General features: G+C 44.3%; 2 protein-coding genes, 3 long non-coding RNA genes and 1 other non-coding gene across 53 annotated transcripts in view; 4 read left to right on the top strand and 2 right to left on the bottom strand.

Moving 5' to 3' along the window:
• The window catches only part of LOC134480933 (WAS/WASL-interacting protein family member 1-like), an 11801-nt gene extending 682 nt beyond the window's left edge, over positions 1-11119 (bottom strand). The window contains exons 1-3 of the long non-coding RNA XR_015633515.1: positions 9725-11119; positions 480-602; positions 1-273 (exon numbers count right to left, since the gene is read on the bottom strand). The exon at positions 1-273 is cut by the window's left edge and continues 682 nt beyond it. This is a non-coding gene — a long non-coding RNA (WAS/WASL-interacting protein family member 1-like). The remainder of the gene's footprint in view (positions 274-479; positions 603-9724) is intronic.
• LOC148002631 (uncharacterized) lies at positions 1919-7885 on the top strand. The gene is made up of 3 exons (XR_015633512.1): positions 1919-2284; positions 4867-4962; positions 6698-7885. It is a non-coding gene; the product is annotated as an uncharacterized LOC148002631 (long non-coding RNA).
• A 105-nt stretch (positions 11120-11224) lies between the features above and the next one.
• On the top strand, positions 11225-124424 carry Zfp148 (zinc finger protein 148). 6 transcript variants are annotated; one of them, NM_031615.2, is given in 9 exon segments: positions 11225-11435; positions 47744-47825; positions 54519-54655; positions 62095-62443; positions 81870-81995; positions 91749-91872; positions 93066-93149; positions 115877-115995; positions 116261-118466. In NM_031615.2, coding segments are annotated over 6 exon segments (2385 nt in total). In that variant the 5' UTR covers positions 11225-11435; positions 47744-47825; positions 54519-54655; positions 62095-62110; the 3' UTR covers positions 117860-118466.
• LOC120095732 (small nucleolar RNA SNORA36 family) lies at positions 27932-28062 on the top strand. Its single transcript, XR_015633784.1, has one exon. It is a non-coding gene; the product is annotated as a small nucleolar RNA SNORA36 family (small nucleolar RNA).
• A 9243-nt stretch (positions 124425-133667) lies between the features above and the next one.
• Slc12a8 (solute carrier family 12, member 8) lies at positions 133668-284306 on the top strand. 43 transcript variants are annotated; one of them, XM_087575588.1, is made up of 14 exons: positions 133668-133800; positions 134429-134520; positions 154128-154274; positions 159886-160077; positions 167257-167488; positions 206018-206131; positions 226485-226572; positions 228417-228504; positions 238633-238779; positions 245531-246074; positions 269281-269378; positions 272688-272805; positions 279773-279833; positions 283877-284306. In XM_087575588.1, the coding sequence occupies exons 2-14, from the start codon at positions 134473-134475 to the stop codon at positions 284037-284039; spliced, it is 2040 nt and encodes a 679-aa protein (XP_087431714.1). In that variant the 5' UTR covers positions 133668-133800; positions 134429-134472; the 3' UTR covers positions 284040-284306.
• LOC148002630 (uncharacterized) lies at positions 256765-261573 on the bottom strand. The gene is made up of 2 exons (XR_015633513.1): positions 261484-261573; positions 256765-258340 (listed from the first exon to the last, which is right to left on the bottom strand). It is a non-coding gene; the product is annotated as an uncharacterized LOC148002630 (long non-coding RNA).
• Positions 284307-288358: the final 4052 nt, after the last annotated feature.

Genomic DNA, 288358 nt, shown 5'->3' with positions numbered 1-288358 from the left:
CACAGGAAGCATTCCGAGACCCCTCCTGAGTGAGTGGTGGACAGATGAGAGTCCTGATGCTCATTCAAGCAGCCTTAGAAAAATGGAGGGTGGTCTCCAGTTCCAGATTACTGTGCTGTGTGGCCTTGTCCTTCCTTCTGCTTGAGCAGAGGTCAGAAAGGGAGTAACGTGTGGCTCTGCAGCCTAGGAGGCTGTGAGTTTCTCTGTATGCAAGTCTGCCATGGCAGTGGAGGGGATGCCGCAGCCGATGGACGGACGGTCTCTGCATTCCTCCTGCTGGGTGCATAGACGCTCTAAGGCAAGTATCGCACATTTATTTAATAGTAAAGCCAATACTTCTTGTGTGTTTTCAGTACATTTAATGATAGATTTATATATATATTTATATATTATATATAGTGTTATATACATAAAATTATATATATATCTAACACATAATATACATACATATAATACTGTATGTATACTGTACTACATACCTTTATACCATTATCTTCCCTTCGAGGTGATTTGCAGGACTGGTGATGATGTGGCGTGGATAGATAATGAAGGGAGCAGAGATCTGAATGCTTCTTTTCTGTAGCGGTCCTACGAGCCAGCATCTTGGGGGATGTGGGATAAATGATTCCACAGATAGCTGACCTTTACTTCTATAAACATTCAAACATTTAAAAACTAAAAAGAATGGAAACTTTCCCAGTATACTGCACTCCTACATTGACTTTCCAAAACAGAATGTTCCAAATAGTAACAGTCCTTGCTGACGGGACCATCACGTCCGCCAGCCATTGGTTGTCATATCTGTCTCTTCTAGAGAGGGAATGCGCCTGGACATGCAAGCGCACGATGTGTGGTCTGAGGCCTGGTGGGTAATGATTTTAAATAATTTATCTATTTTTATTTCATGTGCTTTGTTCTGCTCCCTGCATGTATGTGTTAGTGTGAGCACGTGAGTTACAGACAGTTGTGAGCGCCATGTGGGTGCTGGGAATTGAACACAGGACCTCTGGAAGAACGGTCAGTGCTCTTAATTTCTGAGCCGCCCCTCCAACCCCTGATAATGATTTTAACAGTAATAGTAAAACTTTAAAAAAAAAAGATTTATTTAGTTAGTTATTCTATATAAGTACATTGCAGCTGTCTTCAGACACACCAGAAGAGGGCATCAGATCTCATTACAGATGGTTGTGAGCCACCATGTGGTTGCTGGAGTTTGAACTCACAACCTCCAGAAGAGCAGTCAGTGCTCTTAACCGCTGAGCCGTCTCTTCCAGAACTTATCTTCTTGTTTGAGTCAGACTCTCATTCTCTAGCCCACGTTCCCTTCTACCTCAGCCTTCGGAGGTCTGGGATTATAGATGTGAGCCACTATACTTGCCTGAACGTTATCTTTTCACAAATAAAACAAATCTCAAACCAGCCGGCTTTTGACCTTTTCTCTGTGTACTCCCTCCCTTTTGTAAGGGAAGAACAAAGTTTTTGCTGATGCATAATCTTCCAGAAAGACTAAAATGGCTGCCTCCGGGAAGCAGTATTTATTAAAAAGAAAGTGAGTCACTTCACGGGGTGTGTGAAAAGGGATTTGCCTGAGGGTTTAGACACTTTAAATCCTCTCTGTCTCCTGCAGCTGTCTGTGAGTTTAGTCTAAGTCCTCTCTGAACCATAGCATTGGAGGACTTTCTGGCCCTGGATTTTAGGGTTTGGGGCACTGGAGTTGAACCCAGGCATTAGCTTGCTCTAGCGCTGAGCTATGCTCACAGCCCTGCGCCGCAGTTCTGTGTGGCTACAGAATTCTCCTTAGGAAGGTAAGAAATGGGCATAACCAGCCAATGAGTGAGAAGGTGAAATAGCCAGCACGGCTTCTTGTGTTCCTGCCCCGCCCCCGCCCCGCCCCGCCCCCGCCCCCGCCCTGCTCCCTGCCCTTTGCTCTTCCAAAGCCCCTCCACACCACACTGTGGACCTCAGTGTAACCCAGTACCTTGCTTAGCCCTTTTTAGTCTTTTCACAGGTTTCTATGTGGATTTTTAATACCTAGACTGAATACTGGCCAGCTGGACGCTTGGATTTTGTTTTGTTTTTTGTTGTTGTTTTCCAAACCAACCAGCCTCTGCGTTGATCTAAACATCTGTTTACTATCAGGGTAACTTTACTATGCTTTGATACCTTTTTAAAATTTGATGGCTACCAGGCTGCTAAAGAATTTGAACTCTAGATTGAGGAAGAGATCCTGCTCGTAAGGACAGAGGCCACTGGATGGCTTTTTCTGGCCTCCACACGTGCACAGGTAAGCACACTTGAGTGGAGTGCACACCTACACACAAAACCCATATACTTTTTGTGTGCACACAATAGCAATAAACAATTGTGTGAAATCTTTTATTTTATTTTACTTTATTTTACATTTTTTTTATTGTCATGCAGCTAATGATAATCTCGAATGCGGAACCTCCCTAAGGGCTGGACTCACAGGCATGCACTGCTGTTCTACCAGGCTTTGAAATATTGTTCGTTTTTGTTTGTTTGTTTGTTTACTGTTGTTTTAATACTGGTTTGCTTATGTTAACCTGAGAGTCCGGACTCAATCCATTCTCCTGCTTCAGCCTCTCTCTCTAGTGGCTAAAACCACAGATGCTTAGCACCCACACCTGACTTAAAGAAGTGGGGTCTATACCGTCTAGAAAGAGAAAAGACTTTGAATTGATTCCACTTCTGGAAATAGAAACCCACAGCTCTAAGGTGTAAAAGAGTAGTCAGTCTGTCTACATTTGGGTTGTCAGTTTGTCTTCATTTGGTTAAACCCTTGGCAGGCACCAGATTCGTTCATCTACCCTCCCTCCCTCCCTCCCTCCCTCCCTCCCTCCCTCCCTGACAAGGTTTTACTATGTAGTCCTGGCTGGCTTGAAACTTTCTATGTAGACAGGCTGACCTCAGTCTCCCACATGCCATTCCCTCACAAGTGCTGGGATAAGTTGTGCACCTGAGTGTTAGCACTACAGTGAGTAACTTTACACTGTGCCCACTTCGTCAGCCTCACCGATTGGTCAGCCAGAGAACATGCTCAGAAGGAGGTCCTCTGAAAACCGTTCAGTGTTTTTTTTTTTTTTTTTTCTGCAGCTCCATTGTTTATTTTGCCCTCCGCTCCAAATATGACTTCCGTGCTAAACATTCTGCACATTTTCTCGCCCAAAACATATTTCTCATGTTCTTTTCGTGGATCTGGGGAGACATCTGTATCGTTTTTTGTCTTTTTCTCTCATCCCTATCTACTTGAAAGAACTTTTTTCCCTCCCAAATGTACAAATTTTCATTTTAGGAAATATGGCCTGCTGTGTTCTTTTTTTTTGTTTGTTTTTTTGTTTTTTAAAGATTTTATTCATTTATTATATATAAGTACACTGTAGCTGACTTCAGACACACCAGAAGAGGGCATCAGATCTCATTACAGATGGTTGTGAGCCACCATGTGGTTGCTGGGAATTGAACTCAGGACCTCTGGAAGAGTAGTCGGGTGCCCTTAACCACTGAGCCATCTCTCCAGCCCGGCCTGCTGTGTTCTTAATAATACCAACAATCTATATGTCATATGGCTATGTAACTAGATACTATTCTTAATACTTGTATTAACATTTAATACTCACAGCAGCTTTAAGGGAATACTTGCCTAGTTTTGTAGTTGGGTTACTTAAAGCATAGAGGAAGTGACACAGAAATGGAGAGTCAGGGGCTGGAGAGATGGCTCAGCGGTTAGGAGCACCGACTGCTCTTTCAGAGGTCCTGAGTTCAATTCCCAGCAACCACATGGTGGCTCACAACCATCTGTAAAGAGATCCGATGCCCTCTTCTGGTGTGTCTGAAGACAGCTACAGTGTACTTATATATATAATAAATAAATAAATCTTTAAAAAAAAAAAAAAAAAAAAAAAAAAAAAGAAATGGAGAGTCAGGTTTTCCACACACTGGAGGCTTCAGCCGGAGCCTGTGGATTTTACCCCACGGTAACCCCTAAGCCCTAGAGGAGAGCGTCTTTATTCTGTTGCTTCCACATTTCATTTTGTTAATACCAGCCTGGCCTAAGGCTTTATTTTCATTCATTCATTCATTCATTCATTCATTCATTCATTCATTCTTACATACTTTGACTTTTCACATGTATGCTGACTGGTTTTTATGTCAACTTGATACAAGCCACAGGAATTTTGGGAAATTGAGAAAATGTCCCTGGGCCGGAGAGATGGCTCAGTGGTTAAAAGTACTGACTGCTCTTCCAAAGGTCCTGAGTTCAATTTCCAGCAACCACATGGTGGCTCACAACCATCTGTAATGGGATCTGATGCCCTCTTCTGGTGTGTCTGAAGACAGTTACAGTGTACTCACATACATAAATAAATCGAGAGAGAGAGAGAGAGAGAGAATGTCCCTTCCACATGGATCGATCTGTGGGCAAGATTGATCTGTGTTCTCCATTCTTGATTGATGATTGATGTGGGAGGGCCCAGCTCACTGTGGTGATGATGTCCCTGGGGTGCTGATCCTGGGTGCTGTAAGAAAGCAGGCTGAGCAAGCCATGGGGAGCAAGCCAATAAGCAGCATCCCTCCCTCGGTGGCCTCTGCATTAGGTTCCTACTCCAACCTCCCTGGATGGACTCCAAGCAGAAATTAATCCTTTTGTTCCCGAGGGGCTTTGGTCATGGTGTTTAATCATAGCGATAGAAACACTAAGATAACTTCTATTTCCCCCTGGATTCTTCCAAATCAAGGTAATTCCATAGCCAATGAACTTTGGTGTAGATGTAAAAAAACATTTTGTTGTTAAATCAAACTCAGCAAACAAGTACTCATAGTTCCCGCCTCTTTTGTGCCGATTAGCCAATGGCATCTGACTGTGAAGTAGAGCTTCCACAGATGAGATGGGACACTGTCACCGCCTGCTGGGGACGAAAGACAGGAGCACTGTTGGCCTCGGTATGTTGCTGGGTTGCTTGGGTTTTAGCGCACCCTTTACAAAAATTATTGCCTTGCCAAACTATTTCCTCTTTGTGTGTTCCTTTGTGCCACATTAAGGTCATTCTTTAGGGACTGTGGACTTTCTACTGTCCTGGACTCAAGATCTGGCCTATGCTTTGTATCTTGAGTGAGAGGGAACAGGTCATTCGGTTAGTTTTAGAGACAGTTTGCACATCCACATCGCTTAGTATCTGTGAGGGGGTGGTTCTAGGGATCCGACAGATACCAATATCTGTGATCCTAAATTCCTTATATAAAATAGCACTGACTCCAGCACTGTTTTTTTCATACCTCATACAGCATAAGTGTTTATACTGTAGTGTTTGAATAAAGTAGTGTTGGAATAAAGACAAGAGGGGAAAAAAATCCCTATAGTAAAATAGGTAGTATTTCCTAGTTGAGTTTTTCATTCCTGGTTGATCGAGTCCATTGGTATGGCACTGACCAGCTTGGAGGACTGAGCATATAGCACTGACCTTGAACTGCCCTTCAGATCTGAAGCAGGGGATTGGGGGAGGTGTGCCAGTAAAGAGGGCTCTTAGGATCAGGACAAGATAGTGGGACTGACAAAGTTTAGTGGAGGAGGCGCCTTTGGTCCAGTCTTTGATAAGGCCTTGAATTTCATGCTCTGAAAAAAAGAAATCGTCAGGTGGAATTAACCTAACAAATGCCCTGTCAGGTAGCCACGTGGATGGAGAAGGTAGCAGTCCCTACAGTTCAGAGTTTGGGTCCCAGAAAGCTTAGAAGGTCGTTAGTTTAGGAGGGTCTAGGGCCCTCGGGAAGTCTTTGGGATTAGGATAGAAGTGCATTGCTCTGGGAAAGAAGCCTGGGGATCTGGATCGAAACACAAATTCCAGAGCTGGTGCCTAGGAGTGGCTGTGGAAGGCTCTGCTATCCTATACCAGAGCTGCTGTTCTATCCAGCCCTCTGTGGGTTGGGCCACACCAGGGGTGGGGTGTGTGTGTGGGGGGGACCACTGGTATCTGCAGGTCGGATGTAGTCCACTGATACATTTTGTCTTTTATGTTTTTGTATTCTCCAGAGGTCAAAGCTGGGCATAGAAGTACACGCCTAAAATCAGGCCACTTGGAGGCAGGAGATCAAGGGTTCATGGCCACTTTGAGCTACACACACACACACACACACACACACACACACACACACACGTATGTTGGTGAACACCTGTGGAGGCAGGAGGGTTAGAAGTTCCAAGCCAGTCCTACTACATAGAAGCTTTGTAGCAAATTTTAAGCCAGCCTGAGCTACATGAGACTTAAATAAAAAAAAAAAAAAAAAAAGGTGGAGGTGGGAGAGGTTCGAGAGATGGGTTAGACTACTCTTGGAGATGGCTATTCCAGAGGATCCAGGTTCAACTACATGGCAGCTCACAACTGTCTGAAACTCCAGTTCCAGGAGATCCAGTTGCCTCACACAGACATGTGCAGGCAAAACACTAGTGCACATAAAAATAAAAATAAATAAATCGCTAAAAAAATTACTAGTTCACTCTCAGTTTGGGTCCCCGATGTGCCTTATTTCCTCATTTTCCTGTTCCTAGCCTGGACACTGTCACCTGTGCTCAGTGTCTGTGGCCTTCAGACTAGCTGGAGCGCAGTCTCTTCTGTCCCTTCCACTACCTGTGGTTTCCACATCAGCTTCACTCAGTTCACCTTACCCGCTTGTCTCGTTGCAGGTGGGGTTTGCTACCTGCATGGCTCCCGGACACCTTAGCTTAAGTTCTCCTTCCTCTCAACAGTAAGTGCTAGAAACATTTGACAGAAAGATCCTGGAGCCATCTCAACAAGGGAGTCAAAGGCTAGCAACATGGCTCAGCTGGTAGAGGTACTTGTCATGCAAGCTTGGTGACCTGAGTTCATCCATGGAACCCACATAAAGGTGGACAGAGGAAACTGACTCTACAAAATTGTCATCTGAGATCCACAGGGTAATGCGGCATGAACTGTGTGCATACATTCAAGCACACTCAGGCACACACATGCACACAAACACACACACACACACCACTTCCATGCACACAGATAGAAGAAAAAAAATCAAAAAGTTAAAGGACACAAACTATAATATTTTAAGAGACTTCCCAACTCATCAATGAAGTCGTTTCCCTGTAAAGTGTCTGTGTACTTTCACAAACCCATCGGTGAAAGGAGGAGTCAGGAGAGTGTGTCCCACCCAGCACTTAGCTCAGAGGAGAAGCCTTTGTCTTGTTTTTAAAGGGAAAGAGCTAAACTAAAATAATACTAGATTATGAGACGTTCGAGAGTCAACTCTGTGCACTTGAGAATGCCAACGAGGAATGAATGAGTGGATTTCTCAAATGTTGCCACTGGGTTGGAAATGACAGAAGTCTGAGATGCCTCGGTGGGGAAAGGCACAGTGGCCTGAGCTCAATCTCTAGCACCCACTTTGGTGGAGGAAGAGAACTGACTCCAGCAGGTCGTCCTCTGACGATCATACATTATTTTATTTGCAAATAAATAAATATATGTAGTAAGGTTATTTTAAATGATGGAGTAACTCAGGGACAGACCATAGTGGTTTCTTTCTTTTCCTCCCTCTCCCTTCTCTCTTTTCTCTCCCCCCCCCCCGCCCTCCTTTCTATAACAGGCTCTCATATATCCCGAAACAGCCTTGGGCTTGCTATGTAGCTGAGGATGCCCTCTGATCCTCCTGCCTCTACCTGCATCACCATCTCAGAATAGGAGCTTCTGGAAAAGTATACTGCTGAGCACGATGGCCTTTGATCCCAGCTCTCAGAAAGCACAGGAGGGAAAGATCTTTGTGATTTCGAGGCCAGCCTGGTCTACACGTATACAGAACAAGTTCCAGGATGGCCAGGGTTACATAGTGAGAACCTGTCTCCAAAAAAACCAAACCAAACCAAACCAAAAAAAAAAAAACCAAAAAAACAAATGAAAACAGAAGGAATGTCTGTATCATATGATACATCAGTTATGCTTCTGGGCATTTACTCCAGAGAGATAGACACTTAAGTTTACACAGAAACCTATATACACAGACTGTGGTTCTAGCTCAGTAGTACAGCATATTTCTAGCATGTATAAGGCCTAGGGTTTAATCCCCAGCACTCGCAAAAACTCACAACTAAATAAAAACAGAATCTGCATAGCAGTGATCACAGAAGTTCAGGTAATAATAGCAAGTAAGCTAGAAACAACTGTGTGTACCTGGGGAGTGGATGAATGGTCTCTGGTATATCTGTGTACACAAGAGAACACCGCTTAGCAATAGGTGGAAATGAACATTTGACATGTGTGGCAAATTACATAAATCACAAAGGTAAAGGTCATTTAGGTAAAGATCGAAAGAGGAAAAGGTCCCATAAGGTACAGGCTGTAGATTGGCAGTAGAGTGCATAAGGCCTTAGGTTCAGGTCCTAGTACTGCTAGGAGAAAGGTCACACACACATCACATCACATTATAGCTCATGGTGTCTAAGGAAGGGAGAAGAAGGCCATATCCAGGGATAAAATGCACACTTCAAGGGCACATAGCCCGTTTTGTCCAACTAGGGTTGCTTCCTAAAGATTCTATTTCTCAGTGATATGCTAAACCGTGCTATTTTAGCAAGTCCTTGCGGGCCCCACCTCTGAACACTATTGCACCAAGTACTAAATCAACACATAGGCTGCTGGAGAGTATTCAGATACAAACCCAACAGGTGCCATGAGGGGGGCATGTGATCAAAGAGTGAATGCTTTGGGGGGGGGGTGTTGTTTCAATACAGGGTTTCTCTATGTAACCCTGGCTATCCTAGAACTTGCTTTGTAGACCAGACTCATGTTTGTCTACCTGCCTTTGCCTGCTAAATGCTGGGACTAAAGATGTGCACCACCAGCGGGTGTAAGGAGTGGTTCTGACCTCACTGTGGGAACAGACTTGTGCTCCTACACGGGATAAACTCTAAACACACATGAGGATGCACACGGGTTGAAAGGTCACAGATACTGACCATACAGTTCTGTGGATGTTTTGTTACGAGCTCCTGTCAATTTGCTGGTGTTGATGCCTCTCTATAGTTTTATGTCACACCATTGGAAGAAGATGGGTAAAGAGATAAAGGAGAAGGTTTGCCGTGTTTGTAACTTTGAGTCTACAGCCATTTTTAAAGTTTAATATTACGGGTGGCCATGTGGAAGTTAAGAGGGCAACTTTGTGGAATTGGTTCTATCTACCTTTAGTGAGAGTGGAGCCCAGGTTGCTAGTCTTGTGAAGCAAGTGCTGATCCTTTTTCTAAAAAAAGAGTTATTTTTATCCACGCTGCGTGCTTACGTGTTCTTATCTGCTGTGTGTGTGTGTGTGTGTGTGTGTGTGTGTGTGTGTGTGTGTGTGTAGGTGCTCTGGAAACTTCGGCCCTCTGAAGGAGCAGTAAGTGCTCTGAAATGCTGAGCCACCTCAGTCATCTGGTTGTCCTGGAACTTGCTGTGTAGACCAGGCTGGACTTGAACTCAGAGATCCGCCGGCCTCTTCATCCTGAGATTGGAGGTGTGTATCACTACCTCACGGCTACCTGTCCTTAACTGTTTTAAAGTGGGGGAGTGGCTGAAGAAGAAATTAAGATAGAGAGGAAGCAAGCTGGATGGCTAAGACTGACATTGGGAAGGAAAACAAACAGCAATATGGATAAAAAAATGAACCAGGAAGTATTTAAGGTTTATCAAGAGCCTTCAATCACCCTTACCTTTGAAGTCATGCTCTATAGTCTTCCTCACTCTGCCCATTTTAGATGGTTGTTTCTTCATTGTCTCTTAATTATGTTCAGAAACAAAGAGATCTATTCCTAGTGAACCCTACTCATCTTAGTCCATTGGGCGTAACCCTTGGCTTTCAGTTCTTTCTAGTTCTTAGCTTCTCCACAGATTAAACCTGAAGTTAGTTTCTTTGCTGCCAGAGTGTTTTGTTTCGTCTTTTAATATATCTGAATTTGATATCATCGCAGTTGCTAGAAGTTGCCAGAAAGCTGTCCTCCAGATAACTGTCCCTTGCTCTAGCTTATACCACTGTTTTGTTACAATTAGCATCCACAATATGCACTGTCATTGAAATTTCTATTTTTCTTAGTGGAGAAAGCTCTTGGAGAGTTTATTGTGAAGCTGTCGGGCTCCTTTCTTAGTTGACTGTGTTTGAATTCAGCTGAACTTCTGAGCCTTAGCTACTTCAAGCAGCATCATGGTTTAGTAAGGTTAATGCCTGAGGGAATATTAACCTTGCAGACAGTAATCTAATTCAGTGTCATCACAAGTGCATAATGCGGGAGTTTGAAGTTTTGCCAAAAAGCACCATTCAAATGAACATTCAAGGTTTGGGAGGTGGGTGTGGACAAGGAGAGAATTCCAGAAATGGTTATGTAGATATTTTCATTCCTTTCCCTCTCACCTGAAAGGTTATGTTTAAGTATTGCAGAGAGGTGCTAAATAAAGCCTTGAGGTTGTTATGAAATCATAACGAAGGTGCTCCATCTCTCATTAAGTTCCCGATAACCGTTCGACGTTCACTGAATACATTAGGTTACCTAGCTAACCTTGTACTAGTGCGTGTGTACAAAGGTCAGTAACTGTAAGCCCTCCCTTCGTATAGGCAACTCAGGGTCTTGGTGTTAGTTAAATGACTTCTTTGCAGACATGCAGACCAAGGGTTGGGCCCAACGAAGTTCTGACTGGGTTCTCTTGCTTTTTCTCGGTGCCCACATCCAGCATCGCAGTTTTAGTTTCAAGGGTGCAGGGTTGCATCTTTCGGAAAAAGAGGAGAGGCTAGGTAAGAGAATAAAGGAAAGATCCAAGAAATCCTGGCTAAACCCTTCATCTACGTTCCAGCCTCTTCCACTTCCCGGGGTCCGGACCGCTATTAATCCCCATTTTTCACTTCTCAGGGTGCCAGGCAAGCACCCAACCTCAAGGGGAGGACGTCCCTCCCAGTAGCTTTCTCAGATCTGATCTATTTCAAAGCATTTTCCTTTCAGGCCCATCAGGGGGACCCTCAGTGCGGGGCCAGCTTCCCGGGCCACGCTGCACTGCTGACACGCAGGCGCCGGAATCAAAGCCACGCTAGGTCTCGCAGCCACCTCTCCCCGCCAGGCGAGGGCGGGCAGCCCGGAGCGCTTCCTGTGTGCGAGGCTTCCCATAATGCACCGCGCCGGCAGCGGCGGCGACCGCGGCGACGCTCTAGCCGCGCCATGTCTGCCTCTCGACTGCTCTGGGAGGAGGAAGAGAAGGAGGAAGAGGAGGAGGAGGAGGGGGAGGAAGAGGAGAAAGGCGCAGGGGTGGGAGCTGTCGCCGGAGCTGCCACAGCAAAAGTTCTCTCCCCTCCCCCTCGCCCTCCTCGCCGGGCCCGTGGGAAGGTCGGAGCTGCGGCCGTCTGCAGTCAGTGACCGCGCGCCTCGGCGCCAGCCCGCGGTAAACGCTCGGCCTGGCAGGCCGGGGCCCGGGAGGGCGGGGGAGGGGAGGGGGCGGCGCGCGGGGGGGTCGGGGGGAGAGAGCGCGGCGGCGACGGCCTGACCCGGAGGAGCGGCGGGCCAGCCGGGGGCGGCCCGGGAGGCGGCGGGCGCAGGCCGCGGGAACGCGGGGCTGGGGGACGCGAGGATGGTGGGTCGGGGCTTGGAGAACGGAGAATGACGGGGGCGGCGGAGGCGAGCGGGCGGCTTCCGAGGCCTGCGGCTGGTGTCGGGTAGGAAGGAGGTGGGATGCACGCGGGGAGGCCTCCGGGTGCCAGGCTGTGGGAGAGCAGGCCGGCCAGACCCCAGGGCTCTCCGCCGTCTTGGTGCAGTGCATTATGCACCGCAGGCCTCGGTCGCCGCTGCTGCCTCGGTGTGCTCTTTGGCTGCAGGGAAGGGCAGGGGCTGGTGAAAGGGGATTGCTTGCAGGAAGCATAGTGGGAGTGCGAAAGGGGAGAAAGGGGCCGGAGGGAAGATGCCGGATAGGTGGAGGAATGCCGGGGGTGGTTGTGGAGCAGTCTTGAGGATTCTGGGGGTGTTCATTGTGCAGATATGTTAGGTGTTTCATTATGGAAAGAACCGAAGCGTTTCCAAGGCAAGGGAAGAAGGCTAGAGTAGTTTCTACGGATAGAAGGGAGAGCGTTTGAAGCCAGAGGATTGCTAAATATTGGAGAAGATGCAGGGAATGCATAATAGAATAGACAGATGTAGCATAATTATCAAATGCTGGCCCAAGGTCTAAAGAGTTATTCCAGATGGGCCAGAGTGGCCTAGTTCGGAACCTGTTTGGGCTCTTCAGTAGATGACATCCGGTAAGTATGGGTCCCAGCTTGGTTGGGGTCATTGAGAATTAGTCACTTAGCGTGTAGATTGGTTTGAGACATTTTAGTGCCGCACTAGTGAACTGAAAAATCTTTGAAAGAGACCTTGAGAAACCGCCTAGCCTATGGGGATTCTTGAGGCCACGGAGTTGAGAATTTTAGCAGATTTGGAGTATTGTCGGTTACCGGAGGGTGGCAGATACTGGAATAGGAATTAACTTGGCCTGGTGGTTTTCTTTTCCACTGCTTAGCTTATATGGTTCCAGAACAGCTGGTGCTGTATTTCAGCCTAGGTTGCAGGACACAAGATTATAGTTGTCCGTGTCGATAGTTGGTGCATTATACTCTGGTCTTTGGAGGCTCCATTTGTGGCCCAACGAAGTCTAGTTGAATTGGTTCTGTACTTCGGGTTGGCGGGAGATCCTTTTCCATTCACGATTCCGGATGTACTCTATCAAGGAGGCATGATGTTATTAAAGAAAATAACATCAGCAAGCAAAATGTGGGCATAGAGGATCTAGAACATCTGTGTTGATCTTAGCTTATAAGGAGGTCTGGAGTGGTTATCATGGTGCCAAGGAAACCTGAAGGGACAGAATGAGTAGGTCTGATGAGGAGCGACAGTGCCTATGTTAGGAAACCCAAGTTCTTTCTCTTGCATTTACTGAATGTCAGTAGACCGTATTTTTTCAAGAAGGAACACTGGGTGAGGACAGTGTTTTGTTTTTCTTTTTCTTTTCTTTTTTTTTTTCGAGACAGGGTTTTTCTGTGTAGTTTTGGCTGTTCTGGAACTTGCTGTTGTATACTAGGCTGGCCTTGAACTCAGAGATCCTCAACCTCCTTAAAGGCTTGTGTCACTGTTGAACTAGAACAATGTCTTAAGTTCTATTTGGGTAGTATTCACCTTTTGTTATTAAGAGAAATTACATAATATGTTGTGATATCACTTCAACTGAAGAGAAGATGAGTATGATGAATGTGACTTTTTTAAGGAAGTTGAAGGGAAAGAGGATAATGGGGAAATGGTGGGACATGTGGGAGAGGAAGGGAAACTCAGGTACCATTCAGTCCTTTAGCGAGGATTTCATTCCTTTAGCCGAGATAGCACTTAATACTTAAGGTGGGAAGATTGCTTTCATTGTAATTTTTCTTAGAGAAATAACGAATTTTTATTTTTTATTTTTTTTTAAAGATTTATTTATTTATTATATGTAAGTACACTGTAGCTGTCTTCAGACACACCAGAAGAGGGCATCGGATCTCTTTACAGATGGTTGTGAGCCACCATGTGGTTGCTGGGAATTGAACTCATGACCTCTGGAAGAGCAGTCGGGGGCTCTTAACCACTGAGCCATCTCTCCAGCCCCGGAATTTTTATTTTTTAAAAAGAACTTGGAAATTTTCCTGTGAGTGCATTTAGATCTCTCACTTTTAAAGATTTTATTTTTATTTATGCATATGTATTTGTGTGAATATATGCTGCAAATGTGAGGGTACCCAAGGAGATTAGAAGAGAATGTTGGATCCCCTGGAGCCGGGGGGGGGGGGCAGTTTTGAACTTACTGATGTGGGTGCTGGAAACTGAACTTGGGTCCCTTGGAAGGGCAGGAAGCACTCTTATTATCTGCTTCTTTGGTCATATTTACTTGATATGATGCACCGGCTTTTACTGTCGTCATGGTATTTGTGGCTCAGTTTTCCCCTGCTGCACTAGTATTATGTTTCTTTTACTACTGTGCACCAAATACAGTATGTTGCTTTTCTTATGCAAATAATATGAATATGTATGTAATTTACAAAACTGTTCTGAGGGGAATAACAATGAAAATCGTCCCCTGTTCATTGCAGTTTTGTGACTAAGACAGCTGCCTGCTGTGCCCCCAAGCTTCTCCCCCCAGCCGTCCCCCCCCACTCTCCCAGTTCTGAGACAGGGTCTCATTGCGTAACTCTGGCTGATATGGAACTGGCTTTGTAGACCAGGCTGGCCTTAAACTCAGCAGAGATCCACCTGCCTCTGCCTTCCAGGTGCTAAGATAAAGGCCTGCACCACCGTGCCAGTGTACTTTTTTGTTGAGGTTCTGAGACAGAGGTTTCTGTCACCCAGGCTGGCCTGGGTATGTAGGAAAGATGACCTTGACCTTCTGAACCCTTTGCCTCTTTGATTTCTGGCATTACAGGTGTGAGTTCCACATCTAGTTTCTGCAGTACCAGGAACTGAGCCTGCGACTTACTTTTTTTTTTTAAAACAGGGTTTCTCTGTGTAATGCTGCCTGTTCTGGATCTCACTCTGTAGATCAGACTGGCCTGGAACAAGTGCTGGGATTAAAGGCTTGGCTGAACCCAAGACTTTTTTTGCATGCTGGGTAAGCGCTACCAACTGAGCTACAACTCCAGCCCACAATTTTTCCTTAATCATATTCTCACCTTCCACCTTAAGCAAATAAACACATAGCAGGGTATGGTGAGTGCACCTTTTGTCCTAGCATTTGGGAGGCAGAGGCAGGCAGATCTCTGTGAGTTCCATGCCAGCATGGTTTGCTGAGTTAGTTCTGGGACAGTCAAGGCTAAACCAGGGCTCTACAGAGAGAAACCTTGTGTTATGAAAAAAACCCCAAACCACACTTCATATAAAATAACGGGTTACTGCATGGCATTTTCATACACGTATGTAGTCGCTGTGGTCATACTGATCCCTCTGCTGCCTTATCTTATGTCCTCCCCCACATTTGTCCTGTCACAGGTTGCTAGTTGTAAGCATTGATTTTTTTTTTTTTTTTTTTTTTTTTTGTAGTTCATGTTTTTCTCTGGCTCCCCCAAGTAGTTCGTAGGTGTTTATCATTTCTGTTTCCTTGGTTTATGGAAGTATGCCACCATGTTCTGCTCTATCATTTCTCTCTTTACCAAGATTACATCATCAGTTTGGATCATGACTACAGAAGCCAGCGTTCCCTGAGTGAAATGGTGACTGTCATTGATGTTTTTTGTTTTTCATCCTCTACTCTGATCTTCAGTTATTTTTGTGTATTAGATGGCTTACAATTTCAAACGATGTGCCTTGATATAAAAATTTATTTTTAAATTATTGCATGTTTGTGGGCACATGTGCAGCAAGGTGACTGTGTGTGGAGGTCAGAGGAGAACTTGAGGAGTTAGTTTTTCTCCTCAACCTTTATGTAGGTTCCAGGGATTGAACTCAGGTCATTAGGCTAGCATCATTAAGCAGCAAGACACGTTTACTGACTGAACCATCTCGATGGCCCTACCTAAGCCTTGAGTTTTAGAGGCTGAAAAACTCAGTTTACAGGCTTTAAACCAACTACTTTAGGACGTACCTCTTGACTTCCCATTGAATTAGAAGAGTCTTTAAACTTCTAACTTAAAGAGGGAAGGAAGGTTTTGTTAAAGTAGTCAGGAGTATTGGGTAAAATGAGAAAGAGAGGCTGGGACCCAAACAAGATTTGTAGGAAACAGCATCTTTGCAACATTAGCTTTGCTGGCTAGGGATGAGAAGTTGCCTAAAAGTAGTCATTGCTTGTTCATTTTGGACGTGCCTACCAGGTTGCAGTATTCTTTGACAGTCTTCTGGAGAGTTTTAGTTGATGAATGTGGGAATGTGTTAAAATGACCCCTTACTGTTCATTCCAGGGGTCTGAGGTGTTCATTCACTTATTTAAGATAGAACCTTGCTAAACAGTTCCAGACCGGCCTGGAACTTACTAACTGACTGAGTTGTCCAGGCTCCTCATCTCTCTGCTCCTCTGCTTTAGACTTTTGGATTACAGGCACACATTCCATGTCTGGCTATAATTTTTTAAGTTGCACACGTGTGTGTGTGTGTGTGTGTGTGTGTACACGTATGTACGCATGCACCATGGTCTAATGTGGAGGATAACTTGAGTGAGTCAGTTCTACCTTGTGGGTCTGTGGGATCAAACTTGGGTTACCAGGCTTTTCAGTGAACTCAGTCCCACTCAACCATTTCCCTGCCCCTTTACTTACATTTTTATTAAGTAATGGAGTGGTGGAGATGATGGTGACAAGTCTGTGTTGCTTATTTAGAAGAATTGAGTCATTAGGGCTGGTAAAATTGCTCAGCTGGTACAAGTGTTTGCTGCCAGGTCTGATACCCTGAGTTCAAGTCTGGGACCGGCATAGCAGTAGGAGAGAGCTGACTCCTGCAAATTGTCCACTGACCTGTACATGCAGGTGGCATGTACACACAGAATAATGATAAATAGTAAAAAGAATGGAGTCAGTGGTTTCAAAACTGTGTGTGGAGTTGAGGTCAGCTCTGTATATATGGGGAATAAGAGGAGGATACTGTTCTATTTCTTTTAGTAAATCTTGTTTAAGTAATTGTACTCTTACTATTAATGTCAAGGTTTCTTTCACATGTAGGTGTGAATATTGAATATTATATTTTCTTCTGTTCATTATCTACCCCCTCCCCTCCGCCTTTTTTTTGGTATTGCTGATTACATTTAGGGTCTTGTGCAAAGATTGTGCCACTGGCCTAGCTGTATTCTCTTTGCATATTCATTTATATCGTTCTTTCCCTTGCCTTCACATTAGGTTGTATGCTATCTTGGAGGAAACTGAACAACTTATCTTTTAATGAATAACTGTTGAATGATTGCTAGAAGATGTAATTAGCACTCTGGAGGCAGAGACAGGAGGCTCTCGAGTTTCAGGCCATCCTGGTTCATATAGGGAGCTTCAGGCCAGCCAGGGCTACATAGCAAGCCTTGTCTTAGTGAACAAAGCAATCCAAGAATTTGTCTGTGGGTTTGATTTTGAGAGCATGGCGGGAAAATGGTTAGATACTCTGCATTTGTGGAAGAAGATGGAATAGATTAGATTTGAGCTCTAATCCTGCATAAATGTTAAAGGGGTAAGATCAGAGGACTTTTTCTAATCAGAGGGTAGTTTAATCTGGTCTGGAGAAGGACACTAGTTTCAGAAATTTTGTTGCATGATTTTCATTTAACATACATAAAAGCATTACTAGATGTCATCAAGAATGAACCCTTTGGGAGTTATGTTCTGAGGGGGCTAGACTTGTGCACAAATACACAGTGATCACAAGTGTGCCACAAAGCAGAGTGTGGCATAAGAAAATGCCACTGAAGTACAAGAATATACTTATCTGTGGGAGAACCCGGGACTGCATTGCAGCGCTGCAGAAGTGGAGTTGGAAAGCCTGGTGCAATGGTGCAGACCTGTAACTCTAGTACTTGGAGACAGGCAGGAGGAGCCAGGCTTCTGGGCCAGTTTGCCTTACCAGAGTCAGTCTGAGATACATAATGAAACCTTGTCTCAAGAAAGAAAAGGGAAAACTATAAATACATAAAGTAATTTAAAGAGAACATTTTAGTTGGCAAGATTGGAGATGAGATACTAAGATCTATGGGGAACGGTGTAGTGTTTACATGATGACTACAAGCTATATTTCACTTAATACATGTGTGTATGAATTTGTATATGTAAAACAAGAAAATTCATAATATAACTAAAACCACATTTACCAAAGTGGATGTTTTTATGATAGTATATACTATTCTCTTGTCAGGAAGTTCTTTCATTGTTTTGTGTGTATGGGTGTTTTGGCTGCATGTCTGTACCCATGTTCATGCAGTGCCCTGGTGCTGGGGATTAAACCTAGGTCACTTGGAAGAGCAGCTCTTTCTCTCAACTGCTGAGCCATCCCCCAAGGGGATCCCACCTCCCTTTTAAAAATTCTTAGTTTTGAGCCTAGCCTTTAACGGCTGAGCCATCTCTTCAGCCTTCACCTCCCTTTTTTAAAAGATGGAATCTCACTATGTCTAACCCTGTCTCACTATATAGACTAAGCCTTTAAAGTAGAAATTTACCTGCCTCTGCTTCGGGAGTACTTTGATGAAAGATATGTGCCATGAAAATCCTCAGAATCCCACTCTGCCCCTAAAAAATACCCAACCAAACAACAACAACAACAACAACAACAACAACACAAACAACACACCCAAAACTGCTTGGGGGTTTGGGTTAGGAGCATAATTATCATGCATGAAATGGGTTTCATGAGTTGCTAAATAATGGTAACCTGTAATTCACAAGTACTGTGCTTTAAAGCAGAAGAGTTAGTTTGAGTTGGTAGAGTATGGGTAAGTGTTTGTATTTGGTGAGCTAGTGTTGAGCTTAGTGAGCAACAGAGGTTGGTTTTTTGTTGTGGCCCTCGTATTTACCCATTCTGTGATTGTAGAGAATTACTTCCTTTTCAGAATCTTCACGTTCTCAGCGGGAAATTATTACCATTGTACCTTTCTGGCTAAGGTTGTTGTGGGGATTCGATGATGAAAATATGTTAGCAGTAACATTGCAGTATGTTAACATACTATTAATGTGTAGCTACAGAATTTTGAGTAGAGAATTGTCAAGAACTGTATGTTAGACAGGATTGACTGACATTCTTTTTCCCCCTTACAGCCTGGGCTAGTGCTCTACCAGTGAGTTATGCCCTAGGTTCATTTATTTTATCTGACAATGGATATACCATATGGCACTGGGGCAGTGTGGTGGGAGATGAGTGGACCAGTCAGGAGGCTCCTAGTGACGTTCAGAAGGGCTTGAGTTAGTAGCAGCAGTGGTGTTAGAGACAAGAGGGTAGCATGGGGTTACTGCAGTGGAGAGACTAGGTAGCTAGATTCAGATGACCGCAGCTGAAGTTGAATTGCATTTTTCGGTAGAATAGTGGGATACATTACAACAGACAGTTTCGTGTAATAATTTGCTATATGATTAAATATGCAAACTGGGATGGAAGGATTATATTACAGGGTATTTTTGATGGACTGCTAGGATTTACCTATACCATACAAGGTTTTATCGTAGGCAATGAAAGGTTACATCTATGTTTATGAACATATGATTCATTTTCTTCAGAAACTTATCTAGGGACAAAATATATGCATCTATCTATGACACAAGTAATTTGCCAGCTTTGATCAGGCTTTGTGCAGGAATTGGTGTATAGCTCAGAACCTGAAGGATTGGTAAGGCTATATAGGTCAGATGGTGAGGCTAATAGAGCTGACAATCCTGGATGTGTTTAGGGTTGGTGGTTTAAATCATCTGTAATTACGGTTCATGTTGAGGAATGGAAAGAAATAAAGCTAGAAAAATAGTAGCAAGGGGAGCTCCAAGTCCAGACCAAAGTGTTTAAAACAGTTTATTTATTAAAATATGCCCAGTGAAGTGCTCTAATCTTAAAGGCACAGGATAATATGTTTTAAAACTTATTTTTATTTACTTATGTATCCATTTATATAGCTACCTCCAAGTTTAATATAAAGGAGGTTTCTAACATTTCTTCTATTCCCATAAGCTCTCCATGTGTCACCTCCAAGTAGGAAGATATCCTCTACAGACCATAATTATTATCCTAATCTCTATTGTAACAGTGTGGTTCTGTGTGACTCTGCACTTATAAATGGAGTTCTTTTTTTTTTTTTTTTGGTTCTTTTTTTTCGGAGCTGGGGATCGAACCCAGGGCCTTGCGCTTGCTAGGCAAGCACTCTACCACTGAGCTAAATCCCCAGCCCCATAAATGGAGTTCTTACCTGTGTTTTCTTTTGCTCAAATCATGGCTGTGAGATTCTTATCTGTTGCATGTAGCAATTGATTTATTCGTTTTCATTCCTCTTTATGTGTCTCTTTTGTCACTGTTCCGCAGTTTATTTACCTATTTTACAGTTGTTGGACAATTGAATAGTCTGTAATTTGGGGGACTCAAAGGAACTTTAACTTGACTTAAGATATAATGGAGCACCAATGATGGAATTTTGTTTTCATTGTTGAGTTTTGATTGTGGAAGTAAGAATGGAGTCTTAAGACACATAGTGAATTCAGGGACACCCTGGGCTGCATAAGGAGATCCAGTCTCCAGACAGACAAACAAACCAATAGGAACATCAAGAGGGGTCATCTAGCAAGAGTTAAAGTACTGGGTGAAGACCTAAGAGGTCCAGAGACCTGAGAATACATTCATGGGCTTGGTAATTGACACTACTACTGGGTTTGGTAGGTCACTCTCTGGTGGTTATGAAATAATTTGGACTGGTAATTTAAGCATTAATTAAGCAATATTAATGCTGGAGAGGTGGCTAAGTGGTTAAGAACCAGGTCGATCCCAGCTTATGTGGTGGGCTACAACTGTTCTTAACTCCATGATCCGGTCCCAGGGGATCTGTCACCCTTTCTTCTCCACGGGGTACTGCATGCATGTGGTGCACAGATATGTATGAAGACAAAATACCCATACATAGAAATAAAAAGCGTTATTTTTTTTTTTGTCTTTGTGTTGTTGTTGTTGTTTTTGAGGCAGTCTTTCTACATAGTCCTGGCTATTCTGGAACTTGCCATATAGACTTATTACCATACCTGCCAGCCACCCCTAATGACACAGAAATGTAGTATTTATTCTTTTTTTTTTTTTTTCGGAGCTGGGGACCGAACCCAGGGCCTTGCGCTTCCTAGGTAAGCGCTCTACCACTGAGCTAAATCCCCAGCCCCAGAAATGTAGTATTTATAACTGCCTAGGCCTTCTAGCTTAAGTTGTTCCCAACTAGCTTGTATAACTTAATACTCTTGTCTATACTAGTTTATGTTTGCCACGTGGCTTGTTACTTCCAACCCAGTCATCTTATGTCTGATTTCCTTCATGGCTGGGTGGCAAATCTCCCCTCCTCCATCTCCATTTTTTCCCCCAGAATTCCTATCTCTGCTGTCTTGCCTTTCCTCTCCTGTCCTGCTATTGGCCATTCAGCTCTTATTAAATCAGAAGGTGATGGAGAAGAGTTTTTACAAAATACTCATGGCAAGTGATAATTCAGTAAAAATACCAGTATCAAGATCCAGCCTGTACTCAACTCTGTGCCAGTACAGAAATCAACATCTGAATAATACAAAGACAACAATTACACAGTGCATAAAAAGATAATTTCAACTTCTCTGTATGATCCTGGCTGTCTTGGAACTCACTACATAGACTATAGGCTGGCCTAGGACTCACAAAGATCTACCTGCCTCTACCTCCCAGTGTTAGCATTAAAGGCATGGGCCACCGTGCCTGGCTTTATAAATGCATAAAGTAAGATTTAAAAATCAACATATGTTCAGATTCCTTAGGAATAACAGGTTGAGGCAGAGGGTGGCGAGTGAAAGCTTATTTCTGGGGAGCTGAGAGAGATGGAAGGAAAGGGTTGAGGCAGTATTAGGAGGGAGAACATTTTAGAAAGTTCCAAGATAGAATTAGAGTACTCACGTCACACAGGCAGAGGCCAGTGTAGAGTCGTGAACCAAGAGTCTAGTGGGGGAATGCCGTGTAGAATAAGTGTATGCTGAAGAGGCGAGGACTTTGGAAGCATGGATACTTTATTCTGAAACTGGAGGGAGTAAGTGACAGATGATGAAGACACAGCATTTTAGAAGCTGTGAAGGGGGTCCAGGTGCCAAAGGTATGATCTGATTTTCATGGAAGGATTTGAGTGTTTGGGATTAAGCATTTAAGTTTGGCAATGCTTTAGCTAGTTGATGGGATGAGCTATTCTTTTGTTCTTTTTTTCGGAGCTGGGGACCGAACCCAGGGCCTTGTGCTTCCTAGGCAAGCGCTCTACCACTGAGCTAAATCCCCAGCCCCGGGATGAGCTATTCTATTTAGAGTAAACTGTGGACGATTCAATGGCTTTCTGATGCTGTTCTTAATACCCAGTGTGTGAGTGTGGAGAAAGCAGCTGAGTGTGGACGACGCACAGTGAGTGTGGTGGAAGACTGACCTGAGGGGAGCAGTACTGAAGAACTGCTGCCTTCATAGTGTGAAGCTAAATGCCAGGAAAAAGCAGGGGTGCAAAGCAAGGCACAATGGTACCAGTTCTCAGTAAACTGAGGCAGGAAGACAGAGAGTTCAAAACCAGCCTGAGCTACATCACTGGATTCTGTCTCAAAAAGATGAGGTATCTGTCTATATCTATCTGTCTACATATGGTTGTGGCTAGGAAAAGAGACTCTTTGAAGTTATGAAGCACACTTGGGTTGTTTTCTAGTATATATGTGTGGGTAGCTGATGTGGGATATCATTAGGAAATGAGGAAGTTACTACAGAAAGTTTTTGAATGTATTGTTGAGCTCATTGAGAACAATGGCTAATCTAGAACAAAGCAGAATTGAAGTCATTGAGGAAGTAGTCCAGAGATTGGTGGATGGTGCAGAAGGGATGGAGTGCATAGCTGGAACTACCCAGCAATCCTTGAGTGAAGGAGTAGTAATAGGAGAAGCAGAAAGGCATTTCATCCGGCTGAAGGAGTAGGAGAATGGTGCTTTAGACAGTAGAGAAGCAGCTTATGCAAGAAAGGGTGAGTTGGAGAAGAGGAAGTGGTCACAGCAGTCTGGTCAAGAGGTAAAAATGCTCATTGTTTTTGAGGTGTGGGATTGAGAGAAACAAATGGATTTGTTATAGACACCAGTTCTTTGATTTTTCTGTACAAAGTAACATTTGTAGAATCATAACCCTTCATGTGTAATCAGATAAACTCATTTGAGAGATAATGTGGATTAGAAAGGAAACATTAAAAATGAAGTAGAAGTGCATCAGAGACGAGAGGAAAGGATTATATTTGTAGACTGTAGAGCATGGACCAGGGCCTCCCCCTGGTTTTCTTTTCTTTTTTGAGAGATGACTAGTAGTAGTCTGGGCTGTCCTTGAACTTGCTATGTAGCTGGATATCTTGAACCTCTGATTTCTCCTGCTTCTACCTCTCAAGTGCTAGGCCTACAGGTTTGTGCATCACATGTGGTTTTATGTGGTGCTTGGATCAAACCCAGGGTTTGGTGCATGATAGGTATGCACTCTAGCTACCAAGCCACATCCCCAGTCAGAATATAGACAAGTTGATAGATAAGTCAATAGAAGCTAGTTAAATCAGTGCTCCTCCCACAAACCTCTACTTCCAAAAAATTTACATTATGATTCATAACAGCGAAATATCAGTTATGAAGTAGCAACAGAAATAATGTTATGGTTAGGGTCATCATAACATGAGGAGCTGTGTTAAAGGGTCGCAGCATTAGGGAGGTTGAGAACCACTGGGTTAAGTACATAGACCGGAAGTGAACGAGGAGGTCAGAGAGGACCTGAGTGTGATGGAGGGGAAAGAAGAGCAGCATATCGGAGAGTAATGTGGAGAAGATGTGCTTTCTGGGAAACACTGCTGTATGTGTAGTGAGATCCAGGACAGACATGGAAGGAACAGGTTAGACAGAAGAAAGGGACAGACATCCTGCTGAGGAACTTAAAATGCCCGTGGTGTGTCATGCCTTTTATCTAATTTTCTTTCTTTCTGTCTCTGTCTGTCTGTCTGTCTGTCTGTCTGTCTGTCTGTCTAGCTTAGCTTTTAAATAAGAGCCACAATCTTATTTTTCTATAAGCTGGTCTGAAACTGTGATCCTTGTCTCAGACCTGTCCTTCTCTCCTAAGTGGCTGAAACTATGTGCACTCCATACCTTACTTATGCCACATACTTTCTTAGTTTTAGGAGTTTGTTTCCCAGTTATTACCAATGTATAGATGTCTCCCCCACACAATTCTAAATATGCTTTCTTGGCTTGTTCTACTTTTTTTATTTTTGATAGTTTTGTACACACATATTCTAGTCTTATCTTTTGAACAGCTTTAAAGCATTGACTTGCTAATCGCAAAGATAAAATATAAAGTGGAAACTTCACCACCTAAAAAAGAAATCTTCTGTATACTTACCATGATTAATGATATTTAAGGCCAACACTAGGCCTCTTAGTTGCTTGGATCTCTGCTCCCAAACTTAGCCTGCCTAGCTTTGGAATAGTGCTCATTTTTGTCGAATTTAATTTTCTGTCACCTTTTCCTTTATACAGGCAAGGATCTATTTTTAAAGAATTTGTTAGTGCGTGCGGTTGCATATAGAGGCTAGAGGGTGACTGTGGAGCTGCTTCTCCACATTGCTACGGGTTGGGGGATGAGTGGTTAAAATGACTTTAGAATTTTTGTCTGTAGAGCCTTGAACTCAGAGATCCACTTGCCTCTCTACCTTCCAAGTGTTGGGATTAAAAGTGCACACCACCGCTTTAGAAAGTATTTTAAAGGTTTATGTTAAGTTGTTGGGCAGGGTTGGAGATGAAGCGATTGGAGGTACAGCTCAGTGGTGGAGGTTCAGTTCTGTCCCTAGTACTGGCAAAAGGAAAAACAAGGCTGGGCCAGACCTAGAAAATGGATTTTTAAAAGTGACTCCTCTGGAATAATTTCACAGAATGCAAGTGAACATGTTAGGCTGGGAAATATTAACTTAGAACGATGGAACAGACCAGAAAAATGAGTGACCGAGGAGTCTATGAATTATTTGGCAGTAGCTGGTACAAATTATAAAAGTTAACTTTGGTGAGATTTTGAATAGCAAAGGGGGATTGTTATGGAAGAGACAGGAAATTTGTTAGGTAAATTTCAAAAAAATAAATGGAAAAACAGGTTACAGAAAAATTCTTTAGAAAAATACAGTTATTATGTTGAAACCAGAAGGAGGGAAGACTGAAACGAGAAAATTGAAGGATAGAGAAGTGAGAGGAAGAGGAAGGAATGAAATTATTGAAAGGTTTCTTCGTATTTAAGAAGGCAGTGTTCTGCCACGTGCCTGGTACCTGCTGATGACAGGCTCAGTTTGAAAGGGTGCAGGTTTTTACCAAAGTTCCTGAATCCACACATTTTTCATTTTAGACACCCGGGAATAGGGAGTCCTCAAATCTCCTGGGCTTTTGTTGTTCTGGACAGATTGGCGAGCCTGGCCTAACGGAGCCGAACAGCCAAGGCTAGCCGAACAGCCGAGCCGAGCCGAGCCGAGCCGAGTCGAGCCGAGCCGAGCCAGTCCGAGCTGCGCCGTGCAGTCGGCCCGCGGGACCCACGCGCTTGTGGCCAAGGAAGGCCCCTTGGCGGCGGTCAAGGGAGTGAGAGAGTCTGGAGGCGGAGCCTTTTGTCTGGAGCGCGTGCGCCCGAGGCCTCTCTGCTGCTTCCGGATCAGCGGTGCGCGCTGGGCTAGGCTGCCTGTGTGCCTCGGTATAGTGTATGTTCCAGTGGGCCGGCCCGGGGCCCGGGGCTGCTACTCTTCTTGTTCGCTGCCCTGTGCTTACAGCTTTGTGGTTCGTGAGAAGGTCAGGCTATAACTTGGTCTACAAGACAACTTTGTTTAAAACTTGGACTTAGGCAGAGTATGTGTACTGCAGTCCTTATGTTGGTTGTGCTGGTAAAACCTGCGAGGTTAGTGGTGAGAACTCTCCCGAGGACTTTCCTGCGGTAGACTGTGAGGCAAACTTTGTTCTTCAGACTGCAAAGTACTTATTACAGTGACAGAGAACGGCTGCTAAGGTAGTAGACTCAAAATTAAAGTTAGGAAATGCAAATTGGGAGCCCTCCACTCCCGCATTCATTTAAGTCTTTTATTTTATGTAATAATTATGACTTGTTCAATTTCTCATTTAGAATTTTGAAAAATCAGGCACGATTTTAAAGACTTACTAATTTTGTTCTAAGCAATGATAAAAGTACTACATGGATTTGAAATTCAAGTGTGTTGAATGTTACTTTAAATAAGTTATACAGAATTTTTAGAACTATTAAAGCTAAAAATATGTTAGCAATTGCCTTTTGGGTGTCGAGGCACACCCCTGTTTTCCGTGAATTTCTGGATAGTATTATCTGGATAGTATGGTATGAGTGTAGAACCTCAACCTGAGTATATAGTGTTTGAGATTACCAGTGTGTTTGCTGCTGGGAATAGACTGGGTCTCTTATTCCCTGTCTGGTGACCTGTCCAAGAATAGACTAATGAAACTGGCTATTTATTTGTTTGGAAGGCAATATGGCCAAGTAGGTTTTATAGTAAGCATTAAAAAGCTGAGAAAAATGAATGTGGCAATATTTAGTTTATTGTTGAAATGTGTAAGCCTAAGAGTAATTTATTTGCATGGAACTTCTTTGGCCTTTTAAGAAAAAGGCCTTGAATATTCCTCAGTGTTAATTCCTTTTACGGGATTTGTGCTGCATTTGGATTTGATTAAACAGATCAATGTAGATACTTGGCATTTAGCTGGGGTAGATGTGTTTTTCATGTGGATATTTTCAGTGGTTACAAGTAACTTGAATGCTTAGCCTTTTCAGAAATACGGGGTGGGGGGAAGGAATTGTGTTAATAGTAATCTCAGTTTAAAAACTTCATGCCTGGGGTTGGGGATTTAGCTCAGTGGTAGAGTGCTTGCCTAGGAAGTGCAAGGCCCTGGGTTCGGTCCCCAGCTCCGAAAACTCAGGGGGATCTGAGGCAGGAGGATCACCACTTCCAGGTAACTGTAGGTTAGATAGTCAGACTGTCTTAAAACATAAAAAGAAAAGAAAACCTCTGAACCTCTTTATGGAGGATGCTTAACAAAGTACAGATAGAAATATTAAACGTTTTAATTAAACAAATTAAATTTTATATGTCAATGGGTATTTTGCTTGCATGAATGTGTACCAGAGGCCAGGTGTCAGATCCCCTGGAACTGAAGTTATAGCTGATTGTGAGCTGCCATGTGGGTGTTGGGAATTGAACCTAGGTCTTCTGGTAGAGCAGCAACTGTTGTTATCTGTGGAACCATCTCTCCAGTCTCTCCCACAGCTTGATATGCTGTTACACTATTTGGTTAGTGCCTTTTTTTTTTTTTTTTTTTGACACTGGATTTCTCTGTAGCCTTGGCTGCTCTGTAGACCAGGCTCATCTCAACTCAGAGATCCATGGGCCTCTGCCTCCCTAGTGCTGGGATTAAAGGCCTGCATCACAACTGCCTGGCTATAGTTTAAATTTACTTATTTTATTGAAATTATTTTTAATCACCACCAAGGGAAAGATTATTATCGTGACATAATTAATCAAATTAAGAAACTTCATCACTTACATGGCAAGTATTCGTTTTTAGTATCCATCAAATTATTGTTATTTTTCATAAATGGTTTGTGGTACTATGAGCCCTCCCTTATTTTTAGAACAAAGTCTTTCAGTGAATTTGGATAGGTTGACTGCCACTGTGTGCAGCAGCCTGGGCGCTGGGGACTCAGCCTCTGCTTTATTCTCAGTCATTTCTCCCAGACCCCTTTTAAAAAATGTTCAAAAAGTTAAAAAGATCACACACAATTTTAAAATAAGATCACTTAAAGTTAATTATAACCTTTTCTTCTCTCTCTGCTCTGTTCTCTCCCTCTTTCCTCCTTCCTTTGTCCCTCCCTCCCTCCCTCCCTCCCTCCCTTTTTGTTTACTCTTCTTTACAACAGGTCTGTAGCTTCTAGACCCAGGTAACCCTGCTGCCTCTGCCTGCCTCTGAGCCTGCCCTTCTGAGGTAGCACAGGTTACAGGTGCATGTGCCATGCTGAGTTTAGTAAGCAGAACTACAGGCAGCTAGGGTTAGTAAAGTCAATAAAATATCTTAGGGTATTTTGAGCATATCCATTTTCCCGTTTTGTGAAGATCACCGTATTAATGACTTGATTGTAAATCTTCCTCAGGAAGGTTGTTTGGGTAAATTTAGAAAAATTATTTAGGATTGGGGTTGGCTCCAAAGTGTTGAGTTCAGTTCAGGGCAACTTCCCTGTTCTGTTAATTAAACTTTGGGACATTGAAATTGGCTGAGGGAAATTACTGAATAGAGAATATTACTCTATTCATATACTTCTAGCCTACACAAATTAAAAAAAAGGAATGGGGTTGGATATAACATAGATTGGATAGATGTACATATTATATTCATAAATAATATATGCTATATATCTTGTATATTATACACAGTATATATTATATATACATTATATATCATGTAATATGTATATAATATGTAATATGGGTATTACAATACTTTTTTTTTTTTGAGACAGGGTTTCTTTGTGTAGCCTTGATTGTCCTGGAACTAACTCAGTAGACCAAGGTGGCCTTGAAATCACAGAGATCTTCTTGCCTCTGCCTCCCAAGGGTGGGATTAAAAGTATATGCCACCACTGTCTGGCTCATAGATTGGGTATTTACTGAATTGTTTTCATATTATGTAAGCAGTGTTTTGTTAGAGAAAGAAGTATTAGTAGGGTTCTCTTTATGTCTAAACCAAAACAAGAAAACACACACACACACACACACACACACACACACACACACACACACTCTCTCTCTCTCTCTCTCTCACACACACACACTCACACTCATACACTCACACACACACTCTTACACACTCATACTCACACACACTCACATACACTCATATACACACACACTTGCACACACTCTTACACACACACAGAGTAAAAGGGCAAAATACAAGTCATTAATTTAACTTAGCCTGCTGAAAATCATTTTGTGTTACTTTATTTTTAAAATTTAATTATTGTGTAAATGTACATGATGTGTGTGTGGGAACCGTGTGTGTGTGGGTGCCGTGGGGGTGGGGGTGGTGGGTGTCAGAGGACAACTTGCGGAGTCAGTTCTCTTCTCCTGCCTAGTTAGAAAGGATTAAATTTAGGTATTGGGATTTATATATAGGAAATGCCTTTATCCACTGAGCCCAAAAGTCATTCTATAGAATCACATTTATTTTTCAGAATTGAAGTGAAGTGTATGTTAGTGAGTGAGAGAGAGAGAGAGAGGGAGAGAGAGAGAGAGAAACTCTTGTTAATACTTCGGTTGATAGATGGAATGACTTTCTTACTTTTTTTTAAAAAGATTTATTTATTATATGTAAGTACACTGTAGCTGTCTTCAGACACACCAGAAGAGAGCACCAGATCCCATTACAGATGGTTGTGAGTCACCATCTGTTGCGGTGGTTGCGGGGAATTGAACTCAGGACCTCTGGAAGCCTCTGGAAGAGCAGTCGGTGCTCTTAACCACTGAGCCATCTCTCCAGCCCCTTTCTTACATTTTTATTAATGTTGTAGACAGATTTAAATAGAGGAAAGAAAGCAAAGTCTGAGGAACTTTACAGTTAGCAATAGTTGGCCAGTGTTATTTCATTTAGACTTGTACTTGTTCTGTTTCCTGCCTCTTGTATATTTCTTTAAGATTGTCTTTACTTGTGTGCATCTATGCATCTTGGGAGTATGTGCATATGCTTGTATATGACTAGAGGCTAGAGGATTGTGTCAGATCCCTTGGAGCTGGAGTTAATAGGTTTTTGTGACTTATTCCATAGATAGATGCTGCGATCTGAACTCCAGTCCCAGTGATTTTATAGCAGACACTTAATTACTGACATATCTCCCTATCTCTTCTCTCAGTGTTTTGTTTATTTACTTGAGAGAATCTCTCTCTCTCTATGTATGTATGTATGTATGTATGTATGTATGTATCTACCTACCTACCTATCTGTGTGTACGAGCACATACACTCATTGCCCTGTTGAGGTCAAATGACAGCTTATAGGAGTTCAGTCTCGCCCTCTATCCCTATCGTGTGGGTCCCAAGGATCAAACTTTCAGGTTCCTAGGCTTGGCAGCACGTGCATTGCGCTTGCCAAACCTGCTGGCCCCACAGCTCTTGCTATTTTTAGGATACCTTTATTTTGAAAAATCATAGGAAGTGGCTGTGTAACTGGGTGTGATGGTGCACACCTTTAATCCCAGTAGTCAGGAGAAGTACACATATCTGTGACTTTGAGGCCAATCTGGTCTATATAGCAATATCCAGGTCAGCCACGGCTATGAGTGAGACTGTCTCAAAAATAAAACAAAACCAGAAAAAATGCTGTTCTTTCTTCATCCAGACATTCTCTAAGTTACCAAACCCAGGAAACGGACAATGGCACTTCCCAAGACTACTCAGTTTGTAGTTTTGTTTTGTTTTTTACAATTTATAGAATTACACTGATGTGTACATAATTCTGTGCCATCTGTTTCTCATGTAGAGATGTATATAGTGAATGTATATAGCTACTACAGTAAAGACACAAAGCTTGAGTCACCACAAAGGCCACCCCTCTTGCCACACCCTGAGATGTTGCTCCCTGACTCCCGGCAGCCCTACCTAGCTCTATGGCTTTTCCATTTCCAGGATGGTATGTAGTGGGAAGTTGAAGAAAGACATTTTGTTGAACTTTGACCTGTTGAGGGCTGCTGTTTGTGGTGTGTGTGTGTACGTGCTGATACTAGAGGGAGGACCTGCATTCTTGTTGCTCTTTGTCCCATTTCGATGAGACAGGGTCTCTTGCTGAAGCTAGGATTTCGGCCAGCAGTTCTTTCTCCACCCCTCACCGTGCCGGGGTTACAGACAGCTGGCTTTTTATGTGAGCGCTGGAGATTTGAACTCAGGTCTTTGTGGTTACAGACCCTTATCTGCTGAGCCATCCCTGAGCCCTGGGGTATGTATAGAGTTTCCATTGTAAACCAAGGGCTAGTGAAAATTTGTGCAGGAAATATGAGGATTTTATGTAAATAAAAGCTTTCTTTTTTTCTTTCTGAAATAGGTGTTCAGTGGTGAGATCGCTGGGTTGGTTCTAAGTATGTTTAGTTACTTGCTGTTGTGGTCAATGATTTTGATCATCTTTTTATGTTTTTATTCTCTTCAGATTTTTTTTTTTTTTTGGTGAAATGCTTGATACCTTTTGTTGAATCAGTTTGTTTACTGTTGAGTTTTGAGAATTCTTTATAGAGTTTTTATTTAAGAACTTTTGTTGGGGTTGGAGATTTAGCTCAGCAGTCGAGCGCTTGCCTAGCAAGCGCAAGGCCCTGGGTTCGGTCCCCAGTTCCGAAAAAAAAGAAAAAAAAAAAAAGAACTTTTGTTGTGGGTTTTGTTTGTTTTGCTTCTGTTTTTGGAGACAGAGTTTCTCTGAGTAGTCCTGGCTGTCCTGGAACTTAGTCTGTAGACCAGGGTGACCTTGAACTCAGAGACCTGCCTCCTGACCACCCCAGCTAAAGGTGTGAGTCACTACCTGTCTATTCAAGACTTCTGTTAGATGTGTTTTACAAATACTTTCAGCCTGTAAACAGAGTACACTGCTTTTGAAAATTATCTTAGACATTTCATCTTAACCAAGTCTTTAATTTTGATAAGGTCTGTCTGATGTATTTTTATTCATGGAGGATAGCATGCATCTGGTGCCAAGCTCTGTAACCTTTTGCCTCAGTCCTCAAGTTTTCCCTGTGCCACCATCTGTAAGTTCTGTAGCTCTGTGTTTCATGTTTAATTTCATGATTCCTTTTGAGTTTGAGACGTGGTTGTATGGCTTAGAGGTTGGTTTTGTTTGGCTTCTAGATGTCTAGTCACAGCACACTTAGTTCTTTGACCATCCTTTCTCAGTTGAACTGTTTTTGCCTCTGTCCAAATTCGTTGCACGCGTGTTGTGTTCACGCTTGAGCTCTAATTTGTTCATTATTTGTGTGTCGTCTGTCTTTCAGGACTGCGTGCTTACCTGGGCCATAGCTGTGTGCTCCTGCAGGCTTGGTAGGAATTCAGTAAGTTCAGTTCAGCATAGATTGCTTCAGCATGCAGACTTGTAGTCAGTGACCAGGAGCTTCATGGAGCTTCATGGAAATTTAATAAGTCTATAGTTCAGACTTAGGAATTTACTTTATTATGTAGACTTTATTTTGATTTTGGTTCTTTTGTTTGTTTGTTTGTTTTAAGACAGGGTTTCTGTATGTGGCCCTGGCTGTCCAAGAACACAATCTGTAGATTCCTCTGCCTTTGCCTCCAGGTGCTGGGATTAATGGATTGCATCACCATTGCCCCAGCTTGTCACTGGCTAGCGATTCCTGTTTATTTAGATCTGTCAATTTTGAAACACACTCTAAGAACCTGTGAGTTTTCCTTAAATATATTAGAAATATTTCTTTTTTTTTTTTTCTTTTTTTTTTTTCCGGAGCTGAGGACCGAACCCAGGGCCTTGAGCTTGCTAGGCAAGCGCTCTACCACTGAGCTAAATCCCCAACCCCAGAAGTATTTCTAACATACCATGTAACTCATATTCTGTAAACAGAGAGATGTGGTTTTTAGTATGTCATAGAGCTATGTGGTTGTCACTGTAATCAGTTTTAGAATAGCTAGCATATAAAATATTTAGAATATTTTCACTACCTTAAAAAGAAACTGCCCTTATTTCTGCTTCCTCTCAGTGCCTGGATATCTGCTTCTAGGAGTTTGTCTGATTTGAACATTCTATGTATGTATGTATCTATAGTTGCTGCTAATCTTTCTGCTTCTAGTGGTTTGTCTTCCTTGAATATTCTGTCTGTCTGTCTATCTCTCTTGAGAGAGGATTTCTCTGTATAGGCCTGGCTGTCCTGAGGCTAGCCTCAAACTAAGAGCTCTTCCTACCTCTTCCTTTCCAGTGCTAGGACTAAAGGTGTTTGGCATCACTACCTGGTTGTTTTAACATTTTGATGATATCATAAAGTGGATAGATTTCTGTGTCCTGTTTATTTATTACGCTCTTACATCATGTGGGATGTGTTATGAGTTGATTTCTTTTTAATGGGTTAGTAATAACCTATATGAACATTTTGTCTACTATCTGATCAGCACTTGGGTTGTTTGTATTTGGGTATTATGAATAATTCTATTTTGAATATATGTATTCGTTTTTTTAAAGAGTAAATTTTTCTTTTTGTGTATGCTGTGTATGTGCACATTTTCATGTTAGTGGGCACATTTGTGGGCTTGGACTCAGGATTAATATCTAGGATTTTTCTGTTTACTTTTCCACCTTAATGTTTGACGAAAGTTCTCTTGGTCAAACCCAGAGCTCACTAGTTTCATTAGCCAGCTTGCTCTGGGACCATATCTCCATTTCTGGTTTTTGAGGCTGAAATTACAGGCGAGCCACCACTCATTTAGAGTGGTTCTAGGGATCAGAGCTCCATAAGCACTGTGACTACTGAGCTATGCTCCCCGTCCTACCTATGTTGTCAGACTGGGCTTGAACTCAGGGACCCAGCTGCTTTGTGTTTTCTGGGATTAAAGACATACACCACCACACGATGCTGAAGGACCTCCCCCCCCCTTAAATGGAGACTCTGTAGGTTGTCTACAGCTGAGCTACCTCTCTAACCCGTGTCCTGGTGTAAGCCTGAGGCTCAGTTCTCTGTGAGCATGTCTGAGAGTAGACTTGCTGACACAGCACCTCCGCAGTGCTAAGTCAGTTAAACTGCAGATGTCTCCAAAGACGCTTTCCTATTTCACTTTTCCATCAGTGGTGCAGGAACCCTTCAGTTTCCCTATATCTTACCAGTTATCACCTGGACTACACTCCCATCACCCATCCCTTGCACCTTGCTGTAGAGTCCAGATTGAATTCACTTTAAATCTGCGTACTCCAACTTCCCAAGTGCTGCGGTGACAGGGATGTACCACTTTCCATTCTGGTAACAGCCTTTTTGATTATAGCATTCTTCGTGGGCCGAGAAGTTTAATGATGTGGTATTGTAAGATGTGTGTTTGGTCTTTATCCATTTCCTGGCAAGTAACTCCTAAAATTCCTGGAATCTTTAATGAGTTTCTTTTGTATTTATTGAGTGTAGGGAGGTTGTAACCTCTTAGCTATCTTCAGGGTGGGGACTGGTCACAGGAAAAATCTAGGTATGATTTGGGGGTTCCAAGGAGGGGGAAGAACAAAAGTTGAAAAAATTTGTCCTTGAACAGTGGTATAATTTATCCTTACCTAATGAGACCTTGTTTTGAACCCCAGAGAATGGAGTTTGGGGAACTATTGGATAGCTCAACTTGTGGAGGAGGGCCCTGAGGCATACTGCGCTGGAGAGAGCGCAGAGGCGAGCTCGAAGGCAAGGCCATTCTTCCGGTGCCCGGTGCTGCATATGTGTCTCCTCTGATGGTTAATCTCTGTCTTTTGAATGGTTTTTGTAGTATGTCAAAGGTTGTGTTTTTCTGAGGTTTGTGAAATCTCCAGCAAATTAATTGGACCAGGGTGGGGTTCATGGGAACCCTGATTTAAAGCAGGTTAGTCACAAGTTTTAAGACAACCAGCCTGGGGTTACATAGATGACATTCAAGGCAGAGCAGCTTATCTCCAGATCTGAGTTGATTTAAAGGTCAGTTTCTTAGAGTTTCTCTTGCTGTGATGAAACACCAAGACATCGGCAACTTGGGGAAGAGAGAATTCTCCTTACACTCTGTCAGCAGGGCAGTCAGGGCAGGAACTCAGTCAGGAACTGAAGCAGAGACTTTGGAGGGACGCTGCGTACTGGGTACTGGCTTGTTCCCCACAGCTTGCTAGGCCTGCTTTCTTACAGTCTTGGACCAGCTGCCAAGAGGGGCCCCTCCACTCCAGTCATCAATCAAGACAGTACCCAACAGACTTGTCCGCAGGTCAGTCTAATGGAGGCATTTTCTCAATTAAGATTCCCTTTTCCTAGATATGTTTAGGTTTGTGTCAAGTTGACAAAAACCAACCGGCACAGATGCCCAGCTAGTGTCTGTTGCAGAATTTGGAGAAATCCCTCCTATACTTTTTGGTGACTAGAGTTTAGGGTCTGTATGATCTGGGTCTCTTGCCACGGTTTGTACTTACTGCACCGTAAGGCTTGTCTTCACTTTTTTGATGGTATCTTTGAAGTGCAGCACTTAAGATTTTAACTTAAAAAGAACCATAGTATAAGATGTATGCTCTCAAAATTATATTTAGAGTATGAAATTAGCTAGAAGCAGTGCCATAAAGCAGGGTCCAGGATTCACTTTTGAGCACTGAAACTTTAGATCCATGCAGCATAACTCCTTGTTTTTCTCTCCTCGTCCCCTGGCAGCCTGTGTGTGCACTACCTTTCTTCTGGGGTTGCTTTAGATCCCTCATGGTGGAATCATTCATTATCTGACCATCTGTGGCCGGCTTATTTTACTTAGCATTTTGTTCTCAATTGTTTATCCGTCTTGAATCTCCCTTTTAAAGTGTTGAATGTTTCGTTGTATGTCTCTACAACACTTTATTTAGGAATGACTCTTCTGCTTCGTGACTCCAGGGTTGGAGCTCAGGCTATCAGGCTTGCTGTCTGCTGCCTTTACCTTCTGTTTCACGTTGAGAACTGGCCCATATCATAAATATTTTCATTATCCATTATTTGTTGGTGTTCATTTTGTTTGTTTCCACATTTTGGCTCTTGTGAAGAATGTTGTAAATATCTATTTGGGATCTGACTTCAGTTCTTTTGAATGAGTAAACCCTACCTGAGGAGGGCTGTTGTCTTTGGAGAGCCTCTATATGCTTTCCTCAGTGACTGTAACCATTTTGTATTCTCATTAGCAGGGCACAGGGTTTTCAATTTCTTCGTATTCTTTCAACATTTACATTACCCTCTTGATCATGGCCACTCTAATAGGTGTGAGTTAATAATAAGTTGGGTGTAAATTTTTTTAAAGTTGTTTCCCTAGTAACTATAGTTTCCATGGTTTTAAAAAAGGGTTTATTTTTATTTTCTGCGTATACATGCTTGCATGTATACATGTGCAGTATGTGCACATATACCTATGAGGGCCAGAAAAGGGAGATGAATTCTGTGGATCTAGAGTTATAGACAGTTGTGAGTTGCCCAACATGGGTGCTGGGGGCCAAAGGAAGAGCAGCAAACACTGCTAATGCTGGGCCATCTCACCAGCGCCCCCCCCCTTTGTTGTTTTTTTTTTCAAGATAGGGTTTCTCCTGTATCTCCCGGCTGTCCTGGAATTAGCTTTGTAGACCTGCTGGTGGCCTAGTCACAGAGATCCACTTGCCTCTGCCTCTTGAGTGCTGTGATTAAAGGACTGTACCACTACCTGGCCCCTTCCTGATTTTTGAATGCTTATGTGTGTATGTTTGTATGTCTGTAGGTGCATGGGTAAGCCAGAGGGCAGTCTGCAGTGTCATCCTCAGAAACATCATCTTTTTGACTTGGAGCTCACCAGCTGGGGTAGAACCAGTATCCTTCTGCCTTGCCTTGCCTTCCCAGTGCAGTGTCCAGTATACTTACTGGATTCAGGAACTTGAACTCAGACCTTCATGCTTACAAGACAAGGTCTTTGCTGACTAAGCTATCTTGTGGTCCTCTTTCCACATCTCTGTTGTCTTTGTATCTGTTCAGGGCCTTGGTCCTTTCTTACTGTTGATGTTGGGAGTTAAGCTGAGGGCCTTAGGCATGCCATCCTTTTGCTTTGCCACTAAACCACACCCCTAACTTGCCTACTTTTTTGTTTTAATCAGGTATCTGGCAGTTTCTTTTGTAGTTTGGATGTTCTTATAGATGTGGTTTGCATGTCTTTTCACTGGCTTGTTCCCTTTGTTCAGTAGAATCCTTTCAGTGGGATGTTGTTTCACTTGTCTAGTTTTTGCTTTTGTTGCATATGTACTTTTGGGGTCATGTCTAAGAAATTATTGATATGTCAGGATGCTTTCCTTGTCCTTTTCCCCCAGGAGACTGGTGGTTTCAGGTCTTCTATTTAAGCCTCTAAGAGAGTAGTGGTAGTGACAGGCATGCTGGAGTACACCTGGAGCCTCCCCAGTGAGCATGTGCCTTACTGAGCCTTACCCCCAAGCCGCATTGACTCTGGGCGAGTTTGTAAAGTATTCATCCTAACACTACTAAAGTTTCTGACCCACAAATCCCAGATACCTGTTTTGATCTTTCTTAATTTCTTTCAGTCAGGTTTTGTAATTTTCAGTGCCTGTTTGTTAATTTGTAAAAGTAGGCACTTTACACTTTTTGATGCTACATTGGAGACTTTTCTAGAGCATGCCTCCTGGAGCTGTTTTAATTTACAATATTAGTGCCTTTTACCTCTTGCTTAATCATCCTAAATTATTCTATAACGATGGTTCTAGAGGTAGCAAGCACAGACATGTTTGTCTTGTTTCAGATCTTAGGAGAAGCATTTACTATTTCAGCATTAGTTACGTATGATGTTAACCCTGGCTTTCTGGTACATGGTGTTTATTAGGTTGCAGTAATTTGATCAATCTGTTCTCTTTTGTGTGTGTGTGTGCATGCAAAGGTTTTATTTTATCTAAAAAGTTTCCACGTCTTTGAGGTGATTTGTTAAAAGTTCTTCCCTGTCTTGCTGTTGCAGATGTCTAAGTTTTCTTTTGCTGTGGTAAACACCATGACCAAGAGCAGCCTGGGGAGGAAAGGGTTTGTTCAACTTACAGCTCTCAGGTCACACTCGTCACCAAGGTGAGGACAGTCAGGACAGGAAGTCTAACAGGCCCCTGGAGGAGGAAGCTGAAGCCTTGGACAGATGCTGCTGCAGTCTTGCTCTTTATGACGTGCACAGTTTGCTTTATTAAACCACCCAGGCTCACCTACCCAGGGTGACACCTTCTCCTGTGGACTGGGCCTGCACATTAATCGTTATTGGAGAAAACCGTCCTGTAGACTCGTGCCGACAGGCAGTCTGGGTGGAGGCATTTCTTCTACTGAGGTTCTTCCCAAACATGTGAGGTTTGTGTCAGGTTGACAAGACCAACCAGCACATTAGACTGATTGTCAGAGTTTAAACCAACCTGACGTTTTTGAGATGATTTGTTTGGCTGTGGTGCATTATCCTTTTATGTGTTGGTGGGTTTGCTGTTCTAATATTTTGGTGAGAGATTTTTCTATATCCATAAGTGATATGACTTATCTTTTCATGTGGTGTCTTTGTCTTGTTTCAATTTCAGTAGCACTAAACTGTGCTTGTTTGTTTGTTTATTTATTTGGATTTCTGCACCAGGGTCTCTCAATGCAGCCCTGGCCCTCCTGGGACTCTGTGTAGGCAGACTGGCCTCAAACTTACTGAGTCTTTCCCTCTCCGTTTTAGGAAAAATAAGTGAACATTTGGTTTCAATTTTTAATTAACTGTTAGGTAGAAATAACTAGTGAATCCATTTTAGTTTGGAAATTTTTTGAGGAGAGGCTTTTCAAGAGCCCAGTTTTCTTTAATGGTTGTAGAACTATATATATCATCACTTTCTTCTTGATTGAGTTTTGGTAGCATTCTTAGAACCTGGGGTCAAATTTGAGAGCATAAAATTGTTTGCAATAAATATTCCTTTGTCTTTTAAATTCAGGGTCTGCATTGATAATGTCATTTTATTGATATTGTTTGTGAGCTCCCTTTCTGTTAGTTTTATAGAGGGTGAGCTTGTGCGCTCACTCTCTCTCTCTCTCTCTCTCTCTCTCTCTCTCTGCGTGTGTGTGTGTGTGTGTGTGTGTGTGTGTGTGTGTGTGTGTGTGTGTAGGTTTAAAAGCAGCTGAGTCTAATCTTGACTCTTTGGGCCTTAACTGCCTTTAGGCCTTGAACTGGCTGAGGATGACAAACTTCTGACCATCCTGCATCTGCTGCAATTGCAGGTGTGTGCTCCCACATCGTGTTTGTGGGATGCCGAGAGTGGAACATTGGGCTTTGTACAAGCTAGATGAGTACTCTATGGCTCGGTCTGGCTTACAAAGTTTTATTTAAATTTTCTCTTTTCTGTTTTATTTATTTCTGCTCTGCTTGTTTAAAGTTCATTTTACCTTTATGGTTTGTGTGAGTGTGAGTGCACATGTGTGTATGTGTGCATGCATGTACAGTACTAGAGGTCACCATTGGGCCTCTTCTTCATTTGTTTTCTATCTTATTTTAAAATCTTTATTATGTTTTAATATTTGTTTTATGTATATGAGTACTTTATCTGTATACATTGCTGCATACCAGAAGAGAGCATCAGAACTCATTTTATAGATTGTTGTAAGCCACCATGTGGTTGCTGGAAATTGAACTCTGGAAAACAACCAATGCTCTTAACCGCTGGGCCATCGCTCCAGCCCCCTTCCCAAGATATATTTTGTTACTTTAAATTAGTATATGCATGTGTGTCTGTGAGAGAGTATCCACACAAGTACAGATGCCTATGAAGACCTAGGCACCTGCAGTTGTGAGCCTCCTAAGGTGGGTGCTAAGAACTGAATTTGAGTACTCTGCAAGAGCAGTGTGTGCTCTTAAACTGCTGAGCCAACTCTCCAAATTGTTATTTATTTGTATATTTATATATGTATGTGTGTATCACTCACATTCAACATTACACATGTACAGATTAAGAACTTTGAGGAGTCAGTCCTCAGCTTTGGTCATGTGGGTCTCAGAGATTGCACTCAGGTGCTTAGACCTCACTTGTGGCAAGCACCGTTACCTGCCTAGTCACCTCACTGGTCCATCACTTCATCCATCCATCCATCCATCCATCCATCCATCCATCCATCCATCCATCCAGTGACAAACACCTTTACCGGCCTAGCCACCTCACTGGTCCATCATTTCATTCACTCATTCATTTATTTATACATTCATTCATTTATTGTTAAGTCTCTTAAGATCTTTGGAATTATTTTATGTACATGGGTGTCATGTTAGTTTGCCCACTGCTTGCTTGAGGGGGTGCCGAAAGAAGTCATCCGATCTCTGAAAGTGGAGTTACAGATGGCTCCTGGTTGCTGTGTAAGTGCATGGTCCTCTGAAAGAGCAACTTATGCTCTTATTGTCTGAGCCATCTTTCCAGCCCTAAGGTTTATTTATTTATTTAGATTTATTATCTTTGAGTAAGTGTTTTGGCTACATATGAGTTCCATGTGGGTGTACCTAATATCTGCAAAAGTTGGTCTTAAATACCCTAGAACTATAATCATGGATGATTGTGGGCTACTATGCCTGAGCACTGTGCGAGAGCACCAAGTATTTTAATGACTGAGCTGTCTCTCCATCTCTCTAAGGTTTATTTTTAATTATGTGTGTGTGGGTATATACATGTGAATGTAGGCACAGGCCTCTGATCTCTAGAGTTGGGAGGCTTAGGTGGCTGTGAGCCATCTGGTTTGGGTGCAGGGAACCGAGGTCGGGTCTTCTGCATGAGCAGTTGGTGCTCTTAACTACGAGACAAGGTTCCTCAGTGGGTCTGCTGCTCACTGATTTGGCTAGGTTGGCCACTCTGTGAAGTTCAGGGATCCTCCTGTCCTCATTTCCTAAGTGTAGGATTATACACACATGCCACCGTGTCTGGCTTTTTATGGGCTCTGGGGATCCAAACTTAGGTTCTTATCCTTGTCCTGAGTCAGCTTCCTTTTTAAAAGACGTTGGTTTGAGATGTATGTATGTATGTATGTATGTATGTATGTATTTATTTATTTATTTTTGGTTCTTTTTTTTCGGAGCTGGGGACCAAACCCAGGGCCTTGCGCTTCCTAGGCAAGCGCCCTACCACTGAGCTAAATCCCCAACCCCAGATTTTTTTTAAATATAGGTGTGATGGCACATACCTTTTTTTTTTTTTTTAAGATTTATTTATTTCATGTATGTGAGTACACTGTCGCTGTCTTCAGACACACTGGAAGAGGGCATTACAGATGGTTGTGAGCATTTAGTGCTATCTATTTAAAACAAAGTTTGTTAACATTTGTTTATTGCATGTCTGCGTGCATGCGCACATGCATGCAACATGATGCGTATGCGGAGGTGAGAGGATATTGTGGGAGTTGCTTCTTTTCAGTCATGTGCATCTGGGGGCTAAGCTTAGGTTGTCTGACTGGTGGGCTCTACCACTTCTTTTAAATTAATTTTAGTTACATCCCACATATTTTGATGCCTTCTGTTTTTTTCTTTTCTTTTTTTTTTTTTTTTTTTTTCTTTTTTTTCGGGGCTGGGGACCGAACCCAGGACCTTGCGCTTCCTAGGTAAGCGCTCTACCACTGAGCCAAATCCCCAACCCCTTGTTTTTATTTTCATTGTTCTTCTATACTTAAATTTTTTCTTTGAGACTTATTTAACTCATGAATTTTGTTTGTCCACCTGCGTGTGGTGTGTGTGTATGTGAGAAACCTACAAACTTTTCAGAAATGTGTTTTATTTCTTTTTCAAGTTTCTTTTTCTACTGTTTCCAGTCTTAGTTGAGTATAGTCAGGGAGTAAACTCCTTAGTTTTCAATAAACTTTTAAGGTTCACTTTGTGACCTGTGCGGTGGTGTGCTTAGGTTAATGTTTCATATATGCTTGAGGAAAAAATGTGTATTTTGCTATTGTTTACTGGAGCATTGGTTATATCTTTGTTGACTATGTTATAAATGTAGCTACTCCTGTTTAAAAAAACAAAACATATAGGGGCTGGTGGGATGGCCCAGCTGCTGATGGAGTTTGCCTCCACTCCTGATGATCAGAGTTTACTCGTGTGTGCGTGCGTGCGCGTGTGTGTGTGTGCGTGTGTGTGTGTGCGTGTGTGTGTGTGTGCGTGCATGTGTGTGTGTGCGTGTGTGTGTGTGTGCGTGCATGTGTGTGTGTGTGCGTGCATGTGTGTGTGTGTGTGCACATGTGTGCGTGTGCGTGTGTGTGTGCAGGTATGCATGCGTGGATGGGTATGCCTCATAAGATGTGTGGGCTCAGAGGCTGTCTTTGAGGGAGGGTCTGGCTCTTCTTCCCTGTTGAATTGAGCGTTGTGAATTTAGGCTGCAGGCTTTATTCACACCCAGACCTTTATCAGTCGGCCCCTGGGTTTGAGGTTTGTGAAAACACTGTAGAATCTAGCCATTAGAAACAAAGAGCATATCTTAGTTCATCTATATGTCTCAAGTAGTTCTTGGTGTGTTAACACCCACCACTTTATTTCCTCCGTAGTTCACTCCTTTGTGTGTTGCCTTAGTTTGAAACAGGCCTCACATAGTCACTTCGCCCAGTCCCTCTTCGGTAGATAGCACCTGGCTCCTTAGGCCAGGTTCACCTTGAATTTGAGACCCTCCTGCAGCTGCTTCCTCAGTTAAGGAATTATAGACACGGGCCACCACACCTGGCTTCTATTTAGTTTCTTGCCTCTTTGTGGATTACTTGAACATTTCGTGGGTTTCCATCATTATCTATATAGTTCTGGAGTCCATCTTTTGTACAGTGTTCCTAGAGACTGTCCTCATCACCATATGCACATCTGCCGGGAAGCCGTCTTACTCCTATCCCACAGCTAAGGCATCTAAATCTCACTTGTTTTTTCACGTTCTTCAGTCTTAGTCTTATTCATTGTTTGAAATCACTGTATAAACCTAAGGCAGGGAAGGCAGTCTCTTATCTCTCTCTCTTTCACTCTCCCTTTCTTCCCTCCTTCCCTCCCCCCCCCCGCCCCCCACGGTTTTCCTTCTCCTTTCTTTGTCTCTTTCCTATGCTTCAAGCTTCAGCTTCTCCCCCGTGTTTGGGAAATTTACTTCAACTAATCTTTTTTTTAAAAAAATATTAATTAATTAATTAATTAACTAACTAACTATATGCAAATACACTGTCGCTGTCTTCAGACACACCAGAAGAGGGCATCTGATCCCATTTCAGATGGTTGTGAGTCACCATGTGGTTGCTGGGAATTGAACTGAGGACCTCTGGAGGAGCAGTCAGTGCTCTTAACCACTGAGCCATCTCTCCAGCCCCTCAGTTAATCTTTTTAAAAAGGTTTATTTTTGAAGAATTATGTGTATGAGTATTTTGCTTTCATGCATGCCTGTGTACCACATGTGTTCCTGGTGTCAGCCAAGGTCAGGAAAGGTTAAAAAGTTCCCTAGAAGTCAAGTTAGGGATGGTGTAAGATACCATGTAGGCACTGGGACCTTATTGGATTTAACGCCTGTCCTGTAAGAATAGCACTGCTTTTAACTACTGAGCCGTTTCTCTGTCCTCCTTCTTCAGTCAATCATGATGAGTAGGTCTGCTAGCAAAGTGTGATTTCAGTTTATCTTTTGACAGCAATTTATTTTTCTATCTCTGAAGGATAGTTTTACTACGTGATGTAGGGATTCTCCTACATCAGCTTCCCAAGTGCTGAGATGATAGGTCTGTATGTACCACTGTCCCTTGCTTCAGAAGGATTTTTATTATTACCTAGTTTTTGTTTATGAAGAATTGACATGTTTGGATGTGTGTGGTACACATGTAGATGCCAGGGATTTGCATCAACTGTCTTTTATTGCTTTCCTTCTTATTTTTGAATCTTAAAAAAAAAGGCACATACTTATTTTATGTGTGTGTACACACAGAAGCATGACATGGCACACATGTGGAGGTCAGAGGGCAACTTGTGGGCGTTGTTTTTTTCCTTCCACCACATGGGTCCTAGGGATCAAACTCAGTCATCAGACTTGACATCAGGTCATCAGGGTGGACCTCCAGCTTTGTCTTTCCTTTAAACTTTTTAAAAATGGCTTATTTTATTTGTGTGTGTATGTATGTACACTGATGCCTATGGAGGCCCCTGGGCCTGGAGTTAAACAGTAGGTAGTTGTAAGCTGCCCATTGTGGCTACTGGGAATCAAAGCTGGTAACCCGTATCTCCAGCCCTTTCACTTTATTTTTTGAGATAGGGCCTCTCATTAGGACCTGTGGATCACTGACTAACCATGAAGCCTCAGGATTCTCTTGTTTCCCAGTGTTGTGATTGTAGGGACGCACCCACGTGGCATACATGGCATTCCTGTCCTCTGGGGTATGGGTGTGAACCAACACAGTTGCTCTGTTTTGTTTGTGATAGCTGATTTCTTGATTGAAACATAATTTGGTAGACTGAAGGGATGCACTATAGACAATGCACTGAAATACTGTGTAATTACTTGTAACTGTAGAAGTTAATCTAATTTTCCTAGAGCCAAAAAAGAAGGTTCTGTCATAGAAACAAAACAAACAAAAATCCCCCCCCCCAAACAAAGCAAACAAACAAACAAACAAAAATCCCCAAATCTTAAACTTCCAGTCTCCTGCCAAGTTCATCCACTTTCTAAAATTTGGCTGAAAGAGAGCTTTGTCAGTTAAATGCATTAAAAAGATAGCCTCTGAGGCACTGGTGTGTATATGTCTGTCACAGTAGGGAAAGAAAACAAAATGCTTCCTTTTGGATTGGTCTAACTGAGAGGAAGACCAGATTTGAACTCTCTCTTCTCTCCCTGAGTCTTCATCTGTAGCTATGGTTTCTCTCTTGTCTCTAGTCTGTATCTGCCTTGCCTGCCTAATGTTTGTCCCGTCTCTCACAAAGGGCAGTCCTACTTATTCCTTCCCTCCCTCCCTCCTTTTTCCACACATCTTTTTCCCACAATAATTTCAATAATAATTTGTGATGGAAAGATATTGCAAAAATATTTAGTATTTCAGGCTATTTTGTGTTATGCGAAGCATGTTTCTTCTTGCTTCATTATTTTTCTCTTAACAAAGCTAGTTATATTCTTCGAGATGTGACAACCTTTATTTGGTATGTTCAGTAAAAGTTATGTAAGAAAGTATCCTTTTTGTGAAAATGTTTATGGAACGTTAAGATTTCAGAACCATTTTCCTAGGCACTAGCAGTTAACATACTTTGTAGTTAAACTAATGCCTTGATTGTGGAAGAGGTTTAGCAAATCAGCTTTTAAAGGGGCTCAGATAGAACTGTGTGTCGGTGTATTTTTAAAATTTCTTTTCTTGCTCACCAGTGCTTTGCCTGTCTGATACGTGTCACCAGGTGTGTGTCTGGTGTCCCAGAGCTCAGAAGGAATCAGAGCCCCTGAACTGGAGTCCCAGATGACTTGGACAGTTTTATCTTGTGCACCTAGTCTTGCAGTTCTTCTGTCTACTCGTGCGGCTTTAGTCCTGTGGCTATGGTAGCAGCTGTGTAAACTCAAACAGCGATGGCTGTAGGACTAGAGAGTGGAGCTCTGATAGGTAGGGAGGAATGGCGAGCAGAGTGGTGCACACTCCGTGCAGCTTTGACTCGTGGCGTCTATTCTTCTGTTACTGTAGAAAGAGATATTTAAAAATAATTTTGAATGTGGCACAGTAACATATTTCTATAGTTCCGGGTGTGGAGGTAGAAGTGGGAAGCTTGCTTACGTTCAGGTATTTGGGATCAGCCTGGGTGACATAGTAGGACTGCTAACAGTAATAAGAAAACACATAATGGCTCTTTTGCGTGCTTGACTTTGGGGCAGGCAATGAATTGCATACTAGAAACTTTTGTTGTTATGCTGGGGACAGAGCTGTTTTGTGACAAAATTTTTTTTTGGGATGCAACACATGGATCTACTCATTCCAGTTAGGAATCCTACTCCATAGCCAAGTACAGACCACCAGATCAACTTGGGAGCCAGTGAGCTCTGCTGGGGTTACTTACAGGAGGAGAGGTGTCTCAAAGACAGCGACATCACCAAAGCCCGCCCTAGCATGGGTGACAACTCACAGATGGGAACCTGGAGCTCATGTACAGCCTGCAGGCAGACCAAGAGTGTCCTGTCAGGTGCCCAGCTGGTGTAAACCTTTCCAGGCAGTTGGCTGTTTCTGATCATTACGGGCAGGTGGTCTGGTCTCAGAGTCTTCTGTATCTTGGATTACCTGAGAATCTTTTCAGCTTTTACTGCTTATTCTGCCAGGGAGGGGCCTAGGGAGTCTTGTCAGTTTCAGGGTTTTCCTGGAGTGTCATCCATGCTGGAGTGGGCTTTGCTTGTCTTGGAATCTCTGTCTGGGATGAGTATGGGTGAGAGAGAGAGAGAGAGAGAGAGAGAGAGAGAGAGAGAGAGAGAGAGAGAGAGTGTGTGTGTGTGTGTGTGTGTGTGTGTGTGTGTGTGTGTGTGTTGTATTTTCCTAGGGAGAGTTGCTTGGGGTGCTTAGCATGCTAGGCAAGTGCTCTACCATTCAGCTACATCATTGTCCTGTGAAATGGATTACTTTAAAGTACATTGAGAAAATAATTTTAACTGGAACTACTCACCTGCTATAAAATGATAAATTATCAGAAAGGTTACTCTTTGGAACCCCATGATAAAACTATTATCAACAGAATTTTTAATTGCTTGCTTATTTCTTAGCTATTACACTGGCAGGTTTTATTGATTGACAGGATTTGTACCAAGCTTTAAAAATGCGTTAGGGAGGCGGTGCGACGGCTCGGTAAGTGAAGTAGTTGGGGACTTGAGTTCAGGCATAGTTGCTGCCTGAAATCCCAGGACCTGGGGACAGACAGGGAATCTATGGGGCAAACCAGCCAGCTAGACTATTCAAATTGTCCAGCTCTAGGTTCAGTTTGGAGACCCTGCCTCAATAAAGAGGAGAGTGATTGAGACAGGCACTGACATCAACTATGGGCGCTGACATGCAGGTTGTGCATGTGCACACGCGTGTCACATGCACTGGTGCTACCTCAGTTAAGGCTGACACATGAAATGCCACATACGTTTTTTTTTCTATATAAAGTTTGGCCTATTCTTTGTCTGAGAATTCAGCTTTAGTTTTCATAGCATTTGTTTCATATACCTGGAAAAACATCCCAGTTAACATGAAGAAAGTGGATCTGTGTCCTGGATCATTACAGTGCAAACAGAATGTTAATTTTCTTAATTTTTGCTAAGAGGTTGATTACTACATATAAATTAAAAATCATCCATACATTATTTTGACATTATTAAATCTGTTTTGCTTTACAGTCATGTAGCTTAGGATAGCCTTGAACTCGTAATGCACTCAAGGATGATCTTGAATTCTGCTGTCTGCCTCCTCCTCACTTTGGAGCTGTAGGCGTGCATCACCGTCCTGTGCTGTTACAGTTCTGAGTATTGGCACCCAGGGCCTTATGGATGTTAGGTACATTCACAACTAACTGTGCTCCTGCTCCTCTCCCCAAGAGAGGAGCTTGCTGTGTAGCTCTGGCTAGCCTAGAATTATTTTACTATTTGCCCAGGTTGGCCTTGATGGTCATCTTCCTGGCTCAACCTCTTGAATGCTGGGATTCAAGGTATGAGCCAACATTTTTATTTAAAGTTTGTGTGTGTGTGTGTGTGTGTGTGTGTGTGTGTGTGTGTGTAGCGGGGTGTGTGTGCAGGTGCCTGTAGAGTTCAGAAGAGGGTGTTGGATCCCTTGAAGCTAGCGTTAGAAGCTTCCCCATATGAGTGCTGACAAGTGGTGAACTTGGGGTTCTCTGCAAGAGCAACAGTTGCTCTTCCCACCAGGCCACCTTTCCAGCCCCAATCACATCAGTAGTACATGCAGTCATTTTAGCAAGCGGCGGTATTGCCCTGGGGTTTATTAAGGTGTAAGTAGTATCATGCGAGTGACCAACACACCACGGATGTGCTCGTTTTTGTGTTTTCATTTCTTGTGTAAGTGTCCCAGAAGTCCACAACTTGTTTCTAGCAACACATTTGTGCTTAAAATAATTCAGAATTGTCCTGTCAGGACACCTTAATCCTTAACTAGAAGTTTGAAACACTACAGCTTTCTATCTTTGATAAACAGCTAGCGTTGATAGGCCATTGTGGTTGAATGCATAGTCGTGAATTATGTTTAATCCAGTAGTATCTACTCATGAAATATTTTGTTAGATTTTTCACATTTAGTTAGAACTATTTTGCCTAGCTGTAAGAATGTGTTTAATTCAGTTCTTTTGAGTTACTAACTTGTATTTTCATACTTTTGCAGGATAGAAGAGAAGAATCAGTGGCTTGGAAATTTAGCCAAGTGATCTGGCGGGATGGGCTCATGCCTGACACACTTTATAGAGGTAACTCGGACTGCTTTATCCAGGCTTTAGTGTCTGACAGCACCATTCGCCTCATGCTTGCTTACAGAGGTGCACCTCATTTCCCGGAGAGCAGTGCTTTGTAGTGCTTTGCATCAATGCACTGAAGAGGATTATGCTACGGAGCTGGGAGTTGAAGGCCATTGTCTTTTCATTTAACCAGATCTCTCTTTTGATTCCCCAGTTCTTTTATGTTAGGAGTTCTTTTCTTTCTTTCTTGGCAACCTGTCTTGGTGTTTGTGTTAAACTTGTGCCTTTATCAGACAACGTGGAAGAAAACAAAATAATTAACAGTTATAGAATATTTATATATCTGTAGTAACATTCATTCATTCATTCACTCATTTATTTACTTATTTTTTTTTTCCCCTTGGTTCTTTTTTTTTTTTTTTTTTTTTTTTTTTTTCCGGAGCTGGGGACCGAACCCAGGGCCTTGCGCTTCCTAGGCAAGCGCTCTACCACTGAGCTAAATCCCCAACCCCCCTATTTTGTTTTTTGAAACAAGGTTTCTCTTTGTAACACTGGCTGTCCTGGAACTGGCTCTGTAGATCAGGCTGGCCTCCATATTACCAACCTCCCTCCCCACCCCCCCAATCCACTCCTCTTCAGTTTCTCCTCAGAAAAGGGTAGGCTTCCCATGCATATGAAGCAAACATGGCATATTAAGTTGTAGTAAGACTAGGTACGTCTCGTCATTTTAAGGTTGGATGATAGAACCCAGTTTGAGGAAAAGAGTCTCAGAAGCAATCAGAAGAATCAGAGACAGCCTCTGCTCCCACTGTCAGGAGTCCCACGAGAAGACCAGGCTGTACAATCATGACATGTGCAGATGACCTAGGTCAGACCGTGTAGGCTCCTGATTGTTGGTTCAGTCTGTGAGCACCTGTGAGCCTAGGTTCGTAGAGTTTGGTTTTTTTTTTGGTGTCCTTGACCCCTTTGATTTCTGCAATCTCCTCCCACTCCCTTCCGCAGCCTCCCCTACTGTTTGGCTGTGGGCCTCTGCATCTGTTTCCATCAGTTGCTGGGTGAAGCCTCCCTGATGACGATGATGCTAGTTAGGCTCATTAGGGATGAGTTCCTTGACTTGTTTTTTATATTGCTGGTTCTGTTTGGTTCTGTCCTGGGCCTCTGGGTTATCCAGCCTCGAGTTCCTGGCTCTCTCTAGGTAGTATCGGGTGGTCTCCCTCAAGCTGTACTAGGCAACAGTTGGCCACTCCCATAATTTCTGTGCTGCCTTTAGCCCAGGATATCTTATAGACAGTGCAAATTATAGGTCAGAGGTTTTGTGGTTGCATTGTACATGTATTCTTATGTCAGTTATAAAAATTGTAAAGTTGTATTATAAATTTTTTTTTTTTTTTTCCGGAGCTGGGGACCGAACCCAGGGCCTTGAGCTTGCTAGGCAAGCGCTCTACCACTGAGCTAAATCCCCAACTCCCGTAAATTTTTTTTTTTTTTTTTTTTTTTTTTTTGGTTCTTTTTTTCTGAGCTGGGGACCGAACCCAGGGCCTTGCGTTTCCTAGGTAAGCGCTCTACCACTGAGCTAAATCCCCAGCCCCGTTTTTCAGATGTTTTTTTTTTTGGTTCAAATTTTTTTATAAAGTATTATAAAGTTGTATTTTTTTTTTTCTTGGTTCTTTTTTTTTCGGAGCTGGGGACCGAACCCAGGGCCTTGCGCTTCCTAGGCAAGCGCTCTACCACTGAGCTAAATCCCCAGCCCCATAAAGTTGTATTTTTAAATTTGTTTTGAGAATTCTTTTAGAACTTGAAGATTGAAACATTGCTAGTTTTAATGGCCATATTTTAGGGTTTTAATGTCTATGTCTTTTGGCAAATGTATATGCTACTTGTAACCTCCTTCACTTAGATTTCATTGTAAGCAGTAGAGAATATCACAATGTTAAAAACAAACAAACAAACAAACACAGAAAAATGATCTCTCCCATTCTTTTACTAATATTATATCTTCTCCCAGACATCTCTGGATGATACACAAGGACTTAATTACTTCTGTCTGAGACAAGGGCTCTGCGTACTTGATGCTGGTTTCATACTCCTTTTGTAGCCTCAGCTGGCCTTGAGCTTTTATGGCGCTCCTCTGTGAGCTGGCTGCAAACATGTGTCACCATAGTGGGCTACTTACTTTTTTAAGTCGGTTTTATGTAGGTTGTATTTTAAAAAATAGTGTCTTTTTATTGTCGGATTATTTGTCAGATTGCCAAATATATTGCCAGAATGTCAAAATATTGACCTTTTAAAATGTCATTATGATTGGCAGTTTGGATGAGCGTGCCCCTCTCCAAAGTACGCCCCGCACCAGCAGTTACCAGAGTGAGCACCTGTGTAGCTCTTCGACAACACCAGCAAGCAATTTATTTACCCATGTCAGGTGTTTTTGTTTTTTGTTTTTTTTTTGGATCCTTTCATAATTTTTTTGTGTATTTACATATTAGGGATAGGATCCTTGTTGTTATGTTAAGAAAATTATTTTTACTTAGTATTTGCTTTTTTTTTCCTGGCTTTTGATTTTGTTTCAGGTCTACAGAAGTTAATTTTTTTCTAAATTGTTAGCTACTTCTAATCCTTCTTGGCTATGGTAAATGTGGAGTGGAGATTCTGCATGCTCTTGAGAAGGTTATCACCCTTGAGTGTGTGACTATACCATCACTTCTGTGAATGACCCACATTGCTTATTTGTCCCAGTTTGACAGTCTTTTTCGCTCTTGGTGATGTAGAATAGTATGCATAATACTATAGCTGTAGATGTAGTGAAGTGTGGTATTAAAAGTCAATAGTAAGTCACAGAAAATGTAGCAAGTGGCCACACATCATGGTGTGCACCTGTAATCCCAGCACTTGGCAGGTAGAGGCAGGAGCAGGAATTCAAGGCTTGGGCACAGCATAAATTTGAGTCACGCTGGGCTATATGAGACCATATCTCAAAAAAAGGAGAACATTTAGTAAATGATAAGTTTGTTTAAAAAATGTAGAAAAGAAAATAATAACATACAAGACCTCATTGACTGATTCGTCTGCATTTGTGGCTCTTGACATAGCTACTGCTGTGGCCCCCAGTCAAAGTAAAGCCGAGGGAGGCTAGAGGAGTCAGGGCAGGGAGGGATTTCGTCTCATTGACTGATCTCTCCAAAGCACTCAGCTCAGCCAGGCTTAACTGAGAGCCATGGAAAATAAGGCTCATCTCTTAAGAAACAAACAAAAGGGAACAAGCAGCCTGGTAAACAGTTGCTCATCTGGAAGATGTAACGTTAGCTCTCTGCATCTGTTGGTTATAGAAAGATAGCAGATTTTATTTTCGTTTGTAAAGCCCTGGCTGGCCTGCAACTCACTGTGTTGAATAGGCTGACCTCGAACTTACAGAGCTCTGCTTGCCTCTGCTTCCGGAGTGCTGGGATGAAAGTGTGCTGCCATGCCTAGCTCATAAGTCAGAGTTTTAAGCCATTCAAGTTATAGTTATAGAAAGTGATAGAACATTTATTATCTAGTTTGAATTTATTATGGTTGGAGAACATATTTTGTAGGAGTTGGGTCCCTTTAATTTTACCGAGGCTGCCTTATTAGTTTAGTGTCTTAGTGCCTTAGTTTGGTGGTCTACTAAATATGGTTAAAGCTTAGTTTGGTTTCTGCCAGAGAATGTACATTTAGAGACAGTATCTTCTTTTTATTGTCCTTTCTTTCTTTCTCCTCCCCTCTGTGAGTCTACGAGCCCACTGTCTTCTCACTCTGTTGTCACTGGTTAGAACTGGCCATTCTTCTCATGTTTGCACTAGTAACTTTTTGGTTGCTGTGATAAAGCATCCTGACTACAGCAACTGATGGAAGAAAGCATTTCACTGGGCCCATGGCTTTAGAGGATGAGAACCCACGATGAAGGCAGGAGCAGCTGACTCAAAGCCTGCCTTGGGTGTCACCTCTCCTCCAACAAAGCCACAGCTCCTTGAGCCATTCCCCCTTAGACCGGCACAGTGGTATCCTGCACTCACTGCCTTTCCCTTCCTGCTGCCCAGGCGCTCTTTTCGGAGCTGGGGACCGAACCTGTTTTCAGCAGTTTTATTTTGACCCAGGAGTAGCACTTTTCATATGTGTCCCAGTGGGAATTGATTGAATTTTCTGGATTTGTAAGCTTATTTTTTAAAAAAAAAAAATAGTCAAATATAAGGAATATTTGGTTTCTGTTTTATTAAATTTTACTTCTTTTTCTCTTTCATTCTTATATTAAGAAATATTGGTAAGCAGAATGCTCATATATCTCTGGAGCTCTTTATTTTTCTCTCTTTAATTGGGTAATTGAGTAAGGTCGTGTTTATTTATCCTCGCTTGTGCATATGTGGAAGACAGATGTCAGTTTGTAGGAGTTGGCTTTCTCTTCTGTACACACAGGTCACCATGCTTGGTAGCAAGAACCCCTACCCACTGAGCAATCTGGTCAACCCTAATCGGGTAATTTCTACAGATTAATAATTAAGGCTACTGATTGTGTTTTGCAGTTGTAAATTTGGTTTTGAATACTTGGCATACCTTTTTTTATTTCAATAATCACATCCTTCTATTTCCAAATTTCTGTAGGTTCTTTGAAATAATTTCTTTGCTTTATTGAGAATTTTACTTGCTAGATGATTGTTTTTATAGTTAAATGTGAAATATAAGTTGAGTTCATAACATAATAAGTGTTTTGAAATCTTTGTTTAAACTACTCCATGAGAAAGAATCACTCTATATTGCCTGATTTTGATGAATATATATGCCTCCCCACCTTTCTATATTGTTTTTTTGAGACAGGGTCTGTTTGTGTAGCCCATGTTGTCCTAGTAAGCAATGCTGGCCTTGAACTCGCAGAGATCTTCCTGCTTCTGTCTCCTAAGTGCCAGAGTTAAAGATGTGAGCCCCTATAGTGGCTTGTGTTATCATTTTGAGGGCCGTACTGAGGAGTGAACCTAGGCCTTGTGCATATTATGCAAGTGCCCTACTATTGACTCAGTAGTGTGACTTACATTATCTGCTATTTTTAAGTATCTTGTTTTTTTGTTTTTTTTTTGTTTTTTTTTTTTAAGATTATGTGTTATATATGAGTACACTGTAGCTGTCTTCAGACATACCAGAAGAAGGCATCAGATCTCATTACAGATGGTTGTGAGCCACCATGTGGTTGCTGGGATTTGAACTCAGGACCTCTGGAAGAGCAGTCAGTGCTCTTAACCCCTGAGCCATCTCCCCAGCCCTTTTAAGTAGCTTGTGACTGTTGAAATGGCTATTGTGCATGATATATATTATATACGTATACTATTGTAAGTCTAGATCATCGTTCCTCCCCATTTCTCCCATGCTGGTTTTATTTTTCATATTGTTCATATGTGTGATAACAGTCCTGTTCAAAAAGAAATCACATTTTATTTTGTACATGTCTTGTTAACAAAAACATAAGCATAAATACTCAGGAAAATTTAGGAGTAGAATACTGAGCACAGGCAGGTTTGACTTTGACTTTTCAGATGCCCATACAAGTTTTAGAAGTTTATCCTCTATTGTAAGAGACCTCACTGTAGCCCTGGCTAGGCTGGAGCTCACCATGTAGACAAGGCTGTCCTCAGACAGAGGTCACTGCCTCTGCTCCCCAAATGCTGGGGGGATCAGTACTGTTTGTGGTTTAAGTGGGCACTAGTGTCCTTGTCACCTCTGTGCCATTGTAAACACGACAATCAGAGCTGTTTGTAAATCCGATGTAAACTGTGTGGACCCCTATGATAGGAAGTTTTATAACATCTTTCATTCGGTTGATACTTAGTCATAAGAGCTTGCTGTCAGAACATCTCTTGTGTCTAGCCTGTGCTCTTTGGTATAGGTTATATTGCACACCGCTCTGGTGTTCAGTTTATGTCTAGATGCTTATGTGGTCTTAGGATGACACTCTTTCTACTGTGTCTCTGCACACTACTAGTGTATGTTGTCTGTGAGTCCTCAATTTGTTTGCTTCTCCTTCACTTTACAGGCCCCCCCCCCCCTTTTCTTTTGAGACGGGTTTTATTGTGTAGGTTGGTGGTCTGGAGCTAACCATGTAGACCAGGCTGGCCTAGAACTAAAGGCATATATTGCCACACCAGTCCACAGACCTAATAAAGTAGACCCAAAGATCCATGTAGTTTCTTCGTGTGGCTGCTTACCTTATAGTTCTGTAGCCCTCTGAAATTTGATGTAACATTTCATATCTCAGAGTTGTGGATTCCGGGACTAGGCAAATTATATTTATCAAAAATCTTACCATCCATCCACCCTTCTATCCATCCATCCGTCCATCCGTCCACCCATCCACACACAGAACATGGGGAAAAGAGACCATGTAGAGGTCAGAGGTCTTCTTGCTGGAATCAGTCCCCACTTCTTCCATGTATTCCCAGGAATCAAACTCAGGGTTGGCAGTGTGCATGTTTACCCGTTGAGCATCGTTCTGGCTACAAGGCCATTTGTCTTAGAAGTCAGGTTGCTTCTTTCTTACCTGCCACTGTTGTTTCCTCAGTCAGTGCCCTCTCTCTTCTGCAGACACCGCTCCCTAGATTACAGTGTCCAGGCAGCACTCAGGCAGCTTGCACACACTATGTCTCGGCCTGTTCTCCCTCGAGGAGTGGAGTATGCTTTGCCTATCCTCTGTGTATTCTCTTGTAGGCATCGGATGGCACAAGTGACTGAGAGGATCCTGTGAGTTTCTGGAGCCTGTGAAAGGTAGAAACTCAACCATGATTTCTTTCTCAACTCAACAGCATTCCCTTCCTTGAAGTCTTCAGTTTTTACTTCAGCCTCAGGTAACTTTATGTTTCATAATCTTGAAAAAGTACGTTTTAGGCTGTGTTTTAATTAAGTCATGAATAAAATCAGCCTACAGTTTGAGGTAAGTGTCCTAGCTGTGAAGGTCACTGATGTATGTGTAGTTTTGGACTAGGAAAGTTCTCGGTGGCCTCAGCTATATTGAAGTTACTTTTTTCAGAAATAAACATTTTTTTGTTGGATGATAGATTTCATATTGGGTTTGTATAATAGTTTCAGTTTGGATTTTCATTTCTTGAGGAAATATTTATTTTTCTGTTTATTTAGTTTTTTCAAGACAGGGTTTCTCCATGTAGTCCTGGCTGTCCTGGAACTTACCCTGTAGACCAGGATGGCCTTGACTTTAGCCTACCTCTGTCTCCTGAGTACTAGGATTAAAGGTTTGTGTCACAATGCCTGCCTTTTAAAGATAATGTTTGAGATGAAACTGGTCAATATATTGTGTAATAATAAGTAGCAGTTATTCTCTTAATTAATCTCCTTAACAGCATTTTTAAAATATTGGTAGAAATGTAAATGATGGTTAATGTTGTCAGCTAGTTAGGGTCTAGAATTGTCAAAGCTAAGCCTACAGGCTTACCATTAAGGGATTATCCAGGTTAAGGTTAAGGTTAACTGAGACTGTCTATGAGGGATTAATTGATGTGGGAAGACTCATCTCAATTGGGAGATGAGATCCTGCCATGAAAGGGAACCCTGCACTGTGTAAAATGCAGCAGGGGAAGCTGAGCGCTGGTGCGCTTCCTCCAGTGTTCACTGCCTGACTCTATTCAAATCCTGCTGCCTCTACTTCCCTACTTGAACTGTGAGCTGGAATAAGCCCTGTTTGCTTGTCTTGAGGAAAAGAACCTGAGATAACATAGTCCTCTAAATGTGTACATGTTGTATGTTTACCTGTAGTAAAATAAGCAAGCAGTCTGATATATTGCCATGTACAATTGGCTACTCTGATAGCCTTATAATCATTGGAATATATTTCTGTCACCTGGAAGCTTATTGTAAACGATCTCATACCTTCCATAGCTCCATCATTGCTGTGCTCCAGGCTCCTTTGCTTGGCACTGCTGCACTTTGTTTGGGGAGTGGGGTAGGGCGAGGTTGTTGAGGATGATGGAGCTTAGAGCATCGCTCATTCTAACTAAGTCTGATACTCTGTCACTGAATTATACTCTGAGCCCATGCTGTTCTGAATACTTTTAAAAATTCTTTTTAAAGGTTTTTTTTATTGTGTATGAGCTGTTTTCCTGCTTGTGTGCTTGTAGAGGCAGAGTGGGCTTTTGGAGACAGGAGCTGCAAGTGGCTGTCAGCCTCTGTGTGGGTGCTGGGAATCCAGTGTAGGTTCTCTGTATTAGCAGCCAGTACTCTTGACCCATGAAGGATCTTTCCAGTCCCTGTGATTGATATTTTAAGTTCCAGCTTGTTGGGGATGATTGCTACAGTGCCTGCCAGTGGAGAGAAGAAAACAGAAGAATACTTTGCATTTCTGTAGGCAGTTTTTTATTTTACTTTCTGTATATGGACGTTTTGCCTGAGTATATATCTATCTGTCCAGGTCTTCTGCAAGAGCAGCAGATGTTTTTAACCACTGAGCCATCTCTCCAATCCCAACAATAACTTATTGGATAGAAGACGGTAGATTTTGGTGTGGATATTGGATAACCAGCTGTCTGCCACACTAGAGTTTGTGTTTGATTTAATTTTATAAATAGTTATAATACAATTTTAATGCCTTAAACAGTTAACATCTTTTCTATTCTTAGACAAAGTTTGGTGAATGATCTAGCACAGTAAACCAAGTGTCAGGCATTGAACATTTGTTCATTTTTATCTAGGGAAGTTTAAGAAGGATTTCTTATATCTATGCTACATAAAATGATGGAATTCAGTTTTCTAATGGAATGAGTAGTTTTAACTTTGTGCTGGTACCAAATGCAATGTACAGGGTAACCAGGACCACTGTGTGCGCCCAGCCCCATCCTTCTCATCTTGATAAAGATAAGTTATACCTGGTTCTTAAATAGTTTGAGTTGGCAAAAATGCAATGTTTTAGATTCCCAGTGCCACAATTTTCTGGTTGTATCATTTTAGAAGACATTTTGATAAATATTTGGAATATATTATGTGCTTAGATACAAGGTTTTTGAATGGTTTTCCTGTTATGTTGGAATGTCTATTAACTTAAATATTTATAGATTATTTATAGATTATTTTTCTATGGTTAAAAATGGTCACTTTTATCTAAGTTGTCATATTTACAAATGGAGACCTTTATCCTAGTTAATAATTTTATTACTGTCTGTTAAATTATATTTATTACTTCAATGTCTCCTGCTGCTGCTGGCACTGAACATGGCTGTTTTAAAATAGTAGCACTTAAAAATACAGTTTTGAAGAAAGACTTTATAATATGAAAAGTGGTGTTTATACAAAGATGTATCTGAGAGCTGGGCATGGCGTCATGCCTGTAACTCCAATGCTTAGAAGGATGAGGCAGGAGGATTGCTATGAGTTCAGGGCCAAACTGGTTCTCAAAAAACCAATATTAAAAAATAAAAACGAAAACAAAGACATATTTCAGATGTGTCCAAATATAGACTATTCCTAGAGAAGAAATATTTCGTTTTCAATGTGGTAAACAATTTTGAGTAGATTAGAACTCTGTTTTGAAGGGTGTAAGAATATAGCAAACTTCTTAGGAATGAAGTGGAAACTGGGTAAAAGGCCATTCTGATATCCATAGGGGTTTCTTCATTTTACCCACTGTGGTGTCATGAGGTGTGTGTGTGTGTGTGTGTGTGTGTGTGTGTGTGTGTGTGTGTCCATCACACACTCACCCCAAGCACACCCACACTCACATCTTTGTTGGTTTGCAGAGACAGCATCTTGCTATATTGACCAGGCGAGCACTAAGCTTGCAGTGGTCCCCTTGCCTTGGTCCCATGCGCTCCGACTATAGTCATGCAGCACTAGATCCAGCTGGCTGGGTGACATTTGTATTTTTATGTTGGGATTTCTCTCTAATTTGCATCTAGAGTAGAAAACTATGAATATCCAGATTAATGTAACTGAAATCCTCCAAAGAAACAGGGTTTGGTGGAAATGCTTTGGTTCAGAAGTCATTTGTGAGGTCTGGGGATGTAGTTCAGTGGCAAATGCTTTCCTCTCATGCACACGCCTGTGGGTTCTACCCTAGTGTCTTGGTGATGGGCTAGAGAAAGAATTGATTTTTGGGGTAAGTACCTTTGAGTGGCTGTCTAAAGAGAAGTTTCTTTTTAGGTTGAGTGGGTTCTGGTGTATTGCTGACCATTGGAGAGTAATTAATCATCTAAGTTGGGAATTACTCTTTTCATAGAAAGTAAAATGATACTTAGGTTCATGGGTTTTTGTTTTGACTCATAGTGCACATTTGAAGTTCCATATATTCAGTGACAGAGAATAAGAAAGAGTGTTACCACCAATCTCAACAAATAAACAGGAAAGCAGAATCCTGAAATGAGAAGTTTATGTTCTGTTTTTTAAATGTTTGAATGCAGGTTAATTAAAGGTAGTTTGTGGCTGGTGGAGACATTCTATCTATGTACAATCTGAAAGGGAGCTAACTGCTTTCAAGAATTTTAGAGAATTTAGCAAAAGCTTTCAAATCTGTTTTCATGTTAAAACTTAACAGCCATCTTTTCTTTGACAGAAGTATGTTTTTAGTATTGCTCTTTATCAGCAACATATTGAATTAAAAAAATTCCAATTGGATGTAGAAAGATTGTCTTCATTATGACTTGACAAAAAGGGAGGAGATAAGGAGGTAGTTTAAGAGGATAAATATAGGAAAAAGAATACCTTTTTTTCATGAAAAAATAAACTGAGGGGGTTGGGGATTTAGCTCAGTGGTAGAGCGCTTGCCTAGCAAGCGCAAGGCCCTGAGTTCGGTCCCCAGTTCCGAAAAAAAAGAACCAAAAAAAATAAATAAAAAAAAAAAAATAAACTGAGGTATGACTAATAAATGGAAAGTGGAGAATGAGAAATGTAGAAAGGGATTTTCTCACTCAAAGGAGGAAGATAGATTCTGCATCAGGAAGTGCTCATTTGAGCCTCAAGGTGAAGAGTACTCAGTAAGGCGGTGAGGGTACTCAGTAAGAAGATGAGTACTCAGTAAAGAGGTGAGGGATACTCAGTAAGAAGGTGAGGAGTACTCAGTAAGGAGGTGAAGGTACTTAGTAAGAAGATGAGTACTCAGTAAAGAGGTGAGGGATACTCAGTAAGAAGGTGAGGAGTACTCAGTAAGGAGGTGAAGGTACTTAGTAAGAAGATGAGTACTCAGTAAAGAGGTGAGGGATACTCAGTAAGAAGGTGAGGAGTACTCAGTAAGGAGGTGAAGGTACTTAGTAAGAAGATGAGTACTCAGTAAAGAGGTGAGGGATACTCAGTAAGAAGGTGAGGAGTACTCAGTAAGGAGGTGAGAAGTACTTAGTAAGAAGATGAGTACTCAGTAAAGAGGTGAGGGATACTCAGTAAGGAGGTGAGGAGTGGTCAGTAAGGAGGTGAGTGATACTCAGTAAGGAGGTGAGGAGTGGTCAGTAAGGAGGTGAAGGTACTCAGGACTTGAGTGATGGCTTTGTAAAGCTTAGTGGTGGTGATGGAGTTAGCTTTACTCAATAACTTCTTGACAGTTCTAGAGCCTTTTTGGGTCTGGGAGTAGCTTGATGTAGTAAGAACTGCATTGGATCAGAGAAGTTTCATTTTAAATTCCAGTTTATTTCCTAACTGTAACCCTACGTGAAGTTCTTTGTTGAGTAAGGATTATGTCTTTAGGGTTATGAACAATATTGAGCAAGGTGACTTGTATAGCAGTGTCCAGCCTGATGCTGTCTACCTAATAAATAACCCCATGCATTAATTATCAACAGAATAGCTCTGCCTCTCTATTAATACTATAATTATTTACACTACAGACACAAACCTACTCTGACTGCAGAATACTTCTCACATTAATTGCATAAAATCCTTTTAGAACTTAATGTGAGTTTCTGATTTAATGAAAAGTAAGAAAAATAAGTATTTTAGTGTGTCGTATAGTTGATTAAAAGTGAGTAGTAGTGTTCAGTTTGTGTATCTGTAACAGTTGTGTTAATGGCTGAAGCAAGTCCCCAGACTCTCTGAGGCTTAAAGTCATTGTGACAAGTGCTTGTATTAAAAACTTATATCTTAGCCAGGCACATGCCTTTAGTCTCAGCACAAGAGGCAGAAGCAGGCAGGTCTCTGAGTTCAGGGACAGCCTGGTCTACAAAGTGAGTTCCAGGACAGCCAGGGCTACACAGAGAAACTAAACAAAACCAAACAAAAAACCCTTACATTTTAATTCTATAATAAAAGCTGCGACTCAGAGCTTCTTTACTCTCTGTTTATTTGTAAATCTGTACACCTTAGTTCCTCAGAACATTAAGTTGAAAGCGGACAGTAAGAGTCAGCTTCTCTCTTCCTGAAAACAACAGGAAGAGGTGGCTGCTGATTGACCTCCTCTTCAAGAGTGTCTTCCCTCTAGCTGTGAATGATGATGGAATTACCCAAACTGCTAGCTACAGTGCAGATGATTTCTGCATGGGTGAGCCAAACAGTTGTCATTTAGTGGAGTAAGAAACCCTGGGTGAGGAGGGGGACTTCATCTTGGTGTAGACTTGTTCTCAGAAAGGGTTTGAGATTTGAGAGACAGGCCTGTTTTGACTTGTTTCTCCTTAGTTTTAATTTACTCTGTTTGAAACACACTATTTCCTGTTGTAAGACCCTGACTGAAGTCCTTGGTGCTTCCCCACCCAAGATAGTCTTGTCTAAAGTTTTTTTTAAATACTTTATTTATTTGTCACCCCTCCCATTGATACAAGTGCAGGAATGTGATTTTTAATTGTTGATAAAACTGTGGCAGTCAAGAGCCTCTACAGTAGGGAAACTTGGTGTTATCTGGAGTAGTAGATCAGCTGGATGCTTTGCCCTTGGTAACACCCAAAACTAAAAACTGAGTTTTCCCTAAGCTACTTACTTAGGCTGGTCTTTTATTTTATTTTAAATTTCTTTTCCATCTTCCATACTCTAAAACTGACACGTTTTTGTTTTCACTGTGTAGCCCTGGCTGTCCTGAACTTACTCTGTAGACCAGGCAGGCCTTGAACTTAGAGAGGTCTGCCTGCCTCTCCCTCTGGAGTGCTGGGATTAAAGGCGTGCACCACCACTGCCCTGATTTTTTTTTTAAGTGATGGTGTATGTGACTGCAGCTGATGCCCTAAAGGATGTCTTGTACATGTGTAAGTGCCTGTCAGGTGGGGGTTTTTCACATCCTTTGAGAAAACAGTAGGTAGTCTAGAAACAGCATAGTTTGCCAGAATTTCCAAAGAATTGGCCAGAATGATCAACTTTTAGTCCTTTCAACAAGATTCACTTAGTTGTAGAAAGCTAATTTTCTAAGGACCATGTACAGCAATGCGAAGACAACAGCTGTTTGGGAAGATGTTCACAATGACTAACCTTTCACAGCTTGTTTGCTCTGGGAAGATTTTGAAAAGTAAAGTCAAGTACTGCTCTTTGGTCATACATTTTTCCAGACTGATAACATTTGGTAGGTACCAGGAAGGCAAGAAAAGCAAGTCTGAATTAGACTTTTGTTTACTCCGCTGTTCATAAAGGCCTGTGAAGTATTCGTTTAAGAAAAGGTCGTTCCCTTGGCAATACTGTCCGTAAATCAAGGAATATTTTCATTTTAGTAGGGATTGGAATCTAACTATATTTTGGTCTTACATTATGAAGCCGAAGGTGATATTCAACCCTGTCTTTAGGAAAGACACCAAAACACAGCGCTCCCCTACTTGTGAGCTTCCACTTGGGGACCGAGGGTTACATTTGTTCTGTGTGACTTGGAGTCCTTCGGTGCACACACTGTACCATATGTTATGTGCTGCTGGGGCGTACTGAGCCGAGGACTCTTCCCGCACGGTAGCCAAGCAGTGCTCTAACTGAGCTGCCGCACATCACAGCCCTTCTTAGGGTTCTTAGGGTTCACAGGGATCTTTGTTTGCCATCTGCATTTTGCCTGGTAGTATTCTCTGTCCGTTATGTTTTACCGACTTCATCCTTTTATGAAGGATTTTATGAGACTATTATACGTTCAAACCTGAAAGTTCTTGAACTGAAGCTATAAATACTTCCTTTAATCTGTTTTGTGTACATTTTCAGTAATAAAATATATTAGGATTATGGCTTAATTTCAAAATGAAAACTTGTTTTACTTTTCTAGCCTCTGGAAGTCAATCTTGGTAATTATATAAATTAGATAAGTAAAAACTTTCTATTTCTTTTATAATTTGAAGTAAAAAGCTACCAAGTTAGACATATAAACTAATTTTTTATGCTTTGTTGCCAAACTTGGTTTTTCTAGGCAGTTATACTTAAGCATGAACATTGACGACAAACTGGAAGGATTGTTTCTTAAATGTGGCGGCATAGACGAAATGCAGTCTTCCAGGGCAATGGTTGTAATGGGTGGAGTGTCTGGCCAGTCCGCCGTGTCCGGAGAACTTCAGGAGTCAGTACTTCAAGATCGAAGTTTGCCTCACCAGGAGATCCTTGCTGCTGACGAAGTGTTACAAGAGAGTGAAATGAGACAACAGGATATGATATCCCATGATGAACTCATGGTCCACGAGGAGACAGTGAAAAATGACGAAGAGCAGACGGACACCCACGAGCGGCTTCCTCAAGGACTGCAGTATGCGCTTAATGTCCCCGTAAGTACTGAGCCAGAAAGGGCAGCCAGCCCTGCAAGTCACCAACATTTAAAGGATAGTAGTTTTTGTTGTTGTTTGTTTGTTTGTTTGTTTAATAGAGTGACTAAGCTGTGGGCAGCTATCATATTTGAAAGGCAGAATTAAGCTTGTATGTGTCATTATTTTTGGACTCTATTTTCCAGTATTATTCTTTGGTCAAGGTTATGTGCGTATTGGATTTTAAGTGCTTGCTTTTTAAAGACACCATTTAGCATTTTGTTTTGATTTTTGGAGATGGTTTCTCTGGGTAGTTCTTGCTGTCTTGGAACTCCAATCTATTTGTGGCAGGCTGTCAGTATATAGGCCAAGTTGGCCTAGAATGTGCTATGTGGACCAGGCTATCCTTAAACCTTCTGGCATCTTCCTGCCTCTGCCTCTTTGGTGCTGGAATTACACACAGCTCCAAGACACTCATTTTTAGGCATTTATGTCTTCTTTCCCTGTAATGTCATTGTTTAGTTTTGGTGTTTTGTATTTCTTGCCTCAGAATTGAGTTAGTCCCTGTTCTTGTCTTCTGGAAAAGATAGGAGAGAATTGATAAATTTCCCCCTTTAAATGCTTGCTCGAGATCATCTGTTTCTTCTATGAGTCTTGGCAGTTTGTTGAAAGAAGTGGTAAATTTCATCAGTTTTCCAGTTATTGGACACAAAAATCTGTTTCCAGTTTTCTTTATCTACCTTCCTTCCTTCCTTCCTTCCTTCCTGCCTGCCTGCCTGCCTGCCTGCCTGCCTGCCTGCCTTCCTGCCTTCCTGCCTTCCTGCCTTCCTGCCTTCCTGCCTTCCTGCCTTCCTGCCTTCCTGCCTTCCTGCCTTCCTCTTTTGTTTTTACTATCCTTTAAATGCACATGTACTTGCTCTGTGTGTGTTGTTAATAGTCTATTTGTCTTTTACCCAGACTGTAGGCGTGTGTCTGTGGTTTTGTTACCACCTTTACTATTCTTAAGCTTACAGTGGAGTAGTGTTAAATTGTATCTGCAGTGTTGTACAGTAGGTCTCTAGAGCTTCCTTGTCCTATAAAACTGACACTTTATGTATTGAATACTTGCTCTGTTACCTCCCTCCAGAAGTGACTTTCTGATTTTATTGATACCTTAAGGATACTTTGTTTTTTTCTGTTGATTCCTGTTTTTTTATTTTTTTAAAGATTCATTTTATTTTTGATTATGTTATGTGTATGTGTGTTTGTGTGGGTGGTATGTGCATTTGAGTGTAGAGCAGTGCAGAGACCAGAAGAGGGCCTCTGATCTGTTGGAGCTAAAGTAGCAGCAGGTGAGGGTGAATCATCTGATGCGGTTGCTGGGAATTGAACTCAGGTCCTGTAGAAGAACAGCAAGTGCTCTAAGCACTGAGCTGTCTCTCCTGCCCCTGACTTACTGTTTTCAATTCATTAATTGTTTTAATTTTGTGTGTGTGTGTGTGTGTGTCTGTGTGTGTGTGTGTGTGTGTGTGTGTGTGTGTGTGTGTGTGTGTGCGTTGCTCTCCTCTAGCCCTAGTTGGCCTTGAACTCTAGCTGAAGAGGATGACTCATAGACTCATAGAATGGAGGTCAGGGACCATCTTGCAGGAATCCATGTGTTCTTTCACTCTGCGCCCCTGGGGATCAGGTCACCATACTCAGGCCATCCACCCAACATGGCAGCAGGCGTCAGAGCTGCCTCACTGGCTCTGCTCTTCCTTACGTTTTACTTGGAGTTTCATTAGGTTGTTGATTTCAGCCCTTCTCTCCTGATGCTAATACTGTGAGTTTCTCTTATTTTAAGCGCTGCTTCAGATGTCTCACTAGTTGAGTGTTTAATAACATTCTCTTTCCTTCTGTCTTTGATTTCTTTAAACTATGCATTATTTGGAAGTGCATAGCTTAATTTCCAAATATTTTCTAGATTATTCTTGCTGTTACTTGATTTCTAGTTTTAGCTATTGTCAGAGTAAATACTATTTGATTATGGTGTTAAGATGTCTTTTGTGGCCGAATTCTGGTCTGACTTGTGGCGCTGGAGAATATATCCATTCCAGTGTCGGTTATATCCAGTCGTCTAGAGGCCACCGGAACTCTATTGGACAGGCTGTGTTCTAGACCTTCTTTGGTTTTTAGTTTCTGTGGTGATTGTTTCAAATGCAATATAACTTCTTGCTCCCTTTGTAAAATGATTTCGCTGGTTCCTCGTTGGACTAAAATGCTGATTGGTATGGGTGGAGAGTCACTGTGTCCGAGCTCTTAGGTATCTTTTTTTAAATGCTGATTGGTATGGATGGAGAGTCACTGTGTCAGAGCTCTTAGGTGTCTTCTTTTAAATGCTGATTGATTGGTATGGAGAGTCACTGTGTCAGAGCTCTTAGGTGTCTTCTTTTAAATGCTGATTGGTATGGGTGGAGAGTCACTGTGTCAGAGCTCTTAGGTGTCTTCTTTTATTGCTGTTACTGAACTCTCCCACACTTCGTTTTCAGCATATCAGACTACCTTAGTTCACCAGACCACAATGACTTTATTATTTCTTTTGCACGTGGCTTGCTTCTGCCTGAAATATTCTTGTTGACATCTTGTGAAAGCTTTCTTGTGGTGTTTCTTGTGGCCACCTCACTTTGGATTATTTGCTTGTAAAACTGTTGTTCTCCTTTAAGGTTGGTTTTGTAGGTCTTGTCTTTAAATTTTATGTTTTTAGTACTTGGGCTGTAGGCGACAGCCCAGATGCTTGTGTGAAGATGCGCTTTGTTTTTAACTGAAGGAAGAATTAGATGGTCACGCTTATTCCTTCTTCAGTAGACAGCTGCATACTTCAGTATTGTACAACCCATCGGGATATAAAATACTTTCATTATTCTACAAAGTTGCTTTGTAATTCTTCCCAGTTATTTGCACCCATAATTGTTAGGATTTTTTTCATCATAGTTTACCATTGTCTCTCTTGGAAATTTTATGCCATGAAATTAGTTGTAGCTCTCATATCTGCATGCTTTTGCGAAGCATGTTGTTAGTTTATCTGTGTTGATTGGGTATTTCTACTTTTGTTTTCCTTATTGGTTAATGTATTGTTTTAATATCTAAACATTTACTATCTCTTTTCTTCTGTACTTTCTTATTTTTATTATTAGAAATAAAGCTACTAGTAAATGTATTTATTGCACTTCTTTCTTTTCCGCATTTTTGTATGCCTGGTCTTAAGTTTTGTTTCTGACTTAGTATCTGTCTTTCAGTTAGAAGCACGTTTTGACTTTATCCTCCATGGTGAAGTTTGAGATGGATAAAGTAATACTCAGCTTTGTTCTTTACAAGCCTCTTAGGACAGTTTATGTACTTGTATCTCATGTCTGTCAGTCTTAGTTTAGAGCCAGCTGGACTTAGATCACATAGATTCTAGGGAATGATTTGCTTACAGTCAACATTTAAACAGTGGTGGCTTTAATTCATCAGATGGTATACCTCTAGTTTTTTAGGTTTTCTTTAATTTACCCCAGCATTGTCTGTAGTTTTTAGTGTTGTTTTATTGGACACGTTTTGATTCAGTGCTGTAGCAAATAGTAACAATTTTTAATTGCTGACTAGGATAAAGACCTTCAGTTGCTTTTCCTATTTACTGTGCACTCTCTGACACTGCTTCAGTTACCTGTCAGTTCCCAGAGTTACACTGCACATTCTGTGTTTCTCAACCAGCACTTGCCAGAACTTCCTTTCTTTGTGAAGAACCTTCTTATCCTGCCTGGATATGATGTCTTGAGAGACATCTTTTAAGAATTTTATTTGCTTGCTAACTAGCGAGTGTATGGAGGACCTCAAGCCAGCTGGTCAAACACCACCCTTGGTCTGCAGATCCTGAACCCTGCTTTGGCATCTTCTATTAGTTCCCATGTATTGCCCCGCTTACAGTCTGGGCACTGCAAGGCTTTTGATAGAGAAGAGCAGAAGGGAAGAGACAGTTACCTAACCATTTATCATCAATCCCACCACCCTCTGAACCTTCTGTCTACCCCAGATCTGGTTCCTCTCTGTAATTGGGTTACTTCGAGGATTTTTTTTTTTTTTTTGATGAAAAAAACAATATGTGACGTTTTCACTTGACCCACAAGTGAATCAGAGCTGTCATATCTGTAATCCATTTTTCTTATTGAAAGTTTCCTACTTTTAACTGGTGCAGATCAAGCTGCTGTGGGTTTCTGTATGAAGAATACAGGCGCTGCTCTCTAGAGCATGTCCTAACGTTTTGCTCCGTCTGTCTGTGTGCTTTTCATCGGCATATCACTCAGGGCGGTGAGGGTTCCTTCCTTACAGCATGTTAGAACTAGAACTGTTCTCAGTCCCTTATCTTTACCGTGTCAGCTTGGCGCCCCATTTGTAGGGCACTCAATTCAGTTGTTGTCCTCAAAGATAAGTGAGTCTGAAAAATTGGTCACGCCATTTAACAGATGGTCAGAACTTGGGATTTATGTAACATTGTTTTATAATGAGACATAAATAGACATGAGGAATTATTTCCCTTCGTCATATATTGCTGTTGGTGGCAAGGGTTAGGGCTTGGGATGTAATTGTGTATTGGTTTTCATTGAAAAGGGCATTTTACCCAGAACAGTATGATTTTGTTTCTCAGTGTGAACAGACTTAAGAATAACAGGCCATTTTCAACATTCTTTCCTGAATGTGTTTTAAAAATGATATTGTACAAGGTAATAGTTTTTTCCTGTTTGTTCATTCACTTGGAAATCACAGAGAACTCCTTTTCCTATTTCCCCTTGTTAGTATGGAATTAGCAATTGAGTTTTCTCAACCTGTTAATGACTTTTGGTTCTCTTCCCTTAGTAAATTAAGTTACAGTTAAAAGTTATTTGTGGCAACTTTGTTCTCAGGATTTATTTTGATTTTTTTTTTCTTTTTACTCTAAATCAGTAGAAGTCAACTACTAGTGTATAGTAGTATATAGTTTACCATTGGACATTTAAATTAAGACGTGAGGTTTTTAACTCACTGGGCACTCTGCAGATGCTTATCAGCTGCATGGTGTCTGTGTTGGACAGTGTCCATGCAAGCTGTCCCATCACTGCCTCTGTGTCACTACATAGTGCTGTGGTAGAAGCTTTGCAGCCATCTCAGAGAATTAAAAGATTTCAGCAACCTTCCCATTCTTAACAAGTTCATCAAAGAAGGCTTGAGAACTCCTAACCCTCTGTGCAGTTTTCTTCCCAGGCATGTGAAGGGGCAGGTCTGCCATCCATACTTACAACTTGGAGCAGATTATAATTGACAGTAATACATTTGTCTTCTGATAAACTGTTGGGCTGTATAATGTGAATGAAAATATTTTATAAATTGGGAGCGATCTAAAAAATTCATGTTCTTGTCATATAATGGTTATAGAAAATATTTAGGAATATATAACTCCTGAAAGATTTACTTCAGAATTTCTGTGACATTCTTTTAAACATCTTTAAAAACTTACCTGTGGAGGTCAGAAAGACAACCTGCAGGAATCAGTTCTTACCTCTTACGGTGTAGGTCCCAGGGACTGAATTCTAGTCATCGGGTTTGGAGACAGGTGTTTTTACCTGTTTAAGCTTCTCAGTGGCTTTGTGTGACATTTTTAAATCATAAATTTCTAAAGCAACATGATAGAATTACTGCTGTACTTTAAGGTACTTATATTTGAATAAATTTTTAATGGGCCTGGAAACTCAAAATGTATTAGGCCATTGGAATAAGACTTCTGTTTTCCTTCTCAATTCCTAACAATTTCTGAAATCCTTTCATTAGGGAAGATGACACAGGCGGTTGTAATTGAATTGTGTGCTTTTTCACCGTCAGTTGTAAGTCACAGTCTGTTCCTGATTACTGTTGCATATCTTCAGAGTTGTTGAGGGACTCAGTAGTAATTTGTTGTTTGGACTGTTGGTTCTTCCTTTGGTTCAGGCTGTGTTTCAAGAGGTTAGAGTGGTTTGTCAGGTACAGGATACTCATGAGAGTTTACTCACAAGCCACCTGATGGAGGGTGGTTTCTGAACAGAGATAACATGAGCTGAACACTGAACCTTCATAAACCAGGCTTTAATGGGAATTGTTATTGCTCACAACTACTGATTTTCATTAATTTATTTATGTATTGAGACAGGTTTATTCTATGCAGTCCTGGCTGGCCCAGAACTCACCATGTATATTTTTAGACTCACAGACAGGCCCGTCATCGTTCAGGTTGTGTAAGCGGATGAGTTAGAGTAACACTTTTGCAGTTGAGATCCTTTATCTGAAATGCTTGTGTCCAAAAGTATTTTAGCACTTTTTAAGATTATGGGGTATTGACATATGAATAATAAGATTTTGGTGATTGGACCTGGGCTAAAATAGGATAGTCATTTTTGTTTCATATTCTTATTACACGAAACCTGGAGATAATTCTATTCAGTATTTTTACCGTGCATTTTGAGTGTAGCCTTATACCTGAAAGTCAAGATGGCCAGGTTCCACTGAGGGCAACACTCATGAAGGTTTGGGATTTTGCAGTATTTTGTAGTTTTGGGTTAGGAATGCTTGATTTCTAGTTGATTGTTTTAGGGAGTAAAACTAGCACATTCTCCTTTTAACTATTTTCTTCTGGGCTTAAACTAATCTGACCCAACTCACCATACTTTTACCCCCATAGATAGATGCAAATTATTAATAGTAGATTTTTCTTTAGATGGTTTTATGCGGATTTACAAGTTGGATTTCATTTAGGTCAGGGCTAGAGGTTCAGTTCACCTGGGTCAGAGGTGTTTATTCCAATATGACCACATAGTTACTGCTTCTAAAATGACTACATGGTTACTGCTAGAGCTGAAATATTATGATGAGAATAGTTACACAGATGGAAGGTAAGTGTTCTATAGGCTTCTGTAGAGCTCGTTAGAGAGCACTTACGCAGGGTGTCTGGTTTCCAGAAACACAAACTAGTGTGTCCGGATGGATTAGTGGGGGGTTCTTTGTTTCTATCTTTTGCCTATTCTGATCTCAAAGAGATTACTAATATTGATATTCTAGAAAAATTTTAATTTGCAAACATTGGTATAAATGATAAATCTATGATATCACTTGAACTTGTGTTTATTAATGATAATTTGTTTTGATTTTCATGTCCCCACATATAAAACTGCCTTGTTTATTTCAGTGATTAAATGGCATGCTGTTATTTACTTATGTTTATGTTGTTGCTAGGTCTGTTTGAGTGAAATAATGGTAAAAGGAATGCTTGTGCATGTATCTATACATTCACAAGGTGCATGTATCTATACATTCACAAGGTGCATGTATCTATACATTCACAAGGTGCATGTATCTATACATTCACAAGGTGCATGTATCCGTGCATTCACATGTAGGCTCTTTCTGCCCATGTGTATGTATTTATTAATAAGGACGTTCATAAAGAAAATTGGATTAACTGTTAAGTTCACAGTCAGAAGTTACTCCCGTGTGCCTAAATCATGACATAGAGCATCATTAGTGACCCTGAGACATAGCCTCCCAATACTCTTCCTATTACCTTGATGCTTTTATCACAGTCTGTTAGCTTGCTTGAGTTTGATTGTGATATAAACAGAACCATTTATACTGTGTGCTCTGTTTTTGTTTGCTTGTTGCTTATGAAGTCCGTCATCTCATGTATTTAATAGGTTATTCTCAGTTCTGAATGTAGTGTTCATTCTGTCATTGCAGACTGTTTCTAGAGTGGGCTGCAGGTGTGCTCAGTGCACATTGTTTGCAAGGGACTAACTAGTTTTAATCCCTAACACACCTTCCCTCCTCTCCAACAAAAGATTGCTTTTAGGTATCGGCCATTCTGGGAAGTGCTTCTTTGAGTTCTTGGGATGTGCCTTTCTGTGCCTGCCTCTCCTCACTGCTTTGCCTGTTTCCTCAGGACAGTTTGGTAGCTTGGCAAGTGGTTTGGCAAGTTACAGAGGTTGCTCTGTATCCTCGATATGGGGTCTTGTCATGTACTGGATTTTCACGGTAAGCATTTTGGTTGTACAGTGTGGTAAAGTGTGTTTTGAGTTTTCCTTTCGTGGGTAACCCGCGAAGTCTGGTAACTTGTTCTGTTTAACCACGCTTCATCTATATGCACTGTTATGGGAGCTGAGTTTTCTCAGGTGATGTGAGAACCAGACCAAACAAACGAAACAAAACTTTTTTTTTCCTGATTGCAGTTTAGTTTTGTAAAGTAAGCAAGAGATATTTCCTTTCAGTTCCCCGTGGGTAGCAGTTTGGGTATAGCAGTGTATAATGAGTGTGCAATAGGAGGGTGTTCTATTCCTACAGCCTTTCCACTGTCTCCTCTTCTTCCCTTCCTTTCACTTCCTCTCTCCCCCTCTCCTCCCTCCCCTTCTCTCTGACTTATTTATCCCTTTATTATGTCCAGGGTATCACGTAGGTTGGCCTACTCACTGCAGCTGAGATGACCCTTAAGCCTTCCTTCTCGCTCCACTTCCCAAGTATGAGGCTTGCAGCCTGTGGCACCTACCATTCCTCAGACATCTTTGCTTTTACCAATGAGGACTTGTACGAGATAGGACTTGATGCCGTTTTAGGCTAGTAACGTAATCCACACTTCCTGAGAAAATCCTGAAGGTTCTGAACCATAGAGAACAGATAATGGCTCTAACCTCCTACCCTAGGATAGCCACTGTCCATGCGCTTCTTCGGCAGCATTGTACCGTTTTTTGTCGTCGTTGTCGTTGTTGTATGTAGGTATTTGTGTGTTTGGACAAAGTTTGTCCCAAACATATGTGGATATTTGTATAAAGTCTTAAAACATCCTTTATATTTATTTTTATTTACCACTTAACCTTCACCATGAATATTTCTTTGTCATTTATGTTAATCAAATGAATTTAGTTTTTGTAGCTATATTTGAAAAGTCCAACTTAATATCTTTATAAATGGTGTAGCAGAAGAATTTTAAAATGTGTCTCTGGGTTTACTTATGATCCCCCCAAAATGACAAATGCCCTTGTAGGCTAGAGAAGAAAAGTAAAAGTAAATCAGTATATGGGGAAAAAAGATATATACTTGGATAGGTGTGAGTGCTGTGGCACAACTTTGTGCTCTCAGTTCTCTCCTGGCATGCATGTACGTGGACCTCATGTGTGTGCCTTGTGCCTACGAAAGCCAGAGAGGGTTTTGGACACCCCATCCTCCCTCCCACCCTCCCGAACTGGAGTTACAGACAGTCATGAACTGCCATGTGGGTGTGGGTGTTGAATCCTGGTCCTCTGGAAGAGCGTGTACTCTTAACCTGAGCCATCTCTCTAGCCCTGGAAGGAGAATTTTAAATGAAAGCTTAATGAGCTCTTAGCTGTATTAAACTTTAGAAAGCACACTATATAAATGAGCTATTTGTAGCAGTTAGTAACATTCTGCATATCTGAGAAGCCACAGTCCTGCAGTGTGTGGTAGTGATTAATGGCAGATACGTTTATTTGGTGCCTTAGGATTTCCAAGGATTCTTTTTGTAATATTGTTTGATTTTTTTTTCTTTTTTTACCCTTCTTACATAAGTGAGTACTGTTACTGCTCTGTGGACGGCTGAAAGGTGATTAAACCAATGAGTAGCATCATGGACAGTAGATTACCATTGCCTATCCCTTCCCCTGTGTGCAGTGTGTGGAGAGCCTATCAGTTCAGTCAGGGTTGTCTAGACAGCACAGGTAAAGGGTGGCTAATTGGTGGCTGTGTTGCTGAAGAAAATGAGACTTCACTTCCCCAGCAACTAGTGACTTCCTATGAATTCTCCTGTGTGAGGGGACACTGAGAGACCCGGATGATGCAGGTCTGTGCAGGCAGGAACTGCTAGTGTGATTTTCTGAGTGCACTGGAGATCTTGGTTCTAATCCTAGTTTTGGAACTGTACAGCATTGGGGTGAAAGACCTCACTGAATATGCTGGCAGCGTGAGCATAAGAGATTATACACAGAATATAGGAGTTTGGGTCCTTTGTATCCCAGAATATTGAGGACCTGGATTTGAATTTTTACATTCTCTTTTGATCAGTACAGTTTTAAGCATTAAGTTTAATCTTTTTGGGGGCCTTAGTTTTGTTTTCCAATGAGGTTAATTCTCTAACAGTCTAGAGACTATGTACCCCCTACCCACCACTCCAACTCACATTATTCTTAGTGCCCCGATAGTACCTGGTGCAGGGAGCCCAGTCCTCTGTGTTTCTGACAGTGCCACAGATGTGATCTTGTATTGACCTCAGGTCATCTTGCAGGGGACGTATGAGGCCTGTAACTTCATTTAAGATGATGTTTGTCAGGTTTCCCCATTGTAAAGGTAATGTTTTTGTTGTCATTTCACTGTGGATATTTATTCCACGGGATTAAAATCCCGTGCAGCCATTGTTTAATTGCTCGGTCATACTGGTTCAGTTCGGGCCTCTAGGGGCTCTTTCATTTGGCTCCTTTGGACATATTTCTGATCCTTCTTAAAGCACTTGAATTTCTGGCACCACAGTGTTTTAGCTTTTACCACACACTGTTTTTTTCTGTCCTAGATGTGGACTCAATTAAGTAGTCATTGGTAGATAGAAGCTAATTTCTGGGTGCTAGAGTAGTGAGTGTCACCCCTTCTTGCAGTCTCAGCCAGTGGAACTAGGAAGCACAGGTGTGTCTGCTCGCCCACAGGTGTGCACAGCCTCTAGACGTGTGCTTGGTCTTGATGGGGCACAAGCATTTCTACAGAAAGAGATTCAATGGAGGAGGAGGAAGAGAAAATTGAGGTGTGTCTAAATCAGTTGTCATTTTGTTGTTCAAAGTCCTTCATGTTCTTAAAAAAATTGAAGACTTGCAAGAGCTTTTGCTGTTGATTGCATTGTATTTATCAGAAAAAATTAAACGTGCAGTAATTTAAACTTTCATCTTAATGTATGACTAACGTATTATATAAGTAGCAACTCGTTTACAAAAAACCTTAAAAATTTTTTAGGTTGATTTTATGCTTTTGAGGTTTTCCTACATGTATGTCTTTGTATCATGTGTGTACCTAGTACCCACAGAGGTCAGGAGAGTTGGAACTGGAGCTACAGTCAGATTGAGCCACTATGTGGACATTGGGGATCAGGCTGAACAGCGGTCCTCTGCACCAGCAGAATGTGTTCCCAACCACCGAGCCACTTAAGTTCCATTGCTGGGTTGTTATTTTGGTTTTGATTGTCTTTTGAGACATGTTTTTCTATATAGCCTTGTAGATCAGGCTGGCTTTGAACTCAGAGATCCACCTGCCTCCCAAGTTCTGGAATCAAAGGCCCACCATGCCTAGCCTTGTTTTATTTTAAGGGTCTATTTATTATTTTTATTTATAGGTGTGTGTGTTCATCTGTGTGAATTTCTGTGTATCATGTGCATATAAGTGCCCTTGGAGGCCAGAGAACATCTGCCTGGAGGTGGTTGTGAGCCACCTGATGCAGGTACTGGGAGCCAATCTTAGGTCCTGGTCAAGAGAAGTAAGCATTCTTTTTTCCCCCTTCGAGACAGGGTTTCTCTGTGTAGCTTTGGCTCTCCCAGAACTAACTCACCTGTAGACTGAGTGGCTAGCCTCTAACTCAGAGTTTGATGCTGCTGGCCCTCAGGAGGTAGTAAGCACTCTTAACTTCTCTATGGCCCTGAAAAGTGACTTTCATAAAACAGTTAATGAGAAGTGAGCTGTGCATTTTTGTAGCTCATTGTCTAGATCAGTATAAAATGCTTGGATTCTCATACTTAACTAATGCATCCAGTCTCTGATACTGTCACTTGTTAAACATCTATAAGGTGTTGTGACAGCTGTTTGATCAAGGAGCATGACGTGGAGAGGGTGTCAGGAGACTCCCACACTGGAGTGTCGTTGATGTAACACTTAGCAGAAGTTTATTACTGGGCCAGTTCAAAGCAGTTGCCACAAGGCAAAGGAGGGAACTTAAGTTGTACGATGTTGTGGAAGTTAGAAGGGTAGAATTCCAATGAGACGTAGTCAGCATTACTTTGTTAGGATAACTTGACATACTTGATTCATTTTGTCTGTGGGTAACTATAAAATGCTGATATTGCAACATCATTGACTGTACAGGAATAAGTATACGTGGGAAGTAGGCCAGAATAGGGACTGGAGACTCCTCAACCTCCTCACAATCATAACTGTTCATTAATTTCTTCTCCTGACAGAGACGGTTCCTTACAAGGGTTTCATGTGGTCCTAGTTCGGGGAGAGGAGACACATACCTGCCCATCAGCTTCTCCTCCCCACGCTATTCTGTAGCTTTGGGAGCTTAGATTTTGAAGTCTTCCTGTTGGCTGGATACATCTGGTTCTATCAAAGATGTCCAGAGTTAGTCCTGCAGTTTTCCTTCCCTTCCTCACGCCTCCCTTTTGTGTCTCCTGCCTTAGTTTTCTCCTTTCCTATATTCCATAAATATCCCAAGTACTACTGGCATTCTTTCTTTAGCTTAGTATATTTACATTATAGCTAATTGTGTTATATTTTTCTTTTCACACTTAATGCTTGTTATACTTATGACCATCTTGATTGAGCTTGTTTCTCAGACAGTCTTTGGGACAGGACTCTTCTGTGTAGTATGTGCGTATAGTATAGCTGTGTACTACTTTGACTCCCAGCATAACCACTTTTTAAAATTTGGAGTCAGTTATTTGTCTGTATACTCCAACTTTGGAGTCTTTTAAAATCTTTGGCTTTAAGAAGCATATTAATTAGAAAAATTTGGGTCCACACGAATTTATAGTAGACACTGTTGTGTTTTTAAGAGGAGGAAAAGGAGCTGATGGAGCCAAGGATGGTACGAAGGTGGTGAGGCAGCAGAACCTGGGTGATGGATGGGGAGGAATCATTAGCAGACTTAGAGGGAAGTTGAAAGATATTCTTAGTCGCTGAGACAATGTATGAGAATTCAGAAATTGAAATTGAAAATTGACAAGAATGTATTTATCTTTGCAGCAGTGGAAGATGAGTAAGCCCAGATGTGTTTGTTAGAAGGTCACATAGAATCATGACAGCTGAGATTAGGAGCTAGTTACTGACTAGTTACTGACTAGTTGTCAACAGGGCAGTGTTCTCTTGTTTTTCACTAGAGAAACAGTTTATGTTAATGCATTTGTAAAAGGCTCATAATGAGATGGTGTCCTAAGTTAGCAGAGCTGGCGACGTAGCTAGACTAGGACATGGATGTTGGGATGAGAGGGCCAAAATGCTGGCAAGGAGAGAAGAAGTGAGAATTTGTAGACCTCATTGAAATGTTAGATGACATTTATGTGTACTACATTAATAACATTATTAGGTCTGGGAAAAGAAAGATGGGGAGGGAGGCAAGTTAGGAAGTAAAAATGAAAAGGAATATAATGACAGACTTGCAAATCTAATTAAGTCTCTTGTTTCATCCGTGAAACCTGTCAGGTTGTCATCTTTTTCTAATTCTGCCTTTGCTGTTTTCCTCTGTTCTGTTCATTCATTTAGAGAATTACAGGTGCTGTCTCTCTCCAAGTGTGAGCTTTTTCCTTGGGATTCAGAACCACACTATTTATACATTTAAACCCAGGAGAAAGAGACCTCATATTTTTTTTTTTTCCCGGAGCTGGGGACCGAACCCAGGGCCTCGTGCTTGCTAGGCAAGCGCTCTACCACTGAGCTAATCCCCAACCCAGAGACCTCATATTTAAAATGCGTTCTTTCCATCTAGGGTGGTACTTTGTAGGTAGGAGCTCAGTAGACTTTTGCTTCGTTCTTTTAGCTTTACTGAATTTAGTACATATAGGTGCTTAGTAGCTGCGGGATGAGTGCAGATACAGGGATTATAACCAAGGATGTTTTCTGTATTTATGGAATCTTCAAAGTCATTCCAGACTCTGAGCTTGATTTTGATTTCAGGCTTGAGAGAGGAGGAAGGGTTTTTTAAAATTTACTAAGGCTCTTTATGTTCAAGTATGCAAGAATAAAAGGAAGCAAACAGGTGAGCAAGGAGTGGGCCTGCATAGTGCTCTTTGGAGGGCTTGGGAGCAGGGCAAGAGTAGAGGGTTTAGAGTTTTAGGTGGTGAAATATTTGAGTCTGGTTAATAGGTTTAGGAGTCATGTTGCTATTTCTAGATAGAAACTGCATTGAAATTCAGGCTCTTAGGTTACCATGAGGGTGCTTTGAGGGACTGGTGGTATGGTTGTTGTCAAATGACAGGGAACACTGGGGTTTTTATTTTGCTTTTTGTTTTTGTATTTTTTTCTTTAACTGGATATATTTTAGTTGGGTAGTGGTGGTGTATGCTCTTAATCCTAATACCGGGGAGCAGAGATAGGCAGATCTCTGAGTTTGAGACCAGCCTGGTCTACAGAGTGAGTTCCCAGGTCAGCCAAGATTACTCAAAGAAACTCTGTCTTAAATAAAATAAAACAAAACCACCACAACAAAAAAGTCAATGTATTTTTGCTTACTGTTTTTTAGATTCTATTATGGTTTTCAAAAATCTGGTTACCTAGTCTCTTTAGCTGTTTAACCATTTCTTGACACCTGCTTTTATTAATATTATAGTTTAGTTTTTGTGAAAATTAGCACCATGGAAGTGATTTCTTTTCAACAGGAGTTGTTAATCTGAGGAGTTGCCTCAGTTGTGAGAGTGCTTCCTGCCATGCGGAATGCCCATCCCCAGTATCACATGTGCCAGACACGGTGCCACAACCTGCAGAGGGTAGAGAGAGGCAGGAGGGTAAAAAAAAATCAAGGTTATTGGAGCTGGAGAGATGGCTCAGCAGCTAAGAGCACTTGCTGCTCTTGCAAAGACCAGCATGCAGCTCCCAGGACCTACATTGGGTGCTCAGAGCCTCCTGTAACTTGAGCTCCAGAGGACCCTGCATCTTATAGCCTAATCATGCACCCACATATATAGACACACATATGATCACAAAAGGTAAAATAAAATTTAACTTTAAAAAATGTTGACATCACCTTTGAGTTTATGAGATTTTGTATATAAGTTTCTTAAAAAATCAAAACCTCTCTGTCAGGTGGTGGGGGTGCAGGCCTTTAATCCCAGAGCTCGTGAGGCTGGGCAGGCAGATCTCTGAATTTGAAGCCAGCCTGGTCTACACAGTGAGTTCCAGGATAGCCAGGGCTACACAGAGAAACCGATAAACAAAAAAAGGATGTGTCTGGGGAACCTCTCAAGGAAAGGACAGGATGACTTAATGAATATCCTTGCCACGTTTACATAGTTTTCTTGTTTTTATAGATTACTACTGCAGTGTCTTGCTTGGACCAGGAAAGACTGAAACTCTTTCATGCTGTCAATAATGCGTTCTTTCACCTCTCGTACTTCTCATTCTTTGTTTGAATTTTCCAGCATCTTTGAAAAAATTTTACTATTTTTATTAGTATCTCTCTGTGTATATGAGCAGAGATTAGAGGACAACTTCGTGAAGTTGGTTCTCTCCTTCACCTTTCTGTACATTCCAGGGATTGAACCCTTGTCTCCAGGCTTGTTCAGCAGTGACCTTATTCCACTAAACCATCTCTTTGCCTCACCCTGTTCTGTTTGTAAAAACCTTTTGTAAAAGGTTGCAGTGAGGAGGGGTTAGCTGAGTGCGGTATGTGTTTGCACGGACTGTGTGCTTGAGACTCGAGTGTAGTCACATTATTCCATTATGGTGGCAAATGTTTTGGACCATTCCAAAGCTGTAATTTACTGTCTGCCTGGGTTTGTACCCCTTTTATGTTACACACGTGCCTCATATTTGAAAGATAGTATTAATATTGTCACTTTCCATGTATGTGTAAGGAAAACTGTATTTTGCTGAGAATTGATGAAGAGACCACTGGAAGAGCAGGCAGTGTTCTTAACCACTGAGCCATCTCTCCAGTCCCCAATGACAACTGCATTTTTAAAAAACTGTGTGCTCATGAAGAGCTGTCGCCTGTAGAACTTATGAGTCCATCTTAACTCTGCATTAAAGAATTCCTGTGTTTTCTGTTTTGGCATTTTTTTCGAGACATGATCTCTAGTCCTGGTTGCCCAGGAACTCAGAGATCCTCCTGTATCAGATCCTCCAAAGCTGGGATATAGTTACGTGGTTTTGTGGTCCCCCCCCCCCAATTAATTTATAAATAACAACAAAGTGTCAGAATTGCCTTTTGGAGCAATTCCACAGTTGCCCTAGCTCTCTTACTTCTATTTGCTGTGTGCCCAGCCTCAGTGTGTGGTTGTTTCAGGGAACCTCAGGGCTGAGGAGTGATTTACCATTCTGTGCTACCTTCTAGCACCAAGATAACCAACCGTCTTATGCTGATAGTTATTAGCCAAGCAGGTCTTTGGTTCAGAAATTTTTTTTTTTTTTTTGGTTCTTTTTTTTCGGAGCTGGGGATCGAACCCAGGGCCTTGCGCTTCCTAGGCAAGTGCTCTACCACTGAGCTAAATCCCCAACCCCTTTGGTTCAGAAATTTAACGTTGCTTCCATTCCCTCATTCAGTCTGTCTGTCTGTCTGTCTGTCTGTCTGTCTGTCTGTCTGTCTGTCTGTCTGTGGCCCTTGCCTGGCTCACTGAGGTTAAAGCCTTCTTTCTACTATGAGTCCTTAGCTGAATCTCTATTCCAGCTGAATCTGTGAGATGCTCTGAATCTTTGGTAGCATGTGTTTTGTAGTGTTTTGTAGTGTTGTAAAAATGCCATGCTAATTGTTGTTTTAGGGGCACAAGCCTCAGCCCCAGTGTCCTGTCCACAGCATACCACTGACAGAAGCAATAGTGAAGAGCACAGGAAGGAAAGTCGGACTGTGTCCTCACACTGAAAAGAGGATTCAAGGCTGGTGGCTCGGGAACCCATGGTTGGGGTTCTATGTGAGACTTAGGCGTAAGCAGAGAGCAAGCGTGTACTTCATAACTAGCAGCCCTGGTCAGGGCTACCCCTTCCTGGCATTTGACTGTCTTTGTCTGGACTTTAGTCTCTCCTGAGATGGCCTCTTAATTTCTTGAAATCTGTGTGAAGTCCCTTCCCAGGAGACAGTTCCTTTCCAGGTTGGCACTTTGGGCTTTGGCCATCCCCTCCCCAGGGAAACAGCAATTCCTTGGGGCCCAGTGTTTGACTGGCCTGGTAGGCAGTTAGAGGCACGTTGTTCTTGTCAGGACACTTAAGTCATTAACACTTTGTGTTTTCTTAGATTGTTTTCAGACGGTTCTGGTGTATTTTTAACAAAATTTGAGAATTTTTGTATTCATTTTAATGATAAGTTTCAAGGGTTGCAGTGGGGAGGAGGTTGACTGAGCATGCTCAGTCCGATGATAATTAACTTTATCGTTAGTGACCTGAGAACCTTGGTGTTTTAAAGATAAGCAAGCAGCTCTGGGACCTAGATTTGAAGACAGGATAACAGTGTTGGTGACATTATATGTCTCTTGGACTCTGTTTCTCTAATTATACCTTACACAACTTTACAATTATATATTTGGTATGATTTGTTGAAAAAGCTAGGAAATGTTGAGCATAGAAAAGGGAAAAAGTGTTGAGCATAAATAAAAAAAACATTGTTGCCATTATTTGATTTAATTTTCTTTTGATATGATCAGTTTTTAGAATTCTGTGGTTTTCTTGATCTAAAAACAAAGACTAAAATGTCTAACTATAGTTCCCAATACTGTATTGACTTTTGCTGGAACCTAATCTTTCTTGTGCTTATAGCCTTAGTATTAGTTCCTTAACCGTTTATGGCAATGAAACTGATGTTACGTACCTCACTGTATGCTCTTCGGTCTCATAAACATCCCTTCCCAGGACATCGTTAATCATCTTATCTACTTCAACAAAATTCTTTAGTTTAATATACTCTGCTTTTGTTTATGATTTTTTTAACACTCTGTTTCCTACACACACATACACACACACACACGCGCGCGCGCGCGCGCGCGCACAGTCACTCTGAAAACATGTAGGTTCAGCAAAAGATGAGAGTTCAATTTTGAGGTGGGTGATCATAAAAGTCTTTCTCCTGTGTGTGAAAAGCAGAAAAAACAGGGGAGGTTTATTCGGTGTGAGCACACAAGGAAGAGAACTGCAGAGGTCCAGTAAGCTAAGCCTTGCTTTTAGAACACTGACAAGAGGTTGAAGATTAAAGGAATTGGGGTGGAGGTGGTCTTGAGGCAATTAAGAGTCCTGAGTGAGCTGTGGACCGCTGTCTGATCTCTGGTTGATCTTGAAGAAAGTCTCTGGCTTACAGGGTAGGTGTTCATCAGAATAGGATTACTTTTGCTCCAGGGAAGTTGCTGGCCTGTGAGGATAGGTTGTTCTGGGTATCCAAGGTGACTCCAGAAAAAGGCTAAGGACAATGATTTATCTATGCCATCAACCATTCAGGGCATGAGATAGATTATACAGAGACTCCTGGAGAGGGAAGAAGGTAACTCAGAGTAAAGGAGACAGACATGAAACCAAAGTAGAGAAGCCAGGCTTTTATTCTGAATGTATTACCTTGAAGCCCAAGCAAGAAGTCAGCTCTTTGTAAAACAAAAGCAGTTTCTAAGTGCCTGTTACAACTCTCCACTGTGTATGACCTTAAGAAAGCTGGATATCAGCTGATCTGGCCTTACTAGTTTCCTGGCCTATGATAAAGTAGTATATAAGAAAGGGGCAGGCTCTAATGTCAGAGGCACATAGGGGAGCAGAGCCAGGATGTTATATTTGAAAGTAGAAGTACCCCTATAGATCAGAGTCAGAGAACATGGAGGAAATTCTGTTGGGAGTCATTCTTGTCACAAGCACCATGAATGTGAAATCTAGTGGGAAAAAAATAGTGTTAGGTAACCATGTGTAAGAGTCATTTCCTCCCAACTTTCTGGCTATATTTACTCTTGGAAGGGTAAACACAAGTGTCTTCATTTTTTGATACTGACTTTAAGACAAGGTTTCAGTATGCAGTCTGGGTTGTCTTCAGCTTCATGATCCCCCTCCTCAACCTTTAGCCTACCAAGTGTTGGAAGTACAGGGGTATGTTACAATGCCATTTCAATTCTGACCTCCCACCACCACTACAAACACCCTTTGTCCCCGAACACTTCTCTTGACATTGTTGGCTAACTGTCCTGTGCTTTGATTTTTTTTTTTTTTTTTTAATCCCTCATCACCACAGTGGAGTTTATCCTGGTTGGTTTGATTTGGTTTCCAAGTCTAGGGAGAAAGAACAGATGACAAGGACTTAACAACCAATCCAAAGCTTCTTAGCTCATTTCAAACAATTTCAGAAGTATAGAATGAATATGCAGAACCTACTTGTAGTCCATCCTCAGTCGGAAGCCCGTCTGCCCTGTGGGCGCTGTCCTAGCGTCCCCCAACATCCCCGCAGGTTATCTTGTCAGCTGTAAGTCTACAGAATACACGTTGACCTTTATGCATTTCTAAAACCAGCTTTGTTCTTTTTAAACAGATAAGTGTAAAGCAGGAGATTACTTTTACTGATGTATCTGAGCAACTGATGAGAGACAAAAAACAAGTGAGAGAGCCAGTAGACTTACAGAAAAAGAAGAAGCGGAAACAACGCTCTCCTGCAAAAGTAAGAGAATATGTTAAGGTGTGCTTACTAACTTTTCATGTTAACTGTTGGTTTATCCTGTGGGCAGGAGCCTATTTGGACCTTAGTCCAGAGGGAGAGGTCTCATGTGGGTTAGTGCTGCTCTGCTATCCCAGCTTCTGTAGGAGGGAGTAGAGAAGAGAGCTACACACCTGTGTGGATGTGGTGGGCCTTGACTTTCAATCTCTCTCTCCCCTACTCCCCTCTCCCGCCCTCTCTTTCCCTTTTCCTCCTTCCTCCACTCCCTCATCTGTACTCCCTCCTCCTTTTTTCCCTAAAAATGAACTTTTGTCTTTCCATGTCTCCCTTGTATTATAAAGTAACAAGATATGTAGGATCCCTGTTGATTGTTCCTATTTTTATACAAGTGTTCATCGGAGACACCTTTAATAGACTTACGTGCCCCGAGGGCAGAAACTTCATCTTATCACAGCTGGCTAAATGAACACTTTTTACTGATCTATTAGGGGTTGTCCTCTTCTGTGTTTGTCCCTTGCAATGGCAGTGGTATAGTGTTGTGTAGTATGCAACATTGGTGATTCATCTTCATAGTTATTTCCCCCATGTTTTACCTGTGTAATAATGAAGCTCTTCCTTCCCTCACCTTTTATTAGTAAGGTCTCAGCCAAAACTAGCCTTGAACTTGATACAGTCAAGGATGACTATGCTTTTGATTCTCCTGCCTAGTGCCTATCTCTTAAGTGCTAGGATTATTCAGAAGTGTGTCATCAGGCATAGTTTTATACAGTACTGGATACTAAATAAAGGGTTTTATGCATGCTAGACAAGTACTTTGCATTCTGAGCTGCGTCTTCAGTCCCCCCTTTAAATATATTATATATGATCCCTCTCCCCCCCAACCCCTTGTGACAGGGTCTTGCTATGATCTAGGTTAGGCTGGCCTTGAACTTGAAGCCTTCTTGCCTCCATCTCCTGATTGCTAGGATTATAGGCATGAGCTACCCTGCTAATTAAGTACCAGAATCTTTTTTATGGCTACTTACTGTAGTTTTTATTTAAAATTATAATCATTATCTATCTTGTACACTTGTAGTATAGTGGCAAGAACAGCTAATAGTACTGGCTTATAAGAGCAGATGGCTAACATTTCAGCAAACTAGGAAATCCTGTTCACTCATTTTCCATTGTTAAAGACACCCCATGCTGTTCTTAGGGAGACAGAACATGTGCCTATGGTATTTTATTAGATAAATTAACTGAGTTATATTTTTGATTCTCTGTCATGTTCCCTTTCTATCCATAAAATTTAGTAGATTTGTATAACTGTAATTTCCTGGTTTTTCCACTTGTAAAGTGTGTTTAACCCATTTTTGGACTTAGAGTTAACAATAGTAGTTTTGTTTTTATAGTGCTGGAGAACACATACCCATATGCACACGCCTTTGCTCATGCTAGACAAGCATTATATCATTGAGCTATATCCCCCACTCTGTAAAGTTTTTAAGAATTTTTATTTACTATTTAATAAATTGCTTGGGCAAGATCATGTTATAATTAATGATAGTTTTGCTGAACACTGCTGTGTTGTATTCTTTTCATCTCCTTTTTAAGTCGATGCCATATATTTCTCAGTGCTGTCTGCTTATGGAATCGAGGGGCATATTCTCGATTTCCAGTCATTGTGCACGTCATGTCCTGCTGAGTGGATGTGTCGGGGCTGCCGCACCCTTGAGAGCCTGGAAGTTAGGCTTGACCACAGGAGTCTCACTGGAGTTGCAATTCGTATTTTGGTTCATACTAAATTCATCTTTCTCATTTGTCTGACATTTTAGGTTTCACATTTTATGGAATTCCCTCTCCTTCCTTTTTTCCTGTCTTACTGTTTTTCTCAGTGACTGATGTTTTATTGCGATTGCCCTTTACACTAACAAATTCACCAGAGTCATTTCGGGGTTTGTGAAAAGTTAACTTCCAAAATTGTAGTGATGGTTGGTTGTGCTTCTTCGTGTTCCTGCTTACATGGGAGGCATCTGTTTTACAATTTTAGGATTTATTTACTTATTTATTTTTATTGTATGCATATTTTTTATATACCACATTCATGCCTAGTGTTTGTGTCCACCAGAAGAGACTTTAGATCCCTTGGAACAGGGGACAGGTGGCTGTGAGCTGCTGTGTGAGCACGCAGCTGAACCCGGGTGCTCTGGAAGAGCAGCGGACGCTCCTGCCCTCTGAGCTGTCTCGTTAGACGCTCTGTGCTAAGTATGGATTAGCTGTTATTCCCCTAGATAGTTCACTGTCCTGTTTGCTAGTGCTATTCTGTACGTTAATTCTTTTTTTGTTTGTTTGTTTCAAATACCCCCCCCCCCCAAGATTGATTTATTGGGTGTGTGTATATGAGTGAAGGGCAAGAAGTCTGGGGTCTGAGGAGCTACAGGTGGCGGCTGGCTGTGAGCCACCATGTGGTGCTGGGAACCAAACACAGGTCCTTTTCAAGAACAAGTGCTCTTAACTACTGAGCCATCTTTTCAGCACCCATTTTTTATTATTTTAATTATGTGTATGTTTGCATATGAATGCTAGTGCTCTTGGGGGACAGAAAAGGGTATTGGATTCCCTGCAGCTGGAGTACAGGTAGTTGTAAGCTGAGTGACATAGGTACTGGGAATCAGACCCAGGCTCTGCAAGAACAGTACATATTCTTAACCACTTGACTCACCAGCCCCGGCCTTCGTAAATTCTCCCTCAAGTCTAGATGATTACCACCCAAGTCAGTTCTTTGAAGATTTCTAAAAGCATTGCTAAGGTATTTTGTCCCAGTCATTGTAGTGGGGAGATATCTCTTCTAGGTATAATGTACAGAAGAAAGCATTTCAGGGCAGTCCTTCAGGGAATTCTTAGAAGAATGAAGTATGGAGCAGACACAAATGAAAATAACAAAAATAGTTACTCTAAAAATTGTTAAAATTGTTCCCAGCATGGTATTTGGATTTTTCCTCTAAGCCAGCACTTGAGTTCCAGAACAACCAGAGTTACCCAGAAAGACCCTGACTCTTTTTTAAAAAGATTTGTTTATTTATTATATATAAGTACACTGTAGCTGTCTTCGGACACACCAGAAGAGGGCATCGGATCCCATTACAGATGGTCGCGAGCCACCATGTGGGTGCTGGGAATTGAACTCAGAACCTCTGGAACACAAATTGTTTTTATATGTTACATGTAGTGGACAGAGAAAAGTGTGGCTAGTTTTAACATTGATCTTTAGTTCCCCAGGTGAGTGGGTTTTTATGTCTGAAATGTTAAGGCTTTGAGGTATAAACTGGGTTCTGTTACTCTTCCTCAGATATGTGTTAGTGTTATATTCAGATATTTCATTGAAGTGACTTTTTCTGCCATTTTCATTGAAGATAAACAAGTTTATCTTGGGTTTATAGTTTGTAAATCGGTATGTTGATTGTTTTGTTTTGTTTTTTCAATTTTAAGTTTCTCAAAGTTCAAGGTGTAATTTATTTTAAAACCGTGTCTAAGACTTTGGGGAAGGTTGTCAGAGAGTGGAATGTTTAGGAATAATATGTAACAGGTCAGTGTGAAAACTAGAATTCATTATCTTTGCAGGGCTGCTTGCTGCCAAGACCTTTTCCAAACCCTAGTCTTTGCCCCCATCAGTATCTTTAGTATATGCTGTCATTGTGTCAGGCAGGATATGTACAGGAAACAGAACCGATGCACGGTGGTGGGACTGTTGAGCACATCAGCTCATGCCATGTTGACCATGTCACCACCACAGTGAGGAGTACTGCGCTGTTAGCCATGGTGGTGAGGAGTACCACGTTGCTCTGCCAGCATCAGCTGCTGCAGACACTGAGCAGCGGCCATGTTTGGAACCTTAAATAAGTAGACAAGGATGCTTTGTCACTGAGCGTTGTCTAGGTTTAGGTCTTTTCTCTATTGTGAAGTAATCTACTTAGGAAAATAGAAGAAATTGTAGACACTTGTTTCTTTCAAATGCCAAATTTCCTCTTTGAATGAGGGAACCCCAGAGCTTCACGCATGATAGAAAACAGCTGTACTGTTGAACTCTATACCCCCAGCCCAAAGACTGCTTCATTTTAATCAAAATAGTACATTTAACCATAAATCACCTTTTGGTGTCTTTGTGCTGATGTTATAAACCCTCTAAAGTTACACATCTTGTGAAACATCCCCATGAGAAGATCGTTCTTTCCCCTCATGGTGGAGATGCGAGCATTAGACTTGGAAGTGTCCCCCCATCTGCTTGTGATTGCTTCACTATCTCTTTCCTTAAGGACAGGCTGCTCTCTGTTTTATCGCTCTGTCTGCGAGCTCACTTTGTTTTGCCTCTTTAAATCTGTTTTTGTTCTATTTCACAGACAGCTAAAGTTGTTACAAGCCTGTGACGTCTGTGATGTGTCTCAGTGTATTTATGTCAGTGGTCGTACCCCAACCTTCCAGGCTCTGTGTTAGCTGTAATCAAGTAGCATAAACAGTTTCTAGGCCTTTCTTTCTTTCTTTCTTTCTTTCTTTCTTTCTTTCTTTCTTTCTTTCTCTCTCTCTCTCTCTCTCTCTCTCTCTTTCTTTCTTTCTTTCTTAGTTACACACACACACACACACAAACACACACACAGTCTTTCTTCAGATATACCAGAACAAGACACCAGATCCCATTACAGACAATTACCATGTGGTTGCTGGGATTTGAACTCAGGACCTCTGGAAGAGCAGTCCGTGCTCTTAACCGCTGAGCCGTCTCCCCAGCCCGAGGCTTTTCAAACCACTGAGTACTCAGCTGAGAAAGAGCAGTGTGGTTTTAGCTACTTCCATTCTTCAGTTTGTCTCCTTTTTATTTAACAAAGAACTCGAGTGCCTGATCTCTTGACTAGAGTAAAGAGAGGAAGTGGATTGATATTAGAGCCTTTAGGAGACACATGCTCTTGAAGAATGAGCATACTCCACACACAGATTATGAACTCCATAGTTATCCTCCAGCACTTTAGTATGCATTATTGGCTCTAGAAGACAGCTGAGATTAAGACAGAAATATTGTTAAATGAGAAAAAAATAATTTTTGAAACAGCAGCAAGTGGATGTATTTGCTACACTTTCTTCCCCGTGCTCCCTTGGTTTTTGGAAGAACTGCCTTTGAAGATGAACTGATTATAACACTAGAGATGAAAATAGGAAATCAAACATAATGCTAATGAGAATGCAAAGGAAGAAAGTAGAAAATTAGAAAACTACATACTAGTAATCCTTCATTAATCTGATTTTCCCAGAGTGTGACTGTATTATGGGGAAATTGTTTTCCATAGAACTGAACCTTTAAAAAGATTCTAATCTTGAGAAAACTCATCATTTAGAAACTATCACCTACATCTTTAAATTGAGGAAACAAGTAAGGACCTTTCTGAAACTAACAGTCACAGGCTGTGAGATGGTTCAGTGTGTAAAGACAACTTGCCGCCAAGTCCAACCGTCTAGAGGGAGGAAAATGACCCCTGCAAGTTGTTCTTTGACCTCTGTGTGTCTGCAAGGGTCACACGCAAACGCACACTCAAATGTGTACACATGCACTGCACTCACACATAAATCTTTTAACCCTCAAGGCCAGGATGCTAAATGTGAGCTGTGTTCCATTCTTTTGACACAGGGAGTTTCGTGTTCTGCCACTGCTAAAGCTTGCTATTGAAAGTGAGCCTTGCAGAGTCTGAAGAGATTGTGAGCGTGAGGAACCGGCTCTGACTGGTGTGGTCACACGGTTTTTACTCTGGATGACCTTGCTATGCCTCTGGGGTTGTGTTCTTTTGAAGAGGGAAGAAAATCTTTAAAGTCCCTCTCCCACACTCAGTTGTTACCAAAGCCTCTCATAACTGATTGGTGAGGTTTTAAATCAGTGGCTCTCAACCTTCTTAATGCTGCAGTCCTTTAATATAGTTTCTTGTGTGTGGTGACCCCAGCCAGAAAATTATTTCATTATTATTTTGCTACTGTTATAAATTGTAATGAAGATATCTGATATGCAGGATATATGATATGTGACCCCTGTAAGGGGTTGGTTTGACCCCCAAAGAGGTCATAACCCACAGGTTGAACACCACTATTTTAAATCATCTTCTCCAAATTCTCATGGGTTTGAGTGGCTTAAATGTTAATATCAGTTAATGTTGGAAGGTATTATAACATCTGTCTGTTAGATTAAAATATCAAGGGTAATTTTAGTAGAATGCGGACAGCTGTGTTTGTCTTTTGAGAAGAACCTTTTCTAATGGAGGAGCATTACTGATCCTGGAGTGAATTCTCTCAATTGAATAAGTAGAATTTAGACCTTTACTTGACACGTGTTAAGAGAGCCTTCCTCATTCCCGACACCTCTCCCACTGTGTGTGTGTGTGTGTGTGTGTGTGTGTGTATCTGTGTATCTGTGTATCTGTGTATCTGTGTAAAACTATATATATGATACTAGCTAGGAACAACTTTGTCTCAAACAAAGCAATACACAAAGAACTATGAGAGCCGGGATATAGAATATCTAGGGAATTCCATTTGATGCCAGTTTGTCTTTCTGTAAATTTTAATTTAACACAATCAAATATAAACCAAGTTGGATATTTAAATTATTGCTAATTTGCTTACTTGGTAACAGGAGAGCCTGAGGGTGGGTCTTTATAGTGTCCTGCTTCTGCTGAAGTAGCAGAACAAGAGGACACTGAAGCCCCCAGAGCTGCTGCTGTCAGAGTTGGGCTCGGAGGAGCATGCTTATAAGCCAGTTTTGGGGACTACGAACATTCTGGAATACAGAGCCAGAGTCTTTCTCCAAAACTAAAAAGTGCTGTCTCCCATGTCCTAAACATGAACCTGCAGCCCTTTCTGCTGTAATGGGGATCATATGTTGAGTGGGAGGAAAAACAAAGCAAAAATATACTAATACCAAGTAAGGCTGCTAATCTTTAGAGCAAATGTTTCAAACCATTGGGTCATAATTTGAGAAGATCCTAAAGGATATAAACAAGAATAAGTCAAGAGCCAAAGAAGACAGTCAGGCCAGAGGTAATATGCTGCAGCTCCTCTTGGAGGGCTCTCCTCTCTGTGCTACCTAGCCTGTGGGGTCTGAGGACCAGAGGTGGGGACCTGCATGTTTAGCAAAGCCTTTTTGTTTAAGGAATGAAGTGGTAAGTTGTGGGGGCTATTTGGTATGGAGAGCAGGCAGCAAAATATCTCAGTGCTAGGTGTAAGATCCCCACTGTGCCCCAGACTCTGAGTTTGGACATTGGAGCTGGAGCAGTGAAGGGCACAGACAAGTTCATGTGGGTACATTTCAAACGTTGCAAACTGGAAAAGTGTTTGTTGGTGGCAAGATAGATTTTTACTTTGCCTTATAAACAAAAATATTGTCATACTGTCCTGACAGAGGAAAAGAAAGTTAATTTTAAAATTTCTAAGAACTTGGTATTTCTGCTTGAACTTATAAATATTCTGGATCTTATGTTTGCCCATAAGCTAAGTATTCTCTGTCTTAGCCACATAATTCTACCTTTTATGAAGACCTGAGTGAAGACAGCATGACTTCCAGTACAGGACACAGTAACTGTCCATAAAGGACTTTGCACAGTCAGGGATTGCATCCGCTTCCCAGTTCTGCCTGACAAGACCCTCCTTGCAGTTACCGAGCTGCGGAAAGCCAGTGACCTGCCATGGCTTTTGGCACTCATTTTCACCAACCTGTGTGAAAAGAGGAAAGCCTGGTATTTGTGTCTTACTTATGATTAGTTCTGTTTTACATAACTTGTGTTCTATTTTAAGAGGGTTTGTGTATTTTCTTTTTGTACAGTGTTACTTGCATTATTATTATGTGACTTGGAGGAAGTGAAAAAAATTTTAAACTTGACTGGCCAGAAATCAAACTTTTATTCTCACTGACTGTTCAGGAAGCTGTGACACCCACTTCCATTCTCCTGCCAAATGTGTCCCTTCTATGTCTTGGGTGCATAGACTTGAAGCATTGTTGACCATGTTGGCAATTTGCCCAGAACCCAAAAACCCTGTATAATTTGCATACTAATTATCATTGATTTGCATTCAGTATAGGCTGAACTGTCTTCCTGAATTTAAAGTAAAAAGATACACTACAGATTAAAGCTATTTATCCTTCCTTACTTGTCTTTTCTAGGTTAAAGAACCTATGGTTTATAGGCCCAAGTTACTTCCTATGGTCCTCTGTAGATCTGTGTTGGTCAGTCTCTCGGCTTTCTTTCTTTCTGTCTTTCTTTTTTTGTTTTGTGTGTGTGAGGAGAAGTGTTGTAATGGGGTCTCTATCTCCCTGGCTGTCCTAGAACTCTTGAGTGCAGACCAGGCTAGCCTTGGACACACAGAGATCCACCTGTCTCTGTCCCTTGAGTGCTGGGTTAGTGTGCCACCATTCTCAGCTTTACTTTCTATATGCTTTTCGCCTTCAAAGTTGTTTCCCACTTCCTGGCTAGATGCCTTCTGATCTGATCCTGCTTTCCCTCTCCTTGGCTTCAAGTTCTTGCTATGTAGCCCAGGCTGCCCTTGGACTCTCTATCCTCCTGCTCCAGACTCCTGACTCCACTACACCTGACATCCTCTTAGAGTTTCTATGCTTCTTCACATCAGGTTTTGTCATCCTTTTTCTTTCTTGGTAATGTTAGGGGATGGTGTGACAGGAGGTGGTAAAATGCTGCGTGCTGAGTAAGTTGTTGGTAAGTTAGAATTTATGAGGCTAAAGGTGAGCTTACACTGCTAGCTGCCCAGCCCCTACTCACACAGCTCTTAATTGCCAGGCACTCAGGATAGAAGAGTCTGTTTCTTTTCTCCCATCTTCCTTCCCCATTCCTACCTTTATTTATCTGACAAATATTTTTGGGACATGTTTAGCAGTAATAGTTCTATAGTATCCTTATAGATCCTAGACTGAGACAAAATCCAGATTCTGTTTGATTACTGGAAAACTTTATTATTTTCTCTCTTTTTTAAAATATAAGAAGATAACAGCAGTAAACTCTTATCTGACTAAAAAATTCAGTCTGTAAAATGTATGCACACTTTTCATTCGCTCTGTTCCTCACCTATCACAGCCAAGGTGTGGGTCCTTGTGAAGTGGTTATTAAACACATACAAGTAAAAGTGTACTGATATGTGTGGGTATATGTGTACACACACACACACACACACACACACACACACACACACAAAAGGACACTGTATATCTAGATTATCTATCTATCTATCTATCTATCTATCTATCTATCTATCTAGTGTCCTTTTGTATTGAAAAATTATATACTGGGTTCTTAACTTTTTTGAGTTTAACAAATCCTGGTGTTTTTTCCCATTTAACTAGATAGAATTTCTCAATTTGCAGTCACATTAAATAAGTTAAGTTGGTTTTCTGTGGTTTAGCCGTTCTCATTGATTAGTATCTGGCTTTTCTCCCTCATATGTGAGAATTTGAAGTTGAAGACTAAACTGCTTACTCTAGCAGCCCTGTAGGGAAACACTTAGGGACTCTGGTAGCCATCAGCTACAGGGAGGCGGCAGAGTGCTTCCAGGGTTTTAACCCAGTCTAAGTCAAACTGTACTTTCCTACATTAAAGGTGCCACTGTCCTAAGAGCCTTTTCCAGATTATTTCTGAAAAATTTTTTTACAACCTCTAGTGACCAATGCTTATATTGTCCTTTTAAAATGTAGTATTTACATTTTAAAAACTTTGTTTTTTGCCTTTATTTTTAAACTAGATCCTTACAATAAATGAGGATGGATCACTTGGTTTGAAAACCCCTAAATCTCACGTCTGTGAGCACTGCAACGCTGCCTTTAGAACGAACTATCACTTACAGAGACATGTCTTCATCCATACAGGTATTGAATTAAAACGGGCTGTTGGCCTCTACAATTATTATCATTGTTATTTTCATCCTTGTATGAATGTCATCCAGTCTTTCGACTGTAGCTTACTTGGCATTGTCAATCAAAATCATTAGGAGGAAGACGGAAAAGACTTTAAATGGGAAGACAATTAATTAATACAGATAGATACATTTAATAGTTGTAATTGGGTACCCACTTGCCTTAAAGCTCTCTTTTCAACTAGAGAAACTCTTCTCAACTGAGGCTGCATTAGGAGCCTGTTGCATTCATCTTTCTGTGCTAGGTATGTGATCAGCACAGGCAGTGTTTGAAAATCAGATATTAGAGATGATAGCTAACAGAAGTAGAAGTTAAAAAAATCGTGAAATTGTTGAAAATAGAGCTGAAGACTAATCACACACCTTTAGGCAAAACAAGCTAGAAATGTTAAATGACTTGGTAGATGAAGGGGATGGATTGAAGGAGAAAATACAGTGGTGGCCAGAAGCTGAAGGAGAAAAGATTTAAGGAGGCCTCAGGGTAGAGAGAGGATGGCCGCAGTCTGTGGAACAGAGGGGGTGATTTCTGTAAGGCTGAAGCCACAGTGTAGGGAAGCACTTGAGACTGAGACCGCCTGCCTGTGTGTAAGGTGTGATGGGAAGAAGGAGGAAGGTGCCAAGGGGCGGTGAGTGCGCATGAAAGCCAGGCCTCCTCCCCATGGGCAGACCACAGCACTAGGAAGTTAATGGGTTCCAACAGACACAGTTTCCAAGGACGGGGTTCTCTCCAGGGTGTTTATACAGCTCCGAACTCTGAAGAACGTAGGTAAAAGGGCAGAGAGGGACGGCCAGCCACCTAGAACAGGATGCGCATGCCTTCAGACAGGGAAGAAGCCATATTTAAAGCAGACACCAGGACATCTGGAGAGTGCTTTTTTAGCTTGTATATCTTTTAAGTTTTGTTTTCTTCCTTATTAAAAGGATATAAATGAAATTTTATTTTTTGTGTGATTGTAAAAATGTGTAAGTCCTGGAGGAAAATTTTAAGGTAAAGTATAACTGTTAATAAAAAATGTTTTTAAAAATCATGCAGTGTTTTAAAATTTTACAAAATTTGGGCATCTAAGATTTATTTATCCTTAGAAGTAATGACTTAAAATACTGTTTTATTCACTAACTAATGTATGGATGTCAAATTATTTTAAGGCGAAAAACCGTTTCAATGTAGTCAGTGTGACATGCGTTTCATACAGAAGTACCTGCTCCAGAGACACGAGAAGATCCATACTGGTGAGTGCTGCGTCCTCCCTATGCTCATGCTCATCGCTCATCTCATCGCTCATCGACATCACCACAGGGGAGGGAGGGAGGGAGGGGAGGGGGAGGGGAGCGGAGCGGGAGTCTAATAAGGCACACTGCTTAAGACCATCAGTCTTAGCCTGTCTCTCAATAAATCATTTTAGTTAAACACGGTTTATATGTCCAACCACAATAAATAATTTTGAAATAGTTCCATAATAATCTAAATTACATATTTTAAGTAACAAAGGAGGAAACTTTCCTAATATAGCTGTTTCTTAAGCTAAGTAAGTTTATCATGCACACTAATTAGCTTGTGAACTATGGAATCTTTGGGATATTAGAGCAGCAGCATCTTTCATGTCTCTTCTCTATATGGCATACTGTGTCAAGAGAGACAGCTGCCCATGTCTTCACACAGTGGTAATGATTTACAGCAAGCACTTTGGAAGATCACCAAAGTGATCTATATGTTAAAATTTTAGTCTCATTTTAAAACAAGTATCTCAGATTTTCTAAGTGACTTTGATTTACTAGACTACTGAACTTTCTCCTTTGATATTTCTAAGCATTGTAAAAAGATATTTCTTTGAAATTAATTTACAGTGTTTAGGAGGGGGTGTGTGTGTGTGTGTGTAGCTTGGGTTTTATATCTCGTTGGAAGTGAGAATGATGATGAATGCTAACAGTGAAAATGCTAGCCCTGCAAGTCAGGGTCTTGTTATGTGGGATGCTGCTATTCAAGACCAGAAGCTGCTGTGGACATGGACAGGGTGGACCAGGCAAGTTGTTTGTATTTCTCTGTATTGCTGCTCAGCTAAATACCCATCTCAGAGTTATTTACATGTGGTGTCATGGTATGTGCAGCATCTGTGAAGTGGGATCCTTGGAGACCCTGTAGATAGAAGCAGCCTTTTTAAATCAAAAGCTTCCCTGCATCTTTGTTGCCGTTAGAAAGAAGTGTGAAGGTGGCCATTCTGCAGCACAGTGCCAGTTGTGCTGCCTGTCTGTCGACATGTTTGGTTTTATTCTGAGACAGGGTCTTACTCTGTAGCTAAGGCGGCCTGGAACTCAGTCTGTCCTTGTGCCTCAGCCTGCTGAGTGCACATTAGCATGAGTCGCCATGCCCGGCTGGTGCTCTGTTCTTTAACGTTCTGTTTTGTTTATCACTAGGTAAACACTAATCACTTTAATGTATATGGTAGAAGAAAAGATCATAGGGTTTTATGTGACCCAATAGTTAAATTGAAATTTCAGTGCAGTAATAAAAATGTAAGATACAATATGAAAGTAGTTAATATTTTCATGTGTTTATCAGATTTTGATGATTTATTCATTTACCCAAAACTTGCTGGTTGATCCTCCAATATTTTTCTGGTTCTAGGAGTACACAGAGACTGTATGGGAGGGTCCTCTGCTTTCTTTTATTTTGGAGATAAGAGGTACATCAATAAGCACCATGTAATTAAGTGTGGTAGGTTTCTTGAGAATTACCCAGGGAAAGCCTCAGCAAAGCAGCACGAGGCCAAGCTACAAATCTGTGTGACTGGATGGGTGAGTGTGATCTGAGACAATGAGGCAATGAGGCAATGAGGCAATGAGGCAATGCTTGTCCTCTGTCACTCTGACATGACACTGGCCACAGTCCTGTAATAGCTGTCCTGGTTTCATTCCTGACAGAACAGCGTAGGAGAAAGCATCTATTCTAGCTCCCATGCAGCCTGTCCCAGGCTGCGATCTGTCATAGGCAAGTCAGAGCTAATGAGCACATGCCTGCTGGTTCAGTGCGCTCTCCTCCAGGCTCAGACCAGGGCCTTCTCACTGCTAGGCTGTGTCTTATCACAGCTATGAATGCAACTAGAAGTCCGCCATAGACATGCTCATAAACCAACCTGATCTACACAGTGCCTCATGGAGACTCCCAGCTTATGCTAAAATGGGTTTCGTTGACTATTAAAATGAAGTCCCACTTACTGATTGGGCTTACGTGGAATATGATGAGTAGTTTATTGAGAATTTACTAAATACCAGACACTGCCATTTAGTCCTCACATTAGGTTTGAAAGGCAAGAGTTGTTACTGTCCCTGTTTTATTGTTCAGAATGAATTAGGCAGCAGAGAGAAGCTGAGAACTTTAACTTTCTACAATGTAAATGAAGTAAAAAGTACAAAGTAAATGAAGTTGTCCAGACTCCATTTCAAGGTTCTAAATAACACTCTAGAGCCCAAGGTAGCGTCACTGAGCAAATGAGACAGGAAATAGATACACAACTTTTGGCTCTTTGAATTTTTCTTCCTGTCACTAAGCCAGTCAGCTATGGCGTAGCTTCTCTGTGTGTTAGTTAACATCTTCAGTGAGTGAAAAGCAAAGGCCGGAGGTCTCGCATTACAAAGACAGCCTAGGAGACACACCAACTCCAGAGGAATCATAGCAAGGCAAAGTCATTAGGGTTTTTTTCTCAATGAAAAGTCATCCTGTTCCCCTACCACCACCTTTTTCCTCTTTCCCACCACCCCTCCCTCCCTCCCTCCCTCCCTCCCTCTCTCTCTCTCTCTCTCTCTCTCTCTCTCTCTCTCTCTCTCTCTCTCCCTCCCTCCCTCCCTCTCCCTCCCTCCCTCCCTCCCTCCCTCCCTCCCTCCTTCTTCCCCGTGTCTAGAGGTTAGAGAACAATTTTTATAGAGTTACTTCTTGACTTCCACCTTGTTTAAGCCAGGCTTCTCTTTGTTTCTGCCAGTGAGCTTTGTACTCCAGGCTATTGCTTCTACTGTCCATCTTGACACTGGAGACCAGGGGTCACACGTGTGCGCTGCTGCATCTGGCTTTTTATGAAGCCATCTTGCTTTCCCTTTGCCATTCTCCTGGCACATTTCCTATCAGGGACTAATAAAAGGGGATTAATTTTCTACTATCAGATTCCTTTCTTAGATTGATTTTAAAGATAGGAAAATATTTTTTGTCTTGAAATCAACTTACCTGTTGGAATACATCTCAAAAAACATTTCCTGCACTGATGTTCTACTTTGCTTTCTGTTGGCTGATAAACACCACTATCAAAAGCAACTAGGGGAAGAAGTTTGTTTAACTTTGTGGATCATAGGCTGTCATTGAGGACAGTCAGGAGCTGATGCAGAGACCAAGGAGTGATACTTACTGGCTTGCTTAGCTACCTTTCCTGTATAGCGTACACTTGCTCGCCCAAGGATATAGCACTACCTGCAATGGGCTAGATGCTCCAGGATCACTTACCACACAAGCAGCCCCAAAAGGGTAACCAGTGGAGGCAGCTCCTCAAGTGAGAGTCTGTCTTACAAGTTATGTTTGAGTTCATGTCAAGTTACAGAAATGTGACACTTTTCAGTTGAACAAGAAATGAGTTTCCCACGGTCAGCTGGTGTGACACTGTGTAGTGAGATGATCCATCAGTTTTTAAAGGTTCCGTCTTTATAGGCTTTTACCTCCTCATTACAGTGTCCACTCTTATTCCCTCACTGCCAGCCCATTCTCTGCTCCATTTTTAACAGGAATAAAACTCATTACTGGCTTGGTTGATTTGACAAACAATACAATGTTTTCTGGGACTCTTAAAAGCTAAGAATATAACTAAACTGAATCTTTTATATTTCAGGACATTTTAACCTGCCTTGCTGGTCACTTAATCATATTCCTAATGTCGGGCTTGTCTGTTCAGTACTATTTTAGGGTAAAATACTTGGTCATCTAGAAGCTAACCCATTAATTCTGGTCCCTGTAGACCAATGACCTGAAAATTGCCATGGCGTGAGTCTCCTTAGGATTGCCGTTTGAGGCAGTCAGACACTATGTCTCCTTAGGAAGATCACGGGCCCTTTACCTTGCATATATTTTGGGGGTGTGAGCGAGAAGGCGAGGCTCCGAGGCTGAGGATGAAGACAGTGATGGGAGCTGCTGCTTGGTGTATCTCCCAGGGAGCCATCCTCATTATGTGCGGGTTTACTTTTGAGCAAGGGTTCTCTTATGTAGGGCACCTTTTCTTTGCGTTTTTAAAAAGGATTTGTAGGATAAGATGGATAAGTGTGTGAACAGTTGTACTCTTCTCTAAGACAGTGGCAGTTTTTCCACCATGGTTAAGGAGGCACTGAGGAGTAAGAATCTTAAGTAACAATTTCTAATGTCTTTCTGAATTTCTTTATTAAGTACAGAACACCTCTTCTGATACACAGTCTTAGCAGTCTGTGGCTGCTTTTCATAGTGGCAGCAGTTTTTGATTTCAGTAAAAATTTCATGAAGCTATTTCTATTTAAAGAGAGTTGATATAAACATCCCCTTCCATATTAAAAAAAATTTAAAAATGTAAGCCAAATTATTCGGACTTACCTATATTTACTAGGTTTCTTATCCCCTAAAATTTTATTTGAGGGGCTTGAGTAGGTCGAGATTTTATTGCCAAACCTCACAACTTGAGTTCTGTCTCTGGGACCTACGTGGTGGGAGGAAAACTTATTCTCACAAGTTGTCCACTGCTCTCCAGTTAACAAACAAACAGATAAATAAATAAGGAAGGGAATGAATGAAACTTTAAGGGGGGGAGCTCTTGTGTATAAGCTTTCTTATGAACACAGTTGATGGATAGAGTTCCATATCCCTAATCTTTGGTTCTTAGCAGCTGCTGTTGAAGTAATTTTGCCACAAAACTAGTTTCCCTGTTGAATGTATTAAGAAAACCTTTTCAATCTTAAGCAAAAGCTAATTTCCACAACCATCCTGCAATGCTCATCAATAACGAGACGACTGAGTGTGGTTTCTTTATTCAGAAACACATTTCCCCTCCACTCCACCCTCAAACTCCAAGTAGAGCCAGAGATTTAGCTCGTCATAAAGGTGCCTGAGGTCAAGGCAAAGTTCAGTTCCTAGAATCCCCATGTAGAAGGAAAAAACCCACTCATGAGGGTTTCCCAATAAACCACCATAGCATGCATGCAAGCCTCCCACTAAAACTTATCACTTCTAAAACATCAGTGGACTGTATAGCAGGAAAAGTCAGGTGCACAGGCAGTGATGGCAGTCACCAGAGCAAAGAAACCCCATTGCTGACACCCTACTTTAGTGGTGCAGTGTTTCTAAGTACTTCCCAGGCCATACTCACAGAGAACAGCGAAAAGCCTGACTTTAAATGGCTTCTACTGCCCAAACACTTTTTTTCTGCTCTTTTCTGCTCTATGTAGATATTTTTCCTACCATTAGTTATAACAAAACTTGACAGGCTTACTTCAGGTAAGCCAAAATAATTCCTCCACTTTTTGAAAATAGTCTTAAAAGGAAAAAAAAAAAGTCCCAATGAGATTGAAGTCAGTAAGGTGTTAGTTCATTTGAACTACGTGACTAGATTTTAAGAATATTCTTGCCTGTGTTCCAGATCCTCCTTCAGTCACTATAAACTTGGCACTGATTTCTTGAATTACCACCAGCAATACGGATAGAGTGTAAGAGTTGGTCTCTGCCTCTACGTTCTGATAAACAGCTCCTAAAATCCTTGTATTTTCCTGAAGGACTGGAATTAACTCGGTATCTTTCATGCCAATATTGGGTTTTTGACCTTGATTCCTGACAGTGCCTCAAATCCCTGCCACTCCTCAGTGATGGTAGTGCTAAGTGTCTTCTATCCCTGCAGCAGACAGAGCTCTCCAATTCTTGGGCATTTCCCAGTCCAGAAGCTTCTCTTGTTTTACTGAGTTGACTCTCGGTGGGACCCTAGGCAGGTTCCAGGTGTGGCTGTTCATAAAAATATCAGGCCTTGATTAACCTCCAATTCTCACCACACTCTCCCCAGCCTCAGGGGTTCTGCTACCTGCTTAAAGCCCCCGCATACATAACACTCAGAGGCCTCTGGTGGTCAACACACCCATGTTAGAGGAGGAGGGAGGACCCTTCCAGACTCAGTCCTCATCTGGCTGTTCATCAATATCCTTTACAGCAAAGGATACAAGCAAAGGGCTTTTCTGAGTTCTGTGAATTATAAAACTGAAATAGGGGGTCATGGGAACCCTCACTTTGCAGTTGGTCAGGAGTACAGACGAAAGGACTTAAAACAGCATCTGAAGAGAGGACAGTCTTGTTCAGGCCCTTGAAGGATTGGATTCCAGCTCAAGTTCCATTAGCTTCTGGATAGTGATCCAAAGGCAATGTCTGTGTTTCTGAATCCATTTAAATGAACAACTTCACCCAACCTTTTATTGGCAATTAGTAGTATATAATATAAAAAGTATTAAAAGTTAGCAGGAACTTACTATATTTTAGAATTCATTTCAGTTTATAAGTCGTATTTTTATGGGTTGATACCAATACTTATGGTAAGTTTCCGTAAAGATGGAAACATAAACCACATTCATGTGTTGTGGTTTGTTGATTTTTACTTTTTCAGATAGACCAGATATGCTATCCTCAAACCCAGATCTACCCAGTGTGGGGTTGAACTCATATACTATTGTACCACTGCCCCGCTGAACATTGCACAGCTTATTGGCATTGTCACTTGAGATAGCCTTGAAGGAAGCGCTCCTCAGTACTTTCACTGAGCTTTCTGTTACTTCCCACCATAAGAGATAAATACTGTGTAGAAGTTCATTTACTTTTTTAAGATTTATTTATTTTTATTTATATGAGTTACTGTAGCTGCCTTCAGACACACCAGAAGAGGGCATTGGATCCCCATTACAGATGGTTGTGAGCCACCATGTGGCTGCTGGGATTTGAATTCAGGACCTCTGGAAGAGCAGCCAGTGCTCTTAACCATTGAGCCAACTCTCCAGCGCTTTTTATATTTGTATCATACAGCATCTTTTATTACTTCTTGTAACACCAAGTCTAATATATTTACTGTCTAGTTTTTATAGGAAAAATACGCTATTTTAGTTTTCCCCTTATTCTTTCAGTTCTTAGGCCTCTGCTTGTTGATCTTCCTGTCATTCATTCATTCTTTTATTCATTCTTACATATTTATTGAGACAGCTCTCGCTGTGTACCTCCAACTGGCCTGAAACTATGTAGACTGGGCTGGCTTTGAACTCAGAGATCTCCCTGCTTCTGCCTTATAAGTGTTTGGGGTATTAAAGGTGTGCAGCTTTACACCTGGCCCCTGTCATTTATTCAATTGCAGTCCCTCCTTACACTGATGGTTACTAAACTTGAATGTCTGTGATTTTTCTTTCCTGGCTTTAAGACCCACCATGTTTGCTTGCACTGTTAGTACCTGGATTTTAAGATGACCTTTTCTCTACGAGGACCTTTAATTCAGTGATTCTACCTCTTCTCTAAATTACTTTTTGTCGCTGTGATAAAACACTGACCAAAAGCAACTTGAGTAAGGAGAGGGGCTTATTTAGTATACAGATCATAGTCTGCCATTAGGGGAAGCCAAGGCAAGAACTTAAGGCAGGAACTGAAGCAGAGCCCATGGAGAAAGAACACTGCTTGCTGGCCTGCTCACTTTGGCTTCCTCATTTCTCTCTCTTATCAGCTTGTGCCCACCTGTCCAGGTGTGACGTCATGCACAGTAAGACTGAGCTTTTTGCATAAATTAGCAATTAATAAGATGTCCCACAGATATGACCACAAACCCATCTGATAGAAACAATTCCTCAATGGATGTTCCCATGTCTCATGTTGAGACATGTTCCTTTGTCAAGTTGAGAAATGAAGCTAACTGTGACGTCCACTTTGTCAATTTTGACACACAAACCTCTTCTTAAAACTAGAAACCTTTCCTTTCTTGTTCTCAAAACCTCATATTAATATCATAATATAAGATACTTTTTAAAAGTCCTATCTTTAAAAAATTCTAGTGATTTAAAAGTCAATCTCTTTTAAAAGATTAAAAAATCTAAAATAAGTGATATATTTTTATTTCAGGAGAGAAGAACTAGGGCACAGTTAAATTCAGATCAAAGCAAAACTAAAGTTGAACTGTGTTAACAGTTAATGTTTGGCATCTGGGACTTCCTCATGATCTTCTGGGTCCCAGAGGGTTTGAGTAGCTCACCTCACTAGCTCTGCCATCCTCAGCACACTCAGCTTTTTAGGTAGACTCAGGCCAGCTCTTGTCGTTAGTTATCCTGATGACTTCCCTTGGCTTTTCTTCTGACCATGCCACGTGATGCCAGTCTTCAGCATCTTAGTGATCCCGAGTGCTGTAGCTTTCATGCTGCCAGAACCAGTCCTGTATTGATACTTGCTGTACTCCCATATGACTCACAGCTTCTGTACTTGGCCTTAGGGAACACTTCCCAGAAGACTTTGCTTCAGTGAGGCTGGTCTCTTGGTAATCACAGCTGCTTCTTCAGCTCCAGCTCACCAACACCCCTTGTCCTAGGGAAGCACAGGTTTCATGTTGGTGATGAAGCTGAATGCTGGTCTCGTCGGATTCTTCATCTCTGTTAACCAAAACCAGACCCTTTGATTTATTTATCTTTTTTCCTTTTTGTTTTTTTGAGGCAGGGTTTTTCTGTCTATCCTTGGCTGTCTTTGACCTTGCTCTGTAGACCAGGCTGGCTTCAAACTCAACAGATGTGCCTGTGTCTGCCTCCCAAGCATTGGGATTAAAGGCATGTACTACCACTGCCTGGCAGAAACCAGGTTTTTAGACTAGGTTCTTCTGTATCAACTAGCAATTTAAAAAATGCACTACAGGCCAATCTGACTGAAGTGGTTACCTTTCCAAGTATGCTAAATTTACAGCTGACGCTAACTGTGACAGCCCCTTTCATCATTTTCTATAATCTTGAGTGTACTTCATCTGAATTCTGTCAGTTACAGCTACTCCCTTGCTTATATCAGGCCCCTTGCCCTTTACATTTTAAAATTACTTTTGTATGTGTATTAGTGTTTTATCTGTATATGTCTTTTTACCACTTACATGCATGGTATATGAGGAGACCAGAAGGGAGCATCAAGTTCCTTGGAACCGAGTTGTAGATGGTTGTGAGCCTACATGTAGATGCTATGGAATTGAACTCAGGACCTCTGGAAGAGCAGCCAGTGCTCTTAACCACTGAGCCATCTCTCCAGCCCTAACCATTTGTCTTTATCAGACTTCCTTTTGTGTGGTTAGGGTCCCAGGGGTTGAAGTGAATGCCCTATGTCCAGGTGAGTACTACTGAGGGCTGCATTCCTAGTCTTTCCTGCCACCGTCATCCTTCTAGTACTTACCTGACGGAACTTTAGTTAAGTATGATTGTATGTTTCCACTTATTTAGCTATTGGAATAAAGATGCTATGCCAAATTAGAGTCAACTTACTGGTATTTTGTTATTTCTTTTGTAAGAAGGCAAGAGTGGTATGTGCATGTTATAGCTTGTGTGGAAGTCAGAAGACAAGTTGTCTGAATAGTTTTCCTCCTCCTGAGTGTGAAATTCAGGTTGTCAGACTTGGCAACAAACACCTTTGCCCACTAAGCCATCTTCCTGGCCACATGAAATAGGATCATGTAACAGTGGGTTCTGAGTATCTGCTGTGAACGGTTTCTTTACTTCACGCATCTAGAACAGGTCTGTAGTCTATAACACATTGAAACGTGTGTGTGTGTGTGAGAGAGAGAGAGACAGACAGACAGACAGACAGACAGACAGACAGGGTCTTACTTTCTAGTTCTGGCTGTCATTGGAAATCACTGTGTTTTCAGGCTGGCCTCAGTCTCAGCAAAGCTGTGCCTGCCTCTGCCACCCAGATGCTGAGATTAATTAAGCCTCGCTGTCTTAAAGGAAAGGCTTATCTGCCTTTTTTATGCAAACAAGAGCAGACTTTCTCCTTTCTATAAAACACCAGTAATTCTTTCTGCTTCCCTTCTCACTTGTGGTTGATCGCCTACTCACTGTATAGTGGACAAGACAGACATTGAGATAAGGTCCTAGCACTATGTGTATCCATCCATGTGTGGAAGCCTTGGTGGAATGGGCTAATCACCTTTGAGTAACAGTTGAGAGTGGATAAAGGTAGCAAAGGTCCGACAGCGAGGGCAGGGAGTGCAGCGAGGGCCACTGGGCTGCAGGCTGCCTCTCATAAGGAGTGTGTAGAGTAAGCAGGACCACTCAGAAGTAGTACTTGGGAAGATGAATTGTACTTTACAGTGATTGTATAGATGTGGAGGGGGAAAGCTTTTTATTATTCATGTATTCATTCATTCATTTGTGGTTTCTCTCGGTAGTCCTTCTGGCTGTCCTGGAACTCGCTCTGTAGACCAGGCTAGCCTTGAATTCAGAGATCCCCCTGCCTCTGCCTCCTTCCTGAGCACTAGGATTAAAAGTGTGCACCACAGTGCCCCTCTGATAGAGAGCTTTTTTTTACACTTTTAGGGGGAGAATATGTGTTGTTAAATACTTAACAATATTACAGAGCACACAGTGTTGCCACTTTAGTGTTAGTTGTCTCTTTTTGAAAAACACATATATTACTGGGTGATGCTAATCTGCAGCTGGTGTGTCCTTCCCACTAACCTAAGTGCGGCACCTCTCAGCCTGTCCTTAGCTTCAGTTGCTCAGTTACCTTTAGTCCCACCGCAACGTCCTAATCTCCGACCTGGAGACACACACATGGCCGCTCCACCTCAGATCTCACATGGCTCTTCTCCCTCCGCAGTATGGCCAAAACTCCTTTCCTCCCTCTCCTGTGTCTGCTACCTTGTCTACAAGGACCAGGGAAGCCCTGCCTATTCACTTCTTTTTCCTTCCTCTCTTGGGGACCACTGCATTTTAGTTAGGGTTGCCTGCATGATTGAGCAGGGGCAACTTACCAATGACCACACTGCCAAGAAGGGGACTCCCCCCACATGTAGCCATTAAGGGCCTATAGGTCCTCAGAGAGTAGTGGGGCCTTATGGAGAGCTGCCCACCCATGACTGAGTGCTGATAGGCAAAGTTTTGTGGAAATCTGGAGCACGTAGCCATTGATGGTGTGAATAAATGGGGACAATAGCCATATTGTTCCAGGAAGATAATGCATAGCATTGATGCCTGTGTCCCCCAGGCTTTGGAGGGGTGACATCCTATTTAGGGGCAAGGACTCCAGTCTCTGGGTCTTTACATTAGCTCTTGCAGCTGCAAATGGAAGGGTCTGTGACCAGGACTGAGAGCAGCCCTCAACTATGACTCTGAACATCCATTTTTGTTTTAGATGGGCTTTCATGTAAGGCCCGAACTCTCTTTGTGGTTGAGAATAATCCAGAGTTTCTGGTCTTGCTGTGTATCTCCCCAGTGCTGAGATTACAAGCGTACATAACCACACTCTATTTATATGGTATTGGGGATCAAACCCACAGCCTTCTGTGTGGTAGGCAAACACTGTCAACTGAGCTATGTCTCAGACCCTAGCTCATTTTCTTTCAGTAGAGGTAATAAAGCCATCAGGATATCTTTGTAGATCCATTTTTAAATCAGTGTAGACTTCTATACCCAGGGAGCTATCCATCCAAAGTGGATAGAGTAAAACTATATTCAGATGAACAGAAACCAAGAACATAAACAAGGAGTGGGACCAGCGACATGGGTCAGCAGTAAAAGTTCCCATCATGCAACTCTGATGGCCTGAGTCTACCTCTTGAACTGTGAAATGGCCAGCCAGGCATGGCGGCATGCAGTAAGACAGGAGATGGAGACAGGAGATGGACAAGAAGTTCATGGGCTTGCTAGCCTGAAGTGCTTGGCACAGCTATAGAAACAAGAGAGACCCTGACTAACACAGTGGGAGAGAGAAACAACTTCCTAGAGTTGTCCTTTGACCTCCACATGTACACCTTCTACACACACACTTTACACACAATGATGAAGAGAAAAGAAAAACATGGAAAGGCAGAGAAAGACAAGTTGTAGACATTAAATATGTGGCTGAGGCAGATCGGTGTGAGTTCGAGGCCAGCCTGGTCTACAGAGCAAGTTACAGGACAGCAAGAACTGCATGGACCTTGTGTCAAAAAAACAAAACAAAGCAAAATGAGAAGAGGAGGAGGAGGAGAATCGTAAAGCAAGTTGCAGTCAATATAATCAAACATGGCAAGAAAAAAAATTGCTAGGAGATACAGTTTAAGTGTCCTTTACCCTAAATGCTCAAGACCCAAAGTGTTTAAAATTGAAATTGTTTATTTAGATTTTGTAATACTTGCTTTTGCATAAGATACCTTGGACTTTGATCCAAGTATAACATGGACTTCATTGCTGTGGCACATTTAGCCTAAAGGGTAATGTGATAAGACTTTTAGTATGGCTGCACTGTGCTATCGCACACATACCATTACTTACATGTGGGACTGCTTCTTGTTCACTTTGGCACTCAGAAAGTTTTGGATTTTGGTGCATTTCAGTTTTCAAAATTCTGGGCTAGAGGTGCTCAGCCTGTACTTAATTAACCCCAAGTCAGTTGATCCCATAGCAAGCAAGTGGTGTATGATTATGTTTAATCCAAAGTAGTTGAGAAAGTATCCTACTGTAGAGAGCTGAATACTCCAGAGTAGAGTGAGGCTGTACCAAGACCAGATCAGGAGGCATATTTGATACGTAAGGGTCAGTAAGAGGAAACAAACCCTTAGAGAAGCACACACTGTAGACAGTTAGGCCAGAGTGAACACAGCCGAAGGAGAGTGTTCAGGCAGCAAACAGAAATGATGGAAAACATGTCACCATGACAACAAGGTTTGTTAACATCAGAAGACTGGATGGTTTTAAATGAGACGAGCCAACACTGAAAGGAAAAGTCTGAGCATGGTGTCCATCCAATTTTTTTTTTTAATCAGCTGATAAAGAACTGAAACCATGACCCCAGGGATCTGGTCTACTCAGCCCATTGACATTGAGATATGTAATTGTGTCATCTACAAATGTATTGGGCCACATCCACAACAACTCTGGGATGTGAGCAGATCTGGGCTGTGCTTTGGACACGTTAGAGCCCATGCATCCAAAACTTCCGCACCACGTTCTTTTCAAGTGTATGGTGACCGTTTGTCACAGAGACACAGTCTGTCCTAAGCCAGGTCTGCATACTGTTAGTGTCAGTCTGCGGTGCAGATCTGTCTATTACCGTAGATTTAACACAAGCATTAAAAAATAGGAAAACAGTACAGCTTTGTATTAAAATCCTGAAAATGTAGTCGGGAGATGGCTCAGAAGGAAAAGGGGTTTGTCACCAAGCCTGCTTCCCTGAGTCGGATCCCTCAGACCCACAAAATGGAGAGATCTGGTTTCCACAAGGTGTCCACACACTGCGTGTATGGAGGTCAGAAATTCCACCTTTCACACATGGGCCCCAGGGATAAACTCAAGTTCCCTGAAACAGCAGCCTTTTACAGCAAGCACTTTTACCACTGAGCCATCTTTCCACTGTAATCTTAAGAAGATTTGAAAAACAGGGAGTTGGGGATTTAGCTCAGTGGTAGAGCGCTTGCCTAGCGAGCGCAAGGCCTGGTCCCCAGCTCCGGAAAAAAAAAAAAAAGATTTGAAAAACAAAACAAGGAAACAAACAAAAAGCCAGTGTATGTGTAGGAAGGAGATGGCCTCCTGGCCATAGGACTGTAGTGCTTGGAGGTTTGTTTGTTTGACTTTGTTTTAGGTGTTTGACAGCCCCATACAGAGATAGATAGACAGTGTAAGAATGGCTGATTCTATATCAGAGTGTGCGGATTCTTTGTATAACAGTAGTGTTCCTATGCTTTGGTCAACATAAAGCATTTAAGCCATATCTCTCAAATGCAGGGTGTGCCCCTTAGTTAGGAAGACACCCAAGGAAAACACAATAAACACTGTATATTGTAGACTATAGCCAGCATTATAGCAAATGAGAGGAAATGGAGCATTTTCTCTGACTTCTGGAATGAGATGACGGTGTCCAATCTCTCCATTCTTACTCAATATATCAGTCTTAACTAAATAGAACATAATGTACAGTAGCTAAGTCATGAAACCAACAAGAAGAATACATAAAGAAATGTGGTAAGTATACACAGTGGACTTCCTTTCAGCCATAGAGAACAAAGTGTTTCATCTGTGGGTAAATGGTGCAGCTGGGAAGGTCACGCTACGGGAATCTAGGCAATATAAATGTATCTTTTCTTTGATCTGTACCGCCTACATTTTACATGCAAATATATATATACTTAAGAATATTTATCTTGGCTGCTCTGTTCTGCCAGAGTTCCTCCCCCCCAGGTTGTGTTTATTAATTTAAGTTTTATTTGTGATTGGCATTTATTAACTGCAAATTTTTACGGAGGACAGAATGGTGCTTCAGTCCCTCTCTATAATGTACAGTGATGGGATCAGGGCAGTTGACATTCATTCCTTGGAACGTTTATCTTTTCTTTGTGTGAGGAACATTCTGAATCCTCTCTGGTAGGAACTGACAATACATTGATTTGACCCACAGTTCTCCTGCTGTGCTGCCTTTAGCTGCCTTTAGCCGCCTTCAGCTGCCTTCTCCCCACCCTGCCTTTCACGCCCTTCTTCAGCCTTAGTGTTGGTCGTATGTTTTTACTTCTTGAAGTAAACACTTTTTGGGTCTGTGTAAAAACACTAGTGTATGTGGAGTGCAGTGTGAAGTCCAGTTACTCGGAGCAGTCAAGTCTTTTTATTATAGCAAATAAGAAAACACTAGGTGCCAGAGAGTCAGCAGAGGCCAGGCCCCTAATTAACTGCCCTGATTAGGAAAAACATTTAGTGATAAGGTTTGCTTTTGAGGATTGTTTTTATCCCTTGATACTTAAAATTAATTAGGAAATTGTATTTATTACATACTTATCTCTGTTTAGTATGATTAATAAATATACAAAAAGGCTGAGATGCCCACGTACAGTCTTGCATGAAGAGGAGAAGAACAGTCTGATGAGGGGATTTATTTCTTGTTAGGAATTTAGGGGGTGGTCAGCTGACATGCACTGAGCGCTGTCTGCATTGTCGATCTGTTACTTCAGAGCACTTACTGTCAGGTGGCTGCCAAGTTCAGAAATAGGCTAATTTTAGAATGCTATAAGTCAGGACAGTATTTAAGCATTTTAAAATCTGTTTCTATGTTTTAGAATTACATAATCTTTTTGGCTAAGCACATAATAATAGGAAACCCATTATTACTAGTAATGTCATATTTAGATGACATTTGCCATTGATTAACACAATGCCTAAAGTTAGATCTGCTCGATGCTTTTCGGATGTTAATTACTTAGTATTAATAGGCTGAGGTGCTTATAGCCATATGTACACTGACTGTACAGCTTGGCTGATTTTTTTTATTGGATATTTTATTTATTTACATTCCAAATGTTATCCCCTTTCCCAGTTTCCCCTCTGCAACCCCTTATCCCTCCCCACTCCCTCTGCTTCTATAAGGGTGCTTCCCCACCTAACCACCTACTCCCACTTCACTGCCCTGGCATTCCCCTACATTGGGGCATTCGGCCTTCACAGGACCCAGGGCCTCTCCTCCCATTGATGCCAGACAATGCCATCCTCTGCTACATGTGCAGCTGGAGCCATGGGTCCCTCCTTGTGTATGCTTTGGTTGGTGGTTTAGTCCCTCTGAACTCTGGAGGGTCTGGTTTGTTGATATTGTTGTTCTTCCTATGGGGTTGCAAACCCCTTCACCTCCTTCAAACCTTTTCCTAACTCCTCCATTTGAGTCCCCATACTCAGTCCAGTGGTTGGCTGCAAGCATCTGTATCTGTATTTGTCAGGCTCTGGTAGAGCCTCTCAGGAGACAGCTATATCAGGCTCCTGTCAGCAAGCACTTCTTGGCATCAGCAGTAGTATCTGGGTTGACGTCTGTATATGGGATGGATCCCCAGGTGGGGCAGTCTCTGGATGGCCTTTCCTTCAGTCTCTGTTTCACTCTTTGTCCCTCAGCTTGGCTAATTTTAAAAAAAAAAAAAAAGGAAATAAAAGAAATGTTAAACTTGTTTTGGTGGTGCACACTTTGTCATCCCAGCACTTTGGGAGCTGACAGTTTAAGGCCTGTCTACCCAGTATAGCCAGACTTCATTCAAGAGAGAGCAATGGGGGTTGGGGATTTGGCTCAGTGGTAGAGCGCTTGCTAGGCAAGCCCTGGGTTCGGTCCCCAGCTCTGAAAAAAAGAAAAGAGAGGGGGGGAGGGAGGGGGAGGGAGGGAGAGCGCGCGCTCGAGAGCAATGTGTAGCACTGGCCATGTTTGTTACGCTCAGCATCTAAGTAAGGACAGTGGGCAGTGGGTTGCTGTTTCCCATTTTCATACCTAGTTTCTAGATGAGTGCTTTCCAACCTGAGGGTCATGACCCCTGTTTTAAGGGTCACATCAGATATTTACATTACGATTCATAACAGCAAAATTACAGTTAGGAAGTAGCAACGAAATAATGTTGTGGGTGGGAGTCACCACAACATGAGAGGCTATGTTAAAAGGTCTAAAAGGTCGCAACATCAGAAAGGTTGCAAACCACTATCCTAGATCAACTCTGTTATTTGAAATTATGGTTAGGGTTTTCTTGGGATTTTTCTCTTACTTACGGCAATTAGTTTTCTAGTGTTGTTGGGTAAATAAAAGAGAAGTCTAAACATGAGTCTTCAGAAGCTAAGAAGCAGCTTTCTTATCAGCTGCTTTACTTTCAGGAGACTAGGACTAGACTGCATTGACAGTATTAGAAGTAGATCGCCCACAGCTTTGTGAGAGAAACTCAGGACGAAGTCTTCCTTTTCATTCATTCAGATATTCATTCTTGAATAGACCATATCTTTCTCTGTAGCCTGTGTTTGCCTTGAGCTTAGTTCTCTAGTCTCAGCCTCCCGAATGCTATGTCCCACCATGTCTGGATCTAGCCTACAATTTAAAGTGAAGGGAGGAAGGAAGCAAGCATTAACTGTGGTTTTAGAGTTTTAATTCTCATGACTTTTCATTTTAGGCAAAGAAAAGCATTGTATATCACAAAGATGGGTTTTGAATATTGCTTCCCAGCGAAGTTGCCCAAAGTTACTTTTTTTCTTCCTCTGTTTTCCTTTTTCTTTTCTGAGACAGGCTTTCTCTCTGTAGCCCCGTCTGCCCTGGAACTTGCCAACTGGCTAGCCTCAGACTCACACAAGATCATCCTGTCTCCCTTCCCAAGTGCTGGCATTGAAGGTGTTGATCCCTGCTGCCTGGCTAAAGTCACTTCTTCCTTGAGGGTCTTTAGGCCACAGTTCCTTTGCCCGTCCAGTTGAACCTAACACTGGCATGTTTTCATGCTGTTGTCTAGCCTGTGTGTAATAATCTGGTTTTCACTGCATGGCTTGTGATTTGTCTCAGATAGTTTTCTATAGAATGTCATTTTCTTGGGCAGTGCTTAGGCTCCCAGCCCGATGATGAATGTTTTTTTTCTAACCTCCTGTATGGAGTAGAAATCAGTCTTAGTGCTTCCAAAGTTAGGAGTAAAATTACTGGGAGTGCGGTTACTAATCCATGTGTTGAGCTCAGTAATTCTGATTTCATCTTCGCCCGAGTTCAGTTTAAGAATCTTTCATTTGGTGTGTATGGCCTAGTTGTTGAATTATAACTATAATTAGTATATAGGTGTAATAACAATATACTCCCAGCCTCTTTATTTTATGTTAATAGCTAACATATTCTTGAATTACTGCACTGTGTCAGATTTCATTCTCAAATCACCACTAATTTTCATAAGTTGTCCACTTGATGTTTGGTTCTGAAATATTCTTTAATGGTTCCTTTTTACTGATGAAAATATCAACTCTGGAGGTTTATATAAACCTGCAGTTTCTTAGCTAAGTCCTGAGGCCAGCTTTCAGCCTAGCTCTTAGCTGTAGAACCGATAGTCTCACATACTGTTTTATGGCTGCTGTAATGCCAGCACTTGAAGCTGAGGCAAGTGGCTCGCCATGAGATTGGGCCAGCCTGGGTTATGCAGTGAGACCCTATCTCAAAAAAAAATTAAAGTTACAGAGTATAAATTTCGCTTGTCAAGTATGTTTTACTAAGACTGTGTGAACTTTGTCAGAGGTGGGATTTTTCTTTTCAGAGCGGGGTGGGAAACAGGAGCTCACAGCTTAGGCTGATCTCGAACTCATTATGTAGCCAAAGTACCCTTGAACTCTCAATCCTGCTTCTGCCTCCTGAGTACTGGTGCTCTCAGCTTGTGCTACCACACCTAGGTCACAACGAGGTCTGCCCTAGGGTTTTCATTGAGTTCATTATTTTAAAGTTTACTTACACTACAGTTGGTAATAAAGTTTCTTGACTATTTAAAATTTTCCCACTCATTATAATAAAGAACTAAATAAGTAATAACAATGGGGCTGTAGTGTATAGAAGAATGCACGTGGCAGCTTTTGAAATTGAAGAAGGATTAGAGGTTAGAGTCGAACCCAAGAGAAAGGCAGAAGCCAAAAAACTGCACATTTTCTTTTCTCTTGAGACCTTTGGAAGACCACTGATTGGCCAGGTAATGTAGTGGTGGCACTCAGAAGGCAGATCTCTGTGAGTCCCCGTCCAGCTTGGTCTGTAGAGTGGTTCTAGGACAGCTAGGGCCACACTGTCTCAGACCACTGATAGGCTTTTAAAGTGACCAGTCTCCCTTCTGTCAACAGTCTCTTGCTGTGCTGTGGAGTTAGAAGAGGAAAGGCATCCTGGCAGGACTACTGCTGTTAGGGTTTCAAAGTGAAATGTTTTCCAGAGGCTTACTGAGTCACTGAGAGCTGATAAAGTTATTAAGACTCAGACCTAGTCAGTGGATTACCCTTTGATGGATTCATATAATGATGGCATTATGGGGAGATAGTAAAAAGTTAAAATAGTGCCTAGTTGTGGGAACAGGATCCCAGGGGTTGTAGTACCCGGACGGCTATAGCTTCTCCATTCTTTCCTGCTTTTCTCTGCTTCCTGGCCAGTATGAGGTGAGCAGTTCTGTTTCAACAGGCCTTGTGCTTAATTTATCCTGTCTCTCTGTCTCTGTCTGTCTGTCTGTCTCTGTCTCTGCCTGTCTCTGTCTCTGTCTCTGTCTCTCTCTCTGTGTGTGTGTGTGTGTGTGTGTGTGTGTGTGTGTGTGTAGGGAGGCACATGGATTTGGGCATGCATGTGCTATGCACATATGTGGAGGTCAAACCTAGACTCAGTTCTCTGATTTTTTTTTTTTTATACTCTAGTTTCTAGGGGTTGAGATCCATGTGTCCAGTTTCTGTGTTGTTCTAGTTTGCATTTCTGTCAGTGATAAAATACTCTGACCAGAAGCAACTGAGAGGAGAAAGGGTTTTAACTGGTTTACACTTCTAGGTCACAATCCATTGTTTAGAAAATCAGGATAGACGCAGAAACCATGGGGAAGCACTGTTCCTCGCTCTGTGTTTCAGCTTGGCTGTCCAGGCCGCATGTGTAAGGCCGCCTGTCCACCCACAATTGTCTGGCCCCCACATCCATTGACAGTTAAGACAATCACAGACATGCCCACAGGCCAATTGATGGAGGCAGTTCTTCAGTTAAAGTTACCTAGGTATGTCAACGTGCTAAAAACTAGTGGGAACACATGGCATGCACTTTTGCCATTAAGCCACCACTGCCTTGGACCTGTTTCCTACCTGTTTTACATATACAGTGCCAGTGGAGCCAGCCACATGGAAACCTGTGAAAGTGTAAGCCAAGCAAATCCTTCTTTTAAATTATCTAGTTCAGATATTAGTTGCAACAAGAGAAAGGTGACCAACACAGCTAGTTAAAAGGACATTACATCACCCTCCATCCCAGGAAATGTCTTTTCAACTAGAGTGATTACAATGGGAAGTTTAGAGGAATCAGTAGGATCTGTTAATTGAGAAAAAAAGGAAGAGACAGGGAAGGTTGTACAGGTCTCTGGCTTGGACAGCTAAGTGAATAGTAGCAACATTTTAATCTACACTGTGGTTGACGATCTTCAGTTTACTATGAGGTGCTATGTATTTGAGATCCTAAATATCAGAAATGTTAGAAGTGAGGAGATGATCCAGTGGTTAAAAGGCACTGACTGCCCTTGGAGAGGACCCAGGTTCAATTCCCAACATATACACTGTGGCTCTCAACCACCTGTAACTTTAGTTCCAGGAGATCTGACACCTACTTCTGGCCTCTTTGAGCACTAGGCTCACAGCAAACATGTATGTATACAGGCAAATATTCAACACATAGATAAGTAAGTCTAAAATGAAAAAGAGATATGTTGAATAGACAAAGGAGAGGTGAGGGTCTGGGGATCAAATTTGAGCATAATTAAAGCCATGACCATAGATGAGCTCCCCTCTTGCCAAAGAAAATAGAAGGAGAAAGGCTGAAGGCGCAGGGGCAGTATCCAGAAGGAAAGCATTTGCATTCAGAAGGAGGACTGGCTGGAAAAACAGGGCTTGCTGAGTGATGGTAGGAGAGGCTGCAAGGAGGAAATCGAAGGGAGACTTGTTTGAGTTAATAGCTCTATGGTGATTTGCAATAACTGTCCTGAGCCTGGTGTGGTGGTACCTGCCATGTTACTAGCACTTGGAAGGTTGAGAGAAAAGGATGGTGAATTTAAGACCAGCATGGGGCTAAATAGCAAGCTTCCAGCCAGCCTGGCCTACATATCAAGATGCTGTCGTAGATGACAAAACTGTACACCAGAACAGAACCATTTTGATAGGATGGTGGTTAAACCTAGTTTACAATAAAGTTTAAACATGAAGAATCAGATTATGTCAAGCTATAGAGCAGTAGGGTATGCATGAAATGTAGGTTCTTGCAATGCTCACACGTACTTCAAAGAGAAAGGAAGTTCTGTTAGCTCACCACTTGGAGGCTGAAAGTCAAGATGATGTAGCTCTGTTAACTTGGCCACTGGTGAGGACTCTCACCACTCCACGTTATCAGGTAGCATCATGGCAGAATTCAAGTGATCTGAAGGTAAAATGGGAGGCCAGAGTGTCCATTTAGTTTCCTTGCAAGAAGCAATCATAGAGTCCTTTTGAGAGTGTTGTTCTTGATGATATAATCACTTTATGCTAGGCGCCATTTCCTAAAGATTCCCTGCCTCCCAGCGCCATTATATTGAGGGCCAAGCTCCTAACACAGGAGGTTTTGTGGGATACACTCAGACTGTAGCATGTGGCTCTCTATCTGTTAGAGGATTTGAACATCCTTACTCATAGGCTGCGGATGGTCTGCAGTATCAGGTCCAGGGTGAACCATTACACAGGACTAAAACTCCAGAGCCCTCAGGCCTTAGGAATGTAGTGCTGTGGAACATACTGAGATTATTTTTTCCTCAAGTGTTATGCTTTCCTAGATGGCTTTAAAAAAAAAAAAAAAACCACATACTTACTACTCTTCATTTAAATGTTTATGCCAGTCTTAAAATCATTTATATAGTTTATATATAGATAGGCTTCTTTTTCCAGGAGAGGCTCTCAGACCCTCCAAGGGAAAAGCATTAAAGAAATTTTCTCCAAAAGAAATTTCATTAAATTGTTTCAGTTTTCATAGAAAAGATGTACCAGTCATTTTATGTCCACTTCTACTCAGCAGTAGCAAACAGCAAGGTTCCCAATCAGGGACATCAGCTCTACTGCTTTCTAAGACGGCATGTGGAATAGCTAGCAAGTCATTCAGCAAGGCTCAGGCACACAGCTACATAGGAAAGGGAAATGCAAGAGTCAATTTAAAAAATTGTGCAAATGAATGATTTCATTAACATAGTAGAAAGATACACCTTGTACACACATGCATGGGAGGATATTGGGAAGGAGAGCCTTTTTTAACAGTTCACTGTTAAAAAACATACTGTTCCTGTGTGGTGGGGAAAGCATTTAAGATGATTCTGGCCCCGCTGTTCACAGACATCTTTTATTGGTTTGGTATAGGCTATCTAAATTGGAGGTAATGTTTCCTTCCCCACAGCTAAGAAATCTCTAGGGAGTAAAAGGATGAGAGCAGTCATGTGTCCGGTTGACAGTCAAATTCTTTCCACAGATGACACAAAAAACTTGGGTTTAAGTTAAGGGAAGATCTAACCCTCACTTTTGTTTGGCAGTTGTAGGCGTGCATTTCCCTCAGGACTGCCTGTGTGCTGTGGAGTGCACACCACAAATGACTTCCCAACCTCAAACCTTATGTAGGAAACTTTGTCCCAGCACTTGGTGTCAGTAAATTCTCTTTTAAGAGATACTTAGGATCTAGATTTCACATACTCCCCAAGTGCTTTTGAAGGAAGTACGAGCCATTCTAACCCTGATGACTGGAGTTGAGCTCCTACAACCCACAGGGTGGTATGAGAAACTGATTCGCTCAGATTGTCCTCTCACCTCCGCACATTTAGTGACACATGCATGTTTACCTCGAATGTACAGAAAAGTAAAAGTAATTTAAAATTAAAAAGAACAAAACAAAGACCTAAGAATAATGGCCATACCCAGGCTAGCAAGCTGTCTGAATCCATTTGCTGTTTGCTGTCAAGACTGAGCGTGTCAGTTCAAACCCTGGGACCTCCATGGTAGAAGGAGAGAGCCAAGTCCCACAAGCTGTCTTTTGACCACTAAATGTGTGCCGTGGTGTGCACTGCACGTAATTAAGGAATAATTCAAATCTCCTGGTGATAAGTTAATTTTAAAAATCTGTACCTAAGAATTGTGTTGGATTGCATCAGTGCTTCCTGCCTTTATTTAGTACATGGCAGACTTTTTGTTTATGTTAAGGATTTCTTTTGGCAAAATAGTCCATGACTTTACAATGTTTTGTTTTAAATTTTTAAATCACATACTAGGTGAAAAACCATTTCGCTGCGATGAGTGTGGAATGAGATTCATACAGAAATATCACATGGAAAGGCACAAAAGAACTCACAGTGGGGAGAAGCCTTACCAGTGTGAATACTGCTTACAGGTAAGTGAGGCAGTCTGGCTCTCCCGCCTTACCTACAGTGCGACATCACTGGCAAGTTAGGCACCAGTTAGTAGTAGAACCATTGAACATTTTAAGCTCCAATTAGATTTATAGTAGAAACTTGATCAGTGAGTTAGTTTGGAATTATTTATATTGTTATTAATTATTTTGTTTCTTTTCTTCTCTTCCTTGTTGACCAAAAAAACCAAACAAATAAACATACAAACAACAACAAAATACCACTTCCAACCTCTGACTTCAACAGTATTTTTCCAGAACAGATCGTGTATTGAAACATAAACGTATGTGCCATGAAAATCACGACAAAAAACTAAACAGATGTGCCATCAAAGGTGGCCTTCTGACATCAGAGGAAGATTCTGGCTTTTCTACGTCACCAAAAGATAATTCACTGCCAAAAAAGAAAAGGCAAAAACCTGAGAAGAAATCGTCCGGGATGGACAAGGAGAGTGTCCTGGACAAATCTGACACGAAGAAAGACAGAAACGATTACCTGCCCCTCTACTCGTCCAGCACTAAAGTGAAGGACGAGTACATGGTGGCGGAGTACGCTGTTGAAATGCCCCATTCCTCAGTAGGAGGGTCCCATTTAGAAGACGCTTCTGGAGAGATACACCCACCCAAGTTGGTTCTCAAAAAAATCAATAGTAAGAGAAGTCTGAAACAGCCCCTGGAGCAAAGTCAAACCATTTCACCCCTATCCACTTACGAAGACAGCAAAGTTTCCAAGTATGCATTTGAGCTTGTGGATAAGCAGGCATTACTAGACTCGGAAGGCAGTGCTGACATCGATCAAGTGGATAACTTGCAGGAGGGGCCCAGCAAACCCGTGCACAGCAGTACTAATTACGACGACGCCATGCAGTTCCTGAAGAAGAAGCGGTATCTCCAGGCTGCAAGTAACAACAGCAGGGAGTACGCACTGAATGTGGGCACCATAGCTTCTCAGCCTTCTGTGACACAAGCAGCCGTGGCCAGCGTCATTGATGAAAACACCACAGCATCCATACTGGATTCCCAGGCACTGAACGTGGAGATTAAGAGCAATCATGACAAAAATGTTATTCCAGATGAGGTCCTGCAGACTCTGCTGGATCATTATTCCCACAAAGCTAATGGACAGCATGAGATTTCCTTCAGCGTTGCAGATACCGAAGTGACTTCTAGCATATCAATCAATTCTTCCGATGTACCCGAGGTCACCCAGTCAGAGAATGTTGGATCAAGCTCCCAAGCATCCTCCTCAGATAAAGCTAACATGTTGCAGGAGTACTCCAAGTTTCTGCAGCAGGCTTTGGACAGAACTAGCCAAAACGATGCCTATTTGAACAGCCCGAGCCTTAACTTTGTGACTGACAACCAGACCCTTCCAAATCCGCCAGCATTCTCTTCCATAGACAAGCAAGTCTATGCGGCCATGCCCATCAATAGCTTTCGATCAGGAATGAATTCTCCACTAAGAACAACTCCAGATAAGTCCCACTTTGGACTAATAGTCGGTGACTCACAGCACCCATTTCCCTTTTCAGGTGACGAGACAAACCACGCCTCTGCCACGTCAACAGCAGACTTTTTGGATCAAGTAACTTCTCAGAAGAAAGCTGAGGCACAGCCTGTCCACCAGGCTTACCAAATGAGCTCCTTTGAACAGCCCTTCCGTGCTCCATACCATGGATCCAGAGCTGGAATAGCAACTCAATTTAGCACTGCCAATGGACAGGTGAACCTTCGGGGACCAGGGACAAGTGCTGAATTTTCAGAATTCCCCTTGGTGAATGTAAATGATAATAGAGCTGGGATGACATCTTCACCAGATGCCACAACTGGCCAGACTTTTGGCTAAAAAAAAAAAAAAAAAAAAAAAAAAAAAATGTGTAAATAATACTGGCACTTTAGAACAGATTAATCGAGAGTGGGGTTACTCTGTAAAATGGAGTGCTGTACAGATCTAAGAGCAGTGCGTTCATAACAAGCTGATAAGAATAGCAAGATAATCCAGTAACTGCATTTCGTTTGGTTAGTCCGCATTCCTTGAACTGCCTTACGTGTCATCACCGTTAGAGAAGCGATGCATTACCTGTTTTAGATCAGGATCTTGCTATTCACCCACACCAAGATAAAAGAAAAAAAGACTTTCGCACAATTGTTTCCTAACTGATAACATTGTACATTTTTAGGAGCGTAGTAATTGTGTGAAAGCTCCTCATACTGTTTCTGAGTTTTTCAGCAGAGTATTGCACTTCAGCAGGGAATCCGAGGAGACGTCACAGACAGTGAACTTAAAGTTTCAATGTCAAGAGATTATGGCTTAAATAAGTAGTTTGTCCTAGAGGGGGTAATAAAAAGAAACCACCTTTAAAAATGATATGCCATATACCCTTGGTTTTCATTTTGCATTATATTGACATGTTTTTTTTTTTGAAGAAAAAAGTAATAAATCTGATAGTCTAAGACTCCACTATTTAAAAGCCTAATTACTTTTAAAGTATGCATACTTTCAAAACTTTTACCAAAACACACAGCTGTTGAAGCATTCACTTCTCTGTGGAAGTGTGCATATTGGTGTCATTTCTTTGTACAGGTAAACGTAGATATTTTTTATGATTTTTCATGTGCAAGTATCAAGGTTTGAAGTTTTAGTAAAAAAGAAATATTCTGTAGATTACATTCCCAAGAAAATAATGCTTACACAAAATGTATATTCCACGTTTTAAAGCTGAAATGTATTTTATTTTACACACTTCAGTTGACATAGAGCACTTAGAATTAATCTGGTATTTTTGATTTCTCAAAGTTAAAATCATAGATTTTTTTTTTTTTTTTTAGGTTTGGTATGGTTGTGTCATAATCATCTCTTAATTGACAATTTTGCTTTTTGGCAATAAAAGAAAGTTGGGATATCTTCGGACTGTAAAACCTGGTTTAATTCTTCTCTTTCTGGACTCTTGATAGATTGGATAATTCAACAGTATCCCAAGAAACTAAAGAAATGGGCATTTAATTGCTTACTTAAGTTACATTTAAGTGAATACCGCTCATGACAGATTTACAAAGCGGAAGTGCTTACTGACTCCAGTAACTGCAATTTCTTTTCCAGCTAGATGAGTGATGGGAAATTTTTTGTTGCATTTCAAAATCTAAATAAACTACAGACTTTATCCTTATACCACGAATGTTTTTTTTATATATGTATACTTTGTCTTAAAACAATACAGCATGTTACAATAAATAATGCTTTTATATATACACACACTTTTATGAAGAATGATGGTTTGAGTTACACATTGGACAGTTTTAATTTTTGGAGACTAACCTTCGTTACATCGACTCTACATCTCTTTAATTTGTTCCACCTTTTTGGGTTTCATACTTTGCATTTCGGCCATCTTTATCACAACGCACCATTGGTGATCTGAAAGCAGTGCCCTTGGGAGAGGACCCTCTTGCGAACTTCCATTTTGACTTTGCTGTTGGCCCTGTAGATCCGCGTGCTTTGTTTCAGTATTGAGTATTTTATCCACTTAAATTATTTTTCTTTTATTTAATGTTATCCCAAGACTGTTCTCATAAAGAAGGGAACAAAGAAATATCCTCCCCCAGTATCCTTCACTTACACTCATTTATTTTTTAAAATGTTGGTATTTTTATGACAAGGAATATAAGTTACGTTTAATGTGGTATCCTCTTCGCTTTGTTATAAGCCTTTGCTTGAAATCATCGTTTTCCCATTTGACAGCTTTGCTGTCAGATCTTCAAGAACTTTAGACTTCTTTGAAGTAAATATTTTAAGTTCTGCCATTATCGATCTGAAGACTGACGTGTGTCTGTGGTGCATCAGATAACCACAGGGCCGCTTCATCAGATGAGGTGTGATGGGACCGTGTGTACCCCAGACGGGTGCTTGTATTCTCTCATAGTACTTTAGATAAGAGCAGACATTTATTTCCTAAGTTGAGCCTGATTAAAAACACGGTGTGGTTCCACTGAGCACTTGACACATTTCCTGCACAGTGTAAGGGTCTGTCTCTAACATCACCAGCACAGTTTTAAGAATGTGATGGTTGCCGGGCAGTACAGGTCAGCTTAGGAAGAGAAGCCTTCAAAAACGGAAGTTCTGTAAACAGAATTCCAGGTGTTGCATTCCTGTCTTAAACACGTTTCTTTAAATCCACACGACAGCACGGCGGCGGCAGACTTTTCTACTGGGTTGTCAGCGTCTGAGGTGACTGACAGCCAGCTAACTTCCTGACTCACCAGTTCAGTGTAGTCATCACTTACTGTGAAATCGCAGAGGCCCGCCAGGCTCAGCTTGTCTCTTCTTCCTCCGAGAAGCATCATCTCCACATGCTGGGCTTCCCTGTGTGGGCTTAGAAAGCTTTCCTGCCTGATACCCTTGTCAGTTCACACTTCTCATTCCTTGAAGTGAACAAATTCTTCTCGAAGTGTATGTAGCTCTAACACCCTCAGCTTCTGCTCACCAGGAGCCCGTTAGGCTGCGCCTGCTAGACAAGGCGGGAGCCCTCCAACATCAGAGAGCGTTGTTGCTGTTTTGAGCGTCAGTTCTTACCGCACACGTATTCCGTGGGGTTTGGAATAGCTGAGTAGTTCCTATGGGGGTTTTTTTGTTTGTTCGTTTTTTGTGGATCTACAGTGTGCATGTGCTACCTAGTCAGGTAGGAACCCACCATCTTAGCTCTGACTCAGGGTGCCAGCAGTGGGTCATTTTATCTCTGATGAGGTAGAAGGGGCCTTGTGCTCGCGGCAAGCTTTCATTCCCACAGATGAGGGACACTTGCAAAGTGCCAGCAAGGTTAGATCTTTGCCACTTCTTTGATTATTTTTTTATTAATTTGGGCTTTTAAAGGGCTGTTAAAAAAAAAAAAAAAAAAAAAAGAGGCCGGGAACCTTTGAGTAGGCACGCTGCGTACCGAGCTCCCTAGAACCTTTAACTAGAGTTCATCCTGGTTCAGTGTATGTACTTGAAGAAGCACTATTATAATCAATGAGAATCTATTCGAGTCTGCCATTTAATTTAAACCTTTTCTGTTGCAGATTGCTTTATTTCAGGGAAATGATTTTCCAGTTTTTGCTACATTCTGCAAATAAAAACCGTGTGTTTCCTTTCTTCCACCTAAACTTTGGTAGGAAACAGACTAAAGCAGACAAACATTTCTTGTTGTGCTTGTTGCTTTCTTTAATCCAATGGATAAAAAAAAAAAAAAGTAAAACTCTGTAAACATTATTTTATTTTTTTATGCAATACCATGCTGTAAATACGGTTCATCGAGTAAGGATGCGCCTAAGATTGAACCTTTGATTCTGCACAGTTAGAGTTTATATATAAACGTGTCTTGACAATCAAGGACTTGACGTGAGTCTTCCTTTGTGATGTTTATCAATGTCGTGCATTCCATTTGTCTGAAGTGAGTACCAATGTGCTGATTTGTATGGTCTGAAAGTATGTAATGTTTTTACAGCTTGTTTTTAAGACTGTAAATATGTACAAACCAGTCACAGTCCCGCTCTACGTTAGGAGGCGTGTGATGTTGTCCTGTATGTAAGCAATAATACATGGCAGTGCTAACTTTACAAGTAGCATCAGGAACGTTCTAGAGAAACATTTCAGAGTTGTTAGTTATCCTTGATTCACTTAATGATGATTACCTTTAATCAGTTTTTATAAGCAAACTCCACCGTTCCTCCTGTTGGAACGTAACACTGTTTACACAGCATACTCGATGTTGCAGGGGAGACAGGCTAGATCTGGCTTCGTCTGTCCTCACTCTCACTAAGCATTGAATGGCCTTACCACTCTTGTGCAAAGGTGGAGGAAGACCGCAGGACTTAGTGCCCATCACACTGAAGGAAGGGGTGTGTTTTTGTTTTGTTTTCCTGCTTCTGTAACTGCTACCTAACTCTGTGGTTCGCTTTGGGTTTTCACATGTGTCTCTGTTCTAGATTCAAGCCCGTTAGTGTTGAGGTCACTTCAGTTCAGTTGTGAGGTAGGTAGATCTCTTCATATTTCATAGCTACATTTCAACGACTCTAAACTTTCTACTTTGATTTTTAGATACTTATTTTTCAAGCTTGATTTCTCAGCTGACCAGATGAATTTACTCAACTTCAATACAAAGAAAGACAAACTTATAGCTTGAAGTGAGTAGATATTTACTGTACAGAGCAGCTCTCTGAACACCCATCACTGCTTTAGAAACAAAGCCGCCAATTTATAAATGATTATGACCTACATTTTATAGGGAAAATGTTTTTAATGCTAGTCATTTATATAATGTGCTTTGAAGGATTTGCTAGCCCACTCCTGTCACTTTTAGTACACTGGGACCTTTTCTATGTAATGTTTGCCTTTTATTATTGTAGCAAAGCACTTCAGTAGAAAGAATTTTGCAACAATATGGGGGAAATTTTTCATTGTCGGGTTTGAATTATACTGGATTTTATCTGTCTAGTCTTACTTGTCTTTATTTTAATGCTGTCTGGAAGGGACCTTGGTACCCAAATAAAGCAGGTTAACCTCATTGCTTCAAGGGCATACTGTGTAGTGCTGAGTTTCACCTGGGAATCTGATGACTTTGAAAAGAAAAACACGTTTATAAAAATTGTACAGACGAAATTAAATGTATGACGGAAATCCCGACGGTGGAGCGCGTTGGATTTTCTGAGACATAGTGTTATTTTCCTGGAGTCCCTTATGCCTTCTTTGTATTCCAACCAATAAAAGAAAACCTTGTTGTTGAAAGCGGTAGGCTGCTAGGATATTCTGATTATTCAGTATTGCTTTCCCTGTCCTGGTCTCTGGCCCCTCTCAATCGCTGTAAACTTTTGTTTCCTACTTCCTATTGCTAATTAAACATGTACATAATGGAGAGGCTGTGTATAGAACTGAATGAATTGGGTTGCTGTGCTTGAATGGGTAGCTACATGGAAATATTGGATGGATATGGAGAATTCCTAAGATGCCAGAGTAAATTTACGTGGGAAGGGGTGTCTTCTCCTGGGAAGGCCGCAGCAGATGGTCCCTGCACCCCAAGGGGGTCAGCGGAAGAATCAGCTGCAAACTGCGTGTCAGGCACGCGGGGCCTCCCTTCCCTTCCCTTACAATACGAGCACTAAAGTTCAGAAGTCTACTCAGGTGAAATTCTTTGCAGTGAAACTTAACCACATTGAAATTTTCACTGCTAAATGCTATATTTGTGATATTTTTAAATACAAACTTTTACACTGCAGTCAGCAGCCTAATGATTGAAATTTAGCCAAGATATTTTAAAATAATAGTTATCCTCCATGTATAATTGTTTTTAAACAATTGGGAGGATTTTCTGTTGAAAAATTTTTTTATCATTGTTTTAAAAAAAAAAAAAACAAACCATCTTGCTTGAGCCCCCATTTTATACCACGAGTGAGTCACTGAGCCATTCAGATGCAGTGACGGCGTGTTTCATCCCTGGTCACGGGACATGAACTGACATTACACGGTTTAATGAGTTCATAGCTTTCGGCACAGTCGTCACAGTTCACCTCGCCTCTTGGAGTTTATAATACTGTTTTGTGTATTGTGATACTAAAGGAAGTTGTTTTACTTTATTTTAAATTGAATTATTAGATTAACTTATATTTGCAAATTCTGCATTTTAAATGTGGACACTTGGCTGTTTGAAAATAAAATACAGAATACAAGTTTTATGAATAATTTTCTAGCTGAATTTTTCACAGTACTTTGAACCAAATAACTACTGGTAAATATGCAAAAAAAAAAAATGTGGTACCTAGTTATTCTGGAGGAAAGGGTGTCCGTGTGGGATTAATATCCCATAGGGTGAGTAAATATCAGGGCCTTCACTGTAGATTGCTGTGAGATGTTACTAGTTCCAAGATCAAGTCAGCTGTTAACTGTCATTAACTATTTCAGACTTGAACCGTGTTGAAGCATAAGGCTAAGAATATATACTGCTTTTCCTTTACAGATAAGATTCCATTAACTTCCATCCGTAGCATACATGGTTTGTTTGGGGTTCCCCCCCCACCCCCTCCGTTAGTGTAGATAGACCTGTTTTCATCCACCAGCCACCTTGCCAGGACCTTGTCTTCTGACAGTGGGATGCGTTGTAAAAAAGCAGTTTGCAGTTAAGAGTGCTGCCTCCGTTCTCGGGACAAATGTCAATTAATTGGCCCTTGCAGAAGTCAGTGCTCAGACCCTGGCTCATTGGCACGGTGCTGTGACCAACTGTACACAATGGTACCACTGATGGTCTACTACTACTCATTTCCTGGATCCCGGTTCTTGAGTGATTTGGCTTGGTGGGAAGAGGGATGGGGAGACATTCTACCTGACACTTCTCCCACCTTCTGAAGATTCTATGAAAAAATAAAATTGAAGTCACTTGAATTAATGTGTTGTCACTGAGTCTTACTTGACAATTTATCGCTCACAAAAATGATTTTTTTTTCCGATCGGTGTCCTGATAGACCACACTTCCCAGCTGTTCAGTCCCCCAATTTTCTGAATCTGATGGATATTAGGATAAACAACATCCACTTCCCAGATCAAGAATCAGTGGAGGCCAAAGTGAAAATGGGAATCATCCCCCATCCCTCCCCAGCCCCCTCCTCCCTAGCCCGGTCATTTTAAGACAGATCGGGCAATCAGAACAAAACCATTTATCCATAGACTTAGGCATGCCTATGGGTAAAGGCTGGGGTGAGAAAAAAAAGACTCCGAGTAAGAATGGCATTTTCCAATGCCTGGGGAAAGGCAGGTTAAAACAGCCTCCTCGCCTTGTGAAGTGCGGTGAGTGCATTTGATCCTTTGCCTGTTTGCTCACACGAATGAGCTTAAAGTTGTAACCTTACTGTTCCTACTTTTCATGTCCTTAAAGCTGAAACAGATACTCCTGCTGTGTGGGGAAGGGAGTCTAGGGGAGAGCATTCCCTGGGCTAGGACTTGGCGTTTCCTGATGACTTGGATCTTCACTGACTGGGGCTCAGCCTTCGCCCTGCACTCAGCACTGATCACCTACTTACCAGACACTGTGCTAAGTGCAGATAGTACATGGCTGAAGCTACCAGTATCTTTCTTTAAGAAAAGAAAGAAAAAGACTACGTGTTTTACCCACATAGACATCTGTGCACCGTGTGAGTGAGATGGTGGGCAAGTACTGAAGAGGTCGTCCAGTCCTCGGACACTGGAGTTACAGGGGCTTGTGAGCTGTCACGTGGGTGCCAGGATTCAAACCTGGATCCTCTGCAAGAGCAGTCAGTGCTGTTTAGCCATTGGGCCAACCCGCCTACTAGCATCTTAATCGAAAGCATTGTGGTTATCAACTACAGATGACGTGTCACGGTGTACTTTGTATGGTTAAGGCGAACACTGGGTGTACAGATGTCTTGGTACTGTGCTGCACACCTCAGGTTGAATTCCTTAATAAATAGGTGAGTGGGAAAGCATGGTTATTCTCTGCTTCAGCACGGTTTCCTAAGACAGGTATAGCTTAAGAAGCCAGCTCCAGAGAATAGAAGTACGCGAAGACCATTACAGAGGAAAGAGAACGTTGTCAAAAGTTACCCTCAATGGAAACGGTTAGATTTATGGGTAGTATTCAAAGCCCGGAGTGCGCACCTGGGGATGTCTGCTGGAGGTGCTGGCCTGTCAGGCCTGGATAATCCGTGCTCTGCGGGTTTAAACACAAGGGTGACACTATCCAGAGGATCACCTCTTAGTGCTAGGACGATGGAAATGGTTTCCTGGCAGCAGCTACAGAGGCGAGGCTGGTGGGCACATCTTCCGTGGATAAGTGTTAGCATGTTGACTTCTGATCTCACACACTGAAGCAGGTCCCTCCAGACTACAGCTGTGCCTTACAGCGCCCCCATTTTCTCCAAAGTCTTTGAGCAACTGTAAACTCAAACCTCCTGTGTGATCTCCCTTTGACTGGGAGCTGCAATGCCATCACTTAAGCCACTTCTGCCAGTGACAGAATGAGACTTGGGACAATTGCTGGAGCACATTGGAGTCAAAAGACTTCCACAGGTTGTCCTGGATCTTGCTAAATCACCTTGCAGAAGCCACTTAACTCTCCTGAGCCTCATTGGCTTCCTTCTACACCATGGCAGAAAAGTGTAAATTATAAAGTAGTCAATAGATTTGCATGAGGAAAAGGCAAGGCCCTACCTGAGCAAATGATTCTGAGGCTGGGGAGACAGTTCACAGTTTAGGGGTGTGTGTGTGTGTGTGTGTGTGTGTGTGTGTGTGTGTGTGTGTGTGTGTGTGTTGCACGGTTATGTGAACATGAATACAGGTGCCCAGTACAAGCCACCCAACCTTTATGCTAGGAATCTGCAAGAGCAGTGTGTGCTTTTAACCATTGAGCCATTCCTCCAATCCCCTTGGTGGCAGAATGAACACTGCTTTGTATTACAACATAGAAGAAACTAGCAGAAACATTATAAAAGTAAAGGAACAGTAAATTGGAGTGGAAGTCTGAAATTTCTCACACACATCTGTTTGGAAGTTTTGGGGTTTTTTGTTTGTTTTTGTTTTTTGTTTTGTTTTGTTTTGCTTTTTCTAATTTTTAAGTTGGTTCTTCCATCATTTAACCCCCACTCCCATACTTGCTTCTTTGTTTTCATCCTGTGGCCTCGCCATGTATGTGATGTCGCAGGTACGTGCTAAAGAGCTGAGTTAAGTTACAGGATGCCCTGCCTCATTGAGGTTAAGTTTATGTGTGTGTTTCTAAATAATGATAGTTCAGAAAAATGCAAATATTAACCTCTCGCTGAGAGGTCAGAGACCCACGGGTTAATGTGTAAGCTTCTCGAAGGTGTTTAGTTCACAGCCTCACTCAAGCTGTCTCCCATAAACATCCTTGAGTCATCAGTGATTACACATTTTGCATGGTAGAGAAGGTATCAAGGGTGCTGTTTGAATTCATCCAAACTGGCATTCCGATGAGGCCATGATCAGGCAGGAAAATGCTAGAATTCAGCACTTAATGCAAACTTCTAAACAGGACTCCCAAAGGAGATGCAAGTATCTAGTGTCGGCTAGATGTGGAATATCCTCTAACCCCAGCATTCTTCAGGCTGCTGCTAGCGATTTTGAGTTCAAGGCCAGCCTGAACTTCGTAGTGAGAAAATAAGGAATCCAAGGTTACTGGGAAATTAAGGATCTTCTTCTTCTTCTTCTTCTTCTTTTTTTTTTTTTTTTTTTTTTTTTTTTTTTTTTTTTGGTTCTTTTTTTCGGAGCTGGGGACTGAACCCAGGGCCTTATGCTTCCTAGGCAAGCGCTCTACCACTGAGCTAAATCCCCAACCCCAAGGATCTTCTTAAAATGTGTTGGGCCTGTTTCCCAAACCTTGGTGTGAAAGGGGTCAGAGCGTCAGGACAGGACAAACCATGCTCCAGCTGAGCAGAACATCATCAGGGGAGACCGAGTGGAGAATAGGAGGGCCAGTGGCTCCAGCCTTTTCCCTGCTGCAAGGGGCCAAGGGAAGAAGCAAATCCCCTGGCTCCTCAGTAGGAACAACTTTGCTCCATGCTGGATTCGGTTCAATGTGCTCTGTCCTATAGTCAGTCAGAATGTCAGCTCACAGTGGGGACAGGCTTGTGAATGCTATGTTTATTACCCCTTTGCAATCTTCCTTCCCTTTACCACACCTTTAGCCCAAGCCAACCCAGGCTTACCAGGGTTCCTGCAAGTTTCTGCACACCCACACTTGTCCACCTCTAGTCCCTGCTCTAGATGTAGAAGCCTTTCCCAAGTTTCTCAGCTCAGTCTGGAATACCTGTGTCCCTTATCTTGGTCCTGCAGTTGTCTGCTCCCCGGTTCTACCACTACGAACACGGTTTTCTCTCTACAGGGCTAAGATTCCCCTCTCCACTCTGTCCTTTGGATCCTCAGAAGAGCCTGCCCCATTCGACTGATGAGATCACTTACAGTTGCAATGAGGCATGTTTCCCTAGCCTGGTTAGTTATCTACTGTAGCGGTGAATAGTTAATCTGTTTCGGCTTCCAGCAGGTCTCGTGTGCACTACACCCGTCCAAAGCTTTAGATTCATGAATGAAAGACAGACAGACAGACAGAAAGACAGACAGACAGACAGACAGACAGACAGACACACACACACACACACACACACACACACACACACACACACACACACACACACACACACACGGCTTAGTTTTTAATATGCCTAACTAGCTCAATGGTTGGGCACTCCTAAACCTCCCCAGGGATAGCACACATTCCCTCCCATATTCCTGAGTTAAGATTTTCTAAATCTATGTTTTTATCTTTGGTTCCCCAGACCCAAGCAGGGGAATAGCCCCTGAGGCTGCTTCCTCGGATTCTTACTGCTCCCCTGTCATGGCGATTCTGCCAGTTCTTCTTCCCCCTTAGTCCTTTGCCCTCGCAATCTAAAAGTCCCGCCTCCATCTCCCTGCCCAGTCATTGGCTGTACAACAATCCTTTATTACCAATCAAAACTAGCTGGGGGCAGGAACCCTCAACATGTGGAAGTGCTCTGGGGAGGTAAGCTAAGAAAAAGCATTTGAATCGATTCCCAACAATCTACAGTGCTGTGCTTATCAGTAGGAGAATCTGAGGAGTGGTCTTGCTCCTGTGTCTCTTTTTTTTTTTGGTTCTTTTTTTTTCCGGAGCTGGGGACCGAACCCAGGGCCTTGCGCTTCCTAGGTAAGCGCTCTACCACTGAGCTAAATCCCCAGCCCCGCTCCTGTGTCTCTTATGCGTTGGCCCCAGTGGTTGATGATGTACAGGTATTTGGTGGGTTTGCCTGGGAGGGAGGGCCCAGACACTAGAGTTAATGTGAGGGTGCAAAAAGATTCCCTCCAAGGTGCAGTGCTCAGAGTTCAGTGTTCTAGGATGACAGCATTAGGTGGTGCAGTTTCCAAAAGAAAAGAAGCAGAGTAAGGTCTGAAAAAAACAGATCACTGATCTGGATTTCAGTCCCCAGAAAAATGGTCCATAACTCCAACAGGTGGGCTCAGCAGTCTTAATGTGAACCCATTGTAAGGAGCTAGGAGATAGGGCCTGGATACATCAAAGACCTTGGGCATGGTCATAGTAAAAGGAGCTCTGGGCCAGAACTCACTCTATTCAACTACATTCTCCAAGGTCTGCCGTTGCTTCTGTGCGTGACATTTAAGGAGATAAAGGATGCCAATCAGTGCTGCTGCCATCTGGAGAGGCTGCCACCGTGGCCGTAAAGTAAACAGGACGTCCGCATCACGTGCTTTCTCAGGCTTCCAGGTCCTGGCTGGTGGCAGGTGGCAGGTGGCTACTGCTAGGAAAATGACTTTCTCTTGTCCTAAGGCAAACCCCCAGAGTCAACAAGTGCCTTAGATCCTGGATGAGAAACCTGCTAGACAGGAGCTGAGGATACCTGAGAGAAGGGGCCCTGCCCTCTTACTCACCCCACCCAGGGAGGCAAGGAGGGTTCTGTTCTCCCTGAGGTCACGCCTCTACTCCTCTGAGACCTGGGAGCTCCTCCGTCCCACTTTCAGGAATTCCCAGCAGTGCTTCTAACAGTTCCCCCACTCCCCACCCCACCCCACCCCCGTTTACCTAGGACTTTGACATTCAATTCAAAATCCAGAAAGGAGCCAAGCTGAGCAACGCGCACCTGTAATCCCCAACTGAGGCAGGAGAATTGCTGAGAGTTTTGAGGCCAGCCTAGGCTACGTACTGAGTTCTAGGTCAGCCTGGACTGTACGGAGTAAGATCCTGTTTCAAACAACAAATGTGGCCCTGGAGAGGCGGCTCAGCGTTTAACAGTGGACATAATACTGCCCTGTGGAGAACCCCAGTTTGGTTCCCAGCACCTGTGTCAGGTGTCCACAACCACCTGTAACTCTAGGGCATTCGGCACCCTCAAGGGTACTTGTGTGAGCATGCATGCTCACACACATGCACGCACATGCACAAATGTAAAAGAGTAAGCATAAAACAAAATTTTTAACTTTAGAATAGGCATGCCTTGAAAAATATATTTCAATGACCTAGCATATTTACCTTGTAGCATCAGGGGCAATGCTTACACTCTTTCTTGCTATTAACATTTTGATTAGAGGACTGGAGAGGTGACTCGTTGGTTAAGAGCTTTTGCTGTTCCTCCAAAGGACCTGAGTTCAGTTCCTATCAGGGGTTTTGCAACTCTGTAACTATAGTTCCAGGCATCCTATACCTCTGGCCTCCGTGGCCTTTACTTATGTGCACATACACGCGTATAGACACAAAGCTATGTAAGGTTAAAGATAATAAACCTTTTTAATTAGATGAAGTAGCATTTTGAATAAAGACAAATACTGTAGTACTAGAAATTCCACAACTGCTATAGATGGCTGTCCACCAGCAACGGAGGGCCTTAAAGAAAGCATCAGTGTGTCCAGCCCCACCTCAGACGAGTCAAGTAATGAGGTCAGAGTCCTTAGGGCAGGTTTCCAGGTGGGGTTTTTTCAGAACCTACCCCTAGATGATTGTGAAGTGCAGATGGGCTGCGAAACCCATGTCAGTCCATTCTTGAAGCACCCGGCCTTTGGTCTAGAGTCCATGCTGTGCACATACATGCCGACCTCACTGTTTAACGTCTTCAGTCTGCTTTCATATGTCTGTTCTGCTTCACTCTATCCAAGCCCTGATCCTGTCCCCAGCTTCAGACTTTCTGACAAAAGAGGTCATCTTCTAAGACAGTGGTTCTCAGCCTTCCTAATGCTGCGACCCTTTAATGCAGATCCTCATGTGGTGGTGACTCCCAGCCATAACTATTTCATAACTGTAATTTTGCTGCTGTTATAAATCATAATGTAGATACCTGTGTTTTCTGGTGGCCTTAGACCACCCTTGTGGCAGTATCAACCCCTTGTTCGAGAACCTCGGTTCTAAGGCGTGGTTTCTTTGCCAGCCTTCACACCGTCGTCTGGGAGGAAGGACATGAAGGAGCTTCTGTGTGCACTGCAGCCTGGCCAAGTGCACAGAGCCACAGCCTCGCCACAGGGTCCAGCCCTGGAGCCTGAGTTCTTACTCAGCTGAAGAAGAAGAGTTTAATAGCCACGTTATATTCTCACATAACTGTGGGCTGCAATAACAGTGAATCCAAACAACAGATGGATAAGGACTACAGGGAGCGGGGAGAGGCTACTTTCATCCTGGTTGGATTCTTCGTGTATCTGATGTCTATTGCTGTGTAAGAAACGGCTCTCAAACTGATTTTTTGTTTAAAGCAGTCGCCATCTTTAATCCACTCTGTGAGTCAGCAATTCGGAGCTTGCCCAGTGAGAACAGCTTGCTCTACAGTGCCCAGGACTCCTCGGCCGCAGGCAGGAGTCGATTGAAGGCCTGTTTCGCTCACAGTTGGTCAACACTAGCTGTCGCAGGAGCATCCACATACTACATGCATACTACATACTACATACTACATACTACATACTACATACTACAGTAGAGCATCGGAATCTCAAGTGTGAGCCGTCTGACAGCCAGGACACCTGCTGCCTTTATTGCTTAGCTTGTGAAGCCAGTGTTATTTCTTCTGTCAGGAGGACTTGCAAAAGCCCACTCTGGTGAATGGGAACAAAGTCCCATCTCCTGAGGGAATCTCATTTCCTATTTTTCAAAAATCAGACACGATGGAATGCATTAGGTGCAGCCATCTTGGGAAAGTCTGATTGGACCCACACCATCTGTCTTTTTAACTTCTTAATCCCTTTCCTCCTTCAGATTCTAAAGTAACAAGTACTTGTTGTAAGAAAAAAAGAGCCAATATGACTCTAGATGTACCCACTATTTTACTATCCCGGTTCCTCTCTCTAGAGAGAAACACAATAGACTGAGTGTGTTTTGTGTGCACAGGATACCTATGCAGACATATGGGTTACAGCGCACCACTCCTGTGTCCTTCGACTTGCCTTTCGCACTCATTGTGTGATGGGCAGAGATTCGTGTCAGTACACGGCAAACCACCTGACTTAAAGGGCCAGCTGTCCTCGTATGGCTCTGTCCTAAATTAATCCATCTTCCGCCAATGGACTTTAGGTTTTCATGCTTTCAAGGATTAGAGTATTTTGTTGTCGTGTTTAAGGCTATAAATTAATGTGGCAGGGCATACTTTTTCTTTGCAAACGACTTGAGTTTCTCTAGCCTTAAAATGAAAAACGAGGCATGGACACATTTATTCCAAGGTTTAAAAAACAGCCTTTGAAGGAAGCTCTTTTTTTGTTTATTTAGAAAAAAGAGTTTATTGCAGGAAGCAACGTAACAAAGAGGGGTACTTCTCCTTTTCTCCTGCCTTGAACTCAGGCTGACATGGGTTTGCATGTGGATTTCTCACAGTTCTGGCTGACGCTTAGGGGTAGGCTCCCTAGAGGTTGACAGCAAATGGGAACCCAGTTAACAGCAAGGTAAAAAAAAGTGTCAAAAGTCACCCAAAAAGTGACGAACAAAGAAAGAAGACTTTCTCGGCCATGTAGGTGATGAGATGTCCGTGGTGTAGATCTTAGCAGTGTGCCATTCTTCAGTCTGTCCATCCTCTTCTCAAAGACAGCTAATCCGAGAAGCATTCTGGTGGAAATGAGGGGTTTGCTTCTTCAGAGATGGGCTATTAAGACCCCTCTGAAAGCTGAGGATGTAACTCAGTGGTAGAACAGTCCAGCACAAACAAAGCCCTGAGTTCCACTACCAGCACTGTAAAGCCAAAACTGAAAACAAAGCCCCATAAATGAATGAAACCCAATTTGCTCGCCGCAAACCCTGATGAAACAACATAAAAAAGACTTTGGGGGCGTAGTGCTCAAGTGAGACAAGCCAGGCACAAAACGGTAAATACTGTACTATTCCATATAGAGGCTAGCTTATATCCCGAGTAGACAGAAGGACAGACAGTGGTTGAGGGCACAACGGGAAGGGGCGGCGGAGTGTGCATTTTCTGTACGAGGTGATGAAAAACGTTTTGGACATAGTGTTGGATCCTTGAGGAACTAATTCCGTGAGCGAGATTAACCACACTGAAACTGTACAGTGAAAATGGCCCAGACAGCAAACTTTATGTAAGGCACCTTCGCAGGAACAGCTTCCCTGGAGTAGCAAAGAGAGGATAGGGCGCCACCAGTGTTCCCGGGCTTCGCCTTCCCTTTTGTTTTAAAAGAACAGCTTCTATTTTTAGGGATTTCACACAAAGGCTTGTGGGCGTGGGAAGTACTCCCAGCTGCCCTCCTGTTTCTCAGAAGCCCACATGGAAGCCTGGCAAGTTATTTAAGGTTTAGGAACTATGCCAGATTGAAAATGGAGATAATTTAATCTCCCTGTATATTAATTCCCACCCCTGGCCCTGCAACCCGAGCCCCTGGAAACCTGATTTCTCCCCTAAGAAAGACGCTCCCGTACCCCTGCTGAGTAGTGAGGGTCACCCTCCTGCCTCTCAGCATGCCCGGGGCGCTTTCTTGTCTCTAGAAGCTCCATTCCCTGCCAGTTCCGTGTCACCCGGCTGAACCACCGCCCTTCAGGACAGGTGGTGCTCAGGGCCTGGGTCTCAAGTCCAGATGCTCGGTCCCGACGTGGGGCGGGAGACTCAGGGCAGGTGACCCGGAGCGCGGCCACGTGGCGGGACGGGGTGGGGCGGGCGTGGCCTCCGGAGCCCGGGGAGGTGCAGGTGAAGGTCCGGGTACTGCTCCGCGGAGGGGAAGAATGGCCAGGGTCCGGAGGACCTGACCCTGGTGCCCAGAACCTCATCCCGCAGCCCCCAGATCTTCTTAGGGTAACCTGTCCGTTCCTGGTCCCACGTTCGCTCAGGTCTCTAGAATCTTTTCTCCCCGGCAGGATGGGGTGCACGGTCGGTTGCCTCAGCCCTTCTCTCTCCCTCCCTTTCTTCCAAATGTCACAGGGCAAGGTCCCTGGCCTCAGGAAAGCCAGATCAACTCCTCTGGTGGGCCAGAACTGTACTTTTCTTGCCTGCCCTATTCTGGCTAGGGTCCAGGGGCCTCTCAAGACAGCCCCCAATCCTCTGACTCTGCTTGCAATCACCACCAGATTCGGGTTACAGTGAGACCCCAGTCCCCTTGCTCTGAGTCAAGGGTTCCTTCCCAAGGCACTGGGAAAGAAATGCAGGGAAGCTGGTCAGTCAGCATAGACCATTCCCCAATATTTCAGGAGTTCAGGGAGTAGGGAGTGAACTGTACGGGTTCCCATGGCCTCAGGACAACAGGAGATGAAGTGGGCTCTGAACCATGAATGGGGTACTGGAGGCCAGTGGGGAGGAGCCCCCAGATGGGGCCAATAAGGTTCGTACTTCACCCACGGCCTTACTTAGTGCAGAGGAAGCTGGACAGACAAGAAGCAGCAAGGGACGGAGGGCCTGGCCTGACAGAGTGATGTTTGCTTTCCAGAGTGGTCTCCCCATCTAGAGTATCAGAACCTCACTTCCTGAAGAATGGCCCAGAGGTCTCCACAGGAACTTTTCCACGAGGCAGCCCAGCAGGTAAGACTGGTCCAGGGATGGCGATGGAGCTGGCAGAGGCCAGCAGGACAGACAGGTGTGAGTAGTGGGGTGTCCGTGGCAGTGCAGTAATTTCAAAGCAGTTATCTCAGGTTTACTTAGGCATTGATATCATACCTTGGACAACGGTTAGCCGTGGGCAGAAAGCCTCCTTTGGCATTAGCTGTGATGTGCTCGGTCCTCTGCCTCACCCCCCACCCCCCATCATGGGAATAACTCAGATTCGGGAGGCCGAGACTCAGATGATATGAGCTCCTTTTAATAACAAATCAGACCAGTCAGAAGGTACGTTTTTTTTTTTTGTTTTGTTTTTTTGTTTTTTTTTTTTTTTTTGTTCTTTTTTTCGGAGCTGGGGACCGAGCCCAGGGCCTTGCGCTTCCTAGGTAAGCGCTCTACCACTGAGCTAAATCCCCAGCCCCCAGAAGGTACGTTTATGTCTAGAAAAGCTCATCTACTGAAACAGATTCTGTTGTTTCTGGGATGATTTTGTTTTTAAGTCCTTGCCTATATATATATTTCATATCTCAAGCTCTGGGTGCAGAACTGAAAGTCAGGAGGTGGTAGGGAATCCAAGCTACATGTTAACCCCCCTTTCATGTGTGCCCGGATGTCCGTGAAGGAATGCTTCCCGAAGACTGGCAGGCAGTAGATGCTTGCTCAGTAAGATACACCACTCTGTCTCCTTCCTCAGGGGCAGAGTTTATTTCTCTGACCTTGGCACTTATTGTAAATCCTCACACTTAGCCCCAGGAATGGTCAGGCTGCTTAGAAATGAATGACTGGGACCTTAGACTTGATCCTCAAACATACTTACTTCATCACAGGCTGGGGTGTACCTTAGGGGTGCAGCACTTGCTCTGTGTGATGTCCTGGCTCAAAAAAAAAAAAAAAAAAAAAAAAAGAAAAGAAAGAAAGAAAGAAAAGAAAAAAGAAAAAGAAAAAGAAAATTACTCTTGGCTAGAACTATCGATTCTCGGGCAAGAAAGCTTGTGGCCGTGTTCTTGCTGTGGGACCCAAAGACTTGGGGACCCTCAGAGAGTTTCTTTCTTTCTTTTTTAAGTGGACAATGGGTGAATGTCAGTTGGCTGACCAGATGAAGAAATACCAGGCAACTGTAGTGCCGAGACAATCCTTTTAAGTTCCTCAGGAGAATGCCCACTCTTAAACTGTGTGCCACATTACAGAAACACGGAGATCCATCACTCTTAACAAAGCTTATTGTTTAAATTATATGTATATGCTGTGTCTGTGTTTGCATCTGTGCACATGCGTGCAGTGCTGGTGGAGGCTAGGGGAGGAAGTTACTCCCAGGAGCTGGAGTTACAGATCCTGTGAGTTGCTGGAAGAAGGTACAGGAACCAAACGTCTGCAAGAACTTACCTCTTCCACCCCCATCCCCCTTTCTTCCTCTCTCCACATTGTCTAGGGTACCATTTCTTGCCTGGGATGTTCATATCCTCCTAACATCTTTCTCCTACATAGTTCCTTCTGTAGCACTGACCTGTGCATTTGACTTCTTTTTTAAAAAAAGATTTACTTATTTATTTTATATATGTGAGCACACTGTAGCTGTCTTCAGACACACCAGAAGAAGGCAACAGATCTCATTACAGATGGTTGTGAGCCACCATGTGGCTGCTGGGAATTGAACTCAGGACCTCTGGAAGAGCAGTCAGTGCTCTAACCGCTGAGCCATCTCTCCAGACTCCGCATTTGACTTCTTGAGGCTGAGAGTCTTTAAGTAGCTTCTCTTACATCAGTGTCCAGTTTAAACTTTCTGTCCTGGCCCTCAGATCTTCTGAGATATGTTTCCCATTGTACCTGGGTCTTTCCTACTCGATTCTGCCTGGAGAATCTGGAGAGCGTAGCGTGGTCATTCTGTCTTCTTTCCCAGAGGTTGGGGATGTTCAGAAGCATCCCCAATACTTGATACAGGCGATGGGGTATAACCGTGCTGCTTGTATGTCTGGGATTGGATAAACAACCATTCGCCTCAGGTCTTGAAGTGTTAGTAGAAATGGATCGTGTGGTAAATCCGGGAAACACATCCTAGATGGGATAGGTGGAAAATTATGGTAGCCACCAGGTAGTGAGCGTTTTCTTACTCTAAACACTTAATATATGCTATCTTTACACTCTGGAATTCATACAATTACTTTGGTATGATTGACAAGGACTGGAGGTCTTCGAGTGTAGGCATGTCTGGTGTGAAGGGCCAACATTTCTCCTTTTCTGGTATATGCCTTCTGCTCCACATATATGCAGAATCCATCCAGATGGTAAGACGAGGGCCTTTGGGGGATTCAGAGGGGAGCGGACAGTAAATTGAGGCTCTCCATGGGAGTCAGAGTAGTGAGGTAGCTAATGTTTTTGAAGTTGAACTCTAGAGTGGCTGGACTGCAGTAAAATCTTGAACCCTTTTGTAACCTTTACCCCAGCCATGGTGGTAGGAAATTCTAGGAAGAGCTTTGGCGCAAGTATGTCAAATGGGATTAAGTAGACAGAATCCAGTAGGAAGACAGGCTATGGAGTGTTGTACAAAACCCTTCTGTCTTGACCTGTCTCTTGAGCACCATGAGTGGGAAGCAGCCTGTAGCTGTGAGTTAGGTAGAGACTGGATTCTTGGGTGGGAGTGTGTGTGTGTGTGTGTGTGTGTGTGTGTGTGTGTGTGTGTGTGTATGTGTGTGAAATGAACTCACTGACCAGGGCTTGTAGATCTAAGGGTTAACACTCTGGTGGTCAAAGTTACATGTACAGACTGGGCTTTAGTGCTGACTCTGCATTTGGTGAGTCTGGGTAATTTTCTTACTTCACGGAGCCTCTATTTCCTCACCTATGAAATGGCTATAATGACGGAGCCTACTCTAGAGGAATGAGAAAAATAAAGGAGACAATTCTTGTAAATTATCATACGGGACTTGGTTCATAGTAAGCATTCAGTAACGTTTGTGAAGGTAGGGAGGCCACACTTAGTCCCGGGCAGCCATATTATACATAATCAGAAGGACCAGCTGGCAAATGAATGCATGATTTAGCACAGCAAGGCCAGGCAATAGAAGGACAAAGACAGGAATGTCACATCCAGAATGACACCCGGAGGAAGTGCTTCCCAGTGTCTGATCGTGCCTGGGTCAGGTCCCCAGCCTGAGGACACTTTGGCCCTTGCCCCTTGTCGCCTATATTGATTGCCCAGCAATGCCTGGCTTCTAGCTGTCTCCTCGGTTCCACCTAAATTAGCTTCATCAGTCATAGAAAGAAAGTCTGCTCCCATTTGAGCACAGTGGTCAGCTAGAAGGAAGTGTAAGTAAGGGAGATGTCTTAGTCAGGATTACTGTTGTTTTGATGAAATACCATAACCAAAAGCAATTTGGGTAGAAAAGGGTTTATTTTGGTTATAATTCTATTTCACAGTTCATCATCATCTAAGGCAGTCAGGGCAAGAACTCAAGCAGGGCAGGAACCTGGAGTCAGGAGCTGATGCAGAGGCCATGGAGGAGTGCTGCTTACTGGCTTGTTCCTCATGGCTTGCTCAGCTTGCTTTCTTAGAGAACCCAGGACCACCAGCCCAGAGATGGCCCCGCCCTCAGTGGGATGGGCCTTCCGCCATCAATCACTGATTATTCCGGAGGCTTGCTTACTGCCTGATCTTATGGAGGCATTGCCTCACCTGCGATTTCCTCCTCTCAGATGACTCTACTTGTGTCAAGTTGACATAAAAACTAGCCAGCACAAGAGGCAAATCAACCCAAACTTATCAGGAGACGTGGGTCCTCAGAGATTCTATGGCCTGGCCCCTTGCTCAGCATGTCAGGGAACAAGCCCAGAGATGTCGAATTTCCCCAAAACACATGACAAGGAGTGGCAGAGCTAGGCAGAAACAGTTAATGACTTTGTAAGGCAGTTAGGGATGATCTAGTCTCCAAGTAACAGCATTCTAAACAAAAAACAAAAAAAAACAAAAAAACAAACAAAACAAAACAAAACAAAACAAAACAAAAAAACCCAACAACAACAACAACAACAAAAGACTTTACTCTCATTTCTGAGTCCTCAAAAATAAGGCTGTGCCAGTCCACGGGGCAATGCACTGGGTTTAGTCAGGCGGCCAAAGACAAGAGTGAGAGGAATCTAAGACCAAGGCTTTTGCTGGGGGTTCTGCAGGAACAAGAAGGCAGGGTAGAGTGAACAGTTTGGAATGTGCTGATCTGAAGAATTTTTCTGGACTCTGGATTCCAGAATTGGTCTCTAGTTTCCTAGTAATTGGTCCGGGAATGATTTAGGTTCAAAGAAATACTGGCCTGGTGTTCAGGAGTTAGTGGCCGCAGGTTTAGACTGAGAATTGGTAGGTCGCCTTATGAAAGACGTTTTCCTGTCTGCTTTTGCTCTCTCAGATAGCCAGTAGGATTGGGTCTATGCCTATGTGTGAGTGGATGACTTGTGTTACTTCAAACGTTTGCATTGCCCTTGGCTACATCTCATCCATGGCCAGAAGCGGAGAAAGAAAATTGCTGTCTCTGTCAGATATGATAGATTGGAGTTTGCAAAGAGACGTTTCAATATTAAGGATGCATTCTTGTCATCTGACTGAGGTGCCGCTGGGTGGTACTTAGACTATGGTCTGACTCCCTTAAATATGTAGCTTTTAATGAACGGAAAAATGAAATGAGGAGGACATGACTCCTCAAGCGTGGAGAAGATTTTTATTGTCGATGTAAGGAGGATATCGGGCAGAGGGAAGAGTCCAGGCTGAACATAGCTGCTCAACTAAACCGGACCATGAGAAATGAGAGAGGAGGAGGGGGAGAGGAGCCACCGACCAATAGAAGTCCCCTGGGCCAAGAGACCAAGAGACAAGCATAGAGGGATATGGCTGAGCTATATAGGGATCGGGCTGGGGGAGGGGAGACCGGAAGCAGAAACCCAGTCCCCGGGAGGGAGAGGTTTAGGGTAGAGGGTAGGATGAGAAGCGCTGGGAGGAGCCACAGGTACTGAGGGATGCTGGGAGAGCTGGGAGGAGTAACGGGTACTGAGGCATGCTGGGAGAGCTGGGAGGAGCAACGGGTACTGAGGAAGAACTGTTTTGTATCTGTTTCAATAAGCTAATAGGCACATAAGTTAGCCATTCGTCTCAGGTTCCTGAGACCTAACACTTCCGGATAGGTAATAGTTTAAACACTATAGCTGTATGTTCACAGACCAATGTGAATTATGCTGAACAAACCTCATATCTCAGTATAATTCAGCTAAATATCTTCATTTGCTCATCCATAGTTTGTCAAGGATGTTAAATCTATTACACATCAATTTTTAAAACATTTTTCTCTCCTCGAGCTTTAAGGCCTTATTCAGATGGTGCAGCGTGGTGGTGACGGTGATATAGGATTGTTCTACACAGTCTTTAGAGGCAACGCCCAGGCAGCCTACAATGCACTTCTAAGGGGACAGTGACAGTGTTACCGACTCTCAGGAGAAAGAACCCATATTAGTCAGCAGCATGTCGCTAGGAGGAAACATATATAAGTAACTTATAAAGGGGAAGGGTTTACTTAATAGGTTCAAAGCCTGCATCAGCTTAGTTCTGCTAAATTTGTTGATTATCGTAGTGGGGAGACCATGTAAAGTAGAGAGAGATGCATTTTGAGCAAGAAGGGTCAGGGGAGGGCGAGAAAGAAGGAGAGAGGGGGAAGAGGTGGGGGAGAAGGACACATACACAGAGAGACAGACAGCGAGAGACAGACAGAGATAGGGTCTTAGGAGTAATAGTTTATGGATTGGATGGATTGCAGGTGAGAATTTATAGAACTGGCTTACGTGGTACCTGCTGGGTAGTCCAGCATTAGAGTCTGAGAACCTGGTAGGTGCCACATGTCTCAGTCGTTCTAATCTAGTGCTAAAAGCCTGGAGCAGTGGTTCTAAACCTTCCCAATGCTGCAGCCCTTTAATACGGTTCCTCATGGTGTGTTGACGCCAACCATAAAATAATTCCGTTGCTACTTCAGAACTGTAATTTCGCTACCGTTATGAATCATAGTGTAACTATCTGATACGCAGGGCATCTGATATGCATCCCCAAAGGGGTTTCAATCCATAGCGAACCGCTATCCGAAAGGGTTTCTGGAGAGCCGTTGATCTTCAGTCCACACTCTTCTGATGGCCGCTAAGCATGCTGGGAGTCACAACAGGATAGGTACACTCACCCGCAAGAGACAGAGGCCGGAAAGCAAACGGCCCTGTGTCTTCTTCCTCAGTCCTCTCCATCCAGGCTGACAGTGGAAGGTGCTCCCTACACTGGGGGAAGGTCTTCCTCCTGGAAATGCCCTCCCATAGAGGGTGTGCTCCTCCCTAATGAGTTCAAGATCTCTGGGTAACACTCACTACTTAAGGGTCCAGGTCATTTTAATACCTGGGAACCAAAAGTCTGGATGTGGAATATGGGGGTGTTAGACATCCCAACCACAGCAGGACTTATATATGTTTTCCTTATTTTGGTGAGTGCTTTTCATTCCCACAGTCAAAAAAAAAAAAAAAAAAAGGATCAGGGAATAGTGGAATTTTAAAAACCTTCTCATTTCTATGAAACATCACTGGTTGTACAGGTGCTCAGTGCTTACTGAATGACCAAGAGCCATGGAGGCCTAGCACCCTTCCCTAAGCCGGAAATAATTCTGTCCTTGCTCTAACACGACTTCCCCTATTTACAGAGTTCTTAACTAAAAGAAAACAATGTCGTGGCTCATTTGAGATATTTTAATTTTATGTGGTTATTGGTCAATGGATAATAGAAAGCAGTAGCAAATCGCGGTTCGTTTTAAAGGCACAGCAATCGTGGGAGCAGGCAGTCACCTTACAAAGGACCTCATGCAATGCATTTAAAATGTGATTCGGAAGGAGAGCATTGCTCCGTGACTCCATCCACTGAGTGCTATAATCAGATCTCTTACGTCAGCTCAGCAAAACCACACCAAAAAGCCCTCATCTATTTAAGGCGTTTTTAATACGTAGCAACTTTTTTCTTTAAATAAAAATGGAGTCTCGTCATCATTGAAACACTTCATGTGTGCAGGAAGACGCCCTCAAGTGTGCACCGGGGCACCCAGACAAAATCTCCCTTTACTCCCCTGCCCGTCCAGGCGCCAGCCACCTCAAATACTTAATGGTTTCTATTTCCTCTGCTGGTTATCATTATCACTGTAAATAAAATACTGATATCTCGGTTTCTGGGTTATTAATTTACTATCAGCTTACTTGTTGCTCCCTGCCTTCCTCCCTGCACTGCTGCCAGCTGTCTCGCCAACGTTGAGGATTGCGACAGCCCTGTGTTTTCTGTAACTGGAAGGAGCGCTTTCTTCTTTAAACGCTTTGGTTCTGGAAGTTTTAAATGGCGAACAACGTTTAATGTGGTGAGGTTGTACACATGTGGTCAACTGAGAAGCCCTGGACTCATCTGAGGGAAAATGGTCGACAGCCTTGTACCTTTGCTAGAAATTAAGGAAGTCGGGGCTGGGGATTTAGCTCAGTGGTAGAGCGCTTGCCTAGGAAGCACAAGGCCCTGGGTTCGGTCCCCAGCTCCGAAAAAAAGAACCAAAAAAAAAAAAAAGAAAGAAATTAAGGAAGTCTTAATTTCCTTTGTATTCATTCACTCTACATGAGTGAACCCGCGGCATATGTTGCAGCCTCGTTTTCTTGGACCTTTTCTCTTTTTTCTCTGGGGACTTCTCTTGTCTTTTGAGTGATCCATGTTTTCCACCCATGGATCAGATAGAACAAATCACTCTTTCCTTTTCTGACATAAAAACGGTAGGTTTTTGTTTCTTTTTCTCCTCTTGTAATAGACATTTTACAGCAGATTGAATCCAAGGTACACACACACACACACACACACACACACACACACACACACACATATATAGGCCAGGTTTGCCCTCAAGCTAAATATTAAGATTTATAAATGACGTCCTTCTTTTCATAATAGAAAATAATTTTGCGTTGCAAAATAGTTGTTCTTTCACTAAAGCCATTTGTCTTACTCAGAAATAAGTTTGCGGTTAAGTTAAATAAGTACTTACCATCTCAAGTTCCTAACATGGTTAATATTGGTGGATATTAACACATATAAGCACATGCTCTCGATTCTCTGTGGCCTTCAGCAGATGTGTGTTTGTGTGTGCGCACAGAGGCCAGAGGTCAATGTCAGGCGACTCTAGTTTTTGTTTTCTGTCTTAAAGTTTGAGACAGTCTCTCCCTGTACCTAGAGCTCACCAGTTCAGTTAGACTCAATGGCAGCAAGCTTGGGGTCTCTCTGTCAGTGCTAAAGTTACAGATGCAGGCCGGTATGCCTGGCTTTTAGGTGGTTGCTGGGGTCTGAACTAGGGTCCCTGCATAGTGTCCTGGTTTGGTTTTCTATTGCTATGAAAACACCATGACCAAAATAAACTTGGGATGGAAATAGCTTACAGGGTACAGTTCATCATCAGAGGAAGCTAGGGCAGGAGTCCAAGGCAGGAACTTGAAGCCAGCCAGGGGCACTGCTTACTGGTTTGCTCAGGATGCCCTTCTTACGCAGCCTCACCTGCTTTGGGAAGGCACCTACCCCATCATGGGATGAGCCCTTTGACCTCACAGGCATTCACAGCTTAGTCGGATCTAGGCAGCTCACAGAAGAGAGACCCTCAGATAATTCTGGCTGTGTTAAAGTTGATAGCTGAAGTTAAGCACTGTGACATACGACAAGGGCTTTATTGGTAGCGAGGCCGCCCCCCGAGTCCCTGATGTCTTCTTCAATAATTGCTTTTTAGAGCTACTTGGGGTGTGCGTACACAGGAGTCACTATGTGCGTGTGGCGGTTAGAGGACAAGTTTCAGGAGTCAGTTCTCTCATTCTGTCAATCAAATTCAGGTCATCTGGCTGACCATTCAGGTGGCAGGAAGTGGGGTGAGACAGAGGAGGACACTTTTTACTTTAAGTCAGTGTCTGAGAATCCTCATTTACTGAACGTATTTATTCTCCAATATTTCATTGTGTTAAGTAATATGTAACCTCAAAGTTACCATCATAACCATTACTAAGATATTTTATTTACGGGCTGAAGAGATGGTTAAGTGGTTGGGAGCGCTGGCTGCTCTTCCAAAAAGTCTTGAGCTCAATTCCTAGCAACCACATGGGATCCGATGCCCTCTTCTGGTGTGTCTGAAGACAGCCACAGTGTACTCATACACATAAAATAAATAAATCTTTAAAAGAATTTATTTACAGTTTTTAGTTATGGTGTATATGCGTTGCACAGCTTATGTGAGAATGTATGTAGAGGTGCCTGGAGAGGCGAAAAGTGGGTTCTCCTGGAGCTGGAGTTATAGGTGATTGTGAGCCAGCTGTGCGGGTACTGACCAGTTTGGTAGTATTAACTATGTCTAATACTGTGAAACCTTATGTTTAAACTTTATTTTGATAAAATTTAAATGATCATGTTTGTAGAACAATTTGATAGTGTACGTGCACACACACGCACACACCACCCCCAACAAAAGCCCTCAAAGCTTCAATGCACTGCTTGTCACAGTTTGTCTTTATTATTGGGTTTCTCTTGTGCTTATGATTGCCCTCTCTCTCCTTCATGTGTGCGTCTGTGTCTGTGTGTATATGTATATATGTATATTCCTTGAGAATAAGAATTTTCTTTTTCTTGGAGCCGGAGAGACAAGTCAACATTCAAGAACTCTTGCTGCTCTTGGGAAGGACCCATGTTTGAGTTCCAACACCCACATCAAGAAGCTCACAACTGGGGGGTTGGGGATTTAGCTCAGTGGTAGAGCACTTGCCTAGGAAGCGCAAGGCCCTGGGTTCGGTCCCCAGCTCCAAAAAAAAAAAAAAAAAAAAAAAAAAAAAGAAGCTCACAACTGTCTGTAACTTTCAGTTCCATGGGGTCCAATGTCCTCTTCTGGTCTCCTTGGGCATCTGCACACACATACACACGTGCAGGCCTTCACACAAACACGTAAAAATAAATCTTTAAAAAGTAATTTTCTTTTTTAAAATATTCTTGGTAAATAATAAATTTACTGAGGTCAGAAAATGTGACAATGATATATCCTATTTCCTAATCCACAGTTCATATGTAAATGTTACCAGTTACCCCACTAATTATTATCCCATACCTCTCCCCCACTAATTATTCCACCCTCCTAATTATCCTATAACCACCACCCCCCAGTCCTGATGCAAGATTCAATACAAGACTTCTGTTCCTTCAGGTCTTGATATTTTTTTCTTTTTTGGAAACAAGTTTTTACTCTCTAACCCCCCACCCCCCACTGACCCCTCAGAACTCACTGTGTACTCAAAACTAACAACAGTCCTCCTGCTTTGGCCTCCCAAGTGCCAGGATTACAGGCATGAGTCCATGTCTGACTGAACTAAATGGTTTTTAAATACATCCCTCATTGTTTTGTAGAATGTCCCACAGTTTGGGACCTGGTCCCTCAGGCTAGGTCTGTGAGTTATTCATACTGACAGGAAGCCTGTGAGGTAGGTGTGTTCTCCAGGCATTGCAGCAGGAGGTCCCACATGGTGGTGTGACTGTTACATCGGGTGGAATCTCATGATTAACCAACCAGTCGTTAGGGCTGCTCTGAGAACCTCAACGTTAGCCCTGCCGATAGCTGGCAGTCTGTGGATCCTGTGGAATGAGTACTTCCTGTGATTGGGTGCAGATGGTAATTTTCTAATTCCATAATTCCTTCCCCATACCTTAGTTTGTTTTTCAGTGTAAGTAAGGGTAAAATGTAAAAGGTAGTGGCATACGCCTTTAATTCCAAGTACTTGGGAGGCAGAAGCAGGCAGATCTCTGAGTTCAAGGCCAACATAGTCTAAAGAGTGAGTTTCAGGACAACCAGGGCTACACAGAGAAATCCTGTCTGATAAAACAACAAAACAAACAAACAAAGGCAGGGGGAAGGGAGCTATCTAATTCCAGCATAGCATTCTGGAGGCTGAAGAAGGAGGGTCACAAGTTCAAGGTCAGCCTGGGTTATATAATAAGACTGACCAAAAGTAAGAAGGGGGGGGGGCTTTTTCTTGTTTATTTCAAGTTATTTATTTGTTTATAGCTGTATAGTTGTTTCTTTCACTTTTAATTTGTAAATTTTTATTTTTATTTATGTTTGAGTGTGAGTGTGAGCATGTGTGTGTGTGTGTGTGTATGTGTGTGCGCATGCACGTGTGTGCACATGCTTGTACTCATGTACACTAAGTGTGTGCAGTGCCTGCAGAGGCCAGAAGAGGGCATCGAGCCCCGTGGAACTACAGTTTCAAGCACTGATGCTCGTCCTGTGGATGCTGAGAATTGAACCTTGGTCCACTGCAGATGCCACAAGGCTCTTAACTGTTGAGCATCTCTCCAGCCTTCAGATTTCTTTTATCTTTGCATATGTGTTCATGTTCACGTGTGTGAATGTGGCTATGTGCATGTCATGGTTCACATGTGAAGGTCAGAGAACAACCTCGTGTGTCTGTCATGGCCTTCCACATTGTCTGAGACAGAGTTACCACTGTGTGCCCAGGTGGGGGCCCTTGACAGTTTCAGAATTCTCTGCCTCCCATCTCACTGCGGGAGCACATGGATTACAGAACTCTGCTGCCACCAGCTCTTCATTGGTTCTGGGGGACTCGAACTCAGATCCTCACACTTACCTAGCCCTGGATCCAAACTTTTATTCTTCTGCTGTTAGTCTATTTAATTACTAGCATTTTTCATATTTGATAATCACACTGTGCCACACATGGCTAGTGGGAGTCCCTTCAATCCAGCTCCTGTGTCCCTTTAACATTCCCTTGTCTCTCTTCACCCCAATCCCCAATTCCTTCTCTCTTGAGCATTTCCTTACTTTCTGGTGCATTGATTCTTTACTCTTTTTTTTTTCTCTTTGAAGAACCTTAGTTCCTTAAGTTAAGAATGGTATCTAGAAATGAAGACCTGTGTCTTCGGCATGGCCTTTGCTACTGGGATGTCTTTCTCTTCTTTTTTCTTAGTTGGAACCTGAGATGTTTGTTTGGGGCGGGGGGAGAGGGGAGAGAATGTGTGTGAGGGTGTATGTATGTACAATGTGGAGGTCAGAGGAATAATGTCATAGGCCACCATGTGGCATTATCTAGTGAGCCATCTTATTAGTCCTAAGATGTTTGGTTTTGATTACCGATTTGCTTGTATTGAGCAATGTCTAGATTAGTAAAGTCTGTCTCTGGGTTTGTCTGTGAAGACGTCTCCTGAAACAATCACATGTATTCTCAACTCATCAAATATAAGATTTTAAACCACTTTTGTAGACCCATCATATAATGGCAATACTGAGAGATTGAGAAAAGTAGGCGGTGGAGCCTTGTGGGACTATATCTCCTGTACTGACCTCTTCCTGTATTTCTGGTTTCACTGGTCAGCCACGATGTGGGCAACTTCCTTCCACTATGCATGCCAGCTACTACAAAGCTCTGTTCAAGCACAGGGGCCCAGAAAACTTGGCCTGAGCCCACTGAAACCGTAAGCCAAAATAAATCCCTCTTCCCTCAAGTTGTTTTTGTCAAGTATTCTTGTCCCACTCCAGAAAGATCAGACTTAGACTGTTCTGGTTAGATTCTTGATCCTCTCCTGCAGATGGGGTTGCATATCCACTATCAGTGTGGTTGACGGAACCCTTATCCATGTTTAGGCCACCCGTGTTGAACATCACTTCTGCAAAGCTTTCACAATGGTCATCTCAGAGAGCTGAACTTTGCACAGTCCCCATGGTGCATTTGAGAACTTCCTCTAGGTACCCCAGGTGGGTTCTGGTTCCTAAATCCTTGGTCACATCACCCTGGTGCCCAGCTGACTGTTATAGCTGTGATCTAGCCATGATGCGTTCAGCTCCAGGGTAAAAGACTTAAGCACTCCAACCAGCCCACTACATCGTGGGTCAGCAGCAGCTTGGGTGTATTCTCTGATGGCCAATTAAGTAGTCAGCTCCTGGAAAACATGAGAACCTGCAAAAAAGTCCTGCAGGTTCCTATGCACAAGACATAACCCATGGAGATTCACTCTGTCTCTGTAGGAGGACTCTGGGGACATGGTAAAAGACAGGCCCTGCTTCAGTCCACCTCTGACCTTTATCTTTTCCCCCAGTTGCCTGAAGAGACAAGGTGTTAGCTCGGTTTCAGGTGTGATCATTAAGCCTTGTCAGGTAGTGTAGTGCCAGGGAGGTGTTAATGATCCCCCTCCCCCAAACAGACAGGAACTGATCTGATGCAACTCACAGCAGGGTCTTTTCTATTCGAGCTAGTTGGGGTGAGGGTGGGGGTCAGCTCACTGCCTATCTATAGGGACAAGACTTTATAGTAAGCAGCAAGTGGGGGGTGGTGGTGGAGGGAGTAAGTAAGCAATTGGTTGCAATGCTACTGTGGCCTTTAACGTAATTAGCTGGTGCTGAGAGTCATATCATAAATTTAATTTCTGATTCCCTCTGCATTGGTGGTCCTTAGGGAGAGAGCGGGCCTGCACCTGGGGGTGCAGATCTGTTGGGATAATAACCAGAGATGCTGGTCTTGTTGGGGATTAACCTAGAGACTGGAGCTAGGCTCAGGTTTTGTTGAGGGGCAACTTGGAAACTAATGCTAGGAACCAGCATTACTTCCCCTGAGTTCAAACTTAAGCCAGGTTCTCTAAAATGAAGTCTGACTCAGTGGCTGTAGGAGCCAAAGGGCCTTGGGCCTGCGTCCTTGTAGCTTCCTCTGGCAGAACAGCGTCCTACTCAGCTCAGCTTGTTGGTGCAAGAAGGGGAGCGCATCCATGTTTACGTTGGGACAGTCTGTCTCACCGAGAAATACTGCTCTCTCAGAACTGGAAGCCATGGCTATCTCAGCATTGGGTACAGAGCAGAGTCACCTGGGAAGAGGGATGTCCAAGTGAAAAGTTGCCCAAATCACGTAGGCCTGTGTCTGTGTTGTCTGTAAGGTGGCATTTTCTTAATTCCTAGTTGGTGCAGGAGGGCCCAGCCCACTGTGGGTGGGTGTCATCTCTAGGCAGTTGGGTCTGGGTTGTAAATGAAAGGTAGTTGAGTAAGCCAGAGAAAACAAGCCAGAAGGCAGCCTTCCTCCATGACCTTTGCTTCAGTTCCTGCCTGGCGATGTAACCTACTGTAACCTATGAGCTGAGATACACCCTTTCTTCCCTGGATGGCTCTGGTCAGGATAACCAACAGCAACAGAAAAACAAACCAGAGTGGCAGGCTCGCTCCTTACTGTGTTCGCTCCGCTCAGCCAGCATCCCTGCTTTCCAGCGGACCCTGCGTGAGGCCCATCGCCCTTTGCTACTTCCCTTTCCTCAGCCTGCATGTCTGTGTGAACCACTGAGTGAAATTCTGTTATTTTTGGGAATTGATGGTCTAAGCTAAGGACAACTGTGTTCTAAAGGCAGTTACCAGCAGCTGGGATCAGAGCAGCCCCTGACACTTTGAAAACAGCCCGGAACTGGCTTAGCATTGGCACTTCTCATCCTAGCCTCATTTCTTATCCTGTCCCTCCTTCTCCCGGCAAGAGGAGGAGTCACTGGGGAACTGAGAGCTGACAATTGCACTTTCCCTCTGAGGGTCTGCTTCTAATGCAGATGGCTGCCGTGCCCCTCATATCTGAGCTGGTAGCCACAGTGCTGGTTGATGGGTCTGAACCACACCCTCCTGAATAGTAACTCTGACAAGATGGAATGGTATTGTGTGCATGTGTGTGTGTGTGTGTGTGTGTGCATGTGTGTGTGTGTGTGACAGAGACAAAAGCAAAACTAGGTACTGATGCTGGTGCTTCTGTGGGGTGCCTGGGAGGCCGTGTACCACTTCCACAGGGTCTGGAAAGTCACCTGGGGGCTCTGTGACACTTAAATTTTATTGTAAGGGTCTCTATTCTATTATCTCTCTCTCTCTTTTGCTGTTTGTCTATCTTTGCTTTTAAGGGATCTTTCTCTCTAAGAACACTGGAATTAAAGCTGTGGTCAAAGCCAGGCAGTTCCTGCCCACACTCGGGTGAACAAAATGAGGGAAGACTTAGTGATAGTCTTTGATCACTTTGTTAAAAAAATAAAAAAGTGGAAGGTTCCTGACACCAACATCCTGAAACACACAGTCCTGGCTCAGTCACTCAGCCATTTTATAGCTATTCTGCTTCCTTTCTCAGGGTAAAAAGTGTCCTGAGGTTTGGACCTACAATAGACATAAAACATTCTTCAGGCTGATGTGCTAGAGTGTGAGGTCAAGAGGTTTTCCACAACCTTCAGACTGGAAATCACAGTCACACAAGCATTCACAGGGTAGACCAGATGGATGAGGTTAGGCCCAGAGCATTAGGACCTAAATTTAGGGAAGGCAAGGACACGGTTGCCTTTAAGCAAGTATAGTATATGGTAACGTTCACATCCCACAGTCTGGGCACCCACTGGCACCCCAGCTGGAAGAGTTAGGGCAGCCAGGTATTAACTTTAGGCACTATCCGGCCTGTCTCCCAGGGCTCCATCTCCCAAGGCTATGAAGACTAAAGCAGAACACCGATTTGGAAGCAGACTATTTTTTTTTCCTTTTTTTTTTTTTTTTCAGAGCTGGGGACCGAACCCAGGGCCTTGCATTTGCTAGGCAAGTGCTCTACCACTGAGCTAAATCCCCAACCCCGGAAGCAGACTATTAACTCTTTCCATTGCTGATGGTGACTGCTATTACTGTCTCTAAATAATAATGACAGACCCATGACAGATCCTGACAGGAGGCTGACACAAGCAGAGACAGGAAGTAGGGCTGTGGTCCTTTATCTTGAGAATTACTGGGATCCTAGTAAACACTCTTGGGTTCACCAGCCTGTCCCTTGGTACTGCAGTTCAAGGACAATCTCAGGTGGCCGAGTCCTTGCTCTGAGCTCCGTCGGTCATTGACTTTGAGGAGCTTCTGCGTTTGTGGCTTGTGAAAGAAGAATTAGTAATGAATAAACAGACGTCAGCAGAGCTGAGAACCGGCAGTCAGGGCTGACCAGAGTCTCATAGGGCCTTGTGCGTCGCCAGTCTAATTGACTCCCTAGTTGTTTCTTGAGGCCTTCTCCTCCTCCCTCCCCCACCCCTCCCTCCTCCCTCCTCCCTTCCTTCCTCCCTTCTTCCTTTTCCCTTCTCTCTTCTAGCTTTCAAAATTAAATTGTATTATGTTTGTGTATGTGTGAAAGACAGATGGACAGAGTGAGACAGAGAGACAGAGACTGAGACAGAGAGAGAACATGCCATGCTACACATGAAGGTCAAAAGACAACTTTCAGGAAACAAGTTTCTCCTTTAATTGTGGATCCAGGTACCAAACCCAGGCCATCAGGTTTGTGCAGCAAACACTGTTAACGGCTGGCCCCAAACTTAAAAAATTTTAATTAATAATAAAACATGTTCATATATATGAGGTATAGTGCAATACTATTTAAATACACAATGGATGATTATATAGGGGTGATTAGCACATTCATGTCAAACACCAATTATTTTTTTATTTTTGTGCTGGAAACCTTTAAGCTCCTCTCTTTGATTATGTGTAACAAATCTTTGCAGACAGTAGTCACCCTGGTGCTGTGAAACACTCCAGCTAGTTCCTCCTCCCTGACCTATATCCTGACCTCTCAATATCCAAACTCTCTTTCCCCATCCCTCCCCTGCCCTCCCTCCTTCCCTGCCCTTCCTCCCCTCTCTCCTCCCCATCCTTCCCCCCCTCTCCTCCCCTGTCCTTTCTCCCTCAGCCCTCCCCTGGCTATTTCTGCCTCTAGTGAGCAGGACTCACTTGGAGGTCCTTGCTTGGTCTGTTAGTGTGGGGTAGGGAGAAGGAACGACCTTTGGGCTCTTTTGTTTTAAGCAGTGTATTCTCGCTTTGTCTGAGGTCACTGGTGTGTCTGCTGTCAGTCATCACGGAACCAGGCCCCATGACTCAGGGTCTTAGATTTTTCTCCCGTTTCTTGTTTTTTTTTTCCTGCTTTCTCTTTGCATTTATAAATAATAAAACTAGAGTTTTGGGGGGGCAAAAGTTCAGGTTCCAGCAACATGAGTCTTAGTCACCCATTCCTGAGGCACAGGTTAAAGAGACATCGATGAGAAGCAGAAGTGAATTGATCTGTTGGCTACACTTGAGAGACAAGGATCTCGGTGTCTAATGACCCCAAGGCCATCTTTGGGAACGCTGATATGACTTTTAGGTTTAAACAGAGAAAGACTCGGGGGCAGAGAGAGCACGAAGTGAGAGCATGATTGAGCAGAGTGTGTCCTGGTTCTGCAGGATGATCTAAAAAAGTCCTCATTGTTGGTACTGGCTGAGGGGAGCTGTCTGGTTCTAAGGCAATCACTTAAACTCCAGGGTGTATGCTCAGAACTACAGATAATTCCCTTCATCTGGTGCCCAGAGAAGAGCTACTGTTGCTGGAATTCAAGGTGGCTAGACATTTGGGATAATTAGTTACTTCTGTGCCTTCAATCTTGGAAGAGCATGGGTTAGAGTGGACACACTCCTTGAGTGATTAACACGCCTGTGAGGGTGGCAGTAAGGAAGCCAGACTCAGGTGAAGGCAGAAACGCCAGGCTCTCTTGCCTTCTGGGCCCAGGTGAGGACTCAACACAGTTGACCAAAAGCAGCTTCCAAAGCCTGCTCCAGCCACATGTGCTCGCCTGCTTGCAGACGCTACACTGGACTCAGTTAAGACCTTCCTCTCTCCTGTTCGGCTGAGGACCCTTAATCATTGCCACATGGTTTCAGGGTATCAGGGACTATGCTGATGCCCAAAATTAGATTAATTTATTCAGCCTGTGCAAAAGCAATTCCCAGTATGAGTGGCAACTGACTTTGTTGCATTGTTCAAATATACCACAAGCCCTTAGTCATTTTAGCAAAGGCTTGCCTTAGGTTTCTGTCGCTGTGATAAAACACTATGACTGAAAGAATTTGGGGGAGGAGACAGTTTATTTCATCTCAGGGCTCCACATTACAGTCTGTCTTAGTTAGGGTTTTACTGCTGTGAACAGACACCATGACCAAGGCAACTCTTTTTTTTTCGGAGCTGGGGACCGAACCCAGGGCCTTGCGCTTCCTAGGTAAGCGCTCTACCACTGAGCTAAATCCCCAGCCCCGACCAAGGCAACTCTTATGAAGGACAACATGTAATTAGGGCTGGCTTACAGGTTCAGAGGTTCAGTCCATTATCATCATGGTGGGAAAGCACAACAGTACTCAGGCAGACATGGTGCTGGAGAAGGAGGTGAGAGTTCTGCATCTTGATCTGAGGGCAGCAGAAGGGAATAAATGGATGTCACACTGGGCGGAGCTTAAGCATTGGAGATCTCCAAACCCACCCCACAGGGACACACTTCCTCCAACAAGGCCACACCCACCCCAACAAGGCCACACCTCCTAATAGTGCCACTCCCTATGGGCCAAGCATTCAAACACTCAAGAAAACTCCCATATGCTTGCCTATAAGTTGATCTGACCGGGGTGGGGGGGTGGGGGTGGGGATTTTCTCAGTGGAGGTTCCCTCTTCCCAAATGACTCTTGCTCATGCCAGGTTGACATAGAAACTAGCTAGCATGGAGTTCAGAAATGCTACTGCTTATTCTTAAATTAGAAAAAGGAGGGGAAAACCCACTGAACCAACGGTCTAGCTTTGATTCTGAGATAAGGCATACTTTAAGACCCTGGGACCTTGGAAAGAAAGGAGGTGTAGGAGGCACCATGGCAGGGTTCAGGCCGAGAAACAAATGACTTGGGTCTTTTAAACAGAAGAATCTTGGGATAGAGGTGTGGGAAAGGTCGAAGAAACGAGAAGTGTCCAGTCATCAGAAGGAGCGAATGCCAGGAGCTGCCCTCCTCTGGAAGACTGAAGGGAGTGCGCATGGCTGGGAGTCAGTGATACAGCCTGAGCTGGCGTGGGGGTGGGGTGGGGAGTGGGGTGGAGTGGGGGGTGGTGTTCGGGGTGAGGCTGGGGCTGGAGATGGCAACCTACCAAGGCAAAACCTGCTATTGCTTCTACCGCTCTCCCTCCCGGTCACATGATCTCACCTGCAAAGGGGCTGTGTTCGGTGAACAGTTAGCTACATATGGATGCAACAAGCGCTACTACTAAGAGAAAATAGGGATCCCTTTATAGAGTCATTCCTCCACTCCAGGGGTGTGTGTGTGTGTGTGTGTGTGTGTGTGTGTGTGTGTGTGTAGGGGGAGCACCAAAGACAAGAGTCTCTCACCGAGCTGAAATTGTTCTTGCTTTGCTAGCTAGCCAGTGAGTTCTGGCACCTCCCTGTCTCTGACCCACAAAACTGGGGTTTCCGGTGTGCAACCACATACAGCTTTCCCCTTTCCCCGAGTCCTGGAGATTTGACCTCAGTCCTCGTGATCGCAAAGCTAATACTCTTACCAGCTGAACCATCTTCCCAGTCCCAGGGGAGAGGTTCTTGTCTTTGTTTTTTTGGTTTGTTGTTGTTTTGTTTCTAAGTTCAGTCTCCTCTCTTTTCCGGATCCTCGTCCGTCTCCTCCCTCTTTCTATTGGCTGCTCATCTGACGTCATGATGTTCTTCGCAGGGCGCCCTGGCCCGGTCCCAGCCCTGGTGGAAGATCCAGCTGTTCATGTGGGAGCCAGTACTATTTGGGACCTGGGATGGTGTGTTCACATCCTGCATGATCAACATTTTCGGGGTTGTCCTTTTCTTGAGGACCGGCTGGCTGGTGGTGAGTGACCCTGGAGCTTCTGGTGGCTTCTTGGAGTCTACAGTTCAGGGATTAGATTCCTGAAGCACAGATTCTAAAACAATGCAGGAATCACAGGGCAGACTTGGGATTGCTTTTAGAGTGGGAATACATATGGGGAGCTTGGGCCTCAGAGATTCCCAGTGAGAGCCTCGGGATGGATCTGACTCTATGGGGTCAGGGCTTATTGTGGGTGTGACTAGAGTTAGGGCAAGGATCAGGCAGATGGTGATTTCTACTCTAGTCTGTGACCCTTCTGGATTTCCCGGTGTGTCATCTCACTTTGTACCCCTCTGAAGCACCAAGTCCCCATGTTGCTCTCTCCCACACTGCTCCTGGCCCTGCTCACAGGGCTGCATGGTTAGAGATACAAGCTCCTGCCTCTCTGGATTCACTGCTCTTGTACTAGATCCTGATGGTTAGCTTGTCTTTAGCACAGGGAGCAACGGGTCTCTCTTTTACTCCTCAGGCAGAAGCACCCTAGTTAGAGCAGGGCTCTGAGACCTCTCCTACTGCGCTTTCTCACACAGTGAGCTTCAATAGAGCGAACAGGCTGAGCAGAACGCAAGACCACCCAGTGAAAATTAAACACCAGCAAATGCCTACTGTGTGCAGACGCCGATGCTGTCCATGGGGTTGTTAAACACCAGCCCTTGTTCCTCTACGATGAGATCTCTCATGGTGAGAGACCTCAGGAGTGGAGTCCTGCAGTTGCTTGCATGAGGTGTTGCAAGAGGCTTGAAGGCTGGATTGGGTTGGATAGATGAAGGGAGAGAGCCGTTGGGGAGGGGAGGCATATTGTTCACGAGTAGCCAATGCTGTAGGAGACAAGAGACATGCACATCGGATGCATCATCGGGTAAGACTTGAGTGAAGTTGAGACACTAGCAGGCGTTTCTGCTGCGGTCTAAATGCAGAATGTCCTCCTTGGAAGCCTCAGGTTTTGATATTTTTGTTGTTTTATTGTGAAGTTATTGATGTCAGTCCTGGATCTCTGGACTCTGTTGCGTTCAGGAATTGTAGAAGGAAAAAGAGAGCTCTATGTTAATTATTTATTTGATGTTTAAGAATGGCTATCTAGCCAGTGTCCGTGACACACATCTTTGATCCCAGCACTTGGGAGGCTGGACCTCTGATTTGAAGGCCAGCCTGGACTACAGAGTGAGTTCCAGGCCAGCCAGGGCTACACAGTAAAACTCTGTCTTGAAAAACAAAGAAAGAAAATCTAAAATTAGTTCCCTCCCCCAAATGAAGGCATGATTGTTGTGTGATCGACTGTGCCAACACTAACAATTTACAGCAGGGCATGCATGTTCTGAGGCCCATGTGTTCAAGGTCCCAGTGAGGCCACAGTTGTGGGTTAGGCCTCTTGGCCCACGTGAAGGATCTCCTGGCTCACTTAAATACCACTTGGCAGGCCTTGGCCACATCACGTGGTTCCCTGTGGGACTGTCTCTTTCTGAGGCTGCAGACTTTCACTAAGACCACAGATAGAGTAAGAGAGAGCTCCTCTCCTCGGCGGCTACCACCTCTTCAACATCCTAGTCTCAGAGATGATGTCCCAGCACTTCTGTGGTACATTAAAAGCAGGTCGGTACATGATAAAACACAGTCTAAATGGAAACTCTCTGTATGTTTAGTCAAAAACTGTTATGTAAATCCCATCTAATGTGATCATTTGGACCGACAAATTTTTTTTTTACCTAGTGAGTTACTTCACAGAGACCACACAGGAGCAAGGCTAGCATTGAGCGCCATCTTGGGCTTGTCTGTCCTTTTGCCCTAAAATAACATCTGGCTTTTATCTCTGCCATTGGAATCACCTGAATATTTGAACATGAAAAGAAAAAAGACAAATATGAAATGCCAGGAACGAGACGGAACATCCAGGGAGTCCTATGAAATTAAAACCGACACAAGCATTTCTTGAGTAGGCAATATTAACTCTAAAAGAACTTGGAGTCGTAGTTTATTCACTGTTAAAGGAGCGGTTTTCTTTCCCTTCTGAAGACCCAAGGTTGCTCTTGGAATGGGATATTTATATTCACATGCAGGCAGCCTTCAAGTATGAACAAAAGAAGAATATGTTCTGTAGTATTTCATCGGGAGTGTAATATTAGCAGAGTCCGTAGTTAGAACACTCAGACGTCATGCTCAAGGGCATGCATCCTGGGGACACCAGCATCCTGGGGGGCTAGGGCTGTGCCATGGGTGGAGTGGAGGGAGCTTCATGGGCACTTTGGTTATTCTTGAAGCCTTCTCTACCCTTGGTCTCACCAATGCCACCTAGCAGGTCACTATGCCCAGGAGTTCAGCAGCGTCCTTTGCCATCTATCAGCAGCTTTGCACATGTCCCCTCGTGGCCACATGGCTGTTGGCATTCCCTTTCCACAGGGAGCTCACAGTGGTCTTTATGAACCGGTCTAGGCTTTGAGCAGATTCAGAGGCACCATCTTTTCTTCTACTTTTTTTTTTTTTAATTTTTACACACTCGATACTTTATTCCCCTCCTGGCCCACCCTCCTACTGTTCCACATCCCATACCTCTTCCCCCTCACTCCCCATCTCCACTAGGGTGTCCCCACCCCACCAGACCTCTAAACTTCCTGGGGTCTCCATTCTCTTGAGGGTTAGGAGCATCTTTTCTGACTGAATCCAGACCCAAGAGTCCTCTGCTGTATGTGTGTTGGAGGCCTCATCTCAGCTGGTGGATGCTGCCTGGTTGCTGATCCATCATTGCTTGAGAGGTCTCAGGGGTCCAAGTTCATTGAGACTGTTGGTCCTCTTACAGGGCTGCCCTCCTTCTCAGCTTCCTCCAGCTTTTCCCTAATTCAACCACAGGGTCAGCAGCTTCTGTCCATTGGCTAGCATCTGACTCTTTCGGCTGCTTGTTGAGTCTTTCCGAGGACAGTCATGATGGGTCCCTTTTTGTGAGAGAACCATAGCCTCAGTAATGGTGTCAGGTCTTGGGGCCTCCCCTTGAGCTGGATCCCTTTGGGCCTGTCACTGGACCTTCTTTTCCTCAGGCTCCTCTCCATTTCCATGCCTACAGTTCTTTCAGACAGGAAGAATTGTGGGTCAGAGTTTTGACTGTGGGATAGCAACCCCGTCCCTCATTTGATGCCCTGTCTTTCTGCTGAGGTGGGCTCTACAAGTTCCCTCTGCCCACTGTAGGGCCTTTCATCTAAGGTCCCTCCCTCTGAGTCCTGAGAGTTTCTCACCTCCCAGGTCTCTGGTACATTCTGGAGGGTCCTCCCGATCATTCCTTCTGTTGGCCCTCAGGGCTTCAGTCCTCCCCCCACCCATACCAGATCTCCCCCCCCCAAACACACACCCCCATCCCCTTTTCCTCCCCAGTCCGTCCCTCCCTGGGAGGCACAGTCTTTATGAGCTGTGTAATAAGTAATAATAATAGTGTAACATTTATCACTAGTAACATGTAACAAGTTGGCTTATTAAGCCCTGTGTGACAGGTGGCGTTCGAAGTGCCGTGAATGTGTTTAATTCTCTAAAATTTAGTATTTCCTGGCAGCTGTGAGACACGTATCACCTGTTTTATAGACGAGGAGACAGGCCAGGGCTGGGAAGTAGCAGAAGGCATAGCTGAGGAGTCTCCGTGTCTGCTCACACTGCACACAGTTGGCATGCAGAGCCCTCTGCAGACAGATGTCCCCTAAGGGACTGTACCCTTGCTCCAGTCTCCACACCAGGTCTCATGTGCAGAGGCCTTTCTTTTTTGTCACAGATTTGTGTGGCTGGCGGTGGCTAACATGGCACTGTTGCATCTGTTTGCTATGCCTTGCCTCGGCCCCTGCACCTCCTCTGGCTTTGGTTTTTGTTGTTGTTTGTTTGGTTTTGGTTTTCTTCGTTGGTTTTGCATTCTAGACTTGGACCCAGGCTTAGTGCTGGACAAGTGATTTATGGGTGAGCTACAGTTCTACATTTCATTCCTGTTTGGTTTTATTCCCTGGAGGCGTTCAACATAGTTAACAAAGATACCTGTACTACTTTAAGATTAAAAACCTGTGGGAGAGGGAGTCCTTGAAGGGCCTATGCTGCCTGGGTACTTCTGGCTGGCCAGGTCTCACTTGCAGGTCACTCCGATGTCAGCTGAACAGTGTGTCTCTGGGCTGACTCTCCCAGTGGCCTCAGAGGGGACAGGGGATAGAGGGCCTTTCTTCTGGGCCTACTATGTGGCAGTGTTGTAGCAGAAGAGGGAGTCTGCAGGGAAGAGAAAAACCAGAACTGGCCCATTTAAGATCTACAGCCAATAAAAGAGCAAAAGTGCAAATATCCTCGTGGGTGTGAATAAAAAGCCTCGGAGATTAGTAAGAGCAGGGTAGCAAAACGCTGGGGCTGGGGGCAGGGAGAACACGACTTTCCTGGGCTCTGGCTCCCCATCGCAGACCAGCAATGCAGCCCAAGCACCCCTCACTTGCAGGGAACCCTCTGCCCTCTCATCGCTCTCTCTCTCCCACACCTAGCACATCTCTGGGGGTCTCCCCTTCAGGAATCTCCATTGCCCATGCTCTTAAAAAGCATGCAGTGAGAGAGTATTACAAATGGCTTAACACTGTGCCCTTTCCCCTTCTTTCTCTTTTCACGTTGAGATGTGTGAACATGTCGACCAACACAGATGTCTGGGAATGTGGACTTATTTGATCGGCAAGTATTAGGTGAGGACTACTAAGTTCATGGAGATGCTAAGCCCAGTGAGCACGAAGGGGGCATGAGAAAAAGTGTCCCACTCTCACGGCTCACGCTCAGAGATTGGGGTTGACCTGGGAAGAGACTCTGTAAATAGAGACTTAGCAAGTACTGGGATAAATAAACACTCGGTTGTGAGGTCTGCAGGGCTCAGAGGAAGGGCACCAGTGCCAGCCACCAGAGGGACAGATCCTGAAGACTGATTGTTCAAGGCTGCCTTGGAGTTAACCTGGCAAGCCAGTAGAATAAGTTGAAAGGACTGTCTAGGCAGGGGACCGTGTGGGTAAGAGGACTGCAGAGACAGACAGACAGACAGACAGAGAGAGAGAGAGAGAGAGAGAGAGAGAGAGAGAGAGAGAGAGAGAGGGGTTACCTGCATGGTAGATTTGCAAGCTCCTGGTGAATCTCTCTTTTTTAATTTTACTTTCGTGTGTAAGGAGTGTTTACCTACATATATGGATACCACACGTGTGCCTGGTGCCTGAGGGGTCAGGAGAGGGCATCAAGTCCCCTGGATCCCCTGGAACTGGAATTAGAGGTGGTTGTGAGCCACCACGTGGGTGCTGGGAACGGTACCCTGATCTCCTGCAAGAGCAGCAAGTGCTCTTAACGGCTGAGCCAGCTCTTCCCTCGGCCCCGCTAGGGCCTCTCTTGAGTCGCCTTTGCTTTATCGACATGTGGTATGAAGTCGTAAGAGTTTGAAGAGTGGACTTTACACCTGAAGCATCCTGTGGGCCTTAGCTCTCCTGGTACCGTACGCTTCTTTTCCCATCATTCCTCATGGCGCCCCTCTGCCCTGTGGATCACCTAGTGGGTGGAGCTCAGGGCTTCCATCGGGAACAGCTAGGTTTTCCTAACTCTGACGCCCCTCCCCCTTCTGCTGCAGGGAAACACGGGTGTACTCCTGGGCTTGCTCCTTGTGTCCTTTGTCATCCTCGTGGCCCTCATCACCGTGCTGTCTGGCATTGGCGTCGCAGAGCATGGCTGGATGGGCAGTGGCGGCGTCTACTCCATGATCTCCTCCGTGCTTGGTGGACAGATGGGAGGCACTGTAGGGCTGCTGTATGTATTTGGACAGGTAAGACTGTAGCATGAACCGATTTCTTACCTGTTCATTTCACGTTGTCTCTTTTCCTTTTCTCATTTGACCTGGGGGTCGCAAGGGTGAAAACAAGGGCCCCACTTGACAAAGGACCACACTGGGCTCTGAGGGGAAGCTCACACCACCAATCCTGAACTCCAGAGCTCCTGTCTCCTCCTACATCTGCCTCATGACTTCCGAGGGTGCGCAGGGCCAGGGTCTGACAACCTTTCTTGGAGGTGAGGCTCTGGCAGGTCTGATGGCTTGAGTGGCCTTAAGCAGGCCACAGGCTCCTGGGTGGATACTTAGACTGGGGCACAATCCAATGAGAAGGCCACACTGTGGTGGACAAAGCCAGGAAGAAAACCAGCAGTCGAGGAGTAATTCCAAGGCTCATCTTAAGTTTATTTAGCTGAAACCCAGGGATGGGATTTGATGCTGGGAAGACAACACACGAGTATTAAGAAGTAGCTTTTGTAAGTGTGGCTTGGACCAAAAAGGGTTTTATGGGAAAACAAAGGACGGTGGGTGGTTGAAAAACAATTAAAAAGAATAAAAAAGGGCTTCGTTGCTTTTCATTTAGGCAGGTAGCAGAGGCACAGTATTGGCATAAATACATCATATTCCCTAACAGCACAGAGCTTAGGGCATGAGTGTGTGAGGAATGTGTATGTATGAGTGTGTGTGTTTGTGTGCATTGTGGGTGAGGGTATGTGTGAGTATGTGAGTGTGGGGGTGTGTGCATGAGTGATGAATGTGTGCATGAGTGTGTGAGCGTGTGTCTATGAGTGGGTGGTGAATGTATGAGTGTGTATGTGAGTGTGCAGTGTGTGTGCTTGTGTGAGGATTTGCATGAGTGTGTGAGGGTGGGTGAGTGTGTGTGCTTGTGTGAGGGTGTATGAGTGTAGGAGTGTGAGTGCATGAGTGTGTGCATGTGTGAGGGTGTGCATGAGTATGAATATGGGTATATATGAGTGTGTGTACTTGTGTAAGGATGTGCATGAGTGTGTGTGTGTGCATGAGTGTGTGAGTGTGTGAAAGTGTGTGTATGTCTGTGTGTGTTCATGTGTGAGAGTGTGTGTGAGTATGGGTGTGTATGCATATGATGTGTGCTTGTGTGAGGGTGTGCATGAATGTGTGAGTGTGTGTGCATGAGTGTGTGAGTGTGTGAGAGTGTGTGTATGTCTGTGTGTGTGAGTGTGTTTGTCTGTGTATGTGTGTGCATGAGTGTGTGTGTATGAGTGTGTGTGTATGTGTGCATGAGTGTGTGTGTATGTCTGTGGGTGTGTGTCTGTGTAGGACAGGTACATAGGAGGCACCTCACTAATTGCTTGGAAAAGGCAGTCGATTTGGTTTGGTTTTGTTTTGTTTTTGAGACAGAGTTTGTCTATAGCCCTGGCTGCCCTGGAACTCACTTTGCAGACCTGGCCTTGAACACAGAGATCCTCCCACCTCTGCCTTCCAAATGCTGGGACTGGGACTAAAGGTGTGTGCCACCACTACTTGGCAAGGCGGTTATTTTTACTGGAGAAAAATTTGCAAGTATGGTTTATGTTAGCATCCATAATTAAAAACCTCAAACATCCATAATGCTCCAAAAATCCAAAACTTTTGAGCATTGTATTGAACATGGCTCACAATTTTCAGATTTTGCATGTGGATGTGGTGGCCCATGCTTATCATCCTAGCATCTGGAAGGTTAAAGCAGGAGGGTTGTGACCACTAGGTCAGCCTGGCAAAATAATAGTAAGACCCTGTCTCTAAAAAAGAAAACCACACCAAACAAAACACAAAACAACAGAAAACCCCTGCCAAACCCAACCCACCCCAGCCCAGCCCAAACCAATTAACCCAATCCAACCCAACACAGTCAAACCAAACCAACCCAACTCAACCCAATCCAACCCAACCCAACCCAACCCAACCCAACCCAACCAAACCTAATACAACCTAACCCAACCCAATTCAACCCAACCCAACCTAACCTAACCCAACTCAACCCAACCAAACCCAGCCCAACACAACCCAACACAACCCAACTCAACCCAACCCAATCCAACTCAACCCAACCCAACCCAACCCAACTCAACCCAACTCAACCCAACCCACCCCAACTCAACCCAACCCAACCCAACCCAACCCACCCCAGCTCAAACCAATTAACCCAACCCAACCAAACTAAACCAAACCAACACAACACAACCCAGCCCAGCCCAGCCCAACCCAACCCAGCCAAACCCAATTCAGCTCAATCCAACTAACCCAGCCCAACTCAACCCAACCCAACCCAACCCAACCAAGCCTAACCCAACCAACCCAACCAACCTAACCAACCTAACCCAGCCCAACTAAACCCAACCAAACCCAACCCAGCCCAATCCAGCCAACTCAGCCCAACTCAACCCAACCCAACCCAGCCCAACTCAACCCAACCCAACCCAACCCAGCCCAATCCAGCCAACTCAGCCCAACTCAACCCAACCCAACCCAGCCCAACTCAACCCAACCCAACCCAACCCAGCCCAATCCAGCCAACTCAGTCCAACTCAACCCAACCCAACCCAGCCCAACCAAACCCAACCAAACCCAACCCAGCCCAATCCAACCAACCCAGCCCAACTCAACCAAACCTTATCCAGCCCAACCCAAACCCCAGCCCAACCAAACCAAACCAAATCCGACCAAAGTGAAGCAAAACAAAACTCTCACACTATAGGAAAAAACAAAAACAAAACCAAACACCCACCAACAATAAACCGCACCAACTTTAAAATTTGGAGCCTTTTTGAAGCTGGATTTTCACATGAGGGAAAACAATGCAAATTTTACAAGATCCAAAAGAGATTGCTACATGCATTGCCCCTGTGACAGCCATTAGCAGTTATCACCAGCCTGCTTCGTCACCCTATGGGTTGTAGAGAGATGCTTTCCTGCTCTGTTCTGTGGCCACAGTGGCTGCAGGCTGGTTATGTAGACAACTTCACTTTCCATACTCTCTAAGCAGACAGATGAGGACAAGGGCTGAATACCCCAAGTGAGGAGAGGTTGCTTTGTCTCTCAGCTATCATCAGCTAGGCTGGCTGGAAGGAAGGAAGAGTCTTCACAAAGTTTGCCCAGCATAGGTGGCCATGGCTGAGAAGTTCAGGGCCTGGACCTCTGTCAGCAGTCCCTGTAGCCAGTGCTGGTAGGTCCTTGGCTGTCTGAGCTCCTTTGGGTGGAGGCTCTTGCCTGTTGTTCTTACATTGGTTTCTGGATTCCATCTGCTCCAACTTTGCTGAGAGGAAGCTGCCACACACTTCTCAGGGATGCTGGCCTGTAGCTTCCGTGAGATGCCTTTGTCTGGTTTTGGTGTGGCGTTAAGACTGCTGTAAGGACTTACTTGGTAGGGATGGGTGTTTCCCTCTCCTCTAGTCTTTGGAAGTGTGTATAAAGGGTTAGTGTTAACTCTATAAATGCTAAGTAGAACATATCATGACCACTATCTTGTCCTAGGTTTCTTGGCTGCACTTGTTTAAATTTTCTGATTATTAGCATACTCTCTCCCAACACAGGAGTGTCCTGATTTTGTGTAATGTTGGTTGTGTCTTTCTCCATGATTATCCAAGTTATCCCGTCTCTGTGGAGTATGGATGAATTAACTGTTCCCCTGTATTCCTCCTTATTTCCGAGTCTGGCAATAGTAACACGTCTTTCATTTCTTACTTAATTCATTTGAATTCACCCCTCTTCTTGATGAATCAAGATAGATTTATCCACAACTTTCATTTAATCTTTATAGTGAAATATTATTAGGTTTTCTTAATTCATAAATACAGAATTTGTTTTTTATTTTTTGTTCACTGGTGTTTTGCCTGTTGTATGTCTTTTTCAGATGTCAGTAGCCCTGGAGCTGGAGTTAAAGTCAGGTTTGGGTGTTGGGACCTCTAGAAGAACAGCCAGCGCTCTTAGCTTTTGAGCCGTCCCTCCAGCCCCATATGATTTTCACTGTGATGTTCTCCTGTGAAATTTGTTTTTATCAGTTCTCCCCTCCCCTATCTCCCTTCCTGTGGCCTTCCACCTCCTTAGTCTTCTTTCTCAGTTCATGTCACATATCAAACACCCAACATTGCTTTAGAGATAGGGTCTCACTGCGTAGCCCTGGCTGACTTAGAACTCACTGTGTAGACCATGCTGGTCTTGAACTTACAAAGATGTGTTTGCCTCCATCTCCTGAGTTCTGGGATTAAAGGTGTGGGCCATCATACCTGTGTGTTTTTTGTGTTTAACTATGTGCATGTGCATGTGTTGGTGAGGGATTGAGCACATGAGAGTAGGGCCCATGGAGGTCAGTAGAGGATGCTGGATTCTTAGAGCTGGAGTTAATAAATTGTTGAGTCCTCTGTAATGTGTAGTACATACTATTAACCACTGAACTATCTTCAGCCCCTATATTTTAAACCACTATTGTTAGTTCTTTGAGAATTTCCTTCATTGTGTTTTGATTATATTCAAACACACCCCAACTCTTCCCAGAGTCATCCCTGTTTCCTTACCCACATAAATTCATGTCATTTTTTTTTCCGTCTGTAGCTTAGGTTGACCTTTAACTCATGGTGAGCCTCCTGCCTCAACCTCTCATGTGCTAGAATTACAGGCCTAAAATTGAATGCCTGATTAGAATCATGACTTTAAAGTCTTGCCATGTAGGCTGGAGAGATGGCTTAGCAGTCAAGAAAAAACATCAACTGCTTTCCCAAAAGACCTGATTTGATTCCTAGCACCCACACCCTGCTCAGGGGATCTGACTCCCTCCCTCTTTTGACCTGCATGGGCACCATTTACCTAGGTGGTACACAGACATACATGCAAGCAAAGTACCCATCCACATAAAATAAAAATTAATAAAATTAATTTAAAAAACCTACATGAAACAACAGAAACTTAAAAAAAAAAAACCCTTGCTATGTCCTATACACACCTCCTACATACTCCTACACTCATGCCTTTATGCAAACCTCTCTGCCTCAGGTCTGAGGCCTGCTTAGGCCTGCCTTACCCTATGGGACCAGACCATGGCCAGAGGCCAGCTAGAAATCCTTCTATGTCCCCATTCACTCACCCGTGTCCCTCTGAGGGGCCTCTTTGGGCTCCTTACTTGGATATGGAAGTGTTGTCTTGTAAAAATGTGTGTCATGGCTAACATGTTCCATGATGGATTCTCTACACCAATAGTAGAGGAGCAGAAAGTTTCGCAAGACCAGACAGAGGCTTAGAGTGTTCACTGTCCATCCGGGCTGCCTACTGCAGCCTAGAGTAGGAGTTGAGCTTGACAGAGGGAGTGAGGGGAGGAGCACCCAGCTTCTGCTCAGGTCTCCTGGACACCTGATCCATTCAAAACAAACGCCCTGGGCTGGATGTCCTCTCCTGAGAACACAGCCTCTTCTCTCTAAAATGCTGACCAACTCACCTCATGCGGCAGGGAGTTTCAGACATTCCCATGTTCAGAATGATAAAGAACGGGAAAGTCCTTAATTCTAAATTCCAGAAGGTAATGAAGATGATTTTCAACCATAACGAGCTCTGGGAATGTTTACAGAAACTCAGATGCTTCCCAAGGAAGAGCAACTTCCCAGCCTGGATGCCTTAGGACAGCTGGCTCGCTCCAGGAAGGCCTGGGGTTCAGACCCGCCCTGTGTCAGCTGTCCCAAGCCGGATGTAGGCTAAGGCTTCGAGTTCTGAGCTGGAAGGGAATATACTTCTTATATGGGGCTCATGCACAGGCTGTAAAGCCTCCTGCTTCTGACCCCCGCCCCCATCCCCTGTCCCCAGGACTGGGATTACAGGTGTGCACCATCATGCTTGGTGGCTAAATAATTAAAAATAATTAAAAAAATACTGCCAAGAGTTGGCTCATGTCTATAATTCCAGCAATCAGAAGACTGAGGCAGGAGGATTACCATGAATTTGAAGCTAATTTGGGATATATATTAAGATCTGAGTCAGCCTGGGCTACAGTGTTAGACCCTGTCTTAAAGAACCAAAACCAAGGGATACAAACCAAACCAAATCACCAGACTTACAGGTTGGGAAGACAGTTTACCCAGTAACATGGGTTTGATCCCCAGACCTGGTTCAAATAAGGTATGATCGCATGCTCTAGAGAGGCAGAGATAAGAGGATCTGTGGGGCTACTGTAGGTCAGTCAGCCTAGCATACTTGGTCAGTTCTAGACCACTGAGAGACCCTGTTTCAAGAAAGAAGTAGACGTGCACACATACATATACACACTCACACAGTCATTCACACAACATACTCACACTCATTCACACACATACACGCACACACTCACTCTCATACACACACACTCAACACACACATACACACACTTACCTACACATACTCATTCACACACATGCGCACTTATTCACACACGTATATTCACATGCACAGTCATTTATACACCACACACACATACACACACACTTATTTACACACACATACACAAGCACACACACTCACCTACACATACTCATTCACACACATACACACACTTATTCACACACATACATCACATGCACATAGCCATTCACATGCCATGCGCGCACACACACATATACATCTATTCACACACATACATACACACTCATTCACACATATTCACACACACATTCTCACTCATTCACACTCATTCATATACACAAACACACACACTCACCTACACATACTCATTCACACGCATATACACACTTATTTACACACACATACGTGCACTCACACACACTCATTCACACACACACATGCTCATTCACACACTCTGGTTAAAAGTAATGGCGTTTAGATGTTCATGGGAGTACGTTCCTGTGTTTTTGAGGACTGAGCCCAGTGTGCACACTTCTTGTGGACATTTAGTTCATGAGTCATGCAGGCAGAGAAGACCAAATGCCCCCTGATCCAACATCCCATAATCATTATGCCCTGTTTACCACTGAGCTCCCAAACCAGAGCTCATTCCTCTCTCGATCAAGATGTGGATGTGAAATGTGGTCTGAGCCTGGTTCCCCTGTGGAAGAGCAGGTTTGCCCTGGTGCTGCCTCCCAGTCAGAGACACGGTGCTGCCGCACATGTGTGTCTGTGAGCAGGTAGGTCTGTGACTGACGCCTCTCTGTTGCTGGCCTCCCACCGGGGATGGCCCGGCAGTGTGTTGCAGGTGCCATGTACCTCACTGGCTTTGCCGAGTCCATCTCAGATCTGCTGGGTCTCGGGAACATCTGGGCTGTTCGAGGAATCTCCGTGGCGGTGCTTCTGGCTTTGCTGGGCATCAACCTGGCAGGCGTCAAGTGGATAATCCGCCTCCAGCTGCTGCTGCTGTCCCTGCTGGCTGTCTCAACCCTGGACTTTGTGGTGGGCTCTTTCACCCACCTGGACCCAGGTAAGCCCCTGGAGTGCAGATGGAGATGCTTTGTAGATCCGGATAGGTGTGGTTTGCAGAGGACCCTCCCTCTCCCACCACTGTACCTCCGCTGAGGGCGGGCTGGTCCTAATCATGTGAACAGGTCCATCCAGGTGCAGCTCCCTGGGTCCAGAAGCCCGGAAATCCCTCCACACACACACAAATAACCTGAACACACAGACGGCCACCCACAGACACACAAACACAAATAGATACACACAATACATACACATACAACAACACCGCCCACACTCACATAAACACGAGACACACACACACACACACACACTTTTACTTCATATATTTTCCATGATTCTGTTTCTTTTTTTTTTCATTAAAACAAATGTAAACAACACAACTTCCGCCAATCAAAAGCACAAGCAGATGGACAGAGACCAACTTCATGACACCAAGCAAGAAAAAAAATATGTAGGGACAGAGAGGAAAATGGACGTCGATAACCATGGTTATCTCCCAGGTCTTTTATTTTAAGAACTTGATGTAAATATATGTTTTTGGACATGGTGGCATCTGCCTATAAATATTTGTGAGGCCAAGGCAGGAAGATAGTGAACAAAATACTGAGACTTCGTCTTGTAAAATAAAGATATTATAAGATATTATAATTTATAACGGCAGCGATATCATAGTTATGAGGTAGCAACAAAAATAATGCTATGGTTGGGGGTTACCCCCAGCATGAGGAGCTGTGTTAAAGGGTCGCAAAATCAGGGAGGTTGGAACCACTGGTCTAATCTAACCCAGGGTTTCCTGAGCTTCATGGAGTCCCAGCAGCATGAATCCAGAACCTGTGTCTCTAAATGACATGGAGGTCTGTCACTTTGCCACTTTCTGATTTGTGTTGTTTTAGCATCAAGGTCAACTATGCTTGTCGTCAACATACACAGCTGTCCCCAGGATGCTATAGAAAAAGCCCGATACTGTTCTCTCCAGGAACTCTGTGTTTAATAGAGATTGGTCTTTAAAGAGTGGAAGAGGGGACCAACAGTATGCTTAGGACAATCTTCAGCCCAGGCAGGGACTGATGCTGGTGGGGTGATAGTTACTGTGCCCAAGTACCTGCCATTTTGGGCTCTGTGTTCAGCATTTGCCACCGCTCGCCTCACATAGATCGTGCCCGAACCTTTTGAGATAGAAACACTGCTACCTAACGTACAGACAGAGAAAAGTGCTATGTTTGTGCTAATGCATGCCTGGGCTGGGGTTTGAAGCCTGATACAATGCTGTAGCAAAGCTCTTCCTGGAGTAGAAAGAGGCCTGTTTCATACAACATGCTTGTCTGCTCTCGGCTTTCTCCCTTTGAGGTGTTCTCCCCTGCCTGTGTTCCTCCTAGTCTTGCCTCTATAAACAGACAGACAAGCTGTGCACACCACTATAGTTTAATTTTTAATATGCTTTTAGATTTTACTTTTATTTATGCGAATGTATGTGTGCCCATTTGTGTCTATGTCACAGGTGCCTGCTGGTTTCAGATCCCTAGGTCTGGAGTCATAGATGGTTGTGGACTGCCTAACATGGGTGCTGGGATTCAAACCCGGGTCCTCTGGAAGAACAGCAAGTGCTCCTAACCACTGAGCCACCTCTGCAGCACCCCCTGCATTTAGTTTGCCTGTTAAATGCTGTTGGCTGTAGACTGGTTAGAGTCGAGTTGGCACACACTATTTCTCCAGATATTATTGTTCCAGTGCCAGAAATGGCACATCCTCTGATGTTCCCCACTGACATCCAGAAGGGCCAACTCTTACACAGAAGGGGTCCTCAGGCCTCGCTCCAGTGCCAAGGACCCGGTGATTACCCTGAAGTGCTGCAGCATGCTCTCTGGGGCTTCTCTGCTGGAGAGACATGGTGCCTTTTCCTGGCCTTGCACCGTCCTGCAGCCATGGCTCTCATGCTGAGGGACACAGACAGGCCTTTGGCTGCTGAACTGTCTGTGAAGGGAGAAATCAGGCTACCCGGTCCCCCCCTCCACTGACATGGTTGCTAAGAGACCACAGTTAACTGACAGGGCAGTGCTTCTGGCCACCTCACACTTCACTAGACTCATGTGTTCTCCCTCTCTGGTGGAGACTTTCTTGGCTGCTATTCTAAGGGACTCCGAATGCTTCTCCTCCCTTCTGGTCGATACATTAGCAGGGTGTAGTTCGAGCTGAAATTTATTTTCAATGGTTCCCATGGCAACGGGCATCATTGGTTTTTGTCACGCGGACTGTTTTCTCTGTAGTTAAAAAACCCAAACTGAAACCAGACCATAAGCTTTTACAATGGATTTAACAGAATGACTTCAACTATTAAAGGGAAAAAGACAGTTCAAAAAGACTGGCAGGGGGTTGGGGATTTAGCTCAGTGGTAGAACGCTTGCCTAGGAAGCTCAAGGCCCTGGGTTCGGTCCCCAGCTCCAAAAAAAAAAAAAAAAAAAAAAAAAAAAAGAACCAAAAAAATTAACATTTAAAATTTTTTTTAAAAAGTCAAGAAATCTATATCTAACAGATACTATGGTTCCCCCTTATTTGTATTTTAAAGGTAAACATGCCTATAGTCTCAGGAAGCTGAGGCAGGAGGATTGGCGTGAGCTCAAGGTCAGCCATAGCTATGATGCTACGCCCTGTCTCAGATAATGGAGAGGGAAGAAAAGCAAGCAGGGAAAGAAAGCTCTGTTTTTTTGTTTTTGTTTTTTTTTTGTTTTTGTTTTTGTTTTTTTGTTTTTTGTTCTTTTTTTTTTCGGAGCTGGGGACCGAACCCAGGGCCTTGCGCTTCCTAGGCAAGCACTCTACCACTGAGCTAAATCCCCAACCCCATAAAGCTCTGTTGTCTTAAGAACCCCCTAAATCCTGACCTAAGAGGAAAAGTAAACCTGCCCTTCCCTAGCGCCATTCTTCCTCTGCCATGGCCCAGGAGGATATGTGTGTGTGCTCATGTTGGACACACGTGACTGCTCTTTGTAGAGATGCAGGTAAATCCCCCCTGACCTAGCTACAGTCCCCACTCCTGATCTGAAGCACCTCATGGGCATCCTGCTGTCCTTATGCTCTGTAAAACGCATGGCCTTTTCTTTCATTCACTCTATGTGTGTGTGTGTGTGTGTGTGTGTGTGTGTGTGTGTGTATGTGTGTGTGGTGTACATGTGTGTACAGACATACGTGCATCACAGCCCCTGTTACTGACTAGAAGCACTTGGAGTTTAAAGTCCTATTGCTGTATTTCAGATTTCCCAGTTCTGAACCTTCACAGACACAGCTGTTCAGATGTGTGAGCGAGGGGCTGGGTCTGCTTCCGCTGGGTTCTGCCGCGCTGCTTTCCCATTAGATTGTTCTGAATTCACACTAGCGGTAGATATGAGTTATTATCTCCCGGAGGACATTGGTAGGCGTGATCTTTTACATTTCTGCCATGTTATAAAGTGTGTATCCCTTCTCTTTCCATTTTTTTAAAACCATTGAGGTTAATTTGTTTGTGGTTTTTTTTTTTTTGTTGTTGTTGTTCTTTTTTTCGGAGCTGGGGACCAAACCCAGGGCCTTGCGCTTCCTAGGTAAGCGCTCTACCACTGAGCTAAATCCCCAGCCCCTGTTTGTGTTTTTTATTGCTTCTTCTATTTCTTTTCCCTTGAATTGTCTATACCTGTCTCCTGTTCTTTCCCACTGGGTTCTCTTGTCCCCTGATGGTTCCTAAAGCTCACCTACCTTAGCAGTGAGCCCAACACAGAGCAATGTCGGCTTAGTTTTTATTTATGCTGGATGCTTGCTACAGATATTGAGGCTTTCCCCTGATGTTATCTGTCCTTTTAAAATATATATATAAAGGGGCAATACCTGCATAAAACACCCATTTTGATCCAAACTATATACTCTATTTCCTTGTATATTTTTCTGAAATTAAATGTACTCCAGGTGTCAGGTCCCTAGTCTTCCTTAACCAATTGCTACAACCACAGATCTGAAAAAATGAGAGAAATTTATCCTCACATAGTTTTCAAGGCCAGATGTCTGGAATCAAAAGTGTCTCAGGGTCACTGTCCCAGTAAGTTCTTGGAAGAGACTCCTTCCTTGCCCTCCTCCAGCTTCCGGGAGCACAGGTGTCCCTTAGGAGTGTCTGATCACTCTAGTCTCTGCCTCTCTCTCACAAGGCCCTGTTGTCTTTGTACTATGTATGCAATATTTTAACAAAATAACCTCATCTCTACAAATAAAGCCAGCCTGACAGTCGGGACTGATCTCATGTGGAGATCCTTAGGGACGTCTGTGAAGACCCTTTTCCCAAGTGAGATCACATTTGCAGGGTCTTAGATCTAGGGTGAGAACATACCTTTGGGGGTGCCATTCACCCCAATACGCAACATCACTTTTGATTTGCTTTATTTTCTGTGGCCACTCACTGTGTAGAAAATGTTCTACAGAGCTTCCAGATGCCACCGGTGCTGTCCCCCTCCCCTGTGGGAGCCTCTCTTTGCTTTTCCTAGAGAGGTGATCTCTGTTTTGGGTCCCAGCTGGTGTGCTGGAGCTCCCTATCTCTCTGTCTAGAGCCTGGGCCCTATCCTGTAGGTCCCAGAAAATGTCACTTCTCTGCCTTCAGCTGTGATCGACATTGGATAAAAATCCTAAGCTGAAAGTGCTTTGGAATAGAATTGTGAAGACGTTTGCTTCACTGTCTCACACCCGACGTTATCAGGTATTTGTGCTGTCGTGATGCCCACGCTTAACTTAGGAGAGGACCTGCTCTTCTCCAAGTGTTAAATGTCTCCTCTCTACCCACAATGCTCTGTAATCCCATAACAAACACTGTTAGATTAAACAACTGTAAATTATGTGTATGTGTGTATCTGTGAGCCTGCCTGCGGGCGCCCATAGAATACAGGAAAGAGCGACAGGTTCCCCTAGAGCTGGAGTTACAGATGGTTGTGAGCCACCATGTGATGTGGGGTCTGAGAACCGAACTTGGGCTCTCTGGGAGAGCAGTCAGTCTTAACCACTGAGCCATCTCACCTATAATAACAAGAACAGCAGCAGCAGCAACAAAATGTGTCAGCTTGTCCCCTTCGATTTGGGGGTTACAGGTGTTTCTTTTATAGTCTCTTCCTCCCACCTTCACATTTTTCCTATTTTGTATGTGTTTAACTGAGACTTTTATCAGGCTGGCCTTGATTTCATGATCTCCTGCTTCAACGAGCTGGAACTACAGGTATGTAGGTACATACCCTCATATCCACACAACCAGCTTTCTTCCTCCTCTTCCTCCTCCTCCTCCTTCTCTTCTTCCTTCTCCTCCCCCTCCTCCTCCTCGTCTCCTCCTCCTTCTTCTTCTTCTTCTTGTTCTTGTTCTTGTTCTTGTTCTTCTTGTTCTTGTTCTTGTTCTTCTTCCTCCTCCTCCTCCTCTTCTTCCTCTTCCTCTTCCTCTTCCTCTTCCTCTTCCTCTTCCTCTTCCTCTTCCTCTTCTTCTTCTTCTTCTTCTTCTTCTTCTTCTTCTTCTTCTTCTTCTTCTTCTTCTTCTTCTTCTTCTTCCTCTTCTCTTTCACCCTTAAATTCTGACTGTAGCAATCCTTCTTTAAAAACATTGAAATTTTTGCAGTTTAGGTGACCACCAAGAAATATTAAATGGAAAACTGGAGAAATAACACACCGACCGTCACAAACAGGTCATAAGGTTCCCAATTATTCAGCTTTGTTGTTGTTTAGCCTTTTCCCATGACTACTTTATAAATTAAGCTGCATCACAGGTGTGTGTGGCAAAGAGCAGGATTGAGTGGGATTTGCAGGTTTTTGCAGCCCCAGGATCCGGGGGTCAACAATTCCTGGGGATAATTGATAGCTTTAAGAGCTGGATATGAGATTTAAATGTTTGTCACTTAATTTTTTTTTTAAATTTTAAACTGCGAGTGTGTGCATGTGGGCACATGCTATATCCCTCCATCTCAAGATGTCTCTGTGTGTCATATTCTCTTTGTCATGGCTTTCCTCACCGCCTCTGTCCCTCGCCACCAGGTTGTTTCCCATGTAGGCTGACAGCAAGGATCCTCTTTCCTTCTCCACATCCTGTCCTGTGTTCCCAAAGCACACACCACCACCTACGACACAGTGTGACACTGCACGAAGATGAACAGCAGGCAGTTTAGACATGACACTCTCAAACATTTGTCCTAGAGCTCCTAAAATGCCTGCTGCGGGCTCAGATTCACATTTATATAAGACGAGTGTCATACAAAATGCTCTTCCTGCCATGAAAGTCAGGCAAATATAGAGAAAATATATTTTAGAAGATGGAGTGACATGTGGTACATTTTAACGCTAGCTTCTACACTTTAAAATGAAATTGCGAGTCTCTGAACATAATCCCTTGGTTATCCTGGCAAGCATTTGCCAAGCTTCTGTGACAAACGCCGCACTTCACAGTCTGCATTGCACACATGGTGTCTGAGTCAGTCAGCAGGGCCCGGGACAGGCTGGTCTCATGCTGAATCCAGCCGGCAGAAGCTGCTCTGTGAGGCTGGGGCCTTGTGTTTGGCTGGTGGAGGGCAGAGTCACAGTGTGGGAGCTAGAAAAGACTCCAGCGAGCTTGCCTGCCTCTGCTCTCTGCTGAAACTGCTCTATCTGAGGTTCTGTTGAGCTCTTAATCTCCACAGAACATTTGCTCAACTCTGATTCCCATTTGTTAGTTCATTTTTGTTTTGTTTTGTTTTTTTCAGGGTCTCACTATAGTCCAGTCAGACCAAGAACTCATTCTATAGCCAAGGATCGTCTGAAACTTAATGATCCTCCTGCCTCCACCTCCCAGTTTCTGGTACTAAAGGCATATCTTGCCATGCCTGGGTTTCAACATGACCCTGGACTCTATTTTTGCACATTGGTCATGTGTACCAATTTGAAATCGCCATTTCTCATTTATTCTGTGAAATAATGCCTTTGCTATCTCTTCTTGTTCTCCCTAGTCCTCATATGGTCAGGGGAGCACGGGGCTCAGTTCTCTGCTGTTGGTGAGAAGGGGAGCACGGGGCTCAGTTCTCTGCTGTTGGTGAGAAGGGGAGCACAGGGCTCAGTTCTCTGCTGTGAGCAGGGGGTCACGGGCTCAGTTCTCTGCTGTTGGTGAGCACTCTTTGATGTCTTCCTCATCATTGCTGCTGCCCTGCTTCATCTGCCTCCCTAGATTTCTCCACCCCAGCTCCCATATTGCTAATTCCTATGGTCCACACACCACCTCGAATTAAAATCAAATGAACTCGGGCCCTCCGTTTATTATCTTTATTTTATTTTTTTTACTTTAAAAAGTTGTGATACATCTTCTAAAAGTAAAATTATCTTTTCTTCATTGACAGTTTCACATGTGTAAGCAATATGTCTTGGTCATATCCACCTCCAACACCCCTTCTTCTCCCCTAACATCCCCAACACATCTTCGCTCCACCCTCACATCCGCTCTGGGTTTCGTTGTTGCTTTGGTAACCCACTGACGCCGGTTGTTACTTTCCACTGAGTGTCGACTCCTGACTGTGTAGGCCTGGCCTTCTGCAGGTGACCATAGCTGCTGTGGGTTCCTGAGTGTATCGACCATGGCGTGTCCAGAGGACAGCGGCCACAGCGCTCCTCCCACACCTGGGTTCTCACATTCTTTCTGCCTCATCTGAGATGGTGTCTGAGCCTTGAGGGTGGGATGGAGTTCGCGTAAACTGTCCCGTTTAGAGCTGATAGATAACTGGGTAGTCAGTTACGACTTTGACCGATTGTGAGCCTCTGACCAAGATTATGGGCAGCACTGATCTATGCACGTAACTATTTAGAAAGAAGCCCGACACTACGTCCACTGAAGCAAAACCACAGTGACAGATGCTGGGCAGGGATACTTCTCACCTCAAAGATGCAGAAGCCGCAGTCTGGAGAGAGGAGTAGTTTCTAGGAACCCAGGCCTCTGAGGTCAGTCCCTTGCTGGTTCGGCAGAGAGGCGCAAAATCTGGGAGTTAACAGACTTAGGTTCCTGCCAAAGGCCTTTGCCCTATGACTTTTGCCTAGGTTTGTAGAACATGCATGAACTCCAACCCATAGAGCCCGGTGAACATGAACATTCTGGCTGCTCCTCGAGCTAGGTAGGAGTCAGCCCACACGGTGACTAGGAAGGCACTGGCTTACGGAGACAGGCAGTACATATTTGTATGGAGAGAGCCCACGAAGTAAAAGGTAGCCAGACTGCATGGCCTTTTTTGTCCCTGCAGTGCAGTTGGCTTGTCTGTGGCAACCGTGAGGGAGGACTCCATGCCCTTACTGTGGGACTCCTGTCTTGCACCCTATCTCTAGCTCCCCTCTTCAGTCCTCGAATGGGAACAGGGGCCAGGTTACCGCTGTGACATCACCTTCCCGCCCAGCTCCTGCCCCTTGTGGTCGACATCAACTCTGCGTGCTTTGTCTCCAAGTGGTTTCCTGGCTGTGGGGCAGGCCTGCCTGAAGGGCCTTGCAGTGCCCTCCGTGGCCTCTGTGTGGAGTTGCAGTCTATGTTCTCGGGGCCTCTGGGCAGGAGACCTTGTCCCAGGGCAGCTCACTCAATCAGCCCTTTTACCCTTCCTCAGTCCTAGGAGGAAACGCCCACTCCGGTGTGTGGATTGCTTCTCCAGAGCCGGTATTTACATTTTATTCAGCAAGGACTGTCATACACACACTCTCAAGTGACACTGGACAGGCCCGGGCAGGGTGATTTCAGGGATGCCAAAACAGCAGCCTGGAGAGGGGAAGTTGTGTCTGAGAACTCCATGCAGCTAGCTCCCGGCTGGTCCAGCAGAGAGAGGCAAAGAGCACTTTCAACGAGGGCCCTGACTTTCACTCCAGCCCTGAACCCTGCCTGCCCCCAGCAGTGCCAGCCTGAGGGAAGCGGGGAAAATCCTAAGCCCTGGTTTAGTGCTAAACCTCTGGGTGGAGACTGTCCATCTGTATTTTCAAACTGCTCGGGGTCGGGAATCCCTGCCCAGTGTCCTCTGCTCACATGGGCCTCCATACTGCTTTCTTCAGAGATGGGCAGTGAGGCGCAGTGTGGGACAAAGACCGTGGCTCCCAGTGCTCAGGCTCACAGAGACCTGGCGATAGAGCGCACCCTAACCCACTGGCCTGGAGTGCTCCGAGAGCAAGATGCCAATCTTCATTCCAAACCACTCGACGCACAAAGTACTCACAAAGCCTCTCTCTCTCTCTCTCTCTCTCTCTCTCTCTCTCTCTCTCTCTCTCTCTCTCTCTCTCTCTCTCTCCCCCTCCACGCCCCACTCCCAACCCCCCCCCCCGGGCCACTCCCCATGTAGCCTGCCTCTCACCCCTGGGTCCTCCAGCAGCTGCTTTCTCCCTGGAAAGCAGGGCGATGGGGCAGGTGGCTCCGTGGTCCTCTGCGTTGCGGGCCGAGGGCAGCCCCACCTCAGCGTGGGTGAGCATTTCCGCCATTCCCCGAGCGTTCCCGACTAAGTATGCCGGCTGAGAATAGTCAAGGAGCGCAGCTGGGTCTGGGCAGCAAACCGGCAGGATTTGAGGCGGCGGTAAAAGGGGAATGACATATAATCTTTATTGTTGAGACAGGGTCTCACTGTGTAACCCTAGCTGGGTCTGGATTTACACTCTGTAGATCAGGCTGGCTTTGAACTCAGAGAGATCTGCCTGCCTCTGCTTCTGAGTGCTGGGATTAAAGGGTGTGCCAGCAAGACATTGCTGCTGCTGTTGTTATTATTATTTTCCTGTTTTCTATTTCTCCGCTATCTCTCCCTGTGCCTGATCTGCATCCCAGCTCCCTCCCTTTCTGGTTTTCTTTCCTTCTGTCTTTATGGTGGGACCTTGGAAGGAGCCGGTATATGGTAGTTTTTGGCTTAGCCCAGATTACTCCTATTGCTGTCCTAAATCCTCTTGGTATACTAAAAATTTTACTGCTAAATATATATGTCAGTGTGCTTAGCGGAAGACTTGACACCTGTGGACAAAGGAAATGGGCAGTGTTGGATGGTTTGGAAGCAGGCATCGTGGACGACTTAGACACGAGGAGTATTGCTTTTCCGCCTCTTGGCTAAGATCAAGTGTAGACTCGAAGAGTGTATTCATTCATTTATGTTGGAGCAGAGGCCACCAGCCACAGAGGACCTGTAGGACAAGCCCTTGTTACAGACACTGGGCCAGACTCTGGAAGCTCATGGATGCTGAGGGAGGGATGAAGTTGGGCCTGCCTAGATGCCCTTGCCTTGCCTCCCTCTCTCCATAACCCTCGTTTGCTTTGACAGTGATCTGAGGCACACTGCTGGGGCGTCGCAGTGGGACTGAAGTGGTGGGGCTTCAGAGGAGTCCCAGTTGCTGGAATCGTCCCTTAGGTGGCTTGTCATGACAACATGAATGCTCTGGGGGATGGCAATAGATGTCTGTCACATCTGTGTCACCCAGCACCAGGCCAGGGCCTGGGGCAGGGTTTGAGACTCTCTGTTCAGTGAGCAAATGAAGGAGTCAGAGTGTGGAGAGCCCTAGGGAAAGGTCCCGGTCACCCTTGGCCCCTTGTCTGCAGACCTGGGTGGCTGATCCTCTCCGGGCTCCCCCCAGAGAGGCGCCAACCTTCCTGTTTTGGCAGTGGCTCTCAGGTATTCTGTCTGCACAGGCTCTGCTGGCAAAGGGTTTCACAATGCCTTCACAGAGGGCCCGGCCCTGGGTGGAGACCGGTTGCAAGTTCAGTCAGACCTTCTTGGGCAGAAGGAAGGAAGAAGGGTTACAGCTGGGAGAAGCTGTGGCTTTGAACGTCTTCCTCCTGGATTTTCTTGTTTGCAAGGAGTGGAGGTGCTTAAGGAGGCACCGAGTATTTGATGAAAGAGTGGGCGAGGGGGAATGGGTCCCTGGGAAATCAGATCGTGCATCCTACCTACCCCAAGTCAGTACTGCGTCTGTGGACCGGCACAGCCTTGGATAACAACCGCGTCTCCTCCTCGTCCCTCCCTTCTTCCGTCCCTTCTTCCCTCCCCTTTCCGTGCACATGTGTTGTGTTACCCATATCCACATGTAAGTAAATCAAACCAGAATCTAGACAGCGGGGACAGGCCGTCTCCTGACTTACTCTTTCCAACTGTGTAGGTCTGAGAGGAAGGTGGGGGATCTGGGGGGTGCTGAGAGGAAGTCCAGGGATCGGGGATGTTGGCCAGACACTCCCATAGATCAGCAGGAGTCTGGCTGGGGATCTGTGGATGTAGGACATGAACAGGCGGTCCAGCATCAACCCGAGGGGCCAAAGAACAAAGCAGGTCTGACTTAAGCAGACCCTCCTCTGCTCAGGACCAGACCCTGGGCGGGGCACACGTAGGATGTGGCGAGGCACACGTAGGATGATGGGAATGTAAAATGCCATCCGCTAACAAACAACCAGTTGTTTTTCGTCACACTCCTCCAGTGATAGCACATAGGATTGCAGTGACCTCACTTTTGACCAATGGCCAATGCGTTCAGCTGTCTGGCGAAATAATCTATTAGCTGGGTACCTGCCAGTTGTCTGGGATAGGAACCAGTTTGGGCATATGTTTTAAAAAGTGATAACATTGTTATGGGTCCCGCCTAGACAAGGAGATGGGAAACACAAGCCGGCCAGCGCTAGTCCCCCAGAGTGGGACTTGGAGGAGGCGCTGTGTTCTGAGTAACTCGGCACCCCCTGACTGACCTCTTTTCCTCCACAGAGTTCTATGGCGGTGGGAACTCGCCAACCTGTGGGTCATGACCCCTGGGGGTGGGGGTTGAATGACCTCTTTCATAGGGGTCATCTAAGACCATCAGAAAACACAGATATTTACATTATGATTCATAACAGAGGCAAAATTAAAGTTATGAAGTAGCAACAGAAGTAATTTTGTGGTTCACCGCAACATGAGGTACTGTATTAGAGGGTTGCAGCCTTTAGGATCTAAGGGCGCACCACCCCAGCATGTACCCGTAGCATCTGGACCTTGAGTGAGGAGCTGGCCTTAGGGAGCTGGGGGACATTTGCGGGGTCACATGATTGCCATTGGGACACACATCTTCCAACTCCTTGTCTTGTGTCTGTGGGTTTTCAGGGAGCGATGGCTCACACCAGTGTGCTGCCCCTCCTCTTCCCAGGACCCCTTATGATGCTGGCTGGTGATGAGGGCAGCTATGCTTGTCCCCAGCCTGCCACCAAGTTCAGCCTGTGACTGTTAGGGACCCATGTCTTAGTCCTGGTTGTGAAAGACTTGGGCACTTTGTCACAGATGCCTCTCTGGCTTCATCCAAACCCTTCAGCTAGCCAGGAGAAGATATGGGAAAATGGCTGACACACTCTGCAGGAAGACTGAGCACAGCCAAGGCCTTTTAGATGGAAAAAGTTTTCAGAAAAATGGCTCCTGTGTGGTCATTATGTATCTGAAGTGTGACCATGACAACAGCTACACTTTATCAAGTGCCACATAGGCCTTCCTTATTTATTTATTTATTTATTTATTTATTTATTTATTTATTTATTTATTATCTATTTGTGCTTTACTTGTACCTGCTTACTTAATTATTATCCAGTAAGTGTGTATTGTGATTATTCCCATTTTGTAGATGGGAACATTGAGGCAGTGAGCCATAAACACTTTACCATTCACGAGAACAAAGGAGACTCAGATAGCCTAAGCTCTTACCCACAGCACCTAGCTATAGGGCCTAGGTGAGTTCCACTTTACATTGTAAACAAGTCCTCCCTCAGAGATCCGGCCTCCAGACTTGTTGTTCTGGTGGGACATACCAATTGTTTGGTGACAGCAGTATTTTCTCATGATTACAGTGCCTGGAAATCCTATCAAGAGAGAAGCTCATGTTGTCCAGGGAGCATCCCACAATCACTGGCTATACTCACAGTTACAGTCAGGACAAGCCGGGACTGCAAATAGGCAGAGAAGTACGTGGTCTCCTTGGTATGAAAACCTAGGACCAGGCATGGCAGTAGTGCGTACAGCCCCAGCACCTAGGGCTCCTGTGGAAGATCAGAGTTTAGGATCTGCCCAGGCTATATCTTGAGACCTTTGCTCAAAACATCCCAACCATTCCCTACAAAAGGAGAAGAAATGAATATTTAGGCTTCAATAGGAAAATGCATTTTTTTTCTTCTGAAAAGAGTTGTCATGATGCATTTTAAGGCTTGTCTAGGGGTTGGGGATTTAGCTCAGTGGTAGAGCGCTAGCCTAGCAAGCGCAAGGCCCTGGGTTCAGTCCCCAGCTCTGAAAAAAAAAGAAAAAAGAAAAAAAAAAGGTTTGTCTAACTGACATTCCTTACTAGCTCCTTTATTTCTTCTTGTCCTTCCCTGGTTCCATTTATCTCTGCCTTCAGTGTCTCCCACAGCCTGCCTCTATTTCTTTCTCCTCCACTTGATCAGTTGACCAAAGCTCTTTTGCTTGAGTCCTACTATGTGCAATGCAATGGGTGCTCCACATTTAAGATACACAAAGGGTGAGACCCAGTCTCTCTAACTGGACATCCTCACATCCCAGGTAAGGGCCATAAAGGAAAGTCTCCACGTTAGGGGAGCATCGTGCAACGATCTTGACCTAAGGATAGAAGGTTGATCTAAGAGAAAATATGTCACCTGACAGTGAGCTTAGAGAGAGGGTGATCCTACAGTAAGGGAACTCTGTAGATGAAGAGCTAGGAGTGAGAAAGCGCATGGAAAATTCCAGAAGTGCAGGAAGTTAGATACGTGGTGCTTAGGCTCTGGTGTAGGATGGGGAGTGACAGAGGTCTAGAAGGAAGTGAGGGTGTAGCCAGCTCATGAAGGATCACACTATTGCCTGATAGTGGCTTCCCTTGACCAGACAGGGCAGCTAAGTAGGCCCCGTGACTTCCCAGGGTTCCAAACTGTGTTTGTATCATAGACCTTGGAGAGAGCCCCGCCCCCCGTGTGTGTTTGCGTGTGTGTGTGTGTGTGTGTGTGTGTGTGTGTGTGTGTTTGGTGTTGTGTGGCGGGGGTGATATAAGCTCTTATTTCTGGAGAGTGCACTATGTTCTCTGGCAAACTCTCATATTCAGGACGGTCGCCACCACGTGGGATATGCCCTGATTCTGGGAGCCATTTGTGGAAATCTTAATAAAACTCTGTAAATAAATGGTCTCAGAGACTTCTAGATGCCATTCGAGATAATAGTGTAGGAAAAAAAATTAGTGTTTTTTTTTCTCTGTAGGCTGCAGGAGAACAAATATAAATTCTAAACGGTTAGCGTCTGCCTTTCAGCTCATAGCCATGGCTGATACCTACTGTCCTAAGGTCTCAGCTAAGGGATTCCTTCCCTTGCTCCCTAAGTGGGATCTGTCAGTAAAGGGCCTCATGGGAACTCTCTATACAATGGGCTCCCTTGGGACCAGGCTCCGCGTGCCCCTCTCCCTTGGGAGACTGTCCAGAGCAGTGAGCCACTGGGCATAGGGAGATGTTGTAGTAGAAACAAATTCTCATGGCCTTTGTCCTCAAGGACATCCAAAGCATGGAGAGCATCAAAGATCGCCTTGATCATGTGGGATAGTACAGACAGGTCAGGGGTCAATACAGACAGGTCAGGGGTCAGCCTGTCCAGGCAGAACTGGCCAACTTGAAAAAAAAAAAGAAACAAAATTTGTTTGTTTGTTTGTTTTTTTCCCTCAAAGCAACGCATATTCCCCTTCTAGAGTCTGAGAGACGAAGAAGAGATGGGAAAGTTACCCAGAATCCTGCCACTCGGAGAAATAAGGAGAATTAGTCTTGTTAGGTCCACATTTTTATTTCATGTTTGTATTCATTACGTACTGAACATAGACAGCAATTCTATATTCTGAGCAATGCACACTTATTTTATTTAAATTGGTTTTATATTTATTTATAGAGGTGGCTTGTGCGCGCGCGTGTGTGTGTGTGTGTGTGTGTGTGTGTGTGTGTGTGTGTGTGTATGCGGTGTACCACAATACACACGTGGAGGTCAGAGGTCAACCTGTGGGGACTTGGTTCTCTCCTTCCACCTTGTAAGTCCCAGGGATTAAGGTCAGCAGGCTTAGCGGCTAATGCCTTACCCCCGGAGCCACCTCACAAGCCCACATGTTTCATTTAAAATACGAGATAGAAAGGCTATTCCACCACAGTCTCTTTTCCTCTTGAAAACACAATTGAGCTCACGTTAGTGCGTGTTATGTTCAAGGTTAAAGTCAATTGGCAGCGTTTAGTGGTCTCAGTCAGCCTACAGCACAGCAGAGACACCCTGTCGAGTCTCTGGGAATTTCTGGGTCTTTCTGGCTAGGAAAGAAAAAAAAAGAGAGAGAACAAAAATAAATCTTAAAAGCTGAGCAGAAGGTCAGTAGGTTTCCTTTCAAGTAGGGAAGTGGTCGAATTGGGAGCTGCTCTTTGGAAACCTAACATGGGCAGGATGGGGTGGGGTAAAACTCAGGAACCATCCTGAGTCAGGTTGGACAGTCACAGTGGGACTGTGGGGCTGCAAGGGAACAGGCCAGGAGACTTTTAGAAACTCTGTGTGTGTGTGTGTGTGTGTGTGTGTGTGTGTGTGTGTGTGTGTGTGTGTGTGTGTGTGTATGAGAGAGAGAGAGAGAGAGAGAGAGAGAGAGAGAGAGAGAGAGAGAGAACAAGAGAAGAGAGATCTTTCTCTTATTTCTATATTTAGCTTTCTTGTCTCTTACTTCCCCGGCCTATTTCCCACTTTTGGTTGTTTTTGGTTGACTGTTTTTTCAAGACAGGGTCTCCCTACATGGCCCCAGCTGTCCTAGAACTCGCTCTGTAGACCAGGCTGGCCTCAAACTCAGAGATCTGCCTTCCTCTGCCTCCCGACTACTGGAATTAAAGCTGTGTGTCTCTATGCCTAGCTTTATTTCCTACTTTGACCACTACCAATATCAGGAGCATATAGACCTGCAAACGCCAGCAACGAAGTTTATTTTGACCTGGGAACTTTAACTTTTCTCTTGTTAGTTTATAATTCAAAATAATAACTTCAAAGGGTTCCAAGATCCTGCCATGAATACTTGGTTTTTCTCGTGTGACTTGCTTGTAGGTAGGCATACATGCAATTTCCCAACTAGAAACCTATCCAGTCACAAGCACATGCGACCTGCCCCACTTGGACACTGTAGAGAAAGAAAGCAGCCAGAACAGAGTCAGAACGTGAACTGGAGTGTTTCTCTTACCCAGCAAATTCTAGCCAGCTCTGCCCGGGATGCGGTGACCATGCCCGCTTACTCTTAGAGGCAAGATTTCCAGGGTGCCAGGCCTACACATAGGCAACTTTTCCCATTGTCATCCTACAGGCTTCCTGGTCTCAGGGATGCTACACAGTCACAGGCTAGACCAACAGCACAGATAGACAGCTGGTGTCTCTGCCTGGCCCGGAGCATGCATTATTCTTGTAAGTGACCGTGCTTTGCATGAGAAAATAATGTCTGTCTCACAAACCTTCAGCCCAAACACCAGTCTCCTCTAGAGTCTAGAGGTGTGAAGGGAAATTTCCCGTTTCTCTGAAAAATTCTATCACCTAGATATTCAGTATGAATAGTGTGTATAAGTGTGTGCATCATTGCCCAATGGCTAATGTTTTCAAATTCATTTCTAGTGGGCACTCAGGTATCTGTGAGATGTCTGTGTCATCTGCCACATCAGAATCGCACATTCCTTATCAAACATCAGACATTCCTTATCAAACAGCCCAGATTTTTTTTTTTAAATCTGAACAGGAAGCACTGCATATCTCTGCTTATAAGCAGTAGAGATGGGAGCGACTGTTGAAAACAGGATCTTGTTATGTAGCCCAGGCTAGCCCCAATTTTCTGCTCTTTCTTTCTTGTTTGTTTTTTTTTTCTTGTTTTTTTTTGTCTGTTTGTTTTGTTTTGTTTTGTTTTTTGTTTGTTTGTTTGTTTGTTTTTTTTTTTTTTTGGCTTGTTTGGTTTGTTTTCATAGCCCTGGCTGACCTGAAACTCACTGTACTCTGGTGTCAAACTCGCTCACATCCACTGTTTCTGCCACCGTTCCCAACTGGCTCCAAACTCTTGATTCTCCTTCTGCCTCCCAATGCTGAGATAAGGGCAGGTCTTGACTTTCAGATTTTGATAAGCTATGGAGCAGGACTTTTTTTTCCCCTTTGAGAACTAGAGATGAGCTCTGGACCTCCCGCTAAGCAAACCCTGGACCCTGAGCCATGGCCTAGCCTGGTCCCAGTTCTGCTGGAACACCTCCTTCCCTGTGCCTGTACTGACAGAGTTACAAAGTAACCAGTGGAATATTGTCTTGCAAATGCCTTTTCCGGCTGAGGAGAGGGCTGGGGAGAAAGCACTCTCCTTGCAAGCTTGAGGACGTTTGTTCAAGCCCCAGAACCCACACTTAAAAAGCTGGCTGTGGTGGCAGCTGCTAAACCCAGCGCTAGGAGAGGAAACCAAGCAGATTCCCAGTGCCCTCTGGCTAGCCAGCTCTTATTATTTAGTTTTATTGTTTCGATGAGAAATTCTTCAATTAATTTTTTTCCTTAAGAAAACTGTGAAGCGGGCTGGAGAGATGGCTCAGCGGTTAAGAGCACTGACTGCTCTTCCAGAGGTCCTGAGTTCAAGTCCCAGCAACCTCATGGTGGCTCACAACCATCTGTAATGGGATCCGACGCCCTCTTCTGGTGTGTCTGAAGACAGCGACAGCGTACTCATACATAAAGTTAAAAAAAAAATTAAGAAAACTGTGAAGCAAGGAACTAGGTATGGTGGGTGGTTCCTGCTGAGGATTGAGGGGAACTCTCCCTCATTCAAGGCTTACCTGAGCTATATATAGCAAGACCGTGCTTTGTACAAACCATCAAACAGAACCAATAAAACACCAAAAAGAGAAACCAAAAGCAAACAAACGAGAGAGAGAGAGAGAGAGAGAGAGAGAGAGAGAGAGAGAGAGAGAGAGAATATGAATGAGAATGATCTCTCTGTGTAGCACAGCCTGGCTCCAAATGCACACTCCTTCTACCTCAGCCCCCTGAGGACTGGGCTTACAAAGAGGTGTTACACCACACCTGTTTCTCCCGTTAGGCCCCCACTGGCTCATTTTAAACCTATTAGACACCTAGATTTCCCAAGGTGATCCGACTGCAAGGAAATAAGACAGACGATCCAAAGTAGATAGGAGAGTGCATTCAAGCCACAGATTTATTCTTCCTCAGTAGATGTCTGAGTGAGCCCAGACAGCTGTTTCATGAGGAGTGTACTTGCCTGTGTTCCAGCTTTTAAAGTAATGAGGAGACATGACAAAATACCAGCGTCCAGACAAACCCACCATGTGTCCCCCCACCCTCAGTTCCTACTTGAAGCAAGAGGGAAGCTGCAGAGTGGAAGTGACGTCACAGAGCAGTCACCCCACAGTCTAAGAGCAGATCTGCCCACACCACATCAGGGAGGAAGCCATGGGACCTAGACTCTGTCCCAGCTCTGCTATTTCCTCACTCTGTGACCTTGGGGAAATCACCTGTCTGCACAGCAGCTCCCCCATCTGTGATTGAGAAACAGAGATTGAGAGGCAGAGCACTCAGATCAATGGACGTGATAGACTCTATTTCCTCAAGTCTAGACTGCTGTCAGTTTTAATACGCTCAAGAATTTTCAGGTGGAAAAAAACCCTATCATTACAGAGTGTATTCATTGTAAAACGTTCACATTTCAGTGAGTCAGAGAATGTTGCTCAGTGGCAGGGCACTTGCTTATGACAAGGGAGGGACAGTGAGCTAAGAGGACACTGTCTTTACCCTCGAGAGTCTCAGTCTCTTCAGAGAAAAGGAAGAAGACACTGCAGAAGTACCGCTCAGGGCAGGACATGTCCTAGTGGGAGACCCAGGCTTCCAACCCCACCCAGCACCATGGAAGACAGCAGACAGACAACAAGATACTCCTGCAATGTCCACTGACTTTTGTTGGAGAATTTCAAGAATGTTTCAAACTTTTCAAGGCATCCTTACAATAAACCTGGTATCTTGCTGAAATACCATTGGACATGTGGATACCCTAATAATATAAGGCTGTTCCCACCCCCCACATCCTGCTTTTTCTGGTACTAGATCTGACTTTGTAGCCTAGGCTGGCATTCTACCTCTTTTTTTTTTTTTCTTCTTTTTTTTCGGAGCTGGGGACTGAACCCAGGGCCTTGCGCTTGCTCGGCAAGCGCTCTACCACTGAGCTAAATCCCCAACCCCTCTACTTCTTATACAACCCAGGTTGGCCTCACATTTGAAGCTGTACCTCAGCCTCCCAAGTGCTGGGTTTCTGGGTGTGAGCCATCAAGCCCTGAAAGTCCTGAAACCAGCCTCAGTGCAGAATCAATGGACAAATGTGTGTGTGTGTGTGTGTGTGTGTGTGTGTGTGTCTGTGTGTGCACACATATGTGTATGTCTGTGTATATGTGAGTGCGAGTCTATGTGAGCATGTGTGTGTATGCATGTGAGTCTGTGTGTGTGTGCATATGAGTGTGTGTCTGTGTGCACATGTGAGTCTATGTATATGTGTCTGTGTGTGCATGTGTGTGTGTGCATGTGAGTGTGTGTGTGTGCATGAGTGTGTGTCTGTGTGCACATGTGAGTCTATGTGTCTGTGTGTGCATGTGTGTGTCTCTGTGTGTGCACACATATGTGTATGTCTGTGTATATGTGAGTGCGAGTCTATGTGAGCATGTGTGTGTATGCATGTGAGTCTGTGTGTGCATATGAGTGTGTGTCTGTGTGCACATGTGAGTCTATGTATATGTGTCTGTGTGTGCATGTGTGTGTGTGCATGTGAGTGTGTGTGTGCATATGAGTGTGTCTGTGTGCACATGTGAGTCTATGTGTCTGTGTGTGCATGTGTGTGTGTGTGCATGTGAGTGTGTGTCTGTGTGTGTGTGCATATGAGTGTGTGTCTGTGTGCACATGTGAGTCTATGTATATGTGTCTGTGAGTGCATGTGTGTGTCTGTGCGTATTCCCTAAGAGCCTGTGACCTGGAAATTTGGATTATGAGACATACCCTTGGTGACTTTTTTGTTTTTTAAATTAAACAGGAGCGTACAAAGTAGCAGGTTCCTTATGACATTTTCATGCCTGTGCTTTGAGTACAGCCAGATCTGGGAAGTGTTGCCTTAAGGGTCCCCATGGCATTCCACCCTTTTCCTGTGAGAGGAAACTTTCAGGTGCAGGAGCCGAAGCTTGTGGTATCCATGCACACGTGCCTAGTCCTGCCCCATCAGGAGCGGCAGGAATCCTCCATCTGGCCCAGCCTCCCAGGGCTTATTCTGAACTTCTGCAAGGACAGTATACCTCAGTTGGGTCTGCAGACTGCCTGCGTCCAGTCACCCGAGGACTCGCAGGGATAGACTCAAAATGTGGGTGGCAGTCTGCATTTTACACAAACACACTGGCGATCGTGAAGCACAGTTAGACTTTGGAACTATTGTTTCTTTCTTTCTTTCTTTCTTTCTTTCTTTCTTTCTTTCTTTCTTTCTTTTCTTTATTAACTCGAGTATTTCTTATTTGCATTTCGATTGTTATTCCCTTTCCCGGTTTCCGGGCCAATATCCCCCAGCCCCTCCCCCTCCCCTTCTGTATGGGTGTTCCCCTCCCCATCCTCCCCCATTACCGCCCTCCCCCCAACAATCACTTTCACTGGGGGTTCAGTCTTAGCAGGACCCAGGGCTTCCCCTTCCACTGGTGCTCTTACTAGGATATTCATTGCTACCTATGAGGTCAGAGTCCAGGGTCAGTCCATGTATAGTCTTTAGGTAGTGGCTTAGTCCCTGGAAGCTCTGGTTGCTTGGCATTTTTGTACATATGGGGTCTCGAGCCCCTTCAAGCTCTTCCAGTTCTTTCTCTGATTCCTTCAACGGGGGTCCTATTCTCAGTTCAGTGGTTTGCTGCTGGCATTCGCCTCTGTATTTGCTGTATTCTGGCTGTGTCTCTCAGGAGAGATCTACATCCCATTCCTGTCGGCCTGCACTTCTTTGCTTCATCCATCTTGTCTAATTGGATGGCTGTATATGTATGGGCCACATGTGGAGCAGGCTCTGAATGGGCGTTCCTTCTGCCTCTGTTCTAAACTTTGCCTCCCTATTCCCTGCCAAGGGTATTCTTGTTCCCCTTTTAAAGAAGGAGTGAAGCATCAGCATTTTGGTCATGCTTCTTGAGTTTCATGTGTTCTGTGCATCTAGGGTAATTCAAGCATTTGGGCTAATATCCACTTATCAATGAGTGCATACCATGTGTATTTTTCTGTGATTGGGTTACCTCACTCAGGATGATATTTTCCAGTTCCATCCATTTGCCTATGAATTTCATAAAGTCATTGTTTTTGATAGCTGAGTAATATTCCATTGTGTAGATGTACCACATTTTCTGTATCCATTCCTCTGTTGAAGGGCATCTGGGTTCTTTCCAGCTTCTGGCTATTATAAATAAGGCTGCTATGAACATAGTGGAGCATGTGTCTTTGTTATATGTTGGGGCATCTTTTGGGTATATGCCCAAGAGAGGTATAGCTGGGTCCTCAGGTAGTTCAATGTCCAATTTTCTGAGGAACCTCCAGACTGATTTCCAGAATGGTTGTACCAGTCTGCAATCCCACCAACAATGGAGGAGTGTTCCTCTTTCTCCACATCCTCGCCAGCATTTGCTGTCACCTGAGTTTTTGCTCTTAACCATTCTCACTGGTGTGAGGGGAAACCTCAGGGCTGTTTTGATTTGCATTTCCCTTATGACTAAAGATGTTGAATATTTCTTTAGGTGTTTCTCAGCCATTCGGCATTCCTCAGCTGTGAATTCTTTGTTTAGCTCTGAACCCCATTATTTTTGGAGCTGGGGACCGAACCCAGGGCCTTGCGCTTGCTAGGCAAGTGCTCTACCACTGAGCTAAACCCCCAAACCCCTTTGAACCCCATTTTTAGTAGGGTTATTTGTCTCCCTGCAGTCTAACTTCTTGAGTTCTTTGTATATTTTGGATATAAGCCCTCTATCAGTTGTAGGATTGGTAAAGATTTTCCCAATCTGTTGGTTGTCGTTTTGTCCTAACAACAGTGTCCTTTGCCTTACAGAAGCTTTGCAGTTTTATGAGATCCCATGTGTCGATTCTTGATCTTAGAGCATAGGCCATTGGTGTTTTGTTCAGGAAATTTTCTCCAGTGCCCATGTGTTCGAGATGCTTCCCCACTTTTTCTTCTATTAGTTTGAGTGTATCTGGTTTGATGTGGAGGTCCTTGATCCACTTGGACTTAAGCTTTGTACAGGGTGATAAGCAAGGATCGATCTGCATTCTTCTACATGCTGACCTCCAGTTGAACCAACACCATTTGTTGAAAATGCTATCTTTTTTCCATTGGATGGTTTTGGCTCCTTTGTCAAAAATCAAGTGACTATAGGTGTATGGGTTCATTTCTGGGTCTTCAATTCTATTCCACTGGTCTATCTGTCTGTCTCTGTACCAATACCATGCAGTTTGTATCACTATTGCTCTGTAATACTGCTTGAGTTCAGGGATAGTGATTCCCCCTGAAGTCCTTTTATTGTTGAGGATAATTTTAGCTTTCCTGGGTTTTTTGTTATTCCAGATGAATTTGCAAATTGTTCTGTCTAACTCTCTGAAGAATTGGATTGATATTTTGATGGGGATTGCATTGAATCTGTAGATCGCTTTTGGTAAAATGGCCATATTTACTATATTAATCCTGTTGTTTCTTAACCATTTCATGAACCTGTAAAGACTGAATATCTGAACAGGTGGATAGGGCTGCCTGAGTCAAAGGTGGGCCTTTTGCTGCATAATAACCACCCACACACATGGCGGGCCCTGGTCTTGCTTCTAGTTCACCTGGTAAGGACTTCCCTAGGGACAAGTGCTTGGGCCCCAGATACGCTCAAGTGCAGCCAGTGTTCTCTCTAAAGACACATCCCATCCCCCTTTCAGAAGGCGGGAACAGGGATATGATCTTAACTGTCTTGAAACACCTGCTCTGGAGACCAGACCAGCTTTGAACGTGTAGAGATCCCCCTGCCTCAGCCTCCCAACTGCTGACATTCCAGCATGCACCACCACACCTAACCTCTTAGTTTAATTTAATGTAGTTTAATTATTTGGGCTGTTATGAGTTTTTCTGATGACAGTGGAGGACCTAGCTCCTAGTATGGAGTCCAAGAGCTCCTGAAATTTCAAGAGGGCTTGTAAGTGGATAAGTATATTTTTCTGGGAGAGAGTCCAGGACTGCTGCCAGATTCCCAGAGGCATCCTTGGCCCTGAAGGGAGAAAGAGTAAGGATCAGGACCCAGGAATTTTTAGAGGATTAAGCAGTGGAAAGTGATAAGAAAATGCGAGGGTCTGGGTGGAGATTTTGGAACTACTGACTGATCCCACAGCAAAGCCAGACCGCCACACCCCTCGGCGGCGTTACCTTCCTCTCTCCTCGCTCCCTCCTGGCTTGCTGTGTCTTCCTTTATTTCTCCCTCTCTCTTTCTGTTCTTTGTCCTCAGTTCCTCCCAAATCCATATCTTCTTCCTTGTTAACTCCAGCCAGAGACTTGTTGGATGGACGGCCTGTGTGTTCTACCTATGGAATATCATCTTATGTGGGGGATTCTTGTTTTTAAGAGTAAGTGTGTTGGGGGCTGGGGATTTAGCTCAGTGGTAGAGTGCTTACCTAGGAAGCACAAGGCCCTGGGTTCGGTCCCCAGCTCCAAAAAAAAGAATCAAAAAAAAAAAAAAAAAGAGTAAGTGTGTTGGACTTTTAATGTGTCTCTGGGTGAGGGAGAAAGGGTTTTAGGGACCCGGATGTCCTGATTTGGATTAGGTTTTCTATGGGCAGAACGGCAGCTGCGAGTGCTATAAGGATTGTGCAGTCTCACTCCCTCCTCTTGTCCTCAGTTTGGTTCTGATAAAGAATGACTGGCCCCAAACCCCGCCCTACAACTGAGATGGGTCCACTGATTGTTGTCATCTTGCTGCCCTTCGCACTGAAGGGCACAGAAAGGAACCGCAGGCTGCAGAGGCCATGGAGCCCGATGAGCGGTGCAGAGCAAGTGAGAGTCAATGTTGCCCAGTTTCTGCCAACTGGGATCCAACTCTGTGGGCAGGCGGCAGGGCTGGCCGGCCTCCCTGGCCAGAGTTCTGTGGATGAATGCCTGGTGTATGAAATCACTGGCTTGGGAGGTCCTTTAACATTACTGAGCTCTGACAAGCTGGGAGTTCCAAGGAAGTAAAGGATGGCGCCCTGAGGGTTGGGCTAGCACGTTCTGCCTGTGACCCGCCAGGTTCTGGCTCAGCCAGCCTTGTGCGCCTCTCACTATAGGGGCGGAGGTCAGTAGCCCGTGGCATTGAGAAGTATGCAGAATGCTCTGCTGTGGGAGAGCAAATCATGGTACTCTGAGGCTCAAGCACTTTGGGAGCACTGTGTGCGCGCGCGGAGGCATCGTGATGGTGGGTGGGTCTGCCAGGCAGGCCTCGTAGGTATCCTGCACATTTGATTGGGGAATGGGCAGTCACGGTGAGTCGCTGAGGCCGAGCGCCCATCTAAGGTTGGCTGGGGATCCAGGAGGCTGTGAGGGCCAGCCAGGTGGAGCTGGCAGAGCCATGCTTCCCCCTAGGGCTGTCATCATAAATTTGCAAGCCATAACAGTAATATGGGAGTTGAGCTGGTCCTCCCCCTGCTTTCTTTCCTGTGCCTGCACTCTGGGGTCCAGTGCTGAGATTTCTGAACTCATAATGAAGCGGTCCCAGGCCTGCTCACTGTTCCAACTCCCATGCCACTCTAGCCCAGGACCCTCGTGTGCTCCGCAGGTGTCCATGCAAGCTCCTCCTCATGGACAAGTTCTGAGAAGATACTGAGGCTGCTTCAGGCTTAGTCCAGCCGCAGCAGCAGCCCAGGCCTAGGAAGCCCCTGGAACCACCTCCCTAGGGAACACAGGGAATTTCTGGCCCTACAGGAAGTCAGCAAGAGGCTGTAGTTGCTGGCCTCGTGTGAAAGGTTGCACCACAGTTGCTCTCCTGAGCCCTGCTTTTAGAGTTAGGCTCCTCATAACAAATCCCTGCATGGCTGCAACTTGCTGCACGGATCCTGCCAACCTCTCCTCACATCTGAAGACCTTAATGCCTGCCTTGCTGGTCTGTCTGAGACCATGAAGCAGGTGCCCAGCAGAGAGTTATTGTCACTGTCATTGCTTATCCTAGATGGAGAAGCCCCTGGAAGTCACTGGTTTGCGTGCCAAGACAGTGTTTCTCAGGTCTCAGGATCTAGGGCCCGTATGAAAATGAAGATCCTTGTGTTGTAGATTGGGGGTGAGGAAGGAACGGAGCCAGGAGTAGGCTTTCAACAGCGCTCAGGCCCTGCTGCTTCCGGGACTCGGCTCTGCACCGTGAAGTAGGCACCTGGACACTTTAATCCAAGCCATTCCCCTTTTTCCCCTGTGTTCCCTTATGCCGCTGTCATTAGAGCACTTTCTACCCTGTTAACAAAGACTCCAGGTTCCACACCCAAATGATGACGTCCTAGTCTGACCTGAGGAACTGATGCAGAAGGAGGGACCCTGAGGTGTCCTCTTCTGTGAGGAGGTGTCCCGGACAGCACCTCACCCTCACAGCGAAGACACAGAAAGGAAATGAGTGCAGGCAGGTACTCCCCTGCCTGCTTTCTCTTGGCGTCTGAAGGCCATGGGTACCTAGAGCACTGAGCTCTGCCTGCCCCTATGAGGACATGAACAGCATGGAGCTTTAGAGCCAGAGTGCTTCCACTGTCACGGGGCTGCCTAGGTGGATAGCATATTACCCCAAGGCTAGCCCTGGCTTGTGGGGACCATGTTAAAGGTTGTTCCCAGATCTCAAGTCCTGGTGATCACGAGAGTCTTGGAAGTGGGAACACGTGGGCCAAGTGTGACCGCTGGGAACACCTGACCCTGAGACACCCAAACCTCTGCTTCTCGATGGCGTCCTTGCCTGCCTCTCACCTCCGCCACTGACATACCAAGGCTCCAGGTGTCAGCAAAGGGAGCCCAGGCTTTCACTTAAACTCAGGAACACACAGGGCTCTACCTGTATCTGCGTTTGACAGGTGGAACACAGTGAACCTAGCACTGATCTTTCCCTCCTGGGCTGTAGCCAGCTCTGTTTGGGGAGTAGCCATGTCTGGGAGGCTACTGCCTTGTACCTGACTTCCCACTGGCCTCAACCAAGAAGCACTTTCATTCACCATTTCTGTATGTGTAAAGCAGCCAGGGGCTGGGTCTAAATCAAGGCTGCGGGCTGTGGTCCCTGGGCATATGCCAAGGAGTGGGTTCTTTTTATTGTGATAAAATATCTCTAAGGTGTGAGTTGATGTTTAAGCCATTTTTGGGTAAGCAATTCAGTGGGATTAGTTAGTCATAGCACAATGTACAGCAGTCACCACCATTGGACTCCCAGAAGGTTCCCACATCCCCAAAAAGAAACCGAGTCCCTTGGTCCTGGGGGACTATTCTGCTATGGCTGTCTCTGAGTTTGTTAGTCAGGCTGGATGTTTCTCACGGACAGACTCCTATGGCATTTGTCCATGCACTTGGTGTAATGTTTTTAAAGACCACCTACGTTGTAGCATGTCCAGTGTTTCATCCCTATTGTGTATGGTGTGTGTGTGTGTGTGTGTGTGTCTGTCCATCTGTCTGTCTGTCTATCCATCCAAGAGTCTGTGTGTGCAGAGAACAGTCTTAGTTGCTGTTCCTCAGGTGCTGTCCACCATGCTTTCAAGACAGAGCCTCTCACTGGCCTGGAGCTCACCAAGTAGTTAAGACAGACTGGCCGGTGAGCCCCAGGGATTTATTTGCTTGTCTCTGTGTCCCCAGTGGCAGGATTATAAGCACGTGTCAGCACACCCCACCTGAAAGCATATTTGATCAGTGGGGCTGAGGGATGACTCGGTGGTTAAAAGCACCAGCTGTTCTTATGGGTCCGGGTTTGGTTCCCAGCAATCACAAGCATCTGTAGCTCTGGCTCCAGGAGATCAAATGCCCTCTTCTGGTCTCTGCTGGCACCAGGCATGCACGAGCTGTGCAATCATGCAAGCCAACCCCCCAGACACGTAGAATAAAACATTTACTTAATTAGCTAATTAACCAATGTGTATGTGTGTGTGCTTACATTTGTGTGGGTAGCCACATGCAGAGGCTAGAAGAGGGTGTTGTTGAGTGTCCTTCCCTCTCCCTGTCTGCCTTTTTCTTTGAGGCGGAGTCTCCCCTTGAAGCTGGAACTTCTATTGTATAGGCTGGAAGCCAGCAAGCCTCTGTAACCCTCCCGTCTCCTCATCCCTCATTGCTGAAGTTTACAGGCACCTGTCTGTGGGGATACCCAACTTGTGACAGGGATGCCGGAATCTGAATTCCTGTCCTCATGATCGTGGAACAAGTTTTCCTGTCCTCTGAGTAAATTCTTTGGCCCCCTGGCTGTTAAAAATCTGGATTCTGGAGTGTTGACCTCAGGTCCTCATGCTTGCAAGGCAAGTAGGTTACCAACTATGCTTTCTTTACAGCCACCGCTTCATTCCTTTTTATGGCTGAATGATATTCCACTCCCCAAATACACTACACTTTGCTTATGGTTTCTCCTGTTGTGGACACTTGGCTTGATCCCAAATGTTATTTTTTTTAATTTTATAATTATATTTATGTACAGAAAACCTAAGTGTACATTTAACCCAGTTTAGTGGTGAGTTCTTTAGCCTTTACCTTTTCCAGATTGTCAATGCAAGCCGCAGACTTGGGACCCAGGACGTTGCCTCCCCAGTGGCGGCGGATCTCGTCATATCTGTCATTATAATTGGTCCTAATAGCTTCCACCAGCTTAGCCAGAGCACCCTTGCCTTACGAGTTAACCTGTGTGAAGGCAACAGTGGTGCATGTTTTCCTGTGAACCAGGCACCCAGCCTGGCCTTTCCCATGATGATGCAGTAGGGCACCCTCATCTTTTGACACAGGACAGGCAGGAAAACCACCAGCTCAATGGGGTCTACATCATGGCCAGTCACCACCAACTGAGCCTTCTTGTTCTCCACCAAGGTGGTGACTGTATTGACCCCTGCTCGGAGGACAGGTGGTCTCTTAGTTGAGACGTCCCCTTTGCCAGCATCTTTCTTCTCAGCACAGGCCAGCAGCCTTTGCTTCTTCTCCTGCTTTGTCTCTGGCCTGTACTTGTGGGCGAGCTTAAGCTGCTGAATTGCTGTTTGCCTGTCCAGGGCAGGGAGAACTGGTTGATGGCAGGAGGTACTTTGAGCTGCTTATAGAGGGTGGCTCTTTGACGCTGCAGCCTGATGTAGCGGGGCCATTTGACAAAGCACGTTGAGATCTCTTTTGGGCTGGATGTCCTACCCAATGCCGAAGTTCTTGGACCTTTTCTCAAACAAAGGATTGATCACCTTTTTGGCCTCCCGTTTCTTGACCACGGCGGGGGGCCAGGGCCACCATCTTCCCCTTGGCCTTCTTTCCTTTGGGCATCTTGCTCGGCTGGAGGAGAGAGCCCAAATGCTATTCTTAAGAATATTTATATGTTTGCTTGTCTCATGGGGCTCGGCAGTGTAGCCATACCAGGAAAGTAGCTACCTGGTGCAGAGTCTAATGGAAAAACAGGCAAATGGTCCCATCGTAACAATACACAGAATTGCTGCCACAGGGCCTGTGAGGGCATAGGGCTTGTCGAGTGGAGGCTTAGATTCCCTGGATCTTGCACTTACCCCGCCTGCTGCCCATCTTGTGGTATAGGAATCGCTTTTCCTGGGTCTCAGCATCTCCTTCCATAAAATGGCTTTCAGGGTAGAGTCTGAGCCATTGCCGTCCACGAGACTCGTGGTGTCACTGTTGTTTGTTTTCTGTGTTGCTGGGAATTGAACCCAGGTCTTGTGTATGCTCAGCACCTACTTTACCACTGATGTGCACACCCGGCTCCGTGCCACGGGATTCTAGGGAGACTTTCTGATGTGTTTCCTGGGTGGAATCGGTTTGGAGACTTGCAAGGCAGGAGCTCTGTGTTTTATAGTATGTCAGCCTGCTGCACAGTGGGAGTGTATCTCTGAGATGGCCCTGTGTGCTACAAGGCCACTTGGCTTCCTCCCCTGTCTGCCCAGGGAGCATAGCCACGTAGAAGTGGGGCAGGGGATGGGTCAGAATCCCCCAGCAGCATGGAGCTGTGAACGGTGAGCTAACTGGAGGGGGTACGGGGGTGGGGGGACAAAATGACTTAGAATTTTGTTGGGGAAGTCAGGTCAGAAGTTTAAGCATGGGAAGTAGATGCCAGAGGCAGGGACAGCCAGAAGGAGCGAGTGGTGGCTGGGAGGAACCCACAGCTAGGGTGGAGACTTCCTGTACACCAGCCCCTTGTCCTGGCAGGGGAGTGAATTCCTTTACCCCAGGAGATAAGAGGGCAGATTTTCCTTTCTCAGGGGATCCTTCAGGCTGAGAGTTACAGAGGCCAGGCCTCTGGGGGGGATCTGGGGCCACAGTGGGCGGGACCTCTCTAGTTCCCAAAGCAGGGCCCTAGTTGATCCCGGAGCTCCTGCTCCCTTGGAGGATGCCCTGCATCTTTGGGACAGCTATGGGCCCAGCCATGGCAGCTCCATGTTAGAGTCTGCCCTGGACCCAGCTCTGTGATTCCTACCTCACGGAGAAAATGGGCCGGCTTGTTGGCAGCTTAAATGTCCAGCTCAGAAAGCACTCCACATAAAGTCTGGCACAAGCTTGTTTGCCCCAGTAGTCATCGCTTTCCTCACCTTAAGGTGATCCCTGATTCTTAGAGCCCAAGTCGGACTTGGTCCCCATTCCTGGCATTTAACATTCCCTTCTTTGGTCAGTCTCTCTGGGTGAAATCTTTTCTCATTCCAACTTATTGACTCCAAGACCACTGGAAGGGGAAAAGCTCAGTACATTAGAAACAACTTTTTTTTTTAAAGAAACAACTTTTTAATTATTAGTTTATTATTAGTGTTGTAGGTCTTGTCTATCCCATGTCATGCCATCCCCTTGTGCCCTCCCGCTCCCCTCACACACATAGAGGGTTTTCTGTGTAGCCCTGTCTGTCCCGGAACATATTCTGCAGACTCGTCTGACCTCAAACTCGGAGATCCACCTGTCTCTGCCTCCAGAGTGATGGGATTAAAGGCGTGCACCACCCCACTCCCACTCCCCACACCCTCACACCCTTGGCTAACATTTTTATTTTATGCCGGGGTTGGAGAAGTGGCTCAGGGGTTAAGAGCAACTGTTGAAACGACCAGAGTTCAGTTTCCCGCCTCCATGAGCCATCTGCCACTTCGTGTCCATGGGATCTTTCTGATTGCCACAGGCATCTGAGCACGCACACTGTACAGATGGAAATGCTAATACATTCATAGAAATACAAAGATTTTAAAATTATGTATACGGCTGTTTTGTTTGTATGTTTAGCTGCACCAAGCGTGTGCCTGGTGCCTGCAGAGGCCAGAAGACAGTGTGGGGTCCCCTAGAACTGGAGTTACTGATGCTCGCGAGCTGCCCTGTAGGTGCTGGGATTTGAACTCTCTGGGCCTCTGGAGGAAGAGCCAGCAATATTCTTAACTGCTGAGCTGTCTCTCCCGTCCCAAGTACTTTTTAAAACAGAGGCCATTGGTCACAGAAGGCACAATTTGGCTGTTAGAAACCATCTTGCAATAGAAAATGTTCACTTCCCTTCCACAAGGAGGAACACTTGTCCAGTTGCTGGACACTTAGTCACTCCCGCACCGAAGAGTGTCTACCCCTCCGTTCTTAGGCCCTTCATCTCTTTGGATAACTCTCTGTGTGTGTGTGTGTGTGTGTGTGTGTGTGTGTGTGTGTGTGTGTGTGTGTAAGGGTTACTGCTTCCTGGCAGCCTGCCCTGCTCAGGGTGGAGGCCTTCCCCAGGGACAGAGGAGGCTCCAGGCTGCTTTCCCTGGGTAATCTGGGTGGACCCTGCAGGCCCAGCCCCATTTCACATTTCCCTTCTGGCCCCTGCTGACTGTCCAGCTCTCTCCATGTTTTCTCTCTGGGTGGAGTCTTAGGCTTGGAGACCTCATTCACTCCTCTCCTCAACCCCTCCTTGAAAGACCAAAGTTACCAGGGCTGAGGCCAGAGTGCAGGTTGAGGGCTGCTCCCAGCTCACTGCCCAGAATTCCCTGGGGCCTCTTCCAAATCTGTCCTTTCTCCTCTTCCTCCTCTGCAGGCTGTGAGCCGTACACACCGGGTATGTTCTGTGATTGTTTCGAGGCCATCTCTTGCCCTGAAGCCAACCTCCAACTCTTCAAGCTCCTGCCTCAGTTTGAGGTCACGGCAAACTTCGTTCCATTTCAAAGCACTTTCACTGGACACCTCTAATAGCGCTGAGTGGGAGAATCCGTCGAATCTGGACTTGACAGTATCTGGGGTTTCTCTTCGTTTGACTCTTGTGTCTTCTAAACATTCTGCTTCCTCTCTGCACGCTAGCGTCCTTCACGGTTAGTGTCTCTGTCTCTGTAAGTTTACCTGTGTATCCCATTGGGCCTGAGAAATAATGTTTCTCTGGAGTCATCCACCACCTCAGGCTCTCACAATCTGTCCACATCCTCTTCCTCACAGACCTCAGAACCCTGGACGGAGGCGTTTGATAAAGATAATCCCATTTAGGACGGAGTGTTCCAGAGCCTTGCACTCTCTGGACAGTGTCCAGTGGTTGGTCTCCCTGTCGTTAGCTCTCGTCTACAGCAGGAGGCCTCTCTGATCGGGTGGAGCGATGCTCTGATCTGTGGATATAGCAAGATGTCTTTTTATTACTCGGCTTCTGTAGCAGAACAATAGCAGTGTGTTTTCCCTAGGGACGGTGACCTAGGTAGTCTCAGCCTCTTGGGCATTGTAGCAGAGTCAGAGGCAGGTATGTACAACACCCCCAATCCTAACAAGAAGCTGTTTGCAATTGATACTTTCTGGGAAAGACAAAAACAACAGTTTCCTCCAATGGTGTCAGTAGGAATATCAGCCACACTCCAGGTAGGCCTCAAGCCTAGGAGTTGTGTTGTCCAACCTAAGACCGTCTCTGTGGTTCTGGGGTGTGTGCGTGTGCACTTTTGTTTTGATTTTGTGGTTTTGTTTGTTTTCCTTATTTTATTTTTGTGTCTTATTGAGAGAGAGAGAGAGAGAGAGAGAGAGAGAAAGAGAGAGAGAGAGAGAGAGAGAGAGAGAGAGAGAGAGAGAGAGAGAGAAGAGAATAAACATGAAGTTGGTTGTGGGGAAGAATTAAGAGAGAGAGGAAAGAATATGATTAAAATATATTGTATGAGAATTTAAAAGAAAATACAAAGTTTTTTAAAAGATGGCCCAGTCAACCAGGCCGTAGCCCCCTTCCTTTCTCTCCATTTTTTACATCTTTCATTATCTGCCCTCAGAAAGCCACAAATCACGGGTGACTTAAAACCGTGGGAAACAAAAAGCACTCCAGGCACGTCGGACGGAGCCAGGTTGTAGCTGCTTCGTTGCTGCTGTTGGTCAGCTGCTGGCTCCCAATGGCAGGGCAGGGGCTTCCGGGCAGTCTTATGGCTGGAATAGACCTCACACCCCATGCCCAGGCAAGAGGCCCAGCTGGGACGTCTCTCCAGACCCTGCCTCTGTGTGATCAGGCTCCCAGAGCGGCAGACGATAATGCTACAGGCCAGGCTAAGGGGTCCCTGCGTCTAAGTGCCGCTTATCCATTCTGGCTTGGGCAGTGGCTCGGCCTCGGGCTCGCGGTAGCCTGTGCTGGGAGATGGGGCCTTTGAACGCTGCCTTTCCTCAGCCCTCGGTCAGGCAATTTCAGATGTGCCTGGATGGCAGGTAGTGAAGACACTGGGCCCTCCTTGATTTCAGTCAACTCCTCAGATGAGGGCGTTGGGGCGGGCCGGGAAACGGGGTCTCCTGACCGGCCACATGCAGCAGGAGGCTTGAGTACTACTTCCGGCAGTGACAGTACTGTATTTCCTCCTCCTTTGAGGATCCCAGCGCCCTGAACCCTGGTGGCCTTCCCTTCCCCTGCCAGTATCCCTCGAGCCCCTCCCTTCGGGGCTGTTTTGGTGCCTGTGCTTTTCCCAGAACCTCGGCCTCTCCTTTCCTTTTCCTTGCATAGTTACTCTTCCTGTGATCTCTCAGGCCCCACCCTCCCCTCAGTCTGGGGGGCGCCGCCTCCTCCCTTCCTCTCTCCAAGCCCTTCCTCCACTCTTTCTATTCCTGGTTGGACCAGACTCTCTCATTGTCCATTCCCAGGAAAGGCTTGTCTGGCTAGTCTCTGGTCACTGGTCACCGCTTACTGATTGTAGGGTGGGGGCCTGAGCCCAGAAGAAAGCGGGTGGTGCGGGAAGCTCTGCCCACAGCTCACAACCCACAGCTCACAGCCCACAGCCCACAGCTCACAGCCCACAGCCCACAGCCCACAGCCCACGGCACCAACACCAGCAAGAACTTTAGAAACCTCATTTTCTAAGTTAGTCCACAGTCATAACGGGACATCTCCCCATGGCTTGTGTGTGTAGCGGGCTGGGTGAGTATTTCAACCACAGGTGCCTCAGGGTGTCTCCCAGAAGCCATTGCACCCAGGTGGCTAGGTCTGTGAGCCTGGGCAACTGGTACCCAGACCCAGGCCAGTGGTTCTTCGTCACTACTAAAGGCATTTATCACCGGATGAGGAGAACTTCCTTCAGCGCCCCCTGAGGAGGTAACACTAAGCCCCAGGAACTACAGCCTACTGGCAGCTTCAGGGGAGTGACTGGAATCTGGGGAGAAGTTAGGCCTTCCTACACACAGACCTGCAAGGGCACCCCTCTGCCTCTTCCTGCCTGGGGCTGTGTGGATTTGGTTCTCTCTCCCCTCCCCCGTTCTGTTTTCGGAGCACACAGCTCAGAGGGGCCCGGAGTATTTTTACTCAGTGGATACAGAAGCAGATGTTCAGGTCAAGCCCAGGCGCATTCGCAGGCAGCAGCTGCAGGCTCTCACCATCCCAGGCCCTTCAGGGTTGGAAATGGCAGCCGACAGGACCCAGTTTTTGCAGCAAGCGATTGCTCTTTGGGCTGCAGGAAGCAAGCTTAGGTTGGGGGTGTAGCATCCTGCAAAACAGAACCCCGAAACACAGTGAATGGGATATTTTGAATGCAAACACACCTGGAATCCCAACAGGGCTGGCTGGCCATCCTCCCAGCCGAACCTCTATCAGCCCTGTTGGTGCCTTTGACCTGTGGTGCTCCTCAGGACTTGCCTGACTTTCCCAGATGAAGCCTGAGGGAGACACTGGTTTCAGGAACTGCAGAAGACCTGTGTGTGTGTGTGTGTGTGTGTGTGTGTGTGTGTGTGTGTGTGTGTGTGTGTCAGTGGCAAGCCTCAGTGAGAGCTGACCCAGGACTTGTAATCCTAAGGGGAGGGGAGGTAATCAGAACGGGCAAGAGTCAACAGGCTTGGGAGACGTGTGCATGGGTACGTGTGTGCGTGCAAGCGTGCGTGTGTGTGTGTGTGTCTGTGTGTGTAAAAAGGCCAGTCTCAGACACAACTTTTCATCTGAGAGAAAATGGCCTATATGGGGGCCAAGCCACTAGGCCCAATGCCCTGTCCCCATGAGCTTGGTCAAAACAACCATAGACTATCTCCTTAGGCTCCAAATTCTAGTCTCAAGGACACAGCTACAGATTTTGCTTCAAACCCTTCTGGCTGTGTCGTGGGTGAAAGTCCCCCCTTTCCCCACTTAAATGCCATTTGTTCTCTCTCATGCTTATGACTTTCTCATAAACTACTCTAATTCTGGGAAGCAGGGAGAAATAAAAGAAAGAAGATGGGGGTTGGGGATTTAGCTCAGTGGTAGAGCACTTGCCTAGCAAGCGCAAGGCCCTGGGTTCGGTCCCCAGCTCCGAAAAATAGAAAAACGAAAAAAAAAGAAAGAAAGAAAGAAAGAAAGAAAGAAAGAAGATGATACACTTGGGATGCAGAAACTCGGCCTTCACGTGGGGTCATTAATTTTCCTACAAGATACAATTTTTCATAATAAGTACCTTATTTTTTTTTAACTGTGGGAATATTATAGGAAATTTTTGAAGGAGAGGAATTGCTGGGTATAATGGCGGACGTCAGTAAACGGAGCACTGGGGAAGTAGAACCAGGTGGGTCAGAAGCTCCAGGCCAACCCAAGCAACATAATCAACTCCATCTTGGGAGGGAAAAGACAGATGAAGAGGAGGAGGCAAGGAGGGAGAAAGAGATAGATCTCAAGGAGGGAGGGAGGACAGAGGGAGCGATAGATCTCAGGGAGGAGGGACAGACAGAGGGAGAGGTAGAAATAGATCTGCCTCAAGGAGGGAGGAGGGCGTGACAGAATGAGAATTGCCGTAATTATTTTTATAGACAACCACAGTTAATATTTTGGTTTTTTGAGACAGGGTTCCTCTGTGTAGTTCTGGCTGTCCTGGAACTTACTCTATAGCCCAGGCTAGCCTCAAACACAGGCGTGTAACACCAGGCCCGGCATAGCTATTTCTTACATGTGTAAGTTTATTTTTAGTATTTATAACATTGGAAGTTTTTATTTTTTAATCAGCATGCTAGGTATTAGATGGCATTACGGCATGCGAGTTTCCCGCGCTACTGAGTGCTATGGTGGTTTGTTATGGTACTGGTCCTCATGCAGGCTGGTCAAGAGTGATGCTCTGAGCTACACCTCAGCTCCATTCTCTTCCTGTCAATCAAAATTCTCAGCCTCCTGAGTGGCTGGGGTTCCATGTCTGTGCCTCCAGGTCCGGCTTCAGACGTCACCATTGACATCTAAAATATCTCAGTTCTTCATAGTTAGAGACTTATATCTTTCCCCAAATTGACAGTATTGCAAGAAAACATTCATTATCTTTGTCAATAGGTTCTTTTCAAGGTTAAGATTATCTCTCTGAGAAAAGGCTAAGAACTAGACTTATCCCAGGGCAGAGGGTCAGGGTAGCAGGATTGTGCGTGCCGGCGAACGTGCTCGTGGGCGTGTTGGGGTGAGTGTGTTGGTGCGAGTGTGCCCACATGTGATCCTGTGCACATGTAAGTGTATTTGTGAGTGGGCCGGTGTGACTGTGTGCTTGTGAAATATCCTTGTGTATAGGTATGAGTGTGTGTCTGTGCATCAGTGTGTGTGTGTGCGCTCAGGTGTAATGCATGCCTGAGCGTGTGTCAGTGTCTCTGCTGGGAAGTTGCTATGCTTCTGTGCCACTGTGAGCATTGCACTTATAGACACGTCAGAGCTGCTTTTCTCATTGGCCCTGAGAGAGACAGCCTCGACTGACCCCCAACCGACCCCACTAAGCAATCTCTAAGGACTAAAACTCCTACAAGCCTGCAGGCTGACCAGGCAAAGCTCTCAGGACAGGGAGACCAAACCCCTCAGAGTTCTAAGGCCTCCTTTAAGGCTATGGAGAGGAACCGTGTGGAATGAGGTGTTTATGTGCTGTGTGGGCTGGCCTGCCCAGGGTGCACAGCCCTGGCTCAGATATGCGTCATCCTGGCCTGGCTGAGCTGAGCTCCAAGGGAGGCTGCACTGGTTTTCTCCTCAGAAAGACTAGTCTGTGGGGTCAGCCAGCGGGTAAGCTAAAGTTAACTTAGCTTGTTATTGATTTTTGTTGAAGAGGGGAGGACCAGCTGCAAGGAGGCCAAGCCATTCAGAAACCCGGTGCTTGGGATTTAATATGCCAGAACAAAGTCTATATTCAGCCAAGAGAAAGCAATTGACAATGATTTGAAAGTGTGCACCGGACTCCCAAAGGCTCCCTGTGCTTCTCGGAGCTTCATTATTTTCTTGAAGAACATTTTTCTTGTGAAGTTATGACTCCTGGAAGCCGAGGAAGTGCATAGTCTCCTGGGAACCTTCAGAGTCAAGGGAGCTCTCTTTGTGGAGGGAAGGGCTCGGTAAATGGTGGGTGGGGGTAGACAAGGCTTGCAGCTGCGGTGGGCTCTGTCCTCAAGTTCTGGGCAGTGACAGTGAGGGGCGGGGTGGACGCAGTTCATAGGCACAAACTAGCTAGTTCTAGGGGACGACTGAAAGGCAAAGCTGATATCTGAGGTGTCCCTGAGCCAAGAGTGGGACTAGGAATTAAACTCAGGTCCTTTGGAAGAGTAGTTATCGCTGTTAACTGCTGAGCCATCTCTCAAGGCCCATAAAACGGCCAAACATAAAACACCAAGAGCAACGAGGAGGAGAATTGGACAGATGACGGACGCTCATGTCTTAGCTTAAGGAATGAGTACAGGTCAGGCCTGGTGGTGCCGGCCTGTGATGCCAGCCACTTGAGTGGTTGAGACGACAGGACTGACGGTTCCAGACCAGCCTGGGCTACAGAATGAGATCAGGGCCAGCCTGAGCAACTTAGAGTGATCCTGTCTCAAAATTAAAAACAAAACCAGGGCTAGGGATGTTTGATTGGCTGAATCGATGCACAAGGCCCTGCAGGGAGGGGAGAATAAAAGAAAAAATTGAGCGCAGTATTGATGACTCAGAGAGAGGGGTAATACAGCAGGGGGCATGACCCCAGCGAAGTTGTAGGATGGGGTAGGATGGGTGTTTGCTGTCCTCTGGGGGGTGGGGTGGGAGGTAGGGGAGGGACATGGGGTGAAGGGGTCATGGCAGACTGTTGCCATGTTGTGGGGAGTTTCGATGTTCACCTGGAGTTTTATACTTTAGCTCCCAGGGACCCATGGAGGTTTTCAAGCAGGGAATTTATTTGTGAAATCAATTTGGTTTTACAGAAAGCAATAACATAGAAGAATTAGACCCTCCCTGAAAAGACTCTGTAGCTGTTCTGAGATCTGTAAAACAAAGATGAAGTCTTCCCTCCCTGGAGCTGACTAAACCATTGTTGTCCTTGTTTCCTGTATAGCCAAAGGTTCAGGAACACAAGTCAGACTTCCAAGTCTCTCTCCCTCCCTCTCTCTCCCTTCCTCCCTCCCCCCTTCCCCCACTCTCCCTCTCTCTCTCTCTCTTTCTCTCACACACACACACACACACACACACACACACACACACGCATACTCTCTCCTTCTTTCACACACACACACACTCTCTCTCACACACACACACTCTCTCACACATACACACACGCCCACGCACTCTCTCACACACACATGCACACACACTCTCTTTCTCTCACATACACACACACGCATACTCTCTCTGTCACACACACACACACGCACACACTCTCTCACACACACACTCTCTCACACATATACACACATGCACACGCACTCTCTCACACACATGCACACACTCACACACATACACACTCTCTCTCAGACACACACACACACTCTCACACACACACACACGCACACTCTGCCTTCGAATGGTCAGTATTATACCTCTGCACATGGTGATTTATGCCTATGATCCCAGCAACTCAGGAGGCTGAGGCAGGAGAATCACAGTAAATTTGAGGCCAGCTCAGACTATACAGCAAGTCCCAGGTCAGCCTGGACTACAGAGTGTGTTATTATCTCAAAAAGAAAGAAACCAAGCTGTAGACAACGCTCCCTCCTTGGGCTCGCTGCTCCAGTGGGGTCCTTTGTGTCATTACAGAGCATGGCTTTATTGGATACTCCCCAGAACTGCTACAGAGCAACATCCTGCCTGAGTACAGCCCCGGGGAGTCATTCTTCACTGTGTTTGGGGTGTTCTTCCCCGCAGCTACAGGTGGGTACTCTGGGATCTTTCTCGTCCTTACCTCAGGGGTGTAAATGCTCCGTTCTTGAGGTTCACATCACAGTTGGCCTTCATGTTCTCTTGGGGTCTGAAGCTGACTTTGGTGATGGCCTTAGGTCTGACTAAAAACCCCTTCTTTTAACAATAGTTGTACTTGCTCCTAATCTCTGAAGGAGACTGTAGAATTCTTGCCTCACATGTGGGTCTCTGGCTGAAAAGACAAGAAGCTGACATATGACAAGTGGTTCATGGGAAATGCTCAAGTCGGGGCTGTTTCCAAGGCACAGACCAGAAGAGTATCTCTGGTGCTTTTCTGGAGTCAGCTGCCTCCTAAAGTCTGCTTCCTACATGCGTCGTGTCCTTTCTTGTCACCCTTCCCGCACATACACAAAGGGCAGGAAAAGGAGAAGCTACTGGAATGTCTTACGTGAAAGAGACTTTGTTCAAATGTTGTATACTGTGGAGAAATTCAATGTCCCCATATGACCGAGGGGCATGAAATGGTCATGCCACTTTAGAAAACTTTGCACAGTTCCCTAAAATTCCAAATACCCAGCTATCCCACCCCTGATTATCTGGAAGCATGCGCTTGTGTGAAGACTTCCATATGTGAAAATTCAAAGCAGCTTAATTTGGGCTGGAGAGGTGACTCCACGGTCAATAGGACTTTTGTACTTGCAAAAGGTGAGAGCTTGGTGCCCAGCTCCAGTTCCCCCATGGCTCACAACTTCCTGTAATCCCAATTTCAGGGGATCAGACTCCCTCTTCAGACCTCCATAGGCACTGCCCTCAACACACACACACATACACACACACACACACACACACACACACACACACACACACACACACACCACAAATAAAAACAAATACTTAAAATCTTCAAAGCAACTTAATTAGTATACTCCTCAAATGGAAATAGTTTGATGAGTATCAATAGGTCAGTAGATAAATTGCGATTCAGTCACACAAAAAGGACAGCATAAAAGGAAGAAATTATTCGTATACACAGCAAATGTATATGGGCCTCAAAATAATTACGCTGAGCAAGTCAGACAGAAAAAGATACAAAAAGTTAGAAAAAGAGGAAAATCATATACACTCCATTTATATAATTCTAGAGGATAGAAGCCTTAGTTTGCAGACAGCAGGCAGGTGCCTTAAGGCTGCTGAGGGACAGGCAGACACTTTGGGGTGGACAATACATTCTCGATTGTGCTGGTGGCTATGTGGGTGTCATGCAGCTCACTGACGCCGAGTTATGCTTGAATAAAGCCGCTAGACGGAAAGAAACACTTAAATTTCACCATCATGTCCCAACCTTACACTCTTCTCTGGTAAAGGCCCCCTTGCTCTGCCTCCTCCGCAGGTAAGATGGCTCCCTATCTGCCCTTTCCACCTCCTGCTCATCTCTACTTCACTCCCTGTTCAGAACTCAGAGCATCGCCCTAAACGAACTAGATCCTCCGAAGGTCATCGGTGACTTCCTGCTGACCTCACTACGCAGTGAGCATTTCTGATTTCCGGCTCTATTTGGCCTCTCAGCGGCCACCGCTTCCTCTTCCTTCTGAATGCCTGTCACACATCACCAGTGCCTTCCCTGCAGCTCTCACCTGCCTGCTTGCTTCTCTCTTTTCTGTCTGCCTGTTTCATGTTCAGCTTCCTCAGGCTCCTGCTGGCCCTGTTCTCCTCTTTTCTACGCATGCGCACGTATGTGGAAGCCGGACGACGACCTCAGGTATCATTCCTCAGATTCCAGCCTCCATGTTTTCTGAGACGTAGTCTCTTGCCAGCCTAGAAGGTGCCAAGTTGGCTAAGCTGGCTGGCCAGTGGGCTCTAAGGGCCTGCTTGCCTCTGACTCTCCTGTTCTGGTATTACAAGCCCATGCCACTGTACCAGGCTTAGTTCCTGCTAGATGCAGGTCATCATGCATCAAGCAAGCACTTGACCAACTGAGCCATCTCCTCAGCCCTGTCTTCTTCTTAACCTCTTCCAATTCCTTTCTTTAATAAGCACCCAGAGAACTGCTGACTCCTGCATTCACCCCACTAGCCCAGGCTTCTCCTCAGCACATAGTTCCTTCAGTGGCCTGTTTAAACATCTGGGGCACTTCAGACTCAGTAACTTCAGAGCCAAACCCCTTTTTCCTGTCTCCAATCGGCTCTTCTCTTGCTCTCCTATTCTCAGGAATGGCATCCAATAACTGGGACTAACTTCTAACTCCTCGACTTCTCCTGACCCCGCCTACTGCCTTATGACTCCTCCTACTTTCATATGGCCCCGCCCAGCATCTTCTAACTCTGCCCATTTTAAAATGGTTCTGCCCACCTTCTCCTGACTCCGATGCTCACCGTCCTTCTAGAACTCCCCTAGTTCTGACAAGTTTACCTGCCAAACAGCACCGGATTCTCTTCACTGCCCTTTATGTCTACCACCTGACTGCTCTGTTAGATCATTGCCCACCCCTACCCTTTCCCCAACCTTGGAAATGAACCTGAAACTAGGGCAGAGTAGCAGGATCCTCATCTGCAGATTCAATCGACTGGAACTATATGTTTCTTTCATGTTTATAAAATGAGAAGAGTTGATCTCTGACTCTTAAGACTCTACCCTACCAGGATGACTCAAAGCTAATGTCAGTCTTTCTGGATGTCACTACCTGGTGTTGCCATATTTCAACCCATTCCAGCTTTTTGGGCTCTTACCCAACACCAAGGCACGTCAAGTGGTCATGCTGTTGGGCATCTGTGTACAGAGCCAGGTCCTCCCAGGTCCTATCTGCAGGCCCTTCCTTTAAGCTGAATTGGGAGACCAGAAACCTGAAGAACGTGAGAACTTTGTATTTAGTGTCTAAGCATTTCCAAGACCCTTCTCCTCTGGGTCCTCTGGGTCCCTACCAGTATTGCCGGGGAGAGGGTCCCAGGTCCACACTGTTCCGGAACTTGTAAGCTTATCTTTCCCTACTCCCAACCCTAGGGCCAACCATGTATGGGAATGGAATGGGGAGATACTCAGGCCCATCTGCGTTAGGGTATGACCAACGCATTCACACCAGCTCTCTCTCCCCTAGTGTAATGCTTTGCCTCAGATAAAATCCATCATCGATTTTGAATAGGGATTCTCCTGTAATTTTATGTGGTTGGGCCCAACAAATTATGTAGATCCTGTTCCGCTCCCCTATTCTTTCACCAGCCATCTTGTCCACTTCTTTGAGTCCGTGAAACGTCGTAAGGGCTCAGGCTGTGGAGAAACAAGCTCAAACAGTAGTCAGGAGAATGCTACTGCACATCTCCCCAAAGCCATCAATCAAATCTAAGTCAGCTTCCTACTGACCGGACAGAAAAAGAAAGGGAAATTAGGAAAAATGAAGAGAAAAATGATTACTATCTGGACCAGCTTACTGGCCCCTCCTGCCCCACCCCTCCTCAGTACTAATGAGTACACAGGGTCACGGGGTGCCTGCTGAGTGTCCCTGCTCCTTGGCAAGCATTGAGCCCAGATGAAGACCCTGGACCAGAGAGGCCAGCTTCGTGCCTGGGCAGGCAGCACGCCTCCCAGTAGCTGCTCTCGCTCATGCCCTTGAGTGTCACCTAGACTCCAGGAGGTTGTCCTGGGAGTATGATCCCGATGTTCTCAGGGTGAGTAAAGTAGGGGGCAGTGCTTGGCTTCAGTGGGTGGTGAGTGAGCCCCGTCTCCAGATGAGAATTAGTGGCCTGTAGTTTGGAAATGCCACCTGACAGGCAGAGCTTAGCTCAGTTAACTCTGAGATCAGTCACCAGGCCAGCCACTCAACTTCCCCCCTTCCCTTCCCTTCCCTTCCCTTCCCTTCCCTTCCCTTCCCTTCCCTTCCCTTCCCTTCCCTCATCGTATTCTGTTCTTTGTGTGCATGCATGTATGTGTGCGGTTGGCCCGCTGCATGCTAGACAAGGACTCAGTTCCTTTGACTTACTGTCTTTTAATCCACTCTTCCTTCTGGATAACCACACAGCAAATTCTGCTCCAGGTAGGGTCTCTGTATTTCTTCAGAGACAGCTACCGAAGAATATCGGTTGAGATACATTCTCTGAGGCCGAGGAGATGGCTCACTGCAGAAAGTGCTTGTCGGGCAAGCTTAATGACGTGGGTTTTGCCCACCGAAACATGCGTAAAAGCCAGACACAGGAGTGTAAGCATCTACAATCCCAGCGAGGCCACGAGGAGATGGGAATAGAGACGGAGGAATCTCCTGGAGGTTCTGCTAGCCTGCTTTATGCAGAGACCTTGTCTCAACCAAGGTGGAAAGATGAGGGCTGACAGATGTTCCCAGGTTGTTCTCTGCCCGCTGCCATGGTACGTCCTCAACCCCACCCCAACACATGAACACACATCCACCCCCAACACATACATGTGCTCACACAAACACACAGATTTATTTTCTGTGCTTTATGACAGTGTCACATGTAATACTTCATGTGTTAAAATCATACTGAGTAGAATGTCTGCTATACGGGCGTCTTCTTCTTAGAGGCCAGGTGAGCCCCGTGCTCCTCACCAGCTGCTTGAGAACCTTTGATGTGAGGACTTTGTTCGTTTGTTTGGGTTTTTTGTTTTTGTTTTTCCCAACTGGGGAAGGTGGGGCACAGAAAAGATTGGGAAGGACCTGAAGGACCTTATACAGACAATTAGGAAGCAGAGCAGGGCCTCCCACTGCTTTGGGGGGGGGGAGCCTCCACCCCTCCTCCCGCTCTGTTTACTGGGGGTTGGGGGGGGTAAACATGGAGTCAGGGTAAATGAGTCAAACCACTTGTTTTACCCTGACAGATGTTTGGTTAAGCTATGGAAAGCATGCGTGATTGGCAGTTTCCATGGTGATAGATTTGCTAGGGATTAACTGTGAGTGAGTCATGGCTGGGGCTCCCTCCTGCACCATCCTCTTCCTGGCTGTGGAGAAGGGAGGTCTGAAGAGTAAACACTTTCTCGCTGCGTCCCTACCTCCAGAGCCACATCATGCACATTACCTAGATACTTTATGGGGGGGAAGGGAGGTGACTTGTGAGGAGCAGCCAAATATTAGGTGTGGTGCCCCTACTGTATTTATGGAGCCTGACTGCCTGCCCTCACCAAGCTGGGCTCTACCACACCCGGTGGTGGGGGTTGCAGGTGTGAGAATAGGGGTTGGCCTAGATTCTTCATTTGCTTTGCTCCTCAAGGCAGTATTCTTCTCCAAGCTGTACCGGCAAAACATCCCTCCCTACAGGGTTTTCCCAAACACACCCTTAGGGAGACAGCCTCACCCCCACCCCCAGGAACCCAGGGACCACAGTTCAAGAAGCTTGCTGAGAAAAATACCAGTTGTATGAAGTCACATAACCCTTGTCCTCAAATCCCAAACTCTTACTGGAAAGGGTAAGAGGCTCTTTGGCCACAGTCAGCACTGGGAGCTGTGGTCGACCACACCCAGCATAAAGAACTTGGTGGGGGGGCTGGGGATTTAGCTCAGTGGTAGAGCGCTTACCTAGGAAGCGCAAGGCCCTGGGTTCGGTCCCCAGCTCCGGAAAAAAGAACCAAAAAAAAAAAAAAAAAAAAAAAAAAAGAACTTGGTGGGAAACCAACAGCTTTTCCCAGAATGGCTCTGGCCATCTTCTTCGTCAAGGTGTGTTTCTGTACCACCCTTGACTCTTGAGCATGACTTCCTGTTTACACCTATGCATCCTGGGAAGCTGTCTGTCTGCAGGACTGAAGCATGGATTGCCCAGTGTTTATGTCTCACTGACTCCTCTCCCTGACCCGGGCTATCAGTGCTGACCCTACTCACCATCCACCCCAAGCTGTCTCCCCATCCCCCTCACATTTTGTCCGTCATGAATGAGAACAAGCACCCACTGGCCTGGCCAAGACAGGGGGACTCTAGGTTTAAGGACTAGAGAGGACCAAGAAAGGATGGGGCAGATCCCACTTCATTCTGATGGACTTGTGGGCAGGAAAAGGAGAAGAGAGGAAGCTCTGTGATTTTACACACCTGACTAAAGATATTATGGAACTTGTAATTTTATCAAAAGTATTATATCTCTAATTGTTATTGCCATAGCCTATCATGTGACACACTGCATGGAGCTCTTGATGATACCGACTTTCGTTTAAACCCTCCCTGGTTCTATTAGAGATGGGTCTGCTCTCTTAGTCTATTTTCTCTCTGTCACAAAATGCCCGAGATTGAGTAGACTTTTATTTGACTCGTGATTCTGGAGATGGGAAAGTTCAAGAACACAGTGTCTAACATCTGCTCAGCATCTGTTAAAGGCCTTGGGACATTTTAGGACAGGCTGGAGGGCGTCACATGGTGAAGCATAGCAAACCATGCTAGCTCAGATTTTCTCCACCCTCTTGTTATAAACCTTCCTCTGCCTTCCAGGTGTTGCAGTTACAGGCTCATACCCTTGGGCTGGACAGTTGGGCTTCGTTGAAGTTGTTATAGTTTAATGATACAGAGAGTGGCGCCCGGGGCTTCATACATCTTAAGTGAGTCTTGCTTTACCATGGGGCCTCATGCACCTAGTCCTCTTTTCTTATAAAGCCACTAAAGTCACCATGTGGTCCCATTCTTATGACTTCATCTTACCCTAATTACCTCTTAAAAGTCCCATCTCCAAATGCTCTTAACATAATGTCCCTCCCCCCCAGATAGCCCAGGCTAGCCCGGTGTAAGAGAACTCCAGCTCAGGAACTCCCAAGTCCAAGTTCTCAGCACAAAGAGGGACAGAGGGAAGAAAACAAGAGACAAAGACAGGAAATAGAGAACAAGGTAGAAGAGAGAGGGAACAAGGGAGGGGGGGAAAGGGTATTTATTCCAGTGGGGACAAGACTGCCTCTGGATATTGGGGAACAGACATGGTCCATAGGCAAGTGGCAGTTTATAAAGGTAAAAGGAGAAATCCTGTGTTGGGATGACATGTTTCATTTTGATTGGTCTTGTTAATTAGGGTAGCCCAAGGGGGATTTTGATTGCTGGACTTCAATATTTTGCTAGCTGGACCTTGGTGGTCAGCTTCAGGAAGAGGAAGTGGCCAAATAAGGGAATGGACCTTGGTGGCTGGCTTTAGGAATGCAATCTAATGGTTTTTAGCAGGACAGAGGGAGTTAAGGAGAAGGCCACGGCCTGCCAGACCCATGGTCACATGGTCTGGTCCTATTGTCCCATGGTTCCATGATCCCATGGTCCCATGGTCCCATGGTCACCGAGCTCAAGCTGGCCAGAGACCCTCCCCGTGGAACTTGCCATACAGCTGATCTCCTGCCTCTGTCCCCGGGATGCTGGGATGACAGGACCGATGGGCACCACTGTGCTCAGCTAACAGGAGCTTCTCACTTCAGTTTCCAATACACCAACCTTTGGAAAAATTCAACGAGGCCTTGGCTCCAAGGTCCCTCATTTGCAGCAACTTGTACTAAAACCCTTGCTCCGATTTCATATTCAAAGTCTTACATATCTACCTCTGCTTTAAAGTTTAGGCTAAATCTTTACTTGGAGTCTGCTGTCATTCACCCACAGGGTAAGAAGTGAACCCTACTGTTTCTGTGGTGTCTGGGGCTATCCTGTGCAGAAGCCTGCCATCCTTGCTTGGGCCTTGGCATTGCAAGGGCCCTGTCTGATGCTGTCATTCCCAGCAGCATCCTTAGAGCTGTGAGGAGATGGAGGATGGGCTCTGTCTCCAAGAAGAAAAGGGATAAAGGTTCTACAAGAACAACTTAGCTGACCAGGCTGGAAGCCAGTGTAAGGTAGCTGCGTGGCTTGGAAGTGAGAATGAAGGGAGGGAGAGACAGCCCAAGTCTTTGGAAACTTCATGTAGCCCAAGCTGGTCTGGGACATGCTGGCTTCAAACTCTTGATCCTCCTGCCTCAGTTCATTTTTGTGGGTGGACATTGATATAGTAGCTCTTGCTAGGTGCTGAGTATTATACTAAGCACCTTATAAATCTTTCTCTCTGCCTTTGCCACAGCCCTATAAGGTGCTATTTGATGTGTGGACAAGAAAACTGGGCAAGGTTTAGGTGCTTTAAAGTGTATATATTCCTCTTTTAGGAGAAGATTAAATTTAGGAAACCAGAGAAAGGAAGAAAATGGGCAGTATGTCTCAAGAAACAGGAAGTTGGGGTCTGTAAGGACGCAGTTGGAAGTCCCGAGGCGGAGGCCTGGGTGTTCCGTGACTAAGAAAGAGTAACCTGCCTTCAGTGAACCCACAGGAACCAAGGAAGCATAGCGCAAAAGCCTAGGGTTGCTCCCGCACCACTTCAGTGATCTCCATTTTCAAGAACAGACTAGAGAGTTGGGTTGGAAAGTCTGGGCTAAGTGGCAGCTGTCTTTGGTGTGTTTGTGCTGTGGTGAACTCGGTGCAGGGAGAAAAGGGATGGTGCTGGTCTGGTTCAGTCAGTGGCTGTCTCGTTTTTATTTTACGCATGGGATTTCCTTTCCTGGTCATCTGCATTTGTTGTGAGACCAGCTCTCTCTCCATCTGGTGCCATCAGCATAGACTAATGGTTAGTGGTAATGCTGAATCCGAATGGTCCGAATGCCATAGCCTCGATAGGTAAAGATGGTGGCTAACGCCATCATGCTTGTCTGTCAAAGCCACGTCGACCAAGATATCCCAGAAGGACTTGGCTGGAGGACTGAACCCCATAGGCATGTGGAAGCAACGTACCAACTGTGCCTTCCTGATACAGAAGAAAGTGTAGTTGGGATAGAGCGATCAACTGCTTCTCACGGTGACAGTTGAAAACCCACGAGGAGGGCCGGAGAGATGGACGGACAGTCGGGGGCTTGTACTGCTCTTGCAGGGGAACCAAGTTCAATTCCCAGCACCTGGGATATCTTGGGGCCACTCACAACGGCCTGCAACTCCAGCTCCAGGGAATCCAACATCTGGCCCCTGACACTCATGTGCTCACATCTCAACACAGGTACACGTATACTTATAATTAAAAATAAAAGTAAATAAAAAAAAGAACCCCACAAGGAGAGGCTGATCCAGATGCACATCGGCAGTGACTACTAGGGGCTGAAGTGCTGTGAAGAATCCAGTGTGTGCTGACGACTACAATAGTCCACTCTTGTGAGGGATGGAGCCCCAATCGTGTCATTCTTATTTTTTTCCCCCAGAGGACAATCTAAGGAAGCCATGATTATTAGAGAGGGGTTGGCTGTGTGATGTGGGGTAGACCCAATTCTTGGGCCCTTGAAGATCAGAGATAGCTGGGAGACTTGAGCTAAGTTGCTCTTGCCATCGGCCTGGGTCTCGACTTCCTTGTTCTCCAGAAAACAAAAGTTAATTAGATGCTCTCTGGGATGCCTTCCAGATGTAAGAGTTTTCGATTCTAAAGAGCCATTCGATCCATTTTCAGGAAACGTGCCATGAAGAGTGTAAAGGCAGTAGCAAACGAGCGCCTACCTTTCCCCAAAAAACGCCTTCCCTGGACTCCAGCAATGACCAAAGTACTTTTAAAAAAATGTGTTTACTGGCAAGTAAGTTTTAGGAGATAGTATGTGTGTGTTTCCCTTCTCAGAGTCAGTATCAGCATACTTCAGACAGTGGTCAATCCAGCAAGACAAACTGGCAGCCTTGTTTTGACTAAACAAGGTTTTCCCTCTTCTAGACAAGGTCTTGCCAGGTAGCCCAGGATGGCTTTGAACTCATGCTTCTGCCACATCAGCCTCCTGAGTGCTGAGATTACAGGCGTGTACCGGGGCATGTGACTATCTCTGGAGCTTTAAACAAGTGATATCTGTAAGACACCTGGACCGTAGTGCTCTGGGTGTGGGCGCACCCAGCCTTGGTCTAGTCCTAGCATTTACAGTAAGGTTTCCAGCTACACTGGAAGCAGAAACAAAGTGAATGCTTTTGACTAAATGCTTGACAAGGATGCCTGTCCCTTCCCCCATTCCATCACAATCAAAACCAGTTACCTAGATCTCGTTAGTGAGCAAGACGTCTATAGGTCAGTAGAGCCTAAGAATCATTGGATGATATGTGTGCACTTCACCCCAGGCCCAGCAGGCATCACCCCATGCTGCCTTCCTTCCTAGGTCATCATCTGGGCCTCTTCTTGCTGGGTTTGTGAGTTAATTCTTCTCTTCCACTGAACAGGAGCCTGGGTCTTTCCCCAAGTGCAGTGGACAGTTGCCATTTGCTGTTGTCCGGAGCAAAGAGAGAATGCGTGACCGTAGATCAGTCACCTTCTTTGGGATTCTCCTGGGCCTTCAGGTGCGACCTTCTGTCAGGGCTCAGAAGGAAGAAGACAGCACGGTGAACCACAGGAAGTACAGTGTGGGCAGGACTAGAACAGTACACAGTTTCCCAAAGCCGAGTGAATGGCAGACATGCTGGGGACTCGGGGGCAGAGAGGAGTCCTGGCTGGGGAAGGGGGCAACATGGTAGGCAGTGAGGCACAGCCAACAGTCAATCTGGTAATGGGTGAGGACCTTGCCAGAGGGTCCGGATTTGGGAGGATCATGAAAGGGGAGGGAGTAGAGATGGAGCTGCAGTTTGGGAAACACAGCCCTTGGCATCAGGTTGTTCTGATAGCAAGGAGCCTCAGGGACAGGAGGCAATAATACCTGTATATGATTGAACTATGAACATATAAATATATATATACACATATATACACATATATATACACATACATACACATATACATACATATATACACACATACATACATATATGTGTGAATAAACATACATACATACATATGTACATATATACACATATATACATACATATACACACATATATACACATATATACACACATATACATACATATATACACATACACATACATACACATATATACATACATATATACACATATATACATACACACACATATATATACATATATACACACACATATATATATACATATGTGTGTACACACACATACACACACATATATATATATGTGTGTGTATATATATATATATATATATATATATATATATATATATACATGCCTGTGTGTATAAACTACTGGTGCTTATACTGGTGCTCTCTCCTTAACACCACCCCACCCCCCAAATACCCCTCCACAGAAGCAAATGTTTATCTTCATCTTTGGTACTTTTGGAGCCTGTGTTTCACAAAATATGTCATTGTAGCTGTAACTTGATTGATCCGTGTGAGACGTTAGGCACTAACTTCACGCTATGAAATATGGATCTATGTCACCTACATGACCCCCCATCTACTTCCCCAATTTTGATGAAGTTTCATTAATTATTTATCCATTACCTTGAGAACTTTTAAATTCTTAAACCCCCGTTATTTTATCGAGCTTAGTTTACATCTCTTCATTCCTTCCGTTGTTTAGGAACCCGAGACTCTCTGGGTTGTTTCTTGGTTTCTTGTATATACATGCTTATAAGGAATACTTTAATTACTGCCCTCATTTTTTTTTTCCATCTTTATTAACTTGGTATTTCTTATTTACATTTCGATTGTTACTCCCTTTCCCGGTTTCCGGGCCAATATCCCCCAGCCCCTCCCCCTCCCCTTCTGTATGGGTGTTCCCCTCCCCATCCTCCCCCATTACCGCCCTCCCCCCAACAATCACGTTCACTGGGGGTTCAGTCTTGGCAGGGCCAAGGGCTTCCCCTTCCACTGGTGCTCTTACTAGGCTATTCATTGCTACCTATGAGGTCAGAGTCCAGGGTCAGTCCATGTATAGTCTTTAGGTAGTGGCTTAGTCCCTGGAAGCTCTGGTTGGTTGGCATTGTTGTTCATATGGGGTCTCGAGCCCCTTCAAGCTCTTTCAGTCTTTTCTAAGATTCCTTCAACGGGGGTCCCTTTCTCAGTTCAGTGGTTTGCTGCTGGCATTTGCCGGTGTATTTGCTGTATTCTGGGTGTGTCTCTCAGGAGAGATCTACATCTGGTTCCTGTCAGCCTACACTTCTTTGCTTCATCCATCTTGTCTAATTGGGTGGCTGTATATGCATGGGCCACATGTGGGGCAGGCTCTGAATGGGTGTTCCTTCTGCCTCTGTTCTAAACTTTGCCTCCCTATTCCCTCCCAAGGGTATTCTTGTTCCCCTTTTAAAGAAGGAGTGAAGCATTCACATTTTTATCATCCAGCTTGAGTTTCATTTGTTCTAGGCATCTAGGGTAATTCGAGCTTTGGGCTAATATCCACTTATCAATGAGTGCAGACCATGTATGTCTTTCTGTGATTGGGTTACCTCACTCAGGATGATATTTTCCAGTTCCATCCATTTGCCTATGAATTTCATAAAGTCATTGTTTTTGATAGCTGAGTAATATTCCATTGTGTAGATGTACCACATTTTCTGTATCCATTCCTCTGTTGAAGGGTATCTGGGTTCTTTCCAGCTTCTGACTATTATAAATAAGGCTGCTATGAACATAGTGGAGCACGTGTCTTTTTTATATGTTGGGGCATCTTTTGGGTATATGCCCAAGAGAGGTATAGCTGGGTCCTCAGGTAGTTCAATGTCCAGTATTCTGAGGAACCTCCAGACTGATTTCCAGAATAGTTGTACCAGTCTGCAATCCCACCAACAATGGAGGAGTGTTCCTCTTTCTCCACATCCTGGCCAGCATTTGCTGTCACCTGAGTTTTTGATCTTAACCATTCTCACTGGTGTGAGGTGAAATCTCAGGGTTGTTTTGATTTGCATTTCCCTTATGACTAAAGATGTTGAACATTTCTTTAGGTGTTTCTCAGCCATTCAGCATTCCTCAGCTGTGAATTCTTTGTTTATTTAGCTCTGAACCCCATTTTTAATAGGGTTATTTGTCTCCCTGCAGTATAACTTCTTGAGTTCTTTGTATATTTTGGATATAAGCCCTCTATCTGTTGTAGGATTGGTAAAGATCTTTTCCCAATCTGTTGGTTGCCATTTTGTCCTAACAACAATGTCCTTTGCCTTACAGAAGCTTTGCAGTTTTATGAGATCCCATTTGTCGATTCTTGATCTTAGAGCATAGGCCATTGGTTTTGCTCAGGAAAATTTCTCCAGTGCCCATGTGTTCGAGATGCTTCCTCACCTTTTCTTCTATTTCTTCTAGTTTGAGAGTATCTGGTTTGATGTGGAGGCCTTTGATCCACTTGGACTTAAGCTTTGTACAGGGTGATAAGCATGGATCGATCTGCATTCTTCTACATGTTGACCTCCAGTTGAACCAACACCATTTTCTGAAAATGCTATCTTTTTTCCATTGGATGGTTTTAGCTCCTTTATCAAAAATCAAGTGCCCATAGGTGTGTGGGTTCAGTTCTGGGTCTTCAATTCTGTTCCATTGGTCTATCTGTCTGTCTCTGTACCAATACCAGGCAGTTTTTATCACTATTGCTCTGTAATACTGCTTGAGTTCAGGGATAGTGATTCCTCTGGAAGTCCTTTTATTGTTGAGGATAGTTTTAGCTATCCTGGGTTTTTTGTTATTCCAGATGAATTTGCAAATTGTTCTAACTCTCTGAAGAATTGGATTGATATTTTGATGGGGATTGCATTGAATCTGTAGATCGCTTTTGGTAAAATGGCCATTTTTACTATATTAATCCTGCCAATCCATGAGCATGGGAGATCTTTCCATCTTCTGAGATCTTCTTCAATTTCTTTCTTCAGAGGCTTGATTAAAGTCACACCGAGGTATTGTATATTATTTGGGACTATTATGAAGGGTGTCGTTTCCCTAGTTTCTTTCTTGGCTTGTTTCTCTTTTGTGTAGAGGAAGGCTACTGATTTATTTGAGTTAATTTTATACACAGCCACTTTGCTGAAGTTGTTTATCAGCTTTAGTAGTTCTCTGGTGGAACTTTTGGGATCATTTAAATATACTATCATATCATCTGCAAATAGTGATATTTTGACTTCTTCTTTTCCAATCTGTATCCCTTTGATCTCCTTTTGTTGTTTGATTGCTCTGGCTAGAACTTCAAGAACTATATTGAGTAAGTAGGGAGAGAGTGTACTACCCTCATCTTAAGGGAATCTGTATAAGACTTTTATATACTGAGGTTTTAAGGCAGTATCAGGAAATCTGTAGTAAACTGATTGTCCTTGGTAAGTGGACCAAATCTCAAGAATAATTAAACTTTGAGTGAGTAAACACTGTCATCCCCCTCACCCTGCCATCTGCCAAACATCTTTCTGTGTTATGGTTGCAAAGGAACTATGAAAAAGGGCTGCCCCATATTACAGGGAAATTCTTGTCTTTTCTTGTTTTAAATGCACAATGGTTTTGCACCACTGTTTCACATGCATGTGTACCTGCATGCAGTACCTGTGGAAGCCAGAAGAGGGCATCTGGGTCTGGTGTCACTGATGGTTGTGAGTCACCAATGTGGGCTCTGGGAACTGAACCCAGGTCCCCTGGAAGAACAGTCAGTGCTCTTAACCTCTGAGTCATCTCTCCAGCCCACACTACGTTCTTCTCTAGTAAACATTTAGGAACATAATTTTCCAATGACAAGATAGAATATAAATTTTGCTTAAATGTATTCCAGCTGCTATGTTAGTATTTTCTAGCCTTTCTCTTAATCTGCCTTAATGGCTAACCCAAAATGCATATTGAATTATATTTCAAATTTCCCCGGTGGTCTCGTTGAAGCTTGGGACTTCATTGCCACTGACTTGGAGTGAGACAGGTTTTTGTTTTCTATGTTACTGTGGTGCTGTTTGTGGTTTTGCTCTATTCCTCTTTTATCCTATCTATAAGTTTTATTTTATCTTATTAATGTGTGTGTGTGTAGGGGGTGAATGTGCCACAGAGTGCGTGGGAGGTCAGGGGACAACTCTTTGGAATCAATTCTCTTCTCCCACCTCTCCGTGGGTTTCAGAGTTGCGACTCAGTGATCATGGCTGGGCAGCAAGCTCCCTCACCCACTGAGCCTCCTTCATTTTTTTTTTTTTTTTGGTTCTTTTTTTTCGGAGCTGGGGACCGAACCCAGGGCCTTGTGCTTCCTAGGTAAGTGCTCTACCACTGAGCTAAATCCCCAGCCCCCTGAGCCTCCTTCTTTAAGTCGTGTAGCTATAGCCTGACTTTTGTGTCACCAAGGTATCGAATACTCACGTTCTGCTTTGCAGTTAGGGTGTTCTCCCTGTCTTCAGTTTCAAGGGTTAAAAGAGACCAGTGAACAGATCGGTAGGTGCCTGTGACTCCACGTGGGCTACTTCCTGAAGAACAAGTCAGTGGCTGGAATTCTGCATTACCTGCACGTTGAACACAGTCCTTCTCACCTCCTGTTAGTTAACATCATGTCACATCTTAGCTCCCTTCATATTTAGACCTTGTAAGGCTCGAAGTCAGTCTTAACTACTGGGAGACCCCCATCCCCAAGTGAGAACAGAGTTCGATGCAAACACAAGAGGTTTAATTTCCCGCACATCGGGGTCGCCATGAGGGACTGATTGAAGGTCGACCCCAACACGCCAGAAATTAAACCTCTTGAGTTTGCATTCCTGGACTTCCAATAACCTTTCTCTTTTCCTGCAGCAAATCAAGCAGTCAACACACCCGTTACATCATTGTGGGGCCATTATCCTCCACATCGCTTTCTCTGTTCCTACCCAGGGCCTCTGTCCTTCCTCTTCCGTCCCAGCTCCTCTCTCTGTCACTGACTTGTTATTCTGGCCTTCATTTCAAGCCTGCTTTGCCACCACTGCCTTTTTCCTTTGCGACCGACATTTTTGGTTTTTTTGTGGGAGTGCATACTTTAAAGGCTTTCTCTGAAACGATACGGACAGTTGAAGTTTTCGAGCTCTTCTCGGCCTAACTTCACTTTCACTCAACTGTTAATCCAGCTAAATGTCTCGTTTAAAAACATTCTTCCCTACAAATTTCCAAATCAGTGTCTTTAGCATTCAGTGTGTGGCTGAGGAGACGGATGGTGGTCTGCTGTTGTTCTCCTGTTAATGTCCAGTGTTTAACCCTTGGCAGCTCTCTTGAAATAAAACAGCGATGTATTTAGGTGTGGGTTTCCCCCCATTCTTTGTGCTGGAATATAGAGGGAATAAAGACACACTCCGAGTCTTCTTCAGTTTGGAGAAACTTCTGGAACTTTCTTTTCTTCTACTTTCTCTGTTTCTGTTATCTCTCTGTTCTCTGGCCACTCCAATTTCATGTTTTCTCTCTGATTTCCCAAACTTTCCTACCCTTTTATAGTTTTAATCCTACACGATTAGGAACGCACTTAATTTATAGCATTTAAGGTTATCATTTCGTTTATTTGTCTGTTTCTTTATTGTGCATTCCGATATCTGGGTCTTAGGATTCAAACTTGGCGGCAAGGGCCTTCACCCACAGAACCATCTCACCAGTCCAGTTCTATGGCATTTTTAACTTCAACGGTCACATTTTTATTCCAATTATTCTTGTTGGAATTTTTTTCTCAGCATTTTATTCTGCTGGCAGAATATTCCTTCCTCTTGGATGTATCAGGAGTTACTAATTAGTGATTTTTTTTCCCAAAATTCTCTCAGCCACAATCTCCCATTGTGGTTGCTCCACGTTTATTTGTGGGGTTTTTTATTTTTTGTTTATTAGCTGTGGTTCTCCACAGCCATCTGGAGAGTTTTGGTCGTTGTGTGGGTTCTTGTGCTCTAGGTCCTTCAATAGGACCTTTTCCTGCTGGGTGGGAGAGTAAGTGGACACATTTGTGTGCCCACCCGATTCATGGACAGGGCTTCCTTTGAGGTGTAGCATCCGAATGACAGCCTGGCTGCCTCAGGCCACACCGAGGCTCCTTCTGAACTTACAAAGCCACCCTTTCCACCCCTGCTGTTTTCAATAATCTCTGTGCCCCAAACAGGAGACTTTTTAGTCTTGGAATCAATGCATTCTCTCGGCATAAAGGCGTGTATTAACCCCGCTACCATCCTTTTAAGTGTTCCTTTAAGGAAAGAAGGAATGAGTAGAAAGAAATTAGGCCTGCTAGGCCGTTTTCAATATTACTACCTGAATATTGGGAAAATTGTTTTCAATTTAGATACAGCTCAGTTGACAGCGCTGTCCTCGTATCACGGGTCCTGGGCAGGACATCAGCCATCAAACACTGGGTGCAGTGGTACAAGCCTGTAATCAGCACTTGGAAGGTACATTCAGGAGATCAGTAGTTCGACGCCATCCTTTGCTACTTAGAGTTAAATGATAGCTCTGTCTGAAACAAACAAATAAGATTTAAGAAAAAAAGAAAAAAGAAAAGTGATCACTGTAAAATGCTGGGAAATGCAAACAACATCGAAAACTGAAGAAATCAAATCTGTTCTTCCATCCTGTGGAAATAATATAACATTTGTCATCATCTTCTAGTTCCTCTGGAGTCCGTAGTCACATGTGTTAGTGAAGACCAGAGGTCAACGCTGTGTGTCTCCCTCTGCCGCTCTCCTCCTGTTTTCTGAGGCAAGGTCTCATTGGACCTGGAGCTTGACGATTCAGCTACACTAGCTGGGCAGGAGCCCCAGGGCTCGGTCTGTCTTCATCTCCCCAGGCTGGGATTACAGCTGTACAGGACTCTTCTCTGTTCCTCTGGGTGCTGGGTGCTCAAGCTCGGGGCTACTCTTCGTGTGTCAAGTTTTTCATGGACAGAGGTTCTTTACCTCTTCCGTGCCTCTCTCCCTCTCCCCCTCCTTCTCCCTCCTCCCACACCTCAGGCTACAGTGGGAGTATACCATATGCTGTTTCTGCTAAGCCTCTTTAAACAATGGCTTCAGCTACCTATCTGTCTCACAGCACATCCCACATTTCTCTGAGGCCTGGTACTTACTGACAGGCACACCACCATCCTCTTACTGACAGGTGCATACACCACCATCCCCCAGTTTCAGACGTGAGATAGTTACATAATTTTCGTTGCCCCAAACAAGTACTTATAAACATTGTTGGTTACATCTTTATTTATACCTGTCCTAGTTTGCTTTTCTGTTGCTGTGATAAAACATTCTGACCAAAAGGAAATCAGAGGAGGAAAGGGTTCGTGCGGTGTCTTAGTCAGGGTCTCCATTGCTGTGATGAACACCATAACCAAAAAGCAAACTGAAGAGGAAGGGGTTCATTCGATGTTCATCATCAAAGGAAGTCAAGACAGGACTCAAACAAGACAGGAACCTGAGGCAGGAGCTGACACAGAGGCCATGGAGGAATGCTGCTCACTGGCTTGCTTCCCCAGGCTTTCTCAATCTGCTCTCTTATAGAACCCAGGACCACCAGCCCAAGGGTGTCCCCACCCGCAGTGCCTGGGCCCTCTCCCATCAATGACTAATTAGGAAAATGTCCTATGAGCTTGTCTACAACTTGATCTTATGGAGGCATTTTCTTTTTTTTTTTACAGAGCTGGGGACCGAACCCAGGGCCTTGCGCTTGCTAGGCAAGCGCTCTACCACTGAGCTAAATCCCCAACCCCACAGAGGCATTTTCTTATTTGACATAAAAACTATCCAGTACATTTGACTTATACTTCCTAGTAACAGCCCACCACTGAGGGAACTGGAGGGAAGAACCTAGAGGGAGAAACTAAATCAGAGACCATGGGGGAGTGCTGATTACTGGCTTGCTTGTTGGCTTTGTAACATAGGCCAGGCCCCCTGGTATAGGGATGGTACCTTCCACAGAGGGCTAGGTCCTCCCACATCAGTTGTCAATCAAGATAATTCCTCACAAACTTGTCCACAGGCCAACCTGATTGAGGCAATTCTTCTGTTGAGGTCCTCTCTTCCCAGGTGACTTTAGGTTGTGCCAAGTTGGCAGTATAGACTATCCAGCACAATACCCTTGCAGAATCACTGGGACAAAAATGTATGTAGACCCAAGTCTTGGCCCAACATTCAGGGTTCTTTTGAAATAGAACCCTGTAGCTTTCTGGCCCCAAACTTCCCCTTGAATCTGCTTCCCTGTGTAAAGCCTGGCTTTGCAGTTTACTAAATGTGAGACTTTGGGCTGTTTCAATCAACTTCTTTGAGAACTTTTCTATAAAGTGAGAAAGTCGTTCCACTTTTCTGATGTGGTTGTTGTAAGGGTTAAACAAAAATAAAATTTGCATGAAGCTCTTACTCAGTGCTGTGGACTGAATATAAGTTAATAATGGTGGTATCAGACCTGTGTCATCCCTGAGTCCACTAAAATCCCCTTCAGGGACACTTCTGTACTAGTCACTGCTGTGAGCAGACACCATGACCAAGACAACTCTTATAAAGGACAACATTTAATTGGGGCTGCCTTACAGTTCAGAGGTTTAGTCCATTATCATCATGGCGGGAAATATGGCAGCATGCAGGCAGACATGGTGCCGGAGAGAGAAAATATATCTACACTTGATCCACAAGGCAGCAGGAAGAGAATTGTGAGCCACCGAACCTGGGCTTAAGCTTCTGAGTCCTCAAAGCCCACCTCCACAGTGACACTCTTTCTCCAACAAGACTATACCTACTTTTAACAAGGCCAGACCTTTTAATAGTGCCCCTCCCTTAGGGCCCATGGGGGCCATTTTTATTCACAATCACCATGATCCTTCACATAAAACCATGTCTCCCTGCTGTGTTGGCGTTTCATGGCCAAGTTCTCCATCAAACCAAGAGTTGATTGAGCATTCATGGTGACTGGGCCCTTACTCTACTTCAGAACACTTCTGTTCTGTTGAGTTGGTCCAGAAAGAAAACATCGCCCTCCTTCCCAGCTCTGTTATCAGTCCCTCACCATGACGGGTGAATTAATTTTCGTTATCTTTTGGGGGGTGGTGGATGGGTAGTTTCTTGAGACAGACTTTCTTTTCACTACGCAGCTCTGGCTATCCAGGACCTTGCCATATAGACTCACAGAGATCCACGTGACTTTGCCTATCAAGTGTTTCCACTGGTGCTCTTGGGACTTGAGGTAGTAGGGTAAAGAGATGTGGCAGAGCGTTCACCTCAGATTTTTGTCATTCGGAGCTCTGAACATGGCACCCGGTGCTGGCTGCTGGGTGATACCAGAAGTGCGTGAACCCTCGGTGAAATAGTTGCATTAGAAATCTGCAGGTCTTTTTGCCCTTTCTAAGCCACTTGGGCATGCCCCAGCTAAGCAGCAAGCAGAGCTCAGCATGGGGCATCGGGACCTTTGGCTTTAAGCACACCTCCTCATCCTTAACAAGTGATAAGGTGCTTTTGTAGCTGAGGGATTTCCTCCTCAGCACACAATCCACAAAGGTCCCTTTCATTGCCCTGTAGATGCCTCCCCAGTTGCCTGGGGAGATGGAGAGGGTCTGCATGCACTCCTGCAAATGGTAGCTTCCAGAAAAGGGCCTGGAAGGGAGGAAGGCACCACCCTGGGGAGAGCTACCCTGCCTCACTTCATCTCCTGTCTGCCTGTCTTTCAGGAGTCATGGCTGGCTTCAACATGGGAGGAGACCTGAGGGAGCCTGCTGACAGCATACCCCTAGGCTCCCTAGCAGCTGTTGGTATCTCGTGAGTTCCCCTCTTAGCAATTGGTCTGAGCTGGAGAATGGGAGAGAAAACCCAGGCAGAGGAGGGGACTGCCCCTTTTGTTCTGAGAGTGCCCTGGCTGTGACCAACCTCCTTCGTATTCCAATCCTCCTTTTTACACTCGGTGGGCTGGAAAATTTACGTCTGGTGGGTTCAGACGCTGTCCTTTCACAGCCCTGCCTGGGAATGCAGGGGGAGGAGGGGGTCATGAATGCAAACTAAATCCTTCCCTTGCCCCACCCCCAACCACCCTGCCTCTTCTCCTCCTTCTTTTGAACTTAGGGATTTTTTTTTTTTAAAACCACCGGGTTGCCAGGGTCATGATGGGAGCATGAAGGGGAAGCACGCTGTAATCAGAGACTAGAATCTGCATACCATTTGTCGGCTCTTTGACCTTCTATAAAAAAAGGGGGGGGGGGAGCAAGTGTGAGTGTATGTGCAAATGTGGGGGTGTCTACATGCCATATGTGCATCTTATGGTGCCTACATGTTAAGCAAGTAAATGTTAAGATGGGGCTCCCCCTCCATGGGTTGCTGGTTTCTGGAATTTTAGTTCCCATTACGCTACTGGCACCTGACTGACATGGCCTTGAGTCTATATTTTACCTTCTAGAGTCTTCCATTATTTCCCTTGTGCAGTGGGCATGAGGCTGCCTCCCTGCCTTCAGTGAATGGGTACAAAAATGCAGTAAGGTCAGAGGCAGAACCCTGGTGTGAGGCACTGACAGTGCCTGTGCTATTTTAACTATGGTACTTGAAAAATGTTAAAATATCTACCTGTGAATTTTACTGCCAGGAATCCATTGCTGCCAGCCAGGCCCAGGGTGCCAGGCCCTGTGCATGAAACAAGGAGGCAACGAAATTGTGAAGAACATAAAGAGAGAGCAGGAAGAGCTGAGTGTGAGGGAGGGAGGGAGAGAGAGGAGGTTCCACATGAGTGCCCTGTCCTGCTTTAGACAGAGCCAGAAGTCAGAGGAGCCTTGCTGTACTCTGTCATTGCCCAGATGGGAATGGATAGACCTCAGGGTACTATGACCTATTCACCCACACAGAACAGCTAGATGGCAGTGCCATTTAATTCTCCCTTCTGTGTCTTAGTTTGCTTTCTGTTGCTGTGATAAAACACCATGTGGACCTCGGGAAGGAAATGGTTTATTTCAGCTTACAGATCATGGTTCATCATAACGGGCAGTCAGATTGGAGGCAGGAGCTAAAGCAGAGACGATAGATGGAGGGTGCTGCTTACTGGTTTGCTCAGCTTGCTTTCTTACCCAACCCAGGACCATCTGCCTAGGGTTGGCACCACCCACAGTAGACTGGACCCTCCCCCATCAATCCTTAATCAAGAAAATGCCTCCTACACTCGCCTACAAGCCAGAGACATTTTCTCAGTTGAGATTCCTTTTTCTCAGCTAACACTAGCTTGTACCAAGTTGACAAAAACACTTAAGTACACTGTTACCTGTGGTCTAGAGACCACAGAGGCCTCAGAGGTCCAAGACATGACTGGGTAATTCTTCTTCTCCTGGAGGAAGATGGATGGGCTGTGGCATAGTAGGTCAACCCTGGCCAAGTCCTGGAAGCTGGGCTTCCCATTCCCCATTTCAATGCCCTTCTTTAATTTATCATTAAAAACAGTTACCTTGGTTTCTTTTTTACTAAGAAATACACTAGAAGAGAAAGAATACAAAATGTCCCTTCCCGATGTTCCTAGTTCCATGGCTCCATGGCTGGCTTTCTCTCATGACACAGGTTCCCATAGAAAACTGAAACTTGGTGGGGTTGGGGCTGGGCTGTGTGGCAGCTCTCTCTCTTGGGTTTTGCAGGTGGTTTCTCTACATCATCTTTGCCTTCCTGCTTGGTGCCGTCTGTACCCGAGAGGCCCTCCGCTCTGACTTCCTGATAGCTGAAAAGGTGGGTGCATCCTGTGTTGCCCAAAGAGCTTAATTGTTCCTCAAACACCCAACACCCAACGGCCTCCTTTTGTGACTCTGTCTGGGAATCTGAATTGCCTTTAGCCCAGGACGAAATCAGGTGGTGGTGGTGGGGCGGGGGTAGGGAGGTGGTTTCCGGTACAGGCATGTGGAGAAGGCACAGCCTCTCTCTATGAATCCTTACATTCAGATTCCAGAAATCAAAGAGGGACACAAATGCAGGAGACTAGATAATAGAGTCATCTTTCCATGTCAAAAATCAAGACAAATGGCAGGGCAGGCAGCCCAGGTGTTTAAATGCTTGCTGTGCAAGCCCACGACCCCCACTGGACCCCCAGAGGCCCCCACTGGACCCCCAGAAGCCTCCACTGGACTCCCACAAGATCCATGTAAAATGCTGGGTGTGCTGGCACAACCTGCAATTCTAGCACTGGGGAGAGGACACAGGATCTCTGGGGCTTTCTGGTCAACCAGCCTACTTAGTGATCCCAGGTCTCAGTGAGGGACACTGTCTCAAAAAAAGAGGAGGGCCAGCACTGGGCTAAGGTTCTTTCTGCTAAGCCCGAGGACCTAAGGTACATCTCCCAACCCACAAGCTGGAAGGAGAAGATGGGGATGTGTTCTCTCAGCTCCAGTTAGGCAAGGCTGTCGTGGAGAAAGACAGGAAGGCAGGCTGTCCTGGGAATCTCAGCAACTCTCGGTTGGTTTGGCTACAACATCTTTGTTTCTGGAGTACAAACCAGGTCAGATTAATGAATTCCTTGAGTTCCATCGATTCTTTACAGGTCTGGGGTCATGTGACACTAATGACACTTATTTGGCACTTATCACTTAACCTTACAAAAATTTGAATTGCTAAAGAGAAAAAAAAAACCCCTAAAACTCCTATGGTGCCCCAAGTTCACAGAGGAAAAGCAGGCTCTGAATTTCCCATTATTTTCTGAGAATGGTGACTAGGTAGGGAGAGTTTCTTGTGAATTCCTGCACTGTTCTCTGGGGTGGAGCCGAGCACACGGAGGCCGGTGATGGGAGAATCCTGACCAAGGAGACAAAACTACTTTCTAAAGATGCGTTTGAGGCTGATCTCCACATGCACTCGGGTCTCTTTTTGTAGTGAGTAGACTTCAGTGTAGGTGATAACTTATTTCTGGAGGTCATGACCTTAGAACAGAGGCAGGATGGGAAGGGAGAAGTGATCAGGTCATGAGAAGACTGGTCTAATGCCCCAAATCTCAGACAATGGGTTGCAAGGTTTGCTTGCAGGGAAGGTTTAGGAGAAACCTCTTATCTTCCCCTGTCTCCCTCCCTCTCTCTCCCTCTCCCTCTCCCTCTTTCTCTCACATACACACAGGCACACACACATACACACTCTCTTACACATGCACAGATACACATTCACGCACATACATGCACTTACACACACACACACACACACACACACACACACACACACACACACACACACCTCATGGACCTTTCTCAGTAGTGTGGCAAGTATGGGCTGCACATGAGAAACTGAAAACCTCAGGAAGTTACTGAATCCAGAAATGCTTCACCAGGGATACCTGCTTGTCTGTAGCTGAGGGTGTGTGTGTGTGTGTGTGTGTGTGTGTGTGTGTGTGTGTGTGTGTGTGTGTGTAGCTCTGCCTGCCTCTGAAACTGCTTCCTCTCCAGCAGCTCCCTCCTCAGTGTTCCCCTCATTAGACTGGGAGGCAGATTACCTGCTGGGTGTGGCTATTCTTCCTTTCCTCTGCTTTGGAGGGAAAGCTCAGCATGCTCAAAGGGGAGGCCTTGTCACCAAGGAAGCTGACCTCAGCATACATCAAAACCATCTCTAGAGGTGCTTGCTGCAGCCTCCATAGCCTTTATGGGTGGAAGGTCCTCAATCAGCAATAAACCTGCCGACAGAGAGGACTTTCTTGTGAGTGCCACTGGTCCAGAACAGTGACACAGGTAGGAAGGCCAGAGGGCAGCAGCCACTAGGCCATGCTTGACCCTGGTGCATGGGAATGTACACATGCTAGGGTGAGGAATGGAGATTAGAGGGCACACAGAGACCTTTTCCTGGAATAGGCAGTGAAGGCCCATGGAGAAAAGCAAGAGAACTCTTCTTGGTTCTCAGAAGATGCAGGGTGAACAGGGATGGACCAGCAAGGGAAACTCCAGGAGCAGAGCACCCCACCATTCTCTTCCCTCAAAGGATCACCCAAGATCCTTTCCCAGACCCTCTCTCCCCCAGTGTCTCCCTCTGGGTCTGAAGTGGCTGCAGTGGTAGGCACTACATTCAGACAGTTGGGCCGTGTGAGCCCAGAGATGCCAGTTTCTAGAGGTATCTATGGACAGTCCATCACTCTCATGTAGTTTTATTAAGCCATTCAGCTCAGGTTCATGTCTCAGATAGGTCTGGGGTCTAAGCTGGACTGCATCTGTTCCCCACTATCACCTTCAGATACGAGAGCAGCTGGCTTTGAACACGCTGTCTCTGCTGCTCCTTCACATGGCCCCACCCGTGCTTGCCATTGGAACGGTTCTCTTGGATGGCTCCCGGTTTTCTCAGTCCTTTACCATGTGTGCCAGGGCAGCTGGGCCACTTCTGTCTGGAGTCCCTGCAGCTTCTCTGATCTATTTCTAATTCTTTGTCTTTCCTTGTGAAAGAGCCTTTGAAATCACAGTGTGGTTATTAAAATTTAATCTATTCACACTCATCAGAGGGACATCCTTATAGGAGGAGACATTTATTTTAGAGTCACTTTGTCCCACCTTGTGTCCTCTGTGTTTAATTCAATATGAAAGTTGTCAATCCCACTATTGTCTGTGGTAGAGAATACTAAAGAACAGGAAAAAAAAATAATGTTACAAAAAATAAGTCTGCACACACTTCTGGAAGTGGGTGTTTATAACAGGTCAAGAGAACCAAGAATCCTAAGAAATCCCAGTTCCCAGGGTAAGAGCAAACGAGGTAGCGAGAAGACCCCAAAGAGTCTCTATTATGGGTTGAAATTGAACCAGAGTCAGCCCTAATCCTTCAGGCTGCTCGTGGCTCCAAGTATCCGGGGGACTGTGAAAGCCCGTGACACAGTTGTGTTATATTGCATGCCATCCCTGGGATGGGCAGAGCTTATGGCTGGTGAGTGCTGTAGGCATCTGCTCAGTGCCCACCATAGTACCTGCCACCAGCTGACCCATCCCTTACTCAGGTCGTAGGCAGCCCTGCCTCTCAGAGATGAAGCAGGATTTGCTCTTTTGTGGGCACTCACTGCCAAGTGAAGGTTGAATTTGGCTGGGGACAGAGGTCAATCTGCAGAGTAACAGGAATATTGGAAAACACATTTCTGGAAATGGGAGGTGGGAGGAAGCTGGGGATGTGGAGGCATTGCCTTCTTGGTTTACTTGAACTTGTAGGGGCATCAGGATGTTCCCCACAGTAACATCCAGGGGCCACAGGAATTAGATGAGGTCAAATGAGTCCCTTCTAAATGATGGCAAAGCCAGTCTTCCAAGAGAAGGGACATCTACTGAGGTAGGGGAGCCCTTCTGTGGCTGGACACAGTGGACTGCCTGAGGAGGACCAAGAGCAGAAAGCCATGTATAATATATGTAATGTAATTAATTACTTTCATGAGTAGTCACTGGAAAAATAACTAGGGTTGTTTACATCCATATAACATTTTAGAAAGATAGCTTTTGTGTGTGTGTGTGTGTTGGCATGGATGTTGCCTTTAATTTTTTAAGAATCATTAACACATATTTGCGCAAAATAAATCCTCATTCCCATGTCTACCAATATGTTTTAAGTTTTCATTAAAACACTAATGTGAAAATGACGTGATCCTGTGGGAGCTGGGACCGAAAGGGGCACGGTCTCCTCCTGCATCTGCCTATGCCAAGCCTGTTCCGTTCCAGGACAGACAGTAACCTTAGTAAATGCTGCCAAAATGCACGGGTGGGTGACAGCTTTAAAGGAAGAGCCAGGATTCAGCCGGGAAAGAGGAAAGGGCCAACATTTCAGTTAATTTGTAAAAATAGGCTGAATAACAGTTTTCTATTAAGAGTCGTAAGTGAGCAGACCATTCTAAACACAGTTCCTCAACCAAACGTAAACGAGCTATTATGCTTGGGCAGTCCTGGCTCTGACCCCAGCCCACAGGTTCTGGAGGAATCCCAGGATGAATCTGTGGGAGGAATCTGTGGAAGGAAGCCCAAGATGAAATCATCAGTGTCATGGAGACCATGGAGCCAGACACTGATCGAGTTCTTGGGGTCCAGCCAGCACTGGGGAGATGTAGACTAGGGTGTCTCATTCCCATGGATGGCCATGCTTTAAATGAAAAGAAAAAGTTACACAGAGAGAGGGGGGGCGGGGGAGACAGAGAGACAGAGCAAGACAGAGAGGAAGCTGCATACACACATATCCTGCATGCATGCAGTCTACACATTCAACCCCTAGTTTAAAAAAAAAATCAGAAAAAAATTTGCACTTGGCAGCTGGGTGTGCTGGAACCCACCTTTAATCTCACTCTAGGGCGGCAGAGGCAGGCTGATCTCTCCTGTGAGTTAGAGACCAGCCTGGTCTACACAGTGGATCCAGGATGGCCAGAGCTACAATAGCAAGACCCTGTCTCAATACTTCACCCTGAATTGCATTTCTTTCTAAACCTAGCTCTTCTCTTTATTAATCCCCAACAAATCCAACCATTTGCATTAGATATTATATGTCGTAAGCTAGAGGGCAAGTGACAGGTTGTAGATAAATTTTATCTGGATATTAGGCCATTTTATACCAGGCGCCTGAGCATCCAGAGCCACACATCCTTGGTGACTCAGAGCCCATCCTCTGGAGACGATAAAGGACGCTTTCCTAGCCTCCTGGGTCAGAAGCAGTCAGTTTTCCTCACACCGACTGCCCATTTGTATCATCCGGGAGACTTTTTAAAAATCAGAGCCTGTGTTCCGCTGAGGACTTCTTGAGTCAGGATCTCTGGGGCGATTCTGAAGGCTGAGAAGTGAGTCACTGAGTTAAAATTTCAAAATGCTTTAGGTAAAATTTCATCTCTCTCTCTCTCTCTCTCTCTCTCTCTCTCTCTCTCTCTCTCTCTCTAAGTTCCCAACATAGGATGTAAAGAAGATACACACAAAAAAATTACAGATGGCTCCTCTCAGAATGCACAGAAAAACAGCCACAGAGGGTTTCCCTAACGGTTGTGCTCAGATCATGTAAATTGCCCAGGCTTTGATAAGGCATCTGGTTGGCCAGCCTCTGCCTACAGGTGGTGGCTGAGACAGGATTCCACTGGACTCAGGGGAGTGCAGGGTGCGCTGGTGAGATAAGCCACAAACCTGATTAACCCTCTGGCAGGGGAGAGAATAACCCAGAGTGACAGGAAACCTTGACAACAATGATTTCTAATAATAAGGTGGGAAGGGAAGGGCAGGACACACCCAAGAAACCCATAACAGCGAAGCAAGAGGCAGAAGAGAGCCACCTGGCCTACAGGAAAAGCAGCCCACGGGGAATGAAGGGCAGTAAGGCTCTGTAGTGGACCATGTCGCCTCGTCCAGCCTTTGACCACTTCACCTCCCATCTTGCAGGCTGTGAGACCCCAATTTAATATTCAAAAGCCCAAAGGATCAGACCCTTTGATGCCTCTTTGCAGCCCTAGTAGGGCTCATGGCTGAGATTAGATCAATGAACACTTCATGTGTAATGAATGAATGCTAATGACGTGGGGAAGGTCATTGGCAGGGTGCAGGGTTCTAGGAACTGACCTGCTCCTAGAGAGGACTGTGAACCTCCAGTGTCCTCTAGATGTACTCACTAAAAAAAATATATCTATAGGGGAAGGGCCACATGCACAGAGGTCCGAGGACAACTTGCAGGTTGCAGGGCTCAAACTCAGGTTGTTTGGCTTAGCAGTTAATGCCTTTATCTGCTGAGGCATCTCGCAAGCCCTGTTGTCTGTAAGTGCTTTCAGATCAAGAATCCTGAGAGAGGTACAGGATTTATCGGTCAGATTATTTTAGCGATAATTTGTGACACAGGAAGTTGGTTAACGGGTCTTGGGTGCAGTATGACTAGACCACAGGGACTTATCCAATCGCTGAAACAAGGAAATAAAACATAGGTGTTCTAGTTTGAATCTCTTTTGTTATGGTGAAACACTGACCAAAAGCCACCTTGGGCAGAAAGTGTTTATGCCCGAAGGATTTGCCTACAGGATTTAGTCTATCATTAAGGAAAGCCAAGGCAGGGGCTGGGGATTTAGCTCAGTGGTAGAGCGCTTGCCTAGCAAGCGCAAGGCCCTGGGTTCGGTCCCCAGCTCAGAAAAAAAGAAAAGAGAAAGAAAGAAGAAAGAAAGAAAAAAAAGACAGCCAAGGCAGAAGCTTGAAACAGAAACCAGTGGAAAAACACCTACTTCCTGGCTTGTTCAGTGGTCGCTCAGGCTCAACTGCCTAGGGATAGCACTGCCCATAGTGGACTTAGTCCTCCTACATCAATTAGCAATTAGGAAAATGTCTCAGACAGTGTGATCTAGGTGGTCCCCCAATTGAGACTTCCTCACATAACTCTGGACTGTGTCAAGGTGACACCTGAAGCTGGGTAGGACAATGGGAGATGGAGAATCCTCCACAGTCAGGGGGCACGTGACAAAGCTGAAAGTTACATCTAATCCATCTGTTATATTTATGCAAATGAGCAGTCGCTGCACAGTTCCAACCACTACGTCCAGACTAAGGCAGTGTGGAGAAGGGCTGCCAGGTACCAGAAAGACAGGCTTCCTGAAGCCCAGACAAGGGTAGGTTCACGGCTCAACCAGGGGCACTACTGCGTAAACAGCAGTTGGTGCCAAGGAGAACAGTTTTGTCTTCTCTTGTTCTGCCTCTTGACACATGTGGGATATGTGGGCTGTGGATTACATTAATTAGTTAATTAATCAATCCGCCATTTATATATCTCTGTTGGGCACCGAGAACGCTGGAGTGAAAGATCATGAGGGTCCACCTAATTAAAAATCACAGTGGGTAGAAGAGACCGTGGTAGGCCTGTGGTAAGCCTCGTGACGCTGGAGAGCAGCCACAGGATGAGGAGAAGTGAGATGACTCACAGAGGAGATGGGGTTTGTGCTTGTCTTTTGTGTTTTAAGAATTTTTAAATTCGTGCGTATGCGCATGTACCCAAATGGGTGTATGTGCGCCATGTGCACGTGTGCACGCAGATGCTTGTGGAGGTCAGAGTCACATCCTCTGCAAGAGCAGTAAGCATTCTTGACCACTGAGCCATCGGTCCGCTGCCTTGTGCTGTTTCTTGATGTTCAGCGTTGAGCGATGGGCAGGTTAGGGAATGTGGATACAGGGTCCCAACAGCAAGTGTGACACTCCCTGCTCCCACAGGGTCAGGGGGTTGGAAGTCTTGTGACTTGGGGATGAGGGTTAGACTATCGGAGATGTCTCATTAGCATGGGGAGCCATTCCAGGAATCTCAGGTGCTAGCCGAGTGGGTTCTTATCAGGAGAAAAGAAGTTGAACCCTGTAATCTAACTAAGTCTATGGGACATTCTACAGGTAGAGGCATGTGAGGGTTAAGGTCAGAAAAGGGGGAAGCCCTGCTAGTGAAGGGAGTCCTCCATTTTGAACGGAGCCCAGAAGCTTTCAGACAATGCTAGACTTCGACCACAATCCTTAATTAGCAGGGCACCAGCAGGTGTTGTGTAGAGTGGGACTAAGGGACTCAGGGACATACAGAGTCTGCTTATCAGCCAATAGGAGTTGCCGTAGCTGGGGGTTTTAGGATCAGGGTTGAGTTTGTCACTCTGCTAGGGGCCTAGGGCATCATTCACAGGTACTACGAGATGCTGACTGGAATCATAGCCAGCCAACAGTTCTCAAAGTGTGCTTTCTAGCCACTGGCATCAACGTTACCTTGGAACCTTCTGGAAATCCATATTCTTAGGCACCTCTCAACGCCTCCTAAATCCAAAATGCCAAGAATAGGGCCCAGAAGCCAGGAGTTTGAGAGGCACTGCAATGAAGCCAAGCCTGCTCAGTTTGAGAACTAGCGTAGAGTCCATGTAAGACATGAACTAGCCTGAGATAGTGGGCTAAGGGGCATGGGCTGGGGAATGAGGAATCCGAGGCTGAGCTAGAAGAAGCAGAGTGTAAATAGCTGGAAACAGAGTAGGTGTGCCAGGGGAGTGGGAAGAGTCAAGCCATGGTTTGACTGGCTGGCACGGCATGCCTGTAATCCCAGAATCTGGGAGGTGGGGGTGGGAGTGTTGTGAATTAAGAACAACCCGTGCTTATAGTAACACTCCGTCTCAGAAGACAAAGCCAACCAACAGTGGTTAGACCCTGGGAAGCTCAGAGGCTCAGCTCATGCCCTGCAGGCCTGGGATCCATGCGAAAAGCCCAAGTCACATGTCAGGCATCCCAAGATTCCAGCAACAAAATGGGAGGTAGAGGAAAGAGACTCCTCTAGGAGCTTGCAAGTCATCTGACCTACAATATGCCTGCAGTGCGGAGGCAAATAAGAGAGACCCTGCTGCAAAGTGTAAGGCGGGGACTTCTGTTCCGAGTTATCCTCTGTTCCAGGTTACCCTCCAACCTGCATAGGCATACAGGGGCACAGCACACTCCTTCAAACAAGTAGTAAATCAGTAAATGTTTGTAAAATCTCTTCACAAAACAGTGTTGGTCTTCAGATAACTATATTAGTCAGATCCAGATCACTCTCACACAATGCCTGACACAATTAATTTATAAAGAGAAAGGTTTGGGCCTGTCAGATGGGCTCGACAGGAAACGAGACACAGTCAAGTCTAATGATTTTAGTTTGATCCCAGGGCTTACATGGTAGAAGGAGAGATCAGTTTTTACAGGTTCTCTGTCTGATACATTACCTGTTATGGAATCCCTCTCACCCCACACCTCCACACTAAATGAATAAAATGTAATAAAAGTCTTATGTTGCGTTGGTTTTAGGGGATTCCTTCTATGACCTACTGTTTTGTGCCTCTTGTAGGAATGCCATGTGGTAATGGCTGTGAATGTGTAGCATCACAAAACTGTTCTTCTCAAAGGCAAAAAGGAAGGAAGGGTTCAAGGCCCTTCAATCCCCCTTCAAGAGCACATACCCAGGCCTGAAGAACTCCCACTAGGCCCCGCCCTTGGTAGTCCCCTAATTGTTCCATAGGTTCTGCCTTTGGGAGGGGTGAGGGCAAGCCCTAGCACAGGAGCTAGTAGAAGTTTAGCAGAGCCGTTGTATCTGGCATGAGCCTGGAGTGACCTTGGCTTTAAAGCAGCTTTTCGTCAGAGATTGTTATCTGAGATTTTATGGGGTTACTCTTTTGAAGGATTCTCAGAGACTTTGCATAACTTAGTCTGGAGACATGCCTGGCAAACCAGGAAGTCTCTTATGGTTGAGACTTGCTTAGGTGATGGGTCTTTTAAAATAACCCCTAGACCCCTTAGTCTTAGTCAGGATTTCTATTCCTGCACAAACATCATGACCAAGAAGCACACTGGGGAGGAAAGGGTTTATTCAGCTTACACTTCTACATTGCTGTTCATTACCAAAGGAAGTCAGGCCAGGAAGCAGGAGCTGATGCAGAGGCCATGGAGGGATGTTACTTACTGGCTTGCTTCCCCTGGCTTGCTCAGCTTGCTTTCTTATAGAACCCAAGACCACCAGCCCAAGGACGGCACCACCCACAGTGGGCCCTCCCACCCTCGATCACTAATTGAGAAAATGCCTTACAGCTGGGTGTCATGGAGGCATTTCCTCAAGGGAGGCTCCTTTCTCTGTGATACTCCAGCTTGTGTCAAGTTGACACAAACCAGCCAGTACAACCCTGATCAGGTAAGTTTCGGTATTTGGAGATTGACTTGCTAAATGTGGCTTTTGGTGCAGCGATAAAAAGAGCTTCAAGGAGGTAAAAAGAGCTTCAAGTAGGCCGTCAAAGTCCAGTTCCTGAGAGGCTGATCCCCTGCTGCTGAGAAGCCTAATTTCATGTAGTGGCTCTCTTCAATTTGTCCTGTGTAACCCAGACACAGGGGCCACTGTAGGCCATTCAGGATCAGCCCTTGGTAATGGTGGGACATCTGCCTCACATAGGTATCTCTGGTTGGTTTCCTCTTCCTGTTGGGCTTGTACATCTCATCCCTGGCTTCCTGTATGGGGGGACTCTATGGAGCCCCCCGGATCCTGCAGTGCATCGCCCAGGACAAAGTGATTCCAGCTCTCGCCTTTCTGGGGAACGGGGTGAGTGCCTCATTTTGTTTACTTTCTCTCTCTCCCCCCTCTCTCTGTTTTTCTGTCTCCATCTCTGTCTCTCTGATGCATAAGCTTCTGATCGGTGTCTCTGGTCTCTAGGGTGAGACGAAGCGGGGCATGGAATTTGTATCTTTCAGCCCCGTCCTTGAGTGTGTTAGGTCAGCTGCTTACATAGAGCATCTTGTATGTATATCACAATGTATATCACAGGCATCACTGTGAAGCTGGGTCCTTCCTTCAGTTAAAATCATATCCAGGACCCTCCAAGGTTAGCATAAAGGAGAGAATTTCTTTCCTTGTTTAGGAAAAGAACAGGCCCTTGCAGCTCTGCCTTTCCCACAGCTCACTGTGTGGTAGTGGTGCTGATGGTGATGATGATGGTGGTGGTGGTGGTGGTGGTGATGGTGCTGATGATGTGATGATGGTGGTGGTGATGGTGGTGCTGATGATGTGATGATGATGGTGGTGGAGGTGGTGGTGAAGGTGGTGGTGGTGATGATGATGGTGATGACGGTGGTGATGATGGTGGTAATGATGATGGAGATGGTGGTGATGATGGTGATGGTGGTGGTGGTGGTAGTGGTGGTGGCAGCAGCAGTGGCAGTGGCTGTTTGATGAGGCCCCACACTATGGCCTATGGACTCTCTATGAACTATCATGTACCAAACTGTAACTGATACTGAATCACGGGGTTGAGTGACAGCTGGAATGGTAAAAAGAGGTTTTCCTGAAGTCCATTAGATATAGACACAGGGAATCCCACTTTTCTGTATTGTGGCTTGTAAGCTAAACTTAAAACTACACTTTGTTTTTGCATTATTAGTCCCTTCTGTCTCCAGCCTCATCCCAAGCCAGCTTACATCACCATAACTCCTCCCTCTCCATCCCCCTTTGGATGTTTGAAACAGGGTCTCACTAGGTAGCCCAGAGCTGCCAAATTTTGTTAGAATTCTCTGGTTGTATGTACAAATGTTTCTGGTTTTATTCATTTGTTTATTTATATGTTTGTGTGAGGGAGGGGAGGAAGAGAGAGAGAGAAAGACAGAGACAGAGAGACAGAGACAGACAGAGACAGAAACAGAGACAGATCAAGCACATGTAGATGTGGTCAAGAAGACCTATTACCAGGTTAACATTCCTGCTAGACTCCATCTAACAGTAGGCCAGGTAGGCCAGGCTTGCTATAAAAGGGACTGTTGGGCCTCTCTTCTCTCTGACCCTTTTCTCCTTTTTTCTCCTCCTTCTCTCTCTTCACCTGTTCTAGGTCCACCTCTTCCTTTCTCTCCCTACCCCCTCTCTCTGTCTTTCTTTTTCCCCCTCTCTTTCTCTGCCTTTATTCCCTTCTCAACTCCCCATCCCATGCCCCCAAATAAATTCTATTTTATATTAGACCCATCATATGTCTGGTACCTGGTGGGGGTAGATGCCTCAGCGTGGGCCCACTGAAGTACCCCCCTCCCTCTGCACCATGCACACTTTACAAACATATCAAGACCACTTAGAGAAGTCACCATGAGTGTCCTGGGGACCAAACCCAGGTTCTTTGGAAGAGGATGGAGTGCTTTTAACCACTGAGCCATCTCTCTGGCCACACCACCTTATTCTTGAAGCAAGGTCACTCACTGATACAGCTAGTAGTTGGCTAATGAACTCTAGGGATCCGTCTACACTGCAGCAGCCTATGCTGGGTTTCAGATGCAAGTCTCTATGTGCAGATTACTTGGGTGCTGGGGATCTGAATTCAGGTCCTCATGATTATGTGGGGGGTACCTACTGACTGAGCCGTCTCCTCAGGCTCCCTGCCTGGTTGTTTTCCAAATGGAATCTTTCCCTTCCTTATTTTCACACAACAGACAGTTCTCTCAGTATGTTGCTTATACCTTGCATTTTTCAACTTTCATATGTGGTTTGGAAATCCATCTTCTAGATTAATTTAAAGAGGGTTTTTCTCATTCTCTTTCTGTTATGTTTCTGTGACCTAGTTTATTTAATCAGTTCTCCTTCGACTGATACACGCATGAGTGACTTCCAGTAAACAGTGTTAAAGTGGATGATTCTTCCTCTCTGCTACTACGACTGTATGGGTATAATTACATCTGTACCGGCAAATGTTTTGACTCAGTCTTTGTGTGTGTGATAGTTTTTAAACCATTCTTTTACTTATTCCTGGCAATGACATACCTGGGTGCCAGGAATACAAGACACATACAAGATACATTGTATCTTGATCATACCCCCCTCTAACTCTCACTTCCTGCCCTCCTCCAAGAAGCCTCCATTTTCAAGTCTTTTCCTCTTATTTGTAACCCACTGAGGCCCATTAGTGCAGCCGGCTGGAGTATTGATGGGTCTTGTTGACCAATTCTGTGTAGGTAACTACAGTTGCAGTTTGTGAGCATGGCGGCTATGCCATGGCCAGAGGAAGGCATTACGTAGGACTCCTCCCCATCCTCCAGCTCTTACATTCTTCCCAACCCCTTTTCCAAGACATCCTCTTTGCTGTGATGTGGAGGGGTTGGTAGAGACATCCTGTTGAGGGCGGAACACTCAGAAGTCCCGAGTTCTCCTCACTGGCTGGTTCTGTATCTCCACATTAGCTACAGCTAACTGTGAAACAACAAACAAAACAAAAATAAACTTCTCTAACCAAAGTTAAGAAGATCACTGATACTTAATAACAAATGTTTATTATTATTTAATGCCCCTCCCCAATTGTGGTCCACAAAGAGATGGGGGTGGGCCCTAGGCATGACCATCTGTTGATGAGGAAGGCTGGCCAGGAGGTGGTGGTGCACACCTTTAACCCCAGCACTCAGAGGCAGAGGTAGGCCGGTCTCTGTGAGTTTGAGGCCAGGCTGGTCTGCAGAGCAAGTTCCAGGACAGCCAGGGCTACCCAGAGAAACCTTGTTTATGAATGAATGAATGAATGAATGAATGAATGAATGAACGAACAGCCAAGGAATAAAGAGTTCTAAGCCTGGCCTTCCTCATTATCATGTAGGTATGTTTGCCAAGGAAGGAGGAGAGACAGATTTGCTCAGATTTATGTTATTAGCTTGGTCCGTATACGTAAATATTTAGACACCGAGTATGAACCCCATTTGCTCTACTGCCTTGAGTGATGAGGGCGGTGGTAGGGAGGAGCAGATCTATGGCTCGTTGTTACGTGAACGGTTTTGCCCATGTACAGTGAGAAATGGTCTATCAGGAGGATCCCAAGATTTGTGTCTAATTCACCGTGAATGAAACTGAACATCTCCTCCTGTTACGTGTCTGTTTGTCATTTTTTTCCTGTCGCTGAGGTTGTTTTCAATTTCTAGAAGCTCCTTGCTAGGCAGATTAACTCTTCGTGGTCTGTATTACAGATGTTTCTCCGAGGTTGCCATGTGTCTTCTCACCTCAGAAGCTTCTCCGGTCCTAGACACGTCGTCACATATTTTGCTTACATTTGCTTATTTCCTTTCTAAATGGCAGAACACTAGAAACTTAGATACATTATTGAGGTACAGTTGACAAACACAATAGGAAAGTTCACAAAATCAATGTAAACCGTTTTAAGAATAATTATAAGGTAAGCACCCTGTAGCCTCCACCAAGGAACCCTGCCAGCCTGACCTCCCCACAACCCCTCACCAGTGAGGGCCCTCCCTCTCCCTCCACACCCCCTGACCTCTGTGATGAGCATCCTAGCTCTTTCGTCCCATGGTACACACCTTAGATGTGGGACCCGCAGCCATCTGCCCCAGAAAGTTTCTCTGCTGTTGATGCTCAGAAATTGCCTCAGAGAGTACCCAACCCCCAACCAAGGACACAAGTCTGAATTTCATGCAACAGAAAAGTCTTCTTCTGATTTCCCTCAAGCTGTTTTAAAATGCTAAGGCACTAGTAGCTCATAGCATAACCCGGATTCAGCCCGGGGACTGCAGCTTGCGACTCTGCTTCCTTAAGGTGTCTCTAGACAGCTTACCTGGACTTGAAACCTTCTAATATAGACTGGCCATTTCTTCTCTTTATTGTCTGGGGCCAGAAGCGTTTAAGATCTCAGAGGTTTATTTATTTTATATTTTGGGATATTCCTATGTGTATGGTATAGCACTTTTACACTCCAATTGTGTTTCATACACACCTAGCCATGCAGCCTGAAGGTAATTACACACAACATTTTTAGACATTTTAGGCATGAAACAAAGTTTCATGATGTGGGATTTCCCAATTCAATTTCCATGCTAATCGAATACAGAATTTTAGAATTCTGTCATTTCAGATACAGAATTTTTACACTGAGAACACTCAGTCTGTATATGGAATCATGTGTGTGTGAGATGTGTATGGTGCGTGTAATGTGTGTGTGAGTGTGTGTGAGTGTGTGTATGTGTGTGTATATGTGTGATGTGTGCGTGCGATGTATATGATGTGTGTAATGTGTGATGTGTGTGCATGTGTGTGTGTCTGTGTGATATGAGTGTGAGATGTGTATGGTGTATATAATGTGTGTGTGTGATGTGTGTGTGTGTGCAATGTCTGCAATGTGTGTAATGTATATGATGTGGGTAATGTGTGTGTATGTATGCGTGATGAGTGTGTGTGCAATGTGTGTGATGTGTATGATGTGTATAATGTGTGTGATGTGTGTGTGTGATGTGTATGACGTGGTAATGTGAGATGTGTGTGTGTGTGTGTGTTTTTAGCTATTCCCCCTCCCCCATCCGTATCTTTGTGAGCATCTTCTTCCTCTGTGCTGTAGTAGAGCCTGTTATTTGGGGATGCTGTGGCTGTTGCTTGTGCTGGGTGTAAACTTAGACTAGCCCAGACTGCACTCCCATTACTGGAGTGTCTCGTCTGCTTGATGAGCCTGACCTCAGTTGGTGACCAGCCTCAGCTGTTTTTCGGGGTGTTTGTCCTAACTGATGCCGCTATACAGATGGGAGAGCCATTCGAGTCCTCTGTGTTTTTACATGTTTGCCGTGCTCATGAGTATTGAATGGTGTCTCACTGTAGGGTACATTTGTGTTCTGATTGCTGATGAGATTGGTTGTCCTCTCACATGTTTAAGTCTTTGACGAGGATCTTTTACTCATTTGGTCCAGTGGGCTGCCTTTTGAAAAGGACTTTTATTCTATGACACATTTATTCAGTGTGTGTGTGTGTGTGTGTGTGTGTGTGTTACTTTAAACTACACCGTGTGTGTGTGGAGATCAGAGGACAGCTTTCAGAGTTGGTCCTCTCCTCCCACCGCGTGGGTCCTGGGCTCCAGCTCAGGCCGTCGGTCGGGCTGGCAAACACCTTTAGTTACGGAGCCACCTCGACTGCCCTGTCTGTCTGTCTGTCTCCAGTTATGCGGAGGGATTCACTGTCTGTCTTCCATACAGTTGTCCAGTCTGTGGATTCTGGTCTCTTGGTGGAGAGCGGCTTTCACTGGCCCATTTTAACTGTTCACCTCAGGGTCTTGGCCTAGACTAGCATTTTTGGCAGCTCACTCGAAACTTCTTTTATAGTTGTGAGTTTCTAAGGACTTACTTTATTCATAGCATGCTATTGTTAGAATCTTCTACACTACTTTAATAAATGCACCCAAAACTAATTTCCAAACGTTATAAAATCCTTCTCTTCCTCCTTCCTTTTCTCCTTTTTAAGGATTGTTCTGGAGAGGGTCTCAGGCCAGCATGGGTTCTGATCCACCCTTACAAGCCCCAGTTGATTCCAGAGGAGTGCTGGACGTGCTGCGTACTGGAAGTTCTAAGCTGGGCAGTGCGGACATAAGGCTGATGTTTGACGTCATGAGTGGGGTGGTGGGGGTGGGATGGAGAGTGGGGGGTAGGAGTGTAGTGAGTGAGTTTAGGTGGAGAAAAGAGATAGTCTGGGAGACGAGGCAAGGAGGCTACTTTAGATACAGTCTCTGAGGCATGGGGCGTGGGCTAGGAGGCTGAAAGGGAGCAGCTGGGGAAGAAGGAGGCAAAGGAAGAGAAGCCAGGTAAAGGGGCAGCTGAGTTGAACATAGATCCTCAGAAGAAGAACATGGAACTGAGATGTGAACAGTGCTTTGGCCCCAGAACCATATGAGTGGCTGTGATAATTTCTAGGAGAGGAGAGTGTAACTATGTGTGCGTGAGCGCATGCACATGTATGTTACCAGAATTTTCCTGCTATGTCTTCTGGGTTCTCTCTCTCTTTTTTTTTTTTTTTTTTTTTTTTTTTTTGGTGCTGGGGACCGAACCCAGGGCCTTGCGCTTGCTAGGCAAGCGCTCTACCACTGAGCTAAATCCCCAACCCCCTGGGTTCTCTTAAACAACTTGACCCTGAGCTGTGCACCCAGCCTGGGGTAAGTGGAGGAGGTCAGTGTTTTGGAATCAATAGGGGCTTTCTATTCGGGGGAGTTGCAACACTAAGACTTCCAAAGTTGTTCTGCGTTCCATGTTAATGGTGATGTTGCCTGAGGCCTCTGGTGTTCAGGAGCTACTGGGTCTTCATGTTTGGCTTATGCTATTGCATTGACCCCACGAGAGTTGGGTATGATTTTTCCAAGTTTACAGGTGAATAATCCTCTGGGGAGAAGTTCCTGAGGTGTTACATTTGATTTTTATCATTTAACTATAAAGTTTCAGAACCTTTCTATCTGAAATTTCACAATTCTGCATTTTTGTTGTTGTTGTTGTTCTCATAGAAAGGGCCAAATAAAACACCCGTAGCAGCCATCTGCCTGACCAGCTTGGTGACCATGGCCTTTGTCCTTGTGGGTCAGGTGAATGTTCTGGCGCCCGTGGTCACCATCAACTTCATGCTGACCTACATCGCAGTGGACTACTCTTACTTCGCCCTCTCCATGGCTCACTGCGGCCTCGCCCAGTCTCCTGAGCCCATGCCCAGACAAGGCCCGGATGCTCTGCACTGCTCTGAGCACCTGCTCCAGGACAAGGCTCCCAGCTATGGCTCAGACACCCCTGCCGGAAGCCTCTCTGAAGGTACCCTGCTGGAGTTCACCAAGGACATGGATCAGCTCCTCCAGCCAATAGGGGGACTTGAGAGTCAGCCTAGGTCAAGAGAAGTTAACCAGGTCCTAAAGAGTCAGAAGCACAAGTGTAAGAAAGACGCCAAGCAAACCCTACAAGATAGCTTCCTCTTGGATGCTGAGTCTCCTTTGTCCTTTTCTATGGGGGCCTCTGAGAGGTTGTCGGTTGCCTCCTGTGGAGAGCAAGAGTCCTATCAGAACCAGCAGACTTCTAGGAGTGAATCACATGACCATCTTGTCCCTGATCTGTGTACCCAGCCTAGAGCGAACGGAGAAGGTAAGAGCTTTGGAATGATACTGGGGCTTCCTACTTTGGGGTGTCCACCAGTTGCTTCAACTACCCAGTTATTACAACCCAGGTTTCATAATTTTTGGTAATTTTAATATTTATTTCAAAATGTTGAAATTTAAATGCCAGTTAAATTATTTCCAATTCTACCCTGTTATACATACACTAGCTAATTTTAGAAAGAGAAATTTCTATCTATGTGTATGAGAGCTGGGAGCCAGAGTTAGAAATTGAATATCATTGTCCTTTCGCTCAGGGTTCAGCAGAAGCATAACCCTGGGAGTCAGACTACGTTAGCCTTCGACAAGGACGCCTCTTCCCGCTTGCTAAAGGGCTCACTCAGTTTGTCCGCAGAAGAGAACTCTCCTAAACCAGGCACCATGGGAGGAAGAAGGGATAGTAGTTAAAGAAGTCTAGCTTTCCTTAAATCTCCAAGCTCAAAGTCATACAGAAAGCTATTGTAGAACATGAGAAGTCCCAAGAGACAGAGGAAACATTATCTTGAGGACCTGCCATGTCCTAGGAGATTTATAATCTGCTATAATTTGGAATGTCACCTAATGTCCCATATTAAATGCATGGTATTACTGTAATATATATATATATATATATATATATATATATATATATATATATAAATGGTTTGTTTTATCCTGCACTACGTCCAGCACCGTAGTGCCCCAAGATATCTGGTACCAGTCAGCAAAGCATCTCACCCACTGTGCTCCATCCCATATCACACGGCCAATGGCTACTCTCTGAGCCTGGCAACAATCTCTTTACCTGTCTAGTTCCCAAGGCAGGTTGTCCCCATGCTAGACATATACATCCCAATTCTGTGGTGGGCTAGCATGTCTAGACACCACACACTCTCTTGAACTTAAATCGCCATGTGAAAGAGCACACAACACAATAACCTCCGATCCAATTGATAAGATATAATTTGCTCATCTAGACATACAAAGCCCTGTACACATCCATCCCTTAAGAATATTCATAACAATCTATAAATGTACAGAGAGGAATCTTAACATCCGCCTCCATGTTCTCTCAGCTGCTTCTCTTTTCTCTTGTTCCAATCTCCTAATCTCCTCTCTCTAAAACTTTTCTCCCGCCCATCCTTCCTTCTTGTCCAATGACAGGCCTCATTCTATCTTGTACCTGCCTTCACCTATATAATGACATCATCCTACAGCATGGCCCTAGAATGGTACTATTGGGAGGTAGTTGAACTTCTAAGAGGAGGAGCCTGATGGGAGATTTTTAGGTCATTGGAAGTATGCTTGTCAAGAGGGTTTGGGGCTGCTGGTACTCTCTCTGCTCTCCCTTGGTCTCTGGCCTACGATATAAGCAAGTTTTATTCTATGACATGTTCCCACCATGGCATGCTACCCTACTAGCAGGCACAAATCAGTGGAATCAACTAATCGTGGACCTCCAAGACAGAATAAACCATTTTGCTTTAAAATTTCTTCTCACTCTGAAAGCATGCTTGACAAAACAACTTAAGGGGGAAAGAATTTATTTGGGCACACCATTACAAAGGTTTCTGTCCATACTCACAGACCCCCATGTGCTTGAGCCTGTGGCAAGGTGGCATCACAGGAGAAAGGCATAGGAGGGGGAAGAGGCTTACCTAATGGCATTCAGGAGGCAGAGAGAGGAAAACATAAAAGAATCAGGGGCCTAGTAACGCACCTCCTCCAATCAGGACCCATTTCCTAAGAGCCCATTCACTATGGACTCATCACCGATTTAATTGATCCAGTCACCTCCCAGTAGCTCTGCCAGGCTGGGGCCAAGCCCTCAGCACGTAAGACCTTTTGGAGGACACTTCCTGTTGAAATTGTAATTGATTGAGTTGGTTCTCTCAGGTATTTGTTACAGCGACAGAAACGGACTTACACGCGTCTATTCCATGCGGTGTCATAGATACCAGAATCTGCCAGTTTACAACTGAAGACTTCCGGTGGGGTCATAGAGAAGTTTGAGCAGATTCTTTGCATGACTTGATATTACCTCCAGGGGACTGTGCGTGTTTGATGTCTAGGCTCTTTGTATTTCCTCATCTCCTAAAATCTGTACAGGTAGGCATGAGCAGAGGATGAGACAGAAGTCATAGAAAGAGAAGGCTAAAAAAAGCATTTTGTGTTCTCCTCCCAACTAAGTTCCCCACTTCTAACTGGGTAGAACACTTTTTGGTGGTAGGAGTGTTATTAAAATGTAAAGGATTATTATTATTATTATTATTATTATTATTATTATTATTATTATTATTATTATGGTCTTTCGGGACAGGGTTTCTCTGTTATCCCTGGCTGTCCTAGAACTCACTCTGTAGACCAGGCTGGCCTCGAACTCACAAAGATCCACCTGTCTCAGTCTCCCCAGTGCTGGGATTAAAGGCGTGTACCATCACCACCTCGCTTCATTATTTTATTTTTATCAAAATTATATGTGTATATTTTAAGAAGCCAAATGGCATTCTAAAATGTCAGGAACAGTGGTCCCCACGTTCCCATACTATCCTCCCTTTACCCTCCACTACCCCCAATCCCACTCCCAGAACAAAACCCATAAAACTCAGCCAAAATGCTTCTTCTACTGTTAGCATTTCAGTGGTTAAATATTATCTGTATTGCTTTTTTGTTTGTGCTTTGTTTTATGAGACAGAGTCTCATTGTGTAGCCCTGGCTAGCCCAGAACCTGTAGACCAGGCTGGTCTTACACTCACAAAAATCCCTTGCGGGGTTGGGGATTTAGCTCAGTGGTAGAGCGCTTGCCTAGCAAGCGCAAGGCCTTGGGTTCAGTCCCCAGCTCCGAAAAAAAAAAATCCCTTGCATCTGCTTCAAGGATGCTTGGGATAAATGTGTGTCATCATACCTGGCAGATTACAGATGATCTCTTTATCATACATCTCTTATCAGATCTAGGAAACAAGACCTTTCCTGGCTATGACAGTATAGTGAACTTTTGTCCCTTGGTGCTTTTGGCCGTCCATCACTGAGTGTCCTTTCTGTGTTGAGGAATTTCCAACACTATGAATCTTGGGGGCAGGCAGAGGAAACCTTTCACACTCAAACTATGGGTATTAATTATACTTCATGATATAGCATCTCCTGTAGCCAGAGTTCAGGTGCAAGACCAAGGCTATGCCAACCAGACAGATGCTCCTTAGACTTAGAACTGCAAACTAGGAACTTAAGAAATGAGGACACCGGGATTGGGGATTTAGCTCAGTGGTAGAGCGCTTGCCTAGGAAGCGCAAGGCCCTGGGTTCGGTTCCCAGCTCCGAGGAAAAAAAAAAGAAAGAAAGAAAGAAATGAGGACACCGGGGAGCTCTCTGGAAGTATGCTGGAAGGTGCAGGACAGTTTCTGCAGCAGCTGTGTTCCCATACACTGTTGTTCTTGAGTATTAGTCTGGCTGCAGAGTCCCGAACTCACTCTCTAGCCTTTTTAGCTATTCTCAGAGTTCCTTTAAACATCATCATCATCATCATCATCATCATCATCATCATCATCATCATCAACAACAACAACTTGTGGTTAAAATGCACTCAATATATAATCACTATCCGTGCCATTTCTAGTATGCAGATCAGCGTTATTAAATATGTTTATGTTTAAGTTAGACAGCTATTACCATGATCATGCCCCAACTTTCCTTGTGATAAAACTGAACCTGCATCTGTGAGACAATTCCCATTCTTCTCCAGTGACCTCTCTTTTCACGGTTGGGGAATATACCCTGGATCCTCAGTGCTGGAATGATGACTGTGTGGGTTAGTTTGTTGGTTCACTTGAGTCAAGTAACTTTAATCCCAGCATTCAGGAGGCAGAGGCAGGCAGGTCTCTGAATAACAGCCTGGTCTACACAGTGGGTTTAGGACTGCACAGAAAAACCCTGTCACAAACAAACAAACAAACAAACAAACAAACAAATAAACAGGTCTTTGTTGACACAAGCTAAGTCTCTGAGAATAGGAAATGTCAGTGGAGAAAATGCCTCCGGCAGATTGTCCTATAAACAAGTCTGTCCCACTCTGGGCAGTGCCTCCCCTGGGCCCTTGCTCCTGGGTTCTATAAGAAAGCAGGGTGAGCAAGCCATGGGGAGCAAGCCGGTAATAAGCATCCCTCCATTGCTTCTGCTTCAGTTCCTACCTCCAGGCTCCTGTCTTGAGCTCCTGCCCTGATTTCCTGTCACGAGAAACAGCAGGCTGTAAGATGAATAAACTCTTTCCTCCCCCAAGTTGCCTTTGGGTCTGGCATTTACCACAGCAATAGAATGCTAACCAGAGCAATGGCTGACCCAGACTTGTCCTTTCTGAAGTTTTAGGACATTTTCTTCCCGCAGCCTCTGAATTCATCTGTTGATTTAGGAAATTCTCCTGTTCTTTTTTTTTTTTTTTTAAGATTTATTTATTTATTATATAAGTACACACTGTAGCTGTCTTCAGATACACCAGAAGAGGGCATCGGATCTCTTTACAGATGGTTGTGAGCCACCATGTGGTTGCTGGGAATTGAACTCATGACCTCTGGAAGAGCAGTCGGGTGCTCTTAACCGCTGAGCCATCTCTCCAGCCCCGGAAATTCTCCTGTTCTTTAGCCTGGGGACAGGATGGGGGTGTGCAGGCGTGCTCATGACTTCAGGTATAGAGCACTAAGATCCTTGTTTAAAAGAAACTTCTGCTATATACTGCCACTGATTTCTAAATGCTTCTGGTTCCCTACGGACAAGACCTTTCTGTCTTCTCGATTTCTGTTTGTTGTGTTTTGGGATCTCAGAGTCTCATTATATACCCGGACTGTTTATAGATTTATTGTGGATCACTTAGACACCCTAGGCCTGGGATTACAGTCGTGCACCACAATCCCCAACAAGACCTTTCTGTCTTTGGAGAGTTCTTGCTCTCTCCACCATCCACATGTTGACATTGTGTCTATTTTTTTTCTTTATTCCACAGTGTTTTCAAGTATATTTCTTTCTTTTCTTTTTTTTATTAACTTGAGTATTTCTTATATACATTTCGAGTGTTATTCCCTTTCCCGGTTTCCGGGCAAACATCCCCCTTCCCCCTCCCCTCAAGTATATTTCTTTAGTTGACTTCCCAGCTTCCTTCTGCATTTAGTTAGCTCAGAACAGGCTTAAAACAACACAAGAAATATCAGCTGTCTCTTCCCAGGCACTACATACACAGACACAGCCTGGCCAAGTCATCCCGAGACTAACCCGACTGCTGCTGCTGTCGCTATGGCTGTTTATGTTTGCTCACTGAATTCATACCTGTTCCTTGGTGTCCTTGATAATTTTCTGCATCCCAGCCCTACTGCTCCCCTCCCCTCCCCACAACCTCAGTCTGTCCTTCTTTTTTTTTTTTTTTTTTTTTTGGGTTCTTTTTTCTGGAGCTGGGGACCGAACCCAGGGCCTTGCACTTCCTAGGTAAGTGCTCTACCACTGAGCTAAATCCCCAACCCCTCAGTCTATCCTTATTAAACGGTCCTCTGTTTTCCTTTCTTACCATCTTGTTCTCCTTTCTAGAACACATCACAAAATTATTTCCCAGTGTTTCTATGGTTTTTTCCCCCAGTTGCCTGCTGTGTCAGCCATAATGAAGCTTGATTAACAATAACAAGATCTTAAGACGGTAGTGATTTAAACTGCCTCCAACAAAAGGAGGTGGGCGGAACAAGACGGTCACAGCACGTCCCCAGTCCTGAGTGATTCGGATTCCTTTTTTTTCCTTTACCACTCACAGCATCCTGTGATCCAAGGTGTGGTGGCTGGAGTCCTGCCATCTCATCCTAGCCAGGCAGAAGAGAAAGGAAAGGAAGAAACACAAAAGGCGAGCCTCTGAGCAGAGTCACGTGGCCTGCCTGGACCGCCCTCTGGCCCTCGCTTCACTTTTATGGTTAGCATTCAGTTGTATGACTGACTATCATAAGCCGTAAGACGGGCTGACAGATGACTTTTTACCTAGTGTGTTGCATTATAAAATGAACACTCGTACTCTTCACCAGGAAGGCTGTGGTAAGGCGCAAACCATTCGTCTGTGAACGCTGCATGGTCTTAAGTCTCCAAACACTTTGGTTGTAACTTGACTTGTCCAGATCTTCATTTTGCTTTCTTTCTTTGGCTATCATCTTTTTTTTTTGTTTTTGTTTTATGTATATGCTGGTTTCTCTTGTGTCCTTGACATATATCATTACTCTTTCCCTGTAAAATCTTTCTATTCCATGTTTTCTCTAGATTTTTGCCCCGCTTTGGTGCCCCCCACGCTTTCTCCTCCTTCTTTGTCCCTCCTCCTTCATTCCCGTCTTCACTCTCACTCTCTTCCCTCACTCTTTTCCTCTTCCCATCCTTCTTTTATTGTAAATTTTAAAATTATTTTTTATATATTATATTCTGGTCAGTTTCCCCTCCTTTATCTCCTCCCAGATCACCCCTCCCCACCTTCTCTTTCTCCCTCCATCTCTTTCTCTCTTTCTTTCTCTCTCTATCTTTCTCTCTCAAAGACATATGGCCCCTTCCCCTCCCCCCAAAACACTAGAATAAAATAAAGCAAACAGACAAACAGGAGGGAAAGCAAAGAAAAAGCACCAGAAAAATGTACACACACACACACACATACACACACACACACACACACACACACACACACACCTACAAAAACCTGAAACCATGATAGAATAGGTAAGCAAATGCCTGGACAAAGCGTCATGAGGCAAAACATGTGAAAAGCTAGCACTGAGTTCATTTTGTGCTGGCTGTCTACTACAGAGTGGGGTCTCCCTTAAGTCTGGTTTGTATACCCAGTGAGGTTCTATTGGAGAAAAATAAATTTTCTATTGCAATCGACAGCTGGACCATGTTCCACAGGCTGGCCTCACTCATGTTCAATGGGTTATATAGGTGTGGTCTTCCGAGGTAGAGCCTTGTCATCCATTTGTGGAGAACAACCACATGGGAGTTTCCATGGGGCCCCTTCAGCCAACAACTGGACTAAGTGTAACCCATTCCTGATGCTGGGGATTTCACTTGGTGGTAGGAGAGGTCTACCTGGGCCTTCGTCTCCCTTGTGATTTGGTGATTACATTTAGATTTCTTCTGTATGTGTATGTACTTTTAAAGGTTTCTATCTTAGTAGGTTTCCATATGACCCCTGAAATGACCCTCGTGCCTCACCCTGTATTTCCTCCTTTACTTCTTTCTTCGTTCTCTCTCCATTTAATCCTCCCTTTCCAGTGTCTGTGTCCCCCACTGTCTCTCCATAACTATATATTCTATTTCCCCTACATTAGGGGTTCCTTGCACCTTGCCTAGTCCCTTACTCTATACTTTACCTCTGTTGTTATATGAACAGTAACGTGCCTATCAAAGACTTAAAAGCTAATATTCAATATAAGAGTTTGTACCATGTTTGTCTCTGGGTCTGGGTTACCTTACTGTGGGTGATTTTTTTCATAGGTAAAATGGATGCATTTACCTATGAATTTCATCCCACTGTGTAACTGTACACATTTTTATTAACCACTCAATTTTTGATAGACGTCTAGGTTATTTCCAGTCTCTGGCTATTATGAATGAGGCAGCAATGAACGTGGATGAACAAGTTTTACCATAGTAGAATAGAGTCTTTGGGGCGTATATCCAAGAGTGGAATAGCTGGGTCTTGAGTAGATCTACTCCCAGCTTCCTGACAGTGGCTATGCAGTTTTGTAGTCAAAGCAGCAATGGTTAAGCGCTCACCTCACCCATATCCTCCACAGTATGACCTGTCATTTGTCTTACTGATGATGTTGGCCTTTCTTACTGGTCAGATGGAATCTCAAAGTAGTTTTGATTTACATTTCCCTGATGCCTAAGAATGTTGAACATTTTAGAAAGTGTTTCTCAAACATTTGCGTTTCATCTTTCAAAATTCTCTATTTAGTTCTGTCTCCTGTTTTCAATTGGGTTGTTTACTTGATGTACATTGTTTTAGTTCTTTATATATTTTAGATATTAACCTATTAGATGTATAATTGGTAAAGATCTTTTGCCATTTCATAGTCTGCTACTTTGAATGCTGGTGTCCTTTGCCATGGAGAAGCTTTTCAGTTTTATGAGGTCCTATTTATTAATTGTTGGTCTTAGTGTCTATACTATTGGTGCTCCGTTCGGAAAGTCTCCTGTGCCAATGGGTTTAAGACTATTTCCCACTTTCTCTTCTATCAGGTTCAGAATACACAAGGTCTTATGTTAAGGTCTTTGATCCTTTTGGAGTTGAGTTTTGTGCAAGGTGATAAATATGAATCTATGTGCATTCTTCTACATGCACACATCCAGTTTGACCAACACCATTTGTTGAAAATGCTGTCTGTTTTCTACTGTGTATTTTTGGCTTCTTTGTCAAAAATCAGGTGTCTATATAGTGTCTTTAGTTTGATTCCATCGAGATTGGGGATGGTGAGACCTCCAGCAGTTCTTTGATTACTCAGTATTGTTTTAGCTATTGTGTGTGTGTGTGTGTGTGTGTGTGCATGCGCTCGAGCGCCTTATGTGAAGCTGGATTGTCCTTTCAATTCTGTGAAGAATTATGTTATACTTTTGATGGGAATGACTTTGAACCTGTAGATTGCTTTTGGTTGGATGGCCATGGTACTATATTAATCCTGCCATAGATCTGAGCATGGGAGATCTTTCACCTTCTGATATTTTCTTCAATTTCTTTCTTCAGTGTCTTAAAGTTTTTATCATACATGTCTTTCACTTGCTTGGTTAGAATTGCTCAAGATCTCTCTCTCTCTCTCTCTCTCTCTCTCTCTCTCTCTCTCTCTCTGAGGCTATTGCAAAACATATTTTTTCTCATTTTTTTCTGTTTGCTTATCACTTGTGTATTGGAAGGCTACTAATTTTTGTGTGTCAATTTTGTATCCTGCTACTTTCTGAATATGTTAATTAGCTGTAGAAGTTTCTGGTAGAATAGTTTAGGATCACTTGTGTATACAATCATATCATCTGCAAATAAACATACTTGACTTCTTCCTTTCTGCTTTGAATACCTTTGAACTCCTTCCATTGTTTTATTGCTCTAGCTAAGACTTCAAGTATATATTGAATAGATAGGGAGAGAGTGGACAATCTTGTCTTGTTCATGATTTTCATGGACATGCTTTGAGTTTCTCTCCATTTAATTTGATGTTGGCTAGGGGCTTAGTGTAAATTGCCTTTATTTATGTTGAGGTACATCCCTTGTACTCCTTACTCTCTAGGTCTTTTACATGAAGGGGTGTTGCATTTTGTCAAAGGTCTTTTCTGTATCTAATGAGGTGATCATGTGGTTTTTGTCTTTCAATCTGTTTATTTGGTGGATTAAATTTATTGCTTTCTATATGTTGAACCATCTCTGCATTTCTGAGATGAATCCTTCTTAATCATGATGGATGATGTTTTTATGTGTTTTTGGATTCAGTATGCAAGTATTTTATTGAGAATTTTTGCATCCACATTCATAATGGAAATTAGTCTATAATTTTCTTCCTTTTTTGGGTCTTTATGTGGTTTGGTTATCAAGGGAACTGTAAGCTCATAAAATGAATTGGGCAATTTCCCTCTGCTTCTATTTTGTGGACTAATTTGAGAAGTATTGGCGTTTGCACTCTTCCTTAAAAATCTGGTAGGATTCGCTGCTAAAGCTATCTGGCACTGGGTTCTGTTTGTTTGTTGTTGTGATATTTTAATGACTGCTTCTCTGTAACTATGGTTACAGGTCTATTTAAATTGCTTATATGTTCCTGACCTAACTTTTGTGAGTGGTATGCATTGAGAAGAAGATTATCAATTTCTTTCAGAGTTTCTAATTTGGTAGCATACAAGTTTTAAACCATATCCTTATGATTCTGTGGCTTTATTCGATGTCTGTTGCTATGCCCCCCTTTTCCTTTCTAACCTCATTAATTTGGACAGTCTCTCCCCACCTTCTAGTTCATCTGGGTAAGGGTTTGTCAATCCTACTGATCTTCTCAAAGAGCCAACTTTATCTCATAGATTCTTTTTTTGTTTGTCTGTTTCTATTTTATTGACTTCAGCCCTAAGTTTGATTATTTCTTGCTGTCTACTTGTTTGGTTGTTTCTTCTTTTTGTTCTAGAGCTTTCCAGTATATTTCAAAGATCCTTATTAAATACCTGCTTATCTTTTTATAGAACTCACATACACTTGGCCTCTACCATCTACATCTGGACATTTGATCAAATTCAGATGAAAAGTATTTGGGGGAAAAAAAGTGAAACTGCCACTGTCCTATCTTGTTATTTAGTCCAGTGATGATTTCATCTATAGTGAAATCAAACATTCTTATTCTTTTTTAAAATCTTAATCACTAATCATATGGTTTAATAACTAGTTGCATAGCATCACAGTTTTTAGGCACCATAACTAATGTAAGCATAATTTACCACGTGAAAGAATATGTAAATTCTATGAAATACTGCATTTCATGTGCAAGATGTGAATTTGGGTGTTCATAGGGATCCTGAAACAAATTATTAGTGGATGACAATGGATAGATGACTAGACTGAGAGCCATCTAAAAGACCTGAATACAAGACTCATTGTTTGGGACACCATACTGCAGAATGGCTGGGAATAAGCTGGCCTCTTTGCTGGCCCCAATATGAACAGCTGAAGGCTTTCCCTAGGTCTCTTTTTACTCCTTTTGGTTATAATATGTCAGGGAGGGGAGACACAGATGGCAGCTCATATTCTGGATATAGGGTGAAACAAGGGAGTTGACAAGTCTTACTGAGTAGGACTCAGGTCTTCTCTGTTGTTCGTCCGTGCCGAGCCCAGACACCCTGGATAGGTTATCTCAAGGAAGAACACCTTGGACAGAGGATTGCAAAAGAAGTTCATCCTTAGCTTGCTGGGCAGAGGAGAGAGTCTTAGCATATGGAGCACATGGAGACAGACCTGTCACCAGCTCCCTGACCCTGGTCAGCCTGTAGGACCTGGTGCCACTCCTGACCTGAGCTCTGTTGAGGTCCTCCAGTTGGAATGGCTGGCTCCCATCAGCACCATCTGTGGGGCCCAGAGTTCATCTTTCCTGTTCCACATAGGCTGTCTTCACTGTTACTTCTCCTCCTCGGGCTTATTTTCCTCTCCACTCTGTCCTCTGTTTCTGGGGTTACACTTGTTTCAATGCCTTTTTGTCTTCTGGGTTGACATGATAGACACATGGTAAGTTTTCGAGTTACTTTTTTTTTTTATACATTTGCCTATTATCTCTCTTTTACATGTGTGCATTCATCCATGTGTCATGGTACACACGCTGGTGCAGAGGACAAAGGACGACCTGCAAGAGCTGGTCCTCGTGGGTCCTGGGGACTGAACTCAGGTTAGCAGAAAGTGCCCTTACCTGCTGAGCCATCTGTGGGCCAGTCTGTGATTTTTAATGAATGAAGGGGCACAATCCAGCAGTCCAGTCTCAGCAATGCCAGGGCTTTGGTTGGCTGTTCCCTGTGTCTCCCTCCTTGCTACCTTTTCCTTGGTTCAGTCACTCCTCATTCGCTGTTGGACTTTTGCCAAGTCTCCAAGCTCTCTGTCTCTCTCTGTCTCTCTGTCTCTGTCTCTGTCTCTGTCTCTCTCTCTCTCTCTCTCTCTCTCTCTCTCTCTCTCTCTCAAAGTGCAGAGTGGTACCATGTGCTCAGCTCTTCAGCCCTGCTCTCATCTTCCTCTGGGCCATATTCCTGTGAGCCCCCAAGCTCGGAGCATTGCAGCTGAGCCCAAGCCACAGCCCCAAATCATTCTGTTCCTCTCTATACCCTGCGCTGTCCCCTCAGACTGCCTCACTTCCTCCTTCTCCTCCTCCTCCTTTCTCTATTTGGAGAACTCTGACGTTTCTATTCCATCTGGCTTTTAAAAGATGCTCACTGTTTTTGAGGACTTAGAGAATTCTTCCGGTATGGAACCAAAACATTTGATTCTTGGGAGGCACCTAAGCTCTTATCAGGTGTAGACATTTCTAACAGTTCTGCTTATGTCAGGTTCAGGCCCGTTCATCTGCTTGTCTTAAGGAGAGTAAGCGACCCTTTCTTCCTCTGCTGTGGCCTTGATGTTTCTCTGGGTCATGCACTGGTCCTTTTCACCTCCATATCCATCACAACGTCCCCTCCCGGTCTGGGGGATGCAGCAGGCATTTGGTGAGGCCTAATGAAATGGCCGAGCAGTTGAATATGTTTTGTTGCCCCCAAACTTGAAACACCAATCAGTAAACTAGGCAAGAAGAGTTAAAGTGTTAAACAAATGTAGTCTTTAGTAAGTCAAGTGCCGTCAAATGGTATAAATCAGAAGCAAATATTCTTGACAGCATGGGTCAAAAATAACTTGGGCTGTATTTTATACCTTACACACACACACACACACACACACACACACACACACGGAGCCTTTATTTATACCAGCTGGGCAAGAGAGATATTTCTGACTATCATCATCAAAGCAAAAAAGGCGCTGATTAACTAGAAATAAAAAAACGTTTATACAATGCGGTATCACAGAAGGGAACAATTACCCTGCCAAACACAACTGATAGAAGTGTACCTTCTAAAGCACATTACTTTTAAAAACAGGAAGGTCAGACTCCAGATTCTTCTGAGAGGTCAGGAGACACAGTTTACATTGGAAAAATCCAGAGCCCAGATTCATTCATATCCATTCAGCAGAGATTTATTTTAAAGTATATACCGCCAGGACCTAAAATTAGTAATCCTGTTGAGCGTGTCCTATGAGACTCCATGGTCTTTAATATGAATCATTCCATCCCTAAGCCCTGAGACAGGCATTTGGTAGCAGTCTTTTATGGATGGTAAGGCCAGAGCTTGGAGGAGCTGGGCACTTCAGGAAGTCAAGCAGTCAGAATTTGAGCACAGGTTTGTCTGACTTTAAAAGCGCAATGCAAATGTACCAGAGAGAAGGCTCCTGGTTAAGAGCACTTACTGCTCTTGCAGAGGACCTGGGTTCCCAGCACCCACACAGCAGCTCACAGCCACCCTCGACTCTTGTTCTAGGGGATCCAGTGCGTCTTCAGGCACTTGCTTGTGGCACACATAAATGCATGCACACATGCACACACATTTTAAAAAAGTTAAAGCGCACAGTATAAAAGTGTGTGCTACTTGCTGAGGGGGCCTGTTGTGACCTAGGCTCTGGTACTAATTAAATGAACACAACCAAAAACACCTTTTAGATGTCATCCCAGCTGTGTGTGGTGGCCCACACCTGTAACCCCAGGAGCGGGAGGCCAAGGGTGGAAGATTCTTAGGAGTTTGAAGCCAGCCTGGGCTACATAGTGAGTTTCAGGGTAGCCTGGGCTGCACAGTTAGGTGCTGTCTTAAACAAAAGCGTGTTTATTAAGTCATTAATAACTTAAATAAAAGGTACTGGTCTGATGATCAGATACGATTTACTGTAATATCAGATAATCCATTCTTGGCTTTTTTTTTTTTTTTTTTTTTTTTTTGCTTTTTCAGCACAGGATCTCTCAGTGTAGCCTTGACTATCCTGGCTAGATCTGCAGATCAGGTTGTCCTCAAACTCAGAGATCTGCCTGCCTCTGCCTCCCAAGTGCTGGTATTAAAGGCATGCGCCACCAACCCCCAACTTGTTGGACCTTGTGGTTTAAGTTCTTCATCAAATCCAAGAACGTGTTGGCCATTATTTCAAGTGTTGTCTCCAGTGCTCTAGAAGCCCTGTCCCATGTCTTTGGTCCCTGTCATCACCCCACAGCTCACTGGGACTCTTTCTTTCTTTGTATACGTTCTGCTCATTTGGCTTTGAGGTCTTAGGTTCTCAGTTCTCAGTTCTCTGGTAAATCCATCTAGAAGCTTTCATCCCATCATTGTCTTCTTAGCTGGAAGTCTGTCTCTCTCTCCTCCACTGTGTCCCTATTGATGGCTCCTATTTTTAAGGCCAATGACATCAGGGTCCCTAAGCCACTGACCCTCTGTTTCCCTTTAGTGCTCTGCCTGTATTTACAAGGAGTGCTCTGAAGTCTGTTTTAAATCTAACGTGTAGGCTCACTCCTGCTTTCTGTAAGAATGGCTTATAGTTTTCTGTTTCTTTACATGCCTTATAATCTTGAGTTGAAAACCAGACAATGTAGATGATATTTTATAGCAGTTCTCAGTTCTGATAAACTCTTATAAGTTTTTGTATGTTATATGTATCTTACAAGTTTTTGTTTGTCTAAATATCTGGAGTTGAACTGTGAGATGAGGCTCTCCTGCAGTGTGTGGGGCTGATATCTTTAGTTGGCTTTATATTTTTAGTCTTCATTTTTGCCTTTTGAAGCCTGCCCCTATCCCCAGAAGATAGCCTGTGTGTCTACAAGGTGAATAGACTTTGGCCATTGCAGATGGACTTATGGGGGCGGGGGTGGTATTGGGAAAAATAATCAGATTGGGACAGCTCTCCAGTCTTCCTTGGCTTTTACATTTTTCAAGTCATTCAGGCCTTCACTGTCATCCAGGGAAACGTGGGAGTTGCCCGCAGTGTCTTTCATTCCCAGGTCCTACCATTGACTTTCTAGGCTACTGTTTGGCCCAGCCAAGTCTACGTCCTCACACTGGCAAAGTGAGGAAGTGACGGATTACTCCGTTTATTTCTACTCTGCCCATCATATTTAGCGTGCAAAGTTAACTTTACTCCCTCATCCATGTCCTTTGTTCCCTCTGCAAGCTTGCAGCTGGCAGGAAGTTCACAGGATCACTGTCCTCACCCTAAGCTCCAGCAATTGTTTTTGTTTGCTTTTAAATGTATCCTTTGATAATTTCATACGTGCACACACTACATCTTGATCATATCTGGGAGTTTTCTGTTTGGTTTTTTATTTTCTTTGGTACTTGGGTTTGAACTCGGGGCCCTGTATATCCCAGGCAAGCACTCTGCCACTGAACAACAGCCACGGCATGGCTTTTACTTTTATTTAATGTATGTGAGTACACTGTAGCTGTCCTCAGACACACCAGAAGAGGGCATCAGATCCCATTACAGATGGTTGTGAGCCACCATGTGGTTGCTGGGAATTGAACTCAGGACCTCTGGAAAAGCAGCCAGTGCTCCTAACCTCTGAGCCATCTCTCCAGCCTTTCTTTCACCTTTTATTTTGAGACAGGGTCTTACTAAACTGCTCATGTTGCCTTTGATCTTGCAATCCTTCTCCCTTGGTCTCTGAGAATATGAGACTACATTTCCACTATACTTCTGGTACCTACACTCCAGCAGCTTTGAAAAATAAATGCTTTTCAATTACTTTCCCTATTTGGTACGTTTCTGAAGTCCTGAGGTAGTTGTTTTTAAAACACACACACACACACACACACACACACACACACACACACACACACTTTTACACTTACTTTGAGGAGGAAGACTCATGTTCTCTTCCTTTCACCATAGCTGAAAGTCCCTCTGGTTCTCTGATCATGGAGAACAACCTTTGAATGTTTAACAAGAATCAGAAAATTATATAATCGACCTGATTTAGAAAATCTGTTTGGGGAATTGTGTATCAGAAAAATGACCCAACCCAAACAGCAAGCCAAAAACTGTGTTCTCCATTGTTATGGTGACACTGCTTGTATTGATGACAACATTAGAAAGAAATGTTCAGCATTTGGAAAGTGGTTAAGCAAATTGTAATATCAATATGATTGAAATGTCATGTGGATTTTAAACACAATTCTGTGCAATGCAAATCTTTTGTTTCTACATGCCGCTTAGTGAAGGGCCTCCAGTCAGCCTAAGCACGGCAGACATAGCTCTGGTGGGCCTTGTTCCTCTTCTCTAGCTCTTTGCTTAAAAACCATTAGATTACATTCCCAAAGCTAGCCACCAAGATCCATTTTCTTTCTTTTCTTTTTTTTTAAAGATTTATTTATTTCATGTACATGGGTACATTGTCGCTGACTTCAGACACATCAGAAGAGGGCGGCAGATCCCATTACAGATGGTTGTGAGCCACCATGTGGTTGCTGGGACTTGAACTCAGGACCTCTGGAAGAGCAGCCAGTGCTCTTAACCGCTGAGCCATCTCTCCAGCCCAAGGTCCATTTTCTTATTTGGCCACTTCCTCCTCCTGGGGCTGACCACCAAGGTCCAGCTATCAAAGTATTGAAGCCCAGCTATCAAAGGCTCCCTTTAGCTCACCTAGTTAACATGCCCAATCAAAATTAAACATCTCATCCTAACACAGGGTTTCCCCTTTTACCTTTCTAAACTACCATTTTCCTATGGGCCATGTCTTCCTCCTCTCTATCCAGAAGCAGGCCTTTGTGCTCCCCTTCCTCCTCCCTTCTTCCCTCTCCTTCTCCCTTTTCCTCTATCTCTTGTCTTCATCTTTTATTCCCTCCCCTTTGAATCTCCTTTGTGCTGAGAATTTGGTTTTGGGGTGTCCTAGGCTGATACGACCCTTCAACCTAGGATTCTGTGTCTATGTATTCCGATAAAGATACAGAGGGTGAGGTGCAGAGGTATATCTTAGTATAGAATGCTTGCTTGTCCTAACAAGGCCCTGGATGTGATCTCCAGCATCACAAAAAGGAGGATGGGAGAGAGAGAAGGAATGAATTTTCAGATTGTTTAGTAGAGTTTTAAGTAATTCCCATAAAAGTTCTTAAATTTGTAACTTAAAAAATGTACACAATTGGGTCAGTTTTCTCATGCTTAAAATATTGGCGTGGTACATGAATTTCATGAACATAAAAGGTCGTAGACATGCCACTAGGTTTTAAGTCAATAATATGTGCTGTTTATTGCTCTGTACAACTTTGCTCACTTCTGGCTTTCCAACTGTAGGCTTGATAAAATATAGCTACCTTCCTGGTTATTACTCCCTGGTATTGCTGCCATGGGAAGAACCATCCTTCTCTTCCTCAAGTACTTGGAACCCAACCCTCACCCCCTACCCCAGCTCCACTCCCTACACACACACACACACACACACACACACACACACACACGCTCACATACTTCCTTTAGGAACAATACAGATGCTGCTTTTGGGCTTGTTCTAGAGTGTCCTGGCAATCCCTTAGCAAGCTGAAGTGGTAGAAAATACATGGAACACACCCAGCCTCCTGAACACTACCTCAGGGCCACCGACCTGTTACATGTCCGCTGTTCCTCTTCATGATCATGGGGCTGCATAACTCTAGGACACTGTACTATGAAGAGAGTCATGATAATCAAAAGGACCCAAAACGAAGAGCAGTTTCTCCTGAATGCCTATCCCTTCTGCACCTCTGACGAGAAGCTAAATCTAAGTTGCACCATCTAGGGTCAGGCACTAAGTATGCAATTGAGGTTGTACGAGATCAAGTGTTGGGAAAGAGAGCCTACCATCTGATAAATCTCAGAAAGGCACAGATTCATCCTTGGCTAATAGTGTTTCCTCTAAACCAAAAAGGCAGCTGTATTTCATTAAGCCTTTGATTGAAAAGAATGACTCATACATCAACAAGTTAAAATTACACATCGTAAGTCACAGCACTCATAACAGAATTCCTTCTACAGCAATTCTGCCAGGCATGGGGGCTCATACCTGAATTCCAGCACTCAGGGGGCTGAGGCAAGAGGATTCTGAGTTCCAGGCCAACTTGGCCTTTACAGCTAGAGTCTATCTCAAAAGAAAGAAGATAGTAGAACCATCATCCATTGAAACCAGTGGTTTGACAGATTTTTGTTTTAATCCACAGTTAGGAGACTTATTAAGTATTTCTTACCCACAAACTCTTAAATGCCTGGAGGTTAAAAAAAAGGGGGCTATTTACCATTCAAATATGGATGTGCAGAACATTGAGTATTGCAAATTGTAAACACACGATGAAATCAAATGGATTTCGAGACCATGAAGATGTCTTTGACAGGTGAATGGCTTATTTGTTCAACCACATGTATGGGGTGTCTCATTCTAGGGAGCATTTTCAGTGCTGGAAGAACATGCTTGACAGATACAGGAGGAGTTTTGGTGTCGTGGACCTTTTGTTCTTGGAGGGTGGGAATGAATGATTAGGAAACATACATTGCACTGTAAATGATAAATATGACAGAGAGTAAAAAAAAAAACAGATAATGGGATGTAGACTGGTGTCTGTATCAGTTATTTGACACATTGTTGAAGCAAGACTACCTCAGAAGAACAACTTAGGGGAGAAAGGATTTGTTCTGGCTTACAGTTCAAGAGTCCACCATGGAGGCAGGAGCTTGAAGAGGCAGCTAGTCACATCCATTCAGAGTCAGGAAGCAGAGAGTGGGATGGTTCTCAGCTTTTGCATTTTCATGTGGTCTGGTATTTAAGCTCAAAGAATGTCAACATTTTAGGGTGGGTCTTCCTGTGTCAATTAACCTAACCTTGATAATCCCTGATAAACATGTCTAGAAGCTTGTCTCCTAGAGAGTTTAGAGTCTGTCAAGTTAATAAAGAACACTAACCATTCCTGTCAGGGAGGAAGATATGGCATTTCCCACACGTTTATCAGAAAAGATCTTATTGGGAGGCAATAGGCTAAACTGCTCTAATGAAATAAAACCTGTGGTTTGCACACAATGGAAGGTTAGGTCTCACATGTATTAACAATCTAAGAAGAACATTCCAAGTCTGTGGGAAGTTTTCTTCAGGGAACTAGTCTCCTTCAAAGATCTGAAGACACATGGTCTCCTTGGACCTTGCCAATGTCACAGCTGAGCCACACATTTAGATCTCAGGCAGAGAAAAAAACAGAAAAGGCATGCAGACTCCAAAAGATGTTGGCTCAGACGTGACACTCCCCATGGCCACTCTTGCTTGGTGAGGTCTTAGTCATATGGCCACATAACTGCAAGAACCCCTTAGTGATACGGTAGTTGTGATATCCACCACAGGACCCACTGCAATAAGCAGATGAAAGATGAAACGATCTTAGACAAGAAAGGGAGCCACAGAAGTGTCAGGAAGTGACCATATTCAGGATCAACTGGATGTACAGATGGAACAGAAGTCAGCAGGAATATTAGCTGCTTGCAGAAATTACATCATTCACTCAGTCTTCAAAGAAGATTTGGGAAGAGTAGATTTCGTTTGTAGCCATGTTAAATTTGAGATGCTTAGCAGCCTACCCAGGGGAAGTGTTGACTAGGCAATTAGATATTGAAACTTAAGTTCAAAGATGACCCAAACTTAGAGTTCTCAGTGTATGGCTAGCATTTAAAGCATGGGACAAGATGAGCTCTCTTAGAAGTGGGTGCATAGGGAAAAAGAAGGGTGCTAAGGACTGGACTCGGAGCTGCTCCAGTAGTTTTGAAGAAGGAGAGGAAAGAAGAAAGGAGGTCAAGAAAGGGTGAAGAAGGTGGGGTACACTGGAGAAGAAGGCATTTCAAGGAGTTCTAATATAGTCTAACAGGATGAATGGGGCTTGAATTAGATTCAGATCATTGGCAAGCTTGACAGTACTTAGTGGAATCAATTATCTCCTGGGTAGATTAGTGAAGCCAGGTCTGGTTGTACACGCCTTTAATCTCAGCACTTGAGGCAGGACATCTGCAAGTTTGAGGCCACCCTTTAAGCAAGATTGTCTTAAAAACAAAGAGTAAATTGAAAAATATTGAAAAAATAATGGGCTGGAGAGACTGTCTTATTTGGTTTTATTGCTGTGAAGAGACACTATAACCAAGCCAGCTCTTTAAAGGGCAGCATTTAATTGAGGCTGCCTTACAGGTTCAGAGGTTCAGTCCATTATAATAGCAGGAAGCATGGCAGTGTGCAGGGCAGATATGGTGCTGGAGGAGTAGAAGTTCTACATGTTGACCCACAAGCAACAGGAAAAGACTTGTGTGTGTACAAACACACACACACACACACACACACACACACACGCACACACACGCACATGCACACGCACACACACATTGTTGTGTTAGGTTGCCTGTGATGACAATCCTCAGGCGTAGTAAAAATATTAATATCCCATCCTGGGGCTTCTTCCTCACCTTAGACCACGTATGCTCCCAGATGAAACACACACAGCCTTCCCATTTTTAATATGCCTTAGGTAGCACAATAGCTGGGCAGTTGTCTACTGTACTGACTAGTTTTGTGTGTCAACTTGACACAAGCTGGAATTATCACAGAAATGGAGCCTCAGTTGTGGAAATGCCTTCATGAGACCCAGCTGTAAGGCATTTTCTCAACAAGTGATCAAAGAGATTGTAGGTGGAGCCATCCCTGGGCTGTAGTCTTGGGTTCTATAAGAGAGCAAGCTGAGCACGTCAGGGGAAGCAAGCCAGTAAGCAACATCCCTCCGTGGCCTCTGTACCAGCTCCTGCCTCCTGACCTGCGTGAGTTCCAGTCCTGACTTCCTTTGGTGATGAACAGCAATGTGGAAGTGTAAGCTGAATAAACCCTTTCCTCCCCAACTTGCTTCTTGGTCATGATGTTTGTGCAGGAATAGAAACCCTGACAGAGACATCTACCCTCCGTGCAGTTAGAATCTACTTTTGATAACCCCAGGTTACCACTTACTTTTTTCTGTTTTCCATTTGGGCTGCTCTTAACCCAATTGGGCAGCCCTCTGGGCACGTTCTCTTGGTTCTTAGCCCATGGTGACTCTCCCTCCTGTACATTATTCTTCTCCTTGGTGGCTTCTTTCTGCTCCTTCCCTCCAGCAAGCCTAAGAAGCCTCAATCCCACCTATGTCTCTTCTGCCTAGCTATTGGCTCTTGGCATCTTTATTTACCAATCGGAATTAAGTTGGGGGCAGGGTTGCAGATTTGAGGTCTTGGGACCCACACTTAGCATTACAATAGACAATAAAAGAAGACTTGACCCTCAAGTGTGGCTAAGGGAGGAGAAATTGAAGTGAGCGGAAGAAGAAAAGATTGCTGGAGTGACGCTTTCAAGGAACTGAGAGGAGTGTTGAGTGTGATTTATATAAAAGTTACCAAGACTCTACCATGGTGGAGTGCTGACAGAGGAAGATGGCTAGTTGCAAGCTGACATCTTTACTCAGAGAAGGGTAAGAGATAGAGAACCAGGAAGATGGTAAAAGTTACAAAGATAAAGGGCCAAGTGTCAGACTTTCTGTTGCTGTTAACTAATCCCCAAGGAAAGTGAGTTAAAGAGAAGAGTTTCTAGTAGTGTCTCTACAGTGTCTTTCTCTATCATTGCTGCTTCTGGCCCCGCGGTGTTGCAGAACGTCACAGTGGCAGGCACATGAAGTTTAGGCTACTCATCTCCTAAGGATAGTGAGCAGTGAGAGAAAGACAAGAAGAAATAGGGAACAACATAAGATGCACATTCCCACCCGAGTTACCTCCTTCCTCCAACCAAGGCACCGTTCTAATGCTTCTCTCACCTCCTAATAATGTTATCAAGTTATAAAAGCATCAATGGTTAATCCACTTATGACATCATGGCTCTCATGATCCAGCTGCTTTCCCTGAAAATCCATCAGCAGGCAAGTATGTCCCTAGTGCATGAGTGTGTGGTGGCCTCTTATGTTCAACCCTACTAGTCTGGGTGTGAAGTAATGTGATTGATATGCTTCAGAGGGGCAACCTCTGCTTCGATTTAGTTTGGTTTTTTTTTTTTTTATTTTAAGACAAAGTCTCTTTGGGTAACCAAGGCTGGCCTAGAATTTGTGATCCTTGGGCCTTAACCTTCTTAAGCATTGCTATTACAGACTCTACTAGAACTGCTGTACAGGGGGACTAGTTCTAAAAGGCACAGGGCCCAGAGAAAAGCTCATACTTGCACTGAAATGCAAAGCGATTGCCTCAAGACCAATATGGATCCTGTAGATGCATGTACACCAGGTGCATAGAAACACATATGTGAGTATATAAGAACATAGATGCATGTGATAGTAAATTCCATGAAAGAAAGGAGATGGGACAAAGGAAACATAGCTAGTATGAGGGGTTAGGTTTGTGTGGTAGGGATGAACTTTTGTGAGGCAGTGATATAGGCTAAGACCTGAATAGTGGCTGACAGGTAAGCAGAGAGATAAGGGATCTCTGCGAAGTAGATCCCAGGAGGATTCCAAAGACGACCAACCCATCAGAAGCAGCCCAAGGAAAGAGGAAAATAGGTGAGACAGGACCAGGACTTGGATGAAGAAGGTCTGAGAGAGGAACTGGTACATTCAAGGTACTTTGGCTGAAGAAGGAATTTGATACTGGAAAGTAAAGAGTTGAAGGAGCGACTAGCTATGGAAGTTCAGTGTCAAGGCACAAGCACATAGCAGAGCCCAGCCTTCTCAGTTGTTTGACTCACCGTGCTCTTGGGGAGGAGACCACATTGTTAAACAATCTATATGTATTTTCATGGTTAAATTGAGTGTGTCTGGAATCATGTAAACTGAGAAGGCAGAGCTAAATAAAACATGCAACTCTGAGAGGCTCCAGTGTCCCTGAAACCCATGGTGAAGGAGGTGGAACATGTTTGTATTAGTACTCAGATCCCTTTGCCAGCTTCTGCTCTATATCTGAAACCAGACCAAGTCAGTTTAAATCACCAGAAGCTAGATGGTGGCGAAAACTATCCTGTTGTGAGACAGAAGGCAGCCTGGCTCATCAGTTCCAGTGGCCACACCAGGACCCAAACACCAGATCTCCAGCTCCCCTCTTCTGATCCTCTCCATCTGAAAGAGAGGGAACATCCAAACTTGGGGTTCCCCCGGACAGCAGATACAGACAAATGTGCAGCAGACTGCGGAGGCTTTCACTTCTATTCTGGCCTTTCTTCCTATTCTTTTCAGGATTGTGCTGGTGTGGGGCCATAAGTCCTTCATTCTTTTTCTCTGTGAGCAAGTAACTCGAGCTAGCTCTAGGCTGATTCACAAAATCAGGGGACATGAGTGTGTAGGTATTTGCTTATAAAAATAGAGAGGGCGGGCTGGAGAGATGGCTCAGTGGTTAAGAGCACCAACTACTCTTCCTAAGGTCCTGAGTTCAAATCCCAGCAACCACATGGTGGCTCACAACCATCTGTAATGAGATCTGATGCCCTCTTCTGGTGTGTCTGAAGACAGCTACAATGTACTCATATATAATAAATAAATAAAATATTAAAAAAAATAGAGAGGGGTTGGTAGTAAGTTGCTAATGAAGGATGTGGCTAACTCTCTCTCTCTCTCTCTCTCTCTCTCTCTCTCTCTCTCTCTCTCTCTCTCTCTCTTTAGATTTCTTTCTGAAATGCAGACTTCAGGAACAGCAGGTCCAGAGGAGACCAAGTGCTTTCTATGTTTGCATGTGTAACCCCTGGGTCTCCCTGTTAGGGGTGAGTAATTTTATCTTGATCTCCGTGTCCCACAGAACTCAGGGGAAGAGGTATGCATGTGTGATTTGGGGGAAGGAAAGTATTGATTACCATCGACATGATTAAATTGCTTGCTTTATTGGAATTAAGGTGAGACTGCCATGACAAGATTTACATTTAATGAACCACCCATTTTAATCAATTATCTGCAATTTAAGTAATCATATCTGATAACCTCGGGGTTGCTGATTTCATGATAATTTGTTGATTGTAGGGAGGAGTGGGGCACTAAAATAATGTGATAGTTAATCTCAAATGTCAAGATGTCTCCTCAAATGGATTAGGAAAGAGACTTTTGGGCATATCTGTGGGGTTTATCTTGATCAACTGAGGTGGGAAGAACTGCCCACTGTGGGTGGCACCATTGCTTAGGCTGGAATCCTGGACTGGATAAAAAGGAGAAAGTGAGCTGTACAAGCATTCTTCACTCTCTGCTCTAGACTATGGGTATAATGGAACTGGCTCCCACTGTTGTGACTCCTCACCATGATGGACTATGACCATGAGCCTCTAACTGTGAAGCAGAATAAACTCTTTCTTCCTTAAGCTGCTTTTGTCAGAATAGTTTATCACAGCAACAGGAAAGAGTAACTAAGACAGTATATAGTTGCAACATCCAGAATCAGGGTTCTAGATCCTGATTGTAAAATTGACAATTGACACTAACCAGCACAATTCCAACCCTTTTTAGTCTAACAACCAAACCATTAACTTTAAAGCCATAACTTTCCCCCCTTGTCCTCTCATTCTTGTGGTCATTTCATAATGTAGCATGTATTTAGTTCACACCAAAGGCCCTCCATTCTTTTTTTAATAATTATTTATTTACTTTATGGATATGAGTACACTGTAGCTGTCTTCAGGCAAACTAAATGAAAGCATTGGATCCCATTACAGATGGTTGTGAGCCACCATGTGGGTGCTGGGAATTGAACTAAGGACCTCTGGAAGAGCAGTCAGTGCTCTTAGTCACTGAGCCACCTCTCCAGCCAGGCCCTATATTCTTTCACAGTTTCAACAATGTTTAAAGTCCAATGTCAAAGTCTTAACCCTGAACTTGTACAAAATTAAAACGAAGTATATACTTCTAATATGAAATGGCACAGAATAAGTATTCTCATTTAAAAAGGAGGGAATGGGGTCATAGGATAGAATGATCAGAACAAAACAAGGACACAACCCAGCATAGCAAATACCAAATCCTGCAAGTTTATGTTTGCCATCTTGGGGCTATGGAATCATATGGGCTCAAAAGGGCTTGGATAGTTCCACCCAGATAGCTCCTCTGCCTGTGGAAACTTTTTCTCAGGCCTGCTGTACCCTATGCCTCCTCAGCAAATATCTCGTGGTTCTGGCCATCTCCAATAAGTGGACCCTTCCTTGTAGCTTCGGCCTTTCCTCACAGTTTCACACTATGGCCTCGAAAGGCCTCCGTATAGGGGCTCCAACCTTGCAACACACTGACAGGTTCCAACTTCTCCCTGGAACTGTGGTTCAGTACCCCACCCCCACCCCCAGTCTTGCATCTTTCATGCATATGGAACCAGTACCATGTGGATGGTGCTGCCAAATTCTGCTGCCCACTTGGCATGCAGCCTGGCCTCCTTGAACCATAGTTGTATCAGCTTTTCTGTGCTAATCCCGGGAAACCAAGTCTCTAGGCAGGTGCTTTTGAGAATGGGGAACCTGCTTCAGTGGCAGTCTCTATTTTAATTTAGGCTCTCTTCTTCCAAATAAATTTGTGTTGTCATAAAATGGAGCCTGTGATAGGTATGGTCTTGTCCTGAGGAGGTATTTCCTCTTGTCCCATTACAAACCAAAAATGCTTCTCTTTAATAGTTATAGCCTCTTTTTCAGCATGTGTCTTGGGCTTGTAGCTCAACCTGTTCTTGACACACAAACTTTATTTCTACCTTTATGCTCAACTCTTTCTACTTTTTCACTGTGCACCTGAATAGCTTGAATGTTTTGTGTCTTAAAATTCCTGTACCAAACAAATTAATTTATTGTCTTTAAATTCAAACTTCACTTACATCCTTAGGGCATGGGCAAAATGAAGCCACAGTGTTGGCTAAAATGTCACATGAATGCTCTCCACACTAGTTTTGACAGAGTCCTTGTAGCCTTCAGAAATATCAGGAGCTAGGTCTCCACTGTCTGTATTTCTATTGGCATTCTTATCTTCTGAGCTCCTACCAGGATGGCCCACTACTCTTTACTTGGTGTATCCAAAGGCTTTACTATCACAAAGTTCCAAATGCTTCTACATTCTACCTATGAAACCAATTCCAAAATACTAAGATCTGTGTGGTCAGGTTCATCACAGCAACAACCCTACTTCTGGTACTAATTTTCTGTAATCGGTTTCTTGTTACTCTTAACAAAAGCAACTTAAGAGGAAAGGGGCTTATTTGGCTCATTGCTTGAGGGTAGAATCCATCATGACAGGTAATCCTTGCAGCAGGACCTTGAAGTAGGCAGTCACATTGTTTTCACAATCTGAAATCAGAAGATGAAGAATACCTGTGCTCAACTGGCTTCTTCCTTTTCATGCAGTCTAGGACTCAAGCCCAGAAATGGTGTTACCTTCCTTTACACTGGGTCTTAACACCTCAGTAAGCCTAATCAAAATAATCTTTCACAGTCATGCCCAGGGGCTACCCTAATCTAAGTAAATTCCTCACAGGCATGCCTATAGGCTTGCCTCCTGGGCAGTTCCAGATCCTTTCAAGTTAATATCCGACATGAACCACCTTAGTTTGCTTTCTATGGCTGTGATAAACACTATGACCAAATGCAATTTGGGAAAGAGGGGCTTTATTTCATCATACAAGGTATAGTCCACCTTAAAAAGAAGTCAGGGCAGAAACTCAAGGCAAGACCCTGGATGCAGTGCTTGATGTAGAGGCCATGGAGAGATACTGCTTACTAGTTTGTTCCCCATGGCTTGCCCAGCCTGCTTTCTTATACAACCCAGGATCACCAGCCCAGTGATGGGTACTACCTGCAGTGGGCTGGGCCCTTCCACACCAATCAACAATAATTTTTTTTTAAAAATGCCTAGAGGGTTCTCTAGTCACAGATGACCCTAGTACAAGTTGACAACAAACAAAGTACACTACCACAGTAAGATTGTGTTATAAGTAAACTTTAATTATTCAGATTTCACAGAGCCCAGAAGCTGATAAGAGACCACTGTCTCCTGAGGTTCTAGCCTCCTGTTTCTCTCACCACCATTAGGCCACTTACTCTTCCTATCCATGTCTGTAGGCTCTTGCATCCCTGCTCATCATGTTTGTGATCCAGTGGCTCTATACCCTAGCTAGCATGGGTGTTGCTGCCCTTGTGTACCTCTACATTGGCCAGGCCAGTCCAGGCCTTTACCTCGGTAAGTGGCTGAGTCATTGTGCTACCATTTCCATTATTTTTTCTAGCTTTCACAGAAGAACTTTGAAATATGACCTAGACACAACTTGTAAATAAAATATACTAGCAATTAATTTGAGATTTCTAAGACCTATAGAACTAAAATGGATGGCAGGAGCAAGAGCCAAGAATGATAAAATAATATGTTGAAATAAAGTATACTGATGTAGCATAATATTATATACTTCCTGTGCTATGAGTGAATGCTATCATATTATTTGAAGATAGAGTGAGTGGGTTAAGTTTAAGATGTATAATATAAACCCAGAGCCAAACACTTGATAATATAGTGATGGGTTATACCTAATAAGTCAACAGAGGTTAAAAATTTGAATAGGAAAAGAAAAGAGTTGGAGACGTGGCCCACTGTGTAAAGGGACTTGCTGTAAAGTCTGAAAATCTGAGTTTGATCCTCATGTCTTACATGGTAGAAAGGTGAAACTAACTCCTTTAAGGTCAAAGTTATCCTTTGACCTCCACACAAGTACTGTAGCAGGTGTGTGTGTGTGTGTGTGTGTGTGTGTGTGTGTGTGTGTGTCTGTGTCTGTGTCTGTGTCTGTGTCTGTGTGTGTATATACATGGAAAAATAAAAAAATAAATATAATTCTAAAAATTTAAAGCATATAAAGACAGAAAAGAGTAAAAATAAGTATAATAAGGATTATTTATTGATAATAATAAAGACATGACATGTGATGTCATGGGCATCAAAAATGCAAAGAAAGCAGGTTCCAGGCCAGCCTGAGCTACACCAAGAACAACAGTGATCTACAGAAGCCCATCTATATTGATCATCACAGTCTTAACATCCCTAATTAAATGACAACTAAATAAGAAAGTGTGGCCCAACTCTATGTTGCCTACAAGAAACTTCTTTTAATTGATGAATTTATTTTTGCAGTTCTGGAGATCAAACCCAGGGCCTGTGTACACTATGAAAATGCTTTGCCCTTGAACTACATCCACAGCTAAAGAAATCTGTTTTAGATTTAAAAAGCAGGGGCTGGGGATGTAGCTCAGTGGTAGAGCGCTTGCCTAGGAAGCACAAGGCCCTGGGTTCGGTCCCCAGCTCCGAAAAAAAGAAAAAGAAAAAGAAAAAAAAAGCAAATAGGTTACAAATAAAAAAGATTTGAAAATATATACCAGGCTACCTCCAATCAAAATATAACCACTAGAGTAGCTTCATTAATATCAAGGTAGGCTTCAGAGGAAAGCTGTTGCCAATGATCAAGTGGGTCACTTGATAAAGATGAGGGGAGAAACTCATGAAGAAAATATAATAAACCTTAACTTTCCATGCCCTTAAAAACAGAACTTTAACCAGGTATTTGTGGCACAAGCTTTTAATCTCAGGAGGCAGAGGCAGGCAGATCTCTGTGAGTTTGAGACCAGTCTGGTCTACAGAGTGAGTTCCAGGGCAGCCAGGGCTACATAGAGAAACCCTGTCTCAGAAAACCAGCCAACCAACCAAAACAAAACAGAACAAAGCAACAACAAAAACAACAAAATGAAACAACCAGAGCTTATGAGTACATGAATGCAGAATCTTATAGAATGAAGAAAAGAATAGAAAAGGTCATACCACATAGATTTCAGCATCTGCCTCCCAGTATTTGACACATGTAGAAATAAGATTAGCAAGGCCATAGAAGACTTGAGCAGTACTGTCAACTGGCTTGCCCTAATCGTTATCGAATTCACATTCTTTTCAGTATCAGGAAACACGAGGATATAACAGGATATAAATGTTTCTGTAAATTTAAAAGCATTCAGCTCAATTGAATAAAATATTTCTCTGAAGGCGGAAATAATCAGAAATAAATAACAGGAAGATACTAGGAAAATCCTCTAATATTTAGATGCTAAAGAGTGTTAAATAACTAAGAGCAGTGAGTAAGCTATAGAAACTAGCAGGTTTCAAAGATGAAAACAACTGAAACCAAATATGCAGAATATCAAAATTGTAAGGTATAGATAACATCATCAAAGAAGAGAGTTTTCAAAATATTGATCTCAGACCTCAGCTTTGAACTAAAAAATTAGAAAAAAAGAAAAGAGGAGGAGGAGAGGAAAATTAAACCCAAAGTAGCAGTGGTGGTAAGGGTGGTAATGGGACAAGGACATAATAAATATCATAATGAAAATCAAATAGATACAAAACAAGAAAGAAATGAACACCAACTATGTTAGTTACTTTACATGACCATGTTCCCCATGTTAGTCAAGTAGCCCAGAACAGCGTTCCACATGTTAACGAGGTACTTAGAAGCCCTGAGGGTTTAGCCAATAAGCTTCCCCTCCTGGACATTCTTTCCTGTAAAAGGTATTTAATCTCTGGTCCTCCCTGAGGAGGTGGTATGCACACATTTTCTTCGATGAACAACCAGTAAACAGTTTGGAGCCAAGCTCTTTCATCAAGAACCACTGAGGGGAGCATGGAGAAGCCCTTCTGACTACATAGGGGGGCTGTCTGAGCCTTCCACAGAAGGCCCCTCTGTGCTCCCAGACACCCACTGCCAAACTAAGGATAATCTCCAGTGAGCTAAGTTGAAGTTCCCATTTCCCCGACCTGGGTTCCTCATCCTCAGCTAGCAGCCCCCCAACTCTGTTCCCAACTCCACACGACCCAACTGCACCTGGATGTTTCCTTCCAGACTCTAGCAGCGACTAGAAGCCAGGAGTTTGGGAGCCCTGGTACGGCCACATCACTGGCCTGTGGACCCCTGACACTTCCTTCCCAACTCCTCTGTGTGGCTTCCCATTAGTGACTGGAAGCCAGGGCACATAATTTATATTTCCTCTCAACAATAAAACAATTCAAAAGATATATTAACAGCTGTATAAGACTCCATTGTGTAAATGTACTGTTTTCATTACTCATTCATCGGTTGCTGGACATCCAGGCTGTTTCTATTTCCTGGCTATTGTACATTCACACAGTGGAATATTAGACAGCCGTTAAAGATGAAACTATGGACTGCACAGGTAAATGAATAGAACTGGAGCCATTGTGAGGTAACCCAGACCAAGAAAGACAAACGTTACATGTTTTCTCTTATATAGAGATGTTAGCTTGGACTCTAGATTCGTGGGATTCATTTGAAGTACCCGTGGAGATTAGGAAAGTAGTAAGGGGCCATTGTGGGTGTGCTTTTAAGAAAGGTGACATAGAATAGAGTGATATAAAGGAGGAAAAGAGAATAGGGGAACAGGAAGGGTTAAATGAAACAGGAGATGGGAGGGCAGGGTGGGTGAAGGATTATGGGGAAGAATAACACTTTAAAAAATTCTAACTATTGTAAAGGCTTCATAAAATATACACATAGACATATAAAACAGTTTAAAACAGAATATGATGGGATAATATTCCAACAAGGTACCACATGCCAGCAAATAGTAACCCCAGTACCAGAATGGATTACCTCCTTTTGAACCATTGGCCAGTAAGGTCCCATAGACCCTCAAACATTATAGGTGATTTCCACTGTTCTTTGTTACCTTCTAGAATAACCTGCTAGCTTTCATGGTGCTGGAAGGTGTTCGTGTGCTACTGGAAGAAAAAAGTAACCATTACCTCCACCCAGCTGCAAACCCTATAAGCTACAGTATTAACTAATCCAGCAGGATATGCCCATTAGGGAAATAATGGTACAAATGTCATGAGAGTGAATAACCACTTTCTCGTTGATCTAAAGTCCACTCCATGAAGTGGAAGCAGCTTGTGGAACTGTAATGGGACCAAGAACCTGTGGATAGATGGTTAGGGAGAGGCCCCAGGGGAGAGCTAACACTGCTGAATAGACATAGCATTAAAACAACTCCTAATGACCTATTGCCACACCCATAGATCCTCTCAGCCCTCATTAGGGAAACTTTTTCTTGAACTAGCTGGCAGTTATCAGAGACCCAGTTAACATAAGAGACTGTAGAGTAATTACCCACAAATGGGACATACATACCCAACTCCTTACTTCAGGGCTCAGGATCTTTTCCAAGCAGAGGCAGGAAGACCTAGAACTTACAGTACGTAGACAGGACTGGCCTTGAATCCACTGAGATCCACCTGCCTCAGCCTCCCAAGTTTGGGGATTAAAGGCATACACCCCCATACCCAGCCTGGGAGCCAGTTATTTTAATCTTGTGACCTCTAGTAGGTTGACCACACTCCAAGGTCATCCCTACTCCCAAGAGCAGTGGGCAACACAGTCGGACTCAACAGGTTTGAGGAAGAATAAAACTGGAAGTGTGAGTAGATCTGGAAGGACTTGAGAGACGTGAATATGATCAAAATTCATTGCCTAAATATTTAATAAAAATACTATTTTTAAAAGACCCATTGAAGAGGGACCAGAACGATGGCTGGGTAGTGAAAAGCACCTTCTATGCTTGCAGAGGGCCCGAGCTCATCTTCCAGCGCACGGGGCGGTTCACAACCTCCTGCAGTTCCAGGCTGAGGGATTCAGTGTCCTCATCTGTCCTGAGCTCATGTGAGGGCACCCACATACATTGTTAAAAATAAAAATGAAATATTTTTAAAAGATGTGTTGGAGAACTAGAGTGCTTGCATAGTCTGCCTAAGGTTCTGTCCTGGGTTCAGTTCCTAGCAACACAAACATACACACACACACACACACACACACACACACACACACACACACACACACACACCTTTAACCCCCAAATTTGGGAAGCAGAGAGAGGCAGGCAGATCTCTGGATTCAGGGCCAGTCCTATCTATGTTTCTGGGACCTTTTTCAGAAAACTGTATGATGCTCCAATTTAAAATAAAGCAATTAATATCACCAGGTGTGGTGGTACATAGCTTCAATCCCAACACCCAGGAGACAGACACAAGTAGATTGCTGTGAGGTCAGGGCTAGCCTAGTCTACATAGTGAGTTCCAGGCCAGCTAGAGCTACATAGTTAGACCCTATCTCGAAAGGAAAAAAGGTAATTACTATCAAGTTCTAACTGAAAAGTTCTTCAGATTTACAGTATATGTATTTATACAGAAATGAATTTTAGATATATCTAAAGGAAAAGAATGTACTAAGAATAATGTCTTAGAAACCAGTAATGCTAGGAAGAGGGCCTATATAATTTAATTTTACTGATAGAATATATTTTAATTAACATAATGATTATATCACTGATTGCTTCACCTTAGGAAATTTAAATATTTTCCCAGAAATCCAATCACAGTAAAGTATGAATTAAATTTCAGGCCAGTTAATTTAGATAATTAGATAATTAATAATTTAGATAATTTAGAATTTAAGAGATCTCATTAGTAAGATCAGTTAATTGTTCTTATTTTGCAGCTTCTTATAGAGCATATATTGATTATCTGAATATATTAGGAGTCTCTTCTCTGAGATTACATACACTAAGGTAGACCGGTATTGTTTATTCTGTTTTACTGCAGGAGCTCTGCAGGATACCAAGATAAGATTTTAACAGAAGCATCTTAAAATACTGCTGATGTTTTGATCATACATTAAACAGGATCTGACAAGTCAATTTCAACTATATCCGTTTATGCAATTGAGGGATGCTTTTTTTTTTTTTCTGGTTCTTTGAGACAGGGTTTCTCTGTGTAGCCTTAGTTGTCCTGAAACTCAGTCTGTAGGCTTGAACTCACAAAGATCCACCTCCCTCTGCCTCCTGAGTGCTAGCCTTAAAGGTGTGTACCCCCATGCCTGGCTGAGAAATGTATTTTCTAAAAATAAGTTTGATTAATTTTTCCAAAGTTATACATAATTTGAGCTAAGTGTTTGGAATGCAGAGAAAGGAAGGCCATTAAATTCAAGGCTAGCATGGGCTAGAGTGAAAACCTGTCTCGGTGGGTGGATTATATATACCTTACCATGCCAAGATTGTGGTGGTTTGAATGAAGGGTCCCTCCCTCACAGTCTTGGGCATTTGAATACTCCATCCCAGTTGATGGTTCTGTTTGGGTTAGGGTTAGGAGGTGTAGCCTTGCTGGGAGAAGTATGTCACTAGGCATGGGCTTTGAGGTTTCTGAGGCCATGCAAGATTTTAAAGCCATATGCTGGTCCCAGTTCGATTTCTCAGCTTCCTGACTGTGTTTAAGGTGTGAGCTCTCAGCTTGCTGCTCCAGATGCCCTGCCTGCCTGCTGCCATGTTTCCATGCAGTGATACATACATACATACATACATACATACATACATACATACACACACATATTATATATACATATATACAATCATATAAACACATATATAAATATATGTAATATATACAATATAACATATAATACAACATAGCTATATATAATAACCATAAATATATAATATCATATAATTATTATACCATATATAATTATTATTACATAAATATATCTATTTCACTATTTATGTATATTTAAGGTTGAACTTTACTCAGGTCACTGTGCCATACACAAAGGTTATTTGGGCAGTAACAGAAACAAACAGAACCCCTCACTTCAGACATTTTTGTACGCCGTACTAAACCCTGTGAGGTTGTAGGGATGAAAATCCCTGTTCCCTGTTTTCAGAGTATATGGTCTTAGTGGAGGGATTTCACAGCATGCATTTAACACACACAGATGTGAATGGGGGAATGAGTGCCTTGAAACGTGTTTTCATTCCTAAGACAAAAGTCAGCCAGTCCTCTTCTCTTGTCCTGACAGTAGGCTCCATGCAGTCTTCGCCTAAGATGTTTGTAGTTTAGATAAGAGTATTTGGAAACTGTCTGTGAGCACAGGTCAGGCTGTAAGACAGGGAATGTTGTTTGGTTTGAGTGGAAAAGTGTGCTCATTCTGTGTATGTACATGCATATGAAAGCTGTGTGTGTTTAGGGGTGTGCAAGCCCCCGGTGAAGCTGGGGGTTCAAGATGTCTAATTTTGTGAAATCCTCAAAACTCATGCCCGTCCCTTCTCCGCAGGATCAGCATCAAACTTCAGCTTTTTCCAATGGATGAAGTCCTTCTTAGTCCCCTCCTGCAGGTCTGTGCCCACTGGGGCTGGTACAAGGAGGGATGAGTGCCCCAGAGGCTTGGGAGGACCGTGGTCTCACTCCTGGCTGTACTTGGGCCTGTGGTATGGGACCTGACAATGGAGAGGATCCATGAGGTTGGCGCTTTCTCCTCACTGGTCCCCTCCCTCGGTACCCAGCACCTGCTCCACACTGCTTCACCACACTCAGGACCCAGCACTTGTCCGTCACTGTCGTCCACACTCAGTACCCTGCACGTGGCCGTCTCCTTCTACCACACCTCTTTCCCAGCTTCAGCTCATCAGAGACTCCTACAGGCTCATATCCCCTTCCCTTCATGTCCTCTGTCCTCATGAGCCACGCCTTCATCTAGAATCTGACTACTAACAGGTCACCGGAGTGAGTTTACAGTCAAAAGAACACATTCCCACCAGTACTTAATCACACCCAAGATCAAAGCTCAAGGGACTGTGAAGCTGGATCTCCTGCTTCTCATCTCAGGCCAGAGATAGTTGGTGTCACCGTACTGCAGACGGACACTTTAGTCAAGTATGACCATAAATGAAAGGCCACGAGGCGCTGTTATGACTGCACACGCACGCATGCATGCACGCACACACACACACACACACACATATGCAGAGAGAGAGAGAGAGAGAGAGAGAGAGAGAGAGAGAGAGAGAGAGAAGGCAACGCTCCCGTGACCTCTTCCCTGTGACTCCTTCCCACTCTAATAGGAAGCCAGAACGTTCTCATCCTTTAAGACCTCAGGGTTCTGGAAACTTCCTTCTCCCGTCGCTTTTCAGTAGCAGCAGAAGCCAAAGCTGAGCTCCGGGGTTCATTTGGTTGCATTGTGATGGTTTGATTTTGAAACTCTAGATGTCCAGTTTATGCTCGCCAATGCCGGCACCTCCCACACCTGGATGTTGCTAATGAAGCTCAGGAAGGTGCGCTCCCTTGCATGCTTTGGTTTTTAAATTGCGTGAGTTGGAGAGGGAAGTGTATGCACATGAGCGTAGGTGCCCTAGGAGGCCGGAGTTGTGAGAGTTCTCTGCAGCTGGAGTTACGGCTGCCCAACTTGGGTGCTGGGAAGAGAACTCCAGTCCTCTACAATCTCTCACCCACCGAGCCATCATCTCTCCAGGCCATACCCTAGAGCATCCTTTTTGAGATAGCTCTTTGCCAATAGTGGAAATCTGTTCAAGTTGACACAAGAAGTGAGAGTTTGGTGCTTGGGATGACGAAGAAAAGGGTGTAGGGGCATGGAACCGAAGGGAGGAGGTGAAAGAGTTGGAGGAATGGCCTGGAAATGTTTTCACCTGCATTACATGTCCTTGGAGCTGTGGTAGATGAGGGGTAGCCTCTGCCTCCCACCTTGTCTGAAGCATGAGGCTGGGTGGCTCAAGTCACAGCATATGGACATAGATTTCTTTCCTCTACAACCTAGTACTGACAGAACGTAGATAAAGTTCTAGGTTTGGCATAGAAGCTGCCTACAAAACTTTGAGTTTCAAATGTGTGGGTGGGGATATTCAGCATAATTTGATTTACGAGAATATATTTAGTCATTTCTGGCTTGAAAGCCTAAGAAATGGCCACAGAGTTCACCATGGTTCCTTTAGCTGTACTCTGAATTACTGGAATGTCATCTCCAAGGTCACTGCAGGCCACTGTATTAGGAGGGTGCTCCTAGGAAAAGGCAGCCCTTCGGTTGGACAGAAGTTAGTCCAACCACACAACTCCTTGCTCAGTGCGTGGCTCTGGACTAGTGAAGTGGACTGTGGAGCCTTGGCCAAGTCAGCATCAAAGTTGTTGGCCACGCCACGACTCCTGGGTATGTTTTGTGATGATTTAGATGAGGGAAGGGCCAAGAAGTGGCTTAAAAATAGAAACTGGTAGCCCGTGCTTTCTGCTCTGTAATTTTGACTTTTTCAAGAATGTCCTCCAAACCGAAGGCGAGTCGCAGTTAAGTGTGTTTGGGTGAAGGATTTGGCTATGCTCTGTTCTCTATTATGTCCGTACATCACGGTTACTCTGTGAGGTTAACCTGGAGCCCTAGCAACCGTCCAGACGAGGGTTCTGCAGCAATTCTAGGAAGCTGAGTTCCCTAAATCCGGAAGGATGTGTGGGTTTTCCTGTTTTGTTTTGCTGTTTTTGTTTGTTTGTTATGTTGTGTTTTGTGTGGGTTGTTTGTTTGTTTTGGCCACCTCTGTTTGGCAGGTCCTACCCTTCTAGAGGCAAATTCAGTTTTCAGGAACTTTGAACCCAACTAATTTAGATTCATGCGACCTGACACTTGGCAGGGTCCGCTGAAGCTGCTGCTGCTTCAGTTCTACAGACGTGCGGCCTCAGGCCTCTCTGTTTGCATCATTCTTTAGATCTTGTTTAACATTCCTGATTTTGAGTGCTTGAACACCATTCTGAGTGAAGTAGCTGATTCTTTTGGGGGGAAGATGTTCAGCTAGAATCTGTACCTCTGTGGGAACTCAAGGACTAACAAGCTGTGGACCCGCCATGGAGGGGCGAGACAACAGAGGCCTGTGGAGACAGAGGCATCCTGAGGCCACGAACTGAAGAGGGACATAGCTAAGAGCAGCTCTGCCTTCTGCAGCTGCTAACACCTTCCTCTGGCACAGTGTGGAACACGGTCTTCACTCGTGTGTCCAGCAGGATGTACGTGTAGAGATTGTACCAGTAGACTCCAAATCTGGGCTTCTCTTGGTCTTTACTACTTTGGAACCCAAAGCATGAGCACTTTACCTCTTAGCTGCTTGCTGAGTAACCTTGGTACCCTAGAAACAACTGTTCACTCAACTAACTTCCTTCCTTCCTTCCTTCCTTCCTTCCTTCCTTCCTTCTTTCTTTCCTTCCTTTTTTCCTTCCTTTCTTCCATAGGATATCTTTTATTTGAGAATTTCATAATTATCACTAAGCGATGCGTCTCAATCATGTGTACCATGTCCCCGGCATCTGCAACACACCCCCTTTCTGTTTCATGTCTTCTTTTTGTGCAATAACACTGAGTCCAATTACTGCTTCCTGTCTGAATCTTAATTGCTCCCGTTGATCAGGAGAGATGATCTCATGAGCTAGGAGCAGTGGCCATTCTGTGTCCAAAGGACAGCATTTCACAGCCCTCCCTGTTCTCTGCTCCTTCTTTCTGCTCCTCTTCTTTCTGTTCCTCCGGCCTTGGTGACAGGGATGGATGTGGATGTGTCGTTTGGGACTGAATGCTCAGTAGATGCTTAATCTCAGCATTTTGACCAGTTTTGTCTCTGTATTAACTGCTGCCCACTACAGAGAGAAGCTTCTCTAGCTAAGGTTGAGGGCAGCACTAATCCGTGTGTGCAAGCAATAACTGTTAAGAAGGCAGTTTGACCACATGTCTTTTAGCAGAACAACAGTAGTGAGTTCCTTGCTGGGCTTGTAACCTCCTAAGCCTTCACTTTTTATCAGGTTTATGGTACCAAGTCTTAATTCTTTTCTGTGGAGCGGGCCTGAAATCCAATCCAAAAGCATTTGGTTGCCCCCATAACCTTCGTGCCACTATTGCAACCACAGGCACGTTTTGCCTGGAAGGGTGGTTTTGTAGGGTGCAGGGTTGGTTCTGGGGATACCACTGATATCCGTTCTCCCTGCAGCAGCCTGTGTAACACCTCAACTTTCTTTCTAATGAACCCAAGCAGTTTCTCTTTCCACTCCTCTCCGGTCTGTAGCTTTGTCTCTCCATTCTCTCATTCGACAAGAGAACAAAGAAAAGTTACAGGGCTCTCACAGAACTGTCTTTAGTGTGGTCATCCCTTATTAGAAGGTTTTATAGTGTTCCACTTACAAATGGTAAACATTGCCCTCTTGACTTCACTTGATACTGTATCTCCTACTTCAAGTTCACAGACTGTTGTAGTTCCCAATGTGTTTTAAATAGTTAAAGGCATCGTAAGTGTTAGTACAGCTGCCGTTTGCACAGCATCTCATTCTGGGGCGGACTGGCTTCCACAATTCACCTCCACCTCTTTTTCCCTTCTCTCCATCCTATGTCTGTCTCTCCCTGAAGGAGCCTGAGATCCACCCGGGAGCAAATCATCTTGGCACCGTCCCCAGCCAAGGTTGACATGGCAATGACTCAGCTTACCCAGGACAATGCAGACTTCGCCACCCGAGATCGTTACCACCGCTCTTCCTTCCTGAGTCGGGAACAGCTGATGCCTCCCTACTAGACCCTCGCTGGAGCCCTCCTTTCTAGAAGCTGCTGTGGAGCTGAGGGACCCAAACCTCAGAACCTTTGGAAGTTGCTTCTACCAATAAGAAATCCCAAGACTGGTCTTCCCACCACAGCCTTGGACACCGGAAATCACATTCCAGACACTAGGCATGGCCATGGCTTCCACGTGCTTGAGGAGCCCACAGGCCACCAGGATAATGTAAAAAAACAAAATGAGAGTTCTTATTCTAAGAGCCATAATAAATACTTCTTTTTAATTTTATTGTTTTATTTTATTATTATTTTTAATATATATATTGTAGCCATTTTCAGACACACCAGATGAGGGCATGGGATCCCATTACAGATGGTTGTGAGCCACTGTATGGTTGCTGGGAATTGAACTCAGGACCTCTGGAAGACTAGTCAGTGCTCTTAACTGCTGAGCCATCTCTCCAGCCCCCTCTCCTGTTTTACTTATTTTTTAGTGTATACTACACTCCCATGGTTCCAAGACACAAAATATAATCATACACCAGTGAAAACCTCCTTCTCCTCCTTGGTTCTCGCCTGCTTGGTGCCCATCCCCCATCAGAAGGGCAACTACTTCTCACACCTACAGCAGCCACCTCTTTCCACACAGGAAAGGTTCTTATCCTAGCATTTTCATCTGCAAGTGCAGCTCTGTAGACACATGTCCTGCATCCTGCTTTTCTCCCCTAATCTGCCGTGGAAGCATTTCCATGAAGATGCTTATTTACACAGTTTCCTCGTTATGTCTCGATGTCTGAATGTGCCTTCATTTATATGCTCAGCCTCACGATGACGGCATTTTGATTCATCCTGATATTTTGCTATTACAGCCACTTCTGCGATGAGTCATTATGTTTGTGTGCACAGTCGTGAAGGATACCTGCAGATAAATTCGCAGAAGGAGAATTGCAAGGATGAGTGGGGGTGTGCATTTGTAAGAAATGTCTTTTAGTTTAAAAAGTCAAATACTACGACAAGGCATGATAGTCACCCGGACTTGTGAGATGGAGACAGAAGAATTAAAAGAGAATCAAAAGTTTGAAGCCAAGCTGGATTGTACAGTAAGACCCTAAATCACGGGGTAGGGAGAGAAGTCACTATGAATTGCCTAACGGTATATCAAAAATATGAGTAGTCCAACTCCAACACCTTCACAGCTGTTTTGTGCTATGAATGGCACCAGACGACGACAGGACTGTTGGTTCTTCTGTGAGCTAGACCTAGCACTTAACACAAGCATCCTGCATTGTAGGCCAGGCACCTCACCCAGCCCCTCACCCAGGCTCCAGCTCCACAGCTGGGTGTAGAGGGGTGGACTGCTGGCTCACCTCAGACACTTTCATCCGTTCTCCTGAGATGCTGTGCTAACCTTTTCTGTCGCACATGTTCAAAGTGACACATCCGGGATTTGGAAGAGTCATGGGCTCTACATCTTTAACAGGGCCATACACAATTCAGAGCTGGGTGTACTGTGGACACATTTTGTAGAGCACCTGTGTGTTGGATAAAGGGTTTAGAGTAGGTGAGGTCTGAGAAGGGCGTGAGGGGTCGGCTAGGTCTTATAACCTTCTTTTCTAGAAAGCAAGCTCTCATTCAGGATGGCTGGAAATGACCCAGCTTTGCTTAAGGAATAAGTGTCTGAGCACTTTCAGGCATATTTAAAGAATGCAGACTTTGGGTTGGAAGCAACACCACAAAAGGGGCCAGCAAGATGGCCTAGTGGGGGCACAAGCTGCCATGCCTGACCACTTGAGTTCTATCTCCAGAATCCACAAGGTAGAAGTGCTGTACTTTTTCAACACACACACACACACACACACACACACACACACACAATTTTGTGAATTTTTTTTAAAGGACACAGTTTGGAGAGATAGCTCAGTGGTCAGGAACACTTCTTTCTCTTCCAGAATCCCCAGGCTCAATTCTCAGTACCTATGTGTTATCCCACAACCGTCCTTAACTCCATTTCTAGAGGATCAGAGACCCTCTACTGGCCTCTGCAGGCACCAGAGAATGTAGTATATAGCCATACTACAGGCAAAATATCAACACACATAAAACAAAACAAAATAAGATAAAATAAAATAAATAATAAGACAGACTGAGCTGGACATGGTTTAATAGCATTGCTTACGAAGTTGAGGCAGGAGAATGGTGAAATAAAGCCAACCATTCATGAAAGGCTCAGGATGGCAATCCCTGAGGACCTGTTTTGCTTTGTTGGCAGGGTTTCAATGTGGTTCAGGCTAGCCTTGAACTCACTATATAGCCCAGGCTAGCCTTAAACTTACATTCGTCTGGCCTCAGCCTCCAGATCCAAAGTTCCTTTTAAAGAAGAACCTACATTCATGAAGTTTCCTATGGCTGCTGTAATTAATCACACAGACCAGGTGCCTCTAAAAAAAACCAGAAATATGTTTTTTTTCATAGCCCTGGAGTACAAGAGTCTCAAATGAGTCTTACTGGGTCAAAAATGAAGGTCAAGCATCAAAATTTAATCCAAGAGTCCAGAAGCATTGAAGGAGTTTGTTTTGTGACATCTCTAGCTTTGGTGGCTGGCAGCCACCTGGATTTGGGACCACATCTCTGCATTTTAAAGCCAGCACCACATGCCACACTACCGTGGCATTGCCTTCTGGGGACATGTGAAGTCCATCTCCTCCTCTGTTTTCTAAGGAGGCATGTCATTATACGGAGGCTTCTCACCCTTTTGCCCAGCACAGAAGACTTTGACTGTATCTGCTTTTGCTGTTTTGAATTCTGCACACCAGACTAAAAGAGCAACCTCTTGAAAGAAGAAGGGTAGTGAGCTGGGATGGCTACAGAGCTTGAATAAGATGATACCAAGGGCAAAAATTAATACCCAGAAGATTTGAGAAGAGCATCGTCCAATATGATTCATCCCACAGAGAAGAATAAGAGAGGACCAGGTCGTGACAAAAATCAGAAACTGACAGGGATTCCAAAATGAGCAGCTCTGTGTTGTGGGGCAGATGCTAAGCAGGTGGATGTTTACAAGTTATCACTCCAGTAAGGAGAGGCAGAAATGAGAGAGAGCAAGAGGACCAAGTCAAGGAGAAGGATTTATAGTCACACAGGAACACATGCCTCCCTCCTCTTGAAGAGACTACAGAACACCATTCTCAAGACCCTGTTCCAGAAGGGGAAGGAGTCAGATGTTATCTCCTGGTTCCTGGTTCCCCAAACTGAAGGGAAAGCCTAGGAGAACATTAGCCACCTCTGCTCCATTTGTAATGTGCACACATGGGAGTGCCTAGTAGTTCTGCATGGAGACAGCTTAACTGGGGTTCACCTGGAAGGGGTCATCAGCTGAGATGGAACATGTAACCTGACCACGCACGGGTGACACATGGAACCTCAGGTGGCACATTATCCAGTGTCATATGAAACCCATACACTACAGGTCACTACGATGAGTAAACATGCTTGTCAGTGGCTCATCCAGACACGGTTTATGCATGTATTAGTCAGGGATCTCTGGAGGAACAGCACTGATGACATACATATCTCTTAACCACAGACTAGATGCCTTTAAAACAGCAGAAATGCATTTTTTTATGGTTCTGGAATACAGAAATATAGGAATGATATTTCACTAGTACCTTACAGGCTGTGGTCCAGCTAGTCCAACATTGACTGTCTCCTGATAAAAGGGCCAAGAATCTGGTAGCTGTTCCATCCACGAGGCTGGACATCTCAACTGCTTTTCTGTTTCCATTGGAGTCCCAAAGAAGTAGGTTCTAATATCAGTGGAGGAACGCCTCAGCAGCAGGGTAGATGAACTTGCCAATGAAAGTGAGGGCAAGCAGGCGAAAGGCAAAAGCTTCCCTCTTCCACATTGTTTCATGTAGGCTGCCACCAGAAGTTGTAGTCTAGATTTAGAGTGGATCATCTTGCCTCAAATGATCCAGTTCCCACCCCCCACCCCCAAAAACGTTCCCAACTGCTGGAGATTTCCTTGATTCCAGATGTGGTCAAGTTGACAACAAAGGTTAAGCGTCATGTGATCCTCAAAGATGTTCTTAAATATCAGCCCAATGTATAAATGTGGCGCCATAAGTCAGAGATATTCCCTCCACAGCATATTAGACAATGTCTATATGAACATAATTATACCTGACCTTTTGGGAACATGAATGAGGCCCTTCCCTCAAGCCATTCACAGACTGATCCATCTGCCTACCTACCCTACTATTCATTGATCACTCCTCAGTCAACCCATCTATCTATCTAGCCATCGATCTTTCTATCTATTCAAGACTAGAGAAACTCTGCTCG

Source organism: Rattus norvegicus, chromosome 11, assembly GCF_021556685.1.
Source record: "Rattus norvegicus strain SHRSP/BbbUtx chromosome 11, alternate assembly SHRSP_T2T, whole genome shotgun sequence".
NCBI classification, from domain to species: domain Eukaryota; kingdom Metazoa; phylum Chordata; class Mammalia; order Rodentia; family Muridae; genus Rattus; species Rattus norvegicus.
The sequence above is the reverse complement of the archived record's forward strand: the minus strand, read 5'-3'. Positions and strand labels throughout refer to the sequence as shown.

Excerpts from the sequence above, each read along its gene's own strand:
- Zfp148 (XM_087576835.1), top strand. The coding sequence starts at position 62,111 with ATGAACATTGACGACAAACTGGAAGGATTGTTTCTTAAATGTGGCGGC. Across the intron at positions 62,444-81,869 it reads AGTATGCGCTTAATGTCCCC|ATAAGTGTAAAGCAGGAGAT; the intron begins GTAAGTACTGAG and ends CTTTTTAAACAG. Across the intron at positions 115,996-116,260 it reads AGTGTGAATACTGCTTACAG|TATTTTTCCAGAACAGATCG; the intron begins GTAAGTGAGGCA and ends TGACTTCAACAG.
- Slc12a8 (XM_087575585.1), top strand. The coding sequence starts at position 134,473 with ATGGCCCAGAGGTCTCCACAGGAACTTTTCCACGAGGCAGCCCAGCAG. Across the intron at positions 226,573-228,416 it reads CTAGCAGCTGTTGGTATCTC|GTGGTTTCTCTACATCATCT; the intron begins GTGAGTTCCCCT and ends TGGGTTTTGCAG. Across the intron at positions 269,379-272,687 it reads CCTGGGTCTCCCTGTTAGGG|GCTCTTGCATCCCTGCTCAT; the intron begins GTGAGTAATTTT and ends CCATGTCTGTAG.